Raw genomic sequence first — 288358 nt, 5'->3', positions numbered from 1 at the left:
GAGAAAGATCCTGGAGAGGATAGGAACGTCGCTACTGTTTTCACTTTTTTTGATGGAATAAACTTCACTTTTTTCCTATTATGGAGTGCTGCACTGAATTGCATTTTTATGGATTTTATTGAATCGAAGGACTTGGTTCTTATCAGTGACTTGCACCCTGCACTTTAACTTTTGCATCAAGCTAAGTGCTGCTATATTTTTTCTATATATATATATATATATATATATATATATATATATATATATATATATATATATAAATATAAATTAGTCATGGGTAAAGACCAACATTCAATACACACATCTCAAAGTACACAAGATTGGTTAAAGGCAGGGCTGGCATCAGAAATTTCAGGGCCCCTCACATAGCTCCCCTGTGTCCTCATCACTCCTCATCACCCCCAAAACCCCGGCCAAACCTCTCCTCATCACTACTATAACCCCCCCTGCACCTCTCCTCATCACCCCCATAACCCCCTGCACTCCTCATCACCCCCATAACCCCCCTGCACCTCTCATCACCCCCATAACCCCCCTGCACCTCTCATCACCCCCATAACCCCCCTGCACCTCTCATTACCCCCTGCACCACTCATTACGTCCCCCCCACCTCTTATCACCCCCATAACTCCCCTGCACCTTTCATTGCCCCCTGCACCTCTTATCACCCCCTTCCTGTACTACAAAATGTTCCACACATATTCTGCTGTTTGAACATAGCCGTAGTCTTACAGAATGCGAGCCACTCTGATGCTAAATCCACACAACTTATTTCTGCCATTTTATTGCCAAACACACAATGCCACATAAAACTACCACCTCATTTTACACTCCCAAGATGCAGTTTTTGTTACGTTTTTTCAAAAATATTGGGTATTACTATAGTTTTTTTTTTTTTGGCCTTTTCCCCTGCATTTTTCTCATTAAAAGTCATGTGATTGATTCATCATGTGACTAAAGAATTTCTATTGAAAAATTAGGGGGGGAAACATTGCAGAAAAAAATGTAAATGGTAAATTCACATTGCGTTTATCTTCGTGTTTTTGTCTTCGGGAGAAATACCATAGTGTCAGCATGCTGCGATTTTTAAAAACTGACATTAAGCCCGAAAACTCCAAAGAAAAGTAAAAAAATTGCAAAGTGGACTAGTGTTTCCTATTTCCCAATTGACTTCCGCTAACATCTGGCAACAGCATTTTTTGCCCCCATAAAATTGCCATGCGCCAAACTGAGTGTTTTTTAGGGTGATTTAGCAAAGAAAAACAAGTAGCACCATTCGGAAATGGGCTGTCTCCATAGATGCCAATGCATTTCCATGAAGAATCTGAGAAAAGTATTGACATGTTCATTCTTTCAGAGACCGGAATCGGAATTTCTGTGGTGAAAACCTCTGCTGTGAAAATCACACTGTGTGCACAGTGCAGCAGAATCCTCTTAAAACAATGGCACTCTCCTGCAAGAGAATTTCTGAGTGGAATTTTTCCACCAAATTATGCTTGAACGTGTGAACGTGGCGTTAAAGAGTGATTCTCTTTTCTGGCACATAGATGGGGTCCTCTTTATTACCTTTGTATATGCCAATATACTGAGAGGGGTTGTGTTCTGAGACAATACCTTAAGGCTAAGATTCCACTTGTTTCTTTTTCCTGCATTTGTTTCACAGAAAAAACACCAGAAAAAAACGCCAGTGCAATTTCCTGCTTCTGACGTTTTTTTCTGCCATTTTTTCTGCAGTTTTTTGCATTTGAGCTGAAATTTGTCCCCTTTGGTGTTTTTAAAAGATTTGTTGGGTACCCAAAAAAATAAAAAGGATGCAGTAGGGATGGGAGAAAATGTATTTAACAAATTTTTTTTTTTTATAACAAAATTGTAATTAATTTTTAATAAAGTGTGTGTGTGTTTCACTTTTTTGTCTCTATTTTTTACATTTTCTAGGTAGTACTACTACTCCCAGCATGGAACAGACTGTTCCATGATGGGAGTAGTAGTACCTGTACGAATAGACATATTGCCCCGGGTGTCACTCCTGACACCCGATGCGATCATCCATAATATAGCAGAGATGCGGAGCGGCTCTATAAAACGCTCGCATCTCTGCACTATACTCCGGGCTGGCCAATGATGTGAATAGAAATTCACATCACTCATTCATATTTTCCACCCAGAGTGGGGATTGGCCGGATGGTGGCTATCAGAGGGAAATATGAATGAAAGAGTGACCGGCTGGAGTATAGTGCAGAGATTCAAGTGCTGTATAGAGCCGCTCTGCATCTCTGCAATAGATAGGACGATCGCTTCGGGTGTCAGGAGTGACACCTGCTGTGATCTGTCTTTAACTGCAGGTACTGCTATTCCCAACATGGAGCAAACACTGCTCCATGCTGGGTGATGTAGTATCTGCATTAATAAACAGATCACAGCAAGTGTAACTTCTGACACCTGTTGCAATCTGTCTATTAATGCAGGTACTACAGCTCCCTTCATGGAGCACAGTGTGTTCCATGTTGGGAGCAGTAGTACCTGCAGTTAAGGAAAGAACACAGCGGAAGTCACTCCTGACACCCTCTGTGGTCCTCCTGTATAATGTATAGATGCAGGTGGCCACTCTTCTATGGTCCCCTGCACTGATGTATATATAAGCCTATTCATATTTCTCACAGAGAGTTGTGACTGGCTGGAACCATCTGGCCAATCACAGCTCTCTGCGGGAAATATGAATAGGTGTATATATATGGCAGTGCAGGGGACCATAGAAGAGCGGCCAGCCGCATCTATACATTATACAGGAGGATCACAACGGACCCAGGGCAATCTGTCAATTAGAACAGGTATTACTACTCCCATCATGGAACAGTGTGTTCCATGCTGGGAGTAGTAGTACTACTTAGAAAAAAGGAAAATATAAAGAAAAAAAAAGTGAAAAACACACACACACTACGATTTTATTATTGTCGGCTACATTCTTAGTGCCCTGCCCACACACATAAATTGATCCCTGTTTAAAAATTAATTAAAAATTTGTTATAAAAAATATAAATTTTGCTAAATAAAATTTTTCCATCACTACTGTATCTTTTTTTTATCATTTTTTTAAATAGTAGCCTACGAAATTTTATTTGAAAAGGTATCTCCATCACTTTTTTGGATCGCTAAAGTCCAAAAAAGAATAAAAACCACCTGCAAAAACACCAAAATTAAAACCCACATAGCGTTTTTATTGACATTTTTTTACTCCCATAGACTTCTATGGGAGAAAAACGCCACGATTTCAGGAAAAAAAAAAACACCATAGGATCAACATTCTGCAACTTTCCAAAACCGTCAAGGAGCTGAAAAACGGCAAACTGAAAAACACAAAGTGGAAAAAGAATTTTGCGATTTCTCATTGATTTACAGCTAACATCTGGCCGCAGTGTTTTTTGGCCCCAAAAAACGCCATGCAGCAGAATTGGCGTTTTTCTTGGCGCCCCCCCCCACACACAAAAAAAACAACAAAAAAACAAGTAGAATTCCAGCCTAAGGGTACGTTCCCACACGGCGTATTTTGCTGCATATTTGCTGCGTATTTGGTGCTGCGTATTTTCCTACCCATTGACTTCAACAGGGAAAATAAAAACGCAGCAGCAAATACGCAGCAAATACGCCGTGTGGGAACGTACCCCAAGGGTGCATTCCCACGTGGCGTATTTTGCTGTGTATTTGCTGCGTATTTGGTGCTGCGTATTTTCCTACCCATGGACTTCAATAGGGAAAATAAATTACGCAGCAGCAAATACGCAGCAAATACGCTGTGTGGGAACGTACCCTAAAGGAGTACTCCGGTGGAAAACAAATGTTTTCAAATCAATTGGTGCCGGAAATTTAAACAGATTTGCATATTACTTCTATTTAACCCCTTAATGACGCAGGATATATATTAACATCCTGCGTAGGCTCCTGCGATATAACTTTGGGTCACGCGGTGACCCCGCATCATATTGGGTCGGTCCTGGCGGCCATCAACAGTCGGGACCAGCAGCTAATACCGGACATCACCAGTCACGGTGATGCCTGGTATTAACCCTTCAGACACGGAGATCAAAGTTGATCACCGCGTCTGAAGTGAAAGTTAAACCTTCCTGGAAGCTCAGTCAGGCTGATTGAGGAGGGTCCCTTGCTGTCCGAATGACTGCTCCGTGCGTGAGATCTAGGCAGGAGCAGTCAAGCGGCGATAACACTGATCAAATGCTATGCTATTGCATAGCAGTGATTAGTGTAGGAAATTAGTGTATGCAATGTTATAGTCCCCTATGAAAATAAAGTGTTAATAAATGTGATTTAACCCCTTCCCTAATAAAAGTCTGAATCACCCCTCCTCTTCCCATTTAAAAAAAACTATAAAAATAAATATAAGCATATGTGGTATCACCCCGTGGGTAAATGTCCAAACTATAAAAAAATATATATATAATTATTTAAACTGCATGGTCAATGGCGTACACATAAACAAATTCCAAAGTCCAAAATAGCGTATTTTTGTTCACTTTTTATACCATAAAAAAATGAATAAAAAGCTATCAAAAAGTCTGATCAAAAAACAAATGGTACTGATAAAAAATTCAGATCAAGGCACAAAAAATGAGCCCTAATACATCCCCATATGTGGAAAAATAAAAGAGAAGGTGTTATTTTTACAAAAAAATGCACCGTGTTGAAAAAAAAATTAAATTTTGGCGCACAATGATTTTTTTTTCCGTTTTGCCGCAGATTTTTGGGTAAAATGACTGATGTCATTACAAAGTAGAATTGGTGATAAGTACTTATCAGCTACTGTATATTACAGAGAAAGTTGTGTAGTTCTTTCCAGTCTGACCACAGTGCTCTCTGCTGACAACTCTGTCCGTGTTAGGAACTGTCCAGAGTGTTAGCAAATCTTTCCTGCTCAGGACAGTTGCTGACACAGACACAGGTGGTAGCAGAGAGCACTGAGTGGTCAAACGGTGGTTGCAGGCGGTTTTTATTCTTTTTTGGACTTTATGTGTTTAATAAAGTGTGTGTTTTTAACTTTTTATTTTTTTTATTTTTTAGGCAGTACTACTACTCCCAGCATGGAACAGACTGTTCCATGATGGGAATAGTAGTACCTGTACTAAAGTCGAAACAAAACAATCAAAGGGGTATTCCAGGCCAAAACTTTTTTTTTTATATATCAACTGGCTCCGGAAAGTTAAACTGATTTTTTAATTACTTCTATTAAAAAATCTTAATCCTTCCAATAGTTATTAGCTTCTGAAGTTGTTTGTTTTCTGTCTAACTGCTCTCTGATGACTCACGTCCCGGGAGCTGTGCAGTTCCTATGGGGATATTCTCCCATTATGCACAGCTCCCGGGACGTGACATCATCATTAGACAGAAAATTTCAGAAGCTAATAACTATTGGAAGGATTAAGATTTTTTAATAGAAGTAATTTACAAATCTGTTTAACTTTCCGGAGCCAGTTGATATATATAGAAAAAGGTTTTGCCTGGAATACACCTTTAAGTACTAGCTTTTACAGTTAAACTCTGACCAAAAAAAATGAAATTTTCAGTATAAGGCGCGTTTTGCCCCAAAAAAACGCCAAAACAGTCCCCATGGCATTTTTTAATTGAAAAAACCCTGTGGACAGATGTTAGCTGTAAATCAATGAGCAATTCCAAAATTCTTTTTTTTACTTTGCCTTTTTCAATTTAGCGTTTTTATTATTTATTTTTTTTTTTTATCCTTTTGGTGTTTTTCACTCTTTTTTGGCATTTTTGCAAAGTAGCAGCATGTTGAGCCTATGGCATTTTTTCCCCTGAAATCTTTGCAGATTTTCTCCCATAGAAGTCTCTGGAAGTAAAAAAAAACGCCAAGAAAAACGCCATGTGGGTTTTAACTTTGGTGTTTTTGCAGGCAGTTTTCATTCTTTTTTGGACTTTAGCGATCTAAAAAAGGGATGGAGATTTTAATAATGTGTTTAATAAAGTGTGTGTGAGTTTTTAACTTTTTAAACTTTTGTTCTAAATTTTTTAGGTAGTACTACTACTCCCAGCATGGAACAGACTGTTCCATGATGGGAGTAGTAGTACCTGTACTAAGAGACAGATCGCCCCAGGTGTCACTTCTGAAATATAATGTATAGAAGCAGGTGGCACGGCCGCTCTTCTCTGGTCCCCTGCACTGCCGTATATATACACCTATTCACATTTTCCCACAGAGAGCTTTGATTAGCCGGATGGTTCCAGCAAATCACAGCTGTCTGCGGGAAATATGAATAGGTGTATATACGGCAGTGCAGGGGACCAGAGAAGGGCAGCCGTGCCGCCCACTTCTATACATTACACAGGGCGATCGCAGCGGGTGTCAGGAGTGACACCAGCTGTGATTTGTCCTTAAAGGGTTACTCCGGTGGAAAACTTTCTGGTGCCAGAAAGTTAAACAGATTTGTAAATTGCTTCCATTAATAAATCTTAATCCTTCCAGAACTTATTAGCTGCTGAATACTACAGAGGAAAATTTTTTCTTTTTGGAACACAGAGCTCTCTGCTGACATCACAAGCACAGTGCTCTCTGCTGACCTCTCTGTCCATTTTAAGAACTGTCCAGAGTAGGAGAAAATCACCATAGCAAACATATGCTGCTCTGGACAGTTCCTAAAATTGACATAGATGTCAATAGAGAGCACTGTGCTCATGATGTCAGCAGAGAGCACTGTGTTCCAAAAAAGAAAATAATTTCCTCTGTAGTATTCAGCATCTAATAAGTACTGGAAGGATTACGATTTTGTAATAGAAGTAATTTACAAATCTGTTTAACTTTCTGGCATCAGTTGATTTAAAAAAATAAAAAAGTTTTCCACCGGAGTACCCCTTTAACTGCAGGTACTACTGCTCCCTGCTCTGTACCCGGGCCAGCCAGTGATGTGCATATAAATTCCCATCACTGATTCATATTTCCCACTGAGAGCGGTGAGTGGATGCCACCATCTGGCCAATCACCACTCTGGGTGGAAAATATGAATCAATGATGTGAATTCTATTCACATCACTGGCTGGCCCGGAGTACAGAGCAGAGATGCGAGCGCTGTATAGAGCCACTCCGCATCTCTGCAATAGAAAGGACAAATGCATCGGGTGTCAGAAGGGACACCCGGGTGATCTGTCTATTATTATAGGTACTACAGTCTGTTCTATACTGGGATTAGTAGTACTAACTAAAAAAAAAATTAAAATGTTTAAAACACACACACACTAAACACATTATTAAAATATATTACTAATAAAAAGTTTTACAAAATGAATTATAAAAAATATTTTATTTTTACATTTAAATGGCCCCTTTCTACATTTTTATTGTTGCCGGCTACATTTTTAGTTCCCTGCCCGCCCACATAAATTGATGCCTGTGTAAGAATGAACTAAAATTTTGTTCTAAAAAATAAAAATTTTGTTAACTACATTTTTTTATATCCCTACTGCATTCTTTTTTATTTATTTATTTTTTGGTACCCAACAAATTTTGAAAAAACACCAAAGGGGCCAAAAATGAAATTTCCACTCCAGAAAAAACGCCAGGTGCAGGAAATTGCACCGCTGTTTTTTCTGGCATTTTTTTTTTCCACTCAAAAAAATCTGCACAAAAAAACAAGTGAAAACTTAGCCTAAGGTTAGGGTCACAAGTGCCATATTTTGCTGCATATTTGCTGCTGTATATTTTCCTACCCATTAAAGTTTATGGATAGCAAAACATGGAGCAAAATACGGCACGTGACCTTACCCTAGAACATTTATCATCAGGTAAACATTTTTCCTTTTTAAATCTATTTAAAAATGTGTTAAGCCTTTCAGCACTTTCTTATGTCAGGGGAATAAGTACACTCACAATGAATTAACAAACTCAGGAGACTATCCATTCTTACTGACTTTATAATAAAAGTGTCTATTTACTAACAGCTGAAGTACTCTTACATCTAATTATAGTAATTATGATTCTGTAGCCACAATAATGAACTTCAATTACTCAAATTATATGGCTGACAGCTTAATATAATAAATAAAAAAACTTAGATGTTGGGGCAGTGAAAACATTTTTTGTGCAAAATGTGAATAAACACAGATACAGAGCTTAGTTTTATTAAAGCCTTTTTCTACAGCAAATCTGAATGTACAAGCCAGGTAAGATATGTTTGAACAGCACAGATGAACTATTATGAACTTTTATGCGATCTCCATCTATCTTAACTGGATGTCCCCATAGACTTTTGTCTCAGTGACAAGTCAAAAGTTTTTTTCAATGACGGGCAAGGGAGTAAAAATCACACTCACAGGGGGTACAACTGTGACTGGACCTAAATGGGAATCCTGGAAGAGTGTGGCTTTCAACTGTGTGTATATCTTTAAGACACACACAGTTGAAATGATGCTATGCCCTGTGCTGCAATGCTGCCTGAACTGGGAGCTCAGATCGAACGAGTTGGGAGCAGAGCAGCAGAGGAACGATGTTGTCGTGTCTGTCCTGGTCTGTGTTCACACACAGCTAGTGGATTTGCTGTGTGTGAACAGTTTTATGTTATCTTGTCAGGGAACAGTTAATGTTTCTGGCTTTTTCAGCCTCAGCCTCTGTTAGCCAATAGCCTTTAGGGTGTGTTAGTTTAATGTCAGCCCATGCCAAGCCTCTGGGCTTGTGATACTTCATTTTGACTTCATTTCATCCTGACTTGCTAACATGCTGGACATGCTGCTGGTAGCTACTGGTGGTGACTTCATTTATTGATGACTCCCTGATGTCTAGCTGCTAACATGCTGGCTATGCTGCTAATGGAGGCTTGGTGAAACACTCTTTGTTTGAGCTTTTAATCTACTATCTCTGTTTAGCATGCACTTTGTATTTTATGATTTTAGCCATGTTAGGTAGCATGCTGTTAGTGGATTTTAAGCTGTGTTTGTTAAGGCTGGGTTCACACTACGTTTTCTCCCATACGGGAGCGCATACGGCAGGGGGGAGCTAAAACCTCGCGCTCCCGTATACCTTTCTATGCGCTCCCGTATGTCATTCATTTCAATGAGCCGACCGGAGTGAAACGTTCGGTCCGGTCGGCTCATTTTTGCGCCGTATGCGCTTTTACAACCGGACCTCAAACCGTGGTTGACCACAGTTTTAGGTCCGGTTGTAAAAGCGCATACGGCTTCACTCCGGTCGGCTCATTGAAATGAATGACATACGGGAGCGCATACGAAGGCATACGGGAGCGAGAGGTTTTAGCTCCCCCCTGCCGTATGCGCTCCCGTATGGGAGAAAACGTAGTGTGAACCCACCCTAAGTCAGTTTTAGGATTTGTTTATCCTTTCTGCTAAGTGTCTGTTCACACTGTGTTTTCTCTTGTATCCGTTTATATGAAGTTCTGTATTTTATATTTCTGTTTTCCTACTGGGCCAGCATCCTGACCACAGTGGAGTGTGCGGCTGGCCAGAAGCCTATTTGGATTTATTATTAATGGCTACTCCTATAGTGGAGTGGAGTGTCCAGTTTGTGTGTTCAGTGTGAACAGTGTTCTATAAATATATCCTGTACATCTAGGCATCCCTGTTACCGCTCCATGGAACTCCTTGTCTACTGGAGGTGTTCTGAAGGGATTGCGATTATTCCTGTCTTGTGTTCAGTGTGAACAGTGTTCGATAAATATATCCTGTGTATCTAGGCATCCCTATTACCTGTCCATGGGGACTTTGTGTCTACTGGAGATTTTGCATAGGGAATGCGAATATTCCTGATTAGCGATAGATCCCTGTTTCTGGTCCATGGGGACTTTGTGTCTACTGGATGTTCTGGGGGATTATGCTATATTCCTGTCTGTTCCTATAGTCTGTTGATTTATCAGTTTTCCTGTCTGGTGTTTTGAACTCTATTTTTATTAGTTCTTGATTTCAGATCTTTGGAGTTCTGTACATGACTACTGATCTATAGTTTCCTCTGTTCACAACCACTGAGTCCTCTTTTCATGTCCGCAGATCTATAGTGTCCTCTGTTCATGATCGCTGATTCATAGTGTCTCGTGTGTGTCACGATGCCGGCTGGCAGGAGGTGGATCCTCTGTGCCAGAGAGGGATTGGCGAGGACCGCGCTAGTGGACCGGTTCTAAGCCACTACAGGTTTTCACCAGAGCCCGCCGCAAAGCGGGATGGTCTTGCTGCGGCGGTAGTGACCAGGTCGTATCCACTAGCAACGGCTCACCTCTCTGGCTGCTGAAGATACTGAAGAAAGGCGAGGCACAAGGGAGTAGGCAGTAGCAAGGTCGGACGTAGCAGAAGGTCGGGGGCAGGCGGCAAGGTTCGTAGTCAGGGGAGATAGCAAAGGTACTGGTACACAGGCTATTAAACACACAATACGCTTTCACAAGGCACAAGGGCAACAAGATCCGGCAAGGGAGTGCAAGGGAGGAGACTAGATATAGCCAGGGAACAGGTGGGAACCAATTAAGTTAATTGGGCCAGGCACCAATCATTGGTGCACTGGCCCTTTAAGTCTCAGGGAGCTGGCGCGCGCGCGCCCTAGAGAGCGGAGCCGCGCGCGCCAGCACATGACAGCAGGGGACGGGAACGGGTAAGTGACCTGGGATGCGATTCGCGAGCGGGCGCGTCCCGCTGTGCGAATCGCATCCCCAACGGCCATGACAGAGCAGCGCTCCCGGTCAGCGGGACTGACCGGGGAGCTGCAGGGAAAGAGACGCCGTGAGCGCTCCGGGGAGGAGCGGGGACCCGGAGCGCTAGGCGTAACAGTACCCCCCCCCTTAGGTCTCCCCTTCTCTTTATCGGGTAACTGCCTCCCCTGGGATGAGGACACCGGGAAAGGATGGAGGGATTCCTCAACGGCAGGCAGAACCGCAGGAGTAGGAATGGGGAGAGAGGGCAGAGGGCGGGACCTGGCACGGGGCAGTGTGACACCAGGACGAGGGCCATGAGGGGACACAGAAGCTTGCCTGATGGAACTGGGAGGGGGGGAGGGGCATTTCCTGTGGCAGGCAGAGTCCTTAATGACCTTAGGGGGACCGGATACAGGAGGAACCACAGAGTTACGGCAAGGGTTACTGGGAACCGGTTTTAGACAGTTCTTGGAACAAGAGGACCCCCAACTCTTGATCTCCCCAGTGGACCAATCCAGGGTTGGGGAATGAAGTTGAAGCCAGGGAAGTCCAAGGAGAATTTCCGAGGTGCAATTGGGGAGGACCAAAAGTTCAATCCTCTCGTGATGAGATCCGATGCTCATAAGAAGGGGCTCCGTGCGGAAACGTATGGTACAGTCCAACCTGGCTCCGTTGACCGCGGAAATGTGGAGTGGCTTGACAAGACGGGTCACCGGAATACGGAATTTATTCACAAAGGAGTCCCGAATAAAATTCCCAGAAGCTCCAGAGTCCAGGCAGGCCACGGCTGAGAGGGGAGAGCTGGCTGAAGTGGAAATCCGAACAGGTACCGTGAGACGTGGAGAAGCCGACTTGGCATCAAGAGACGCCACACCCACGAGAGCTGAGTGCGAGCGTGCGTTTCCCAGACGTGGAGGACGGATTGGGCAATCCACCAGAAAATGTTCAGTACTGGCACAGTACAGACAAAGATTCTCTTCCTTACGGCGATTCCTCTCTTCCAGGGTCAGGCGAGACCGATCCACTTGCATGGCCTCCTCGGCGGGAGGCCTAGGCGCAGATTGCAGTGGAGACTGTGGGAGAGGTGGCCAGAGATCTAAGTCTTTTTCCTGGCGGAGCTCTTGATGCCTCTCAGAAAAACGCATGTCAATGCGAGTGGCAAGATGAATGAGTTCATGCAGGCTAGCAGGAGTCTCTCGTGCGGCCAGAACATCTTTAATGTTGCTGGATAGGCCTTTTTTAAAGGTCGCGCAGAGAGCCTCATTATTCCAGGATAGTTCAGAAGCAAGAGTACGGAATTGTACGGCGTACTCGCCAACGGAGGAATTACCCTGGACCAGGTTCAGCAGGGCAGTCTCAGCAGAAGAGGCTCGGGCAGGTTCCTCAAAGACACTTCGAATTTCCGAGAAGAAGGAGTGAACAGAGGCAGTGACGGGGTCATTGCGGTCCCAGAGCGGTGTGGCCCATGACAGGGCTTTTCCAGACAGAAGGCTGACTACGAAAGCCACCTTAGACCTTTCAGTAGGAAACAGGTCCGACATCATCTCCAAGTGCAGAGAACATTGCGAAAGGAAGCCACGGCAAAACTTAGAGTCCCCATTAAATTTGTCCGGCAAAGACAGGCGGAGGCTAGGAGTGGCCAGTCGCTGCGGAAGGGGTGCAGGAGCTGGCGGAGGAGATGGTTGTTGCTGCTGTAGCTGAGACTGAACTTGCTGTAGCTGTGACTGTTGCTGCTGTTGCTGTGACTGGAGCTGCTGTAGCTGCGACTGGAGTTGCTGTGTCATGGTGGTCAAGTACGACAGCTGGTGCTCTTGTCGGGCGACCAATGTAGGGAGGTCGGCGGCAGCTGGCAGAGGAACTTCAGCGGGATCCATGGCCGGATCTACTGTCACGATGCCGGCTGGCAGGAGGTGGATCCTCTGTGCCAGAGAGGGATTGGCGAGGACCGCGCTAGTGGACCGGTTCTAAGCCACTACAGGTTTTCACCAGAGCCCGCCGCAAAGCGGGATGGTCTTGCTGCGGCGGTAGTGACCAGGTCGTATCCACTAGCAACGGCTCACCTCTCTGGCTGCTGAAGATACTGAAGAAAGGCGAGGCACAAGGGAGTAGGCAGTAGCAAGGTTGGACGTAGCAGAAGGTCGGGGGCAGGCGGCAAGGTTCGTAGTCAGGGGAGATAGCAAAGGTACTGGTACACAGGCTATTAAACACACAATACGCTTTCACAAGGCACAAGGGCAACAAGATCCGGCAAGGGAGTGCAAGGGAGGAGACTAGATATAGCCAGGGAACAGGTGGGAACCAATTAAGCTAATTGGGCCAGGCACCAATCATTGGTGCACTGGCCCTTTAAGTCTCAGGGAGCTGGCGCGCGCGCGCCCTAGAGAGCGGAGCCACGCGCGCCAGCACATGACAGCAGGGGACGGGAACGGGTAAGTGACCTGGGATGCGATTCGCGAGCGGGCGCGTCCCGCTGTGCGAATCGCATCCCCAACGGCCATGACAGAGCAGCGCTCCCGGTCAGCGGGACTGACCGGGGAGCTGCAGGGAAAGAGACGCCGTGAGCGCTCCGGGGAGGAGCGGGGACCCGGAGCGCTAGGCGTAACAGTGTGCTGCTCACTGATCTGTGTCCTCTGAACTTATACTATTGAGTTCTATGTTCCTGTTATGTTTCTGCTTTGTGACTAACTATTTATTAGTATGTGTTTTTATTAGGCCCCTGCACTTTAGCTCAGGGAGGGACCGGCACCCAGTTGTCGATCCATCGTTTAAGGTGGATGGGCAAGTATAAAGGGAGAGCGGTTTTAGGGTCAGTTTAGGGCTCTCTCTCCCTGTCCCCCTGGTTGGTCCCTGACAGTTGTGAAATGAATTAGAAATAATCAGTACAGAATTTTGGACCTAAAAAATACATTTTGTTAAAAGGTTAAAAGCTAACCAGGTAAAATATGAGTTGTCAGCCTTACGCACATTCAAGAGGCTGCTATATCTCCTGACTACACCATAAAATTTCACCAATCACCAATTTGAAGCAAATAACATCTTGGTCAGCAATTCCCAACGTAGGGTACGAAATAGTTCTCCTGAGGATGCGCGTAAAAAACTTTCTATTGGTTGCCATTTACCAGATACTGAGCCGGTCCTGGTCGGGCAGTCACTGAGGAGAAGAGATCTCCACACACAACACAACAGTAGTGACTGCCAGGACATGCTCTGTATCTGCTGCATGCTGGAGGTGAAGGACCTGTGGTGATGTCTCAATCAATTGACCAGTACATGTGGGGGTGGAGCTCAGCAGGATAGAAAAGAATGTGGCTGAAAAACCAAATTGGAGCAGCTGAGAAAGATGAGAGCCAGGGAGGGAACCCGATGAGAGATCATCCTGTGTTATACTCCCAGGGCTGCAGTCACTATTGGTGTGAAGTCACCAGGTATATACATCACAATCTAAGCCCCTGTACAGGATAAACACCTGAGTATTTCAGTATAGATTATAGTGTGTCAGAACCATGCTTACTTTACCTGTTTCATGCTGCCCACAGTTTGGGCAACATGAAACAGGTAACAGGTTTCCTTTAAAATAGGCGTGGCTTAAATGCACAAAAAAATCCTTTTTGTTGGCACACATTTTTAGCATAAAATAAAGCCAATTAATGAAAGGTGCAAAAAATCTGGCACCTTATCACCCTTTTTAAGTTAGCACTGTCTAACAATTAAAGGACATCTGCAGCAAAAGACAACTTATCCCCTAACCACAAGATCGCGGGGGGGGGGGGGGGAGAGGGGTACGACCGCTGGGACACCCCACGATCTCCTGTGAGCGTCTAATGCACGTAGCGTCGACGGTACGCCCCCTCCACATACAGTTCTATGGGAGAGGCGGAGGGCACGTTGCCTCCCCGTATCTCCCATAGAGATACATGGAGGAGGCGTGTGGGCTGTGGCATCATGCTGAAGCCGGCTCGCCCCCTGCATGGGAGAGCCACAGCAGAGCCATGGCCCCGTGCAGGAGATCACGGGGGTCCCAGCAGTCGGGCCCCTTGCGATCATACACTCATGCCTTATCCTGTGGATAGTGGATAAGTTGTCTTTTGCTGCAGATGTCCTTTAAGCAGGTTTTGATTATCATTGTATTTCAAAAAACATATTGTACTGACAAAGTAACTATTTTGTGACTGGTACATTTTAACTGTTATGCTTCAAAATGTTTCACATTCTCCCAATAATGTTCTCCAGTAGATTGAGCTTCTTTTTGTTCCTCACTAGAAGTCACTGGGAATAGGATATGTATTTATCCTACACTCATTGTATCTACAGAATATTTTATCAGTAGGCTATGTGATAAGTGCACCTATTAATATCTGAAAATAATATTGTTCCTAATCAGCTGCAATGACCCAATTAGAAGATATAATGGTTCCTCCCTTTGGTGCTTGCTACTGGCACCTTATGCTGGCAGCTCCTCAAGCAAGAAGTACCTCTAGATAGACCAGTCACTTGTGGCAGGTAGCATGGAAATTTTAATAAAGTAAACTCTTGGTATTATCAGAATTATACATTTTGGGCTGTTAACATGGCCTAGAAAAAGATGAGGACAGGCTCATCTCATTAAAAGAGAAGAAATAGTGGAATTAGCTTGAATCTAATTACAAACCACACTATCTAATGTAAAAACATGACTGTTTTTTTCACTCCCATTCATTTTGACTAGTAATTAGTTTTGGCCTCTAAAATGCCACCCTTTAATCATCCAAACACAGATGTGATTTGCTATGCAATTTAATCTTGCTTTAATGAAGAACTAATGGACGCATCGCAAATTACTTTCCCTGTTGGAGAAAAATTCTATTTCCTGCTTTTCAAAAGATCAAGAGTATCTTGTGATAATAGCCCGAGCAGTCCTGGCAGCCTGGCTGTACAGAGCAAACAAGCTCTTTTACTCAACTTCCAATTCAATGGAGAAAAAGAGGCTACAATTAGCAACAAAGCAGGGGAAACGCAGTATTGCAGCCGAGTCACTTTCTGTAGCTCAACCCCCAGCAACCACTGCCTTGTTAGAGCCAGGGCTAAAGTGTCACGAGTGAACAATGTGCCATGATAAATTACTCTCTTCAAACAGCTGCACTGCTAATTTTCAATTATACTCACAAATGGCTCTCAGATTGGAAGAAAATGGAGTGCATGGGGAGTACAGTAGCAGATTTTCATGTTTGTTTAGTGCAGAGTTTGGAGGTGTGAGAATGACATATTGAAGAGGAAGCTGTGCTATGTGGATTGAGGGATTTAACACATACAGTACTCACTTCTCAGGACTTGCGTTAGTAGCACACTCACAGTATCCCTATTTGCGTAGAAATGTTACATGGCAGGACAGAATTATCTATTATGATCTTCTAATAATGCACTTTTATAGAAAGTCTACGACACTGGGGAGTATACCATTAATAAATATTAAGAAAAATGTCCAGTGTCTATCTTTTTATGGTTTGATAAATTATTACTAAGGGAAAATAAACATAAACACCAAAAACAGCAAATAATAATAGTTCTTCATTGATATAACACTAACATATTCCGCAGGGCTCATTTTAATCAGTATGTTTTAGAATGTGGTAGGAAACCGGAGAACCCGGAAGAAATGCACACATAAATAGGGAGAACATACAAACGCCTTTGCAGATGTTAGTATGTTCTCCCTGTGTTTATGTGGCTTTCTTCCATATACTCTAGTAATACAAATTTCAATTACACTGGAATTTAATAGTTTTGTTAAAATTTTTCACACTAACAAAGATCTTGCTAAACTAGGACAATCGGTAATATATTTCTACTTTTGAAAATGCATTTCTCCAAGATTTATTCAGTATTAATTGTAAATTGCTTAGCTGGCTCTAGGATATGTAGGAATGTAGTGAGACTTGGAACCAGTAATAATGCCTGGTAAAGTATGCTAGCAGAACCATATAAACCTCTATAACCAAATATAACTCTATAACCATGTTACACACAATGGCCCTATGCGCCAGAACTGAGCCATTGTGCACCAGCATGCAACATAATGTTCCAGAAAAATCCACTAAACCAAACTCAAGTAAACCCAAAAAAAGAGGCTTGGGAATAATTTGCATAAGAAACCTACATATTTATTAAGGTTTTTAACTAAAAAACAAGAGAACCCTACAAAACTACATTACTCAATCGCTTCACTTCTGACTCTTGGGAATTTTGGTTGTTTCTTTTCTAAGTGATTTTGCTTGGTTCTAGGTTCCCTGGTTAAAATGTGTGTACAATTACTCATTTGGAATGTAATTAAAAATTCATATTTTCCCTGCGTGCACCAAAAACTACAGCATGGGCCAACATTGGACCACAAACCCACACAAACACAAAGAATAATAAATGAATGAGGAAAAAAAACATTAAACCTACAACAAATACAACCCTACGCTCTTAGTAAATGGGGGCTAATGCCTTAGTGTTTTGCAATAGTATATGCACATTTTACTTCTTTTTACTTGTGTTTGGTGGCCATGCGTCATTGAGTGATTCAAGCCATATCACTCATATTGTATTCATTTGTACTTTTGGTAATAATGGGGAAGCTGGGGGTCTCTCAGACTTCATTTATGCACTGACTTTGTGATTGCGTATAATCTGTCTACAGAACAGTTAAACTCCTTTAGTGCTGCTAGAAATCTGCTGCGAGTTCCACTACCATACACTTCAATGCTTCAGTGCAAAATTCACAATAGAGGCAGGTTTGCAGATTGTAGATGGACCATTGAAATGAATGGTAGCAAAACTCACAGGGTAGCAAAACTCACAGGGGTATTTCAGTATTTATTAATTATTATGATGTATTATTTATTTATTCATTATTTATTTATTATTTATTTATATGAGACTTATATTTATGGGATTCTTATTATAGAAGATTATTTCATTTTTTATTTTTTGTATCATATAATAACTGCTATATTGTATTTCTTGTCTTCCACTTACCTATACATTTCTTAAAAGTATGTGTTATTTGTAACTGCTATTATGAGATGATCCATTTTAATGTTATTAGTGTATTGATAAGGCAACATCTATGGGCCATCCGGGGAACAATTTAGATATATGTTCTACCTTGAACAGATTATATACACACGGGATTCATCTATGTGCTGATGCTTACCCTCCTGGTGCGCACGCGCCGATACTCCGGGCGGAAGTTGCGATCCTTACGTGCCTCACATGGGCGGAAGCTGTCATGTTTACATGACGACGGAAGCCCAATGGCGCCGCGGGATCGTGATTCCGGTTCCGGTGGTCGGCTCGTGTGCCGATAGATGGAGGGATATATAAATAGCAAGGTTTGGTGAGTAAACATTACCTCCTGACGAAGTGGGGAAACCCACGAAACAACGTTTGTTGAGGTTGCACAGGGTCCCTGGATGGCCACTGGAAGTATGCCTGTCACAGGTTATGTATTGATCTGGCATACTTCACTATTATGTTAGATGTGACCAGGGATCCCATGCAAGTTTTGGGGTATATGTATTTTATAGGTTAGGGGTTGTCTGTCCAGTTGTTATATCATTTTTCTCTACATATTTTTTCTATTTAATAAAGTTTATCTATTTTTGCAATTTATGGTAGTCATTTTTGTGGTGACAATTATAGGTGCATTTATTATGTACATCTAAAGCCTGAGAGCCCTTACATACAGGGCTCAAGTCCTGCAGGAACGCATGGGAACTGAGTTCCTGCACTTTTTCCACAGCAGGAACACTGTTCCCATTAGCAAGAGTCCTGCAGAACCAGCCCTTGAGTGGAAATCTTGGGTGAGTTCCCTGACTTTTTTCCCCACGACTTGACCCCTGCTTACATACCTAATACATCCTACAACTTATGGTTTACTATTAATGGATTCAGCCTAGGCAAGCTCTTGTGCATAGGTGAAAGTAGAGGGGATTCAGAGCTTGCAGTAGCTCTTGGCCCCTCTGGCCTTACAAGACACAGCAGTCACTCAGCTACATAACAGAAAACTGTAGTGTATTCCCTGTACTGTGACATGAAAGTTAAAGGGGTACTCCGGTGGAAAACTTTTTTTTTTTTATCAACTGGTGCCAGAAAGTTAAACAGATTTGTAAATTACTTCGATTAAAAAATCTTAATCCGTCCAGGACTTATTAGCTGCTGAATACTACAGAAGAAATTATTTTCTTTTTGGAACACAGAGCTCTCTGCTGACATCACGAGCACAGTGCTCTCTACTGACATCTCTGTCCATTTTAGGAACTGTCCAGAGCAGCATATGTTTGCTATGGGGATTTTCTCCTACTTTGGACAGTTATTAAAATGGACAGAGATGTCAGCAGAGAGCACTGTGCTCGTGATTAAGCAGAGAGCTCTGTGTTCCAAAAAGAAAATAATTTCTTCTGTAGTATTCAGCAGCTAATAAGTCCTGGAAGGATTAAGATTTTTTAATAGAAGTAATTTGCAAATCTGTTTAACTTTCTGGCACCAGTTGATTAAAAAAAAAAAAAAAGTTTTCCACCGAAGTACCCCTTTAACCCCTTAACCCCTTAAGGAAACAGCCCATTTTCACCTCTAGGACGCAGCCCTTTTTTGCACATCTGACCACTGTCACTTTAAACATTAATAATTCTGGAATGCTTTTATTTATCAAACTGATTCCGAGATTGTTTTTTCGTGACATATTCCACTTTAACATAGTGGTAAATTTTTGTGGTAACTTGCATCCTTTCTTGGTGAAAAATCCCAAAATTTGATGAAAAAATTGAAAATTTAGCATTTTTCTAACTTTGAAGCTCTCTGCTTGTAAGGAAAATGATATTCCAAATATTTTTTTTGGGGATTCACATATACAATATGTCTACTTTATATTTTCATCATAAAATTGACGTGTTTACTTTTGGAAGACACCAGAGGGCTTCAAAGTTCAGCAGCAGTTTTACAATTTTTCACAAAATTTTCAAACTCGCTATTTTTCATGGACCAGGTTTGAAGTGGATTTGAAGGGTCTTCATATTAGAAATACCCCATAAATGACCCCATTATAAAAACTGCACCCCCCAAAGTATTCAAAATGACATTCAGTAAGTGTTTTAACCCTTTAGGTGTTTCACAGGAAAAGCAGCAAAGTGAAGGAGAAAATTCAAAATCTTCATTTTTTACACTTGCATGTTCTTGTAGACCCAATTTTTGAATTTTTACAAGGGGTAAAAGGATAAAATTTATACTTGAATTTGTAGCCCAATTTCTCTCGAATAAGGACATACCTCATATGTCTATGTAAATTGTTCGGCGGGCGCAGTAGAGGGCTCAGAAGCGAAGGAGCGACAAGGGGATTTTGGAAAGTACGTTTTTCTGAAATGGTTTTTTGGGGGCATGTTGCATTTAGGAAGCCCCTATGGTGCCAAAACAGCAAAAAAAAACACATGGCATACAATTTTGGAAACTAGACCCCTTGAGGAACGTAACAAGGAATTAAGTGAGCCTTAATACCCCACAGGTGTTTCATGACTTTTGCATATGTAAAAAAAAAAATAATAATTTCACTAAAATGTATGTTTCCCCCCAAATTTCACATTTTTGCAAGGGTTAATAGCAGAAAATACCCCCCAAAATTTGTAACCCCATCTCTTCTGAGTATGGAGGTACCCCATAAGTTGACCTGAAGTGCATTACGGGCGAACTACAATGCTCAGATGAGAAGGAGTCATATTTGGCTTTTTAAGAGCAAATTTTGCTCGGGGGGCATGTCGCATTTAGGAAGCCCCTATGGTGCCAGGACAGCAAAAAAAAAAACGACATGGCATACCATTTTGGAAACTAGACCCCTTGAGGAACGTAACAAGGGATAAAGTGAACCTTAATACCCCACAGGTGTTTCACGACTTTTGCATATGTAAAAAAAAAATTATTTTTTTTACACTAAAATGCTTGTTTTCCCCCAAATTTTACATTTTTACAAGGCATAATAGCAGAAAATACCCCCCAAAATTTGTAACCCCATCTCTTCTGAGTATGGAAATACCCAATAAGTGGACGTGAAGTGCACTGGGGGCGAACTACAATGCTCAGAAGAGAAGGAGCATCATTGAGCTTTTGGAGAGAGAATTTGGCCATGTGCATTTCCAAAGCCCCCCCCGTGGTGCCAGAACAGTGGACCCCCCCCACATGTGACCCCATTTTTAAAACTACAACCCTCACGGAAGGTAATAAGGGGTGCAGGGAGAATTTACACCCCACTGGCATTTGACGGATCTTTGGAACAGTGGGCTGTGCAAATAAAAAATTTTATTTTTCATTTTCACAGACCCCTGTTTCAAAGATCTGTCAGACACCTGTGGGGTGTAAATGCTCACTGTACCCCTTATTACATTCTGTGAGGGGTGTAGTTTCCAAAATGGGGTCACATGTGGGTATTTATTGTTTTGCACTTATGTCAGAACCGCTGTAAAATCAGCCACCCCTGTGCAAATCACCAATTTAGACCTCAAATTTACATGGTGCACTCTCCCTTCTGAGCCTTGTTGTGCGTCCCCAGAACACTTTGCGCCCACATATGGGGTATCTCCGTCCTCAGGAGAAATTGCGTTACAAATTTTGGAGGCTTTTTTTCTTTTACCGCTTGTGAAATTTTAAAGTATGGGGCAACACCAGTATGTTAGTGTACAAAAATGTTTTTTTTTACACTAACATGCTGGTGTAGACCCCAACTTTGCCTTTTCATAAGGGGTATAAGGAGAAAAAGCCCCCCAAAATTTGTTAGGTAATTTCTCCCGAGTACGGCGATACCCCATATGTGGCCCTAAACTGTTGCCTTGAAATACGACAGGGCTCCGAAGTGAGAGTGCCATGCGCATTTGAGGCCTAAATTAGGGATTTGCATAGGGGTGCACATAGGGGTATTCTACACCAGTGATTCCCAAACAGGGTGCCTCCAGCTGTTGCTAAACTCCCAGCATGCTTGGACAGTCAATGGCTGTCCGGAAATGCTGGGAGTTTTTGTTTTGCAACAGCTGAAGGCTCCTTTTGGAAACACTGCTGTAGGATACGTTTTTTATTGGGGGGGAAGGGGGGGGTGGTGGGGGGGGGGCAGTGTATGTGTGTATATGTAGTGTTTTACTCTTTTATGTTAGTGTAGTGTAGTGTTTTTAGGTTACATTCACACTGACGGCGGATTACACTGAGTCTCCCGCTAGGAGTTTGAGCTGCGGCTGCTGCAGCTCAAACTTGAAGCAGGGAACGCACTGTAATCCGCCGCCAGTGTGAATGTAACCTGTACATTCACATGGGAGGGGGGGGGGCAAAACTGACAGAACGTGCATGCTGGGAGTTGTAGTTTTGCAACAGCTGGAGGCACACTGGTTGGAAAATACTGAGTTAGGTAATAGAACCTACTAACTTACTCGGTATTTCCCAACCAGTGTGCCTCCAGCTGTTGCAGAACTACAACTCTCAGCATGTACTGATTGCCAAAGGGAATGCTGGGAGATGTAGTTATGCAACAGCTGGAGGCTAGCAAGTACAACTCCAAGCATGCCGAGACAGCCATTTGCTGTTCCTGAATGCTGGGAGTTGTAGTTTTGCAAGATTTAGAGGGGTTCAGGCTGGAGATCACTGACAGTGGTCTCTAAACTGTGGCCCTCCAGATGTTGCAAAACTACAAATCTCAGCATGCTAAGACAGCAAACTGCTGTCTGGGCATGCTGGGAGTTGTAGTTTTGTAATATCTGGATGGCTACAGTTTAGAGACCACTGTCAGTGATCTTCAGCCTGAACCCCTCTAAATCTTGCAAAACTACAACTCCCAGCATGCCAACACAGCAAACAGCTGTCAAGGCATGGTGGGAGTTGTAGTTTTGCAACATCTGGAGGGCCACAGTTTAGAGACCACTCTCCAAACTGTCGCCCTGCAGATGTTGCTAGGCAACAGACTCCCGGACACGCGGCGCCATACTCACCTCCACCGCCGCCATGATCACAGCCGCCGGGTAAGTGACCGCCGCTGCCGCCGCCGCCGCTACTACACGGTTCCCCCCGAACTGATCACGGCATCTATGGGGTTAATGCTGCCGGGACCGGCGCGATCGCGGCCCCGGCAGCTGCGGTGGGACTCCGGCTGTGATTGACAGCTGAGTCCCACCCGCGATCTCCTGCGCTTCCCGCGGCAGAGCAGGAGATCGCTTGGACATATGCATACGTCCATTTGCACGAACGTGTAATTCGCCTGGACGTATGCATACGTCCAATAGCGGGAAGGGGTTAAGGACCAGGCCATTTTACACCTTAGGACCAGAGCGTTTTTTGAACATCTGACCACTGTCACTTTAAACATTAATAACTCTGGAATGCTTTTACCTATCATTCTGATTCCGAGATTGTTTTTTCGTGACATATTCTACTTTATGTTATTGGTAAAATTTTGTCGATACTTGCATCGTTTCTTAGTGAAAAATTCCAAAATTTGATTAAAAAATTGAAAATTTTGCATTTTTCTAACTTTGAAGCTCTCTGCTTGTAAGGAAAATGGATATTCCAAATAATTTTTTTTTTATTCACATATACAATGGCCCTCATTTACTTAGAAAATTGGGTTGTAAGTCTATCTTGCTTTCTTACCCGACTGCTTTTTTCCCCTGGTATTTATTATTATGTCGCATCCTGTTTGTCGCACGTGGGTTTTGTTGGTTTTGGTTTCCAACTCCTCTGAGCTGTCGGGAAAAAATCCACAACAATTCAACAAATTCGGGTTGGAAACCTTTATAAATACGTGGGAAAGCTCAGAAATGTCGGATTACGCCCCTTTTTCGGGTTTGGGAGAATCCACATCGGGTCCGTCGGGAAAAAATGTTGCATCGTGTCGCAGACTGGCGCACCATGTCTGCGACATGGCGCAGACAAAGATGCGACAAAAAAACCCGACAAAATAGTAGAATAGTAAATGAGGGCCAATATGTCCACTTTATGTTTGCATCATAAAATTTACGAGTTTTTACTTTTGGAAGACACCAGAGGGCTTCAAAGTTCAGCAGCAATTTTCCAATTTTTCACAAAATTTCCAAAATCACAATTTTTCAGGGACCAGTTCAAGTTTGAAGTGGATTTGAAGGGTCTTCATCTTAGAAATACCCCATAAATGACCCCATTATAAAAACTGCACCCCCCAAAGTATTCAAAATGACATTCAGTCAGCGTTTTAACCCTTTAGGTGTTTCACAGGAATAGCAGCAAAGTGAAGGAGAAAATTCACAATCTTCATTTTTTACACTTGCATGTTCTTGTAGACCCAATTTTTGAATTTTTACAAGGGGTAAAAGGAGAAAATGTATACTTATATGTGTAGCCCAATTTCTCTCGAGTAAGCACATACCTCATATGTCTATGTAAATTGTTCGGCGGACGCAGTAGAGGGCTCAGAAGCGAAGGAGCGACAAGGGGATTTTGGAGAGTACGTTTTGCTGAAATGGTTTTTGGGGGGCATGTTGCATTTAGGAAGCCCCTATGGTGCCAGAACAGGAAAAAATACCCACATGGCATACCATTTTGGAAACTAGACCCCTTGAGGAACGTAACAAGGAATAAAGTGAGCCTTAATACCCCACAGGTGTTTCATGACTTTTGCATATGTAAAAAAAAATTAAAAAAATTTCACTAAAATGTGTTTCCCATCAAATTTCACATTTATGCAAGGGTAAATAGCAGAAAATACCCCCAAAATTTGTAACCCCATCTCTTTTGAGTATGGAGGTATCCCATAAGTTGACCTGAAGTGCACTACGGGCGAACTACAATTCTCAGAAGAGGAGGAGTCATATTTGGCTTTTTGAGAGCAAATTTTGCTCGGGGGCATGTCACATTTAGGAAGCCCCTATGGTGCCAGGACAGCAAAAAATACCCACATGGCATACCATTTTGGAAACTAGACCCATTGAGGAACGTAACAAGGTATAAAGTGAGCCTAATACCCCACAGGGGTTTCACGACTTTTGCATACGTAAAAAAAAAAAAATGTTTTCACTAAAATGTGTTTCCCCCCCAAATTTCACATTTTTGCAAGGGTTAATAGCAGAAAATACCCCCCAAAATTTGTAACCCCATCTCTTCTGAGTATGGAGGTACCCCATAAGTTGACCTGAAGCGCACTACGGGCGAACTACAATGCTCAGAAGAGAAGGAGTCATATTTGGCTTTTTGAGAGCAAATTTTGCTCGGGGGGCATGTCGCATTTAGGAAGCCCCTATGGTGCCAGGACAGCAAAATAACCCCCACATGGCATACCATTTTGGAAACTAGACCCCTTGAGGAACGTAACAAGGGGTACAGTGAGCATTTACCCCCCACTGGTGTCTGTCAGATCTTTGGAACAGTGGGCTGTACAAAATTTTTAATTTGCACAGCCCACTGTTCCAAAGATCTGTCAGACACCAGTGGGGTGTAAATTCTCACTGCACCCCTCATTACATTCCGTGAGGGGTGTAGTTTCCGAAATGGGGTCACATGTGGGGTTTTGTTTTTTTTGCGTTTGTCAAAACCGCTGTAACAATCAGCCAGCCCTGTGCAAATCACCTCAAATGTACATGGTGCACTCTCCCTTCTGGGCCTTGTTGTGCGCCCCCAGAGCACTTTGCACCCACATATGGGGTATCTACGTAGTCGGGAGAAATTGCATTACAAATTTTGGGGGGCGTTTTTCCCTCTTGTCAAAATGAAAAGTATGGGGCAACACCAGCATGTTAGTGTAAAAAAATTTTTTTTTTACACTAACATGCTGGTGTAGACCCCCAACTTCACCTTTTCATAAGGGGTGAAAGGAGAAATAGCCCCCCAAAATTTGTTAGGCAATTTCTCCCGAGTACGGCGATACCCCATATGTGACCCTATTCTGTTGCCTTGAAATACGACAGGGCTCCAAAGTGAGAGCGCCATGTGCATTTGAGGCCTGAATTAGGGATTTGCATAGGGGTGGAAATAGGGGTATTCTACGCCAGTGATTCCCAAACAGGGTGCCTCCAGCTGTTGCAAAACTCCCAGCATGCCTGGACAGTCTGTTTTGCAACAGCTGGAGGCTCCATTTTGGAAGCAGTGGCGTACCAGACACTTTCATTTTTATTGGGGAGGGGGGCTGTGTAGGGGTATGTGTATATGTAGTGTTTTTTTACTTTTTATTTTATTTTGTGTTAGTGTAGTGTAGTGTTTTTAGGGTACAGTCACACGGGCAGGGGGTTACAGCGAGTTTTAGATGCCGCGCAAAATTTGCTGCATCGCAAACTTGCAGCCTGATACTCACTGTAAGCCCCCTGCCCATGTGAGTGTACCCTGTACATTCACAGGGGGGGGACGACCTCCAACTGTTGCAAAACCACAACTCCCAGCATGCACAGTCCATCAGTGCATGCTGGTAGTTATAGTTTTGCAACAGCTGGAGGCACACGGGTTGGGAAACACTGAGTTAGGAAACAGACAATGTTTCCCAACCAGTGTGCCTCCAGATGTTGCAAAACCACAACTCCCAAACATTCTCAGGCATGCTGGGAGTAGTAGTTCGGCAACATCTTTAGAGCCAGATGTTGCCGAACTACAACTCCCAGCATGCTTGGAGTTGTAGTTTTGCAACATCTGGAGGACTACAGTTTGCAGACCACTAATACAGTGGTTCCCAATCTGTGCCCTTCCAGATGTTGCAAAACTACAACTCCCAGTATGCCAAAACTGTCCAGGCATGCTGGGAGTTGTAGTTCTGCAACATCTGAAGGGCCAGATGTTACAGAACTACAACTCCCAGCATGCCTGGACAGTAGGGGCATGCTGAGGATGTGTAGTTTTGCAACATCTGGAAGGGCACAGTGGTCTCCAAACTGTGGACCTCCAGATGTTGCAAAACTACAACTCCCAGCATGCCCAGACGCCAAGGGCTGTCTGGGCATGCTGGGAGTTGTAGTATACAGGGTCCCATTACAGCAATGCATGTCGCTTTACGGCGACGTGCATTGATGTAAAGGGCCTTACCGCGGCTGAAGATCAACTCACCTGTCGCCGCTGCCGCCGTCTCTGCCGCCGGGATACGGGTCTTCAGGGACGAGGTAAGTACCGGGGCTGGTCCCCAGCACTCCCCCGTCCCCCACCGCGTCCTCTGGTCTTCCTCCCGTCCTCTCCGGACTTCAAGGGGCTGGGCAGGGCGGGAGGAAGTAACCGCCCCCCCCCCCCCTGCGATTGGTCGGTTGCCTAACCGACAGATCGCAGGGAATAGGAGGAGGTGGCCGGCTTGCCACTTCGCTCCTAGGCTCCAGCATGGTCCTGGCTGTCTGTGACAGCCGGGATCATGCAAAATTACCGGGCGGTCGGGTCCCAGAGACCCGATCAGCCCAGTATCGCCGCAGATCGCAAGGGCGATTTCCCTTGCGATTTGCGGCGATCGCCGACATGGGGGGCCTACATGGCCCCCCTCGGCGTTTGCCCTGGATGCCTGCTGAAGGATTTCAGCAGGCACCCAGTTCCGATCTCTGCCCGGCGAGCGTCAGAGATCGGAAAACGCCATGACGTTGTGGAACGTCATTGGTCCTTAAAGCCCAGGGTGCCATGACGTTCCACAACGTCATTGGTCCTTAAGAGGTTAATAGTCTGTGTGCTCTGACCTCACTGTCTGCATTATCGCTTTATTTTACCACTTCTAATAAATAACCCTGTACTTTGACATCACTATATTCATATAGTTATTATCCCAGAACTGTGACATCACTGTCTATTATTCTTTCACATATGGTATTCTTCTTATGCTCTTGCTGTGACATCACTATGCTTAATTTCTCTCCTCTCCTCCGCTATTACTATTTTTACTTTGACATCAATGAGCACATTATTCCTATACTATAAAATTACTGTTAGTAGTAATCCTTTGCTATGACATAACTGTTTTATTATCCATGAACTGTGACATCACTGGGTTTGTTTTTATCGGTTTGTAACAATTGCAATTTCTCTGTATTGTGATCATGATTACTTACTGTGCGCAACAACCCATTTATCTGACACTGTTTATTGTCCTTGTACTGTGACATTGTGACTCATGGTCTTATTCTGTAACTTCATTTTTGTAATTTCATGTGTTGTGATTAGAGATGAGCAAATCGAATTTGTTACGAATTTGTTACGAATCTCAGGAAATATTTATTTTGCAAGAATGCGAATATCGCCGCAATTCTACTGCGTGAATCGCTTCATTAAACTCCATTTAGTGCGGTCCAGGCTCCAGGGCATCTAAAATGGCGGATCCACATGTAAGGACATTGGGCAAGGAATCCTGGGAAGGCGGGAACAAGGGTAGGCAGGATGACCCTGAATCACATGCAGGATGCAGCCTATCAGCAGCCAGCCACCCCTGTGATGTCACAGCCCTATATAATTGGCAGCCATATTGCGGCCAGTCACTTCAGCCTTTTACTGCAGAGAGATAGATAGGGACAGACAGCGCTGTGTGTTGTACAGAAAAGCTTTTTCCAGAAGCGATTCGCCTCCTAGTCAATCAACGTTCTGTTGCACAGAGAGAGGGACAGTGAGCAGTGTGTGTTTCACAGAAAAGCATTCTTACTGCAGTGATTCACCTCCCAGTCACTGTCTACAGTGTTCTATTACAGAGAGCAGTGTGTTGCACAGAAGAACAGCAGCGATTCAGCTCAAGCACAAATCCTGCCTAGAAGCACTGATAGGAAAGGGAGTGAGATTGAGAGAGAGAGTGCAATTTTGGGTGAAGTACACAGCGACTGTGCTGCAGCACTGGTGTTTTCTGCTGGTGTTGTGCACAAACACTTTTTAAAGCTTACTGTTTCGCATTTTTCTGCCCTCATAAGTGCATACAACATACGTACATCTAAGTGGTGTGCTATTTTGTACCTGTTAAACTCTCAAGGGCCTAGATACTGTGAAAGACCAGGCAAAATGCACACCAGCTGGTGTTGTACTCAAATAAGTTTTTTAAGCGTACTGTAGCGCATTTTTCTGCCCTCATAAGTGCATACCACATATGTACATCTAAGTGTTGTACCATTTTGTTCCTGATAAAGTCTTAAAGGCCTAGTTACTGTAAAAGGCCAGCCAAAAGTACACACCTGCTGCTGTTCTAGAAAAAACTGTTTTAAGCGTAGTGAAGCATATTGTACTCCCCTTATTTACACACTGATTATGTCAGGCAGAGAAGTGCCAGGATGTGCACAGAGGAGTGGTAGAGGCCTAAATTCATCAGGTGCAGGCAGAGGTCGCAGAAGAATAGGGGCGAGTGGCAGCAGGAGTCGCAGCGAGAGGCCTGAGCTCCCGGTATCAGCTAGCAGTTGTGTCTCAACCAGCAACCCCTCTGCCGTCATCGATTGGTTAACACGGTCATCCACTTCATCACAAGTGACATCTGATACCCCCAGTAAACAGTCGGTGGGTTCCTCAGACACAACCCTCAGTTGGCATGACCCAGAAGCAGTCCCTGTTCTCCCATTGCCTCTGTCCTATGCTGTTCCCTCTCCTACAGAAGTATCTTGTGCTGTGGGTTCAGCTCCACTATTCAGTGAGTAGGAGCTAATAGATGACAGTCAGCAGCTACTGTCCAGCAAAGAAGTGCAGGAGACATCCGCCGCTTCCGGGCAAGTAGTGATGAGGAGAGTAACGTGGGAAATGGTGTTGCCAGTGTTCAGGGTCCTGAAGCAGACACTGTTGAGGAACATGAGGACATGCATGATGGTGATGAAGCCGATTGCAATTTGGAGGCGGGTGCAGAAGGGGCTTCATCATCATCAGGAGAGGAGGGTTGCAGGTTGCCATTGAGGCAGCAGCTGAGCCAGCAGGGTGGTAGCATGGTTGGCAGTCAGCATGGTGGCAGAAGTGGGAATTATTGAGCCAAACGTGCCCGGGGAGACCATCTGCTTCGCGGCAGCCTACCTTCTCGGGAGGTAGTGGAACAGGAGTTAATGGAGACGGCGGCAGTAGCAGTCAATTAGTGCGGACTGTTGGTGGGAAAATCAGCTACACAGCGGTGTGGCAGTTTTTCATCAAGCATCCGGAGGAGGTTAACATAGCCACATGCAAGATGTGTCGGCAGAAGGTGAAGCGTGGCCAGGGTCCAAACATTGGCACCACGGTCCTGCGTCAACATATGCTGCACCACCATAAAGCGGCCTGGGAGAACTGTGGCTCCAGCCTGCTACATCACCAAGTGGCACGGCGCTCCATGTTTCAGCCAGCCAAGGCTCCACCACCTCAGCCAAAGGGAGCTGTGTGTCATACACGCCTTCTGTCGCTCCATATGCTTCTGCTCCTATTCAGTCATTCTGCCAGCAATACGGCCCACTGGGTGAATGTGGTTCCTGCACAGCCACAACAGCAACTTGGACAGGTCACGCCGCTTCCTCCTCCATGCTCTCAGGCCATTGGTCCTGTGACAGTGTGCTACTCCGCCTCTTCATCCTCCACTGTGTCCTCAGCCTCCACTCCACAGACAACTCTAAGTGCCCCTTCAGCATACCATGTGTGCAGGGCACGACGGTGTCACACTGTTCTTCACATGGTTTGCCTTGGCGAAAGGAGTCACACAGGAGAGGAACTGCTAAAAAGTCATCTATAAAGGAATCGGAGCATGGTTTACTCCAAGAAACCTGGAAATGGGTACCATGGTGACTGACAACGGAAAGAACATCTTGCCTGCGCTGCGACAAGGAGGGCTGAGCCAAGCGCCCTGCATGGCACACGTGTTCAATCTGGTTGTCAAGCGGTTCCCGAAGTGTTACACCCATTTGCAAGACATCCTAACAATGGGAAGGAAACTTTGCATGCACTTCAGCCACTCGTACACCGCAAAGCACACCCTCCTTGAGCTGCAGCGTCAGAATGGTATCCCCCAATATAGTCTGATTTGCAACGTTTCCACACGTTGGAATTCCACCCTCCGTATGTTGGACCGACTATACGAACAGAGAAAAGCAATCACTGATTTCTTGATGATTCAAGCGGATAGGGGGACTCCCCTGTGTAACTTCAATGTCAACTAGTGGCAGTTCATACGTGACACCTGCCGTTTGCTCAGGCCCTTTGAGGAAGCCACATTATTAGTCGGTCGCCAGGATTACGGGATGAACGACTTCATTCCACTGCTTCATCTACTACAACACGTGTTGGAAACAATGGCTGGTCAGGGCACTGGAGACGTGGCGCCTACATCTCACGGCCACATGAGCCCTGTGGGGCTGAACTGGAGGAGGGGGAGGGGCACAGTGGAACACAGTTTAGGTTTTGCAAAAAAGGTGGTTTTCTAGTCATCTGACAGGAGAGGAGGAGCAGGAGCAGCCAGAGGAGCTAGAGGGTTATGAGGAAAGCGAGACAGAGGACCCAGACACACCGTGGCAGTTTGCAGTGGAGATGGAGGAAGGGAGTCCCTCTGAGTCACTTGCGCAAATGGCACAATGCATGCTCACTTTCTTGCGTAGTGACAGACGAATTGTCACCATTTGGCAGCGGGATGACCTGAACCAGCAGGTGGTGGCATACCTTGACATGCCTATGCCAACACACCTTGAAGTTCCGCTGGACTTCTGGGCTAACTTGATTTGTGGCCGCAACTAGCAGAGTTTGCACTGGAAAAGCTGTCCTGCCCGGCCAGTAGTGTGCCTCAGAGCGGGTGTTTAGTGCGGCAGGAGCCATAGTCACTCACCCCAAGGAGAACTCGTCTGTCCACGAAAATTGTGGAGAGACTGACCTTTGTGAAGATGAATCAGGCATGGATCAGCCAGGATTTCCACCCACCAAGGGCTGATGCATCAAAGTAGATTGACCATGGTGCCACACCAACAATTCACAAATATGGATAGTGTAAAACAGATTTAAGGCGCTGCTCCCCAGTTACAAACATTTCTCTGCATCAGACCTTTTTTCACCCACCTTCGTCACCGGGTACTGGTATTGCCACCCACCACACCACTCTGTCACCCGGTCACTTTCAGGACTCCTGATGCTGCTGCTGCCACCTCCAGGTTGTCTCATTCTGCCACCATATGTTCTCCTCATGCTGCTGCCACCTCCAGGCTGTGTCATTCAGCCAACAAATGTTCTCATGCTGCCACCAACTCCAGGCTGTGTCATTCAGCCACTATATGGTCTCCTCTTGCTGCCGCCAACTCCAGGCTGTGCCATTCAGCCACTATATGGTCTCCTCATGCTGCCGCCACCTCCACGCTGTGTTATTCAGCTACTATATGGTCTCCTCATGCTGCCACAAACTCCAGGCTGTATCATTCAGCCACTATATGGTCTAATCATGCTGCCGCCAACTCCATACTGTGTCATTCAGTCCGTATATGGTCTCCTCATGCTGCTGGGACATTACCTAAATATTTTTATGGTAGCACTAGCTACCATAAATCTTCAATTTAAAATTGAAAATTCATCTTTTTATCTTAAGGATTGTGAGGCCCTATGGTCTCCTTATGTTGTTGCCAACTCCAGGCTGTGTCATTCAGCCACTATATGGTCTCCTCATGCTGCTGGGACATTACCTAAACATTTTTATGGTAGCACTAGCTACCATAAATTTTAAATTTGAAAATTAATCGTTATAGCTTAGGGATTGTGAGACCCTATGGTCTCCTCATGCTGCTGGGACATTACCTAAGCATTTTTATGCTAGCCCTAGCTACCATAAACCTTCAATTTAAATAAAAAAATTAATCTTTTTTGCTTAGGGATTGTGAGGCCCTATGGTCTCCTCATGCTGCTGCCAACTCCAGGCTGTGTCATTCAGACACTATATGGTCTCCTCATGCTGCCGCCACCTCCACGCTGTGTTATTCAGCTACTATATGGTCTCCTCATGCTGCCACAAACTCCAGGCTGTATCATTCAGCCACTATATGGTCTAATCATGCTGCCGCCAACTCCATACTGTGTCATTCAGTCCGTATATGGTCTCCTCATGCTGCTGGGACATTACCTAAATATTTTTATGGTAGCACTAGCTACCATAAGTCTTCAATTTAAAATTGAAAATTCATCTTTTTATCTTAAGGATTGTGAGGCCCTATGGTCTCCTTATGTTGTTGCCAACTCCAGGCTGTGTCATTCAGCCACTATATGGTCTCCTCATGCTGCTGGGACATTACCTAAACATTTTTATGGTAGCACTAGCTACCATAAATTTTTAATTTGAAAATTAATCGTTATAGCTTAGGGATTGTGAGACCCTATGGTCTCCTCATGCTGCTGGGACATTACCTAAGCATTTTTATGCTAGCCCTAGCTACCATAAACCTTCAATTTAAATTAAAAAATTAATCTTTTTTGCTTAGGGATTGTGAGGCCCTATGGTCTCCTCATGCTGCTGCCAACTCCAGGCTGTGTCATTCAGACACTATATGGTCTCCTCATGCTGCTGGGACGTTACCTAAACATTTTTATGGTAGCAGTAGCTACCATAAATTTTCAACTTAAATTAAAAAAATTCATCTTTTTATCTTAAGGATTGTGAGGCCCTATGGTCTCCTCATGCTGCCGCCAACTCCAGGCTGTGTCATTCGGACACTATATGGTCTCCTTTTGCTGCCGCCAATTCCAGGCTGTGTCTTTTTGCCAGATTATGGTCTCCTCATGCTGCTGCCACCTCTAGACTCATTGTTCCACTATGTGACTTCTTGTTGGATTTGTTTTTTTGTAACCACACATTTTATTATTAAATCTTAAATTTCAAAAAAGCGATAGAGTGATAACAATGAACCATAATTGATTAAATGAAACATTTGCACTTTCACAGTCAGGCAGGTGCTGAGAGGGAGGGGCTGGAACAGGTGGTATCTCGCCTGGCGGAGGACCGCCAGCTCGATTTTAAGATACAAGTACAAGCTATTTCACTGCAGCCACTTCTAGCTTTATGCGCCCACTTATCCAATGGCACAGACGCTCTGTGGCAGTGATTCTAATAGCGATGCCTGTAATCTGCATGTCATACTGAATAACAGTATTATTTCACTACCCCAGCACACTCCCTATGCGTGTTAGGACAAGGCAAAGTGTTCTACACCCCCAGTGAGCCTCTCTGTAGGCCAGAAATAGCCATTTTTAATAGCGATTCGCTGCAAATAAATTCGGACCCAACCAAATTTTTGGGAAATATTTGGCAAATCAGCCGAATCAAATTTTTCTAAAATGCGCTTATCTCTAGTTGTGATATCATAGTCTTTTTATATCCCTGTATAGATTTATCAGTTTATTATGTCTGTATTGTGACCTTCTCATGTTTATTATTGCTGTCCAGTGATAAGATTGTGTGCGTTATCCATGTTTTGTGAAATTCATGGTTTTTGACTACACTACACTATACTAGAGTATACATTTTAAATAGCACAAAAACATATACAACTATATGTAAACATATACAACTACACTGCAGACATATACAACTATACGTCTATACAGTTGTATACATTTGTTTGGAAAAGTAAAAAAGGTAACCAGACATATACCAGCCAAATGTATACAGAAAGAATGTCCTTTTTGCATACATTCAAATTGATAGGGATATGTAAGTACTATATTCATGTTACCTTTCGGACCCTTATGCTGAATCTGGTCAGCAAGTGTGTCATAAAATATATTGCATATCATATACGGTCTTAATAATATTGGCAAAGTTCTAGCATTCTTAATGCATACTGACCGGCAGGATTAAAAGACAGAGAAATACTTTGCTAAATGGTAATAGGACTTATAGGAAAAATGAAAATATATAGTATTACTTCAAATTATATTTAGGTCATGGTAGTAAAGTAGAACACACAATACAAGTAACCTGAAAGATCAGTTTTCAAGTTCTTTAAACATCTTAGATGCTAAGTGCCGCTGCTCTTTTTACTGGTTTGCTTTATAACTAAAAAAGAAGTGTCAGCAACATGGGGTGAATGAGTAACTGTGTGATCTATAAAAATGTATAGATGGGTTGGAGCTCACCTGATGTTGGGTATGAGCGAATCTGCCGCTTTCTTATTATTACATCTAAAAGAAGCTCTGTCTTTTATCCATAAGTCTTAAAGAGTACCTGTCACAAAAAAAAACTTTTTATATTTTATAGATTGAAGTATTCTGAACCACTTTACAATTGAACGTGTTTAAAAATTATATTCCTTTCTATTTTTATTTTTATGTTGAAAAGGTGATCACTAGGGGTCTCCCTAGCTGTCCCGGCTATCAATTTCGGACTCATCCCGGCCTGGCATCCAAAATCTCATAGTGCAACCGGGACACGTGATGAGCATAGCGCAGCTCCCCGCCTGTCAATCAGACAGGTGGGAGCGAGCGATGTGTTAGTAGCACAGCAAGGAGCGCTCCTGACTTATCTGGCCAGCCGTGTCATCAGGCTCCGCCCCCTTAGGAGACCCGACACACTCTGGCCAAGTCAGTGTATCGCTGCGCTCCACAAGCATAGGGTCTGCCTTCCCTTCCCTGCGCTGATCGAGATCTTCCTATGCATGATCATAGGGATAATAATTTTATAATCACTATACAGGAAGAAGGGCGAAAGTGCGCCCAGGCAGGATTCACATGACGTCGTACCTGCCGGGCCACTCCCCCTTCCTCCCTCACTCTTGGCCTACAGAAGAAGCAATAAAGAAGAAAAGAAAACAGGTAGAAAGAGGTGGTTTTTAAGGACAATCAATGCAGGGATAGTGTCACTCAGGGACAGAGGAGGGGTGGGGGGGGGGGGGGTATTAGTGATAGGTACTATTTAACCTAGTTTGCAATGAATGATCAAGACACCAAAAAAGGTCAGTGCTTCATTGGTTACAATGAATTGATCCTACATTGCAGATTTGTTTTCTGGAATAAAGTATTAAAGGGGTACTGAATTGGTACTCCATTTTTTTTTTTCATCAACTGGTGCCAGAAAGTTAAAGAGATTTGTAAATTACTTCTATTAAAATGTTAATCCTTCCAGTACTTATCAGCTGCTGTTATGATCCATAGGAATTTATTTTCTTTTTGAATTTCCTTTCTGCCTGACCACAGTGCTCTCTGATGACACCTCTGTCCATTTTAGGAACTGTCCAGATAGGATTTCTCTGGAAAGTTCCTGACATGGACAGAGTTGTCAGCAGAGAGCACTGTGGTCAGGCAGTAAGGAAATTCAAAAAGAAAATAACTTACTGTGGATCATACAGCAGCTGATAAGTACTGGAAGGATTAAGATTTTTTTAATAGAAATAATTTACAAATCTGTTTAACTTTCTGGAAACAGTTGATTAAAAAAAATGTTTTCCTGTGGAGTACCCCTTTAATTTATTGAAACTACTAAAGTAGTTCCTTGAGCATTCTGTGCATAGGGATAGACTCGTCATGTAGGACAAGCGGGAACGACCAGTTACCCTGGTTCTTGCAGCTTTCTTAAACTATGATTTCTTAAACTATAAAGTATAGTTCCCAGGATCTCACTGCCTGCACATGCTTCATGCTGCCCACAGTTTGGGCAGTATAAACCAGGCGACAGGTGCCCTTTAAATGTGCCAGTCCATGGCAACCATGGCATTTCTGCCAACCAATCTGCTCACATCCCAGTGGGTTTCTGTAGCAATCTGCTCACATCCCAGTGGGTTGCTAGGGAAACCCATTCACACTGATGTTTATGTTCACAGCGCGTAATACCAATCGTGGAATTCCAGTCACAGAATTCCATGGGAATTACGTAGTGTGAACATATAAGTGTGGCAAGTGATAGATCAGTGGCAAAAAAATTGTGCTCTCTAACCCACATTGCAGTTTCAGTGTATTTACTTGAGATGGGGCCCTTGAAAGTAGCGTGAGGCTACATCTTATAGAATATACTGGAGAATCTGCACATAGCAGAGTCAAAGAATATAGGGGGAGATTTATCAAAACCAGTGCAGAGAAAAAGTTGACCAGTTGACCAATCAGATCACTTATTTTATTTTACAGAGTCCTTGCTAAAAAGGAAAGAAGCAGTCTGATAGGTTGCTATGGGCAACTGGTCAACTTTTCCTCTGCACTGATTTTGATAAATCTCCCCCATAGACTTTTATTTTGCAGAATTCTGCAGCAAAATGCCATTGAACTTAGTGGGACTTTGAATTTCTGCAGAATTCTGTTTTTAGCACACAGAAATTCTGCCAAATTCTGCTGCTCAAATTCCACAAAACACAAAGCTTTGCAGAACGGAATTCAAACAGAATAGCAGAATTTCTGCCATGTGAACATAGCCTTAGTGGCTATTTCAAGCTTAGTGGCGGTTATTTAGAATTGCAGTATGCTCTGGGTATGGCGTTTTTTTAATGAAATTGTAGCATTTTTCCCTTTTCATAGACTTCTATAGTTAAAACCATTCTTCAATATAATCTTTGAGTCACATGATAAAAAAAATCACATGACTTGTAACAAGAAAAAACACAGAATAAAACCTACAAAAAAAACACCTATTCTAATATAAACTAATTTTGAACAAAAACGCCACTAAAACTGCATCATGTAAAAGAAATAAGTGGGGGCATTTTTTTTGTGGCATTTTTTGTTAGGCCAAACATAAGTTGTGTCCGTTCTTAAGCCCTTAAAGGGTACTTCTCATCAAAAAAACTTTTGATATATTATAGATTAATGTATGCAGAATAACTTTACAATTGCATGTTATTAAAAAATATGCTTCTTTCTATTTAATTTTCCACTTTGAAGAAATGACCACTAGGGGTCTTCCTACCAGTCCTGGCAGCAAGCATTTCAGACTCATGCTGGAGTCCTAAACACTACGAGCTGCCAGTCTGCTTTGTTCACAAAGGAGAACACTCAGAGCTGCCAGCCTGCTTTGTTCACAGCCTGTTTGGCTGTGAACAAAGCAGGCTGGCAGCTCTGAGTGTTTAGGACTCCAGCATGAGTCAGAAATGCTTGCTGACAGGACTGATTGGGAAAAATACAATAGAAAGAAGCATATTTTCCATTAACATGCTATTGGAAAGTTATTCATCATTCATTAATCTAAAATATATCAAAAGTTTATTTGATGAGAGGTACCCTTTAAGGACTCAGGCCATTTTGGCCTTAAACTGGAAAACATTTTCTTTTAAATCAACTGGTGCAAGAAAGTTAAACAGATTTTTCTAATTACTTCTATTAAAAAATCCCAATCCTCTGTATACTACAGAGAAAGCTCTTTTCTTTTTGAATTTCCTTACTGCCTGACCACAAGTGCTCTCTGCTGACACCTCTGTCCATGTCAGGAACTGTACATGTACCAAAATTAGTACCGTATTTATCGGCGTATAACATGCACTTTTTATGCTAAAATTTTTAGCCTAAAGTCTACCTGCGTGTTATATGCCGATAAGCCGCTGCAGTTCAATGATTTAAAGCGGGTGCTTTAAATCAATGAAATGCAGCGGCTTTGCAGGTGCAGAGACCGCCAGCGCTGCTGGCTTCTCTTCCCCTGCCTGCCCTGTGGTCTAGAGCCCTGCTGCCGGCCCTTCTCTCCCCCTGGCTATCGGCGCCGCTGTCCGTTCTCTCCCCCTGACTATCGGTGCCGGCGCCCCATTGCCGGCGCCAATAGCCAGGGGGAGAGAAGCGGCGCCGGGGCAGCGGCACCGGCAATGGGTGCCACTTCCCCTTCTCTCCCCCTGTCTGTCGGCGCTGCTGCCCCATTGCCGGCGCTTCTGCCCCGTTGCCTCCCCCCATCCCCGGTTGCATAATTACCTGTTGCCGGCGTCGGGTCCGCGCTGCTTCAGGCCTCCGGTGTGCGTCCCCTGCGTCGTTGCTATGCGCTGCACGGCGCGGCGCAATGACGTCACTCGTCATTGTGCCGCGCCGTGCAGTGCCAGCGGGAGAGAAGCGGCGGCAGCAGGGCTCTAGACCGCAGGAAAGGCAGGGGGAGAGAAGCGGGCAGCGACGACCTCTCTCCCCCTGCCTTTCCTGGGGGTGTATCGGGGTATACACACGCACACACACGCACCCTCATTTTACCATGGATATTTGGGTAAAAAACTTTTTTTTACCCAAATATCCTTGGTAAAATGAGGGTGCATGTTATAGGCCGGTGCGTGGTATACCCCGATAAATACGGTATGTTTAAACTTGTCATCTTCTGACCCCTATAACTTTAAAATGTTTCAGCTTACAGGGCTATATTAGAGCTAATTTTTTTGTGCGGTTATCTTTAGTTTTTATGGGTACCATTTTTATTCTTATTGGACTTTTTAATCATTTTTTTTTATCAATTTCTAATGATATATGAAGTGACCAGAAACGTGTACGCCATCGACCTTGTGGTTTAACTAACCATATATTTTAATAGTTCAGACATTTACACATGCGACGGTGCCACATATGATTATTTTTATTCTTTATTACATTATTTTATTTTAAAAATATGGGAAAAGGGGGGATTCAAACTTTTATTAGGAAGGGGTTAATTCACTTTTTTAACTTTATTTTTTACATTTTTTATTCTATTTTTAGGTCCCATAGGGGGCTATACCATGCAATCTTTTGATTGCATTTAGTGTTCAATGCTATGCCATAGCATAGCATTGATCATTGTTATCGGTGCTCTGCTGCTCCAGCCTGCCGAAGCTTCCTGGAGCAGCAGAGAACAGTTTGGACAGCAAAGAGGCAGGTAAGGGCCCTCCCGCCGTCCACTCAGCTGATTGGGACATTGTGATTTTACAGGGATGGTCTCGATCAGCTCCGCTGAGCTGCTGGGATCGTTAACTCCGCATTTTAGATGCCACAATCAACTTTTATCGCAACGTCTAAAGGGTTAATGTCGGGAATCAGCACGATCAGCGATGGCTGGCCTTAACGGTATTAACCGTGGGCGTTGGCTGCTGACCAATACGCCCTTGGTCCTTAAAGTGTTATCCACATGGTGGAATTGAAATAAAATTTTTTGTCAATTTAACCCCCCCCCCCCCCCCCATATATTTTTTTGGTATATGATGTTCTATTGCAGCAATATGTTTATGTTACATTTTTTTTTTACAAAAGTTAGTCAACTTTAAAGGGGTATTCCAGGGAAAACTGTGCTCTCTGCTGACACCTCTCAGGAACTGTCTGAAGCATTAGAGGTTTGCTATGGAGATCTACTCCTACTGTGGACAGTTCCTGAGACAAGCAGAGGATTAAGCAGAAAGCACTGTTGTCAGAAAGAAAAGAACAACTCCACTTCAGCAGCTGATACCTACTGGAAGGATTAAGATTTTTTTATAGAAGTTATTTACAAACCTGTTTAACTTTCCGGAGCCAGTTGATATAAAAAAAAAAAAAAAACTTGATAACTTTTGTAACATTTACAATGCCTTGCTGCTACGTGAAGTAGATTGGCAATCCAATGTACAGTGACCCCCCTGACCTATGATGGCCCCGACATATGATAATTTCAACATACGATGGCCTCTAAGAGGCCATTGCATGTTGAAAAAGCTAAAATAACAGTAGAACTCCAAGATGTGGACAGGATAGACGGGCGCTCGACAACCAGGTAGCATCATAAAATGTTTAATCACCCATAATGCAACGCGTTTCACAGCACAGCTGCTTCATCAGACATGGTTAGGTGGGTTCAAAGCACGCTATATATACACATCAGTGTAACAAATTAACCATTTCATGGCCATTTATGCACCAGGAGGGTCATACAATTATATAAATTTTTTTTGAACATGTTGTCTGCACTCTTCCCCACCCCCTCAGCCCAACCCTATATAAGTAGTAGTTAGCTACACATGGGTCATTTCTTTCCTAGCAGCCTCCCAGTCTGACTGGGAGAGCATGGTAAGTGAGCCATTACACCTTGTTCACACTGGTGTGGTGCTGTGCGGTGTCCGTTGCTGCCGTGGCGCTGTGTCTGCGGGGGGGTGCGGCCCATAGACTGGTTTGAGTGGCATTGGGGCCGCTCTGCCGGTGGGTCGTTCCCCCCTGTGGGCATTGGTGTCGCGGCGGTGGTGGTCGCCGCCCGGTGCTGCGCCATTTTATGCTAGGGACGTTAGGGACCCACTCTAAATAGGTGGCCTTGACGTGGCGAGTGGGCTTGTACTTTTTGATCAAAAATGTATACTAACAACCTGTTAGTTTTTGATATTATGCTGAGAAGCAATCAGATCATTATACAAGATTGTAGATGTGCACCATGTCTGTTTTTCTACCCGAATTCTCCAATTATATCAGAAAGCTATATTGCAATAACAATAAAAAAATATATCTAAAAACATATTGGGTATAAATAACAACATAGAAAATTCTGACATATGAAAAGTAGATGGATAAATGAAAATAAAAATAAAATATGTAAAAAAAAATATATATAAAAAGATATATACATAAAAAAAATCAAGATAAAAAAAGGGGGTATGTGGAGCTCACACTGAAGGGACACAGGGTTAACTGAATTCCTTCACTCAAGGAATATAATGGAAAAATAAATAAAAACAGAGAGATCAGTCCTCAGTGTCTCACCCACTTCTGTGAGTGTGTAATGGATATCTGGTATCAGAGGCAGCTCTAGACTTTTTGAGGCCTTAGGCAAAAATAAATCTGAGGCCCCCCAAGCGCGATAAAAGATAAAAAAAAAAAAGTAAAAAAAAATAAAAATACAATTTTTATTTTGCGTTTTTTTTTACCATTGTATCCTTTTTTTTTTGCTCGTCAACCTTGGTAGGGGACCAAGGTTGACGAGCAAAAAAAAAAGGATACAATGGTAAAAAAAAACGCAATGCACTATATCTATTTATCGGTGGGTATGTAGTTTAACCCCTTAAGGACCGGGGTTTTTTCCGTTTTTGCATTTTCGTTTTTTGCTCCTTGCCTTTAAAAAATCATAACTCTTTCAATTTTGCACCTAAAAATCCATATGATGGCTTATTTTTTGCGCCACCAATTCTACTTTGTAATGACGTCAGTCATTTTGCCCAAAAATCTACGGTGAAACAGAAAAAAAATCATTGTGCGACAAAATTGAAAAAAAAAAACGCTGTTTTGTAAATTTTGGGGGCTTCCGTTTCTACGTAGTACATTTTTCCGTAAAAATGACACCTTATCTTTATTCTGTAGGTCCATACGATTAAAATGATACCCTACTTATATAGGTTTGATTTTGTCGGACTTCTGGAAAAAATCATAACTACATGCAGGAAAATCAATACGTTTAAAATTGTCATCTTCTAACCCCTATAACTTTTTTATTTTTCCGTGTATGGGGCGGTATGAGGGCTCATTCTTTGCGCCGTGGTCTGAAGTTTTTAACGGTACCAATTTTGCATTGATAGGACTTATTGATTATTTTAAATTATATAGAAAGTGACCAAAAATGCACTATTTTGGACTTTGGAATTTTTTTGCGCGCACGCCATTGACCGAGCGGTTTAATTAATGATATATTTTTATAATTCGGACATTTCCGCACGCGGTGATACCACATATGTTTATTTTTATTTACACTGTGTTTTTTTTTTTATTGGAAAAGGGGGGTGATTCAAACTTTTAATAGGGGAGGAGTTAAATGATTCACTTTTTTTTTCCACTTTTTTTTTGCAGTGTTATAGGTCCCATAGGGACCTATAACACTGCACACACTGATCTTCATCATTGATCACTGGTTTCTCATAAGAAACCAGTGATCGACGATTCTGCCGCATGACTGCTCATGCCTGGATCTCAGGCACTGAGCAGTCATTCGGCGATCGGACAGCGAGGAGGCAGGTAGGGGCCCTCCCGCTGTCCTGTAAGCTGTTCAGGATGCCGCGATTAGCCGCGGCTATCCGGAACAGCCCGACTGAGCTAGCCGGCAACTTTCACTTTTAGCCGCGCGGCTCAGCTCTGAGCGCGCGGCTAAAGGGTTAATAGCGCGCGGCACCATGATCGGCGCTGCGCGCTATTAGAGGCGGGTCCCAGCTTCACTATGACGCCGGGCCTGCCGTGATATGACGCGGAGTTACTGTGTCTCGGGAACCGCCCAGTTTAGAAGAGGTTTGCTATAGGAATTTGCTTCTAAACTGGGCGGTTCCCGAGACACGTGTCATCAGAGAGCACTAAGACAGAAAGGAACAACCTTAACTTCAGAAGCTCATAAGTACTGAAAGGATTAATATTTTTTAATAGAAGTAATTTACAAATCTGTTTACCTTTCTGGAGCCAGTTGATATATATAAAAAAAGTTTTTTTCCTGGATAACCCCTTTAAAGTGCTGCTTTATACAGCAACTCACCAATGACGTCTTCTCTAATTTGCTTTGTTGCCTTCTCTTCTCCATCTGGTCTGGGCCATCATGACAATTTCTTCCACAATTATTCACCGTTAAACCTGCAAAACAAACCTATTAGGCTCCGCACTTTTTTTTTGCATGGGTGACAGAGGGGTGTAGAAGAGTGTACATGGGTGACAGAGGGGTGTACAGAGGGGTGTAGAGGAGTGTACATGGGTGACAAAGGGGTATAGAGGAGTGTACATGGGTGACAGAGGGGTGTACATGGGTGATAGAGGGTGTAGAGGAGTGTACATGGGTGACAGAGGGGTGCACGGAGGGGTGTAGAGGATTGTACATGGGTGACAGAGGGGTGTAGAGGAGTGTACATGGGTGACAGAGGAGTGTAGAGGAGTGTACATGGGTGACAGAGGGGTGTGGAGGAGTGTACATGGGTAACAGAGGGGTATAGAGGAGAGTACATGGGTGACAGAGGGGTGTAGAGGAGCATACATGGGTGACAGAGGGGTGTAGAGAAGTGTACATGGGTGACAGAGGGGTGTAAAGGAGTGTACATGGGTGACAGAGGGGTGTAGAGGAGTGTACATGGATGACAGAGGGGTGTAGAGGAGTGTACATGGGTGACAGAGGGGTGTAGAGGAGTGTACATGGGTGACAGAGGGGTGTAGAGAAGTGTACATGGTGACAGAGGGGTGTAGATGAGTGTACATGGGTGACAGAGGGGTGTAGAGGAGTGTACATGGGTGACAGAGGGGTGTAGAGGAGTGTACATGGGTGACAGAGGGGTGTAGAGGAGTGTACATGGGTGACAGAGGGGTGTAGAGGAGTGTACAGAGGGGTGTAGAGGAGTATACAGAGGGGTGTAGAGGAGTGTACATGGGTGACAGAGGGGTGTAGAGGAGTGTACATGGGTGACAGAGGGGTATAGAGGAGTGTACATGGGTGGCAGAGGGGTATAGAGGAGTGTACATGGGTGACAGAGGGGTATAGAGGAGTGTACATGGGTGACAGAGGGGTTTAGAGGAGTGTACATGGGTGACAGAGGGGTGTAGAGGAGTGTACATGGGTGACAGAGGGGTGTAGAGAAGTGTACAGAGGGGTGTAGGGAGGTGTACAAGGGTGACAGAGGGGTGTAGAAGAGTGAACATGGGTGATGGAGGCATACGGGGTGACAGAGGGGTGGACAGGAGTGACAAGGTGGTAACAGAGGGGTGGACAGGGGTGACAGAGGGGTGAATAGGGGGTGGACATGGGTGACAAGGATGTGGTCAGGGGGGTGTACAAGGGAGGGCGAACATGGGTGACAGGGATGGACAGGGGTGACAGACTGTTGGAAGGGGGGTTGACATGGATGACAGGAGGGTGGACATGGGAGACAGGGGGTCAGAGGGGTTGACAAGGGTGACAAGGGGGTAAAAGAGGGACAGGAGTCACAGAGGGGTGGACTGGTGTAACAAAGGGACAGATGGGTGAACAGGAGGGTGGACATGGGTGACAGGGTAGACTACGGGGGTAGATGGGGGTAAAACATGGGTGACAGGGATGGACAGGGGAGTGGACAAGGCGGACATGGATGACAGGAGGGTAGACATGAGTGACGGGATGATAGGAGGGTTAACAGGGGTGACAGGAGGGTTAACAGGGGTGACAGGAGGGTTAACAGGGGGGTGAACAGGGGTGACAGAAGGGTGAACAGGGTGGGGGGGGTAGACATGGGTGATGGGGGGTAGGACATGGGTGAACAGGGGGGTGGACATGGATGACAGGGGGAGGACATGGGCGACGGGGGGTGGACATGGGTGACAGGGATGACAGGGGGGTGGACATGGGTGACTGGGGGGGTGGACATGGGTGACAGGGGAGGACATGGGTGACAGGGGGGAGGACATGGGTGACAGGGGGGAGAACATGGGTGACAGGGATGACAGGAGGGTGAACATGGGTGACAGGGGAGTGGACATGGGTGACAGGAGGTTGAACATGGGTGACAGGGGGGTGGACAGGGGTGGCAGGAGGGTGAACAGGGGTGACAGGGGGTGGACATGGGTGACAGGGATGACAGGGGGGGTGGACATGGGTGACTGGGGGGGTGGACATGGGTGACCAGGGGAGGACATGGGTGACAGGGGGGAGGACATGGGTGACAGGGGGGAGAACATGGGTGACAGGAGGTTGGACATGGGTGACAGGGGGGTGGACAGGGGTGGCAGGGGGGTGGACAGGGGTGGCAGGGGGGTGGACATAGTGTGGGATGAGTATGGACTGGATCAGTGTTTCCCAACCAGGGTGCCTCCAGCCAGGAGGTGGCAGGGTGACAGGGATGACAGGAGGGTGAACATGGGTGACAGGAGGGTGGACATGGGTGACAGGAGGGGGGACATGGGTGACAGGGGGGTGGACATGGGTGACAGGGGGGTGGACATGGGTGACAGGAGGATGAACAGGGGTGACAGGAGGGTGAACATACCGCTGCCAACAGATGGTAACAATGCTTGCTTCGGCGTGAAGATGGATACCGCCCGATGTAAGCGGCGTGTAGAGGTAGCGGCGTGTGATGAAATCGGTCAGCTGATTGCAGGTCAGTTGACCTCAGGTACACTCGATCCCGGTATGTCCCGCAAATTGGAGTTTGCCCTGGCTTCAGACGGGAGGTTGCAGAGTGACCAGGAGGACGTAGCTGTTAAGTCCAGTATCTGGCGCTGGATCACAGGATCATAGGATCACAGTTGGCTGCTGATCGATCACAAAAAGGTCTGCTGGTAGTTATAGTCCTTCTAATAATGAAAGTTATAGTCCTTGATTATTCAATGTCCCGGACAATAGTAAACATGGACGGACAATAGTTCCGATCTGGTCTCTTTATATGGCAAAATAAAAATAACAATAAAATAAAATACAAACGCAGGTGAACCGCATCAGATGTGAACTTGTAGCAATACCAGTATTTTGGTATTGCTGCAAGTTCACATCTGATGCGGTTCACCTGCGTTTGTATTTTATTTTAATCCATCTTCACGCCGAAGCGAGCATTGTTACCATCTGTTGGCAGCGGTATCAGACTGTGAGAAGAGGCTTGACTCCATTACTGGTTGTCGCCACCTCCAGTCGAATAGTCACCATCCGTGGAGTTTTAACATCAAGACCCTGTGAACATCTGGCCAGAGGGCGGTGAGTGGCAGAGTGTGCCAAATTTCTTCTAAACAGGATTCTCAACTTAAAGACACAGTGTCTGCTGGGATTAATATTATTGCACCAAAAACGGACATATTATTTATTTAGAGGATTGGAAACAATAGGAATCAATATAATTGGATTTTGCATTTCATATTTTTTTCACGACTTTATTTTTACAGGATATCTCAATACAGGACTTTATTTTTTTTTTTGGCAATATTATTATCCTTCATAGGTTTATTTTTATGTATTTTCTTTGTACATTTCTTTGCAGGTTTTTGTATCCGATTTTTATATTTATGTAATAACTTGTCCACAGGGTGAACCGCAGTAATATATTTGATCATTATTTCGATAAAGAATTGTATTATCATATTCTCTTAAGTGAGCCTATTTACCGCAAGGGCCCTGCGGAGGCGCAACTTTTAGAGAAATTTTATATTACTATTTTAATATCGTATTTTAAATATGACATAAATTGCAACTGGCTTTATCATTTATATCAGATATCCATTACACACTCACAGAAGTGGGTGAGACACTGAGGACTGATCTCTCTATTTTTATAAAAAAAAATCGAGTTTGAAAACACATATATATTGCTGGGTCTCTTAAAAACACACATATGAAACTCCTTGTTGTATCATATCGATGCATGTATCGAACCAAGTCGACACATATATTGAGGCAAATCGCACCATGTGAACATAGACTTCTACATCTATCAATCAAGGTGGTTCCGACTTCAGTAGTTAACCAAGCAAAATATCGTAAATGGCTGGTCAGAAATAGTGGTAGAAACTGTCTGTCTGTATTGGTACCAAAAGCTAAAGCCGCAAAATATATATATATATATATATATATATATATATATATATATATATATATATATATATATAAAATATATCAAGATAAGTATATAGTATGTGAAAATAAATAAAATGAATAACTGAAATGAAATAAAATAAAATGGAATAAGAATAAAATAAAATAGAATGAAATAATTATTTTATTCTTATTCCATTTTATTTCATTTCATTTCAGTTATTCATTTTATTTATTTTCACATATTATATACTTATCTTGATATATTATATATATATTTTTTACCATAAAATGTACGGCGAACCCAAAAAGATTTTTTTTAGGGAGGAAATTCTAATGAAAACCACAATTTTGCACATTTTGGGGGGTTTTGATTTCACACTATACACTTTACGGTAAAAATGACATGTGATCTTAATTCTGTGGGTCAATACGATTAAAATGATACCCATGGCTAGATACTTTTATATTTCTGTACCTCTTTAAAAAAAATATATATATATATACATATATAGGGCGGTATGAGGGCTCATTTTTTGTGCCGTCATCTGTACTTTTTATCGATGCCCCATTTGCATATATAAAACTTTTAGATAATTTTTTATTAATTTTTTTAAAATAAAATGTGACAAAAAAGCTTTTTTACATTGACACCATTCCCTGTACGGGATAATTAACATTATATTTTGATATAATGGACATTTACGCATGCGGCGATACCAAATTAGTTTCTAAAAAAAAAATTTACGCTTTTTGGGGGTAAAATGGGAAAAACTGACAATTTTCATTTTTATTGGGGGAGGGGATTTTTCACTTTTTTTTTACATTTTATTTTTACATTTTTCAACTTTTATTTTACACTTTTTATGTCCCCATAGGGGACTATCTATAGCAATCCTTTGATTGCTAATACCGTTCAGTGCTATGGATAGGACACAGCACTGCTCAGTAATATCAGTGATCTTCTGCTCTGGTCTGCTCGATCTCAGACCAGAGCAGAAGACCCCGGGAGACGGCTGGAGCCAGGAGAGGGGACCTCCGGCCGCCATGCTGGATGATCAGATCGCCGCGGCAGCGCTGCGGGCGATCCGATCATTTATTTAAAGTGCCGCACTGCCGCAGATGCCGTGATCTGTATTGATCACGGCATCTGAGGGGTTAATGGCGGACATCCACGCGATCGCGGATATCGGCCATTACCAGCAGGTCCCCGGCTGCTTCTAGCAGCTGGAACCTGCCGTGTATGACGCGAACACCGTTCCGATGCTCGCGGTCATACATAGGACCTAAATGTACGTCCTGGTGCAAGAAGTCCCGCCAAACCAGGACGTACATTTATGTCCGTGGTCGTTAAGGGGTTAAGGTGTCCCATGTGCTGCGGTGATGATCACTCACCAGTCCCCGGCGCTCCGGACCGTCCTCTTCAGGATCCCCTACATGGCCGTAGCTTTCCTTCCTCGTCATCACGTCACCGCGCACGCCGTCCTGTCATCCAATAGGAGTGGCATGCGCAGCAACGTGATGACGGCGTTGAAGAGAGACGATCCCGGGCAGCAGTGATGGTCTGGAGTGGCGGGGACACCCCGGGGACGTGGCGACAGCGATGGAGGGCGACATCCAGGGCAGGTGACGATCCGGAGCGGCGGGGACAGGTGAGTATAACTTCCTATACTTATCATTGCAGGGATCCCTCAACATACAATGGTTTCAACTAACGATGGTTCATTTGGAACGAATTACCATCGTATGTTGAGGGATCACTGTACAACTTTTCAGGTCCAATTTTCAGGGTGTCCACTGTTAGGAAGTATATGGTTTGTACAATTTTTTTTGTTTTTATTTCAGTTTTTTTGCTTATTTTGCTGCTTACATTTATTTAGTTTTGGCAATTTCACGTCCATATGTTGAGCTATGTTAGCATGTACTCCATTGATTCATGGATTTAGACACAAACAATAATTGCCATTTTTGATGCAAAGTTATCCATGTTACCAAGTGAACAGTGAAATCATTCAAAAATATATATTTTTTTTAACGAACATTTTTGCTTTCTAGGTTTGCTAGTTTGTGTCATTTGGTTGTTATTGGGCAATAAAGGGTTAAGAACTCAGCTGTCGAGTTTAATGTGGACTTGTAAAGTGAGGCACTTTATTATTTTGCTGAAGTGGGATTTCTTTTCCTCCGCTTTATAATTGTTGCAGAAATTTAAACCTCAACCCATTTCAGTGCTAGCTTATGCTAAGCTTGTTAGTGGCGTCTGATGGTCCACGTGATAGAGCCGCAGCATTACCATAAATCAGCAGAATTAACGATGATCTTCAGAAACATGCCTGAAAGTGTCTGACAGAAGTCTGCAATTTGGATGCTCTGAATATTATGATAACACTCTATATTAAATGTTTATAATCTACTTAAAGCTCAGCTTAGAGTATATTTTATATTTGTGCCAAACCCATTATAATGAATTCCATGCTATTTATGGTTTGCCTGGAACAACTACAGTATCCTGAAAATGAAGAACTGATTTGAAGAAGTTTGCAGATGGATTTTTCCCTCCTTTTCTATATTGTAGCACCTTCTACCTTTTAGGGATGAGACTGATTTTCCAACTTGCATACAATCACCTATGTCTGTCTGCTGGGTAACAAGAACTTAAAAAGTTGTCAAATTCAGTCAAATTTAATTTACATTAAACATATGATTGTAGTAAAACCTATTCAAACAGATTTGTAAATTACTTCTATTAAAAAATCTTAATCCTTCCAATAGTTATTAGCTTCTGAAGTTTTCTGTCTAACTGCTCAATGATGATGTCACGTCCCGGGAGCTGCACAGCTCAGAAAGCAGTTAGACAGAAAATAGCAACTCAACTTCAGAAGCTAATAACTAATGGAAGGAGTAAGATTTTTTAATAGAAGTAATTTACAAATCTGTTTAACTTTCCGGAGCCAGTTGATATATTAAAAAAAGTTTTGGCCTGGAATACCCCTTTAATGTATTGACAAAACAATGTGATCCTGAATGTCAATGTTATAAGATTAATACGGCATTAAATCTATCTATTAACAGATTAAATAGAGTACACAGCTGAAATAAATAGAAATGTCAGATAGCCACTTTTGTCTGATAGAATTAGAAGCAAGTAAAGGTCTAGTTACATAGAGAAATGATGAAATATATGGAAGCAATAACAGGCAGTTTGAACTATAATTGCCTTAGAGGAGGCAACAAATAAAATAAAAATAAAAACACAATTGGGCTGGGTTCACACAACGCAAATTTTTGTGCTCGCATTTTATTTTACGAGCAGATATCCTGCAAAATGGGGCCGCAATTTTTGTTCTGGGCGTGAAAATTAAAATGTTCTCAACAATAGTTGTAAAAAATGTATCATACAAACAAAATACAGATTCATGAAAGTGTTTGCAGATGGACTTTGTTATAACATACACAAAAATTTGGGGCATTTTGGAAAATTGATTTATTCGCACCTCACTCAAAAGAGCATGAATCCCCAAGAAGAGCTATGTCTAAAAATGCACCAAAATAACACAAAACATGGTAATGTAGAAAAGTAAGGGAACCAATAAGTATTGTATAAAGTTTATTAAACAAAATGAGCCACTGTGAAAAATTTGATGAATCCTTAGGCTGGGTTCATAAACTGGAAAATGAGACCAAACAATAGCAGTAAAAAAGTATCTGAATCTAATAATGTGTTTTATTACTCTTAAATGGCCATTGTCATTATGCAAAATGTTTGACATGTCCTAGCGACATGTGAAAAGTTTTGATCCGCGGGAGTCTGAGTGTTCGATCAGTAGAACAAGCCAGGAGAAGTTTGCATTTAGCATGTTTTCTCCCAGCTCTGTGTCATATAATCAAGACAAACTCTCCATGTAAGTCTAGGAGATTGTCTTGATCACGTGAGATAGGCAGGAGGGAAGGTTGGGAGAGGGACACGTGGCAGTGCAGACAGCAGGATTGTAAACATTATATTTTATCCACACATAGCAAATGTGTTTTTTTTTTTAAATGAGAAAAGTGATTTTAGCCTCATTAGCAGCCAATAAGACATCTAGGTGGTTAAGTGCCATACTCCAGGCATCATGACTCCCTATGACAGCTCTACTCCTTCTAATTAACTTGATTTACAGTCCTATTAGTGTTCCAATATTGGTCACAGGGTTCCCAAGCTAGGTGGTCCACGGCTCCCCTCACTACATGCTGAATAAGTGGTACAGGCACTTTTCCATGGTTTGTTGTGAGTGTCATGACTAGTTTGCATTGGGCAGGGTAGAGAGAGCCCGGAGCCTCCCTAGAACCCCTTTACCTTCCTACTTGCAAAGCCGCCCTAAGTAGCAGCTCTTCAACTGAGTGCCAGTTTTGCCGCTAACTAAAGTGCAGGGGGGACAAAGTCAAAACAATTAAACAGAACTGTACAAGGTCAAGAACACAGGTCCGGATAGAAAGGAAACAAACCACAATACACAGACAGGGAAGAAGGATACTAAATACCGGCAGAAATGCAAAGTAGAAACAAACATATATCAGGGAAATATAGCAGCAGGGATATAGCATACAGACAACAGCCTAAGAACCAAAACAAGATATGGCAGGTATGAACAAGACAGGATAACTGGATATATAATGGCAGGAATAAACGAAGAATGTATAGTAAGGACAGGTTCACTGAATTCAGAACTATATAGATAAGGAGAAACAGGCACTCTAATCTCGCCCGCTCCCCTATCCCTGCCTACTTACGTACCTGTCCTAAACGACAGGTCCGTAACCGTGAAGACAGTCCATTCCTGAATATGTGAGGGGCGTAAATGTCAAAACAATAATGTATCAGTGGGATACAGTGGGATACAAGCAGACTAACAAAATATAACTAAACACACACACACAATAGTCTAATGTCAACTAACCGCATCAACACCAGGAGAAGACAGAAGTACCAAATCGCTAATATCAGAGAGAAGTCGAGAACAAAGCCAGAGGTCAAAAGATGCAGGGTATACAGGAGATACAGGGAACACACTAGTTACTGGAGCTGAATAGACTCTTTCACAGGCACTGACTGAGAGCCAACTGCTGGGTTATATAGGTAAACCACAGGTGCTCAATCAATCAGTCAGCTGACCAGCCTGACAGCAAGGCGTAACCCGGCAACAAAATGAACAAAGAACCTGTCAGAACCTATTAACCCTGTAGGTTCTGACACTGGACACACAGGATTCACATCAAAACCAAACTCCAACCATGATGGAATTCAATATACAGACAGGTCTGAATATAGGTCAAGGTACTTAACAGATCAGGATTCACTAAAACTAATTTACAATAGACACAGGTTAGGGGCTAAGCGACAAGCTTGGGAAAGGACTTAACCATAGAGGAACAGAATTCAAACACAAGAACAAAACAGACTCCAGGCTAGGGACAAGCAATTCGCTATGGAACAGACCTAGAAATAGAAGATAACAAAGAAATCGGTGTGAACACACTGGAGACTATACATTAGTCAAGACACGTCTGCTCATACACATTTCCATTGCCGAACCTACAAAGGAACCCAAACCACACTCTAGAAGTAAATGTGCAGCCCCTGCTGGGAGCCTTGATCCCTTTGTGTATAATGATGTTATAGGAGTCCCAAGAGGGGTCCCAGATGAGTTTAAAGCTGTAGGTCAAGTAAAAGCCGGAGTTGAGTCAATAATATCCCAGATTACCATGAGCAAGATTAATTATATCTATTATAACCAACAGAGATTAATACATTTCAAAGTAAATGCTCTTAAAGGTCAGGCCAAACAACTAAGAGCCACATCCGCTATAACATTCCAACATGGTACGGCATTAGATATGATGTATGGTGTAAGAGGAAAAAGGGGGGTATGTAAAATGTTTGGGGAGACCTGTTGCACATATATATCTCAGCCAATACAGGACCAGTAAAATAACCATACTTATAATTCTGATCATCTTGCTTTGTTGTGTGTTGTGTTTTGCCGTGCCTAAAGAAGAAGTGTGAGATGACCGTTGAGAATGCCACGCCAGTGATGACGAATGTGGACTTCCAAATTACAGATGAAGCCTATACCCCATTACAGAGCTTCAATGCCATCTACAACACCAGTGAACTATAGGGATAGCATCTGACTCCATATGTGTAAAGTCTGAGGCTAAGCCATGGGTCGTCTAAAATACAGTGAAGCGTTCGAGAAAACACATTGGGACAGATGAGTTAGGATGATGGAAATTAGGGAAAGGTAAAATGATCATTTTAGGGGGGATTGTGATGGATGTATTTATGTGTGTGTGTATATATATATATATATATATATATATATATATATGCTTGGGTATGTGTATACGTAAAATGTTCATTTAGGAGCCACCCTTCCCCCTAATGCTATTATGCTCCCTCCTGTCTGACCCCTCCCATCGAGTAGAGTTTCTGAACAAAGACTGCATAGCCCGCCAAACTTTCCAGGAATAGCTTACCTCATATGATATGCTAGGACTAAGAACATCCCCCTAGTGAGAGTGGGAACTTATGTTAATTACAAAGGTGATATAAGGTTGAACGGTTTGAAATAAAGCTCAGAAGAGCACGCAGAACTTTGACATATCAAACAAACTGACATGGCTCCGTTTGATTTACTTTGGTATACTTCGGTATATAAATTCTGTATACGGATTTGCCCGGGAGTAAGATAGTTACAAGGTCACTGATAAAATCCATATCAAAAGGAACAGGTTACTAATACAAATACTAAACTAGACAGGGTTAAATAGACCACAGTACAGATAGAACAAGAACTACATAATCCATGGCTTAAACAAAGTAACAAGTGAATAGACACAGACAAGAGTGCAAAGTGAAGGTGAAATCAGCAGCACTTGCCAAAAGACTAAGGAGAATAAAAATACCCTTTCCTATCTGCTGATTGGCCTAGACCTGTAACTCTTACCTGACCGAAGAGCAGCATGCACAGCCTGGCCAGGTGTGATCGTTAACAGAGGTGACTTTACCATTATGCAGTTTAGGCGGCCGCCTAAGACTTCACACTTGTGGGGGCCTCACGGATGCCTAACTCACCCCCAAAAAAAAGTTAAATGAGTAGCAATTTCCACTCGTTGTTGCTTGTTGACACTGATTTTTGTACAAGAGCAGGGAACAAGAATCCCTGCTCCTGTACTATGGCTCCACATCGCTTCACAAGTGGCTTGCATGAGAAGTCCTGCACTTCTACATGTCTGGGAGGAGGAGAAGAGGAGGGGCAGCCCCTCTGGAGCTCTAACCGAATGTGGACCGTGGGCCCCTGACTGCATGCGAGGAGAAAACACAGAGCCAGGGGGTAGAAAGGAGAGGAAGAAGGAGACACAGGGGGCATAGGCATATAGAAGGGATGAAGGACAGCAGAAGAGAAGGTTTTTTTTTTTTTAAGTAGAACAGAAGGGCTTTATAAGGGGGTGAGAGAAGGAGAAGTACTGGAGGATAAAATGGAAAATGGGTCTATAGAAGGAGAGAGGAAATATCTATAAGGGGAGGTGGGCATTTATAAATCTGGAGTTGCTGTAGAGACCCACTTTGTGAATGGGCACTAGTGATACCTGTATCCAGGCATCTGCTCACATTGTGCACTTCCAGATTGATGGAGCGACCACATCCCAGGAATGTGGAGAATGTATTCACTGATGTCACTTTTATGCTGTATGTATGTAGAATGTGGGTGCAATGATTGCTGAAGTGTGTGCTAGGTCATGTGCAGGCACGCCAATGTGGTAATGGCTGAGCACAAAAATCATTAGGCTGTGATACCACATTTGTGTTTTTGCTGGTTTTGTTTACATAATTAGAACCTAATTGACTATGACTATGTGGACTCTGCAATTTTGTGTACATTGACTGAGTGGGCTTTGCTATATTATTTGCATTACCAAGCTTAAACATATTGATTACGACACAAAATCACTAGTGATTCAGGCTGGTACAGCAATATATAGCAATGTCCACACAGTCAATGTACACAACATTACAGGGCCCACATAATCAATTAGGTTCTTATTATGTAAACAAAAACAAGCTGCAAAAAAAAAAAAAAAAAAGAATGTGGGAAGCCTTTTTAGGTATGGTGCTTCTGAAGTATTTTGCCTTATCATTTGGAAAACAGTCAAGGAAGTCTGACACTGCCCTGCCTTACTAACATATTTATTTGCTAGATTTTTTTGTTCATTAAAAGTATTTCAAAGGTCGGGTTCACACTGCAGAATCACACTGCGGACATAAGAAATTCCAAAATCTCCATTGTTACATCTTTGAAAGATTCTACTGTTCTTTAATATGAATGCCTTATGTGATGACCATGAAACATAGCTACAATATGGCTAATCATCATTTCATGATTAATCCACACTTGGACATTGATGGAGGGGAAGATTTTCTGCATCGATAAACTATTTCCAAATCAGAGAGTGGAACAAACACTACATGTGTACAATCCATGAATGCAATTGTATTTGGAAAACATTCATTTGGGAATTATTAGGGAGCCACTAAAACCAATGTGTTAAAAGATTACACTGAAGAAAGGTTGTGTTATTAACTTTTTAACAAAAGAAGTATGTCTAAAATTGCCTGACCCCTGACCCCCCTATAACTTGTTATTTTTCCATATACAGAGCTGAGACTAAAAACCTGTAATTTTGTATTGTTTGTATGTTTCGCTATTCACCATATGGGATGTTTATTTGCCACATTCAGAACTAATATAATGGTACGTGTGTATTTGGCAGCAGATTTTCTGCTGCTGATTTTCCTACCCATTAAAGTCAATAGATAGGAACATCAGAAGCCGAAAATCTGCTGCAAAATACATGTGTGAACATAGCCTAAGGGTAGAAACACATGTAGCAGATAGGCTGTAGATTTTCTGCATCAGAAAATGTGGCAAAGGCAGAAGTGGATCCAACTGGAAGGGGAAATATCAAGGAATCACTTAATATCTGATTTGATATATAATGACTATTACACAATACTGTATGTCTATATGTCTTCAAATACGCATTTTCTATGAAGCAATAGAAAATATTTACCTTACAGATGTTGAAATCTTTATATGTTTACTTACCTTTTTGTTTGTTAAAACCAATAAAAATTATTTGAAACGGAAATATCAAGGAAGGTGTTATACTTCCTCTTTCCAGCTGGATCCACTTTTGTCTTTGGCACATTTTCTGCTGCAGGAAATCTGCAGCATATCTGCTACATTTGTTCCTACCCTTAGGCTATGTTCACGTGATGGAATTTCCGTGCAGAAAAAAATCAGAATGGGCATTTTACTGGTAAAACACCTGTATTACTGAAGCGTATGCACTGAATTTTTGTCTGGTAGCGCCCCCCCTACAGTACAGGGAGGTATTACATGTTCTGTACTACTCTTAACCTGTGCCACAGTTAGCTGCTCCTTTGGACACCAGGTGAGGGCGGCTCCATGTTACTTTTTTAGGACATTGTGTGTATTGTACAGGACCCTGAAGAAGCTCCTGTCCTCTACATAGACAGTGATTACAGCTTCCATGAGATCTTTCTTACTTCTATATGTAAGGACTTGCTTTATCTATATTAGTTATCTACTTATTTTTGTTTAATCCTCACTTTTTCCTATTTTTGGATGACATTTTGGGGCTTCAGAACCAATTACCAGCTTTCCATAAAGTTATGGTCTCAACATACAATGGTTTCAACATACAATGGTCGTCCTGGAACCAGTTAATATTGGAACTTGAGGGACCACTGTGTGTGTGTATATGTATATATATATATATATATATATATATATATATATATATATATATATATATAAAAAGCAAGAAAAAGCAGCACACCAGAAAAACGGTCAACTTTAAGTGGGTGTAACTCAGTAGGGGACCCCTGGTCATGGATCTCCAGGCAAAAAATACTGCAGCACTCTCAGGTATAAAGAAATCTTGTAAGAAAATGTATTCCATCATTGGTGCAAAGGCAACGTTTCAGCTGCAAGCATGCAGCCTTTCTCAAGCAGGTGCTCATTGTGGCCTCATTGATGGAGCAGGAAAGCAGCTTCTCCATCCACTCTGCTGCCTGCTCCACTAAAGAAAGAGATAACATATTCAGTGAGGGATCTGTACACCGACACAGCGCATTTGCTGCGAGCCGCATACGATTACATAAAATCTTTACACGCCACTTCAGGTGTCAAGGCAAGGAGTGGAGGAAGAAGAGGACCTGACTTCAGGAAAGTGAGCTGGATTTTTATTATATTTTATTTTGGTTGGGACTTACTGGGAAAAATGCCTTGCTACTAGAGGCTTCCTACTAGGAGCATCAACCTAATGTGGGTTTATTAACCTACTAGGGGCTTTTACCTAATGTGGGGCTTACCTATCTACTGGGGGCATCTACCTAATGGGGAAATATCTACCTACTAAGGGCTTCTTTCTAATGAGGGTATTATTTACTTACTGGGGGCATCTACCTTTTGGGGGAATTGCCTATGCTCTGGGTAATTACCTGCCCCACCCAATCCCCTCAGCCCATTAACCTACTCACTCTTACTATGCTGGGCACCCTGGAGGCATTATTTAGGGCACAGAGAGTAGGGAAAAGGTGGGAAATGTGCTGGAAAATATATCATATAAATATATATATTGGTCTATTCATTCAGAATCAGTGTGGTGGTATTATTGCTATGAGGTGGTTATGGTATAGGTCAGGGTGTAGGGCAGTTTTGTTGTCCCTTGTATACTGGTGTTATTGGTGATATGGGTGTATGGTGGTTTGCATTTCATAGCAGTATGATAACATTAGTCGCTGCTGTACTAATATGTCGTCCCGGTGTAAAAGTATTATTTTAAACCCCATGAAAATCCTGCTTGCGCCCTTGGTGAGTGTTGATGCATACACTGTATGCATCACCACTCTGTTAAATGAACGGGGTGTGTGTAATACTTTGCCTTGCCCAGGCGATGACAAGCTATGCTACACCCTCGCGTGTATATAACATATTCCATTGTAGGTCTAGAAAAGCGTTACTGAAGCATTGCCCTCCGGCAGGTTCTGGATTTTAAGACACTGCACATTCTGTGTCGATGGTTTACCATCAAGATTGTTTCAATGCACAAGTAGAATTACTAAAGACTTACTTTGACAGGAGGAGACCACGGCACCAGGTGAACTTGCAAATAAAAGCCTTCTTTATTACAGCATAGCAGGTCAGGGAGGAACAAGATCGTGAAGCCAACGAGTGCTAGTTTCGCGTGCAGTGAGGCTTTGTCAAGGCATGCTGGGAGTTGACGGAACCACGTGTATATGCTCCCATTGACCAATCAGAACAACACATTTCACAATTAATTTCATACGGTATATACACATATTTATGAATAGGAATCAGAATAATAAAACAAGAAACAAAACAGATTATGACCCATAAATCACAAAAGAAATTAGTTGATTAAGAACAAAAATCTGAGAAATTGAGCCAGATCATTCCGATCATTCAGACCAAGAGCTCCGGTTGCTCCGATCCGAATGATCCATTTTGCTTCTGCCATTTTGCTTCTGCCATTGGTCAGTGGGGGGATATAGATGTGGTTCCATCCACTCCCAGCATGCCTTGACAAAGTATCACTGCATGTGAAACTAGCGCTCGTCAGCTTCACAATCTTGTTCCTCCCTGACCTGCTATGCTGTAATAAAGAAGGCTTTTATTTGCAAGTTCACCTGGTGCCATGGTTTCCTCCTGTCAAAGTAAGATTTTGGACTGTCTGCCCTTTTCCATTGAGCACAGGTGTATGGATAAATAGTCTCTATAGTGCTAAAAGACGTTCAAGCTGGATGTGAGTGGTGCAGGATTACATTACTCTACCTCCCACTGATTGATTAACTCATCTGGATCTCAGCACACCTACACCAAGGATGGAGCAGCAGACATGAAAAGCGTGTCTGCAGCAGAGACTGATGCCCTAGCCACTGCAGCAATTAGTGCGGGTCAGGAGGATGTGGAAATGTATGGAAAATAAAATGTTCATGCTATCAGAGAAGGAAGTTAAATTGTTTTGGACTATTAACACACTGAAGTCCTACATGGAAGCTAACAGATCTCCAAGAGGTCTGCGCATATATAAAGAAATCTCGCAATTTTGTGACGATAAAGCATTTGCCTCAAAGTGGCAACAGGCTCATATGCTGCATGCGATGAACCTGAATTCCCTTGTATTTGATCGTTCCAATTTGGAATACAAGCTAGTACAATCTGCATTGGAACCAGCTAAGAAAGAAATGAAAAACCGGCTTACGGAAGCACAATGGTTAACCTTTCAAAGAAAACTGGAAACCCGCTTGGTACCAATTCAAAACGACATCAAAGAAAAGAAACGCGACACGTTCCTTTGGGACAAAGTGGATTTTGACACGGACAGAGTGTTCAATTGGAACTCTGCATCTCAGCAACGCCCAAGACACCAGAGACGGAACATAAAAAAGAAAAACTTTAGGAAACCAAAGCCGAAAATGGATTACTGGACCACAGACTCGGGATCTGATTCCAGCAATACGGATGATAATCGGGGTAGCCATTCCCCACACAGTTCTATGAGGGGTTCTGGTTCCTCTGCATCGGAAGCCCCTTTAGGCGCAGGACTCGCCGAGGGGGCCGTCGTAAGAAATCATGCACCCATAGGGCCAGGAGTGAAGCGGAAACAGGTCTACTGGCAGATGTAGGAGTTCCTGATCCCCATGACTCCAGGACAGAGGTTAGTAACATTGTAAACCTGTCAGACACTGTTTTATCTGAACCTTGTATTTCTTTGCGAAAGGTTTAGATTACTGTCTAACCAATAAGTTCGATAAAGTGCAATTTCAGATTGATTTGGCAAAATCCCTCCGGAAACTCAACTTGAGCACAATGTGTAAAAATAGATCTGAACAAAACAGTGAATTACGGGCAGGGGAGGAACCAGCGGAGATTGGTGCCCTAGGTTTTTTACCTAATCTTCAGACTGTTGAATCCTCATATTTTCCTCCCTTGCAGCCAGGTTCCAGTCTAGATATCTTCAGTGCAGTGGTCTCCTCAGAGATCAAATGTTTGATCTATCCAGAGGTGATGAGCAATCTCACTGAGAAGGAACAACAAGCTCTGAAATAGTTAAAAAACAATATAGAAATTATACTGAAGCCGGCTGACAAGGGCGGTAATATTGTGGTATTGAACACCAGGGATTATCTTGAGGAGGCAACGCGACAATTGGGGGACTCCAGTACTTATACTAAACTTAAAGGTGACTCATCTCCTAACTATTCTAGCAAACTTCAATCCTTACTGAGAAGGGGGTATTGAGTGGAGTGCTTTCAAAAAAGTTAGCTGAAAAATTGTTCCCATGTAACCCACAAAAGCCCACTTGGTATTATCTGACGAAAATTCATAAGACCCTGAATAAGCAACCCGGAAGACCAATTGTATCGGGCAGGGGCTCTCTTTCTGAGCTCCTGTCCCGATACTTAGATTGGTTCTTACGCCCACTATTAAAGTCCGTTCCCTCCTACCTGGCCGACACCAAGGCATTGCTTCAAACGGTGGAGGGTCTTTAGTGGCAGTCGGGATACAGGTTGGCCACCATCGATGTGGTCTCCCTGTATACCACCAAGACGGTGTAAAGGCAATACAGACTTTTCTGGAAAGGGCTGTAAGGAATCAGGACTGTTAAAATGTATTTGTGAGGCATTGATGTATGTCCTGGAGCACAATGCCTTCCAGTTTGGGTGCCACTGGTATGCCCAGAGCAACAGAACGGCGATGGGCACGCCAGTGGCACCAACTTATTCTATAATATTTTTGGCAATGTCGGAAAAACAATTTATTTAATACACCAATAACCCCTTCAAATCGTACATTAAACACTGGTGAAGATATATTGACGACTGCTTAATTGTGTGGGATGGTCCCGAGGAAAGGTTTGATGATTTTGTCATGTACATAAATACAAATAATTTAAATATGCAATTTACATCAAACTTTTCTGATACTGAACTTCAATTTCTGGATGTCACATTACTCGCTTCCCCTCAGGGTATTTCAGTTAAAGGATTTAGGAAAAAAACAGCCACTAATTCACTGCTGCATTTCAATAGTTTTCATCCTGCTCATGTCTCCAAATCTCTACCGACTATTCCACTTTTGTACAGCAATCCTGTGAACTAATGCACAGATTGAGAGACACGGGGTACAATGAACCTATAATACAGGATGCCTTTTCTAGGGTGACCACTAAGAGCAGGGAGGATTTAATCTTCAAGAGGGTAAGCGGCAAAAAAGGTGAGATGACCCAAGCCGTTTTTCCTTTCGAATATAGCCATATGACCAATACCTTCAGACAGACGATGCACAAAAATTGGCACATAATACAAGTAGATACTGATCTACGAGCCCTGACAGTCAAACTACTGCTGATCTTTTTCTGCAGAACCCGTAACCTTAGGGACAAACTTGTGAGGAGCCGCATTCCCCAAGTATGCCATAATTGGATCCAACAGAGTCTCCCGAAAGGGAATTTTAGATGTAAACATTGCTCTTTTTGTAAGCAGTTTATGGACTCTGCTTGCATCCAATTGGGTTGCATAATTCATACTGTAACCGAATTCATTACATGTCACTCGGACTTCCTTGTTTATGCGGTGTTGTGTCCATGCCATCTTTTATATATAGGCAAAACCATTTGCCCTTTGTTCCATAGGTTTCGGGAACATGTTGCATCTATCAGGAAGGGAAAAGGATGTCCCCGACTTATTACACATATAAATGACATGCATGATGGTAACAGTAACGTATTACGGTTTCTGGGCCTGCAAAGAATTGTACATACAGAAGGTGGATTAGATCGTCACACAAGATTGCTGCAGGCAGAAGCAAAATGGATCATTCAGACCGGAGCAACCAATGCTCTTGGTCTGAATGATCGGAATGATCTGGCTTAATTTCTCTGATTTTTGTTCTTAATCAACTAGTTTCTTTTTTGATTTATGGGTCATAATCTGTTTTGTTTCATGTTTTATTATTCTGATTCCTATTTACAAGGTCTTTATACGTGTATATACCATGTGAAATTAATTGTGAAATGTGTTGTTCTGATTGGTCAATGGGAGGATATAGATGTGGTTCCGTCCACTCCCAGCATGCCTTGACAAAGTGTTACTGCACGTGAAACTAACGCTCGTCAGCTTCATGATCTTGTTCCTCCCTGACCTGCTATCCTGTAATAAAGAAGGCTTTTATTTGCAAGTTCACCTGGTGCCGTGGTTTCCTCCTATCAAAGTAAGACTTTTGGACTGTCTGCCTTTTTCCGTTGAGCACGGGTGTATGGATAAATAGTCTCTATAGTGCTAAAAGACGTTTAAACTGGATGTGAGTGGTGCGGGCTCACATTACTCTACCTCCCACTGATAGAATTACTAAAGAGCTCATGCTTATATCACACTGGGCATCACACAGTTAACCACATAGCTTTTGCAGCATCTCTTTTAATAAAGCTATGTTGTCCACTGCCATATCAGTCCATTTCAGCAGGTTCTATTCTTCTAACCTGCTGTCAGTTGCCATTTATTATTGAAAAGAAAACCTCCATGGAAGTACAGCTCTGGTTATAGAAAAAACTTGTAGAATACATAGTTATTTATGAACAAGTGGAAGTTCTTCAAGCCAATCAGAAGCCTCAACAATAATGCTCTGTGCTTCACAGTGCCCCATTAAAACGTCCCGGCGCTGTACGGGCCAGGGATTCTGATCACTTATCCTCAATAATGTAAAATGAGTGGTGATGCATACTCTGTACCACTCAGTACTGTACATGAGCTGGGAACAGGAATCCCTGCTTCTGTACTGTACACAGATGGCGCTCTGATCACCTTGCACGCCACGCGCCAAGATGATGTCATGACGAGCATCGTGCAGGATAAGCATAGCCCCGCGCTGTGCTGTGAAGAATAGGCCCTGGTGTCATCGTGGGAGCAGAAGAAAAGGTGAGTGGGATTACCAGCCTATCCACTGCACTACCTGCCTAGACTATTTACGTGCCTGCCTGCACACCTACCTACTAGCCTGCACACCTACCTGCCTGCACACCTAGCTAAATACCTGTCTAGACTATCTACCTGCCTGCATGCACACCTACCTGCCCCTGCCTGCACACCCTCCTGCCTGCACACCTACTTGCCTGCCTGCACACCTGCCTGCCTGCCTACCTACCTGCCTACACACCTACCTACATAACAGCCCCCCTGCACATCTACCTACTTACATACCTGCCTGAACATCTACCTTCATGCCTGCCTGCCTGCACACCTACCACATACCTGGCTGCACACCTACCTACCTTTCCTCCTGCACACCTACCACATATCTGCCTGCACACCTAAGTACCTACCTGCCTACTCTATCCACCAACCTGATTACTAACATGCTTATACTACCTTCCTGTCTGCACACCTACCTATCTACCTGCCTGCCTGTACACCTACCTACCTGCCTGCTTGCACACCTACCTTCACTATCTACCAGCATTATAAACCTGCACTACCTACCTACCTGCACTGTACCTACCTACCTGTCGGCATTATCTACCTACCAGTATTATCTACTTGCACTATCTACCTATCTGCTGGCACTATACCTACCAACCTATCGGCATTATGCACCTGCCGGCATTACCCACTTGCATTATAGTCCTACCAGGGGGTACTGTCTAACTTCTTACTTGGGGGCCATTACCTATCATTTACCAGGGAGCATTACCTGCCCACCAAGGGCCTTACCTTATATCTACAATTGGGATTTCCATACCCATCTGCTGTGGGCATCTACCTTAGGGGGAAATTACCTATCTACCTACTGGGGGGGGATTATATATCTACCTGATTATATATCTACCTACTGGCGGCATCTAAATAATAGAGAGCAAATTACTTTCCCTTCACCATCTTATCCCCCTACCCTCCCCCCAACACGCTCTTCTATTCACTTATACTATGCAGGACCCTATGTGAGGCATTATTTGGGGTACTGAGGGTAGAGAAAAGTTGGGAAATGCGTGGAGCCTAACATGTTTTTCTGGCAGAATCTATGATGATGAGTCATGGTTGGAATAAGTCTTCATGGCGGTCTGACCAAGACAGATAGGAAAAGGAAAGAAAAAAAACTCCACAAAGATGACCCTGTGAGTCATTACATGTAATTGCACTGTAATTTGTTATACAGTCACTATAGCTGTTACATACTGTGCTCCAGCCACAGACACCGGCTGTGAGAGCAGAATCCCTGTGTCCCCGACCGCTGATGGGGCTGGGATTCGCATCTCGGGACGGCCCGTCTCTTACCTCACTCCACTACTGCAGCTACTTCCTCTCAGCCCCAGCGCGCACGTCCCCTTCCCTTAGGGCGCGCGCCTGCCGGAGCTTTGAAATTTAAAGGGCCAGTGCGCCCATAACTAGTGAATTAACCTGTCACCAGTTACCTGTGTGGATGAGCCGTGTCGGGGGTAGCGACCTGCGTGTCACCTGCAGCAGCAAATCCGTCCTGCTTTGCGGCGGGCTCTGGTGAAGACCAGTGGCACCTTAGACTCCACTCCCCGATACGGTCCGAGTCATCAGCCCCACAGATAGAGGATCCACATCCAGTTTCGTGACAGCCCGCATTCAGGTGCGTGACAGTAAGATCCGGCCATGGATCCAACTGAGGTTCCTCTGCCTGACAACGCGGATCTTGCATCTATCGTGGCACTCCAGTCCCAGCAGTTGGCACAGCAGCTTAACCAGCTATCTGCCATGATGCAGCAGTTGGTATCTGCTCAACAGCAACTGCCATAGCCACAGCCTCCTCCTCCAGCTCCAGTACAGCCTCCCACTGCTGCAGTCTCCTCCGGAACAAAACTCTGTTTGTCGCTTCCTGAAAAATATGAGGGGAATTCCAAGTCCTTTAGAGGTTTCGTGACGCAGTGCTCCATGCACATTGAACTCATGGCGGACCAGTTCTCCACAGAACGAGCAAAGGTGGCTTTTGTCATTAGTCTCCTTTCTGGAAGTGCCTTGGCATTGTCAACTACACTGACGGAATTTCGCACTGTCTTCGAGGAACCTGCTCGTGCTTCCTCCGCTGAGACGGCTCTGCTGAGTCTTTCTCAGGGCAACGCCACTGTTGGCCTCTGCCTCATCCTCCGGTACCCCGCCTTGTCCAGTTACCTGTGTGGACGAGCCGTGTCGGGGTAGCGACCTGGGTGTCGCCTGCCGCAGCAAATCCATCCTGCTTTGCAGCGGGCTCTTGTGAAGACCAGCGGCACCTTAGACTCCGCTCCCCGATACGGTCCGAGTCATCAGCCACACAGATAGAGGATCCACATCCAGTTTCGTGACAGCCCGTATTCAGGTGCGCGACAAAAGATAATACCTAACTGCACTGTAATCTATTACACATTTTGCAAAGCCTGTGTAGAGCTGGGTTCATTACTATATGGTCACTGTATGGGAGACATTAGTCTATGTACAGTGGTTTTTATTCAGTATCATTTTGGTGGTATTATCTAGTCATTCTATGGAGGTAATGTATAGTCATGGTGTTATACAATTATTTGTCCCTTGTATAGTGGTCATATTGTAGTGTGGAGGTATTATTTAATGTTTCTAAACCCCAAACTGTGTTAAAATCCTGAATGCTCCCCTGGTGATTGATGATGAATACACTGTATACACCGCCATTCTCAGGCCAGGGGGGGATGCACAATATTCTAGGGGGGGAGGCACTGCTGAGCAGAAGCCCTAGGGGTAAGAATGGGAGTGTGAAAGGCAGACAGGGGAGTTCAAACGACTGCGACTCACACAGAGAAGGACACAGGACAGCCAGTCACACAGAGGAGGACACAGGACAGCCAGTCACTACCTCATTAGAACTGTTGCACTGCTGAGCACTGCTGGTGGATGGTACTTTTGTGTGCGAGATAGGGGGTTTAGAGCCAAGAAGCTGCTGCAGTGTTTCCTAACCGGGGTGCTTTTGGCTCTCTGGGCATGCTGGGAGTTTTAAAACAGCCGGGGGCACCCTGGTTGGGAAACACTGCTTTATAGGCTAAAACAGCAGCTTAAATTAGAATTCTCATCACATTATGTTATTTCCTATCCACAGTTTAGGGAATAACAAAGGTTAAGGGTCTGACTGCTGGGAACCTGCATCATTCAGGAGAATTGGGACATTATTGTCCCCAGAATGAATGGTGCGGACTGTGCATGCATGTCCACCACTTCATCCATTTATGGGCCGGCAAAGATGTATGAGCCCTGAACTTGGAAATGTTCAGTAGCCCCATAGATAATGATTGAAGTGGTGGCTATGCAGGTAAGGGTTCACACCCTTCATTCCAGGGACAACTTTATCTACGTTCTCAGGATTGGCAGGGTTCCGGCAGTCAGACTCCCACCTATCTGCTTGTTATCCCCTACTCTGTGGATATAGAATACCTTAATGATACTGTATGTAAAAAAAAAATCCTTTATGAGCATGTTTACATAGACATAATCCATATAGTTTTTTATGCAGAAGCTGCACCAATTTCTGTGCCAAAAAGCATGCAGTGTCATCTTTGAACACCCCAGTCTCATTGACTTCAATGGGAGACAGGGAACTTCTTTGAAGTCAATGGGAGCTTTAGGGTCAAACACCCCCCCCCCCATGCTGCCCCCAGCCCAGAGAAATAATATGTGCCCACAGTCTATAAATGTAGTGTTGTTATAATTGCCCCCCCCCTACATTTGTCACAGCCCCAAGTGTACCCCCCCCCCCCCAAATTTGAAAGCTGGAAATGCCACTGCATCACAGCTCCCAGTACTAAGCAGTCGAGCCAGAATTATTGTGCGTTACCACTGAGGCCGCTGATTGGCTGCGATGGTCAAGTTAGCTCCACTCCTAAAGTAAGACCGGAGTGGAGAAAGGAGCCAGTACTAGTGGTAGCGCTGTTTGTGAATAAATACTCAGAAGATGTCAGGATGTAAAGCATCAGTAATTTTATTGATACCAATAAAATAATAAAAGTAATAGTAATGATGCATTTTTGGATTGCATCCCTAACAGCTTCTTCTTACTACCCTATCTGTGGGTAGCATGCGACTGAGAAAGAGGCAGTGAGCATATTCACTTATACACAAATTGACAAAAGAAATGTACCAGGGAGTTGTTGGAATTGAATGAAACTTTATATGTGTGAATATAATGATGATACCCTGGGTCATGTGAGACCTCAGTCTAGCAAAGTATGCTGCTGATATTATTATCTAGTTATGCTTCTCAAGGAGTGCCAGTGGCTGAGAGACACATTGGTCCAGTCAACAAGAAGAGCCTTGTGTCTGCCACATTCCAGGAAAGAGATGCAGGGAAAAAAAATGAAATGATAGCGCAATCCACTCAGATGTTGGTTTAAATAATAATCTTCTTTATTAAAGCCAAATCACAATGCGTTTCAAGGCTTACACATGCCTCTTCCTCAGGTAAAAACAGGTTTACACCTCAGGAAGAAGAATGTGTAAGCCTCGAAACGCGTTGTGATTTGGCTTTAATAAAGAAGATTATTATTTAAACCAACATCTGAGTGGATTGCGCTATCATTCCGTTTGTTTTCCTGCATCTCTTTCCATTATATCCATCGGCCTGGAATCTCTCCACACCGACCCTGGAAAAGCGGCACCACTTCCTTGCCCCAAGAACACAGTAGCTGTGGCTCATACACCAACTACCAAAGGTGAGCAGTTTTGCTAGTTTTTGTTCCTACACGAACACACCAAGAATCCACAGATACCATCCCATGGGAAACTCTGCCTCTTTCTGTTTTACAGTATATTCATCCCACATTCCAGGACTTGTGGGCTTCAGGCTGGGCCTATTCATCAGGGTAGCTGAAGAGACTACAAAGATTTGCCTGCATCCCACTGTTGGGCATTGCAGAGAGCCAGTGGAACTACAGATCTCAGTACAACTTGCTGAGAACCAACTGGTATGCAACCAATAAACCCCTTTAAAAAAAGAGAAAAGAGACCGCGAGTACCTTAATTCACCTTCATTTAAAGACTGAGTTGGAGAAGGACAGGGACCCCTTCACTACACTTCAGCCCAGAATAGAGTGTGCCCTTGTTCTGTCCATATTCTTCAACTGTTATACCAAGTGTATGTGCATACTGTGAAGCATTCTGTGCACTTTATTGAATCCCAATAAAGAAGGAGAGATTGCCTTTGTTGGAAGACTACTCTCACTAAAAGCACCAATATGCATGAAGCATAATACATAGAAAAATTATACTTTGGTATACATGTTCTTACTAATAATTCTAAAATGTGTTTTTCTCATAGCACTTTTAAGCATTCGATACTTAAGGAAGATATTGGATAGGTTTAACTTGTATATTAGTCTGCTCAGACATCTATAAAAATATATTTTAATATAGCTTTAAAAATCTTAAATGTGGAAGGTAGAAAAAAGGCAGAACATAAGATGAAAACCGTTTGCGTGGCCTGGCTGCCTTAATAAACGGCTCAGAGTCTGCTTGGGCTGTTCCATTCTCTAATGATATTACAGGAGGCTTCCCATCTCATCTAATCTGTTAGTAAAATCCTAAAGTCACTTATGTCAGTCTCCAATGCAAGCCAAATGAGTCTTCCAGTAATAAGAAGATTCAGAGAATTAGTTTTCGTTTTGCAGAAAATTGCCATTGGGGCTGGCACTTTTATCTAAAAATTTCACTCGTGCATAAGCAAAAAACTCATATTATTTGGTTACATTCCATCAGTATAAGAAATAACATTGTGGAAATTCTATGCATGTTAATGATATATAGAAATCCACCTGCTTTCAGATAAAAATGAGTTTAATTTTCTGTTGCCCACTGCCTGGTTGGCCTTTCATAAATTACTTATGCACAGCTATTATTAAAATAGAGGGAAAGCAAATTAGAAAAACCTCCTATCTTTCCACTGGATTTAGCCAAAGCACGGCTGTGACAGTCAGAGTCAGCATTTTGTACAAATTCAGCTCTCTTGAAAAATTTTTGCATTTCTTTACATTTCTATACCACTGTTGTAAACGCTCTGACCTGCCTTCTTACCAAATTAATCTAAATCCTTTCTAGTTTTCGACTTTAATGGAATACTGGAGAGTCCTGCTGATATATATTAATATATATTTATTGGTTCATTTGAATTCTAATATTTTGTAGCATGTTTCCACTACTATTCAGCTTTAAAGTGCTAGCCTCGCACAATTATGAGATTAGCAAGAAAAAAGAGTACACATTTCCCTTCGGACGTGACTATAGGTTTGCATATTTTAGTAGCCTATGAAGCAGCAAATACTAAAGACTGTTTAAGCATTACCGCCAGCAGCAAATATTTAATTGGATTTGACACTTCATTTTAGGGTCGTTACGGCACTCTAAGTAACTACCTGACCTTTTGGTTTTACAACTGGGGATTATATTATTCCTGAGGTCTCAAGTCCTTAGTACCTATAAATGTAGTCTATTGTTGGGGAATTGTGGTCAGTTTAAGATTACGTTTCTTTTGATGTATGAGACGACAAAGAAAATTCTATTATCTGAGTGATTAAAGATCAATTGTAGAAATGCCTTTGTTCATGTTATTGATATACAATAAAGCAGATCCCCACAATGGAGTGGGCAAATACTCATAGTTAAATTATTGGGCTGAACTCCCTTGCTTATTTTACATAGTCATTTCTATGGGTACAAACAAACAATGGTAATAAATAACAATAAATCGCAAAATGTTCATGATGTTTTTCCCTTTTAATCACTTAAAGGTACAACCCCTTCTGGCCTTATAGGGGTACTCCGCCCCTAAACATCTTATCCCCTCCGGCCGCCACACCCCTCCCATAGACTTGCATTGAGGGGGTGGGGCGTGATGCCATGAGGGGGCGGGACCGTGACATCACGTGCCTCCGGCCCCTGCATCACCAGTCATCTGGTGCACGGAGCAAACTTTTCTCCGTGCACCAGATGACTCGGGGTGCTGCAGGAGAGATTGCGGGGGTTCCCAGTGGCGGAACCCCCGAGATCAGACATCTTAAGATGTCTAGAGGTGGAGTACCCCTTTAAGGATACAGCCAATTTTCCTTTTTGCGGTTTCGTTTTTTCCTCCCCGCCTTTTAAGAGCCATAAGTCTTTTATTTTTCCATCCACAGACCCATATGAGGGCCTGTTCATTTGTGCAACCAAATATACTTTTTTTATTTTAGTATAAAATGTGCAGTGAAACCAAAAAAGTATTAAGTGTGGGGTGAAATTGAAAACCACAATTTTGCAACTTTAATTTTTTTATAACTGTTTTATTTATTGTTTTCATCAGGTTTTTATAAAATACAAAACAATAAAAAAAATAGAAATGACAATAACAAGTCAAGAGCAGTCTCGTTAGCAAACCATCAGAATCAGGCATATAGGATTGTGTATTTAACGTCCTAAGATAGGAACAATTTTGCAACCTTTGAAGGCTTTTTTTTTTTTTTTTTTACACAGTGCACATAATGGTAAAAATGCCATGTTCTCTTTATTCTTTAGGCCAATATGATTGAAACAATACCCAATTCATGTAGTTTTTCTATTACTGTACTACTTAAAAAAAATAAAGTCAAATTGTCATTTTCTGACCCCTATTACTATTTTATTTTTCCATATATGAGACTGTATGAGGGCTAATTTTTTTCACAATGGTTGGTAGTTTTATTTTTGTTTTGATGGGACTTTTTGCTATTTTTTTTTGAACAATTAGGTATGTGGCGATACCAAATATGGTATGTATATTTTTTTATAAAATTTTTTATAAAATGGGAAAATAAAGGTGATTAAATATTTTATTAGGGGAGGGGCTTTTATATATTTTTTTTAATTTATTTCTATTTTTTATTTGACATTTTTAACCCCTTAAGGACTGAGCCCTTTTTCACCTTAAGGACTCGGCCATTTTTTGCACATCTGACCACTGTCACTTTAAACATTAATAACTCTGGAATGCTTTTACTTATCATTCTGATTCCGAGAATGTTTTTTCGTGACATATTCTACTTTAACATAGTGGTAAAATTTTGTGGTAACTTGCATCCTTTCTTGGTGAAAAATCCCCAAATTTGATGAAAAATTTGAAAATTTAGCATTTTTCTAACTTTGAAGCTCTCTGCTTGTAAGGAAAATGGATATTCCAAATAAAAAATGTTTTTGTTCACATTTCCAATATGTCTACTTTATGTTTGCATCATAAAACCGACGTGTTTTTACTTTTGGAAGACACCAGAGGGCTTCGAAGTTCAGCAACAATTTTCAAATTTTTCACAAAATTTTGAAACTCGCTTTTTTTCAGGGACCAGTTCAGGTTTGAAGTGGATTTGAAGGGTCTTCATATTAGAAATACCCAACAAATTACCCCATTATAAAAACTGAACCCCCCAAAGTATTCAAAATGATATTCAGTCAGCGTTTTAACCCTTTAGGTGTTTCACAGGAATAGCAGAAAAGTGAAGGAGAAAATTCGCAATCTTCATTTTTTACACTCGCATGTTCTTGTAGACCCAATTTTTGAATCTATGCAAGGGGTAAAAAGGAGAACATTTTTACTTGTATTTGAAACCCAATTTCTCTTGAGTAAGCACATACCTCATATGTCTATGTAAAGTGTTCGGCGGGCGCAGTAGAGGGCTCAGAAGGGAAGGAGCGACAAATGGTTTTTGGGGGGCATGTCACCTTTAGGAAGCCCCTATGGTGCCAGAACAGCAAAAAAAAAAAAAACACATGGCATACCATTTTGGAAACTAGACCCCTTGGAGAACATAACAAGGGGTAAAGTGAACCTTAATACCCCACAGGTGATTCACGACTTTTACATATGTAAAAAAAATATATTTTTTCCTAAAATGCTTGGTTTCCCAAAAGTTTTACATTTTTAAAAAGGGTAATAGCAGAAAATACCCCCCAAAATTTGTAACACAATTTCTCCCGAGCACGGCGATACCCCATATGTGATCCTAAACTGTTGCCTTGAAATACGACAGGGCTCCAAAGTGAGAGCGCCATGCACATTTGAGGCCTAAATTAGGGATTGCATAATGGTGGACAGTGATTCCCAAACAGGGTGCCTCCAGCTGTTGTAAAACTCCCAGCATGCCTGGACAGTCAGTGGCTGTCTGGTAATACTGGGAGTAGTGGTTTTGCAACAGCTGGAGGCTCCGTTTTGGAAACAGTAGCGTACCAGACGTTTGTCATTTGTATTGGGGAGGGGAGGGGGGCTGTGTGGGGGTATGTGTATATGTAGTGTTTTTTTACTTTTTCTTTTATTGTGTGTTAGTGTAGTGTAGTGTAGTGTTTTTAGGCTACAGTCACACGGGCGGGGGTTCACAGTAGTTTCTCGCTGGCAGTTTGAGCTGCGGCAGAAAATTTACCGCAGCTCAAACTTGCAGCCGGATACTTACTGTAAACCTCCGCCCATGTGAGTGTACCCTGTACTTTCACATTGGGCAGGGGGGAACATCCAGCTGTTGCAAAACTACAACTCCCAGCATGCGCTGACAGACTGTACATGCTGAGAGTTTTAGTTTTGCAACAGCTGTAGGCACACTGGTTGTGTATCACTGAGTTTGTGACCTAACTCAGTGTTTCACAAACAGTGTGCCTCCAGCTGTTGCAGAACTACAACTCCCAGTATGTACAGTGCATGCTGGGAGTTGTAGTTTCCAACAGCTGGAGGCACACTGGTCGTGAAACACTGAGTTAGGTAAAAAAAAACTCTGAGTTTCACAACCAGTGTGCCTTCAGCTGTTGCAAAACTACAACTCTCAGCAGTCACCGACAGCCAACGGGCATGCTGGGAGTTGTAGTTATGCAACCAGCAGATGCACCACTACAACTCCCAGCATGCACTTTAGCTGTTTGTGCAAGCTGGGAGTTGTAGTTATACAACAGCTGAAGGTACACTTTTCCATAGAAAAAATGTGCCTCCAGCTGTTGCAAAACTATAAGTCCCAGTATGCCCATAAGGGAATGCTGGGAGTTATGGTGGTCTGCCTCCTGCTGTTGCATAACTACAGCTCCCAGCATGCCCTTTTTGCATGCTGGGAGCTGTTGCTAAGCAACAGCAGGAGGCTGTCAATCACCTCCAACTGCTGCCGGCACACAGGTCAGTCCCTCGCCGCCGCCGCTCCTGGGGCCCCGATCCCAACAGGGACGCCGGGGATCAGGGTCCCCAGCTCCCGGGGTCCACGTCCCGCACCCGCTCACGTGCTCCGGAAGAGGGGCGGAGCGGGTTGCGGGAGTGACACCCGCAGCAGGTGCCCTGATTGGTCGTCCGGTAAACCGGCCGACGAATCAGGGCGATCGTGAGGTGGCACCAATGCCACCTCACCCCTGCTGGCTATGGCTGTTCGGGGCCGTCTCCGATGGCCCCGATCAGCCAGTAATTCCGGGTCACTGGAGACCCGATTGACCCGGAATCCGCTGCAGATCGCTGGGCTGAATTGTCCAGCGATCTGCGGCCATCGCCGACATGGGGGGTCATCATGACCCCCCTGGGCGATATGCCGTGATGCCTGCTGAACGATTTCAGTAGGCATCGGGCACCGGCTCCCCTCCGGCTAGCGGCGGGGGGCCGGGATTTGACAGGACGTACTCAAACGTCCTGAGTCCTTAAGGACTCGGAAAAGGGGCTGTTTGAGTACGTCCTGCGTCCTTAAGGGGTTAAAGTCCCCATTTTACATTCAATCATTAAATTACATTCACTGTATAATGCTATGCTATCGCATAGTATTGAACAGTGAGATCAGCACTCCACTGATACAGCCTGGCTCTCCCAGGCTGCATCACTGCAGCTCTAATCTGGAGGCACTGCCCGTTGTTAATGGTGAGGTCCTGGCTACTGTTAGTAGCCGTCCTTCTTCACCTATAAAGTGAGTGCAGCTCCTGCGCTCGCTTCATAGGCATTTAGCAATACAGGACATATCTGTACCTGTACACCCTGTGCCATCTAGGGATTAAGGATACAGCTCATTTTGGCCTCGAGAACACAGCCAATTTTCATTATTGTGTTTAATTTTTTTTCCTCCGTACCTTTTAAGAGCCATAACTTTTATTTTTCTGTCCACAACCAATATAATAGCTTGATTATTGCACGCACAATTGTACTTTGTAACAACACCATTATTTTATCATAAAATGTATGATGAAACCAAAAAATATTTGTGGTGGAAAATTGAAAAGAAAACCGCAATTTTGGAACATTTTAGGGGGTTTTTGTTTAAAAGTAGGGCACTTTGCGGTAAAACTGATGTTCTGCTGGTGGTCAAAACTATTAAAACGATACCCATGGTACATGCTTTTGTATTGTATTTTATTGTACTGTTTTAAAAAAGAAGTATGTTAACAATTGCCCTTTTCTGACTCCCTATAACTTTCTTATTTTCAATCTACAAGACTGTATGGGGGGTCATTGTTGCTCCATGTTCTGTAGTTTATACTGGTACCATGTGTTGTGATCAAAAATTTGTAATTTTGTTATTTGTTATTTTTTTATGTTTATGTTGTTTATGTTTATGTTTAGGATCAATTATATCTTAATAGTTTGAACACTTCCGCATGTGGAGATACCAAATATGTTTGTTTTATTGTTTTATTATATTTTTTTCTGGTTGGGGATTGGAGAGGGGCTTATTGAGATTTTTTTCTTTAAGTTTTTCATTTTTTTTTGTTTTTTTTTGTTTGTCCATTGGGGCTATTTATTGCAATGTTTTGACTGCTAATACAGGTCAGTATTATTCATAGGTATAGCACTGATTAAATTCCTGAGCTGTGTAAGGTGTTGTTTTTGTTGGATGGACATTTTGGTATCATTTTGGGCTACATATAACTTTTATTCAGATTTTTTTAGAAGGCAAGGTAATCAAAGATAGCTGCCACTATGAAACCCATGGGAAATTACTGCATGCTGGTTATTGCAGTTCAATGTGTGACAGTACACAGTAAACCCTCTTGCTCCTCTAGAGTAATATTATGTTTTTAAAAGGGGTATTCTGGAGGGGGGGGAAAATTCAAATCACATGGTGCCAGAAAGTTAAACAGATTTGTAAATTATTTCTATAAAGATGTTTAATCCTTCCAGTACTTATCAGCTGCTGTATACTACAGAAGAAGTTGAGTTGTTCTTTCCTGTCAGACCACAGTGCTCTCTGCTGACACCTCTGTCCATGTCAGGAACTCTCCACAGCAGCATATGTTTGCTATGGGGATTTTCTCCTACTCTGGACAATTCCTGACATGAACAGAGGTGTCAGCAGAGAACACTGTGGTCAGACAGAAAAAAACAACTCAACTTACTATGTAGTATACAGCAGCTGATAAGTACTGGAAGTATTAAGATTTTTTAATAGAAGTAATTTACAAATTTGCTTTCTGGAGCCAGTTGATATGAAAAAAATAGTTTTCCACCGGAGTACCCCAGACGACAGCATAAAACTGGTACAGGCATCTTGATCCCAGTATGAATTATTCTGAGACGCTTAGGTGTAAGTTCACAGTTCTGATGTGCTCCGTCTTGTTCTGGGTCCGTTCAATTCTTTTTTTTGCACCAAACCCCAAAATGGTTAGATCACAACTGACTCCAATGGGTCACCACCGGGTTCTGATTAATCTAATTCACTTGAATGGGGTCCATTGGGGATCAAGGAGTTTACAGGAGAAAAAAACAGCAATGTGGATTTAGCCTAATCATAGTTTAAAAATGCTGTCAGGACTCGGGTAACTTGACCTTTGGTCAGCCAGCCTAAGTGACATGTTCCTCCTTATACACTGTAAGGGTACGGTCCCAGCATATTTCATGTTGCGCAAAATCTGCTGCTGCAGCGATAAATATGCTGCCTAACCCCCAATCCCCTTACACACAGGGCTTTCCGGCGGCAGCCTCATGTGTACAGTGAGTTTTAGAGGCAGGGCTGCGCGTCTCAGTCACTCACTGCACACACAGGGCTGCTGCCGGAAAGCACTGTGCGTATGGTGATCGAGGGTTACACAGCGTATTTCCCGCTGTAGCATCAGATTTTTTGTGCAGCGTGAAATATGCTGCGAGAGCGGTACATGGGACCGTACCCTAAGGGCGCGTTCACACATGCGTATTTTTGCTGCAAATCTGCAGCAGATTTTTCTGCCCATTGACTTCAAATCTGTAGAAGATCTGCAGCCGACAATATGCATTGTGAACGCACCCTTAGGTGTCCAGAAGTCTAGGTACCAGGGTCCTGGCAACGTTTTTAAACTATAATTACTATGTAAAGTCAGAGCATCTTAGAGGAATTCTTAGTGTCCAGGATCGCGATGGTTCCCTTTAAGTGTATGTATATGCAGGGAATTTGGATGTCTGTCTAAGAAAAACATTTTTAAGTAAACTTAACAAAACATAAATACATATCCCAACATTACATAACAGAATGTATTTGTAATCCATATAAGCTAATTAGTTATGGAAAAATGCATTAAAATCTTGTTGAAGTCTGCATTCTACTTAGCATTAAGAATAATAGATCAAATCTTGGTAACAGGAATACATGGAATGCAATTATGATTAATGAGACACATTGAGTATTTGAGAACAAATAATTGTACTGTAACAAGTGTACTAGAAAATGTCTCAGAAATTCAGGTAAAAGGTGATGACAGTAGATTACAATTGCTGCAGTACCAATTGTAGCCAAGTGATGGCAATATTGTGCTTACCAGTGTTCCAAACAGTTGTGTTTGGCAAAACTTTTAGAAGTAGCTGTAAAGAACATAAAAATGGTTTTATTGTCATGTAAAGTAAGAAAATGTTTTATTGCGCATCCTGCATCAACGTTGTCCCTAAGACTGCCAGAATTTCATGATTCTATGGACCAGTGACATATTAGGAAGCCTAGATATACACATAATGGGGGGAAATTCATCACTGTCTATGTAAATCAGGTTTTATCTATACGCCATATGTTCTTTTCCACAAATTTATCAAAAAGGTGCACATTCTTCATAAATAAACAAGTAATAATAATAAAAAAAGTTTAAAAGTGAGGTATAGGCTGTTGTAAGAATACACAAAAATTATGTTATAATTTAAAACTTTGCAGTTGATCAATTAGAGACGACTGTAAAAAGATAACCATGCCACACTACAATTAAGTTTTTTTCTTGAAAGAGTCAAAAACATTTTTTTCCGCAAATTATCCATTCAGCAAATGTGACACCAAAAAAAGGGTAAAAGCAATTATAAATCCCCCTATGTTTCTATAATCACTTGTAACAAACAAATTTGCATTCAGGGAAATATTTTTTTTTGCTTATATAGTGGAGCATAGGCTTTTATAACAGAACGATGGGGAGATTTTTGTGTATGCATTTTTCTTACCTCTTTTTCCTGATGTGGCAGGCTCCATTTTGGTTTACAAATGCACAATGATGTGACTTCTGTAATGTAGCCCACATTTTCCATAAATCCTCTGGCTTTGGGTGGGGAGTTTCATGATTACACCTGGTCATCTTATCAGGCTGCTGGAGATCACCTAGGTCCTAGGGGAAGTTTTTAGACTCATATGTTGTTTGGTGTCAGTTCACACTATGATGGTGAGTGTGCATGATATGGGCAAAAAATTGATGCTCCTTTAACAGAGCTGCATTGATGCACAATAGGGAATCTATCAGCAGCAATTTACATTCCAAGCTGACAATGTTGGATAGCTGTTAAAGCAAGGAGACTAGACATGTGCAATTCGTTTCGTCACGAATGTTAATTTATACAAATTTTACCGTTTTTGGGCGTTCGGATTGATCCGAACCCACCAAAACATATTTGGAACATTTCCGAATAACCACGATAATACAAACATCAGATTCACGAATACATTTGTAAAATAACGAATACATTCGTAAGATAACGAATGCATTTGCTAACCGTAAAACGAAAGTAAATAATTAATTCGATTTTTTTAATTGGTCCTTGGGAGGTGACATGATCGGAGTTCATTGTTACATGATACCTTTTAGCCAGTTAGCTTATTCCAGTCGATCCCCACTGTATCACAGACAGTGAGGCTGTTTAATTAGTTGTGAGGTCCTGTGAGAGTTTACCTGGTGTTACTGGAGTCTGGAGTCACTAGATTTGCAGAAGTGGACAGTTTACCTGAGGAAAACTTGGCTTCTGGCACAGAGATAACTGAAAAACAAGCTAAAGTAACACCTGCTATTTTTTAGGGTGCGTTCCCACAGGGCGTATATGCAGCGTATTTGACACTGCGCAAATTTTACGGCAGCAGCGGGAAATACGCTGCGTATCCCTTGCTCACTATACACTCAGGGCTTTCCGGCGGCAGCCCTATGTGTGCAGTGAGATTTGGAGGCGGGGCCGTGTGCCAGCGTGTCTGTGACGTGCGTCCCCGCCTCCAAAACTCACTGCACACATAGGGCTGCCGCCGGAAAGCCCTGTGTGTATAGAAAGCGAAGAATACGCAGCGTATTTCCCGCTGCTGCCATAAATTTTGCGCAGCATCAAATACGCTGCGTATACGCCCTGTGGGAACGCACCCTTACAAGAGAGGATCAGCATGGCCTGCGTTAGAAATAAGCGTTAGAAATAAGCATTAAAATGAATAACAAAATCGTCAAAAAACTAAAATGAAACGAATGATATATATAACAAATAGATCCAAAATAACGAATGCTTCCAACAGCCAAACAGTTTCCGAATAGAACCGAAAAAAATATACAAATGCGTTCGAAAACAGAATAAAATGAATTACTGTATCCCGAAAAATAAAAAATTATCTGAAAAAAATGAAACGAAAATTTTGGCCGTGCACAAGTCTAAAGGAGACACATGTTACTTTTCATATATCCATCTGTGCTTCCATAACTTTGAAAAATGTTTTTATTCTTTGGAGCCAGGTGTCAACAAGACAATTTCAACCCCCTGAAATGCTTAGGGCTGAAACGCTGCCTCGTCTTACTATCAATCAAACTCATGGCGCGGCGCTACCCCGAACCCCGCCCCCCCCCCCCTGTTGAAAACAACAGTTTTGTTAGGGTCGTGGCGCTACCCCGAACCCCGCTCTCCCCCCCTGTTGAAAGCAATAGCTTTGTTATAGCCGCAGTGCTATCCCGAACCCCGCTCCCCCCCCCCCCCCCCGCCCCGCAAAAGCCATACCTGAGTGCAGAGCAGCAGCAGCGGCGCTTATATGTCGGGAAGCGGGACCAGTGTGTGAGGCCAGGGAGCCAATGCTGGCTCCCACCTATCTAATTGACAGGCAGGGAGCAAGCGCAGGCTGAATGAATTAGGACCAATTGCCCGGCCAGCATCGGTCCGAATTCAAGCGTGACATCACGCCAGCCTGCAGCCGGCCACTAGGAGGGAGGCCCCTAGTGGCCGGTTTTCAAAATTAAAATAAACTATTTTAATGAACAAAAAAATGTATGGATTTATATTAGAGATATGTTGTAGTACATAAGTACTACAACATATAAAAAAAAACAAAGTTTGGTGACAGTGCCCATTTAAGGGATATTGTAGCTTGTCGGCTTTTCTGGAGAGATGGGTTTTCAGGTTGCTTTTGAAGGTGTTAAATTGATATATATATATATATATATATATATATATATATATATTGATGATGTGAAAGTTTGTACCCATTTTTTTCTAGAGATAGATGGGGATCCCCAACATCAATACTTCTGACAGGTGTCTATGACTTTTTTTTATTTTTTATAAATCTCTATGTCTTTATTAAATGTCACTCTTCACTCATAAACCACTATTCTTGTTTCTGGGAAATGCTATGTGCTTATGTCAGTGCTTGCATGTGGCGCTTTTCCCTACGTTTTGCTTTTTATTTTTAGACCACTGTTCTGAGCTTTCGGGTTTTTCAGGGCTCAAGTACACCACATATGGAGACATTAGTAAATTTGTTTTTAAACGGTGGACCCCCCATTTTTTTTAAACGGTGGACCCCCCACACCCCTTTTTCCGGAGGGCACAACCCTTTTTCAGGTTTTTTGAGTAAAACAGAAAGTTGTTCAGGTTTTTAGGTCACAAAATCTGGGTCATGAAACATGCAAAACACAATTTGGGTGCGAAACCCAAGAAAAAAAGAGTCAGGATTACATTAGTAAATGACCATCTATGTACACAAAACATACATAGCGAGAGGACAATGGCCGACATTTATCATTGTCTTTAGACAGTTTTTTGTGTCTAGAAAAGGCACAAAAAAGTTGCAAGCAGGGTTTATTTGCGCCTTTTGATTTACGGTACACATTTCTGCTGATTTTGAGTTGCAATCCACTGATTTTGGCAATACACATGATATTGAAATTGTGAAAAGGTGCAAAAAAGGTGCAAAGCCACTGAAAAGTCACTAAAACTTCACCAGCCCAAGATTTAGCTTAGCTTTTTGGTGTATGTGAAGAGAGAAATGTTTGAAAATGTTTATCTGCACACAATTTATCAAATGCTCTGTGAATTTGGTGCTCATACACATTACCAGCACACAAAAAAAAGGTGTAGAAAAATGCTTCACTTACAATTACAATGATAAATGCGTACAAATGAGTGCAAAGAATAACTGCAGCAAGTTTCTTTTTTACAGAGAGACTAGAAGTAAGTCAATTTCAGTTCAGACATCATAAAGACTAATGTAGGAACTCTCTTCTTGACATTTTCAAACAGATTAAGGTCTTTCCACAAGTAAAGCCTATTTATTAGGAGCTGTTAGTCAAATTTTTGTAAGAATACTGTAAGGATTTCTCCCTGGGGATAGCTCTGGGATCATCCTTGACACCGCCACAGGACACGTTTCCACTTGTATAAACCGGCAAACAACAGTACTTTATGCAAGTCCGGCCCCTCGCCAGCTTTATTAGACAGGATGCAGGATAAATAAAAACATAACACAGGAACAAAACAAAACTCTAGATCGTCAAGTCCCAAACTAAACAATCCAGCATGCCCTGACTATCCACAGGTGGGCTTTTCTCAGCCAGTTAAACTTATGCCTCCTGCAACCTTCTACTCACTGTTCACACACAGCGTTTGCAATCTCTTGCTGTGTGTCTCGTCAACACCACTCTTTGGGGCCACTCACAGCTTGGGCTGTGTGTTCCTCAGCAGGACCCCTGCCTCTCCCTACAGCCACCTTGCTGTCTTCTAGGGAGAGCCCCAGCTATTGTGTCTACCTTCTTTTTAAACACACTTCCCCTTTCTGCTACCTCATTAATTAGGCCACAGGTGGAGGTTTCACCAAGGTGAGCAAGGGAAATATTCCCTTCACTTGCCACAGTGTCACATATTCCACCCTCTCTGCTCAGACCACTGGAAAGGAGAACTTGTATTTAAAAGACAGAATTCAACTGCCCTTACTTTTTCTTGAACAACTTCATACAACAGGTTTTGAGGCACAGCAGATTTTATATGCACCACTTCAATGGCGCGGCCTTCTTTCATTTACACTTTCATCAACCACCAAGCACAAGACTTTTGGTCACCTTTGACAAATTCCTTGTAAAAGGCTCTATTCCTGTCACACCTTTCCAACGCCAGGTTCTTCACTTTGGTCTGTGCAGTGCTCTGGACACTCGGTGCGGACAAGGCAGATGCTCCAGGCCTTTGTCTTCTTCTGGTGGCCAACCAAGCCTGCATCACCCATTTGCAGGACTTCTGCAGTTATCTCTGGTTTAGCTTCTGCCTCAGAGAACTTCTCTACCTCAGCATTTTCACCATCCAATGTCCATATCTCTGCAGCTTCAGAGGACCTTTCATGGGGTTTCACCTCAGTCTCTGCTTTGAGAACTTCTCATATGGCTTCCTCTCATGGTCTTCAGACTCTACCATTTCTTGAGTCCATTGCTCAGACTCCACCACTTTTAGAGAAAGCATATCAGTCTCCATTAGCTTTAAATGTTTCTGCTGCTCACTCTTGTGCATAGCAGAGTTCACCTTCTCACTTTCCAGCAATTCTGTCAAGTTTTTGACAGTATCCTCCAGGGACAGCAGTTGTTCTCTCATCTGCTCATTGTCTTTATTCAGCTGTGCCATCTTGGACACTTTCTGCTCATAGACTTTTAGCTGAGCCTCTTGTTCAGAGAGCTGCGTTCCCAGTGAATCCAAGGTAGCTGCATGAGACTTAAGGTGCGTTTCGTTCTGCACCTCCAGGCTCTGCACCTTTTGAGCCATTACTATTTTCTCTTTCTCCAGCTCTTCCATGGCTTCCAACCTAGCCTTGTGATCACTTTGTAGAGCCAGATATGCCTCACACAGAACATTCACTTCATCCTTGAATGAGACCTGCTTGGCCAGACTCTCCAATTCTCTCTCCTTGCTGGTCACAAGATCCTGGGAGCAGGACAGTTCATCCTACAGAACCACAAACTCATTTTTCTGCAGCTGAAGCTTTGCTTCCTGCTCTTTCAAGCCAACTTGTTCCAACTCTTCTCCTTTTTTATGGGTTGTTGTCCCCTTTGCAAGGATCTTGGCCCCTTGGGCCTCACGGTGGTCCCCGGACAGTCTCTCTGGACTGTTTCTCTACTCTCCGGCAGACTTCTCTTTCACTTCACCACCATCTCTCCGCTCACTCGCAGAAATGTCAAGAGCTCCTGGGTTTGCAACAACAACATCTGGTCCAGTGGTTCAACCTTCCTGGTCACGATCCATCTCTGGTCAAGACATCACATCTCCTTCACTCAGGACTCTGTCTATCACAGTAAGTGCAGCACCCAGCTCCACATGTACTCTCTTCAGTACTTCTGCATTATCCACAGACATCTCTGTAGCTTCTTTTTTGGTCACCTTTTCCAGATGAAGGCACAATTCTAGCCCCACCTTGGGCTTATCTTCAGCTGGCGGATGGAACACATGTTCCTGTACCTGATCCGTTTCTGGTTTTACTGAAGATTCTGTTTCAGTCAGAGGCACACTTGTAACTTGAGTCTCTGGTTCCTCTTGGACTTGACTCACGGTCTGTTCTTCAGCTCTCCCAGCAGTTTGGCAGACCCCTATCTGACATATATCTAGTGACTGCTGGCACTCCCTATCCTCAGCCTCTGTTGAGTAACTCTCAACTAGTGTGTGATGCAAGTAAAGTGTTGTGTGTCTATCAGGTGTACCCTCTCTAGTTACCTGAAAGTCTTCCCATAATTGCTGAAAAAATTGAAAATCCACCCCCAGTAATACATCATACTCCAAGGAGGGCTCTATTGCAACCTTGTGATTCACAGTACCATAGGGGGTAGAAGAACATACATTAACAGTTTTATAACCCCAAATATCTGCCTGTATAGACACTATGACCGGGTCCAGCTTCCTGCAACTGATCTTCACCAGACTTATTATATCCATATGCTCTAGCAAAGCAACCATGTTTTTACCATCTAATACCAGCTCACACAGGTTTTCTTTTGTCCTGTCAGAGTTGGCAGCAGTACACATTACTTAAGAAAACATATTTTTGACAAAAAAACATTATCACACTGCATAGGTTCCAAATTTACAGGACAGTTCATTGCACCCAACTCATGCAAAGTGTGTTTTGTAAAATTTTCTCCAAGTCCTGCATGCAACATGCATGGTTGGTTGCTCCTGGCAACAACTGCACTGCAACTCGACCTTTGGTTGCTCTTAGCAATGTGCTGCCCGCATCCTCTACCAATTGTAAGGATTTCTCCCTGGGGATAGCTCATGGATCGTCCTTGACACCACCACAGGACACGTTTCCACTTCAATAAACCGGCAAACAACAGTACTTTATGCAAGTCCGGCCCCTCGCCAGGTTTATTAGACAGGTTGCAGGATAAATAAAAACATAATACAGGAACAAACCAAAACCCTAGACCGTCCAGTCACTTACTAAACAATCCAGCATGCCCTGACTATCCACTGGTGGCCTTTTCCCGGCCAGTTAAACTTATACCTCCTGCAACCTTCTACTCACTGTTCATACACAGCGTTTGCAACCTCTTGCTGTGTGTCTCATCCACACGACTCTTTGAGGCCACTCACAGCTCGGGCTGTGTGTTCCTCAGCAGGACCGCTGCCTCTCCCTACAGCCACCTTGCTGTCTTCTAGGAAGAGCCCCAACTATTGTGTCTATCTTCTTTTTAAACACACTTCCCCTTTCTGCTACCTCATTAGTTAGGCCACAGATGGAGTTTTCACCAGGGTGAGTGAGGGAAAAACACCCTGGTGAGCTTCTCACGCTGGTCTCAGAGGAAGCAAGTCACACAGCACTATTGGACATGTCCATATTGAGCTCCGGCTGGAGCCGAAGAGGTCCGTTGTAATGCTGTGATTACGTATCGGCGAGTATGCACTGGGTGATTTTGCATTATATTCAAGTACACTATTCCTGTGTGAAAAGTATTCTTGTATGAAGAAGCATTGGAAGTAAAGTCTTGGAACATAAGTGTTGTACGAGTGCTTTCTATGTTGGACTGGAAATACACCCTTCCCTTGCCACAGTGTCACAATACATTTTGGTGATGATATGCTCCAATCATGAGCTTAATTCTTATGTGTAAACAACAGTTTCTTTCCAGCAGAAGCTTAGACCCAAAAAAATAGCAACATATAGTGAGTGCTACATGTGCTATAAAGGACATTGCTAAATAGACATCCATACCTTTTCTCAGTAGTAATATGAGCAAATAGTAATCTGAATATAATTGTACCTGAAGTTAATGCTAGCTTAGGCTAAGTTTCCACTTGTTTTTTTGGGTTTTTTTTGCAGCGTTTTTTTCATTGAAAAAACGCCAGAAAATGTGCCAGTGCAATATCCTGCGTTTTTACTGGCGTTTTTGCATTTGATCGGAAATTGCAATTTTGGCCTCTTTGGTGTTTTTTTTCAAAATTTGTTGGGTACCAAAAAAAAATTTATAGAAAAAGGATGCAGTAGGGATGGGAAAAAATTTATTTAACAAAATTTTATGATGGGAGTAGTAGTACTTATACTAATAGACCTGTCCCCTCAGGTGTCACTCCTGACACCCAATGTGATTGTCCATAATATAGCAGAAATGCGGAGCAGCTCTATACAGCACTCACATCTCTGCACTATACTCCGGGCCGGCCAGTGATGTGAATAGAAATTCACATCACTCATATTTTCCGCCCAGAGTGGGGATTGGCCGGATGGTTGCAGCCAATATGAATGAGTGACGTTCTATTTATATCACTGGCCAGCCGGAGTATAGTGCAGAGATGTGGAGTACAGAAGGAAGCCACTTCGCATCTCTGCAATAGATAGGACGATCACATCGTGTGTCAGGAATGACACCTGCTGTGATCTGTCCTTAACTGCAGGTACTACTTACTACTCCCAACATGGATCACACTCTGCTCCATGCTGGGAGCTGTAGTACCTGCATTAACAGACAGATCGCAGTAAGTGTAACTTCTGACACCTGTTGCGATCTGTCTATTAATGCAGGTACTACAGCTCCCAGCATGGAGCAGAGTGTGCTTCATGCTGGGAGCTGTAGTACCTGCAGTTAAGGAAAGATCACAGCGGATGTCACTCCTGACACTCCTGTATAATGTATTCATTTTTCCTGCAGAGAGTTGTGATTGACTGGAACCATCTGGCCAATCACAGCTCTCTGTGGGAAATATGAATAGGTGTATATATACGACAGTGCAGGGGACCATAGAAGAGCGGCCGGCTGCATCTCTACATTATACAGAAGGATCGCAACGGAACCCGGGACGATATGTCAATTAGTACAGGTACTACTCCTATCATGGAACAGTGTGTTCCATGCTGGGAGTAGTAGTACTACCTAAAAAAGTTATAAAATTAAGAATAAAAAGTGAAAAACACACACACACACACACACTACATTTTTATTATTGTCGGCTACATTTTTAGTGCCCTGCCCGCACACATAAATTGATCCCTGTTTAAAAATTAATAAAAATTTCATTATAAAAAATTAAAATTTCTATAAATACAATTTTTTCCATCACTACTGTATCTTTTTTATGATTTTTTATTTTTATGGTATCCTACGAAATTTTATTAAAAAAGGTATCTCCATCACTTTTTTGGATCACTAAAGTCCAAAAAAGAATAAAAAATGCCTGCAAAAACGCCAAACTTAAAGGGGTATTCCAGGCAAAAACTTTTTTTTTAATATATCAACTGGCTCCGGAAAGTTAAACAGATTTGTAAATTACTTCTATTAAAAAATCTTAATCCTTTCAATAGTTATTAGCTTCTGAAGTTTTGTCTAACTGCTCAATGATGATGTCACGTCCCGGGAGCTGTGCATGATGGGAGAATATCCCCATAGGAACTGCACAGCTCCCGGGACGTGAGTCATCAGAGAGCAGTTAGACAGGAAAAAACAACTCAACTTCAGAAGCTAATAACTATTGCAAGGATTAAGATTTTTTAATCGAAGTAATTTACAAATCTGTTTAACTTTCTGGAGCCATGGGGTTTATCTTGGCATCTTTTTACTCCCATAGACTTCTATGAGAGAAAAACACCACAATTTCAGGAAAAAAACGTCATAGGCTCCACATGCTGCAACTTTGCAAAACTGCCAAGGAGCTGAAAAACGCCAGAAAAGAGTGAAAAAACGCCATGGGGGCAGTTTTGGAATATTTTTGGGCAAAACGCCCAAAAAATAAATAAAAAACAGTGTTGTTGTGGGTCTCTTGGAGGCCTCTGCTGCAGTTTTCCACTCCTAGGCATTTTTTCCTGGGGTTATATCAACCACTTCATATAGATCTGTTCTGTACCATCAATGTTGCTCTCTATCACTAGGCCACTACCTAGAGAATTTAATCCCAACTACCCTTGGTTGCGAACTTGGGAACGTGATTGTTACCCAACCCTCTGCGGCTACAGTCTCATTTTTAAACCCTTGACAGAAAAAGTTTACTGCATCTTAAAGGACTGCTCACCTTAACTTGCCATATTCCAGTAGTATACTGGTACAAGTACTTCTCCCAGTATAAATTTATTTTCACAATATTTTCACAAGTCATTATTAGAGCACATTAGAGCATAAGTCATTATTAGAGCATTATTATTTTTATTACCTTGTAATATACTTAGATTACTTTCATGAGTTGCTTTGTCCCGTTTTAATGCACGGAACCCACACCAGGAAGTGCTGTAGTGCAAATCTTTTTATTTTACTGTTTACTCTAACCTTTCCCAGCATTCCATGCGGCCAAAGACAATATATCATTGGTCACATGGTCTCGAGGCGGTGTGGCAATGATGCAGTGAATGGATGGATAGCAGGATGGAAGGAATTTACTGAAATAATGCTAAGCGGCGTATGGAGGTAATAGAAGCATATTACACAGTATTATCTCTTGGAATCATGGGTTTAAAGGCTGAGTATAAAAAAAACCTTATAACCAGATTGCAGTTCTAACTTCGGCAACACAACACTTATGTCTGTTTCTTCATGGGCCAATGCTGACACTGGCAACTCCTGCAAGCTGGAAGTCGGGAAACTATCGTTCCTGCTCCCTATCTACTGACAGGGTGTGGTAGTGCCACTGCTTGCCAACCCAATATAGTACAGACCACAACGAGTGCACATCAAATTTGAGGCACAGTATGACACAGTGCAATACAATATATTAATCACATTCACAGTATAGATACATGTAACTGTATTACATAAACAAACATTTTCTCAAAGTGGAATACCTTTAGAAAAAGAGAGAAAATATGAGTTTACCCCCCTGACACGTTTTGTTACTTACTGACCCTAAATGTATTCTGAAATAGGTAATGGATGATGTTTTTAATGGGCACATTCAACCTAATTCTCTTGCCTCATGCCAATGATGGCAATCCTGTGATTAACATTAAACTTGCTACACAGCACATGGTTGTAGGTGTTCATTGAAAATAAACTGGCCCTAAGGTTAGGTAAATATTATATGGAGATTTCAAGGCAAGGAACAGAGCCCAAGGTGTGTGCTTATGTATACCTCAACTTTGTTCCACCTAGGCAGGATCACTTTTCAACCGTAGGTACAAAAAAAACATTATTATACTAAGCAAACATTTGTTTTTACAGAACAATACTTCAAAAAACATCAAAGTTACCATAAGTCATGATATAACAAGAGAAGCAAACTGTTCTCTGTAAACTGTAGCTATAATTGTTTGCTAATGTTTTAAATCTGAGCAATGTAAAATATAAATAAATGTGGTCAGTAAAATGATATTTGCTTAATCCTAACTTCAGTCAGGCGCATCTATGCTACTTAAGTCCATAATAGCACACCTCCCAATTTGTTAAATGGTCAGAGAGGGACATTAAAGGGGTACTCCGGCCCAAAGACATCTTATCCCCTATCCAAAGGATAGGGGATAAGAAGTCTGATCGCAGGGGTCCCGCCGCTGGGGACCCCCTGCAATCTAGCATGCAGCTCCCACCTGTAAGTACTGCCGAAAGCGATGTCTTGGGTCCAGAGTAACCCTTTAATGATTTATTGTATGAAAGTTGAATTTTAAAGGGTACCTGTCACCATATAAAACGTTTAATATATTGCTCCTTATGTAATTAGCAGACACTTTCCAATTCACTTGCTTTTAAAATTATCAACATAAATATGTCTAAATTGTAATAGAAAAAACGGCCACTAGGTGGCTCTGTTCTGTTCCCTGCCACAATTAATACAGTGAGTTTGGTCTCCTCCTGGCCTAGGAGGAGACCAAACTCAGGAAGTGCTTCTCTCTGCACTGAGCTTGATTGACAGCTGCACCGAGCCTCACAGAAAGCTGTACAGACTGAGAGCTACACAAAGCCTCTCTGAAAGATACACAGACTAAAAAGCTGCTGCACAGAACTTGAGGTCTGCTATTCATCACAGCTCTGCAACAATGTGAGGGCAGAAGTAAACCCCAGCAGGCTTCAGTGATGTCTTGACTGCTGGGAAACACCCACTTTCTCCTGCTGGAAAATTGCACTATGTGAGCAAGAAGAAAGGTAAGATACAGAGCTTTTTAAAGCTCTGAAATTTTTTTAAAGGGTGGGAGGGGTGTTAGGAGTAGTTAGGCCACATAGCCTGAGTTAGTTTAGAAAAGTTTATTTGGTGACAGGTACTTTTTAAATACATTTACTATTGTAAATTTAAATACATTTCTAAATACATCAAAATTACAGAACATGATATTCAGTTTGGGGTCTAATATGCAGTTAGGACCCACACAGATATCTCATGGAGCTATGAAGAACCTATTTCCCAAGTCATAAAGAGGGACATTTGAGAAGCAAAAAGAGACAGAAGGACTTGGGTCAAAAGTAGGGACTGTTCCCAATAAAAAGGGGCTCTTGAAAGGTATGAAATAGTAAACAGTTTATAAGGGTTTGGGGGGAGATTTATCAAAACTTTTGCAGAGGAAAAGTTGTCCAGTTGCCCATAGCAACCAATCAGATTGCTTGTTTCATTTTTCACAGGCCTTCCTAAAAATGAAAGAAGTAGTAGTAGAGCTGAGTGGTTGCTATGGGCAACTGGGCAACTTTTCCTTTGCACAAGTTTTGATAAATCTCCACCTATATCTCTCTGGTTGCTGTAAATATGTTAAAGTAAAGAATACTTATGATACTTCATTAGTATGTGAAACAAAGAAATCTATTATGCTTCTTTTTCATTTTTTTGTAATCTAAAACATCCATTTAGAATGCAATTCATGATTTGTGATTATTACATGATTATTTAAAATGCTGACAGTAGTATTTAAATATTAATGCGCTTCATCGTTGCTACAGAACCCCCACATGCAGAACGTGGTATCACCGTGTGCAGAATTGTTAAAATATCAAATGCCAGAATTGCAAGGTTTTTGGTCAAATCACATCTGCAAACAACTGAATAAAAAGTGATCAAAAAGTCTAATCCATGCCAAATTGGTACTGATAAAAACTACAAATCACAATGCATAAAAATGGGCCCAAACACAGCTCTGAAAGCAGAATATGGAGAATGAAAGCATTATTTGTTTCTTATTTCTAAAAACTATTAAAACATAATAAAAAAAAACATACAAATTGATATTGTTGCAATTGTACTGACCTAGATAATACAGATAACTTTTTACTGCACGTTGAATGAAAACAATGGCCCTCATTTACTAAGAAAATCGGGTTGTAAGTCTATGTTGCTTTCTTACCCGACTGCTTTTTTTCCCCTGGTATTTATTATTATGTCGCATCCTGTTTGTCGCACGTGGGTTTTGTAGGTTTTGGTTTCCAACTCCTCTGAGCTGTCGGGAAAAAATCCACAACAATTCAACAAATTCGGGTTGGAAACCTTAATAAATACGTGGGAAAGCTAAGAAATGTCGGGTAACGCCCCTTTTTCGGGTTCGGGAGAATCCACATCGGGTCCGTCGGGAAAAAATGTTGCATCGTGTCGCAGGATGTCTGCGACATGGCGCAGACAAAGATGCGACAAAAAAACCCGACAAAAGAGGTCGGGTTTAGAATAGTAAATGAGGGCCAATGTTGTGAAATTGGATTTTTATGTTTTTTTTTTCCCATTTCACCTAAGGCCTGGTCCTTAACCCCTTAAGGACTCAGCCCATTGTCACCTTAAGGACCCGAGGATATTTTGCACATCTGACCACTGTCATTTTAAGCATTAATAACTCTGGGATGCTATTACTTTTCATTCTGATTCCAAGACAGTTTTTTCGTGACATATTCTACTTTATGTTAGTGGTAAATTTTCATCAATACTTGCATCATTTCCTGGTAAAAAAAAAAAAAATCCTAAATTTGATGAAAAATTTGAAAATGTTTCTTTTTTTTTATTTAATTTTTTTACTTTGAAACTCTCTGCTTATAAGGAAAATTGAAATTCCAAATAAATTATATATTGATTTACATATACAATATGTCTACTTTATGATTTCATCATAAAGTTGACATGCTTTTACTTTTGAAAGACATGAGAGGGCTTCAAAGTTCACCAGCAATTTTCCAATTTTTCACAACATTTTCTAAATCAGAATTTTTCAGGGACCCGTTCAGTTTTGAAGTGGATTTGAAGGGCCTTCATATTATAAATACTCCATAAATTACCCAATTATAAAAACTGCACCCCTCAAAGTATTCAAAATGACATTCATAAAGTGTGTTAAGCATTTAGGTGCTTCACAGGAAAAGCAGCAAAGTGAAGGAGAAAATTCAAAATCTTAATTTTTTACACTCGCATGTTCTTGTAGACCCAGTTTTTGAATATTTACAAGGGGTAAAAGAAGAGAAATCATCCTAAAATTTGTAACCCATTTTCTCTTGAGTAAAGAAATACCTAATATGTGGATGTTAAGTGCTCTGTGAGAGTGCACTAGAGGGCTCAGAAGTGAAGGAGCAACAATGGGATTGTGAATAGTGAGGTTTTTCTTAAATGTTTTTTGGGGGGCATGTCACATTTAGGAAGCCCCTATGGTGCCAGAACATCAAAAAATAAAACAAATAAAACAATGTGGCACACTATTTTGGAAACTACACCCCTCAAGGAATGTAACAAGGAGAACAGTGAGCCTTAACACCCAACAGGTGTTTGATTACTTTTTGTTAAAGTCGGATGTTTAAATTAAAATTTTTTTTTTTTTACTAAAATTCTGTTTTTTCAGGAAATTTTACATTTCTACAAGAGGTAATAGGAGAAAATGTCCCCCAAAATCTGCAACCCCATCTCTTCTGAGTATGGAAATACCCCATGTGTGGACATCAAGTGCTCTGCTGGCGCACTACAATTCTCAGAAGAGAAGGAGTGCCATTGAGCTTTTGGAGAGAGAATTTGGTTGGAATAGAAGTCGGGGGCCATGTGCGTTTACAAAGCCCCGTGGTGCCAGAACAGTGGACCCCCCCATACGTGACCCCATTTTGGAAACTACACCCCTCACAGAATTTAATAAGGGGTGCAGTGCGCATTTACATCCCACTGGTGCTTGATAGATCTTTGGGACAGTGGGCTGTGCAAATGAAAAATAAAATTTTTCATTTTCACGGACCACTCTTACAAAAATCTTTTTTTCCTTTTTACCTCTTGTGAAAAAAAAAAGTATGGTGCAACATCGGCATGTTAGTGTAAAATTGTTTATTTTTTTACACTAACAGGCAGGTGTAGACCCCAACTTTTCCTTTTCATAAGGGGTAAAAGGAGAAAAAACAAAAACAAAATGTGTATCGCAATTGCTCCTGAGTATGGAAATACCCCATGTTTCCCTTCCCCCCCCCCCCACTTTTAAATTTTTCGATATGAAGACTCATTTTTTTTAGCTTTGATCTGAAGATTTTAGCAGTTCCATTTTTGTATTGATCTGACTTTTTGATCGCTTTTTATTCATTTTTTCATGAAATAAAAAGTGACCAAAAATATGCTATTTTGGAAAAAGGGGGGTGATTCAAACTTTTATTAGGGAATGGGTTAAATGATCTTTATTAACTTTTTTTTCCCCATTTTTTTGCAGTGTTATAGCCCTCATAGGGGGCTATAACACTGCACACACTGATCTTTTACATTGATCTTTGTTATCTCATAGGATATCATTGATCGATGATTCTGCCTCTTGACTGCTCATGCCTGGATCTCAGGCACTGAGCACTCATTCGACCAAGCAGGAGGAAGGTAGGGGCCCTCCTTATGTCTGCCAGCTTTTCAGGATGGTGCGATTTCACTGCGGCCGTCCTGAACAGCCCGCTGAGCTAGCGGGAAGCAGTGTATTTCACTTTAGATGCGGTGATCAACTTTGAACACCACGTTTAAAGGGTTAATAGCGCAGGGCACCACGATCAGTGCCGCACCCTATTAGCCACGGGTCCCGGCTATTGTTAGAGGCTGGGCCCGACCCGCTATGATGTGGTGCCACACCGTAGCCCCGCGTTATTGAAAGGGAGCGGACTCAGGGCTTACAGGTATGCCCTGCGTCCTTAAGGAGTTAAAGTGAGCATAGGAGATGTGCTCACTTCAGCTAGTGAGTATCGGCTACCTGTAGCCAGATATTCACTGCTAATGACAGGCAGCGGTGATCTCGCCCCTGCCCATCATATAACCCTTCAGATGCTGTGATCTATGCCAATCATGGTGTCTAAAGTGAAAGTAAATATTGTCCTTTAGTCAGTGGAGCCTATCGTACTCCCAATCTTGAATTCACTGATGCAGCCTGTCTTAGCCAGGCTATATCAGTGGATCTCACTGTATAATGCTATGTCATAGGCACAACATTAATACAATGAATGCAATCTAATAATTGCATATAAAAGTCCCTTATGGTGGAATAAAAAATTGTAAAATGAAAAATTTAAGCCTATAAAAAAAACTCCCCTAATAAAAAATAAGTTCACCCTTATTTTGCCATTTTACAAAAAATTTTAAAAATGTAAAATTTGCAGTGCACTGTGTAAACACCAAACCCTCAAAAGTAGCAAAATTGCAGTTTTCTTTAATTACATTTTCGCCCACAAAAAATAAATTTTTGGCATCGCAGGACATTTTATGGTACAATGAAAGGCTTCATTACAAAGTACAATTGGTCGCACAAAAAACAAGCCCTTATATGGGTCTATAGGTGGAAAACTAAAAGAGTTATGACTCCTAAAAGGAGAGTAGGAATAAAACAAAAATGCAAAAATGAAAGTTGGCTGTGTCCTCAAGGCCAAAATGGGCTGTGTTTATGACAGAGACTATTTAAATTTGCTATTTTACAAAGGACCACTAATAGCACTAAATATATTTGCCATGTAGTAGTCTGTGGATGTGGCGAGACACCATAATATCTATTAGTCAAAAAGCGATGAATTGAATGTAGACAAAAAAGGACAATTAGGGATTTTTTTTTTTATGGTACCAACATTCTGAAAAGTCTTGACATTTATCAGAAATTTTCCGACTAGTACAGAAGTTTTTGCATTATCTATCGGCATCATATCTACTTGGCGAGGTAGCGCATAGAAGCCTGTCGGACTGTTACTGGCTCCCCGCCAATGCGGGTTAGCGCACCTACCGGGATCCTGTAATTGGCGGTTACATCAGCGGACTGTACTGGGAGTCGGACCACGGACTGTTATCCCTTTTGGATCCGCTGTGATTAATTACACCCACATAGTGGCACCTAGTATCGGGGTGCCACATGTAGATCAATTACACCCGCATAGTGGCACCTAGCATAGGGGTGCTACACGCATTTACTTATGTTAATATATTGAGTGACGCTATTGTTATCTCTTTATCTCACACATTTCCACATTGTTGAGACTTTCTATATGTATGAAGTTCTCCTGATGACGCTCTAGATTAGGGCAGAAACGCGTAGAGAACGTTATATATTTATATATTAAATCCACCGGATTGGTGGCGCTCTGTATATTGGTAAATCCACCATACGGGTGGTAACCTTGAGTGGATCCTGTGTATTAGTTTTTTAGATGGTGTTGGTTCACTATCACTATAGTGGTGTATTTTAATTTTATATATTAAAAGTTATATTTTAGTAGCACTCCCCTCACACCTTTTTTGAAAAGTTTTTTTCATATCTACTTGAAGTAAGAATTTCCTTGTGCTTGGCAGAACACTTTCTGCAGCTCTGGAACACATTATGCTATCTGTAATTCTTGTATGCTCAGCTATGAAATGGCTTTAAGAAGTGCCATGAAGCATGAAGGGTCCATTCAGTACAGTGAATGTTGCAGTTGAATTTTGCACATATATTTCCAATCAAATGTTGAGTAATACGTGCTATTTATTCATGAGTATTTTTTGTATAGACACACACACAATAATAAAAATAATAATGATTATGATGTTTCTTTATATAGCACCAACATATTCTGCAGCACATTACATTTTAGAGGGTCCTCTGTAAGGTTATGTACAGTTAGTTACTTTGCCTCTCCATACCTTGCATACTACCGTAGTTTAATAAACTCCTACATGACTTTTAACGTCATTGTTCAAGCAGGAGAACATTTTCCCATGTAAAGACATGCTGAAAAGGCTGTTCTATCTATTTGATAATGGATTTTACTCAATTGTCATGTACTTCACTCTGCCTAGACAGGCGTATGTTAGCAAAGAAAAAAAAACATGCTTTTATGTATCTGGAACAAAGGGGAAAAAATAACAGCAAATTTAAAGTAATTTGCTTTTGTGCAAATAATACTAATCTGCTGCCGTGTTTTCTAGTTCAGACCCGTGTTTAAAAACATTAATGGCCCTTTTTTGTTATGTCTGGAAATGGGAGGATACACTGAAAGATCAAAACTCAAAGGAAGTGGATTTTTTTTCTCTAGCCTTATTATGATTCAGAAGCTGTGGCTTTCTCTCCACAGGACCGTATTTTTTGGTTCATCCCTTGTTTAGAAATTACCTTTATGTTTACCTTGGCATAAATGAAATAATGTTACATGTAATGTTCTATTGGGCCAGAGCGTCACACCGAGCATCTATTTCTACACATATAAGAGATATGGAAAGAATAATATAAATCATTTGACAGGGGAAGACTTTGGGTTCACCTTCTATGGATAGCCTGTGGATGAAGGCCAAGTGTCTTCTCATGAATAAGGTCTTAAGCCATTAAATCTCAGGATAACACAGGATATTGGTCATTACTTTCCACATGAAGAGTTCATTTTGGCGACCGTACAATGTGATGTGAAGGAGTTTTTGATCAGTGTCTATCTTTCAAGGATTGATCCCAGTTTTATGTCTGCATCATTTGCTTCTCTAGTCTCCAGCTCTTCTCCTCCCCTCATTGTGTTTTGAATGCATCAAATCTAGAGAGGCACTGAAGCTCAACTGAGCTTAAGAGCTGGGAACAGCCTGCCCAAGTGAAACACGCAGATATTGCTATCCTATAATGTACACAAGTGAAGAGGTCACACTTGCCAGGTTTTCACTGAATGTTTCTCAATTTAAATGACATGAATAATTGGTATATTACATCTCCAATGCTTTTCAAAATATCAGGATACAGTTGAATACACAGTAGAATATTATTTATATGTTTGTCACAACTGATGGGCTATGGCGGCAAACCATTTGCATGACTGTGAGTGGACCCAATAATCCACATCGAATGTCATTTTAGCCATGTAATCCTGTTGTACTATTTTTTTTTATCACGTTACAACACCGGAATGGTATGTCGTATGTAAGGGCAGCATATTTAAACTACAGGTCCATTTTTTTCTTTTAGCCAAAATTGCACTCCCCTCATGAAGACAGTATATTTAAAATGCTACATTTACATAGGATGGCATACTCAGCTGACAGATCCACTTTAAAGGGGTACTCCAGCCCCAAGACATCTTATCCCCTATCCAAAGGATAGGGGATAAGATGTCAGATCTTGGTGGTTCCCGCCGCTGGGGACCCCCGGGATCTCGCCTGCAGCACCCACCTGTTGCGGCTTCCGGAAACGCTGAAGGCTTCGGGTCCCGACCACGGTGACGTGAGATTGTGAGGTCACGACTCCGCCCCCGTGTGATGTCACGTCCCGCCCCTCAATGCAAGTCTATGGGAGGGGGCGTGACAGCCATCACGCCCCCTCCCATAGACTTGCATTGAGGGGATGGGGCGTGACGTCACATGGGGGCGGAGTTGTGACGTCACAATCTCCCGTCACCGTGGTGGTGAGGCGTTAGGATGAGAGCCTCCAGCGCTGCCGGAAGCCGCAACACGTGGGCACTGCAGCCGAGATCCCGGGGGTCCCCAGCGGCGGGAACCACCAAGATCTGACATCTTATCCCCTATCCTTTGGATAGGGGATAAGATGTCTTGGGCCGGAGAACCCCTTTAAGGGTTTGTCCACCCTACGGACATTCAGCCAGCAGAAATTCCGCAAGCTAAATGTCCGCTTGCAGCAGGCACTGCCACATGCAAATAATATTCAACAGTAGGACATTACCGTCTCCGGCACTACAGTCCCAGTGGAATTCTATCCAAAGAATGAAAATGTTCATTCTTTGAGCAGATATACTTTCCGCCGGGGTTTGAACTAAGCAGCAGCAGAATCCCATTGTAAACATTCTGCTGGCAGAATGTCTGCAGTGTGGACAGCAGAATTTCTGTGATTCAGCTCAAATTCTGTTCTGCAAAGCTTACTGCGGAATTTTTGCAGTATTGCAAAATTTCGTTCAAAACACAGAATTCTGTTGAATTTCAAAGCCCCATTCAATGTTTTTGCAGAATCTGGAAAGCAGAAATTCTGCCACATGAATGGGACAGCAGAATCCCCATTCAACACAATTTATCGAATTGTGCGAGAGAAAAAATAGAGTGATTTTCCCACAGCAACCAATCACAGCTCAGCTTTCACTTTACCACATCTTGTTAGCTGAGCTGTGATTGGTTGCTGTGGGAAAATCTCTCCATTTATTCTCTCACACAGTTTGATAAATCTGGACCTATGTGCAGTAAATTTTATGGAATTTCCAAGCAGAATTTTTCAGCAGAATTCTGCACAGAAATTCTGCCGTGTGAACATAGCCCAGTGGGCTCCTGCACACTATAATGATCTGCTGCAGATTTTCGGCAAAGATTTGCATGTCAAATCCACAGCAGTACCGGCAAAGTAAGAGAGATTTATAAAATCTCATCTACACACAGTGGAAATTGTGCTGACAGCGTGGATTTAAAGTCTGCAGCATGCCAACATACTGTACGTCAATGGGGAAGGTAAAACATGTATCAAATCTGCACGGATTTCGTGTAGATTTGCTGTGGATATTTCAGTGTGCATTTACCCTAAATAATTTTTGAATATGTCATCTGCTTCAAGAAGGTGGAAAGATTAGATTATATGTTATGTATGGACACAGGCAATCTTGTCATTAGGAGTGCATTACATTACAATTAGAGGAAAAAAGATGTTTCATTGGGGGATACAGCATGAAACACTGATAGGCTTATCACAACAACCTATGATTCACTCAGTGTTGTATCTTTGGCCAGAAATAAGGCATCAGAGTGGTCCTGAGCCCTGATTAACAGATCGCTCCCTATATGCAAATGTTGCAATTATTGCCATTTTTGTTTGACAGCTATTAGAATTTAATTTAAAAAAAAATAAGTTATTTATCATGATTTAAAGGGATTATCCACCATAAGGTGATTTTAGTAAGTACCTGGCAGACAGTATTGGACATGCTTAGGAAGGATCTGCGCTTGTCTTGGGGCTAAATGTTGTGAGATTACCACAACATTGTGGCTAGCTTTTTGTGAACTGGTATTTCCTGTTTCAGTTTTCTTTTTTTGACTACAAATCCCACAATTCCATTTTCCTTCCTCCCACCCATTGAAAGATAAATGAGCTACATCCCTTCAAAAGACCTGTGGTTTTCAATCAGGGTGTCTACAGCTGTTGCATTAGTTGTAGATTGCTCTCTCTCCCACCAAGCGATTGCTCCAGCCATTGAAGCAGACAGGCTCCCTGTCATCAGCTGACTAGTGAGGTCAGGTCTCAGCCGCATTGCAAGCTGGGAAATCCCGAGACAACAGTCATTTTGTATGCTGTTAAAAATAAATATTGGAGTGAAAATCACAGATGAATTGTGAGAAAAACGTCACACACAGGTACAGACACTATATTATGAACTACACTAACTTTACGGCCCCTGTAGCATAGTCAAATAAAAATTCCTGGAATACCCCTTTAACCCCTTAACGACGCAGGACGTATATTTACGTCCTGCGCCAGCTACCGCAATATGAAGCGGGATCGCGCCGCGATCCCGCATCATATCGCGTCGGTCCCGGCGCTAATCAACGGCCGGGACCCGCGGCTAATACCACACATCGCCGATCGCGGCGATGTGCGGTATTAACCCTTTAGAAGCGGCTTCTAAAGTGAAACTGAAAGTGACCCGGCTGCTCAGTCGGGCTGTTCGGGACCGCCGCGGTGAAATCGCGGCGTCCCGAACAGCTGATCGGACACCGGGAGGGCCCTTACCTGCCTCCCCGGTGTCCGATCGGCGAATGACTGCTCCGTGCCTGAGATCCAGGCAGGAGCAGTCAAGCGCCGATAATGCTGATCACAGGCGTGTTAATACACGCCTGTGATCAGGATGAGAGATCAGTGTGTGCAGTGTTATAGGTCCCTATGGGACCTATAACACTGCAAAAAAAATGTAAAAAAAAGTGTTAATAAAGGTCATTTAACCCCTTCCCTAAAAGTTTGAATCACCCCCCTTTTCCCATAAAAAAAATAAAACAGTGTAAAAAAAATAAAAAATAAACATATGTGGTATCGCCGCGTGCATAAATGTCCGAACTATAAAAATATATCATTAATTAAGCCGTACGGTCAATGGCGTACGCGCAAAAAAATTCAAAAGTCCAAAAAAGCTTATTTTGGTCACTTTTTATGCCATTAAAAAATAAATAAAAAGTGATCAAAAAGTCCGATCAAAACAAAAATCATACCAATAAAAACTTCAGATCACGGCGCAAAAAATGAGTCCTCATACCACCCCATACGTGGAAAAATAAAAAAGTTATAGGGGTCAGAAGATGACATTTTTAAACGTATAAATTTTCCTGCATGTAGTTATGATTTTTTCCAGAAGTGCGACAAAATCAAACCTATATAAGTAGGGTATCATTTTAACCGTATGGACCTACAGAATAATGATAAGGTGTAATTTTTACCGAAATATGCACTGCGTAGAAACGGAAGGCCCCAAAAGTTACAAAATGGCGTTTTTTATTTTATTTTGTTGCACAATGATTTTTTTTTCCGTTTCGCCGTGCATTTTTGGGTAAAATGACTAATGTCACTGCAAAGTAGAATTGGTGACGCAAAAAATAAGCCATAATATGGATTTTTAGGTGGAAAATTGAAAGGGTTTTGATTTTTAAAAGGTAAGGAGGAAAAAACGAAAGTGCAAAAACGGAAAAACCCTGAGTCCTTAAGGGGTTAAATATAGCCAGTAATAAGTTGGCCACCACCCACCTGAATTAGGAAATGTCTCAACCAAACACTTTTTAAAGCTTATGGTAAGACCCATACAGAGGTAAATGTTTTTTCTTTATCTAAATCCTTTTTAGTTTATATGTAATATTTATGATACCTTTTTTGAACCGCAGTTTGCACAAGATGATTTCCAATGGCATTTAGTTTAGAACCAGAGGATCCCTGAAGAAGTTAGATGGGGCCTAACAAAACCTGGTTGGAATTCACAGATTGTGGTAACCTACAGTACATTCTAATGTTCAAGTTTTCCTGTATGTTCACACAGCATTACATTTGCTGGCATATTTGATCAGGCATAAAGAAATTAAATAATGTGGGTGCTTGCACTAAAAAATTGCATCTTATGCCAGGTGCTAGGATGAATATTAGAATTAATACATAAATAGCAGGATACCTAATAGGTTCTACCAAGAATAGTAATAAATAATGGAAAAAAATTATGATAATAAAATGATAGTATGTATATCACTAGAAAATAGGGAACCTGGTACCTAAGGGCTTCATATATGAACTCCTTAAATAAGAATAATAAACAAGGAAAATTGAGTCATTTCAATTAAAATAGAATTATTTTATTATTTGCAGTTTAAAAACAATAAATGGGGAAAATTAACACAGGAGGGAAATAGGACAAACAAAGGATGTCACTGCTGCCAGCACATGTAAAGCTGATAAATGATACAAACAGAGGCAATAGATAAGCTGTGCATAGTAATAGAGAGACATAAGTCTTTAAAGTGCATGCAATAACAATACCAACCTCAAATGAATAAATGAAGTGCAAAAGTGCAGCAGGAGTGACGCCACCCCAACGCATGTTTTGGCGATATCCTTCGTCCTGGGGGTCACGGATGCATAGGATGATAAATGTCCCCCTGTTTAAGTAACATGTACCTCCTCATTATGCTGCTCAGTACTGGTACAACTGTGAGGGCACCTCTATGTTCAGCCACTTCAGTATAGTAGCTGTCACGATGCCGGCTGGCAGGTAGTGGATCCTCTGTGCCAGAGAGGGATTGGCGTGGACCGTGCTAGTGGATCGGTTCTAAGTCACTACTGGTTTTCACCAGAGCCCGCCGCAAAGCGGGATGGTCTTGCTGCGGCGGTAGTGACCAGGTCGTATCCACTAGCAACGGCTCAACCTCTCTGACTGCTGAAGATAGGCGCGGTACAAGGGAGTAGACAGAAGCAAGGTCGGACGTAGCAGAAGGTCGGGGCAGGCAGCAAGGATCGTAGTCGGGGGCAACGGCAGGAGGTCTGGAACACAGGCTAGGAACACACAAGGAAACGCTTTCACTGGCACAATGGCAACAAGATCCGGCGAGGGAGTGAAGGGGAAGTGAGGTATAAATAGGGAGTGCACAGGTGAACACACTAATTGGAACCACTGCGCCAATCAGCGGCGCAGTGGCCCTTTAAATCGCAGAGACCCGGCGCGCGCGCGCCCTAGGGAGCGGGGCCGCGCGCGCCGGGACAGGACAGACGGAGAGCGAGTCAGGTACGGGAGCCGGGATGCGCATCGCGAGCGGGCGCTACCCGCATCGCGAATCGCATCCCGGCTGGAGACGGTATCGCAGCGCACCGGGTCAGTGGAGCTGCCCGGAGCGCTGCGGTAGCGAGAGAGAAGCGAGCGCTCCGGGGAGGAGCGGGGACCCGGAGCGCTCGGCGTAACAGTAGCATTGTTCACATTTGCATCATGATTTCCTTTTTTGCATTTTTTTTTCTCATTAGAAGCTGATATTGTTTCCCACCTCCATGATTTACGCTGCATTTTTACTTGCTTATACTGTCAATTGTGGGTTATGAGGAACGGTTGTTGGCCAGATCAAACCTGATCGTGTGAATACTACTGGTGAGTGCAATCTCATACTTTTCTATCAAATATACTGGATTTCATCACTACTTTTCACAAGATCCAGCACCCAGAATTACCACACAATGTTATCTGCCGCCTAGATCATTTCATTTTACAGCAGTGATTCTAAGCAATGCCGGTCTGTTATTACTCTTAATTTATGGATTTAAATAAGGTTCTTGAGAAGACTAAGGGTCTATTCACACAGCAAAATTTCCGCACATCAGCACCAATTCCGCTTCTGCTTTCATTTGGTTGTGTCCGGCTTGGGCGGATTTTGTGCAGAATTGGTACGGAATTGATGCTGAATCTGTGCGGAATCACATTCGGAAATTCAGAAGTGTGAATGGGAGTGGGGAATCCCATAGAAGTCTATTGGGCTTTAATTTGAGGTGGAATCCGCATGCAGAAATTCTGCCGTGTGAATACACACTAAGGGGGAGATTTATCATTGCATTTATCATTGCATTGCATTTAGAGCATTTTTTTGTCTATATTTTGGCGCAGTTCAGGTGCAAGCAGCATATTTAGCGACTTTTATGCGTCTTTTGATATAAACAGTTTCACTCTTTTTGCCTACCCGTAGAACTTTTTCTTTTTGACCATGCAGTGGTCATGTATTTATCATTTGCGACTTTTGTCAAAAGTCGCTATTTTGAGCACACAGGTACTTATTTAGGCGCAAAGCTTCACCACCAACAGTAGGCATGAGAATCACTTCTATCTTCCACAATTCAACCTTTAACCTCTTTTGGACGACAGTATCCCACTCCCCTTCTATGACACACGCTCAGGAGATGATCACGTGTCCTAGCTGGGTGTTCCTGGCGGCTATCTGCCACCAGGACCCATCTCTAAAGCCAGACATCACCGATCACGGTGATGCCCGGCTTTAACCCCTTAGACACCGCAATCAAATTTGATTGTAGCGCCTAAAATGCAAGTAAAAATGTCTCGGCAGCTCTGTGAAAGTAAAAACACCTAACCTGACAAATTCAGGACCCAAAAAGTGTCTTCTTCCCTCCCTCACAGGCGTCTAGAAAAAGTGTATGTGGTAGAGCTTTTCCCACCACAGCAGAGCTGCGCAAAATTCATCATCCAGCTGCACCTTCTTGATAAATAAGATGCACGCTAGTCAAACCCACCACCCAAATAAACGTGGGAAAATAGCGCTACCGTAGACATTTTTTGATAAATCTGGGCCTAAGTCAGAATATTGTATATTTTTTTTTGTGTCAGTGATCAAGACATAGTAAGGGCTTCATTCACATACACTTTTTATAGCCTTTTTCTGGATCAAAAATTAATGGCAACAGTTTTTGGTCTGTTACAAATGTTTTTTTTAGCTTTTGTTTTTTCAAATTGTTGTTTGCTTAAAGTCAATAGGGAAAAATAACGTGTTATTTCATCACACCTTATGGGTGCATTTTTTGGCCAGTTCTTTTCAAATTTTTTTCTGAATCTCAGCATGCTATTTTTTTTTAGCCAGTTGTGGTGTTTTTTTTCTCCCATAGACCTCCTGAAAATGTGTTTTGCATTCATGTGAATCAGGCACATTTCCACTTGGTAGTTTTTTTATTTTTTTTTTAAACTGCCACTGCAGTTTTTGAGCCAAAGTCAGAGGTGGATCCATGAGGAAGTAGAAGTGTAAGTTCTTCCTTTATATTTCCTATTCCTTTTGAATACACTTCTGGCTTTGGCTCAAAAACTGCAGTGTCAATTTTCAAAAAACTACCAAGTGGAGATTCAACCTCAGAACCGCAGCATAGTCCTGATGTAGAAATCTGCTGCTATAGGGAGACACACAGAGCTACCCAGCCGCAGCCAGGAACTCGCCCCACAGTGTGACCCTGCCCTCAAAGTAGAATTATTGAACAATCTATGTGCTGCATGATTTATGGAAAAATGTCACTAAAAGACTTAATAAAAAATGAGTTGCTAAAAATCCTTTAAATAAACAATAGTACCTGTAAGTGGAAGAACGATTTAATTCAATAGATGTACAAATCTATGACACACTAGATGAAGGAGACATAAAGAAGTTACAAGTCACTGACTTACTTGCATTTACATTATCTGGTGTGCAGTGGATTTCTACAATACTGTAGCAGATGTGGGAGGTAGGAATCCCGGCATGGGTCTCCTAAACCTTCCCATGGGTGACGACTTTGGCGCTGCAGCGCAACACCGGCGAGGTGAAATTATCAATCGGAGATGGTGCAGAGGATGGTGATAACTTTTTATTGTATAATCATAAAAAGAATCATGCGGACCTGATGAAGGAGGGAGCCCATCCGAAACGCGTTGTCCATCCAACACTGATTCTTTTTATGATTATACAATAAAAAATTATCACCATCCTCTGCACCATCTCCGATTGATAATTTCACCTCGCCGGTGTACCGCTGCAGCGCCGAAGTCTTCACCCACAGGAAGGTTTAGGAGACCCGTGCCAGGATTCCTACCTCCCACATCTGCTATAGTACTATATCCGCCGTCTCTGACATGACCGACGGCCAGCTGCTCCCGGCGCACCTACGGAAAAGATACCTGCTCAAGGCTTACATCAGCGTTGCGCCTGACATTAGCGCAACCCATAAAGGTGAGCAGGCTCTTATCTATCTACCTAACATCCGTTATCCACAGATAACCGGCACTATATTAGCGCCACATCTGTCTTTTTTCTCCCCTACATATAAGTGGATTTCTACAAGTCACTTAAACATGCTTGGGGAAAAGACATGCAACATTTTTAAGCTATAAAATGTGTGTGAAGGTGGCCGAAAGGTGAAGGTAGTTTTTAACAAGACTTATCTGTGTTAATTGTTATGACTCAGGTAACAATAAAATATTATTAAGGAATACATTTAAGCAGATGTATATATATATATATATATATATATATATATATATATATATATATATACATATATATATTTATGTACACACACACACACCGCAATCTTCTGGAAGATTTTTTTATACGTATAAGAATGTTTTAACTTTGAACAGTTTACACTACGGAAAGTCAGACATGCTAGGCAATAGGTTTTACATGCACACTTAATCCCTGGTAATGGACATAATAACTAGTTAGAGTGGTCACTTTTATCTCCAAATATTATACATTTTCTTGAGGAAAAACATAACTAGGCAAGACATAAGTTTTAATATATCCTCAGTGTTTTAGCACCACCTACTGGATATACACATTTACCTCTTTTAATATGGTTCTGCTCATAAAGAATATGGTATTTCCTTCCACAGGTATTCTGAGTCATTTTGACCATGCTATAAGAGTACATTCACACTATGGAAAGAAAGAGCAAGTCCAGCTCACCACCAGAACCGCCGTGTCTCGGACACGTGTGGACCAACACGTAGAAGATAAGCAAAGGAGAAATAGGCGTCCAGCACTCGGCAGCTTTATTCTTCTTTAATAGGACACAAACACTGCGACATGAACAATAGTGACGCGTTTCAGCAGAACATGTCCGCCTTAGTCATACAAAGATACAACTGCTTCACTTCATTCTTATACCCGTTCAAGGCCACACCCACACAGGTGAAAGAAATTCCACCGGTGGGCGCCGCCTCCCAGGCAAGAGAAGAGAAGTCAAGCATAGATGTGAATTCACATTGGTACAATGCACATTACATAAAATGTTGAAATAAAACATATATGTGAAAGGACCATTAGATATATATAGTGCATAAAAACATATGCGAAAAACTGTTATCAAGGGTGCGTGGTGTGCAGCAGCGACATAATAAAAATGTATATTAATTAATAAATAAAATATGTATACACGAGTAGTCCATGTCTGTAGGTCCATATACTGTTCTTTATTAATGAAATAGATACTTGTAGACATCCTTGCTCCGTTTGCATGTAGCAATTTTTTATATTATTGTATGTAATAATAGATTATTTAGATTATTTATTTTTGTTACTTTTGTATATTACCTCCGTTATGCAGGGCGAGAGTTTTTTGTGCAGCGTTCATGACAGATATTTTATTTATTAATTAATACACATTTTTATTATGTCGCTGCTGCACACCACGCACCCTTGATAACAGTTTTTCGCATATGTTTTTATGCACTATATATATCTAATGGTCCTTTCACATATATGTTTTATTTCAACATTTTATGTAATGTGCATTGTACCAATGTGAATTCACATCTATGCTTGACTTCTCTTCTCTTGCCTGGGAGGCGGCGCCCACCGGTGGAATTTCTTTCACCTGTGTGGGTGTGGCCTTGAACTGGTATAAGAATGAAGTGAAGCAGTTGTATCTTTGTATGACTAAGGCGGACATGTTCCGCTGAAATGCGTCACTATTGTTCATGCCGCAGTGTTTGTGTCCTATTAAAGAAGAGTAAAGCTGTCGTTTTTACCGCATGCCGAGTGCTGGACGCCTATTTCTCCTTTGCTTACATTCACACTATGGAATTTCCAAGCGGAAAGCTAACATTGGTGTGAATGGGTTTCCAACTGAATCAGATATCGCTAAGAATGTGCAGACATTGCCGTCCTCATAGACAGCAATGTCCTTGGCAAGCTCATTCTTTTAGAGACGGAATATCCTCCGCTGACATTCCATAGTTTGCACTGTGCAGCAGAATTTCCGAGTGGAATTCCACTTTAAAATTCCCTCAGAAATTCTGTAGTGTGAAATTAGCCTTACACTGTGACAATTCCATTATGTAAACAAACCCTAAGGCGGGCTTCATCCTACAAAATCTCCGGCTGGAGTGCGTGCAGTGCACTAAAACAGTCGGCGCTAGGACGGCATAGACGGCAATGTCTGCAGAGCAGTGATCCGCCAGAACATTGATTGATTTTAATATTCTAGCTGAATTTTTCGAGGGGATTTTCCAGGCAAAGAGCCCGCCTCGAAAACTCTGCAGTGTGTACTATGCATCGGAATCCCAGCAATGGGACTCTGCTGCACCAGAATTTCCGAGCGAAATTTCAGAACGGAATTCCGTTTCGGAAAGTCCGTAGTGTGAGGCTGGCCCAACCATCTTGTACTTGCATAATATGTCAGTACATTTTGATCAGTGTTTCCTATTCTAAAAACAATGGAGGAGATTTATCAAAAACTGTGCAGAAGAAGAGTGGTGCAGTTGCCCATAGCAACCAATCAGATCGCTTCTTTCATTTTTAAAGAGACCTGTGAAAAATAAAAGAAGCATTCTGATTGGTTGCCACGGGCAACTGCACCGTTCTTCCTCTACACAGGTTTTGATAAATCTCCCCCAATATCGTGCATTGTTAAGCCAGAGTAATTAGATTTTTCGGGATACACTCTGTTAGGGTCTATTCACACGGCAAAGTTACCGCTTTCGGAATTCCGCCTAAAATTAAAGCCCATAGACTTCTATGGGATTCCGTACTCCTATTCACACTTCTGAATTTCCGCAAGCGGAAATTCAGAAGTGTGAATAGGAGTGCGGAATCCCAGAGAAGTCTATGGGCTTTAATTTGAGGCAAAATTCCACAAGAGGAAATTCTGCCGTGTGAATAGACCCTTAGGCTAGATTCACACTGCAAAATTTCTGGGCAGAATTTCTGCCAGAGATTGAGCCGGCGGCGCTAGGACCTAGCAGACTGCATTGTTGCCCCCATAGACTGCAATGCATTTCTGGATGGATCTTCTGGAAGATCTGCTCAGAAATGCATTGCCATCTATGGGGACAGCAATGTAGTCTGTGCGGTCCTAGTGCCGCCGACTTGATCTCCAGCAGAAATTCGGCCCAGAAATTCCACTGTGTGAACCTAGTCTTACTCTTCATCATTGGAGCTTTGCAGCTTCACATATTTTTCAATGGGATTATGCTGTTTTCAATGGGATTATGCTGCACCATTTAGCGCCCGCCGCAATAATGATTGAACCCAGAATGAAATTACTTGATCATTCTTTTGGCCAAATCCGCTCTAAAATGCACTGCCATCTATTGAGTCCTATCGACAGCTTGTTTTGCCCAAAACAGCTCCAGGTGGAATCTCCACTGGTGTAAAAAATGAAAAATGATGGGCATCTTTTGCAGATTATGAATAAAAAGGTGTGCATAAAATACATTGGTAAATGTTCCAATTTGTTAACTTCCCCATACAGTTTATTTTGTTGTGGCTTTGGAAGCAGGTTCAATCTGCATTCTATATCAGTTAGGAACCCTAGTGGTAAAGGCAGGAAAGGGATTAAAGGGGTACTCCGCTGCTCAGCGTTTGGCACAAATGCTGGAGCCGGCGTCGGGAGCTCGTGGCGTCATAGCCTGCCCCCTCAATGCAAGTCTATGGGAGGGGGCGTGACAGCGGTCACACCCCCTCCCATAGACTTGCATTGAGGAGGTGGGACTTGACGTCATGAGGGGGCGGGGCTATGATGCCGTCTCCAGCGTTCAAAACATTTTGTTACAAACGCTGAGCAGCGGAGTACCCCTTTAACAGGGTTATCCAGGATTGGAAAAACAGAGCTGATTTCTTCCAAAAACAGCACCACAGCTGTCCTCAGGTTGAGTGTGGCATTGCAGTTCAGTTCCATTGAAGTGAAAGGAGCCAAGTTGGAATACTACACACAACCTGAGCACAGGTGTGGTGCTGTTTTTGGAAGCAATAAGCTCTCGTTTTCTATTCCTGGAAGCCCCTCTAATGTAAGGAGGATAGCCTAGGACAGATTAGGAGTTGATGTATGGATCCTTGTCGGTGTTGGGCAGTCAAATGTTTTTAGTGAAAAGCAGCAGTTATTCTTCTCCCCAGTCTTCAGGATCGTTCAGGTTGAATTCAGCTTTCTGTTTCCTCCGTGCACTGAATACAGAGATGGACGCAGGAGAGGGACAGAGAGGACTGTACAGCTGACCACACAGCACACAGTTCTCTTCATGACCAGGCATACGGTGTCCATTTTAGGACATCGTCAGTCGTCAGCCGTACCTCCGTCCTTCGTCAGGCCAAACAGCGTCCCGCCTCCTCCCTCGGACCAATCTCCGTCAGGCGTCAGCAGCAACTCCCTCCTTTGTCATCCCAAAGTCTCTCATCCAAAACTCTGTCATCCTAAAGTCTCTCATCCAAAACTCTGTCATCCCTCAGACGAAAAACCTTCCTGCCATGTAGCAGAGCCGAGTCAGTGTCGGCTCTCTGCTATACGGGTTCTGCTGTACATGCTGTTCAATGTCTTCTCTGCTATACAGTGCTGGGCAGCGTCGGCTCTGCTATGCGTCTGAGGGAGAACCGTCTGAGGCATGATGGCGTTTTGGATGAGGGACTTTCGGATGAGGGAGTTGTGGCTGAAGGATGACAGCGATTGGTGTGAGGGAGGAGGCGGGACGCCGTTTCGCCTGACAGAGGACGGAGTTGCGGCTGACGGCGATTGGTCCGAGGGAGGAGGTGGGATGCAGTTTCACCTGACGGAGGACAGAGGTATGGCTGACGATGTCCTAAAATGGACACTGTACAGGCAGAACAATTCAGCATTGCTCTACCAGATCATTGGGGAATTACTTAGGGAGTCTGCCTGGAAAGGGATAGCTTCAGAGCGCCCTGACTATATTGCTGTCCAGCTCAGGGTAGACAGTGGTGCAGGCTGGTGCCTCCTGACATTTCGGGCAGTCTAGCAGCTTTTACTGCGGTTGTTATGCCCTAGGTATCATGCTGCCATCAGTAATTTTAGGGCTCCTTACATAGAAGCAATCTGGTTGCTATGGGCAACTTTTATGCATAGGTTTTAATGAATCTCCCCCTCAATGACCAAAAGTATGTAGACACCATCACAATATGACCTCGCTGGATGTGAAATCCATCTGTAGACTGTGCATGTGCGTCTCTGGGCAAAGATCCTGTAGTTTGAATGAGCCCTTACAGCCTTTGTATACTGAGAGGAAATTGTGAGTGCAATCTGCTTGCAGCAGTTTCCTATTCTTTTCAATGGGATTCTGCTGCTCTGTGCACACGGAAGTTCCTTAGCAGAATTTCAGATGAGGATTTGCATTCACCAGCAGAAGTCCATTTGTTTAATGGGACTTTGAATCTCACTGCTTATTGCGCTGCAAACTCCATGCAAAATAAGCAGCCATTTGGCGCCATTTTGAACTGTATCCGCTGAGGAATTGTGTGTGTAAGGGCTACAGTCCACTGAATAGACCTGGTATGGGTACAACACCACACACATCTGCGGTGTGCTGGCATAGGTTTAGGTGTGAACATGCCCTTACACTGTATGCCTTTCATACAGTGGTCTGTGAACTGAAGAAATCTGACTGAAATAAATGGTGGCACCTGATATATCTAGGGAACATATCCTCCCCTGGAAACAGTGATTGTAATAGGGAGACTGTACCTCAGGCTGCGCTTATAAAGGGTTAATCCCATTAATAATGATATAAAAGGAGCAGTAATAGGCCAGTGTCCTCTGTGGGTGACATCCAGCACACGGTAACTACAGATAGGGCGGTCAGTGACAGCCCCGCTTCCTGGAGACCGGCCCGGTTACTAGGGGCGCAGAACACAACACACAGCAGCAGCCGGGAAGAGAGTCACAGCCGCCGCCGCCGTCTCCTGTCCGCCTGCTCCATCCGCTCCGGGAAAATGAGCCGAGAGGTTCTGGCCGAGCTGCACTGGGCCGAGGGCTTTGCCATCCCCGTGGCCAATGACGAGAATAAAATGCTGGAGGAGGAGGTGAGGGCGGACGGTGCAGGTATCCCCTGCTGCTGGACATATGAATAGCAACGGGTGGTTCGTCTCATTGCCATGCTGACAGTTGTAGTTCACCAGCAGTAAGCTATGCGTATGCTAATGAATGACAGTGCATTAGGCAACAACGACGCTGTAGTCAAGTGTATAGAACCTGTATGTATGTATGAGGCGCCCCCTAGCTGTAGTGTAGAGAGGGCTGTGCTTCCTCCTATGAGGCGCCCCCTAGCTGTAGTGTAGAGAGGGCTGTGCTTCCTCCTATGAGGCGCCCCCTAGCTGTAGTGTAGAGAGGGCTGTGCTTCCTCCTATGAGGCGCCCCCTAGCTGTAGTGTAGAGAGGGCTGTGCTTCCTCCTATGAGGCGCCCCCTAGCTGTAGTGTAGCTAAGTCTGTGCTTCCTCCTATGAGGCGCAGGCTGCCTAGGCATGCTGGGAGTTGTAGTTTTGCAACAGCTGGAGGCGCTCTGGTTGGGAAACACTGCTCTACGGGATAGCTGAAAGTGGGGCTAACAGCGGACCAGTCATACAATGTTCACCAGGGTTGTTCTCGCTGGCTGCATTATTCCTAGGTCTAGTGGTCTTTTATGGTCAGAAGAGATATTCATTGACAACACTACAATAGTGAGAATGACTAAGGCACTGGTAGTAATAGAAGCAGAGCTAATAAATCAATCAAAGCAGTCGTATTAAGGCTGGGTCCACACTACGTTTTGTTCCATACGGGAGCGCATACGGCAGGGGGGAGCTAAAAGCTCGCGCTCCCGTATGTTACCGTATGCGCTCCCGTATGTAATTCATTTCAATGAGCCGACCGGAGGGAAACGTTCGGTCCGGTCGGCTCATTTTTGCGCCGTATGCGCTTTTCCAACCGGACCTAAAACCGTGGTTGACCACAGTTTTAGGTCCGGTTGTAAAAGCGCATACGGCGCAAAAATGAGCCGACCGGACTGAACGTTTCACTCCGGTCGGCTCATTGAAATGAATTACATACGGGAGCGCATACGGTAACATACGGGAGCGCGAGCTTTTAGCTCCCCCCTGCCGTATGCGCTCCCGTATGGAACAAAATGTAGTGTGGACCCAGCCTAAGCTGGGTTCACATCTTGTTTTCAATCAGTTTTTCTAAAGAAAACCGTATGGAAAAAAACGGATGGAACCGTATAGGAAAAAGTAAACCGTATGTGTTTCTAAACCGTATGCTGTTTTTAAAAGTACATACGGTTCCATCCGTTTTTATAAAAAAAAAAAAAAATCGCATCCGTTTTTGTCCATTTTTAATGGGAGGGGTGTTGCGATGCAAATGCGCATGTGCAAAGTAAAAACTGTATACAGTTTCCCTTATGGAACCGTATACAGGTGCGTTTCCTATTGACGTCCATGTTAAAAAAAAAAAAAACATGCGGTTGCAGTACGGTTTTTAGTATGGCAAAAAAAACGTATTGCAAGCAAACCGTACGCAACTGGATGCATCCGGGTGCATACGGTTTTCAATTATTAGTCTATGTATAAGGTTTTCAATACGGTTCCATACGTTTTCAATAATGAAAACTTATATGGGAAGCGTACTTGAAAAACGTGGTGTTTTTGCAATACTGTTCCTATATCAGGTTTTTGATAAAAAACGGATTCCTCAAAACCTGACTAAACTGAATCAAAACGTGTGTACAAATTTTAATACGTATACGGTTTGAAAAATAATGTCCGGTTGCATCGATTTTTATATTTATAAATTTTTTTAGGAAAAAAAAAGTGTACATTTTTAACGTTTCACTTGTTTGATTGAAATTCCAAGAAACAAACTGTGCAAAGTCAAAAACCGTATGGTGAAAACCAGATGGAACCGTACACACATACGGTTCTCTACAGTTCCCATTGACTCCCATGTTAAAAAAAAAACATATGTTTCAATACGGTTATTCACCCGGACCAAAAACCGTGGTAGGCTACGGTTTTGGGTACCGGAAAAAAAACCTGACAAAACCGTACAGGATACAAAACGGACACAACTTGATGCATCTTTTGGCATTTGGTTTTTAATGGCGAGTCATCGCATACGGTTTTCTTTTTTTTTCCCAAAGTATATGTTTATTGGAGTTTTCGAGTAAAGAAATACATAACAATACTCAATAGGATAACGTGGTACAATACAAACAGGGTGTAGAGAACCATAACGCTGTGCAAGACAGGCTGATCTTACCTGTGTGAGTCTCCAAATGACACCCGTAAGTGACATCTCATTACCCACACAGAAATGGCTGAAGGCAAGTGTCTGGGGTTAATGCAGTGAAAAATGCAGTGAAATATCTTAAGACCGTGGCTCCTGGAGTTAGCAGGTAGGGAAAATAGGAGAGCCAATGAGAGTGGCATCTGCATACATCCGCCAGGGTAACAGCGGCAAATCCTAACTAACTGACACCCATATGAATAAACTGATAAGTATGTAGGTTAACAGGACGGAAAGAGGGGAAGCAGAGAGAATAGGAGAGGGAAATAAAGGGTAACAAAGATAAGGTCTGTATAACAAAGACATAAATACCTCATGATGCAGAACGGGCTCTGGTTTCACCGGGCATTCTGAGCATGGCAGCATAGTTGGGGGGGGGGGGGGGGGGGGGAAGCATACGGTTTTCTATGCGGTTCCGTACTGTTTTCAAATTGAAAACGTATACGGGAACTGTATTGCAAAAACGGGGTGTGAATCCAGCTTTATAAGTAATAAGTCTATGTTCAGACGGTTGAATGTCCGCACAGCAAATTTCTGTGGAGTGCTGTCGGAAATGCTCAGTCTTATAGATGGAAAACCGCAGTCTCAAAGACCGCATTGCATTTCCATGCAGACTATTCTTTCTGCAAACACTGGAATCTGCCATGTTTCTGGTACGGAAATTCTTCCATGTGAAAAATGCAGCAGAATCCCATTGAAATCAATGGGGCGCTGCTGCTGCGGAATGTCCGTGCGGAATTCCATCGTGTGAACATAGCCTTATTACAGTGTTTCGTAACCAGGGTGCTTCCAGCTGTTGCAAAACTAAAACTCCCAGCATGCCCGGACAGCCATTGGAATAGCCTTTTTAATATCCCTAAACTGTATGCACAAACCGTAGTGTGAATGCACAGTAAGGCAGTGTTTCCCAACCAGGGTGCCTCCATCTCTTGCAAAACTACAACTCCCAGCATGCCCGGTTGCTGAAAGTTGTAGTTTTGCAACAGCTGGAGGCACCCTGGTTGAGAAACACTGCCTTATTATGTAAAGGATAGATACAGCATTCTCTTATTATAAAGTTGCTCAAATATGATTGCAATTTTTTTTTTTCTAGGTAGTGAAAAACTTGACACTGAATTTGCAGAATTTTTGTTTTTTTTGTTTGCAGTTCTTAAATACACATATGTTTCGGTCCTATCGGACCTTCTTCAGAAATCCATATTGCTGCTGAGGACAGTATGGCTCGATAGCTGGGCGTACTGTGGATGCAACCTATAATCTCTATGGTATCAGGACCCTTATTATGGACAGTTCTGCCTCACTGAGTTTTGCTTCTTGCTTAGTAACCAACTTGTGTCTTTCCCCATCCAACAGTTTCACTTGTTGTGTAACCTGTCGATTAATATGGATAACAGATTTATTTATATATATATATATATATATATATATATATATATATATATATATATAATTTGTTTTTTTAAATCAATTGGTGCCAGAAAGTTAAAGAGATTTGTAAATAACTTCTAGTTAAAAATCTTAATCCTTCCTGTACTTCTTAGCAGCTGTATGCTACAAGGGAAATTCTTTTCTTTTTGAATTTCTTTTTTGTGTTGTCCACAGTGCTCTCTGCTGACACCTGATGCCTGTATCAGGAACTGTCCAGAGCAAGAGAAAATCCCCATAGCAAACCTATGCTGCTCTGGACAGTTCCTGACACGGAAAAAGGTGTCAGCAGAGAGCACTGTGGACAAGACAAAAAAGAAATTCAAAAAGAAAAGAATTTCCTCTGTAGTATACAGCTGCTAATAAGTACTGGAAGGATTAAGATTTTTAAATAGAAGTTATTTACAAATCTGTTTAACTTTCTGACACCAGTTCATAAAAAAATAAAAAAAAAATAAAAAGGTTTTCCACTGGAGTACCCCTTTAAGATGTCCATACACACTAGATAAGTTTCAGCCAAACCCGCCGATTTTTATCGGTACCACCGACCATCTAATGGGGACCTCCTGACTTTCCCCCAACAGCATATGAGGGAGAGATGGGTCAGCCATGTTGGACCTGATTCATTTGTTTTTGGGGAGATAAATCCCTGCCAGGGGAGTCTGACCATGCATGTATATGGGGGGGATTGGGAGATGCAGCTATTCAGCTAACAACTATTATATATGCCTGGCCAGCTTCATTACTGGGGGAATCCGCACATGTATCTTGGGGAGTAGGGGTCCACTGTTTTGGTTAAAATACTGACAAACACCACATGCACACCCATCTAAAGAGGGCATCATTGCTGGCTCCTAGACATGGTTTCATTTCAAAAAGTTATCCCTATTCACAGGAGAGATGATACCTAGCGTATTAGGGGAGAATCTGCATGTGACCCCCAACAAATCTTGAAAATTCTGGGAAATTGAACGGAGCACATTGCGTGTATGCATCCACTGCGACATTCATTTTCTATGGGGCGCAGGGATTGTGAAAGGAAGATAGGAGTAATGGAATTCTTTATACCCACCTTACCTTTTAGTCCCAATCCGAATATTAGAAAGAGCAAAAAGAAAACTGTCCAACACACGCAGTGTAACAGGAATGTGGAATAATTTTTTGGTTTTATTATTTGCCCTGCAGTATTCCCAGCATTGTATCCCCCCCCTCCTCCTTTCTTCCTTTCTAGAGTAACAATAATGTTCTATTTCTTCTAGTTACAAAGAAAACAGAAGGAGAAGATGAAATTGACAAACATGATAAAAGAGATGGAAGATCGGATTCAAGCAATGGCTGACCACCTTAGAAATGTCAGACAAGAGCTGAACTACACACAGGTAATAGAGCATGTCATATTTAGCTTTTTACATAGGTATCCCCGTCTTCTAACGCTACAGAATATTGACATGATATAGAATGTGAGTATTTGGAATGGCGGGACAATCCATGCACGCCTGTGCTCCTGACCAATAACTGAACTGCAGAACAGCTTTATTTACCTAAAGTCACTTTATTGTATAAGCGTCATCCTTACTGTCTTTTGCTTCATTTATTTTTTATTTTTGTTTAACCTCTCTTTACTATATTTTACACATGTAATCAAATGTATTTGTATTTTATTATCATGAAACTAAGACAATTAACTGAAATTGCTCAAAAACTGCCTTCTGTGGGGGATGGTCCTTCTGTGGGGGATGGTCCTTCTGTGGGGGATGGCCATTTATGATCGGTTATGTATATAGATCCTCCAGCATCACTGCAGCATACTGTACATATTCTCTTACAAAAAAATCTAAAGGAACAGTTAACGCTTCTGAAGCAAATTGTGTCCTTTCTGTGTCTTAAACAGAATAACAGAATTTCTCAAAAACAGAACTGCTTTTGGTCCTACTATCTACTAACCTACCTAAACTTCATCTTTTAATGGGGTACTCCACTGGCCAGCATTCAGAACTAAATGCTGTTTTTGCGCTGTGGGGATCGGCCACACCCCCTCAATGTAATTCTATGGTAGAGGGCTTGGCGGCCATCACGCCCCCTCCCATAGACTTGCATTGAGGGTGTGTGGCCGTGATGTCACGGGAACGTGGCCAACCCTCACAGCGCAAAAACAGCGTTTGAAACATTTAGTTCCAAACTCTGGGCAGTGGAGTACCCCTTTTAAGGCCATATTTCATATGTCCTTTACTCCCTACATTAAATCTTTTGCACAATCCTTGTACCTGCACCTGTCTTGAGAATCCACCCACTAAACATTTAGATTAATGGGGTTTTTCGAGCAAACCTTTACATTACATGGTGTAGTGTTGTTTTGGGAATTAATACATACGGGAACAATCAAATAATACCCTTAAATCTCACTCTGAAGGCAGCAGAACACCAGCACTGCTAGTTAGTCAAGTCAGTGGACACTTATAGAAACCTGGGGGGGGTGTATTAATCCTCTATGGACTCTGATGGACTCTGGTCTTTTTTCAACCTTATGAACTATGTTACTATGTTACTCTACGCCTGAGTTCAGGAATATAAATGTTGCAAATTTGTGCTCAATCCCCCAATTTGTTCAAAAATTTGCAACTTTTTTCCATTTTTTGCCAGCCTGGCATAGATTTCCTAATGCATGGGATACCACTGAAATGGCAGGTTTATTAAGAGATGTTTGCCTCTTATCTGCTGCACAATTTTACTTAAGACTGTTTTTCTAGGTAATGGGGGCTGCAGAAGGAGGCACCTGTCAGTTTTTAAACTGAATGTTAAATCCCCACGGCCTCTGCCTGGTTATACCTAGGTTACCTTCTCTTAAAGAGTACCTGTCGTGCTCTTGATACATTTTTTTTTTTAATCTTCCCAGTTCACTGCCCTCATCATAATAAACCACCACCTGCCTTTATTTTTATTAGTTTTTAGTTTTCTACATTGATATTGTGTGGTGTATTCTGCTAAGGCTCCTTTCACACTATATGTTGCTCTGTTTTAAAGACCTGCTACAATGTCCCGTTAAGAAAACCCTTCAAAACGGCCATTAAAAAATCCCATTCAAGTCTAAGGGATTTTTTTTGATTATCCGTCATCACCCGTTATAGCCCGTTATGAATAACGGACATTATTTGTGAGGGAGAAAAATTAGTGCATGTAACTTTATTTTTTCTCCTGTCACAAATAACATCTGTTACTCATAATGGGCTATAACGGGTAATGACGGATAATCAAACAATCCCATAGACTTGAATGGGATTTTTTAATGGTTTTCTTAACGGGACATTGTAATGGGTCTTTAAAACGGAGCAATATATAGTGTGAAAGGAGCTTAAGTCTCAGTCAGCTCCATGGACTGGGAAGGGCGCGTTCCCTGGCAGGCATGACATAATCTGAAGCCCTGATGGGGAAAACTTCTGCCCTCTATCTGCTATGCTGCTCAGAATACACAGTCTAGAAGTTCTGTGTGATATGTGAGACCGCAAACCCCTCCCCTGCCCACCCCCCCCAGCTCTGAACTCTACAGTGTGCTCAGATCTACACAGCGGCTGCAAAAGGGAGCAGAAGTATTCAGAACAATATTTTGCACTATGCACTGAAGGCATCATGACTTTACAGCAGTGCACCCCAACCAGGGTGCCCCCAGCTGTTCCAAAACCACAACTCCCAGCCTTTGGCTGCCCAGGCTTGCAGGGATTTGTAGTCTTGTAACACCTGGAGACACACTGGTTGGGAAACTCTGCTGTACAGCCTAGGTCAGCTCAAAGGGAAAGTGAACTGAAATATTCAGCTCTATACACTGTGCTGAGGTCCCACCTGCATTTCCTGACTCTTGTGTCTTTCAGGCTGCTGTAGGAGACAATCTGCTAGCAGGCAGGGCCAGAAGGAGGACCCCTGATAGCCAAACTTTTAGGATCTATTCACACGTACAGTATTCTGCACAGATTTGATGCTGCAGATTTTAACGTAAACTCAATGACTGAACACAGCTTGAAATCCTGCGCATCAAATCTGTGTGTGTGAATAGACCCTAAGGGTTACAAATTTTCATTAAAAAGTTATTCAAATAGGCTAATATATTACATTTCATTGATGGTGGCAGGTACCATTTAATGGGATAATGTTAAAAACATTTATTAGTTAATGAGTGGCTACAAGGAGTCACGTCATGATAAATACATTCCTTTCTTGGGCAGTCATGTTAAATCACATTTTACCCATACGCAAGTGGTTTATGTCTGCAAACTGTGTTAAAAAAAACAAAAACATATACCAAGGCATGCTGACAGTAGACCCAATAAGATTAATGGACTGAATGAAGTCCCCTAGTGACTACCATTTTCCAAATGTATACATTTATTATGCGGGACTGAAAAGCTGTTCTTTTAAGTCATGCTTAATGAATGGACAGAACATTGTCACTAGCTGACTGTTTGGTCTATTTACCTCAGTGGGTCCTCTCTCAGTACATACAACTTTTCTGTTGAGGTATAGCCTACAGGAAAAATGTGATGTCTGTGTATCCTTACAAAAACATTACAGAAAATACAATTTTCTAAAGTTTTCCTTGAAACTAAATAACTACTGGAAATGTCTATCATAATCTTATAAATAACTTTTTCTGTCCTGCCGATACGGTAAGTCCTTATATTCTTATGTTTGCTGAGCACAGCAGTATTGTTTTGTTGAAGAAATGTAATGGTGAAGCCTTATGTGAGCAGTAAAGGCAGCTGTTTTGTGAGACGTGGAAAGCAGTGGTGCTTTGAGAAAACATTGACACAGAACGCTTCTTTTCTCTCTGTTGTGTGTTATTGCGGAATGTTTTGTATATGCCCAATAACACAGACAGGGGGCTTTAATGTAACTCTTCTTACAGTCTCTTTGTAGGGCTAGAGATAAAGAAGTTGAAAGTGAAGAACACTTTAAGACTCTCGCTGAAAGGGAAATTGGGCGTCTTAAGCAAGAAATACGTCGTCTTGAAAATGATCTGGTGTCCTTGAGAGAAAAGAAAAATAGTCAAGAAGTAAGGTTTATTTGTACATAAATTTTTTTTTCTCTGCACGCTTATGTATTCAAGGTAAATACATATGTAAAGAGTTTTTTCTTTAACACACAGTACAGACCAAATACAATGATTGTGTCTAGAGTGTAATGTAAAGGAAATTATTATAACAATAGAACATGATAGGCGTTTGAATTGAATGCATTCAGATTGTATAGCCTTCTATAACTGAATCCTCTTATATGAAGAAGAAACTGAAAAGTCCGCAAGAATTAATATCCTTCTTCTTCGTAAAATGTCTGTAGGCATGTTCACATGCACCAAATACAGTAACTCTCCTTTTATCCAGAATCTATTAATCTTAAATATGAGGTTTTGTATAGTACTTGACTTTGGGCAGTTATTTTTTCCATGGGGCACTGTACCAATAATTATATATAACTTCAAAGCAAAAAAGATGTGTTAATCCTGTGTGTCCATCGTGTGCACGGAGAGGAAGTGAGTGCTACGACCCCAACGACACAAATAGATGTTCCGAACCAGCACTGTGGTTCCAATAAAAACAGTTCTTTATTGAAGCATAAAATTAAAACAGCAAGTATGTCAGAGTGTGGAAATAGGGTTTATGCATTTTGAAGTTGCCCTATTCATGTACACACTTAACGGCTTAAAATATGGTATTTCCACTCACATTATCAGATGTGTGAAATGTTAAAAACTGAAACTATGAACCATTCTAAGGTGTATGCAGCATTAGTCCAAAGTACTGACACATGAAAGGGGTATTCCAGGCCAAATTTTTTTTTATATATCTACTGGCTCCGGAAAGTTAAACAGATTTGCAAATTACTTCTATTAAAAAATCTTAATCTTTCCAATAGTTATTAGCTTCTGAAGTTGAGTTGTTGTTTTCTGTCTAACTGCTCTCTGATGACTCACGTCCCGGGAGCTGTGCAGTTCCTATGGGGATATTCTCCCACCATGCACAGCTCCAGGGACGTGACATCATCATTGAGCAGTTAGACAGAAAACTTCAGAAGCTAATAACTATTGGAAGGATTAAGATTTTGTAATAGAAGTAATTTACAAATCTGTTTAACTTTCCGGAGCCAGTTGATATATGTCTAAAAAAAATAAATAAATAAATAAATAAAAAAAAAAGGTTTTGCCTGGAATACCCCTTTTAATCTTCAAAATGGCACAGCCAAAACTACATAATTACTAAATAATGTAAAACAATCACTCTCTCATCGTATCTGCGATATCCCCTTCATAGTCCAAAATAGTTTCTATGAAAATGTGAAATACCATATAATGCTAAAAGAATGTCTCACAACTTCTACCTATCCTAACACAGCTCAAATTTTTTTTTATACAATAGTTTTTGTTAATATTATTCAACAAATTTTACATATTCAACAGAAAAAAACAAAACTCCAAAAAGGCATTTTATTAAACCTTAAAGGGGTACTCCGCTGCTGAGCGTTTGGAACAAATTGTTCCGACCGCTGAAGCTGGCGACGGGAGCTTGTGAAGTCATAGCCCCGCCCCATCGATGGAAGTCTATGGGAGGGGGTGTGACGGTTGCACTGAGGGGGTGGGGCATGACGTCATGAGAGAGGCGGGGGTATAACGTCACGAGCTCCTGGCACCTACTCCAGTGTTCAGAACAGTTTGTTCCAAACTCTGAGCAGCAGAGTACCCCTTTAAGAAAGGCTGATAATCCAGAATGTTTTTTAATTCCTGTGAATATGGGATTAAAACAGTATATTAGACCCAAACGACTCTATTCCGTTTTACAGCAATAGTTATGGGGCTTAATTTCCAGAATATCAGCAGCAGAGATAGTGGTGCAGTCACAGTTCTGTTGCTTATTATCTTTGACAACCAGGAGACACTGTAGAATCGCTTTTTCAGAGTTTATACCTTCTTGTCTGTATATGCACAGCACTGTCATGTATCCAGTAGAGGAAGATACAAGACTGTCTCCCAACTCATCCAAGCTAACATGTCTTCATGACAGAACTCCTGGTTCTACCTAGACCCAAGACAGCTTTCATTGTGACAGTGTTTTCTCTCTTAAACTGGGCATGTATATTTTTGGTGTATAATTGAAAAATGCATGGATAAGCATTATGTTACATATTCACTTGTATTTAATGCGAAAAATGCACCATTATTGTAGTCTATTTTTTCAAAGTCAAAATGTGCAGTGTGAGTTTATCCTAAAATATCCTTAATTACCCCCAGCAACTTGTGTGTGAAATCCTCGCCCAATGCAGCTCCCCTACCTAGAACATTTATGTATAGAACAGACAGCAAAAACATATATCTACTTTCTATTTTAAGTTGTGCGCTATTAAAGGGGTACTTTATTTTTTTATTTTTTTTATTATTATTATTATTTTTTTAATCAACTGGTGCCAGAAATTTAAACAGATTTGTAAATGACTTCTATTAAAAAATCTTAATCCTTCCAGTACTACTTAGCTGCTGAATGCTACAGAGGAAATTCTTTACTTTTTGGAACACAGAGCTCTCTGCTGACATCACGGGCACAGTGCTCTCTGCTGGCATCTCTGTCCATTTTAGGAACTGTCCAGAGCAGCATATGTTTGCTATGGGGATTTTCTCCTACTCTGGACAGTTCTTAAAATGGACAGAGATGTCAACAGAGAGCACTGTGCTCGTGATGTCTGCAGAGAGCTCTGTGTTCCAAAAAGAAAATAATTTCCTCTGTAGGATTTTTTTAATAGAAGTAATTTACAAATCTGTTTAACTTAGTACCCTTTTAAAGCGTTAACTAAATAGATTTGGATTAACCTTTGTGATAAATAATCAAGGCTCAGTATTCACATATCTATTCTTTGTATCTAGAATAGCATATTCAAGGCTACACAAAAACTGGAGAACTTGAAATGTAAACTTAACTGGGACCAGCAAGCCCTAGAGGCTTGGCTTGAAGAATCTGCTCGTAAAGATGAAGATGCTGTGGCCATTCAGAAGTATGCACAAAAGGATGAAGGAAAAATTAAAGTAAGTAAATTTATCTGATTATAAACTTGCTAGCCCATACATTAGCCCATATGTATTCATAATGTAACTTATATTTCCTCCTATAGGAACTGTCACTGCAGATTGAAAGGCTGACTGTGGCCTCTAACCAGAAACGCAAACTTTTGGACAATGAGATGACGGAGACTATCACTACACAGGTATTTATTTGCACAAGAATCTCCCAATATCCCATGTATGATTTTGGTGTTCATAGACATACTGTATGCTACAATTATTGAACGAATTTAATGTTATTCATTGTTTCCCTACAATTCTATAAATAACTGCTTTCACTGTTCTGTTGATTTTTCCTTGGGAATACACAAGGCCTATGTCCACTTTACTGTCAGACCCAATATAACCAACATCTGAGCTACTACTCACTGTTACTAATACACCATTTTTTTGGTAGATATTTTCTGAATTACAGCTAGTGGGCCAAAATGTATTTTCTCTATCGGCTCCATTGGGGGACACAGACAGTGGGTGTATCTTGCTGTCTCTAGGAGGTGACACTATGGCAACAAAAACAGTTGGCTCCTCCCAGCAGGATATACCCGCCTTCAGGCTCTGAGCTACTCAGTTTAAGCTTAGTGTCTAAGGAGGTGGGACGTGGTCTGGGTTGCTCCAGACCAGGTCTTCAAATTTTTTTGTTTTCCTAGTTAGGGACGTGTAAGTTTTTTATTTCTTTTCTGTTTTCAGGTGGGGACTCAGGGACTGCGGTTCCCCGTTTCCCCATTGCGAGTGAGGGGGCACAGACATTGCGTATATTCGCTGCTAACCCCCCCCCTCGCCAACGGTCAGCGCTTGGGTGGTACCTCACGGGTCCGTGTCCCCCTATTTCTCTGCTCGCCTCGCTCGCGCATAGCAACCAGGCGTGATGCAGTTAACTAATGCTGACTGAAGACTTCACTGAAGACTCCAGAAGGTAAGTTCTTCTGACTGAGGTAAGTACTTCCCCTTTTTTTTTTCTCCACAGGTACGGACTCGCAGCAGCTGGAGACCCCCTGTTTTGGCCCACCCTTTAGTTTTTTTTTTGGGGGGGGGGGGGCTAACTTACATGGGCTACACTTTATTACAGGCTGCACTTTATTTTTGGGGGAGCAGTGGCACCTGAAGGGGCTTCATATAGGGGGCACTTCACGTGTGTGTTTGGGTGCACGTCCATAGCGCCTTATTCCGGCGCTTCACTTGTGTGCATGTGCGTGTTAACCTTGTCTCTCAGCGCCTTATCACGGCTGTCAGCCGCGACGTTGTTCTGGGCCGGGCGATTTTCAGCGCCGGCTTAGTTTCACTTTGCCGGCAGTGCCTTTTAAGTGGCTCACTGCCGCGGCGCTGCTATTAGCCAGCGCTTCTGCGCCGGCTTACTTCTTTTCACTGGCAGTCTCTGCTGGCGCTGGCCGCCCGCCCTATTCCCCCGAGCGCACAAACGAGCGGCAGGTTCGCTCGGGGCAAGGAGCGGGCGCCATGACAGTTCTTTAAGGCCGTCTATAGCTCCGCCCACGGGGCTGGGAGAGCTTAGAGGTGCGAAGCTGCCTCCAATCAGCGCCCTGGGCGAGAATTTCATTAGGAAAAGGGCATTTACTTAGTGCCTTGCTTCAGGCATGCCCCTCTCTTCCTATTGGCTGTCCTTTTTCTCTTTCTCTAACTGCACAGATAGAGTCTCGTCACTGCAGCTGACAGGGGACACAGACTAGGGAGAGAAAGTTCCTATCTCCTTTCTTTTCCCTCATTATGTCCGTACCCAGAGCTGTTCCTCCCTCTAAACAGAGACCTGGAACTTCAGTGGCTTACTATCTCTGTAAGCACTGTAATTCCAAAATGTCTGGCTCCGCTGAGCCCACTTGTCCTGCCTGCGCCACTGCTCCCCCAGACCCCCTGGTACCCCCGGATGCCCCTTCGGTCCCGGTGGATCCAGCCGCTCCCCCAGCCTGGGTTTCTTCCCTTACCCAGTATATGGCTGACTTGAACAAAGTCTCCTGCTCGGTGGCTGAGGCCTCCCGGGAAGTGGTGTCCGCCTTGAAGGGGTCTTCCCTGCGCAGGACCTTTGGAAGCGCTCGCTCCTCGTCTCCACATTCCTCACGCTCTCACAAGCGTCCTAGGGGTGCCTCATCTGACTCTTCCAATGAGTCTTCAAGTAGACGTGAGCATTCCCCTCGTGGGTCCCGCCACCCCGGTCATCCGGGCACAAACGTCGCTCCTCCAGAGGATGTTCTCGGAGTTGCCGCTCTGCCACGCCGCGTTCTCAGTCAGACTCGTTCCCCTCCAGGACTGCCTCTACCCATTCTCATTCCCCTGGCGAATTGGTGGATGAGGCTTCCGAACCGGCATCTGACTCTGAGGACCGCCCGGACTCAGTTGCAATGGTTAACTCTTTGGTTACAACCCTGAGAGACACCTTTCACTTAGAGGACCCAGGACCTTCGGATGTCAATCCAGGAGTATCCTTTCACCGTGCAAAGCCAGCACCTCAGAAGTTCAGCTCTCACGCTGACTTTGACGACATTCTGGAGACCGCATGGAAATATCCAGACAAGAGGTTCCCGGGAATCAAGACAATTCAAGAACGTTATCCATTTGACAATGTCTTTGACACTAAGGTGGTTTCTCCTCCCTCAGTGGACCCACCAGTTTCCCGGATCAATAAATAAGGCGACTACACTTCCTCTGGCAGAAGCCGCTGCCTTCAAGGACCCCACGGACAAGAAGGTAGAATCCTTAGCGAAGTTTGCCACGGTAGCTGCGGGCTCTTCTCTTCTTCCCATCTTCGCCTCCACATGGGTGTCCAAGGGCCTTAGTGGTGCCAAAAGCTCTGTCAGGATATCTTAGCGGGATCCCCCCGGAGGATCTATCTGCTTTGGCTCTCCAATGCTCTAAAGCCGGGGATTTTCTGTGCGCAGCTTCCATGCAGGCAGCCCGTTGTTCTGCCTATGCTGTGGGTCATCTAGCGGCCCTCCGCCGCTCTTTGTGGCTTAAGGCTTGGAATGCGGATGCTGCTTCCAAAAGATCACTCACTGAGCTTCCCTTTACGGGTGGCCGTCTTTTTGGCAAACGCCTTGATGAGATTATCTCTTAGGCAACGGGAGGTAAGAATTCCTTGTTACCTCAGAATAAGGCTCGCCCTACATCCCAAAGGAAGGCCTTTTCCTTTCGGACCTCCAGCTCCAACAAGGGATCCGGGCAGACGCCCTCGTGGGACAAGAAGGCTCCCTCGTTCCGGGCTCGCCCGTCTTGGAAGTCGGACTCCAACCAGTCCGGCCGTTTTGCGCCCAAATCAGGCAACCGCAAGCCCACTTCTGCATGAAGTGAGGCCCCCACCCGCGGTTTCTTCTCGGGTGGGAGGTCGTCTCTTACTTTTTCGAGACATTTGGACCTTTCACATTCAAGACTTTTGGGTCAGGGACGTGGTGTCCAACGGTTACCGGATCGAATTTGCATCCCTTCCGAGGTATCGCTTTTTTCGATCCCGGGCCCCCCGGTCTCCTCCTCTGGTGAAGCAGTTTCGAGCGGCTCTCCAGTCTATGCTTCTCCAGGGGGTTATCATTCCTGTTCCTTCAGGGTAACGTTTTCGGGGTTTCTATTCAAATCTTTTTGTGGTTACCAAGAAGGACGGTTCTGTGCGTCCAATTTTGGACCTCAAGCGTCTAAATCTTCATCTTCTCATCCGCCACTTCCGAATGGAATCCCTCCGTTCGGTAGTGGCATCCCTGAGAGTTCCTCTCATCGATGGACATCAAGGATGCCTACCTCCATGTGCCAATATTTCCGGGCCATCATCGGTACCTCCGCTTTGCTATTCCGGAGGGGCACTTTCAATTTGTAGCTCTCCCCTTCGGTCTAGCCACGGCTCCTTGGGTCTTTACAAAGATCCTTGCGCCAGTGATGGGCCTGTTATGGTCGAGGGGAATCTCGGTGATACCCTACCTGGACGACCTTCTCATCAAGGCTCCAACCAGGGCCCAGACTCTGGAGAATCTGGACATCACTCTCCACACTCTAGCTCGCTTCGGGTGGATGATCAACCAGGACAAGTCAGTCCTCCGTCCTACCCAGTCTAACCTTTCTGGGACTTCTCTTCGACACGGCCTCTGCCCGAATTCGCCTTCCGCCGGGCAAACGTCTGGCGCTCCGGTCGGGGATCCGCTCCCTTCGGACCCAGGTATGAGTCTCCATTCTCACTTGTATGGAAGTCCTGGGTCGAATGGTGGCAACTATGGAGGCCGTACCTTTTGCCCAGTTTCATTACCGTCACCTCCAACTGGCGATTCTCTCTCGGTGGAACAGGTCTCCTCTGTCCCTCGATCGTCAGATTGTTCTCCCTCGCAGGGTCCGTCAGTCTCTGCTCTGGTGGCTCCGCTCCCCCCGTCTTCTCCAAGGGCGGTCGTTTCTTCCCCTTCACTGGCAGGTTGTTACAACGGATGCCAGCCTGTCGAGCTGGGGCGGCGTGTTCAGGGATTAGACGGTTCAGGGACTCTGGTCTCCCTGGGAGACCCTTCTTCCGATGAACATATTGGAATTACGGGCAATTCTTCTTTGTCTTCTTCATTGGGAGTCCCATCTTCAGTTCCGTCCTGTCCGCGTTCAGTCGGACAATGCCACGGCCGTGGCGTACATAAATCGTCAGGGCGGCACTCTCAGCTCGGCAGCCATGGCCGAGGTGACCAAGATTCTCTCCTGGGTGGAGAACGATAAGTAGGCTGATGGACCGTAAGAGTAGGAGATATCAGCGCTGGATGAAGAAGCCAGGAGGAGTAGCAGCATAAAATCAAGGCAGGTTTATTGGATGCAATGCGTTTCGCTGCGCATGCGCAGCTTCAACAGTGTGGAAAGCCTGGGTGGAGAGCAAGGTTCCGGCCATCTCCGTGATTCACATCCTGGGGGTGCTCAACTGGGAAGCAGACTTCCTCAATCGATCCTCTCACTACCCCGGCCAGTGGTCTCTACATCCAGAGGTCTTCGCGCACCTGCGACCTCTGTGGCATTCCGGACGTGGACCTCTTCGCGTCCCGGCACAATCAGAAGATCCTTCCGTTTGTGTCCAAGTCCCGGGACCCTCAGGTTCTGGCCATGGACGCCCTAGTGATTCCTTGGGCGGGGTTTACCCTACCCTATCTGTTCCCTCCGCTTCTTCCCCGGGTGCTGAGGAAGCTCAAGGCAGAGGGCGTCCCCTCCATTCTGGTAGCTCCAGATTGGCCCCGAAGGTAGCGGTACGCCGACGTAGTCAGGCTTCTGGACGACTCTCCACTGCGCCTTCCGCTCCGTCCGGACCTGCTCTCCCTGGGTCCCCTTTGCCACCCCAATTTACAGTCGCTGCATTTGACGGCGTGGCGGTTGAGACCGCGGTTTTGAGGGCACACGGGTTCTCTTCCCATGTCATTCGCACCAGGCTCAAGGCTTGTAAGCCCTCCTCTGCAAGGATTTACCACCGTACTTGGTGGTCTTATTTTCGTTGGTGTGAAGCACAGGACTTCTCCCCGGTGACCTTCTCGGTCCCCCGTCTTCTCTCCTTTTTGCAGTCGGGGTTGGAACTGGGGTTGTCTCTCAGTTCTCTTAAGGGTCAGGTTTCGGCCCTTACTGTTCTTTTCCAGCGGCCCCTGGCTTCTAATCCTCATGTCCGGACCTTCCTACAAGGAGTGGCGCACGCTGTTCCTCCTTATCGGTCACTTTCTCCCCCTTGGGACTTGAATTTGGTCCTGAGTGCCCTCCAGGGTGCACCCTTTGAGCCCCTTAGAGAAGTGTCTCTCCGCCTCCTTTCTTGGAAAGTGGCGTTTCTGGTGGCTATCACCTCCATCTGGAGGGTGTCTGAATTGGCAGCCCTTTCCTGCCGTTCTCCGTTTCTGGTAATTCACCAGGACAAGGTTGTTTTCCGGCCAGACCCTTCCTTTTTACCTAAGGTGGTCTCGGCCTTTCATCTCAATGAGGATACTGGCCCAGATTTATCAAACTGTGTGAGAGAAAAAGTGAAGTGATTTTCACATAGCAGCCAATCACAGCTCAGCTTTCACTTTACCAGAGCTCCTTAGCTGCGCTGTGATTGGTTGCTATGGAAAAATCTCTCCACTTTTTCTTTCACACAGTTTGATAAATTTGGGCCATTGTCCTCCTGTCATTTTGCCCGGCTCCTTCTCATCCTAGGGAGCGCTTACTGCACAAGCTGGACGTGGTTCGGGCTATTCGGTCTTATCTCTCCATCACTTCTTCCTTTCGTCAGTGTGATTCCTTTTTCGTCCTGATGGAAGGTCGTCGCAAGGGACAATCTGCTTCCAAGGCCACCATTTCTAGGTGGATTCGGTCTGCCATTTCGGAAGCCTATCGCTGTAAGGGGAAGATTCCTCCTTTCAGGGTTGTGGCTCATTCCACTCGTTCTGTTGGGGCATCCTGGGCTCTCCAAAATAGAGCATCGGCCTCGCCAATTTGCAAGGCGGCTACCTGGTCGTCTTTGCACACATTTTCGAGGTTTTATCGGGTTCATACTTTCGCATCGGCTGATGCTTCCCTGGGGCGTAAGGTGTTGCAGGCGGCAGTGGATCAACCATCTGCCTGATTACTTATCTGCCCCCCCAAGGGACAGCTTTGGTATGTCCCACTGTATGTGTCCCCAATGGAGCCGATAGAGAAAAGGAGATTTTTTTAACACTTACCGTAAAATCGCTTTCTCGAAGGATCCATTGGGGGACACAGCTCCCGCCCTTTTTGTTTTTTTTCCCTTTGGTTCTCTGTCCGAGGGTGTGTTCAGTTATGTTTTTTTCTTCTGGTTCTCGGACAGTTTTTGGGTCTTTCTTTGACCTATTGGTCTCCCCCTATTGCTCTTGAACTTAAACTGACTAGCTCAGCGCCTGAAGGCGGGTATATCCTGCTGGGAGGAGCTAACTGTTTTGGTTGCCATAGTGTCACCTCCTAGAGACAGCAAGATACACCCACTGTCTGTGTTCCCCAATGGATCCTTCGAGAAAGAGATTTTACGGTAAGTGTTAAAAAATCTCCTTATTCATGATTCCTCATGTGGCCAATCAGCCTCGTTTAGCAGCACCCTTGCTTTTTGGTAATGACAAATTAGTAGAACTCTGTATTTGGCTTTGGACATATAGGGCATAACAATAAAACACAATATTATTAATTGTATTTCGATCATAACTGTGAACCACTGAGAATTGCTTTAAAGTATTTGTGAATGTCCACCAATTAATAACATGTAAGATTTTAGGTCCAAAATTTTGTAGATAGTTTTTTTTTTTTTTTTAATGGTACAGAGCTCATAGAGACATACTGTATATACTCGAGTATTAGCAGAGGCCCCTAATTTCACACCAAAACCCCAGGAAAAGTGATTGACTCCACACTAAGCCTAGGGTGGGAAATACATCAATCCCCCCATGTCTTCATCCCCCCCCCCTTCATCATCACCACCTGTGAATCCCTTCAGCCATCGGCTGTCCGGGCATGCTGGGAGTTGTAGTTTTGAAACCTCTGGAAGTCCGCAGGTTGAAGACCACTGCAGCCTTTGTCACCATCCAGACCCCCTCTTTAGTTTTCTACTCACCTCCCCTCGGTGGGAAGAAAGGGTGAGCTGGTTCAGGCCATCTATGCTGCAGGGACCATCCGGTGGGGAGGGTTAGTCGTTCCGGGCTGTCCATTTCCACCGGGGGGGGGGGGAGACCCTCTTCTCCACGCTCCGGGCCTGCCCCGGACTAGTGACGTTGCCTTGACGATGCTGCACAGGGACGTTCATGCGTGATCGCGGGGGTCCCGCCACGATCATGCATATTCTTTGGATAGGGGATAAGATGTCTTAGCGCCGGAGTACCCCTTTAATGCTAATACCATCTCAAATATTTTGTATGGGTCGTATTTAAGGCAAGGTTGCAAAGACTCCCTTGCAGCAAGTCCCTATATGTTTGTTATAATTTATCATAACTAAAGATACATCTTATAACATGATGCCATGTCATAATGTTAGAATGGGCTGACTATACACATAAAATAAATGATCACGTCTTCAGTGGTAGAGGGAGGGAGTCCCTGTCTTGCTGCTTTGATCTCAGCTTTTAGAGGCAGGAAGCACAAGAGGGAGTGCATTGGCCATGGCGTTTTCAGTTTCTTTTCTCCACTATGTCAGATGCTCCCAGTGGACATCACTACTCAGATATAAGCTTCTCTATACCTAAGAGTAGTTTCACAGGCCACATACTGGACTATATTAAATTTACTATCCTGTAACATCTGCACATCTGGTGTTAGAATTATTTAATATTATAGTATTATAAACACATTGGGGGACATTTTTTTTGCTTTAGTTTTGCTTATGTATGACATATATCATACTTTCACAGGGGGTGGAGGTTGATAAATTTGGCTTACATTTTTACTTTTTTTTTTTCCCCCTAAATGTACTAACTCATTATTTTATTTTTTTCTTCTAATTTCAGATCCTGAATCTAAGATTACTTTAGATTTAGAGGACTACCGTGACCAGTGTTTTTATTTTTTATTTTTTTTATGTTAATAAAATGGTCAACGAGGGCTTTTGGGTTTTGGGAGAGTTTTTCTTGTTTTTCTTTTTTTGGAATAACTTTTTTTTTTTTAAACGTATATATAAACATTAGCTATTTTATTTTTTATTTACTTTACAGGCTTAGTAGTGGAAGCTGTCTTATAGAGGGAGTTTAAAAAAAAATGTATTCCAAAAAAACACTCCCATAAAAGCCTGTGTTAACCATTTTATTAACATTAAACAGAAAGAAGAAAAACGCTGATCATCGACGCAGCCCACCTAATGCAAAGTAGTCCACAGAATATACGGGTCTGAAATGAGAAAAAAAAAAATACAAGAAAAATAGGTTAATACATTTATTGTCACCCACCCGCCCTTACAGTAAGGACATGCTGGGAGTTGTAGTCATGTGGTGCGGGAGATGTGCAGGCGAGTGACAATAGTGACCATATTACAACTCCCAGGGCATGCTGGGAGTTGTAATAGTGCGGCAGGGGGGGGCAGGTGACAAGCTTGTCACCCGCCCCACAACTACAACTCCCAGCATGCCCTTACAGTAAGGGCATGCTGGGAGTTGTAGTTGTGCAGCAGAGTGCAGGTGGCAAGCTTGTCACCTGCCCCCGCCGCGCAACTACAACTCCCAGCATGTCCTTACTGTAAGGACATTCTGGGAGTTGTAGTCGTGCAAGCCAGGGAAGCGGGCGGTAATGTGCTCTGCTCCCTGGCCGGCAGTGATCAGAAAAATCACTGTAATTTCGTATTTCCCGTCAGGTCCCGTGACACGGAACTCGGCAAGAAACTTGAAATGACAGTAAACTCTGCGGCGCCGTAGCAACGGGAGCCTGGGCTGACATAACTCTGCAGCCGCCGGGGACTTTTGCAGCCGGGAGATGTGCAGGAGCCTTCCCTCAGTGTGTACCACAGTGCTGAGGGATGGCAGGGATGGCTCCTGCACATCTCCCAGCCCGTCTGCAGGAGTCCCGGGCAGCTGCAGAGTAATGCCACCCCGGGCTCCTTTTAACATATAACTGAGCCGCAGAGTTTTAGTTCCTACTGCAAGATCAAATTTCCCGCCGGGTCCCGTGACTGGCTGTTCGGTCACAGAAAATCACGGGACCCAGCGGGAACTGTGAAATTTCATCAGGGACTCCAAAAACTTCACAGCGTCGAGGGATGTTAAAGGGCTGGCATCACTATGCAACCGCCCGGGCTCCATCTGACTCTATCCCTGCTACCCTCAGTGACAGGGGCACTGATTTACATCCCCCTCTTGTCTCCTACCCACCCGCGCCACACATCTCCCGCCCGCTACCTGCTACAAGACTACAACTCCTAGCATGCCCTCACTGTAAGGGCATGCTGGGAGTTTTAGTCTTGCAACAGGTAGCAGACAGATGGGAAATGTGCGGCACGGGCGGGTAGGAGACAAGGTGGGGATGTAAATCTGTGTGATCCGTGATCAGGTAGTCAGAAAAGCAGAATCATAAGCAAGGTTCAAGCTGGTGTAGATTCCTGGAGCTTTTTGATCAGATCGCCTAGATCTGCGACAGTCGCAATTGATAAATCAGGGTGCACTGGAAAGTGAAAAAACGTCTACGTTAGTAAGATGTCAAGATGAGCGGTGGGATGTAAACAAAAGGAAAGTTGCAAATAAGCAGAGTTGCGCGAAATATACGGGAAAATAAGCTCTACAAACTTTGATAAATCTGGGCCCTTCGTCTTTTTAATTAGATTTGTCTAAATAAGCCAAACAGGCTTTCTAATACAAAAATGTCTTACAGATTGAACTTGACAAAGCAGCTGAAGATTTCCGCACAGCCCACTCAGAGAGACAACAGCTGATCCAACAGTGGGAAAACACCATTGATCAGATGCAGAAAAGAGATAGAGAAATTGATCAGTGCACATTGGTAAGTAAAAAGACCTCTCTCGAAGAGTAACAGTTTACTTTCTCCACCAGGGGGTTTCAGTGCTGATCTGGTAGGTGATGATGTCATCCTATAGTTCACAATAAGTCCGCTGGCTCAGGACAGACCACTCTCTTTGCCACATGTTTGTTGGAAAGATTTATTAAAATGTGCAGAGCAACCAATCAGATTGATCTGAAAAATAGAAGAAACAATTTGTTTGGTTGCTTTGGGCAATTGCTCCACTCTTCATCTGCACAGGTTTTGATAAATCTCCCCCTGTGATTTTCAGTGGGTCAGGCAAATGATAACATGACCCAGTTACAGTAATGACACTTGGATGCAGCTGTGCTGGAATAAGGAATATTGATGGGGAGTGTACATGATATGGGCAAAAAAACCTGGAGTGGTTCTTTAGGAGAAATGTCCCAATGAAGAGCTGAATTTCTGTACCGCAAAAGGGCCTGTAAAAGGAAAACTGTCAGCTTGCTCCCCCCGCACCAATCAGCTGTACTGGCTGGTAGTGCGGGGGATGCTGATCAGTTTGATGCTTACCGTGCCCAGATCCGCCCCACCGTTTTTCCGTAATCTCCTATTTTCGTTATATGCTAATTAGGCGGTAACTTGCAACGGCCGAGCTAATTGGCACTCTGGCGTCAGCGCTTTTGGCAGCAGTGCCGCCCAGCTCATCAATATTCCTCCCCTCCCTCCGCCTCTCCCTCTTCTCCCCGCTCTGTAATGGAGAGAGGGGAGGAATATTGATGAGCTGGGCGGTGCTGCTGCCAAAAACTCTGACGTCACAGTGCCAGTTAGCCCTGCCGGTGCAAGTTGGCACCTAATTAGCATATCATGAACATAGAAGATTATGGCCGAATGGTGGGGCGGATCCGGGCACGGTAAGCGTCAAACTGATCAGCGTCCCCTGCACTACCAGCCAGTACCACTGATTATTGCCGGGGGAGCAAGCTGACAGTTTAACTTTAATAAGGATTTTTATGTTGATTTTATGATGGAACAACTGCTTTATTTATATGTGAACTCAGTAGGGGGAATTAGGAGCTTTGAGCCATATTGTTGGGGTAAACATTACTAATTTTTCATATTTACACCAAAGATTGTAACTTTTTTACCTTTTGAGGAAAGCAGGCGAGGTTGAAATGGAGGGTCGGGGACACATTGATCTAATTTTATTTTGGTAATTACCATAGAAATTGGCACAAATTACTGCTCCATTTCAATTTCTCTCAATAATTTTGGTGCATTTTACTCAAACACACAACATGAAACTCCTGTTGAGAAATATTTTTCCCTTTTTTGTTTTCAGCTTCTTCCATTTCCAGCTGAAAGTTAACCACGCAGAATGCCTTTTTTAAATGGGCACTGTCAGCTCCAAAAACTTTTTATGTTGTTACTGATGAAAATTAAAGACCTTTTGTAATATAATTTTTGTAATATTTAATAAAGAGAGACTCCTAAAAATCTTACCACTAGGGGTTCCCATACCTACTGAGACACTAACCAGTCCTGCAGCATACTCAGGCTTGTCCATGAGTCATGGACAATAGGAGACTCATGGACAAGGCTGCATGAGCAGACACACAAATCACCTCCCACCACCACAAGGGAGAGACTCTCCCCACTACCCCTGAGAGGATTCTTCCCCTGATTTTTTTTTTTTTTTGCGGGATCTGACAGGTACACATTAAGTTCATATTCAGACAAAACAGCAGCAGAAGTAAAACACTCTCACATTACCATATTTTCTGTTTAGGTATCGATAAAGTTCTCAAGAGCCTGTCTTCTGTGAGCACAGCCATAGTCCCTGATGACTCTTCTGGAGAAGTGAAATATGTTGGCTTTTAACCAGCACTACTACACCAGTGTCTTTAGGCAGTGTGTGGCTACTGTCATATTGAGGAGTACCTCATTGATAGGGTCATAATTATAGCATAAGCACATGCGGTAATCAAGACTTTTAGGGAGACCTCCCAACTTTCGCATAACGCAGGTTTTTGCGGGTAATGGTTATTGAGGTCACTGAAGTACAGTACAACTTGGCTCTGCAAATGTGTATATGCAAATTTCATTCTCTGAGCAATTTAGGCATTTTCTGAGGTGACCAGTCTTCTGAGCAATACTTGGCCAAGCATGTATGTGTTCTGAACAGGTATAGAGGAGAAAACTGCATCAGGAGACCTCTGCTGGCAGCTTATCCATGCTGAGAATCAAAAGTTTGGGCATGTTGAAATTCAATATGTCTGACCCCTTTTTTCATCCCAACATATGCTTTCAGGGAAGAGTCAGGAGGCCTTCATACACATCAAATGTGTGTTCAGGTGGCATTAATGTATGTGGACTCCTTAAAGATGATATACTACACAATTAATGATACATTAAACCCTTTTAGCAATTGGCCCAGATAAAACAGGAATTGCGAGAAAAAGAAAATATTATAAAAGAGAAAATCCAATTCCTGAACAGTGAAATAGAGAATAACAAGGAATATGAGAAGAAAATTTCCAAAGTAGAAAGAAAGGCTGCCAGACTGAGGCAGGACTATCAGGAGCAAGAGACCATTCAAAGTCAACTACAAGATGAGGTATGTGGAAAAGAAATGTTTCTTATTATTAAAGGGGTATTCCAGTAGTTAATTATTATTATTATTTTTTTTTTTATTTAACTAAGGTATATAACTTGCTAATACAGTGTTATCACAAATTGTCCTGGCTTCAGAATGCTTTTGGATGATTCTGCCCTGACAGGAAGTTGTGTAGTTCTTTTATTTTCATAGTGATTTTTGTTGCCAACATATCCTCCTCTGCTGTCTCCTGAGGTGTGGCTGGATCATGTCTCTAATTTTAAGACCTGACCTCTGAGTGATCCTACCACCTCTGACCCTGTCATTTACACATATATCTTTGAGACATTTACCAAGAATAAGGAGTATTTAAAGCTTGATGCCTTTTGGTTAACCACACCACAGGCTGAGAAGCATGCAGAGAATGAATAGCAGGTGCTACAACCTCACTGATTGTTCAATAGTCATGTGTGAAGTAATGTTCTACAACAGCTCGGGACATAAAACTGGCAGGAATTCTGTGGGATGAGAGTAGTCAGGGTGGGAAGGGAGTAGGAAGGGTGGGAGTGCTATGACAATACACGTCACTGTTCCTGCTCCATAGCAGTACATTCCACTCAAACAAGGTGCGCAGGAGCAGTGAAGGAGGCACAGGGATGTGCACCTCCATAGGGAGCCATGTAGGGACGAGAAGCTGTCCGGCTGCAGACAAGGATCTAAGACTAAGTGGGAGGGGATCCAGGTGATGACAGAGAATGGGGCCGCATAGAAGCCTTGCAGCGTGTGGATGTGAAACATTTTGCTCACAGCATTGTTAAATTTAAAATCTTGTTGCCAATATCTTTTAAGCTTCTACAGGTAAATGAGTTGATTCACTTATGACTCATGGTCAGTGTTAATCACATGGCTCTGATTCTGTGAGGAAGCAGGGCTATCTAGTGGTACCCTCGGATATGTACAGATTTTAAAACTGCCACAAGTCTAAGAATTAAGCATGCAGCCTAACATAGAGTTATATACATGATTTTCTTTGGATGTGTGGGGGCAGTTTACCTTGTTTGCCACAGACATGAGTTTCCACCCAGAGCGGAAGCTTCGTAGTGTGAATGGGCCCTTTTTGAAGCACATAAATTGTGTCAAAATTTTGAAGTCATAGATTTCATATTAACATTTGAAATACACTGCTTAAAAAAAAATTAAGGTAACATAAACAACACAATGTAACTCCAAGTCAATCACACTGTCCACTCAGGAAGCAACACTGATCAATCAATTTCACATGCTGTTGTGCAAATGGAACAGACAATAGGTGGAAATTGTAGTTAATTATAGTTAATTGTTTCCTCCTGCAACCCATCGGCATAGCAGCGACTCGTACTACAGTACCCAGATTATATCGTGGGTGATATGCTTTTTTGCATAGATCTCAAGGTGAGCGGCCATCTATAAGCCCCGTGGGGTTCCCCCCCCCCACCCACCACCCGATCTATTGAGGGTAAATACACGAGGCGCCGTCTGTCGGTCCTTTCTTTTCTTTTCTCTACAGACCCCCAATAAAGGAGTGTTTCTGCAGGTGGTGACCACAGACCACTTCTCAGTTCCTATGCTTCCTGGCTGATGTTTTGGTCACTTTTGAATGCTGGCGGTGCTTTCACTTAGTGGTAGCATGAGACTGAGTCTACAACCCACACAAGTGGCTCAGGTAGTGCAGCTCATCCAGGATGGCACATCAATGCGAGCTGTGGCAAAAAGGTTTGTGTTACGCCTAGCGCTCCGGGTCCCCGCTCCTCCCCGGAGCGCTCACGGCGTCTCTCTCCCCGCAGCGCCCCGGTCAGTCCCGCTGACCGGGAGCGCTGCACTGTCATGGCCGTCGGGGATGCGATTCGCACAGCGGGACGCGCCCGCTCGCGAATCGCATCCCAGGTCACTTACCCGTCCCGGTCCCCTGCTGTCATGTGCTGGCGCGCGCGGCTCCGCTCTCTAGGGCGCGCGCGCGCCAGCTCTCTGAGACTTAAAGGGCCAGTGCACCAATGATTGGTGCCTGGCCCAATTAACTTAATTGGCTCCCACCTGCTCCCAGACTATATCTGCTCACTGCCCCTGCACTCCCTTGCCGGATCTTGTTGCCTTGTGCCAGTGAAAGCGTTTAGTGTGTCCAAAGCCTGTGTTACCTGAACCCTTGCTATCCTTCTTGACTACGAACCTTGCCGCCTGCCCCCGACCTTCTGCTACGTCTGACCTTGCCTCTGCCTAGTCCTTCTGTCCCACGCCTTCTCAGCAGTCAGCGAGGTAGAGCCGTTGCTAGTGGATACGACCTGGTTGCTACTGCCGCAGCAAGACCATCCCGCTTTGCGGCGGGCTCTGGTGAAAACCAGTAGCCTCTTAGAACCGGTCCACCAGCACGGTCCACGCCAATCCCTCGCTGACACAGAGGATCCACTACCTGGAAGCCGAATCGTGACAGTAGATCCGGCCATGGATCCCGCTGAGGTGCCGCTGCCAAGTCTCGCTGACCTTCCCACGGTGGTCGCTCAGCAATCGCAGCAGGTTGCCCAACAAGGACAGCAGCTGTCGCAGTTGACCGCTATGTTACAGCAACTTCTGCCTCTGCTACAGCAGCAACCATCTCCTCCGCCAGCTCCTGCACCTCCTCCGCAGCGAGTGGCCGCTCCTAGCCTCCGCTTGTCCCTGCCGGACAAATTTGATGGGGACTCTAAACTCTGCCGTGGATTTTTGTCTCAGTGTTCCCTGCATATGGAGATGTTGTCGGACTTGTTTCCTACAGAACGGTCTAAGGTGGCGTTCGTAGTAAGCCTTCTTCTTTCAGGAAAGGCCTTGTCTTGGGCCACACCGCTCTGGGACCGCAATGATCCTGCCACAGCCACAGTCCAGTCCTTCTTCGCTGAAGTCCGGAGTGTCTTCGAGGAGCCAGCCCGAGCTTCTTCTGCCGAGACTGCCCTGTTGAACCTGGTCCAGGGTAATTCTTCAGTGGGCGAGTACGCCATCCAATTTCGTACTCTTGCTTCCGAGTTATCATGGAATAACGAGGCTCTCTGCGCGACCTTTAAAAAAGGCCTATCCAGTCGCATCAAGGATGTGCTGGCCGCACGAGAGATTCCTGCCAACCTCCAAGAACTCATCCATTTGGCTACCCGCATTGACATGCGTTTTTCTGAGCGACACCAAGAGCTCCGCCAGGAAAAAGACTTAGATCTCTGGGCACCTCTCCCACAGCATCCTTTGCAGTCTACGCCTGGGCCTCCCGCCGAGGAGGCCATGCAAGTGGATCGGTCTCGCCTGACCCAGGAAGAGAGGAATCGCCGTAGGGAAGAAAATCTCTGTCTTTACTGTGCCAGTACCGAGCATTTCTTGGTGGATTGCCCTATCCGTCCTCCACGTCTGGGAAACGCACGCACGCACCCAGCTCACGTGGGTGTGGCGTCTCTTGGTTCTAAGTCTGCTTCTCCACGTCTCACGGTGCCCGTGCGGATTTCTCCTTCAGCCAACTCCTCCCTCTCAGCCGTGGCCTGCTTAGACTCTGGTGCCTCTGGGAATTTTATTTTGGAGTCATTTGTGAATAAATTCAGCATCCCGGTGACCCGTCTCGTCAAGCAGCTCTACATTTCCGCGGTCAACGGAGTCAGATTGGATTGCACCGTGCGCTACCGCACAGAACCCCTCCTGATGTCTATTGGACCCCACCACGAAAGGATTGAGTTATTCGTCCTTCCCAACTGTACCTCTGAGGTCCTCCTCGGTCTGCCATTGCTCCGGCTTCATTCTCCCACCCTTGATTGGACCACCGGGGAGATCAAGAACTGGGACTCTGCCTGCCATAGGAAGTGCCTCTCCCCCCCTCCCAGTCCCGTCAGGCAAGCCTCAGTGCCTCCTCATGGCCCCCGTCCTGGTGTCACACTGCCCCGTGCCAGGCTTCGCCCTCTGCCCTCCCTCCCCATTCCCACTCCTGCTGTACTGCCTGCCGTTGAGGAAACCCTCCATTCTTTCCCGGTGTCCTCATCCCAGGGGAGGCAGTTACCAGACAAAGAAAAGGGGAGACCTAAGGGGGGGGGGGTACTGTTACGCCTAGCGCTCCGGGTCCCCGCTCCTCCCCGGAGCGCTCACGGCGTCTCTCTCCCCGCAGCGCCCCGGTCAGTCCCGCTGACCGGGAGCGCTGCACTGTCATGGCCGTCGGGAATGCGATTCGCACAGCGGGACGCGCCCGCTCGCGAATCGCATCCCAGGTCACTTACCCGTCCCGGTCCCCTGCTGTCATGTGCTGGCGCGCGCGGCTCCGCTCTCTAGGGCGCGCGCGCGCGCCAGCTCTCTGAGACTTAAAGGGCCAGTGCACCAATGATTGGTGCCTGGCCCAATTAGCTTAATTGGCTCCCACCTGCTCCCAGACTATATCTGCTCACTGCCCCTGCACTCCCTTGCCGGATCTTGTTGCCTTGTGCCAGTGAAAGCGTTTAGTGTGTCCAAAGCCTGTGTTACCTGAACCCTTGCTATCCTTCTTGACTACGAACCTTGCCGCCTGCCCCCGACCTTCTGCTACGTCTGACCTTGCCTCTGCCTAGTCCTTCTGTCCCACGCCTTCTCAGCAGTCAGCGAGGTAGAGCCGTTGCTAGTGGATACGACCTGGTTGCTACTGCCGCAGCAAGACCATCCCGCTTTGCGGCGGGCTCTGGTGAAAACCAGTAGCCTCTTAGAACCGGTCCACCAGCACGGTCCACGCCAATCCCTCGCTGACACAGAGGATCCACTACCTGGAAGCCGAATCGTGACAGTTTATGTCTGTCAGTGTAGTGTCCAGAGCATGGAGGCGCTACCAGGAGACAGGCCAGTACATCAGGAGACGTGGAGGAGGGGAACAACCCAGCAGCAGGACCGCTACCTCCGTCTTTGTGCAAGGAGGAGCAGGAGGAGCACTGCCTGAGCCCTGCAAAATGACCTCCAGCATGCCACAAATGTGCATGTGTCCACTCAAATGGTCAGAAACAGACTCCATGAGGGTGGTATGAGGGCCCGACGTCCACAGGTGGGGGTTGTGTTTACAGCCCAACACCATGCAGGACGTTTGGCATTTGCCAGAGAAAGCAGGTTCACACTGAGCACATGTGACAGTGTCTGGAGACGCCATGGAGAACGTTCTGCTGCCTGCAACATCCCCCAGCATGACCGGTTTGGCGGTGGGTCAGTAATGGTGTGAGGTGGCATTTCTTTGGGGGGCCGCATAGCTCTCCATGTGCCTGCCAGAGGTAGCCTGACTGCCATTAGGTACCGAGATGAGATCCTCCAGACACCTTGTGAGACCATATGCTAGCCCATGTGGCTGGAGTGTGTCAACAGTTCCTGCAAGAGGAAGGCATTGATGCTATGGACTGGCCCACCCGTCCCCCAGACCTGAATCTGATTGAGCATATCTGGCTCATCATGTCTCGCTCCATCCACCAACGCCATGTTGCACCACAGACTGTCCAGGAGTTGATGGATGCTTTAGTCCAGGTCTGGGAGGACATCCCTCAGGAGACCACCTCATCAGGAGCATGCCCAGGCGTTGTAGGGAGGTCATACGGGCACGTAGAGGCCACACACACTACTGAGCTAATTTTTTACTTGTTTTAAGGACATTAAATCAAAGTTGGATCAGCCTGTAGTGTGGTTTTCCACTTTGATTTTTTGAGTGTGACTCCATATCCAGACCTCCATGGGTTGATAGAGAAATCTAATTTATCGGCTCCATTGGGGGACACAGACCTTGGATATATGCTGCTGTCACTAGGAGGCTTGACACTATGGCAACAAGAAAAGTCTGCCCCTCCCAGCAGGATATACCCGCCTACAGGCACCTGAGCTAATCAGTTTTAGCTTAGTGTCTGTAGGAAGCAGACACAGGTCTGGTGCTCTCCAGACCTGGTTGCTTATTTTTCTTATTTTTGAGATTAGGGATCTATAGTTAGGATTTTATCTCCCTTTTCTTTCTTTATTTTCAGGTGGGGTCTCGGGAACACAGCGTTCACTGTTTCCCCATTTGCGAAGAAGGGGCACAGACATCAAATCATATACTGTCAACCCCTTGTCGCCTACAGTCAGCACCTGGGGTAGTACCTCTGGGTCCGGGTCCCCCTATTTTCCCTGCTCGTCTCGCTGTTTCAGCCCGGCAAGATGCAGGTGACTAAAAGCTGACTGAAGACTTCATGAGGTAAGTTTTCTGAGGACAAGGTGAGTATTCTCTCTCCCTTTTTCTTTCAGGTTTTCTGGATTCCCAACCTCTGCAGTCCCCCTATTTGGAGACCACTCCTTTTTATTCTTTCTAGGGAAACCCCTGCTCGGCCATTCTGAAAGAGGGGGATATTTTTCAGTGGCGTAGGACTGTTTTTTTTTTTTTTTTTCTTCCTTCCCCATCTCTTACAGTATTCAGCGCCTGCCTGTGCGCATGTGTCGGCATTTCCGCTTCGGCCGCATCTTCTGCGATGCAGCCAGAGTGCCGGAGTCTATTCATTCTGTCGACAGCGCTGTCTGCGTGACTGATCACCTTCTCCGGGCCTCACTCTCTCCACTAGTTCGGCGGCCTTTCAGTTTTTTTGTTTCATTATGGCCGTGGGACTTCTCTGCCGGAACTTAGCCCCGCTCCCCCCCCAGACAAGTACCTGAGGCCCTGGTAACCTATCATGCCTGCATGGGCTACAAAACTAAAATGCCTTGTGGCTCGGCTGAACCCATTTGTCCTGCCTGCACCACTGCGCCCCCCAGGCCCTTCTGGTATATCTGCCCACAACGTTTCCCCATACCCTGTGGGCTTTGCTTTCCCTCAGTTATGGGTGTCTTCCCTCTCTGTCTATTTCCAAGTTGGCGCAGGTCTCCCTTTCCGTGTTGACTGCATTGGAGAAGTTCTCCTTATGCCAGCCCTCCTGAGATGCTCGCTCTCCTTCTCCTTATTTTAGGCGCTCTCTCAAGCGTCTTAGGAGTTTCTCCTCTGGCTAGTCTCCAGAGGCCGCAGGCGGGAATAGGCGTTCTCCTCATAGCGATTGCCCCTCTTCTCCGACTCCCCCTTCTAAGGGCCACACTCCTGGTCGCCCTTTTAGGTCTCCAGATCTGCGTACCAGGTCAGTTTCACCTTCATCCAAGGCTGCCTCCACCCGCTCCCACTCTCCTGGGGATCAACTGGTGCCAGAAAGTTAAACAGATTTGTATATTACTTCTATTAAAAAATCTTAATTTCCTCTGTGGTATTCAGCAGCTAATGTGTACTGGAAGAATTATTTTCTTTTTGGAACACAGTGCTCTCTGCTGACATCTCTGTCCATTTTAGGAACTGACCAGAGCAGAATATATTTTCTATGGGGATTTTCTCCTACTCTGGACAGTTCTTTAAAGGAGTACTCCGGAGCACACTTTTTTCATTTTATCCCGTCCGGGCTGCAAAATAAAAGAAAACACACTTTATCTTACCTGCCAACGAGCCCCCGGAGCTCCGGTACAGGTGTTCGGTCCCCGGGCTGTATTCTTCTTACTTCCAGTGATAGGCTGAAGCTCCGTGTGACGTGCCGGGCTAACAGGAAGTAAGAAGAATACAGCCCGGGGACCGAACACCTCTACCGGAGTGTACCGAAGCTCCGGGGGCTCGTTGACAGGTAAGATAAAGTGTGTTTTCTTTTATTTTGCAGCCCGGACGGGATAAAATAAAAAAAGTGTGCACAGGAGTACTCCTTTTAAAGGGACAAAGGTGTCAGCAGAGAGCACTGTGGTCATGATGTCAGCAGAGAGCTCTGTGTTCCAAAAAGAAAATTATTTCCTCTGTAGTATTCAGCAGCTAATAAGTACTGGAAGGATTAAGAATTTATAATAGAAGTAAATTACAAATCTGTTTAACTTTCTGGCACCAGTTGATTAGAAAAAAAATTCCACCGGAGTATCCCTTTAAGGCTCTTCCTCCTGGAAATCGGAGAACCATTCAGGCCGTTTTGCGGCCAAGGTGGGCACCCTTAAGCCTACCTCTGCCTTAAGGGACGCCCCCACCCGCAGGGGAGGGCGTCTGTCACTTTTCCGGGACAACTGGTCTGCACACATGCAGGACTCCTGGGTCCGAGATTTCATTTCCAACGGCTATCTGATCTAGTTTGCTTCCTTTCCGAAGGATCGCTTTTTTTATTCGCACCCCCCTTGTACCCCCTCTGTGGCAAGGGCCTTTCGGGGCGCGCTTCGGTCCCTTATCGCTCAGGGAGTGATTATACCAGTTCCTCCCAGGTAGCGTTTTTCAGGTTTTTATTCCAACCTGTTTGTGGTCCCCCAAAAAAGGGGGTTCCGTTCGCCCGATCTTGGACCTGAAGCGCCTCAACCGATATCTACTCCTCCATCATTTCCATATGGAGTCTCTTCGTTCGGTGGTGGCATCCATGGATCAAGGGGAGTTTCTTTCCTCGATGGACATCCAAGATGCCTATCTTCACGTCCCCATTTTTCCAGCACATCAGCGTTATCTTCGCTTTTCAGTTCCAGAGGGCCACTTTCAGTTTGTGACCCTTCCTTTCGGACTAGCCACTGCTCCGAGGGTTTTCACCAAGGTCCTGGCTGCAGTGGTCTCCCTCTTGCGAGCACAGGGTGTATCATTGATCCCTTACATGGACGATCTCTTGGTCAGGCTCCAACGAGGGCCCAGAATCAAAGTCTGAATCACTCTTCAGACTTTGTCTCGGTTCAGCTGGAAGATCAATCAGGACAAGTCCAACCTGACTCACACCCAGTTTCTAGTCTTCCTGGGACTCCAGCTCGACACATCTGCCAGGATCCGGCTCCCATTGGACAAGCGGATGGCTCTTTTATCAGGAGTTCAGATTCTACGGAAACCTGTGCCAGTTTCCATTTGATTCTGCATGGAGGTCCTGGGCCGGATGGTGGCGGCCATGGAAGCTGCTCCTTTTGCCCAGTTTCATTATCGTACTCTTCAACCTGCTCTCCTGTCCTAATGGGACAGATCTCTGCTATCCCTCGCAGGATCGTCCTCCCCCCCCCCCCCAAGTCTCGCCATTCCCTTCTGTGGTGGCTGCGCTCCCCTCTTCTTTGTCTAGGACGATCCTTTCTGCCCCTCCCCTGGCAAGTCATCACGACGGATGCCAGTCTCAGCGGTTGGGGAGGAGTCTTCAAGGACCGGACAGTCCAGGGCTTTTGGTCCTCCCGAGAATCCCTTATCCCCATCAACATCTTGGCAATCAGGGCAATCTATCTTCGGACAACTCCACAGCTGTGGTGTATATCAATCGCCAGGGCGTTCAGCGGGCCGAAGTCTCCAAGATCCTTCTCTGGGTGGAACTCAGAATTCCATCCATCTCAGCAATTCACATACCGGATGTGGGCAATTGGGAGGTGGACTTTCCCACCGACCCAGGCGAGTGGTCTCTTCATCCAGAGGTGTTTGCGGAAATCTGTAATCTCTAGGGCACTCCAGACGTGGACCTGTTCGCGTCGGCCACAACCAGAAGGTTCCTTGCTTTGTGGCGAAGTCCCAGGATCCCTTGTCTCTAGCCGTGGATGCCCTGGTGATTTCTTGGTTGCACTTTGCTCTGCCCTGTCTCTTCCCTCCTCTTCCTCTCCTTCCCAGGATCCTGAGGAAGCTCAAGGTGGAAGGCGTCCCCGCCATTCTCGTGGCTCCGGACTGGCCCAGGAGGGCGTGGTACACAGATGTGGTTTGGCTAGTGGATGACGCTCCACTGCGCCTCCCACTCCGTCCAAACCTGCTCTCTCAGGGTCCTCTTTGCCACCCTAATTTACAGTTGCAGCATATGGCGATTTGAGACCGTGGTTTTAAGAGCCAGGGGGTTTTCTAACCAAGTTATTCACACTATCATCAGAGCGCGCAAGCCCTCTTCTGCGAAGATTTCCCACCGTACTTGGAGGTCTTATTTTCGTTGGTGTGAATCTCACGCCTTTTCCCCCGTTACTTTCTCTCTCCCATGACTTCTTTCCTTTTTATAGTCGGGGGTTGGAACAACAGTTGGCTCTCAGTTCCCTTAAGAGCCATGTTTCGGCTCTTTCCCTCCTTTTTCAACATCACCTGGCGTCCGATCCTCATATCCTAACCTTTCTTCAAGGTGTGGCTCACGCGGCCCCGCCTTACAGATCGCCTACTCCCCCTTGGGATCTGAACTTGGTTCCCGGTGCCCTGCAGAGTGCTCCCGTTGAACCTCTTAGGGACGTTCCTCTACGTCTACTTTCCTGGAGGTCACTTCTATTAGGAGGGTTTCGATGCTGGCAGCTCTATCCTGCCACTCTCCCTACCTGGTCATCCACCAGGACTAGGTTGTTTTTTTGTCCGGTTCCGTCCTTTCTACCAAAGGTTGTTTCCGCTTTTCATCTCAATGAGGACTTCGTCCTCCCGTCCTTCTGTCCGACCCCATCTCATCCAAAGGAACGTTTGCTCCATAAACTTGATGTGGTACGGGATGTTCGGACCTACCTCTTAGTCACTTCTTCTTTTCGTCAGATTGACTCCTTCTTTGTACTTACGGAGGGTCATCGTAAAGGACTAATTGCTTTCCAGTGTGGATCCGGTCTGCTATTTCAGAAGCTTGCCATTGTAAGGGGAAGACTCCACCCTTCAGGGTCTCAGCTCATTCCACTCGTTCTGTCGGGGCCTCCTGGGCTCTCCGCAGCAGGGCTTTGGCCTCGCAAGTTTGTAAAGCGGCCACCTGGTCATCTTTGCACACTATTTTACAAAATTCTACCAGGTTCATACCTTTGCATCTGCTGATGCTAGTCTGGGTCGCAAGGTGTTGCAGGTGGCTGTGGTCCAGTCTTCCACCTAGCTTGGTCCTCTTTTACCCATCCTGTGGACGGCTTTGGTACGTACCAAGGTCTGTGTCCCCCAATGGAGCCGATAGAGAAAACGAGATTTTTATGCTCACCGTAAAATCTTTCTCTGAGGATCCATTGGGGGACACAGCACCCACCCATTTTTCTGGTGTTCCTGGTTTGGTTACCTGTCCGAGGGTGTTACCTGTCGGTCCTCTCCTACTGCTCTGGGACTAAAACTGATTTGCTCAGGTGCTTGTAGGCAGGTATGTCCTGCTGGGAGGGGCCGACTGTACTTGTTGCCATAGTGTCAAGCCTCCTAGTGACAGCAGCATATACCCAAGGTATGTGTCCCCCAATGGATCCTCCGAGAAAGATTTTACAGTAAGCATAGAAATCTCCATTTCCATTGATCATTTTTGTGTGATTTTGTTGTCAGCACATTCAACTATTATGTAAAGACGAAAGTATTTCATACAATTAGTTCATTCATTCAGATCTAGGATGTGTTATCTTAGTGTTCCCTTTATTTATTTTTTTTGAGCAGTGTATATTGTCATTTGTTTCATTCATTTTACTTTGTGATCACTTTTTTTTTTTTTTATGAAACCCTTTCCTGATATTTATCTTTATATGTAGCTGGATACACTTAAAGGGACTGTTGATAGGACAGCTACTGAATTAGAAGTTATGCGGGTTCAAGTTAACAACCTTAAGAAAGAGGTCCGGAAAAAGAATGAAAGGTAATGTACACATCAGTTTATATGCAGAAATGCATAGTGTGTAGGAAAAAGTTAAACTGTAGTCAGGAAATAGATACAATATAATGGAGGACATAATCTCTTAAAGGACACTCTCTTTACAACCTGGATGTTTGTATTGTAACTATCTGTTAGGGAAACCTATGTTCTAAATAAGAATCTGGTCACACTGCCCACTTCTTTCTCCTACTTAGGTTTCATTCACACTCTGAGGGCTTCAAATAATGTTTCCTGCACTTAGGGTTTCATTCTAGCTGAGTGCATTGGAGAAGGATGGGGGCAGTGTGACTAGACCCTGCTGATGCTCCTCCATGACTAGTTATCACACACCAGAAGTGCACTCAAAGTTGTTTTTACCGAAAGTGCCACATCACAGGAAACCTATAAACAGTGTCAGAAAGCTGTTCACTACTGCTGTAGGGCAGTGGGGAACTAACAAGTTCCCTATTTAGCTCTGGTATTTACTTGTTAACTTTAGAAGACCAAAAAAAGATTAGACACAGGTCTGGAGACCCCTGTTTCAGAGTCCATTCCCTACCTATCAGGCATTGCAAAGTGAACCTTACTGCTATAAATTGACCCATACACTGCTCAAAGTACCTTACAGCAGTGCTGAACTGCATTATGATGCTTTGTTCAAATGTCTTTTGTGATGCCACAAGCTGTAAAACACATTTATTTAGAGGAGGAGAGGTGGCTGCTTCTAGTCAGGCTAGCTGCAGCCCCCTCCCGGTCAGGCTTAATTGATGTTCCTGCAGTGAACATTGCTACTAAGCGATGGCAATCAGGGCCTGACTAGGAGGGACTGAGGGCAGGGTGTGGGACACCAGGGATCTGACTATTTCCTTTTATCGTAAGGTCATTTTTGTAATGCTGCAAGATTAGGTTTTTTTTTTTTTTTTTAAGGGTACCTGCCACCAAGTAAAGAGGGATTATGTTCCTCCTTGTCTGTTCCCCTCTTCATCCTGAGTCCCCAGCACATTTTCTTTCATTTCACCCATTATTTCTTGAGTTATTCCTTTATAAAGTCTGCTCACTGCCTGTGAGCTTTTTCTGCTGCAGGGGCTCGCTCCCGCCTGCATGATTGACAGGCAGGGAGCGAGAGATATGCAGAGCTGTGCTCATGTCCTGCCACACCAGTACTTCTGGAGTCCGGACTTGTGCCAGTCCGGCACAAGTCTGAGGGTTATTGAGGGCCTGCTGAATGCTACAGAACAGAGACCCCTAGTGGCCACTTTTTCAAAGGTAAATAACTAATAGAAAGATTTTTTTTTTTTTTAAGATATACAGTATGGCAAATAGGCATAACATTACATAAGGAATAACATAGCAAAAAGTTTTACTTGATGACAGATACTCTTTAACTATTTGGTGGAAAATAGTAAACATTAATCTTCTGTTAAAGTGTAGCCCAGGCTTAGCTATGATTTGTTTGTATCACATTATACGTTCCATTTGTAGCCATTGATACAAGCATACAGTTGTGTATGGATTGTGTCAAGAGACGTAAGCATATGCATTCTTTTAATCTGTGCAGCTGCCATGAAGAAGCATGTTCTCTTTGACACCATTTTAGTAAGTGATTCCTGTAAAAAAAAAAAAAAAATGTCAATAGCATAATCTTACATTTGTATGGTGATATCCAATATCTTTCCAGTAGATCTAGACAGACAGACATAAATATTTCTGTGGTTAGAAGCAGATCAGTAAGGATTCCTGCCATAACCTGTGTTAATTGAAGATTAGTCTACAAAATAGTAAATGTTCAAGTTTTAACTTGGCATAAATAGTTAGTCACTGGGAATTAATTGCATAATTTTCAAATGATATTTTAGGCGTATTCAGGCTCAAGAATATAATGAAGGTTTGGCTGACAAATTAAATGATGTGACAGATTCGGCTCTGAGCGTGGAAGAAAGGGCACAACGTGTAGAGGAAATGCTGAAGGAACAGGAGAAAACAGTAAAGGTGAGTTTACTAAACATGTTTAATATTTACTCTTAAGTTTACTTGGATTTCATATCTCCAAAAGGTAACCATAGAGGTAGACAAGGGGGAGATTTATCAAAACCTGTGAAGAGGAAGATTGGTGCAGTTTCCTATAGCAACCAATAAGATAGTTTTTTTTATTTTTTAGAGGCTTTAAAAAAATAAAAAATAAATGAAAGAAGCAATCTGATGGGTTACTATGAGCAACGGCACCACACTTCCTCTACACAGGTTTTGAATAATTTCCCACAGTGTGCATAATGCCAAAAGTTAATTGTATGTTACATTTAGATTTAATTCAGCATACACCTATGGATTTTATTACTAATGTTACAGTCTAAACGTGAATTTGCCAATGTGGATATAATTATATTGGAAAGACATTGCGTGCAAGGTATGTAACATATCATGAATACTTAACAGGAAAAGGTGCACCACGTATGATAAAACATATGAGAGAGATACATAACGGTTGCATAGATCAGTTGCATTTTGTGGGTCTGAAATGAGTACTGCCCCCTTTAAATGGTGTGGATGGACATATATGCCTATTAAAAGTGGAAGCAAGGTGGATTGTGCGTACAAATGCACTAGTTTCTATATGTCTTAATGACGGAATGATCATTCATCTTTTCCATTAGTAAAAGAAGTACTCCGCCCTAGACATCTTATCCCCTATCCAAAAGATAAGAGATAGGATGTCTGATCGCAGCGGTCTGACCGCTGGGTCCCCATGCGATCTCCGGGCTTGCACACCGGCGTTCTGAACATTTTTGTTCAGAACGGCTGGTTTGGGCGGCCGTGGTCATGACGTCACATCACGCCCCCTCCATTCAGATCTATGGAAGGGGGCGTGACGGCTGTGGTCACTAGTCACGCCCTCTTCCATAGAAATGAATGGAGGGGGTGTGACATCACGACCGCTGTCACCCGAACCCACCGTTCTAAACATAAACCCATAAATGTTCAGAACACCAAGGTGCCGGCCCAGAGATTTGGGGGGGTTGGTCGTTCTTTGGATAGGGAATAAGATGTCTAGGGGTGGAGTACCCCTTTATTGGGATCATTCAGTGGGTCTGAAATCTTATCCTCTGAGGCCTTCTGAAAGTTGAAAGCAAAACAGCTTTAGGCCTAGCCTCCCTTGTGTCTATTATTCCTTAATATGCACTTGCACTGAAAACTTGAAATAAAGAAAATAAAGAATTAATGAAAAAGTTCTATGATGAGTTCAGTGAAATATTTTTTATCCATATGCTTATTACAGAAATATCTTGCTAAGCTGGTAACATGGGCAAAAACATGGCAGATGAAATTGGTGATAATGTAACCTACCTAGGGTGCAGAAATAATATTATACAGTGATCCTTCAGGTTACAATATTTTTAATATACAATGTTTATTCCTAGATAGTTGTAACTTGAAATCATACTATAAGGGGTTTTCCCACAATTGAAGGTTAGTACTTATCCATAGGATAGGGAATAACTTGGTGATCAGTAGGAATCTGACTACTTGGCCCCCACGTGATCAGTTTACTTAAGTGGATAACCCCTTTAATTTAGCGATGAATGGTGTTTATTTGACTTTCTCTTAATGATCTGAAGAATGGTTGGACTGTCTTTATTCAACCTTAGCACCTAGGCGACATTTGCCATACACTGCTTTCGGGAATCTGAGATTACTCTGTTGATGGTTAACCCCTTAGATGCAACCGTGAGTAGCAACCATGGCATTTAGGTGGTTATTGGACAGTTAATGGTGTGGTCAGAATTCCAATTGGCATCCCGTCGTCTTTCCCTTCTATATTAAGGAATCATTTTTTTTTTGTTTTTCTGATTGAGTGGGTAATAGGAAAGAGCAGGGACATTCGATTCTGTGCTGCACTATATATAGCACAGACATGGTTTACAGTTCTGTATATTGAGAGAAAAGAGGGGCTGTTGTGATGGCTGTCCAAACTTGACAAGACGCTCTCTTATCTCCCAGTTATGTTAAAGCGGTTATCCAGGAATAGAAAACACAGCTACTTTCTTTCAAAAACAGCTCCACATGTGTCTCCAGGTTGGTTGTGGTATTACAACGTGGCTCCATTCACTTCAATGGAACTGAGCTGCAGAACCACACCCAACCTGGAGACAGACGGGGAGCGTTTTTTGATAGAAAGTAGCTCTGTTTTTCTATTCCTGGATAACCCCTTTAATACAGACACTGTAAACAGCGAAAAGAGTGTCCAGGATTTCTGTTGCCCTGCTGCTGTTTTTTCTTCTTCCCGTAAGAACTTATTTTGGTAAAGGACACTTGGCAATATTTAGAAAATATAAAGAGCTCCCTAACTAAAATATGTCCCACCTATGAGTTAATCTGAATTATGACAATTGCTAGCATCAGGACTATCTGTCAGTGCTGTGCTGTTTTCCAGAGCATTTAGAGATCAGATACAATATGTGTCCTGTCAGGGTGGTGCATTCTGCTTATATTAACACATTTTATGTACCAAACGGAATGGAATTCATGGTGCCAGTTTGGTTACAATTTAGTCTCTGATTCAGATTTTTTGATTTGGATCATGATAGATGTTTAGACATATATTATACAGTCAATAAAATGACTATTGCCTAAAAACAAGCTTAAATGATTAAACCTGAAATGTCTTTTTCAGATATTGTGTAGAACTACCTTCATAATATTGTCATTTATCTCCACAGGATCTTGAAGCCCAGCTAAAACAGATAAGAGAGCAACATTTCAAGAAATCACAGGAGCTGCATGAGCACAAGACAAAAGAAAAGCACATGATATCAGAAATTAATGGAAGCCAAGTCTCGCTGAGAAACCTTAATAGTCAACTGCAAAAACTTGACCTGCATGCTTTAAAGCAACAGGGGATCATTTACAATCAGGTACAAATGCATGCTGGTTTTCAACCATTAAATCCCTTAAATACCATTGCTGTGATTAAGGAAAGCTAACCACATGCAGGACATTTTTTGTAATTGAAATATTTTCAAATATAGAAAGACAGCTAGAAAAAAAGCTTTGCAAGAAAATAACCAAGCATCCTAAGGGTAACAAAGGATTGGTATAATCATGATTAAGAATAGTGTTTTAAATAAAATAGACTAATTAGTGTGTGGTTGTGGAGATAATTTTATATAATATATAATTTTTTATATAGTAGAACTTACTTTTGATATATATTATATTATATGTTAGACTTATTCAAGTAACGAATATTCTTTAGAATATTGCTAATATACCGAATATTGGTTTTGTTTAAACATTAGAATGTTTGTTAAACTTAATTTTGAACCCCAAAATATATCCCTCCTATTTCTTGATTATATTTGGTTAATTGTGGCTAGCCATTATTGTGAACAACACGCATCATACTACAGTGACAGCAACTGTTGGTACCACTGCTTCTTCTTCTACCGTCTCCCTCTGGGGAGTCTGTCAGCAGTTTTAAGCCATTGAAAATGCTGACAGCCCAATACAGATATTGGGAATGGGAGGTGAAGCATACCATTGTTCCATTTTCTGGATGCTTCCATGTGTCCAAAACACAGGTTCTTCTTAAGTTCAAAGAAATTCCTATATTTCTCAACCACTCCTTTCTATGATTGACAGCTCTTGTGGTCTTCTAATTGGACGCTAGACCTGACAATCCTAGCTGATATGAGGGGCTGGGGAACCTATACAGGAAGCCCCATAAACTGAACAAGAAAAGCCCTCCTCCTGAAAGCTTACTATGGCAGCAGCCAGGAGATTATAACATTTGAAAGTTATATGACTGAGACATCAGATATGGTTCCACTCCCCTGTCTGACTATCAGTAGTTTAGATGGCTCAGAACTGCTGACTAACTCCTTCTAAATGCAATTGCATTCTTTTTCAAGTCATTTTATTGTTAGTTGTAGAACGTGAAATTTTCAGTCCATAACAAGTCTTCAGTCTGTGTGGAAAGATGTTTCAAAGGCAGTAATGTCTGGCCACAATATTATGTGTACAGCTACTCTTGCTATGGTAATTGTTACTTGCATGTGATAGATGTTTCTGGTTGGTGTAGGCTTACTGTGGATGTTTGTATGTACAGGATTTCCAGATACAGCAATTGGAACGCAAGCTAGCAAGGTTAAAAGGGGAAGTCAACACAGATGAAAAACAAGCCCTGGAAAAAAAAGTAGCTGATCTCAGTGAAACCTTTGATGAGCGAAAAGCTGCCCTTAATATCCTAAATTCTCAGCACAAGAAACTGCAGGTAAGTAAATAGATACTAGCAAATAGGTTGGAGACTTATGCTGGGAAGTGGCCGATTAGGTTCAACACTGATAAATGTAAAGTTATGCACAAAATTTTACTAGCAACTGGCAGCTGCTACCAAGGCAAATTAAATCATGGGATGCATCAAAAATGGCATTAATGCTCGTGACAGGGAGATAATTCTACTGCTGTACAAATCACTAGTCAGACCACACATGGAATACGGTGTACAGTACTGGGCACCAGTGTACAAGAAAGATATAGTGGAGCTGGAGAGGGTTCAAAGATGGGCAACCAGAGTAATATGGGGAATGGGAGGACTGCAGTGCTCAGGGTTTTTTAAATAAATAAAAAAATATGGGTTAGGAGTAATCTGAGGGGTAACTATATATAAATATATCAAGGGGCAGTACAACAATATCTCCCATGATCTATTTATACCCAGGACTGTATCTATAACAAGGGGGCATCCTTGACTCCTAAAGGAAAACAAATCAAAAATCCAACACCAGCACAGACGGGGAAGTTCTTTATTGTAAGAGCAGTGAGACTATGGAATTCTCTGCCAGTGAAAGTGTTCATGGTAATCAAAGTAACTTATTCAAAAGGGGCCTGCATGCATTTCTGGAGATAAATTACATTTACAGGTTATAGTCCCTTATTAAGGGTGCAAATTTTTGCCATAAAGTAAGCCAACCAATAGGTGGCTTTAAAGTAGACAACAGTGTCTGAACATGCACTAATATTACTATACAACACAAGCCACTGTGATAAATTTGGCACATCATCTTTAGTGTGTGTTCAAGTTTTTCCAGCTTTGTATTCAGTAATTGCTATTAAAAACCTAAACGTGTAACCACACCGGTAGACAGTCTACAATTAAGCACTAACGTGCGAAACGCGTCAGACGTTGTCCTCTGTCAAGTGTTTTCTGTGAATTTGCCAATAAAGAACAAGCTTTTAACCGCAAGCCTAGCGCTGGACAATTCCTTTCACAACGGTAGACCATCTCATCTAAGTTTACACTTTACACTCCAATGGATAGGGGATAAGATGTGTGATCGCTGGGGACCCACTGCTGGGACCCACACAATCTCAGTGCAGCCCCCGGCATTCTGTTCCGGGCGCTGCCTCAGAGACGGGGACGTGACGCCACGCCCCCTAGTGACATTACGCCACGCCCCTTCCATTCATCTCTATGGGAGGGGGGGGGGGGGCGCCAATGGAGGGGGCGTGACTGTAACGTCACGTCCCCGTCTCAAAGGCAGCACCCGGAACAGAATGCCGGGGGCTGCACCAAGATCGTGCGGGGGGGGGTCCCCAGCAGCGGGACCCCTGCCATCATACATCTTATCCCCTATCCTTTGTTTGAATAGAAGAGAAGATGTATAAAGCTGGAATACCCCTTTTTAAAGGTGTTATATAGGATTACAAAACCAGAGCTGATTTTTATTTTTTCTATTCCTAGATAACCTGTTTAGTTAGTTGTATTATCTTTTGTATTGGTCTATTTAAGTAAATTTCATTATCTTATAAACAGGCAGATGCTCGTAACATCAAACGGGAGCTGGAAACAACTGGCCAAGAGAAGGAGAACCTGATCAGCAAAATGGAAGAACTTAAACTGTTCAACAGTATGTCCGATAAAGAACTAAAAAAACTCAGGACATCCAAACAAGTAATTCATCATCCTAAAATCAATGCATGTCCTTATACAGTAGTTTTTGTCACTATAGACATACATTTTTATATTATTTCTAAGCGCCATGAAGATAGTTTACACTTCTGGCTACAGCTGGTATACAGTTTTATCCTGTGTTGCTTAGATCTATTAGGTTCTATTCAGTTTACCTATCTTTGCGTAATTGTATATTATGGAGCCTTCTCATATGTCCAAATATTAAATTTTAAGAGTAAAGTTGGTCTTTATTTTAATATCCCTTCCAAACTCATCAGCAACAACACTTAAAGGCATCAATACTAATTTTACTTTTACTTTATTATTACTTTTCCCCCCTTATTATTTTTCTAAGTCTTTCATCCTTGCTGTGATGCCTTCTACATCATACTTCTTGTCTCCTAAAACCTTAATTGTTAATAATCGATATGCATAATAATTCTTATGCCGCCTGAAGTATGAACTGTATGGTTTTTTAGCAGGCAGTATATGCTAATGCCTACAGTTAACAGTATGTGAATCTACTGTACAGGTACAAAGGTTTATTTGTACAGTTAGTCCTGTGGAGAACAATTATAGAAATGCACACAGACTAATAATTCACTAATAACTAATGGAAATAGTGGTTGCTTTGGCAAATTAGATGCAAGTCTCTGGTTGCCTTTAAAAGTTCCTATACACTTTAGTAAAAATCAGCTCACCCTGCCAATTTTGATAGAACCAGCTGACTATAACATGTATGGGGTGCGGCCTCTCACCTCCACCCCCCACAGATGATGTTGGAGGAGAGAAGGGTCAGGTATGTTGGATTTCAGCTGCCTGGCACTTTTGTTTTCTGGGAGATGAATCATTGCCATAGCTGTCTTATAGTAACTAACCCCTAACAGCCTTTAACTCTAACATTCACAGCACATGAATGGTCCGAGCATTCATGTGTATGTGTTTTATGTGCTGTCGGCTGTTTGAACAGTCACCTGACACCTATTAAGGATTCCACAATTTTGTATACATGTACTATAAATGATCTAGTAAATTGACATATTGTTGAAGTAGAATGTTCCTTGGGATGTTGACATGGAACAGTGCTTTTAAACGAAGCTCGGGTGGATAGGTAAAGGCTAATTATCAGATTGAACACATAAAGTATATAATTTGGGATGATCTCTTTTCTTTCATTTGCATATATATTTTGTAGGATTTAATGGTTGAAGACAATATGCTTAAACTGGAACTCAAGCGAATGAAAGACATGCTGTACAATAAAGCGGATGATGTGTTCTCCTTGGAAAAACGCAAGTTGCAGTTGCAGGCAGCTATGAAAGAACGGGCCCAAGAGATATCAATACACAAAGAGATGCTGAAATCTCAGATACGGCTTGCAGACCAGGAAAGACAGACTATAAGGTATCTGTATTTTTGGTTAAAAGGGGTTGTCCAGCTACAAAAAAAATCTTAGATAAGAGTGTAGGATAGCTATAAAAAATAAATTAAAAAAAAGTAATAATCGCCTGCCCAATTTGTCATGTGGAGGGCGGAGAAACAGACAGGAAAATGAAAGCTGGAGATCGCGCTGTCGAAGGAGCCAGGTAAGTTATAATATACTAGCTGAGTACCCGACGTTGCCAGGTTTTTCCTTCCTAATCCTTGTTGGGGAGGAAAATTAACAGAGGAGGAAGCTTTTGACTTCATATTCCGTCCTCATATATTGTTCTCATATCCCAACCCCATATCCCGTCTCCATATCCTGTCCTTATATCTCAACCTCTTATCCCGTCCTCATATATCAACCTCATGTTCTGACCTCCCATCTCGAACCTCACATCTCGACCTCATATCCCTTCCTCATATCCTGTCCTCAGGTGGGAGTGATTTGTGTTGAAGATATTTTGAGCTGAAAATAGAAGGGGACGTGGCTTTGGGAGACTGGGCATGATTTGCAAGCCAGACCGATGCACAAAAAGGGTAGATAATAAAAGGGGTGGGGCTTAAAATATGGGCGTGTCTTTGAGATGGGGTGTGGCTTGCAAGCCGGATTGACACATTCACCAGGAGATGCGGAGCTTGTGGAGTAAGGTACTGGAAGTCCCAAATACTTGCATGGGACTTGAAACAAAAACCCATCTTTTATATAAGGGTGTAGGTAAGGGTTAATTCAGCTATCTTATCTTTTTATTTGACATATAAGTAATATGTGTAACAGGTATTATTGAAATATCTTCAGCCGCACGGAAGTCATGTGGAAACATATATTTAAAAAATTGAAATTAAAGCTCAGGGTCAATGAATATTGGATGATGATATATTTATTATAATAAAATATACATAATAATTAAAGTATGTGCCGAACCTCACAGAGCCCTTGTGGGTCGGCAAATACACAATAAAAATTCACAATAAATATACAAATATAATATGGCAATTGTAACTAATATCAACAGGTATTAGTAAAATTCATAAAATTTTAAAAAATATAAGTGTCCACAGTATCTGATAAAACAGCCAAAATGATCCACAGTGACCGATAAATCAGTCAAAATTATCCAGTGTCCAATAAGCCACCCGAAAAAATAGAGATATTCTTGAGAAATTGATCTAATAGTTCAGATGGTGGGTACCATGAAAATAAAGTGCATATTAATTTCTTAGTAGTTTTGTTCAAATGAATCCCCCTGTATATGAATATTTGTACCGTATATCCCGGCGTATAAGACTACTTTTTAACCCCGAATTTTCTTCTGAAAAGTCGGGGGTCGTCTTATACGCCGGGTATTGAGGTCCGGGATAGGGAAACTTCTGATTATCTGCCCAGACCGGCTCCCGTGTGTGGTTGCAGGCGGGGGCCGGCAAGAGCAAGTAAAAACTAATACTGTATACTAAAAACCAGGGGGCCTCCAACTGTTGTGAAACTACAACTCCCAGCACGGCAAAGGCTGTCCGGGCATGCTGGGAGTTGTAGTTTTACAACAGCTGGAGGCCCCCTGGTTTTTAGTATACAGTATTAGTTTTTAGCTGCTCTGGCCGGCCCCCGCCTGCAGCCACACACGGGAGCCGGCCCGGGCAGATAATCATAGGTATTCCTATGCCGGACATCCCTGTGTCCCGAAAAATCTTTTAGGGACATAAGGATGTCCACCGGTCACTTACCATTCCCCGGTGGCGAGTGTCCTCCTGCGATCCTCCTTCGGTACTTCTGCGGTCCAGTCCTCCGTCTCTATGGTTGTACGCACGGGACGTCAGTGACGTCATGTGCCTACAACCATAGAGGCAGAGGAGCGCAGGACCAGGAGGACCGCAGGAGGACGCGCGCCGACCGGGGCCTGGTGAGTGACCGGCCGTGCTATCTTAAGTGATCCGGTCACCGCTCCCCGATCCCGGCACCTACTGCTATGGTCCATAGGCCATAGCTAGCAGTACATGGTGACCCGGGTCAGAGGAGCGGTGATCGGAACACTGTGGGGGCAGACCAGTACAGACATACAACCTGCAGCCATACACTGTATATGGCTGGAAGCTGTATGTCTGTTGGGGGGAGCTGCCAATCTAATGTGGGGGGAGCTGCCTACAAATGTGTGGGGAGCTGCCTACAAATGTGGGGGGAGCTGCCTACTATTGTTGGGGAACTGCCTACAAATGTGTGGGGGAGCTGCCTACTATTGTGGGGGAACTGTTGACCTAATGTGGGGGGGAGCTGCCTACAAATGTGGGGGAGCTGCCTACTATTGTGGGGTAACTGCTGACCTAATGTGGGGTAACTGCTGACCTAATGTGGGGTAACTGCTGACCTAATGTGGGGTAACTGCTGACCTAATGTGGGGTAACTCCCAACCTATTGTGGGGGAGCTGCCTACTATTGTGGGGGAACTGGCAACCTAATGTGGGGGAACTGGCAACCTAATGTGGGGGAACTGGCAACCTAATGTGGGGGAACTGCCAACTTAATGTGGGGGGAACTATACTGCCTACCTAATGTGGGGGGAACTATACTGCCAACCTAATGTGGGGAGAACTGTACTGCCTACCTAATATGGGGGAACATGATGCGTACCTAATGTGGGGGGAACTACAAGGTACCGTACATCGCGGTAGGAGGGGTAGTCTTATATGGCGAGTATATCCCAAACTCTATATTTTAACTGTAAAAGTTGGGGGTCGTCTTATACGCCAAGTCGTCTTATACACCGGCATATACGGTAATCCGATGTATAAGTTCTGGCTCTTTATGCAAAGAGCCCGCTGCTAGAGACTGGGCAGTCTAAACGATATACAGCGATGTCTGAAGTGAGCTTATAGGGAGGATACAATGTTGCTAGACAAGTGATACAATGTATGCATAAAATTGTGTAAAGGGTTTAGTTCTCTTGAATAAAAGACCTTCTGCTAGAGATTTTGCGGTCTCAAATTATGCAGTGGGTTTTGGTGGGCAAACAAACAGGGGACTGAAGCGCTTCATAAGTACAGCATAGCTGTATACATAGTACCTGATGTGGCGCTGGTGGTCCCGGCTTAGTGTAGATGATGGTCGGCTGTTAGAGACACGGCTTGTCTCAAAAGATACAGCAAATTGTAGAGGATCCGATCCTTGTATCGGCTCTGATAATTAGCCCGGTGTAGCGTATCCTCGTGGCTGGAGCGTTGCGCATAGGTTTGATGTGCCGAAAATTGAAGGGTCCTGTCTCTGGGATATTGGCTGTATGGAGTGGCACTTAGAAGGGAAAGCTGGACGCATTTCAAGTCCTCCGTAGGACTTTTCCTCAGCAGCTAAAAGTAAAAGTCTGCCACTACCAGGCAGACAAAAAGCATTTTTAATATGTAAAAAAGTCCCTTTAAAGTCCCATACAAGTCTATGGGAAATATGTTACTGCATAACTTCCAAACGGCTGGAGATATTTCGATAATACTTGGTCACATGATACTTATTTGTCCACTTAAAATATAGGATAGTTAATTTAACTCTTAACTACCCCCATTTGTGAGGTTCTGGGTTTTTGTTTAAAGTCCCATGCAAATTAATGGGAAATATATATTCTCAAATGTATAAAGGGTAGGAAAGGCTCTTATCAACTAGTTTCCTGGGACCCGAACTACTAAAATAACACCTATACCCACAGTGTAAAAGGCAATAAATAAAAAATGGAAATTGAGGCTCAGGGTCAAATATTGGATGGTGATATGTTTATTATAATAAAATATATATGATAATTAAAGTGTGTGCCGAACCTCACAGAGCCCTTGTGGGTTGGCAAATACACAATAAAAATTCACAATAAATATACAAATATAATATGGCAATTGTAACTAATATCAACAGGTATTAGTAAAATTCAGAAAATTGAAAAAAAAATATATAAGAGTGTCCACAGTATCCGATAAAACAGCCAAAATAATCCACAGTGTCCAATAAGCCAGCCGAAAAAATAGAGATTCTTGAGAAATTGATCTAATAGTTCAGATGGTGGGTACCATGAAAATAAAGTGCATATTAATCTCTTAGTAGTTTTGTTCAAGTGAATCCCCTTGTATATGAATAACTCTTCCTTCAAAGCGCTCGCTCCCGCCTGTCTGATTGACAGGCGGGAGCGAGCAGAGCAGTGATTGAATTTCGACTCATTGCCAGGCTTCAACTAGTCGGAATTCATTATTGACGTCACTGCTGAATGCATTCGGCCACTAGGAGGGCGACCCCTAGTGGCCGAATTTAAAAGTGATTGTAAACTGTTTTAAAATCACTTTTTTTTTATTAAACTATATTAGAGATGTTGTAGTACTTAAGTACTACCACATATCAATTTTTTGTTTTCATGACAGTGCCCATTTAAACAAAAACCCTGACCCTAGCAAATAGGGGTGAGTAAGGGTTAAATCACCTCTCCTATGTTTGTTGTTGACATATAAGTAACATGTGTGCCAAGTTTCATGTTAATATCTTTAGCCGTTTGGACGTGATGTAGGAACATAAACAGATATATACATACACACACACATTGAGTTTATATATAACTCAGTATAGAGGAGGAGAGGTGAGTAGACCCACCACTTCTCCTGTTCTGTATACTGGGTTACACCCAGTATACAGGACAGGAGAAGTGTCGGGCCTACTCACCTCTCCTCCTCTATTCGGAGTTATATATTATAACTTACCTGGCTCCTTCGACAGCACGATCTCCAGCTTCCATCTTCCTGTCTGTTTCTCCGCCCTTCATTGTCTTTACGCTTGCCAGTCAGCGTGGGAAGCCGATGAAGTCGAAACTCTTTTTACACATGTGTCAGAGTGTTGTGCCTCCTCAGCACAAGTCCACAAGGTGAGCGAGCACTTTACCAGTCTTCTGCCCACTCTGTTATGCCTATGATTCTACACAGGGAGCGCTCTGTGTGTTTTTTTTTGTCTTATCAATTTGTCATAAGTCCTTTCTGATGGTTCCCGGTCTTGGCTAAGCAGTACTTTCTGTTTTGGTTTCAATACTCAGGAAGCACTAGCCGAGGCAGGTAACTCATTGACTGAGCAAGTTTTTCTTGTAAATTGAAAAATTAGAGATCAGAAGGCAGTACCTTTTTAGCTATCTGTGTTGTTGCCATTGACTTTTATTTTACAAGAAAAGGATCAATTTGGATCTTGTTCTTTATCAGGACAGAAAAAGGACCCTTGCATCACTGTTGCATTCTATTTGAATGGTCAATTTGCCCAACCAACAACATGTAACTAGCTCTTGCCTCTTTATACAGTCTAGAACTTCATGAGAGAATGGCAAAAGTTGATAAAATGAGAAAAAGATTTGAAATAATTACTATTGCAATGATGCCACCTGAAGGTGAAGAGGAGAAGTCACAGGCATATTATATCATAAAGGTAAGAACAGTCCCTACAAATTTAGAATCATATGGATGTCAAAGGAGAACAGTTCCCAATACTGAAAACTGGGGCAGACAGAAGCTGAATATAATGTTCAGCCCTTATATCGAGTAAAGGGCTGCATTTTATTGCCTTTTAATTCATTAAACTATGACTACTATATAGTATAATATGAAATATTTACTATGGCTTCTAATGAAACATAACCCCCTAGTAAACTCATATTATTGGAATTGTAAGAATATTTTGTACCAAATAAGAATTACTCTTGTGAAAACTTTGCTTAGTATAATGTCCCTTTTAAGGCTGCACAAGAAAAGGAAGAACTTCAGAGGGTTGGTGATGAGCTGGATGCTAAGATTCGCAAGTCCGAAAAGGAAATTGGTGCTTTAGAAAACACCCTTCAGGTCATAAATGGCTGTAACAACTCCTATAGGAAATCCTTTAACAAAGTGACTGAAACTAGTAAGTTTTATATTACAATATGTGAAACATGTTCCCAATGCAATTCTATTAGTGAAATTAATACGCTCTGTAAGTAGTTTTGTTTTTAATAGTTACATATACCTGTTTAACTTAACCCTAGGTGAAGAGTATGAAGCAAAACTTCAACTAGAAGAGCAAAAGAAAGCTGCTGAAGAAAAGTACAGGTACAAGAGGAGGCAGATAAAGGAGATTCAGGAAGACATACAGGTGAAATGTTTGTAAATGCATTTAAAGGTTATTTCCATGTCATTTACATAATATACTTATATAGTAAATGCAAGACAAAAAAACTATAGGTTGTATTTTGTGCTTAGTTTACTAGATCCTGCTCTTTCTCTTCATTGTTTAGTGCTTGTTGTCTATGGCAACAGTGTCGCCACTTGTGCAATTCGTGTGCAGTATGGGTGGGCTCGGAGGAGAGTACCTGCTAGGGCTTGTGCAGTAACTTACTGCCAGACCACCTTTCTGCAGTACCATTCAATGGTAGGGGACAGCTTTAGGCACAGTATCCTGGAGCTGTCACAAAGTGCAATAGACTTACGGAGCTACCAATGCTGTGTCCTCCAGTCTCTGCATTGTTGCATATACAAATTCAATGTTTTGCATTTGTATATGCAGATATATACAGTCATGGCCGAAAATGTTGGCACCCCTGAAATTTTTCAAGAAAATGAAGTATTTCTCACAGAAAAGGATTGCAGTAACACGTTTTGCTATACACATGTTTATTCCCTTATTCCCTGTGTATATTGGAACTAAACCAAAAAAAGGGAGGGGAAAAAAGCCAATTGGACATAATGTCACACCAAACTCCAAAAATGGTCTGGACAAAATTATTGGCACCCTTAACTTGATATTTGGTTGCACACCCTTTGGAAAAAATAATTGCAATCAGTTGCTTCCTATAACCATCAATAAGCTTCTTACACCTCTTGGCCGGAATGTTGGACCACTCTTCCTTTGCAAACTGCTCCAGGTCTCTCTTATTGGAAGGCGCCTTTTCCCAACAGCAATTTTAAGATCTCTCCACAGGTGTTCAATGGGATTTAGATCTGGACTCATTGCTGGCCACTTCAGAACTCTCCAGTGCTTTGTTGCCATCCATTTCTGGGTACTCTTTGACGTATGTTTGGGGTCATTGTCCTGCAGGAAGACCCAAGATCTCGGACGCAAACCCAGCTTACTGACACTGTGCTGTACAGTGCGACTGTGTTCTTTTCTTTGTAGGCCTCATTCCATTTTCGGTAAACAGAATGAAGTGCTTTACCAAAAAGCTCTATCTTGGTCTCATCTGTCCACAAGACGTGTTCCCAGAAGGATTTTGGCTTACTCAAGTTCATTTTGGCAAAATGTAGTCTTGCTTTTTTATGTCTCTGTGTCAGCAGTGGGGTCCTCCTGGGTCTCCTGCCATAGCGTTTCATTTCATTTAAATGTCGACGCATAGTTCGCGCTGACACTGATGCTCCCTGAGCCTGCAGGACAGCTTGAATATCTTTGGAACTTGTTTGGGGCTGCTTATCCACCATCCAGACTATCCTGCGTTGACACCTTTCATCAATTTTTATCTTCCGTCCATGCCCAGGGAGATTAGCTACAGTGCCATGGGTTGCAAACTCCTTGATAATGTTGCGCACTGTGGACAAAGGCAAATCATGATCTCTGGAGATGGACTTGTAACCTTGAGATTGCTGATATTTTTCCACAATTTTGGTTCTCAAGTCCTCAGATAGTTCTCTTCTCCTCTTTCTCTTGTCCATGCTTAGTGTGGCACACACAGACACACAATGCAAAGACTAAGTGAACTTCTCTCCTTTTAATCTGCTTTCAGGTATGACTTTCATATTGCCCACACCTGTTACTTTCCCCAGGTGAGTTTAAAGGAGCATCACATGCTTGAAACAATCTTATTTTTCCACAATTTTAAAAGGGTGCCAATAATTTTGTCCAGCCTATTTTTGTAGTTTGGTGTGGCATTATGTCTAATTAGCTTTTTTTTCCTCCCTTTTTTTGTTTAGTTCCTATACAGCAAAGGGAATAAACATGTGTATAGCAAAACGTGTTACTGCAATCCTTTTCTGTGAGAAATACTTCATTTTCTTGAAACAAATCTAGGGATGCCAACATTTACGGCCATGACTGTAGATAACAGTGCAGACATAATAGAAAACACACACTTTACCGCAGCACCTGTTTCATAGGCAGGATCGTAGCTGCTCAACCTTTATAAGAGCTGTGACAGTGCTCTTGCTCAAAGGCACTGCCATCTATATATGTAAAAATATAGATAAGTGGATCCCGGATACTCTGAATATGCACTCTTCAGCAACGGGGGAACTTGGGAATCCTTACAACCACACTTTCCTTGTGTGGTTGTCATGAGCAGGGATCTTCCCACATACTGGTTATTTATTAGCATTAGGAGTGTGAACGTTCAGACAGGACTTAGCTGTCACTCAGAAGTAAACATCCCATCCACAATAAATAAAAAAAGAATCAACACAATTAGTATCTAACTATCCATCTACCCTACCCTGTAAATAATAATAATACAAAAAAAACAGGCCCTTACACATATATGTAAAATAAATGGAAAAATATAAAAGTTTTATATGGGACAGATTATGGTGATACACTAATTAGCAGATTATGGTGATAATTTTTTTGTTTTTTTTTTGTTTAATTTCTTCCAATAATTTCATCCCAGAGATGTTTTTTATTGTTTAGTTTCTGATTACATTTTAGGGTAAAATAAAGGGTGCCATTAAAAAGCATAGTAGGTTCCTCAAAAATAAAGCCCCCATACGGCTCTGTCATATAAAAATGGTCTGCATTTTTTTTATTTCACTTTTCACTCCTGCGACCTTGATAAAATTTGCACAATATGAACCATGGTTGCACCAACTCCTAGCACTCCACTCCCTCTAAAAGGGTATGTATACACGTAGGTATTTTTGCTGCATTTAGGTCTAATGCTCCAACTTCCTATGCCCATTTCCAATCGTATATCCTTCTTTCATGTCAACCGTGCAGTCTCATATATTCTTATCTCCCCGTTCTCTTTCTGACTCTCATTTTACTCCTTTACTTACCCACCCCTGTGCTTCTTCATATTTCCCACACACTCCACTGACTCCTGATTATCATTTTTTCTTTTTTTGTGAACAATATTATAGTTTTTATTCTCTGTCCTCTGCATCCCCTTTCCTTTATTCTTTAAGTGCTGAAAATTGCAACAGGCTTACACAGTGGTGTGTGTGCGTGCACCTGATCATGAATTTTAGTCCTTACATTTAGCTCCTCCTATATGCCGACATGCCTTAGCCTTAATACCATTTTAATGTTTACTATTGCCTGGGGATGTGTGCTGTCATGTTACGCATCACATTGGCAAACAGAGATGCCTGCAACCCGGAAACACACTCAGCGGGACGCACACTGCCCGCTGGTTACCTCTACCCATATATAACCCCATTGATCCGATGCATCTGGCAGGGAGCCATACCCTACAGTATGGAGAGCACGCCTGGCCCATCCTCCAGGCACCTCCATACACTGGACCATTGTCTAATATACCAGAACCAATCTCCTGGGAGGAGATTTCAGGGGAGAGACATCCTTTGACCTGTGGATTCTGTAGCTATTGTTTTTCTTAACCCTTTATGCATCTTACTATTTAACCTACCCATTAGTCCCCTGAGGATAGCTACCAACATAGCTTGAAACGCACAGGGTTCTATAAAGTAGAGCTTTCTAGGGTTTTTTCCAAAGAGGTAGATCGGGTCAGGGGTTACCCTTTTTAGGGAAAGTGCCCTGTTGGTTCCCTGTACGAGCAGGATAGTCTCAGAGCACTTATATCTGGGAAATTTTTGCTTTGTCCTCTACACATATACTTGTTCTAAATACCTACCCGCTGGACCTGTTAACATTTGGATGGATTGACCACATAGAGGCTCCAAACCTGACGACTATAACCTGGCTGTAGCTTAGAATGCCAGATTTTTTTTCTATTCTGAGCACTGGTTTCCCTCCACCCCTCACTGTTTATGTTGATACATCATATAACCATTATTGTTGGTACCAATTTATGGTCTGATTTGGTCATATCCTGCCACCTATAGTTCCTTTGTTGCTAGCCCATGAGGGGTTTCTTGATGATTGCGGGGTTATAGTATTTTTTTAGTCTGAGGTAATAAAAATTAGATTTTAATCAGGTGTTGGACCAGATAGATTCTTTTTGTCATGAGATTGCATGATTTTATTTTTATCCTTCATACCATATGTCTGGGCCCATCTCATCCAGTAAAGTGCACACCCAAATGGTCAAAGGGCCAGTAAATATTTTAGCTTGCAAAATTACAGTTAAGAAGAGTGTAAAAGCAATTCCTCAATTGGTGTCAAAGAATTCATTCCATGTATATGCATATAGAATAAAAAATAATTTAAAAATAAGTGCACATAGGAAGTAAGGGAGAAACAATGCAAAGGCAGGGGGGAGTTTTGTATCAGGGGTAGAGATTATAGTTACAGTATTATAATTAATTCAACTTGAGAAAAAACAGACATGGTCGCACATCCACAACATGTACAATGATCTAAGGCTTCTGAGCAACATTTATTAAACTAACAGGACATTATTGTACTTTATGATCATGAAGTGCAAGCCCGCTAGCCACGTCACGGCCACCTGTAAGTAGCGCGTCCCTAGAATCCCTAGCATAAAATGGCGCAGCACTGAGTGGCGACCACCACCACCCCAACACCAGTTTCCACAGGGGGAACGACTCAACTGGCAGAGCAGCCCCAATCCCACTCGAACCAGTCCCAGGGCCGCGCCTTCCCACAGACACTGGGGAAGCAATGGACGCCAAACAGCACCAAACCAGGGGGAACAGATGTAAAAAGCTCACTCACAGTGTGCTCCCAGTATGAGACTGGAGGCTGCCAGGAGGAATAGGGCCCTACCTAATGCAGCTTCTTGCCAATGATATAGGCCTGGGCTGAGGAGGAGGGGCAGAGTGCAGACCAAGCAAAAAAAAAAAAAGTGATAGAAAACACAATGTGAATTCAACATGGTCGCACATCCACAACATGCACCTTGATCTAATGCTTCTCAGCAACATTTATTAACCCCTTCATGACCCAGCAAATTTTGATTTCTGACTTTCATTCTAAGATCAATACATTTTTATTATTTTATTTTTTTCACACTGACAAAGTTGTATTGGGGCTTATTTTCTGTGTGACGAGTTGGACTTTCCACTGATTTCACACACAAAAATTATATGCAGGGCAAAATTGAAAAAAATTTGAAATTGCACAATTTTGTAGGGCAATAATTTTTTCATGGTTCATAATACAGTAAATCTGACATTATATCTTTATTATATGATTCCAATGATACCAAACTTCAATTATTATTGTTTCATTTTATGGTTAAAAAAAACACTTAAACCTAAAAAAAAAAAAAAAAAAAATTGTTAATTACCATGTTCTCACCCCTATAACTTTTTTTTTTATATTTCCACCTACGGATGTGTGTTAGGGTTTGTTTTTTTGCTCCATGAGCTGTAGTTTTTAACGGTACCACCTTTGTGTAGTTCTAGCTTTTTGATCACTCTTTATTATGTTTTTTTTGGGGATGTAATGTAACAAAATATCAGCAATTTTGGTTTGCAATTTTTTTGCGATTTACGCTATTCACTATGCAGGATCAGAAACATAATTTAATAGTTTGGACAATTACGCACACGGCAATACCAAAATATGTGTATGTGCTTTTAATTTTATTTTTTTTGTACAGTGTTTTATTTAAAAAAATCTGAATAGGGGCCAATCATAAGCCATCATCAGATGGCTTACATAGATCAATGTAATGCTATTGCATTACATTAATTTATTAAATCTGTGCTCGATTGCTAAGGGCTGCCAAAAGGGAGCCCTAAGCAATCTCAGAGCCAGGGAAGATGCCGAGGAGACGGTAAGACTTTGGGCTCCCCTAGCAACCCATAGCCCCCTCCCCCCACTAGACGCTGGGGAATAGTGGACTTTAATGTTTAAATGCCATGATCTGTATAGATCATGATATTTAAACAGTTAAATGACGGACGTCGGTGCAAACTCCGATGTCCGTCATTACCGGCAGATGTCAGCTGCCGATAACAGCGGACATCTCCCGGTCATGATGCGGACCCGACCCGCTGGTCCCCCATCATGTCCGCCCACCCGACCCATGACTTACATGTCACTAACGGGTCGTTAATGTACTTTATGATCATGAAGTGCAAGCCCACTAGCCATGTCACGGCCACCTGTAAGTAGTATTATAGTTATAGTATTATAGTGCAATGTAAATTCAATGGTGACAATGTCATAAATAATAACTTTTTTGTTTTTCGTCTTAAACTTCCTAGCAAATGTAGGACAGTCTTATTTGTTAAGTCGTCATACATAAGATGGAAAAATATATAAATATTGAAGTTTAATATCTGTGTGCATTACCTATTAGCGCTGTATCCAGCTGTACAGACACACATACTGCTAAAATGGCTTCTTAATGTTAAAAGACAAACCAGACTTTCAAATAAACCTTGACAACAGGCTCTATATAATCTTTAAAGAAACTGTTACTTTATTCCAGATTATGAAAAACACCTTTGATAGCATGATGAAAGAGGAATCGTCGTACCAGGAGAAGGTGAATGAAATGCTTCCTTGCATTACACAGCTTAACAAAGAGACAGAGGATCAAAAGACCAAGTTGGAGAGAGTCATGAAACAGGTTAATGTCCACAATTTTGCAGGAGAAACATGCTTTATATTCTGTACAGAAGGGAGATGTGAATTCTTATAAGGATCGGTTTTGTTTCAAGTGATTTTCTGTTCACAAAGGCTCAAACCTGTAATCTTTTCCCTTAGTAACTCGCAATCTTTAGAAAACGCCATTATCATCTTAAGTAAAACATACATGGGTATCTTCATTTTATGACTTAATATAAAAGCATTACTTGATGCTGTATTGACAAGCTAGCTATAAAACAGTGTAATTGCAGCAAAATTCTAACTTACAGTATTAAGTGCACACATTTTTTTCCTTTTATAGTATTTCTTTTGTAGTTTTTTGGGAAGCACCACCTTTGACATACCTTGACTACATAGGCAATACATTTAAAATGTAATTTGTATTAAAAGAACACTACAGGAAAAATGAATACTATGTGTTATTTCATAAAAAATGGAGGTGCACAACTTAAAGATCAGCAACAAGTCATAAACTAATGCCCTATAGCCCTGCAAGAGGTAACACAGTGTGCCCTGTAGTGTTTCTTTAAACCCTTCTTGCTTCCAATCTGTAGATATAGTTCCTAGCTAACTTTGTTCCATGCAACAAGGATGTATATCTACAATATTGACTTTAATAACGGATTGTGCTTTAAAGGGGTATTCCTGGTTTATAAATCTTATGCCCTATCCAAAGGAGATAAAATCACCCCCGTGATCTCTGTGCAGCCCCGGCATTCTGTGTTGGGCGCTGCTTCCAAGACGGGCATGCGACGTCACGGTTACGCCCCCTTCATTCATGTCTATGGGAGGGGGCGTGAGGTCACGTCCCCGTCTCGGAAGAAGCGCCCGGCACAGAATGCCGGGGGCTGCACCGAGATCGCGGGGGTCCCCAGCGGCTGGAACCCATCAATCATAATCTTATCCCGTATCCTTTGGATAGGGGATAAGATGTATGAACCCGGAATACCCCTTTAAAGCATTCAGCCACGATTGTGCTGATACTATGGAAGCCCATCTGTCAGCTCTGTCGGAAAAAAAAATGCTGAACACTGAGCTTACAATTAAACCGTTACCATGGTAACTTGTGACATAACTATGACATCATGGGCCCCCAAACATTACATGGGGGAGAAGGAAGAAGGATATTTAAAGTAACTCTCCAGTGGAACCTTTTGTAGGTAGCTTCCCTTCAAGTCAATGCTTGGCTTCCTTAAAGGGGTACTCCGGTGGAAAACTTTTTTTTTTTTTCAACTGGTGCCAGAAAGTTAAACATATTTGTAAATTACTTCTATTAAAACATCTTAATCCTTCCAGTACTTATTAGCTGCTGAATACTACTGAGGAAATTCTTCTCTTTTTGGAACACAGAGCTCTCTGCTGACATCATGACCACAGTGCTCTCTGCTGACACCTCTGTCCATTTTAAGAACTGTCCTGAGTAGGAAAAAATCCCCATAGCAAACATATGCTGCTCTTGACAGTTCCTAAAATGGACAGATATGTCAGCAGAGAGTACTGTGTTCCAAAAAGAAAATAATTTCATCTGTAGTATTCAGCAGCTAATAAGTACTGGAAGGATTAAGATTTTTTTAATAGAAGTAATTTACAAATCTGTTTAACTTTCTGGCCCCAGTTGATTTAAAAAAATAAAATAAAATTTTAAAAAAATTCCACCGGAGTACCCCTTTCAGAAGCCTTTGCATATGACTGGGGATTTAACAAACCAACTCAGAGGCTTTCCCAAAAGGGAAAGATATTTATCTGTAAAAAGTGGCACCAGAGCGCTACTTTGCATATCCTTCTTCCAAGAATTCACCATGGAGCATGAATAGCCTAAAATTCTCCATCAGCTTTTTTTGGTGCTCTCCCAAAGGAGAACTATTACCCTTATGAGGGAGATTAGCATGCTGGGTGGACATGACCTGTGTCCTACTGGCATTCCTCTCTATGCAGATCACTACTAAGGCCGTCTTGACAGGACTTATGGCTGAAAGTCTTATGATCCAAACTGACACCTGGTGGCCATAATAGGGATGTGATTAAGTGGCTGTAATAAGCCTTTGAGAAGCCGTCCTAATAGTGATTAGCAAGCATGAAGATATTTGTTATCTCTGATATAATGCATACTATGCAGGAATAAACCATCATGTATTGCGGTATGGGAAAAGATGGGACATCCAGGAGAGGTGCTTCTCTGCAAAGTTTTATTAGTAGTAAAATCATGCAACGCACCAATAGAGTATTTCTAGAAATTCTCTATTGGTGCATTGCATGCTTTTACTACTAATAAAACTTTGCAGAGAAGCACCTCTCCTGGATGTCCCATCTTTTCCCGTGTCGCAATACACAATGGTTTATTCTTGAATTTGCATCGGTGGACCAGCCAGATTACCGAGGGGCCTGGGCTGCTGACTGTTAGATGTTACTGGATGCGCTCACAAGGTGTTGTGCTCTGAGCATAACACCCTTTGGTAAGAAGCTATCTTTTCACATTTCACCTTTAGTATTTTCCATACATCCTTCACGAGGTGCGCACCTATGGGGAGATTTATCAAAGCATTTAGTAGTATTTTTTTTTTTGCTTAAAAATGTCGCAAAAAAGTCTGCAACTTTTTGATTGTGCAGTGTCCTAAGCAAAAAATAAAAATCTTGCTTACCAAAGCAAAAAGTGATTTTTGACTTGCTGTGGTCAGAGATTTATCAAGTGCAAAAGTCGCATTACATGAAAAACCTACAAAATTTACTCCAGCTCAGACATGGAGCAGAAAAAGCCACTACCAAAGCAAAAAAGAAAAATTGCTTATGTGAAAGAAATTTATCAACAGGCTGAAAGCAGTTGATAAATATGTCGCACATAAGCAAAAAAAATTGTAAGAAAAATATAACTAAAAAAAAATACATAAGAAAACATTGATAAATGTCCCTCCTAGTTTTTTGTTCCTTTTAACCCTTATATTGCATACTATGGAATACAGGAAGGACACAAATTTGCCTCTCTAGCTCCACTCTATCATACCAGCTAACATTTCAAGACAAGCTATGAGGATTTATATAGATACCTTCTTTGTTTTTGAGTATTTTAAATACTAAGTACACTAACTACACTATATATAGCATTATAAAACCACATGCAGAAGAGATTCTGCAGCAGAAAATCTAGACCAAATCTGCACCAAAATTCTAATGGGATATTTTGCATGATTTAAATACAAAAAGTGGTTAAATATCTGCACTTGCAGGTTTAGGCTGGGTTCACACCACGTTTTGTTAACTACGGTTCCCGTATACGGCTGGGAGGAGGGGGGGGGGCTTAATCGCGGCTCCCGCACTCAGCCGTATTCGGGAACCATATTTAATGCATGTCTATGATGCATGTCTCTTCGTTTTCGGCCGTATGCGGTTTCCCGACCGTAGGCAAAAATGCGGTAGGGAAACCGCATACGGACGAAAATGAAGCCGACAGGAGCCTGCGGTTCACTCTGGTCGGCTCATAGACATGCATTAAATACGGTTCCCGAATACGGCTGAGTGCAGGCGCCGTGATTAAGCCCCCCCCCCTCCTCCCAGCCGTATACGGGAACCGTATTTAACAAAACGTGGTGTGAACCCAGCCTTACTCTGTTTCATCAAATTCTGCAACACTGCATATTTATTGCAGATTTTTACTTCCCCCTTTTAAGGTCAGTAGTAAAAAGTCTTCAGTAGACTTGAAGTCTTCACTGCAGGTCCATTTCTGTGCAGATTTTGTGCAGAATTTATTTTCTTAAGTGTGTGGAAAATATGCAGCAGATACGCTAAATGTGACCCTAAAAAAACCAAATTTGCATATTTATTCCCTATGTAGAATTAAAAATACCACCTTTTAAAAGCCCACTGCAAAAGTGGAAAAATATTTAGTATTTTTAAGTATAAAAGGAATAAAAAATATTTGAATATTTTATTCTAATGGTCAAGATTTGCATCTGAAAATCTTGGTCCTGTAAGTGTTAATTACATTTTTGTCTTTTTTTTGTTGTCTTGCTTTTCTGAGAGAGAGTAAGGAAGGCCTGCTATTATATAAAAAAAAAATGCATTACAAAAAACACATGTTCTAGAATAACTTGGCAAGACTAAGAAGGAAAGCCTTTGCACGAGGAAATAAAAGATTCCAAGCTATAGAAATCAATTACATTTTAGTAATGAAAAAAGTAAACTAAAAATGGTCAGGCCCATTTATAGTATTGTTAAAATATTTTATTTCCATTAGTGTTCCAAGCTGGTAAAAGAAATCCGCTCTGCAAAGAAAAGCAAAGGAGAAACCCAGGATGAACGTGATATTACTGTTCGTGACCTGCGAGACTTCAACAAATCCATTAATAAGATGTTGGCCCGAGCAATGGATGAACACCCTGAGCTTACTGTACCTTTACAGATGTACTTTCAGCAGGTCTGTAGATCTTTGTGAAACCACTATGCATGTATGCTGCATTAGGGAGACTTTTTACACCGATTTAACCCCTTGGGGAGAGTGTTTTTCCGTTTTTTGCACTTTCGTTTTTTCCTCCTTACCTTTTAAAAATCATAACCCTTTCAAATTTTCACCTAAAAATCTATATGATGGCTTATTTTTTGCGCCACCAATTCTACTTTGTAATGACATCAGTCATTTTACCCAAAAGTTTACAGCGAAACGGGGAAAAAAAATCATTGTGCGACAAAATAGAAGAAAAAACACCATTTTGTAACTTTTGGGGGCTTCCGTTTTTACGCAGTACATTTTTCGGTAAAAACTACACCTTTATCATTATTCTGTAGGTCCATACGATTAAAATTATAACCTACGTATACCTAGGTTTGATTTTGTCATACTTCTGGAAAAAATCATAACTACATGCAGGAAAATTTATATGTTTAAAATTGTCATCTTCTGACCCCTATAACTTTTCTTTATTTTTCCGCGTAAGGGGCGGTATGAGGGCTAATTTTTTACGCTGTGATCTGAAATTTTTAGCTAAAACATTTTTGTATTGATTGGATCACTTTTTATTCATTTTTCATTATATAAAAAGTGGCCAAAAATACGCAATTTTCAGACATTTACGCACACAGCGATATCACATGTTTATTTTTATTTACACTTTTTTTTTAATAGGAAAAGGGGGTGATTCAAATTTTTATTAGGGAAGGAGGTAAATGATCTTTATTCACTTATTTTTTTTTTCACTTTTTTTTTTTTTGCAATGTTATAGCTCCCATAAGGGGCTATAACACTGCACACACTGATCTTTTGCATTGATCAATGGTTTCTCATAGGAAACCATTGATCAATGATTCTGCCGCTTGACTGCTCATGCCTGGATCTCAGGACCCCCCCCCCCCCCCAATCCCTCATGCAGCACCCACCTGTCTCAGTTGCACGCAGTGCTGGAGGCTCCATGGCTGAAGCTTCACGACCACGGGGCCGGAGTATCTTGATGTTATGACTCCTCCCCCTTGTGATGTCACTCCCCGCCTCCTTAATGCAAGTCTATGGGAGGATGTGATGTGAATGATGACAATCTCTGTACAAAGGTTGGTACAGAATAGGTTGGTGCTACAAAAGCAATAGTAAATAAAATAGTTATACGTTTCAAATATCCACAAAGTTGGATATTTTCCTCGTCTAGATGACGGAAAATATAGATTTTATTAAAGACAGGAGGCGAATATTAAGCAATTCTAGTTAATAAGAAAAGGTGAACAAACTTTACATGTGCAGTCCTTGGTTTCATCAATTATCCTTCTTTGGTGGTGAAGGAAAGCTTGTAACAAACATCCAAATCCAGTGAACAACAAGGAATCTCAAAGTTGAGAACGTTCTGGGAAGGAACGAGAAGAAAAACTGGAATCTTCGAAGGTAAAGAAAATTCTGGAACAGTTTAAACAGCTCAAAAGAAGAAAAAACAATGTTATAGGGATGGGTATATGGGAGGGATAATATTCGCCTCCGGTCTTTAAAAAAAAAAATCTATATTTTCCTTCATCTGGACTAGGAAAATCTCCAATTTTATTGTAAGACTGGAGGCTCATATTATGCAAGTTCAAAGCTTACAATGATAAAGAAGAAAAAAGATATTATGCAAGAACAAAGTACAACTAAAGAAACATTCATAGAGAAATGAGTCAGGTTTAAAATAAAACTTTTTAAGGATACCTTCAGACGAGCGTATTTACAGCGTACATTTCGCTGTGGATCTGCCGCTGAAGGACCTCTGTATGCTGCCTTTACAGATGCCTGCTCGCCGCGCGCATGCACAGTATACTCTCACATCGCAGCACCTCTCGGCCTCGATGTGTGCGAGGAGCAGTGGGAGCGACTACGATGTGTGCGAGTACACTGCGCATGCGCGGCGACTCGCACATCGCTTCAGTGTGTCTGCACATAGCGGCGTATTGCCGCACCAAGCAGGCACCTCTAAATGCAGCATACAGAGGTCCCTCAGCGGCAGATCCGCGGCGTCAAATACTCTGTAAATCTGCTCGTCTGAACATACCCTAAAAGTGGAATCTGAAGACCAATTTGCAGTCTTGAGAATTTGAAATTGAAAAATGTAAACATTTTTGTGGAAATTGCACCTCTAGTGGAAAGAGCATTAAAAATGGAAGTATCAATGCTAGCCATAGACATAGACTGTTTGATCCATCTAGCCAAAGTAGGAGATGAAACAGGAATGTGAGGCTTACAGTATGAAATGAGAAGTTTGGGTAGAAGAAACGTGTCAAAGAGGTTGTGTTTTAGTTTCATAGGATTTAAGACATCGACCTACACACAATTTATCATTGTGAGGAAAAGCAGGGTAAAAAACAGAATGAAGGTTAGTTTTGGTTCTTCTAAAAATAGAAAATTGTACACCATTAGGTAAGTATTGTATTTGAGAAACATCTAATGCTTTGACATCAGATACTCCTTTTTATGGAAATTAAACAAAGGAGTACAGTAAGTTTGAAGGAAAGGCGTTTCAAGGATATGGAGTCATTATCATCCCAAGATAATAGATCTAAAAGGGTATTAAAGTCCCAAGTAGAATATCTGTGTTGAGGAGGTCTTTTAAAACAAATACCTTTTTAAGAAGTTTGCAAACAAGAGGATGTTTACCTATCGGAATAGAATCAATAGGAGCATGGTGAAAAGATATGGCCAAATGATAGACATTAAGAGTGCAATAAGCCTTATCTGAATCAAAGGCCTCAGAAAGCAAATTCAAAATATGTACTATAGAGGAATGCACAGGATCCAAATTCCTTTGATTGCACCAACGTACCCAAATTTTCCAGGCTGATCTATAAAACTATTTGGTACCTGGGGCCCATGCTTCAGAGAGGATGGTTTTAGTAGATTGAGAAAATCCAGAGATAAGTTCTGATGACCCAAAATTTTCCAGGCTAAAAGAGAGTTGGTTCGACAGAATTAAGGGATGAGGATTCCCCAAAGCATCTTGAAGAAAAGGATGAATTGTGGTGATTCTCGGGAAATCTATACTCATTTCCAGAATTTGGGGAAACCACGTCTGAATTGGCCAGCGAGCTCCCCATCCGCCAAGGCTGGCATCTGATTCTATGCAGAAATCTGGTTTGGAATTGAAGATGGTCTTCCCATTCCAAAATGTAATGTGTTGAAGCCACCAGAGGAGCTCTTCCTTGGCTTCTGTAGAAATATTGGCTTTGTCTGAATAATCCAAACCTTTTTGCAAGTGTTGGATTTTTAGCCTTTTGAAGTGCCCTGTAATGAAGAGGGGCAGGAAAAAATGACTTAAATAGAAGCCAAGAGAAGTCCTATGATCCGGGCAATGAAGCATAGAGAAATTGAATCCTTGTTGAGGACAGAGCGAATTTCCTTCTGAATCAAAGAAAGTTTCTTGGAAAGGAAACGAACGAAACCCCAAAATTCTAGATCTTTGGAAGAAGTAAGAATGGATTTCTCCATAGTGATGAGAAATCCCTAATCTGTTAGTAGGGATTGAAAGTGAAGTGGAATCAGAGAGAGAGACTGGGCCATAATGTGGATATCGTCTAGATATATTATCAGACAAACACCATGTGAATGTAGAACGGCCATCACTGGTTTTAACAATTTGGTGAAACACCAAGGTGTGGAAGAGAGGCCAAAAGGAAGGCAAGTAAATTGCCATAGTTGGTGACGTCATTGAAATTGTAGATACGGTTGAGAGTCGAGATGAATAAGAACAGTTAAGTATGCGTCTTTTAAATCTATTTTTGTCAACCAATCTCCTTGTAGCAGGATGTTTCTGAATAGATGAATGCCCTCCATTTTGAAATTGTGGTATCTGATAAAATTGTCCAGAATTATCAGATTGCTTACGGGTTTGAAACCTCCATCTTTTTTCTTTACCAGGAATATGTTGCTCAGAATACGTGGCTGACATGAATTTATTGGGATTATGGCATTCTTTAACTTGAGTTCTTTTGTCTCTATATCCACCAGTTTCTGATCTGCTAGAGAAAACTGGATAGGATGAGGTAAATGAGGTTGGAAAGGAGTGCATAGAAAGTCTATTTGGTAACCTAGAACCGTATTTAGTATCCACGAATCTCAGGTCAAAATATTCCAATTGTGGAAAAAATGTTTTAGTCGACCTCCTAATGGTAGATGGGAAGAACGTAGAAGAGGAAGACTCGCCTGAAGTTGGGTTTGATCTGGTAAATCCTCTTCTTCCTCTAGGTCTCCAGGATCTGCCTCTGTAAGGGAAGAAGGGGGCAGGCTGGGTAGGAGGGATGGGATAAGAGGGATTATATGAGTAGGAGCCTCTGAAGGGTGTCCTATGTTGAACAAGGCTGGGAGAGCCCTGCCTCTCCCAGCCCTGTTAAAAACCTTGGGGAGGAAAACTTTCCGTAAAGATGCCTGGGCCTTATCCAATGAGGAAAAAAGAGTTCCACATATTTGGATATCTCTTTCATAAAAGATTCTCCAAATTAAAGACCGTCTGTAGTGGAGATGGCTTCTGAAGATGCCAAATGTAAGAGTTGGGAATCTAATTTCATAAGGATGGTGCGTATTCTTTTGGCACAAAATACCGCTTTAGCATTGCCGAAGAGGCACATATCCCTTTGTGCCCAACCTTTAAGAATAGAATATTTTAATAGATTACCTGAGGATTAAGACTCCTCCGCCAAATCTGGGTGAGGGGGCCAAGAATATCAAGACATTTGTCTTGGCAAGTCTTAAATGAGCGGTCTAGCCCCTTTTTTTTTTTTAAATTTTTTCCACTCTTTAATAGATATTTTATGAGAATGGGATCAATTTCAGGTGTAATAGCCATATTAGAAGGTAGGGATGGGCGTTCAGCTTTTTATTTACTTCTTTCTGCCTTATCCAATCCCTTTTTTTAACCAAAAATTAATAAATTTAGTCACTTGGGAATGTGGGATCCATTCCCCTTACCTTGGGTGCTTAATCTGGGAGGGATGGAAAAAAGGCGTTCCAGTTCTATCTCAGATAGTATTATCCGATTTTTCAGCATCATGAAAGCTGATGTCATTATCCTCAGATTCCTCATCAACAAAATATGAATCCTCATTGCCAGAAATATATTCATCTGAGGACATATCACTAGAGGACTCTTGGTAGGAGTCAGATTTTAACCTTCTAGAGGATGTCCGATCCTGTACGCTATGCTCTTCCTCATGGGTGGAGGGTCTCTGATGTGACTTTTTGACATCTGCATTAGTGCTGCAAGTTGGTAGGGAACTTTCAAAATGGACCTGACCTGCTCCCCTGTGGTGCTATATGCACACTTTTTTGGAGGTGCGGTCGTCAACAGTAATATGGCGTTTTTTGAGGAATGTTTGCGAGGAATGTGATGTTCTGAGGGAGTATTGGCAGCATCCTCTGCAGACCATTAATGGTCCGTGGGAGATGATGGAAGAATATTAGAGGATGGGTGTGGAGTAGTATGCGATAAAGCAAGGGCCACAGACTGTTCTATGGTATCCTGCATGCAGACAAAACTGATTGGACAGCAGACTGAACAGACCTATTAACAGATTCCTTAACAATAGAGTGAATCTGGTCTTCAATCATAGTGTTAGGGTCTTTATTTTTGGCGATATCCGTGGTAGACGTATTAAGAATATATGAGTATAAGGGAAGGAGGGAAAAAAAACCTGTGAAGAAAAATGAATAATATGTAATATTTTTTAATATGAGCACTAGAATGAGGTAATACAGGATAATGTTTAATAGTTGTAATACCTCAAACTGGACTGTAAGGGGCACAAGAACGCAGCCGAATGCAGGAGCTGTGATGCGGAGAAGACAGTACTGAGACGGAGCTGCACAGATTCAATGTGGAGCTGTGAAAGGATGCTGCCGTGTGAGGAAATCAGCGCAGGAAGAGCTGAGAAGATTACTAACAGCGCAGAGAGCAGCGCGAGCCAACTAGGCCGGTCACGTGGTACGTAGTGGCCGGTAATACAGGTAAGTTATGCCTCAGATAAATAGTACTGGCATGATCAATGCAGGTATAAGGGAGTCACTAAAAGAAAAGAAGATTGATGAAATAAAGATATGGCAATGTTTATTGTATAGGGAACAAAGTAATATATATGGCACAGAAAATATGTTCTAATATAAAACGGATAAAACTATATATATGGAGGATAGAATGATAGAAAAAAATAAATAATAGGAAATATTGATAGAAAAGAAATATGAAATAAAAGCAGTATGGGACATATAAAATAGTATTATAATGGAAAATAGAGAACAGCAACACTGTGATCTTTCCATGAGCAGCAAAGAAAGAGGAATAATTGATGACACCAAGGACTTAAATAACCTTGCATACCGTTGATTGGCTAAGCATTATGCATAGCACGTTTGTCTGCACATGTAAAGTTTTTTCACCTTTTCTTATCATTAAATGTTTTGCTGCTGGATATTTTCAGTAAAGAAAGAATTGCATAATATTAGCCTCCAGTCTTGCAATAAAATTATGGGACACTAAATGCCCCATACACATTTGTAAAAATGTAGTCAAACCTGACAATTCGCAGCATATTACATTGTACCTGCCCCTCCCCCTTTTCTTTCTTCAAGAAGATAAGCTGCCACCAGAGCAGTCTGACAGTAGCTTATCTCCCCTTCAGAACACATTAACACCTGGCTAAGCCAACAGCTTTAGGTGAATGCAGGGGTGGACTGACATGTCAGGTACTGCCCGGTTGCCAAGGGTGAAAAAGGGGGCCTGCTGGTAGCATATTTTTTTTTTTTTTTTTTTTGGGGCTGGGAATGAGAGGGGGCCTGCAATTAAATTTCCAAGTAAATGGTCAGGCAAAGGCACATCTTCTAAAATGCAGCAAGGAGTCAGTGATGTAACGTGACCCCACCAGAGAGGAGCACAGAGGAGAATGCTTCTCTGCCTCTTCCCTCTCTGCAGTGAGTGGGTGACAAGTGGCCGGTTAGTTAATATTAAATGTACTTTATCCTGTCAAGAAGCACATCTCTAAATTAGCCTTCTGCAGCTCAGGTGGAATGGGCTTGACCCTTGCCAGACACTCAACAGGCAGACAAAATTGAATTCCTAATTTTAATTTCTAATTTCTTCCCATACCATGCATTTAGAAATTCTTCGGACCATTCCACTTTTTTATGTGGCCTTGTACAGTAAAGTGTGGTGGTGGCAGCATCATGCTGTGGGGGTGGGGGGCTGGTTAGCATCTGGGACAGGTATACTGGTTAGGATCAAAGGAAAGCTGAATGGAGATGAATTCTCCACTGCAAAGACAACACAGGAGGGGCTTAGGGACAACTGTTCACCAATGGTCCCCATTCAACATGACAAAACTTAAGAAGATCTGGAGAGAATGGCAGAAAATCACCAAATCAAGATGTTAACTTGTGGCATCAACCCAGGTAGACTGGATGCTGTTATTAATGCCAATGGTGCTTTAACTCCTTAAATGGGCACTGTCAGATACAAAAACTTTTGATATGTTGTAAAGCATGCAAAACCAATAGGTTTTGCAATTGCTTTGATTAGAAAAAATTCAGTATTTCATACTGAAAAAGCCAGTCAAACAACTGCCCCCCCCCCCTGACAGCTTGGACACATACTAGTCCTGCTGTGTCCATGCGTCATCACCTACATTATGGACCCACTTCCTTGATTGACAGCTGTGAGCGCAGGGCTCACAGCTGGGGGAAAAATCCTCCATCAGCTTGTGTCCCGCAACTGTCAGTGAGGACAAGCTGGGGGTTGTAGTTTTGCTAGGGGAGATGTCAGCAGACAGCATATTGAGGGAGGGGGCGAAGACCTGCACAGTGAGGCCACGCCCCCTTCCTTTGAGAAGAATTCAGACTAGTGAGCTAAATTTAAAGTGCAATAAAAAAATAAAGGTGCTAGACACATAAAAATTTGATGTACGTGGTCAGGATTAGGTACTGAGTGATGTATTAAAAAAAATTTTTTTGTTGGATCTGACAGGTATGCTTTAAGGTTTTTCCCACTTTTTTACTTTTTCCTCCTCATCTTCTAAAAATCATAACTCTTAATTTTCTACCTACAGAGACATATGAGGGCTTGTTTTTTGCACCACAAATTTTACTTTAGAATGAAATCAATCATTTCACCACAAAATCTATGGTGAAACAAAAAAAAAATTTAGTGGGGCAAAATAAAAAACAAAACAAAAAAAAAAAAAACTGCCATTTTGGGGGGGGGGGGGGGGCCTCCTTTTCTACCCAGTGCACGTTTCAGTAAAAATACTTTTTTTTAATTATTTTTTTATAGCTTTTAACCTTTTTAAGGACGCAGGGCGTACCTGTACGCACTGCACCCGGTCCTGGTATATAGTCATTGTACCAAAATATCCACGGCGAAATGGAAAAAATAATAATAATTTGTGCGACAAAATTGAAGAAAAAAAGGGGGCTTCCATTTCTACGCAGTGCATTTTTTGGTAAAAATTACACTATCTTTATTCTGTAGGTCCATACAATTGAAAGGATACCCTACTTATATAGGTTTGATTTTGTTGTACTTCAAAAAGTCTGATCAATACAAAAATGTAGTTATGATTTTTTTTCAGATCGCTTTTTAATTTTTTTCATGATCTAAAAAGTGACCAAATATACTTTGGAATTTTTTTGCGCATATGCCATTGACAGTGCAGTTTAATTAACGATATATTTTTATAGTTCGCGTCATAGCGGGTCGGTCCCGGTGGCTAATGAAAGCCGGGACCCTGGGCTAATAGCTTGCGGCACAGATTGTTGTGCCACACGCTATTAACCCTTTAGATGCGGAGTTCAAAGTTGATCGCCGCGTCTAAAGTAGCAAAAATACACTCTCGGCAGCTCAGTCGGGCTGATCAGGACCATTGCGTGAAATCACGATGTCCCGATCAGCTAGAACGCAAGCGGAGGGTGTCTTAGGCTGCATTTACATCTCGGTTTTACACTATGGGTGCCGGATCCGGCTGGGGGAGGGGCAAACCAGGCGCTCCCGTAGCCCAGCCGGACCAGCGCTAAACTCCATTCACTTTAATGAGCCGACCGGAGTCAAACTGTGACTCCGGTCGGCTCATTTTTGACCCGTATCCAGTTTTGTGACCGGACCTACAACCGTAGTATACTACGGTTTTAGGTCCGGTCACAAAACTGGATACGGGTCAAAAATGAGCCGGCCGGAGTCACCGTCAGCTCATTTTTGAGCTGGTCCGGCTGGGGTACGGGATCGCCCGATTTGCCCCTCCCCATCCGGATCCGGCACCCGTAGTGTAAAACCGAGATGTGAATGCAGCCTTACCTGGCTCCATCACGTCCAATTGGCGTTTGATTGCTCCAAGCCTGAAATCCAGGCTTGAGCAATCGACTGCTGATAACACTGATCATTGCCGTGTTAATGCACAGCAATGATCGGTGTAGCAGATCATTGTGTGTAGTGCTATAGCCACTAGAGGGTGTAAATTAAGATAATTTAACCGCTTCCCTAATAAGTGAGAATCGCCCCCCTTTTCCCATAAAAAAAATACACGTGTAAATAAAATGTGGTATCGCCGCATGCGGAAATGTCCGAACTATAAAAATATATCGATAAAAAGTACAGATGATGGCGCAAAAAATGAGCCCTCATACCGCCCTATATACGGAAAAATGAAAAAGTTCTTGTTGGTCAAAATTTTTGATTACTGATATTGTACAAAAAGTTTTAGATTTTTTTTTTTAAGCGGTACAAAAATATAAAAGTATCTAGCCATGGGTATCATTTTAATCTCATTGACCCACAGAATAAAGAACACATGTACAGTGTGAAAACAAAACCCTCCAAAATGTGTAAAATTGTAGTTTTCATTTAAATTTCCTCCCTAAAATTTTTTTTGGGGGGGTTCGCCTTACATTTTATTGTAAAATGAGATATTTCATTACAAAGTACAATTGGTCACACAAAAAACAAGCCCTTATATGGGTCTGTAGATGGAAATATAAAAGATTTATGGATTTTAGAAGGCGAGGAGGAAAAGACGAAAACGCAAAAACTAAATTGGTCTGGTCCTTAAGGTGAAAATGGGATTGGTCCTTAAGGGGTTAATTAACATTATTATTATTATTTTTTTTAGTTCGGACATCTACGCATGGGGCGACACCACATGTTTGTTTATTTACATCATTTATTTTTTTCAAACTTATTAGGGAAGGGGTTAAATCACATTTATTAAAGGAGTACTCCAGAATTAAAAAATTGTCCTCCATACTGCCAGTGGTAAAAAAATAAAGAGGTACATACCTTCCTTCGCTCCCCCGGTGCCTCCAGGAACCCACTCCGGTCTCCGCCGCGATCTTCTTCCTGGTTGCCGATGGTCGGCGAGTCCTACTGCACTCCCCACTCGGCCGGCAATAGGCTGAGCGGCAGTGTGACGTTTTCAGCCCCGTTTTCTTTCTTTCTGCAGAATCTTCACGGAATGCATAGCAGTCTGACACGACTCATTTCTGTGCTGTCCTATGTCGGCACCCGCAGTTTGTGGATTGTCCACATAGAGACTCTCCGTGCGGAGATTCTGTAGTGTGAACATAGCCTTACTGCTCTGTAATATCTGCTAGCGCCTTCCCTTATTAACTTCAAACTAAATCACATCTTTTAGACTTTTGCCATTATTTGCTTTTGTAATCCAGATTACAAGGTGATTCCATCATTTTTCTTCTACTTACTCTGGAAAAACATGTACTAATAATTAAAATGTATTTTTATTCATTTGAGCCATTTTGGCTTTTATACCAATGTTTATGTATTTGCTAAAATAAAAAAATTAAAACGTCTTAGATGCAAATATATAATTCAGGAATCTGGATCTGATTTTGGATCTACAGATTAAAAATCTGCTGTAGTCTTAGTAAAACGTATCTGTTTATCTATCTTCGCTCCCTATCACAGATGGGTTGTATATGTAAGAAGATTGGGGATATTGCTTATTTACTTCCTTTTTTTTTTATTTTTTATTTTTTTTTGGGGGGGGGGGGTTCAGCTGCAGAATACTCTGTAGCGCTTTACAGGGGTTGTCAGCATTAACATCAGTCTTTGCCTTCGATTGGTTGGACTTAATCTCAGACACACAGTTTTCATCGATAGATCTGTTTAGCCCGGAAAAGGGGTCACAACATACCGTAGCAACAAGCACCCATAGCTCGGCCACTAATAGCCAGCAACCCAGCAGGGCAACTCTTTCTCTGACCACATATTATAATTACATTTAAATATCTAGTAATACTACATATCACATGCAGGGAAAAGTCACCATTTAAAACAGTAATCATTTAAAACTCCTTACAACTATTGTGTTAATAAATAGGTCAGTTTTTAACAATTTAAAAAAAGAAAATAAATAAAATAAAAACTGCATTTTTATACAGTTTGGTTAAAATCTGCAGATTAATAGTTTTTTTACAGACTTTTTTTTTTTTTTAAACCCAAAATTGGCTAAAAATAAAGAATTTGCTAATTAACCCCTTAAGGACCAGACCAATTTTATTTTTGCATTTTCGTTTTTTCTTCCTCGCCTTCTAAAAATCATAACTCTCTTATATTTCCATCCACAGACCCATATGAGGGTTTGTTTTTTGCGTCACCAATTGTACTTTGTAATGACAGCATTTATTTTACCATAAAAATGTACGGCGCAACCAAACAATTATTATTTGTGGGAAAATTGAAAAGAAAAACGCAATTTAGCAAATTTTGGAAGGTTTTGTTTTCACGTTGTACACTTTCCGGTAAAAATTATATGTTTTCTTTATTCTGTGGGTCAATACTATTAAAATGATACCCATGATTATATTCTTTTCTATAATTGTACCGCTTAAAAAAATCTCAAACCATTTTAACAAAATTAGTATGTTTGAAATTGCCCTAATTTGACTACCTATAACTTTCAAATTTTTCCGTATGTGGGGCGATATGAGGGCTCATTTTTTGCGCCATGATCTGTAGTTTTAATCAGTATAATTTTTGCTTAGATTTTACTTTTTATTCATTTATAAAAAAATTTTTGAATAAAATGTGACAAAAACAGCGATTTTGGATTTTTTTTTATTTTTTTTTATGTTTACGCCGTTCACCGTACGGGATGATTAACAATATATTTTAATGGTTCAGACTTTTACGCACGCAGCGATACCAAATATGTGTTTTATTGTTTTTACGCTTTTTTGGGGGTAAAATGAGGAAAAACGGACGTTTTACTTTTTTATTGGGGGAGGGGATTTTTCCAATTTTTTTACTTTTTTATTTGACATTTTTTTTTTTTTTTACACTTTTCATTGCAAACAGTTGATTGCTAATACTGTGCAGTGCTATGAATAGGACACAGCACTGCTCAGTATTATAGGTGATCTTCTGCTCTGGTCTGCTCGACCTCAGACCAGAGCAGAAGACCCCCGGAGACGGCCGGAGCAAGGTGAGGGGACCTCCGGCCACAAGCTGGATGATCGGATCCCCACGGCAGCGCCTCGGGCGATCCGTTCAAAGTACCTCATTGCCGCAGATGCAGTGATCTGTATTGATCACGGCATCGGAGGGGTTAATGGCGGACATCCGCCCGATCGCGGATGTGCGCCATTACCGGCGGGTCCCTGGCTGCTGATAGCAGCCTGGACCTGCTGGGCATGATGCGAGCACCGCTCCAGTGCTCGCGATCATGTCGGTGCGTAAATGTACGTCATGGTGCGTTAAGTACCACGTCACCATGACGTACATTTACGTCCAGGGGTTAAGTTAAAGCATTTGAAATAACACATTTTCCCCCCTTGTTTGCCCTTATGGCAGATTTTCCATTGACTACAGTGGAACATATTATTATAAGACTATCTGCCTATTTTTAACAAAAAAAAAATGCAGTTTTTCAGCTTAAAAAATGTTGATGTTACTGTGTGTGAACAAGGCCTATAAAAGCAATTAAGCTTACCATTAACCAATAACAACAATTACCTGGTACCTTTTTATTAATGTGTAACTGGATCCTTGTAATCTTGCAGGCTATGTACTAGTAAGAATTAAAAGAATTGTCAGGGAGCTAGACATATAAAAGCTCCTATACTTGTTTCTAGAAGAAGCTCTGATTTCAGTAGGCATTGTTGGTTGAGTTTGTACATGTGACTTATAATTGATGTCTTATTTCAGTTTGGTTTACAATTACCAACCGGGACTTCAACACCAGGGAGCTCAAGATCAGGTTCCTCACGAAGTTCAATATCCTCTGTCCGGTAAGTAAACCATTAAACAGTGGCCAATTTATAAAGGTGTGCCTTTTTAATACTGGGTAGCACTATATCCTCAAAAATATTTATTCCCTTCCTACAGGTCTGGTAATAAACATCTAATCCCTGAGACCTACAAATCTATAATTAACCCTCACAAAAAGCATCAGTTTTAAACCTGAAAAAGGCGTTTCCATGATCTTGTTACGGTGGCTTTATCAGGGAATATTTTCAAAGGTTTCAGTCTGTGTACATGTTGCAGCATACGTCTTGACTAGTATTTCAGGCAGACCATTTTAGACTATTCAGCTCCATCCAAGTCCTCCTCTTTATCTTTTAGCTAGCCAGTAAAATATCAAATCCGACCTAAATGAAAAAATCCATGTTTTTTCTTTTTTCTATAATTGAGCAGGCTGATGATTGCCCTGTGTAATAGTCCAAGTGATCTAATCACATGAATATTTTCCTCCTTACGGGTACGTTCACACACAGAATTAGTTGTGCAGGATTTGTATTTTGTTTAGTTTACATCTGCAGCAGAAAATCCTGTGCATCAATTGTTAAAAAAATTATGAAAAAATTATTAAAAAGTGAAACCAAGGCAAACGTGGTACCGATAAAAACTACAGATCATATCGTCCCATATACGGAAAAATTTGAATGTTATAGGTGGTCAAAATAGGACAATTTCAAACATACTGATTTTGTTTTAAATAGTTTGAGATTTTTTTTAAAGTGGTACAATTATAGAAAAGCATGTAACATGGGTATCATTTTTAATCTTATTGACCCACAGAATAAAGAAAACATGTCATTTCTACCGTAAAAAGTGTACAGTGTGAAAACAAAACCTTCCAAAATTTGCTAAATTGCAGTTTTCTTTTCAATTCTCCCACATAAGTAATAATACTTTGGTTGCGCCATATATTTTATGGTAAAATAGGTGTCATTACAAAGTAAAATTGGTGACGCAAAAAACAAGCCCTCATATGGGTCTGTGGATGGAAATATAAAAAAGTGTTATGATTTTTAGAAGGTGAGGAGGAAAAAACAAAAATGCAAACATAAATTGGCCTGGTCCTTAAAGGGGTATTCCGGGCAAAAACATCTTATCCCCTATCAAAAGGATAGGGGGATAAGATGTCTGACCGCGGGGGGCCTGAAGCTGGGACCCCCTGCGATCTCCCTGCAGCAGCCCGCATTCTATGCGTAGCTGCGTCTGCAGTTTCGGAAATCGCGGGCTTCCGAGACGGGGACATGACGTCACGCCACGCCCCCTCCATTCATTTCTATGGGAGGGGGCGTAAGGGCTGCAACGTCCCCTCTAATAGAAATGAATGAAGGGGGCGTGGCATGACGTCACGTCCCCGTCTCAGAAGCCCGACTGTTTCCGAAACCGCAGACACAGCTACGCATAGAATGCGGGCTGCTGCAGGGAGATTGCAGGGGGTCGCAGCGGCGGACCCCCTGCTATCACACATCTTATCCCCTATCCTTTCCATAGAGAATAAGTTGTTTTTGGCCGGAATACCCCTTTAAAAGGAGTACTCCAGAATAGGAAAATTGTACTCCATACTGCCAGCAGTAAAAAAATACAGAGGTACATACCTACCTTGGCTCCCCCGGTGCCTCCAATAACCCGCTCCGGTCTCCGCCGTGATCCTCTTCCTGGTTGCCGGTGGTCGGAGAGTCGGGACTTTGCTGCGTACGGTGATTGGCTGAGCGCAGTATGACTTGCCGACCACCGGCAACCAGGAAGAGGATCGCAGCAGATACCTGAGCGGGTTACCGGAGGCACCGGGGAGAGCGAAGGAAGGTATGCACCTCTATTTTTTTTTACTGCTGGCAGTACAGAGTACAATTTTCCTACTCTGGAGTACTCCTTTAAGGCCAAAATGGGCCTGGTCCTTAAGGGGTTAAGTAGAGTACTTTTTCATAATCAACAAGCACCAACTATAGAGATCCTTGGAATTTATTGATCTTTTCCAGAATAATACGGAGTATAATGATGTGGTTTACACAGCATCTGCCTGTGTGGATTGAGTTTGGCATCTATCTTTATCTGAATCTGATTCATGATCACCTTACTCGCAGTTAGACCCCTTTCTTTGAGACTTTCACTAAGGTGCCCTGCATTCAGTCGACCAGAAAAGTTGCAGTGTCCCAGACATTTTGAGAGTAAATGCAGCATCTGTGCTGATAATTCTTTATCAGCTTTGTGCATCCCTGCAGAGATCTAATCAATGCCTGATGTTGTTTTTTTTGGATTTCATGTTCTTGATTGCCAAATCAATTTCCTAATCCTAGTGCTTTGGAATTTTATTTTATTTTTTTAAGTATTTAATAACAGGTTTTCAAGAATAAAAAAAAAAAAATACAACAAAAAAACACAGAGTTTGCTTTATGGGCCCCTGGGACCGCCGGAGTTGTCAGACTAAACAGGGGACACAACAGTAAGTGGAATCAGATACAACTTTTAGGGTAACAGACAATAGCCTATAAACCACCCACAAAACATGAGGGGTAGAGACCCAGGGGCATTTGCGACTCACATACAAGGCATAATAGAGGGGTACATATTTATTCACCAAGCTAATCCACCTGGATAGAGGAGGAGGTGTGGCATTCACATCACAACCACTTAACGGGTAAAAAAGGAGAAAACAAATTAGTAACAGTCTATGGGAACCAGATTCAATATCATTAAAGGGTACCTCTCATCAAATAAACTTTTGATATATTTTAGATTAATGAATGTTGAATAACTTTCCAATAGCATGTTAATGAAAAATATGCTTCTTTCTATTGTATTTTTCCCAATCAGTCCTGTCAGCAAGCATTTCTGACTCATGCTGGAGTCCTAAACACTCAGAGCTGCCAGCCTGCTTTGTTCACAGCCAAACAGGCTGTGAACAAAGCAGGCTGGCAGCTCTGAGTGTTCTCCTTTGTGAACAAAGCAGACTGGCAGCTCGTAGTGTTTAGGACTCCAGCATGAGTCTGAAATGCTTGCTGCCAGGACTGGTAGGGAGACCCCTAGTGGTCATTTCTTCAAAGTGGAAAATTTAAATAGAAAGAAGCATATTTTTTAATAACATGCAATTGTAAAGTTATTCTGCATACATTAATCTATAATATATCAAAAGCTCTTTTGATGAGAGGTACCCTTTAATAATGCCTAGGAGGCACACCTGAGGAGTAAGGAAAATTCCAAATTATCAGCTAAAAAACGCATTACCTCTCTCCAAAACGGAGCTACACTAGAACTCCAAACCGCATGCAGTAGAGTCCCCACCACTGACTAACAATGGAAGCAAGTATTGGAGGGAGAAACACCAATGTGCTTCAATTTCTTTGGGGTGTAATAAAGGCACAGTACAAATCTTAATCAGCATGTCCCTAGCACTGACTACAGTAGAGTAGTATGTCTTCTCCTCCCGCCACTGGTCCTCCACCTCCATTCTCCACCCACCTAAAGGGGTACTCTGAAAACTTTTTTTTTTTTTTTAAATCAACTGGTGCCAGAAAGTTAAACAGATTTGTAAATTACTTCTATACTACAGAGGATTTTTTTTTTCTTTTTGGAACACAGTGCTCTCTGCTGACATCATGACCACAGTGCTCTCTGCTGACATCGCTGTCCATTTTAGGAACTGTCCAGAGCAGCACATGTTTTCTATGGGGATTTTCATCTACTCTGGACAGTTCTTAAAATGGACAGAGATGTCAGCAGAGAGTACTGTGGTCATGTCAGCAGAGAGCTCTGTGTTCCAAAAGAAAATAATTTCCTCTGTAAAGGGCAGCTAATAAGTACTGGAAGGATTAAGATTTTTTAATAGAAGTAATTTACAAATCTGTTCAACTTTCTGGCACCAGTTGATAAAAAAAAAAAAAAATTCCACCAGAGTACCCCTTTAAAGGCCAACTCAAAGGGGCTAGGCCCCAAAGTCTGTAAGAGAGCATCAGTGTGAGTAAGGGGCTTGGAGAGGTCCGTGGTACCTAAGAGAAGCTCCACCTCAGAAAAAACAGGAGTAACTGTCAGGGAGCCAAATGCGCCTGAACGGCATGCCTAAGCTGGAGGTACCGGAAAAGGGCACTTCCAGGGATGTCATTGCGATCTCGCTATCCTCCCCAAACAGATGGACAGCAAATTTGACTCCATGGGTTCCCCAGACGCTAGCATCCTGCAACCCATGTAGGTGAGGAAGGAGAGTATTCCCCCACAAGGGTGCTCTAGGAGATACCAGCGGCTGTGGAAACTGTCCCGACACCACGGACCAAACCCTGGCTACCGTCTGGATTGGGATAGGGTAATAGGAAACCGAAGAAAACTTGTATAACATGCTGGTGAGGCTCTCTTAGGACCCCATAAGTGCTCCAGCAAAAGCCGTTGCTGCATTCAAGAGATCCACGTCGATCCACCATGCAGCATACACCAATTGGGAAGCATAAAAAATAGTAATACATATCAGGAGCAGCTAACCCATCATGTCGTTAAAGGAGCCTGGAAGAGGGCCCAACCAAGTTTAGGAGGTTTTCCCTGCCAGTAGAAGGATCTCAGAGTGCTACAAAGCTGTTTAAAAAAACATTTGGGAAGAAGGGGAGCCAGATGAAAAAGGTACAAAATTTAGGGAGGAATAAGATTTTAATTGCTTCAGAATTGTTAGTGCACCATAGCCATTTGTTCTTGGTGGTTTCTTGAGAGTTGCCCAAACCACTAGTTAAGCAGGTCAGTAGGATCTTTAAGCAATTCACCAGCCCTGATTTTAATGGGCATCTTTGCATTTGTCTGGGCACCACTTAGAAAGTAGTGATAGTCTCTTACAATATCTCACATCATCTAAGCCCCTCATTAGCTAGGGCATTTGGCCAGGCACACTTGCCAGTCTGCAAGTGCATTTCAGTTTTGTCAGTACAATAAATTTAGCAAAGATTTGTAACCTTCTGTTTTTACTTCTTCATGGGGTATTAAGTGCAGAGTGAGGGGGGAACTAAATTTTTTTTTTTTTTTTAGCATGAGGCAGAAACAAAATGTGAGAGTCTGAAGATCATCTAAATAGATTGTTCTGATAAACAACATGCTTCATACTCAGCATCTGGGACCAGCTAATGCTGGACATTGCAGATCAGGGGTTATTCAGAGATAGAAACACTGAGCTAATTTCTACCAAAAACAGCACCCCCTCTGTCCAAAGGTTGCGTCTGGTATTGCATCTCAGTTCCCTTGAGGTAAATGGGGCAAAGTTACTATACTACACACAACCTGAGGACAGGGGTGGTCCTGTTTTGGGAGGAAATTAGATATGTTTCTATTCCAGGATAATCTATAAAGGGGTTAAGAAAAAAAAGGACAGCACCTAGACCCATCCACAGTGCACGTACAGACAGGTAGTGCAGGTGTCACTGATGACCAGGATACTTATCTGGTCCCACTCCATTATTCTTCTGCTCTGGGCCGATCTTGGAGCACGGGTAGAGATTAGTGACGTCACCACTGCTGTTCCCTGCTGGGTCCCACTGCTAGCGAACAGCAGCTAAGCTCGATCTATGCTTCAATTCGGCCCTGAAACAACAGAAGATTGGAACCACAGCACCAAACGGGACCAAGTAAGTATCGTTGTCGTCATTGTCACCTGCACTACCTGTCTATACTGACAGGTTAGTGCAGGCGACACTGATGACAGATTTGGCACTTTAGGCACATCTGTGAGTGCCTGATGCCAGAATTTTGGGTAAGAGGACTATCTTGAGAAGGCTTTTGCAACTTGTTAGAGAATGGAAGTGAGACTATTTTCTTCGTCTGTGTTTTGTTTGTAGAAATCATGGATGTCTGCTGACCTCCATTCCTAAATATTTTAAAGCACTACTACACAGTAGAGGCCATTGACAAGTAAGGAAGAGAGAGTTACTACGACTTACATTTTTCTTGGTTTACCTTGATGCAAACCCATCATCACTAAACCATAAATTGAGTCTACATTGACTAATGTCTCGATTAATAGATATCTCAGGAACAGATCTAATACACTAAAGCTGGTGGGCCAGGGGCTGCCAGATGACCCATGGTCCAGGCACCATGAAAGTGAATTTAGGTTATTTTTAAAATGTGTTTACATTGAATAAAAGTGTAGCAGGCTCCTTCACTTAAGGCAGTGTAATTTTCAATAATAGTAGATACCGTACTTTATCAAAGCTAGTTATAAAGATGTCAGGTCTTTAGAATGTTTTAGCATTTTGCAGAATATTAGATTTGCGGTGCAAGTAGTATTAGGTAAAAGGAAAATATTAGACTAAGACTGAACAAGCCATTTGAACAATATAGAGTGAGCAGTGGTAATACATGCATGCATTAAAGTATATTTTATATTATTCATAGATCAACTTCTTCAAGAGCTTCAACAACCTCATTACCATCATCAAGAGTAAATGTTGTCGAACTTGGTCTTCCCATAGCATCAACATCTCGCAGCTCAAGTAGAGGAAGTACTCAAAGGAGGCCAAAGTAACAGCACTATAAAAGATATTCACTTGTTCCAAAATTTGTGATCTTATTGACTAAAATGTGTACTGTGGAATAAATAACCTATCCGTAAGTGGTTTATTTAGTCTTTTTCAAGCGCAATATACTGACATTTTGTAATTCTGGATTGAAAAACTATATACATGTGATAGGCCCAAGCACAGTATGGGAGTCTAAGTGTGCAGCAGAATAAGTTGACAGACACAATTACTCTAGGTACAGTGGGGCAAAAAAGTATTTAGTCAGCCACCAATTGTGCAAGTTCTCCCACTTAAAAAATGAAAGAGGGGGTGGGGGGGTGGGGGCGTGGCCTGGATGCTGAGCTGAGCAGATGCATGCTGCTGTTGCTCCGCTTTGAGAGCGTGCTTTTACTCACCCTGCTATCATCCTGGACTTCTTGATCCTTCCTCAGAGGCTCCGGAACCGAAGTGGATCACTTGGCTCCATCATACCACACCATAAAGGAAATCCAGTGGTGAAACTACAGCCTTTCGCCCGCGTGGGCTCTCAAGATGGCGCCGGCTCCTCACAGTCTTCTCACATGGGCGCTCCTGCTGATACCGGATCCTTGCCTGCTCTACCTCTGCCATCCTCACCTGCTGACCTTACCCTCGGGGAGGTATCTGCTCAATTATTATCTGCCATTACGACCTGCAAAACCTCACTTACTAGTATGCTGGAGGAAGTTAGAGTTGATTTCGGCTTGCTGTGCCCGGACCTCTACAATCTCAGAGACAGAATGCACCACACAGAGGACCGCATCCCTACTGTGGTGGACAACATGGCTCCATTACCTGCTACCATCGCGGCCCTTGAGCTCACAGCTTCCCAATGGAAGGAGAAAGCGGACGATCTGAAGAACAGACTGCAGAGGAACAACCTCCGTATTGTGGGCATCCCAGAGCATTCTGAGGGCCAGGACCCGGGCTAATTTGTGGAGTGGTGGTTGCGGAAGCTGCTGCCCAACACTCTCACTTTTCCGCAGCCTTTGCGGTTGAAGGGGCTCATCGTGTACCAACGCTCCCCCATCTACCTGGGGCCCCACTGTGCCTGCTTCTGGCCTGTATGCTTAATTGCAGTGACTGGGACCTGGCCCGGCTGTTGCTACCCTGCCAACCTGAGATCACATATAATGGCTCCCCGGTGTCCTTCGTCCAAGACTTTTCCCCGGATCTTCAAAAGAAAAGAGCTACCTTCTAGTCTGTCAGAAACTTCGGGAATTGGCAGTGCCTTACTCGATGGTCTACCCTGCTCAACTCCGGATAGTGGACGGGGAACGCACCTTTTTTCTTCACCCCCCAGGAGGCTGATGAGTGGGCTTCCCGTCGGCACAATACCAGGCCGTGAGCTTCTGCTTCGGTGAGGCTCTCCATTCCTCTGCACCTTTGCCAGATGCCTACTTGCAAAGATGCTGCTGCCTTCTCGCATGTGAGGACTTCTTGCCACCAGGACTGACCCTGTTGTGAGTACTGTACCCTGCTCTGGCTTGTCCCAGTAACTTTTATAGAAAAGGGTATAGGCTGTTTTAAGTCCTCTAGCACAGTTTATACTTTTCTGAAGTATTTGTTTACATGTTCTAGTTTGGTATAGATTTCTGGTACTAGATCTATGCGAGTTCCAAGGTTTCATGTATTTGATGCACTGACTCTTCCCTGTACCTATTGTTTCCACCGACATCTAGTCTGTGGACTTTACCTTGATGATTTTTTTTTTCTGTCTGGTCCTTTTGTGTGCTCACTCTGTTTTATCTTTTTCTTTTATCCTTTGCTTTCCGAACTAGCTCTAGTGCACCTACTCTATTTTTTTTTTATCTCTTCTGTAGTTCCTGCCCCAATCTGGTCCTACAGCTACTATGAAGGGCCTTTCGTGGAATGTACAAGGCCTTGGTTGACCTCGTAAACGCTCCCTGGTATATGCCACTATCCGTAAGTACAGTCCCTTAATTGTTTGCCTGCAGGAGACATCTGACCACTGCCACTACCCACTGGTTATCACGACCATGGGTGCAATTTACAGTACACTCATGCCATACTTCCCACTCTAGGGGAGTCTCCATTATGATTCATAAATCCCTAAAATGGGAAGCCCGCCAGACTTGCATAGACCCTGATGGGAGATTTGTTTTTGTCTCCTCCCTCATTGATATGTCCTCCTCCCCATATGTTCTCCTTGGTGTCTATGCCCCCCCCCCCCCCCGGATTCCCTAGACATCCTTCACCAAGTAGCTGTGTTCGCTTCTTCCTTCCCTGGGGCCAAAATTCGCTGTATGGGTGACTTCAATAATATATTAGACTCCAGATTGGATAGCGCTGGTTGCTACACTGACTCCCAGCCCTCCCGTACTCCATTAGCTGCATCATTACTCTCGGAACTGGGGTGGTTGGATATTTATATACCTTTGCACTCATGTACACGCCCGTTCTCTTGCCAGGCAGCTGGTTATAATTCTCTCACAAATTGACTTAATGATAGGAAACCCTTTGTTAAGTCCCTTAGTGAGGGCCCTAGCTTATGTTACTCGTGGGGTATCTGACCACTCCCAGTTATTGTTGACCTTGGAGTTACCGGGTCCCCCACTTGTTAGAAGCTGGAGGTTTAATCTCTACTGGTTATCCCTTCTAGGCCCTCATGATAGTATTCTGGTACATTTACAGGGATGCTGAGGACAAATTAGTGGTATGGGAATCTGCTAAAGCCTTTTAACGCGGATGTTTACAATCTGCCATTTCGTATCTCAAATGGGAATCTGTGCGGGAGGAGAATTAGTTGGCAACGGGATGTTCTGAGCTGTAGTGGAGATATTTAACTGACCCTACTGACCCACATAGGGATGACTTGCTCCAGGCTTGCCGGCTTTATCTTCACTGCCTACAGGAGAAGGCGGCTCACAAACTTTTTTTTTTTAATAGTCAAGTGGCCTTTGAGTTGGACAACCAGTCTAGCAAACTGCTGGCTCATCTCATTCACCAAAATTCACTCTCTCCGACGCTGCTACAGGTTTGTGCCTCAGATGGCTCCATTTTAACTCCCTGATTCTTTCTACAATGTCTCCACAGTGGTCATATTAAAAGGCAGACAAAGACCCCTTAGATTGTGGTTCATATTGCCCCATTTCTCTTTTAAACTTGGATTATAAATTGCTCACTAAAATGTTAGCTGCCAGACTCAAATCGAGTTATCCTGGAGATTATCCATGTGGACCAATCAGGCTTCATGCTGGGTTGCTCCACCTCTGATAATATTCGCAGAGTACAGGTTACTGACTCAGCCGGGGGTTCGCAATTGCCATTGAGCCCTTAGCTCTGCAGATACGTCAACACCCTGTTTATTCTGGAATAAGTGTTTGCTCAAGGGAGGATAGAGTAGACCTGTACGCTGATGACATGATACTCTTTATGCCTAACCCGGCCAAGACCCTTCCTATTGGCGTCCTGCTTATTGATAGGTTTGGCGACTACTCGGAACTGAGGATAAACTAGGATGAATCAGTTTTCATGCCCCTGCGGGATGCTAATTGGGGTGTGTGCTTCCATGGCTTAAAAGTTGTCTCCCACTTTAAACACCTTGGTATTTACGTTAACCGAGCATTTGAGGGACTATTGATGAATATCAACCCCTGCGTCCGTTTGTTTGTGAGAAGTTTCAGGTTTGGGCAACCATACCACTTTCTGTGGCTGGCTGCATCAACCTCGTGAAAATGGTGGTCCTTCCCAAATGCTTATACGTGCTTGAGCATGCCTCTGCCCCGATTCCGATGTCATTCTTTAAGCAATTGCATGCCGTGTGGAGGGGGGAAGAGGCAAACTTAAATTGTCTCTCCTGCAGTGCTCTAAAAGTCAGGGAGGTATGTCGCTGATCTTTTACTTCCTCATTTTTCTGTTATGCTGGATCCTCAGTTTTGGAGGTCTCATGGAGTCTCAACTATTGATGATGTCCATGATGGTGTCCGCGTTTGGGACTTTCAGTATTTCCTAGATAATAGAGACATCCCTTGTCAGTCCTTCTGTAAATACCTCCAGCTCGGACACGCGTTCTCGATGCAATTCCCTACCTCCTCTGTGCCGTTTTCCCGCTTCCCATTGATAGGTGTTTTTAACAAGGCCCCGAGGTCTAATATCTGCACTTTATACTACCTTATTGAACGCCAAGATGGATGGGGAACCCCTTCTGGTGGAACCACGTTGGAAGACCCTTATACCAGACTTCAGTGAGAAGATAGAGCATCACTCCACTCCTCGTCAGTTAACTGTTTCCCCCTCTATTAATAAGACTAATTCAATTATACATGTTTCACCAGTCATACCTCACACTGACACGCTTAGTCAACATGGGCAGACTCCCAAACACGAATTGTCAGATGTGGAGTTGGTGGAGCGGACTACATGCATATGATGTGGCTATGCCCTCCCATACATACTTTCTGGGGTGACATCAAGCGGTTTTTGGGAACCTTACTACAGCATCCCTTGTCAGCAGACATCAGGCCTTGCCTACTGGGTCTCTTTGAAGAGGAACAGTGGTCACCATGCAAAATTGTTTTCCTTAGGGAAGTATTATTCTTAGCTCACAAGTCCATAGCCTTGCATTGGATGGATCCTAGGTCCCCTACTCTCTGGTTGGAAAGCCCTGATCAATACCACAGTGAATTATGAATACCTTGTTTATAAGCATCGTAGGAACCCTTCCAAATTTCACAAAATATGGTCTTCTTGGTGTTCTTCTCTGCAGGCAGACTTCACGATATCTAGGTTTCTGGCCCTGAGAGACCAGCTGAGCTCCTCCACCCTAGTCTATGCCACAATGCCATTCTGTTACCTACCTCATGTGTGAAGTAATTTATCAAGAACCCGATGTTGGTTCTCTACCTACTGATGCACTCATTCTTCTCTCCTTATCCCCATTCCTCCTTTCCTCCCATTGTATCTGACCTTCTCCAGCATTCCATATGGCCAGGGACAATGTCATAAGTCACATGGTCTTTTGGGGAGCCTATATTGCACTGGGTGGGTGTCATCAGTGAATCCTTTTCACACTATTTACTCACCCACTGCAGCATAGTCACACCCTCCAGACATCAGTAAAATAAAGACTTGCACTACAGCACTTACAAGAGTGGGTCCTGGGCATGAAAACAGGGCAAATTGGCACACTGAGGCAATAGAAGCATATTTATACAGTATTACGCTGTGCTATTTTGCCGAGTGTCGCCATAAGCAAATTCACACCAGACAGTGTTGGTATAAATCCCCTTCTCAGCACTGACTCCCAAGGAGTTCTGCCCTTTATTAGAAAACCACATTCGTTTTTACAATTGGCAAAAAGGGAAGGGTAAAACTATCGTATCAAATCATCGTTTTATATGCCGATTGGTCATTTGAGCATGGCGTAGCATAGGTCACTTATGTTGCAACTTCTTTATCTTGAGATTTTTCCATCCTTCCACAAAAGCCCAATGTTTAGACTTCAACTCCTAACTTCTTGTATCTTCAGGCTCCATCCCAAGGTTCTCCTCTTAATTACAGGCAAAGAGCAAGCTGAAATGTTTTCAATTAAAGAAAACAAAGTTCTTCTGCAATATTTTAGCAATAGCATTTAGCAAAGGCAGATGAGTATAGCTACAGCGATCAATATATCAGATTATTATAGACCCAACATTATAACCTGCCATTATGGGCTAAAAGAAGACAAAACTAGAAGAAAAAAAACTAGCTTACCCCTTTTAACATCTTTGTAATGTACGCTGAACAGACACTTTCTATTTTTGACCCTTTACAATTGGAGCTTCCCTGTATATAAATTAGGTGACTTTTATATGTAGTATATCATCCAATTATAAACACTGAACACAAAGGCCAAAGTGTGGTATAAAAAAAACAATTCTTTATTAGTCAGTCACTAAAAACATGAACAAATATAAAAACAGAATACACATACAGATAAAAAGAGGAGAGCATATCATAAGCTGGGTAAAGTGCATAAATATGCAAGATTAAGTGTCAACATAGTAATGGGACACTCACAGTATGCAAAGTGCTAAATATATCAAAAATATTGTATAGAATGTATGTACCATAAGTATGAATACTAGTAAACAGCAAATTATAAGCTGGGAAGGAAAAAGGATGGAGTTAAGATAAACAAGTCAGGCCATGCACCCATATATCACATACCTCACCTGATATATGGGTGCATGGCCTGACTTGTTTATCTTAACTCCATCCTTTTTCCTTCCCAGCTTATAATTTGCTGTTTACTAGTATTCATGCTTATGGTACATACATTCTATACAATATTTTTGATATATTTAGCACTTTGCATACTGTGAGTGTCCCAGTACTATTTTGACACTTAATCTTGCATATTTATGCACTTTACCCAGCTTATGATATACTCTCCTCTTTTTCTATCTGTATGTGTATTCTGTTTTTATATTTGTTCATGTTTTTAGTGACTGACTAATAAAGAATTGTTATTTTTATACCACACTTTGGCCTTTTTGTTCAGTGTTTATAATTTATGTGGCCTGTGGGCTACTAAGACTTAGTGCCAGTACATGGTTTTGGTTACCATATCATCCAGTTAGCTGTCGAGTTTTAGTGTGAATCCACATTAGAATGAGGAACAGCGAATTAAGCATTGCAGTGTTAGAATAGCTGGGGCCAGTATTTTAAAAACTGCCAAACTTGTGGGGTATTCTCATGTAACAGTGTTGAGAACATACAGGACCATTCTCTGTACATGTAAACATCATGCCAATGCAGGTTCTGTAAAGGTAAACAAAATCAATGAAAAATGAGGCTGCATAATATCACAATCACAAATGATTTTTGTAAATTTCAATATGTGGGGAGATGTGAAATGGGGAATAGATGTGAAATGGGGAATAGACGTGAAATGGGAAGATTGTCATATGTTTATTATATTGCAAAGTAAAATTGCAATATTTACCTCTAATCGAAAGCGCACATTTTCCCAAAACTGTGCAGCCCTATTGAAAAGGTATCAAAGCAGGATGTCAGGTATAGTGCACAGTCAAGCAAACTACAGCCATATAAAATGATGGGGCTCCAACATGTTGAAATGCACAACCTGCTGTATTTTGGCACAGATTGGCTATAATAGACAACGAGTTTGATTGCCAATGCTGTCTAAGGCAAACAAACAAGACTTGAATGGATCTAAAAGTCCAATAATTGGATCACTAAGCAGTGCAAACAGTCAGCCTGGTCAGATAAATCTATTTTTCTGTTACACCATAATGACGGAAGAATCAGAATTTGGTGCTAACAATTGAAAATTAAAAAATGAAGCAAACTTTTCCTGTGGGATTCAAAGGTTCAGGTTGCTGAAGCTGGCGTAGGGAAACGGGGTCCTCTAATACCTGTACATAGATGTTTGACAGTAGGACTATATAAAGTGACAAGCACAGGACTCACATTATTTAGAGTTTATTAAAACATATATAACACAAGATACTGCACCATTTGGTACACACCTTTGCAGTTCGAAGACACCAGAAAGTGCACAGATGTGCTCGAAATAGCAGTGGACCACAGTGAGCGACTGTTTGACTGGTGGCCTATACATCAGTAGCTCACTCCTGGATTGTGTTGCAACTTATTCATTTAAGTGCACATAAAGACACCTTGTGCACAGCAATATATCAAAGACAAAACACTATAAATTATGGCATAATCATAGTACGGCCAGTGTCATGGGCAAAAAAAATAATAATTTTATAATCTTGGAAAATGTATATATCATATTACAAACCTTCTGATTTATCCCATTATAAACCAATAAAATATATTTCTCTTACAGAATTAAGGCCTATTTTAGCAAAGGAAGAACATTTTATTTACATTTTTGCTTAACACCTTTTTCCTTCTCAAACTCAGCAATCTGGTTGAGAATATTTAATAGATTGCCAGGTAAAGTCTTACTGGTGTCTTTGTTACCATTTTGGGCTTCGTTATGAGATGTATTTGCCCTTCCCTGGAGAGACTCTTCATGTGACCTACCACCACCACTAACCCTTCTTTCACTGGTCCCATCGTCTCGCACAGAAGACTTACAGCTGGATATTTTTTTGAGGTCTTTCTGACAATCTTCAAAATCATCTCTGTGCCTCCCTTCAGCTCTTCTGTTGTAAGAGTCTGAAGAATCTCTTCTACCAGATCTATACTTACTAGCCGAACATGCACTTTTTGATTTGCCAACGCTAGGTTGAGTTTTTGCACAACTGTAGGAATCTCTTGAATCTTCAGACCTACCTCCAGCAGGATCTATAAACTCCAAAGACGACACAGATAGGGATCGATTCCTTGTTTTGAAGTCCAGGGATTTTTGAGGTCTATCTTGCTTGTCACAAATTTGGCGATAATCTTGTTTAAAAAAAGAGGCTGACGTGTGGGCAGGTGGGGTAAGCTGTTCTTCATGAATTGAGACACTCAAATGCTTCCGTGAGTGGCTTGAAGATACGGAATGTTTTCTACTCCTACTTCTTTTTTTGTATTTTTTATGACTAGTAGAAGATGAAGAGCTCTCTGATGAAGTACTTGAGGAGGAAGATGATCTTTTGCGTTTCTTCTTTCTAACACCATAAATAATAATTGATAACAGTATCTTAGTAAAAAAAAATGTTTCAGAAGCAGCTATAGGACTAAAGAGGTATTTCCAACTCAGCAATCAAATCATTGCTAGATACTGTAGATATAAGTAGGTAAATGTATTTGTTAATACACCAATAGGAAGATCTTCCTATACTGTACCTGCAGTCGCACCCTGTTGAGCTCTATATAAGTTATTGTGACAGGCCCTGGGCATTCACAGTAGCTATGGATCCATTATTATAATATACAGTGTACAATAACTAATCAAGTACAATATAAGTGACTGTGAAATCGCTCGAGGGGGACATTGCACTCTGCTGGACTTTGGTGGTTATTGAGGTATGACTGGATTAAAAATTATCTAAGTGGGGACATGCAGGTATGCCTGTAAATACTCTTCACCACAGTGACCAGATGCAATAGTTAGGGAAGAGCCACACACATTCCCATAAAAAAAAAAAAAAAAAATCCACAGCATTTACAGTAACAGTAAAGTGAATAATATTTTGAAAATGCCAGCCAAATGTTACAGTAAAGCACCTGTACAAAGTCCACCTGTAAAATGGTGTGGTGGTGATCTGCAATTGACAAAATCGGTCAAATTCAGTTTCAAATATTGCTGTGTGAACTAGAGAAAGGCACCAGGCACTGTCTACTCGTCTATGGCTAAGTCCTATTCTGTCCGGACTATCGGATATAATAGTAGCCTGCTGTGATGAGTGCTATGGGAGCATCTACGTCTGACAGTGAAAAGTGTATTCATGCAGCAACGAAGAGAGATGAAACAGACTGATGACTCACCCATAAAGCAGTAAAATCTTCTTTATTCAATGCTTTCAGCATAAGAATACAGCAGGTACAAGGGGGGTCTTCAGCAGGAACGCAGGGCTGTGGAGTGCAACGACCGTATCACTTCTGACTTAAGCTTCTTCCGGCCTCCTAGGTAGGAGGCCGGAAGAAGCTTCAGTCAGAAGCGATACGGTCGTTGCACTCCACAGCCCTGCGTTCCTGCTGAAGACCCCCCTTGTACCTGCTGTATTCTTATGCTGAGAGCATTGAATAAAGAAGATTTTACTGCTTTATGGGTGAGTCATCCGTCTGTTTCATCTCTCTTCGTTGCTGTCAGTTTCAAATATGCTGCAGATTTTAAATATGCAGGTGTTACAGATGTTGCTGTGAAAACACTGCTCATCTGTGGGGTAGTAAACAATTTTTTTTTTTCTTGACGTGAATTTACAAAATTCTAACTGAAACCCATAGCAGAAAATCTTTGGGAAAAAAAAAATTTTCAGCATTTCCGCTGCATGTGGCCCTACCCCTTAAAGTGCCATGCAGTGACCAGGCAAGAGGACATGCTTTGAATAAGTAGATTTTTATGCTTACCATTAAATCTCTCTCTTTCTCGGAGGATCCATTGGGGGACACAGAAACCGTGGGTATATGCTGCTGCCACTAGGAGGCTTGACACTAGGCAACAAGAAAAGTTGGCCCCTCCCAGCAGGATATACCTGCCCACTGGCACCTGAGCTAATCAGTTTAGTCCCAGAGAAGTAGGAGAGGACCGACAGGTAAAGAAAAAACAGTAACTGTCCGAGGAAACCACAGAATAAAAATTAACTGAAACCACCCTCGGACAGGTAAACAAACCAGGAACACCAGAACAAATGGTGGGTGCTGTTTCCCAAATGGATGCTCCGAGAAAGATTTTATGGTAAGCATAAAAATCTACTTTTCTCAATCAGCTCCATTGGGGGACACAGAAACCGAGGGAGGCACCAAAGCAGTTCCTGGGGTGAGCAAAAAATGGAAGCAACTTATTTGGAAGGCTGGACCACAGCCGCCTGCAACACCTTGCGGCCCAGACCAGCATCAGCAGATGCAAAGGTATGTACCTGGTAAAACTTAACGTGTGTAATTTTGCAAGACCAGAGCCCTGATGTGGAAAGCCCAGGAGGCCCCGACAGAACGAGTGGAATGAGCCGAGACCCTGAAAGGAGAAGTATTTCCTAGCTTCCGAAATGGCAGAACGGATCCGCCGTGGAAAGGTCACCTTCGAAGCAGGAAGCCCCTTATGACGACCCTCCGTAAGCACAAAGAAGGAGTCACGCTGGCAAAAGGAAGAAGTGACTGAAAGGTAAATCTGAACAGCCCATACCGCATCAAGACCATGAAGCAAACGTTCCCTGGAATGAGATGGAGCAGGACAAAAAGGAAGGAAGGACAATGTCCTCAGTTAGGTGAAAGGCGGAGACCACTTTAGGCAAAAAGTACGGAACCGGATGAAAAACAACCTTGTCCTGGTGTAAGACCAGGTAGGGAGAACAGCAGGAGAGAGCTGCCAGCTCCGAAACTCTCCTAATGGAAGTGATTGCAATGAGGAAGGACACCTTCCAGGAAAAGATACGAAAAGGAACATCCCAGAGAGGTTCGAAGGGATTATCCTGTAGAGCACAGAGAACCAAATTCAGATCCCAAGGTGGAGTAGGGGATCTGTAAGGCGGAGCCGTATGAGCAACACCCTACAGAAAAGTCCAGATGTGAGGATGGGAAGCCAGGGGACGCTGAAAGAGGATGGAGAGAGCTGAAACTTGTCCCTTAAAAGCGTACCTATCAGACCCAACAAAAAATATATATATTTTGATCTCTCAGTAACTAATCCTGATCATGTACATCAAATTTTTATGTGTCTAGCACCTTTCTTTTTTTTATTGCACTTTTAATTTAGCTCACGATCTGAATTCCTCTCAAAGGGAGGGGGCGTGGCCTCACTGTGCAGGTCTCCGCCCCCTCCCTCAGTATGCTGTCTGCTCACATCTCCCCTATTATTAGCAAAACTACAACTCCCAGCTTGTTCTCACTGACAGTAGCGGGATACAAGCTGACAGTAGGAGGATTTTTCCTCCAGCTGTGAGCCCTGCGTTCACAGCTGTCAATCAAGGAAGTGTGTCCATGACGTAGGTGATGATGCATGGACACAGCAGGACTAGTATGTGTCAAAGCAGATGGGGGGCAGTTTGACTGGCTTTTTCTGCATGAAATACTGAAAATCTCCTAATGAAAGCAATTGCAAAACCTATTGTTTTTGCATGCTTTACAACATATCAGAAGTTTTTGTATCTGAGTGCCCATTTAAGGGAACAGAGTCAAGCGTTGTTCCAGCCCTGACTGTAAAAAGGAAAGTCGTCGTGGGAGAGAGAAAGTAACTGGAGAAAAGGAGCGAGATTCACACTTACAAAAATAAGACCGCTAGCACGGTGGTAAATCCTCGCAGAGGAGGGCTTGCGCGCCTTGATCATAGTGCGAACTACTTGGGGAGAGAACCCCCTGGCCATGCTGTCAAATGCAGTGACTGTAAATTGGGGTGGCAAAGGGGACCCTGAGAGAGCAGGTCGGGATGAACTGGAAGGAACAGTGGCACTTCATCCAGTCCAGAGACACGAGAATGGCGGGAATGTCCTCCGCTTTGAGCTTCCTCAGGACCCTGGGAAGGAGAGGAAGAGTAGGGAAGAGATAAGGGAGGGGGAGGTGCGACCAGGGAAGCACCAGGGTGTCCACGGCTAGGGCCAAGGGATCCTGGGACTTCGCCACAAAGCGAGGAACTTTCTGGTTGTGGTGGGACGCAAACAGGTCCACATCCAGGGAGCCCCAGAGGTTGCAGATTTCCGCAGACGCTTCTGTAAGAAGTGAGCACTCATCGCCGGGGTCGGCCGAGTAGCGGCTCAGAAAGTCCGCCTCCCAAACGGAAAAAGCAATCTTGGACCCAAGAGTCCTGCACATGGGTGGACTAAACATCCCAAAAAAGGGACAAACTCCTTCCCACCCAAGAAGAATCTTCAAGTGGGGGCATCCCTTCAGGAAGAGGAAGGTTTACGGATGACCGACAAAATGCCCTGGCGGAGTTGAGAAGCCCAGACAGAAAGGGCTTTTGACACTCAGCCGGGGGCTGAAATACTGTGAAACCGCCATAACTTACAAAAATACAGTGATATGCATTTTTGGTCATACCGCCCAGCACTAGGAGAGCTGAAAACCTTAGGAGAGAGACGGGAGCGGTGAAAGGAAACTTCTGGACCTGTGTCCAAAGTTCCTGGGTCCTCTAGGTGAAAGGTGTCCCTGATGGCCAAGACTAAGTTGTCTACCATGTTGGACATGCCGGTTTGGTCCCCTGAATCAGAGGCAGAACCTGACGCCTCATCTTCCAGTTCCCCAGGAGAGCGGGTGGAGGCAGTCTTTGATGAAGGCAAAATGGACCTGGTACGCAGATCTGGAGACCTAGAGCGGCGACCAGGAGAGCGACCCCGAGATCAGGTGCACTTCTTGAAAACCATGAGGAGAGCGCCTGTCCTGAGTTCCGTATTCCGGAGAGGAACCCGAGGATACCACCCTAGGGCGCTTTAGAGATTGCCCAAACGTATGATCAGGGGAGTGGGAGCGAGCCTCTCTGGAGGTCTGCCGTAAAGAGGAGGAACAAAATGCTGGCCAGCATGGAGTTGGCGGAGCTAAGTGCCTTGAGAGGACCACGGCCAGTATGAAAGCCCCCTGTGCTTCTGCAACTTCAACTGAAGTGCAGCCGTGGTAGAGAAAAAGCTGCAGGCAGCACAGCAGGCAGCTACCGGAATCCGACACTCCGTTCACCTCACGCATGGAGGCGGCCGAAGCGAAAGTAAAATGCAGGTTGCATGCGCATAGCGCACCACCGGAACAGTAGAGCTGTAAAAATGCCCCTGAATAATGTGAAACAAAGCCTACACCACTGATTATGTCCCCTCCATCAGAATGGTATAGCAGGAACTGTCCCCAGAATGAATAAAGAGGAGTGGTCCCAAAACAAGGGGGGGGGGGGGGGGGGGGTCTACAGAGGTTGAGAATCCAGATAAGAGGCGAAAATTCCCACCCAGGAGGCACTAAGGATAAGGGGCTCCCCAAGCAAGGACCCAGGCATAATAGACAGAAAGCGGTGGTGGGAAGCTGTAAAAAGCCATACTCACCTAAGAGGTCTTCAGCCAGTTATAGTCACCTGCATCATGTCGGGCTGAGACAGCGGGACAAGCAGGGAAGATAGGGGGACCTGGACTCAAGGTGCAACCCCAGGCGCTGAACGTTGGCAGGAAGGGTTTAATGGTGCATGCATTATGCCCCATGCCCCTTAGCCGCATATTGGGGAACAGGTAGCACCTTGCTCCTGAACCCCCACCTAAAAAAATGAAAATAAAAAAGGAGAAAAGAACCTAAAACAGGCCCTAACTATAAAATAAAAAGACCAGGTCTGCCTCCTACTGACAAACTAATTAGCTCAGGTGCCTGTGGACGGGTATATCCTGCTGGGAGGGGCCGACTTTTCTTGTTGCCTAGTATCAAGCCTCCTAGTGGCAGCAGCATATACCCACGGTTTCTGTGTCCCCCAATGGAGCCGATCGAGAAACTGGTTTTATATAGGAGAGGCTCAGTAGTAAGCTCTAAATCAGAAACAGGAAGCAAAACTAGGCTGCCCAAAAGTGTAGATTGGGGTAAGCAGACAGTATAGAGAATTATAATGTGTGTTTTTAATATAAATTATATAAGAGGATAAATAATTTAAAAAGGGGAGATCGGAAAAGCACAACGATTAAAAGGCATGACAAAGTTTTGTGAGGAAGAGGCAAGATCATTTAGTGATATCATTTACTGGAGTGACTGGACAACTAAAACACCAACCTACGAGGTCAAATGTATTTGAGAACTGCACAGACATCTAATGACAAAAGTTTGTGCCAAAATTGTTCATATTTGGTTCCTAAACCCATTTTCTACATCAAGTATTGCTTTTGACTCTCAGGACAAACTGCACTCTCCTCAAACAGCTCTAGTGATCTGGAATAATAATATATTGAAAAAATCCTTATGAGGAAATTGGGTGCCAGTCCCAGGGCATGACCAGGGCAGATAAATCCAAATAGAAAGAAAGATGGCACTCCAGTATTTGTGTCCAAACGTGGGTAGTAGTTCATTGATCCCAATACATTCAGAAACAGATGCGACGTTTCGGCCTAACAATAAGGTCTTTATCAAGCATAGTGCATATAGTGACAACCATGTGTTTTATAGGGTCACCAATAGATGACATCATATGGGGGTGTCACTCTCCAGTGGGCGTGAACAATATGTCAAAACATACAATGAAAAAAGGTGCTATAAATACATTTGCAAGTGCATAATAAATATACAGTATTACAAAAATAATACATTGTATCCACAGTGACCATCCTAATCTTCCGATCTCTGTTAGAAACATAATCATAGACAAACAATATTATATCTGACCTGTCCGTCAGATCTTCCTGATCTCATCTGATGGACAGGTCAGATATAATATTGTTTGACTATGATTATGTTTCTAACAGAGATCGGAAGATTAGGATGGTCACTGTGGATACAATGTATTATTTTTGTAATACTGTATATTTATTATGCACTTGCACAATGTATTTATAGCACCTTTTTTCATTGTATGTTTTGACATATTGTTCACGCCCACTGTCATTTGGGGTCACACCCCTTACACTGGAGAGTGACTCCCCCATATGATGTCATCTAATGGTGACCCTATAAAACACATGGTTGTCACTATATGCACTATGCTTGATAAAAGACCTTATTGTTAGGTCGAAACGTCACATCCGTTTCTGTATGTATTGGGATCAATAAACTACTACCCACATTTGGACACCAATACTGGAGTGCCATATATATATATATATATATATATATATATGTTCAATAACACTGGTGGCGGTCAATATGTATTTTAATGTGTTTGGATTATTTTATTAAGATACAATAAAAGTAAAGTTTTAAAAGGTTCCCAGTATTTTTAAATTTTTCTTGGGAGACCTAACCTCAGCTAGTGGTAAGCATCACGTCACTCTGCTATATTATATATACATACACACACACATGTATATATATATCTATCAAAACCTGTCCAGAGGAAAAGTTGCCCAGTTGCCCATAGCAACCAATCAGCTCACTTCTTTCATTTTTAGCAAGGCCTCGGCAAAATGAAAGAAGCAATCTGATTGGTTGCTATGGGCAACTGGCCAACTTTTCCTTTGCACAGGTTTTGATATATCTCCCCCATAGTGTTTAATGTACTCACAATGTTGGAAACCTTCATATAACCCACTCTATATAGAGCCTTTTCCTTTCAAATCTCTAAAACAGTTTTTTTCAGTGCAGAAATTAAGACAAATCTAAATACCTGTACCTTTTCTCTTCTTTTAGGAGTTTACGCAATTTTTCTGCACTGGTTTCTATTTTATTTTCTTTAGTTTGTTCTTCCTTTTCTTCAAGTTTCTCTCTTTTTTCCAAAGATTTCTTTTTATCAAGTTATCAAAAAGATATTGTTATAACACATACATTTTATAAATGATATTCAACAGTCCCCCCCATCCACAGTATAAATGCAATAAGCCATATATATAGTTGTTGTTGAAAATCCAGGATAGGTATGAAGAAGAAAAGAAAGGGGGGGGGGGATTAAAAACAAAAATAGGAACATCCAAGAAACCCATTATGTATTAATTGTCAAAGTCACAATATACATTGGCATTAATTCACCAAGTATGAGATTAAAGTTAAGGCATTATTAGCATTGCCATATAAACAAAAAGGTATGAGGGCCAAAATGTTAGAAATTAAATATGGGAAAGTATTGAGAATATGTTCATACAAACCAGTTGTCATTGGTCCATTTTAGGTTGGAGTTTAGGAATCACAGTCCATTTTCAAAGTAAGTAAAGATAATGGATATTCATAGCCACAGCACCAAGAGTTTAAGGCAGGAGGAAACACAAAGACATCATCAGTATTACAGGAAGCAATTTACAAACGCAAAACAACTGTAGTCAAGTCAATATACAGGTGATCTGACCGCTTACACTGAATGTAATTCGGAGAGCTATATGTCTGATTTATTTAACTACATTACCCTATCCTAAGCCAATTAGAGGCGTTCCTTCTTGGAAGGCCTCCAATCTGCTGTTTATGGTTACTCATAACTTTTATATTTCACCCTAATGTAGCTGTAAGAAGGCTTGACTTTTTTGCGGGATGTGTTGTAGATTTTAGGCAAGAAAAGAACAATTAAGCCAAGTTTAGGGTCACTGTCAAAAACTTCTGACATGTATTAATAAAAGGCTATATAAAGTACACGCGCTGTGGCGTCCATTTAAGCCCAATTACAATACACAACAGGAAGAGGTTTAGGCAAACATTAGCAGTATTTCCATAGGATATCAATAGCAATCAATATTAAATGGTTTACCATAAAACAGAATTCCAATTGTAGCTCCTACTTCCACGTAAAGCATAAATGGGATCACACTCAGGCGGCAGGATATCTGTTCAAGTCTCGTGCAACTTTGTAGCCCAAGACTACAGCGATCAGGAAACGGAAGTCCCATACAATTGCACGAGACTTCAGGCAAATCTGTATCCATATCGGAGTAGTATTGGGCTACAAAACTGCAGGATATTTTTTTAAATATCCTATCGCCGGAGCACGATTGCAGTTACACTTTTAGGGATGTCGGAGCCAAGAGGAAAATACTGATCCTTAAGACTATTTGAGATAAAAACAGAATACTTCACTAAAGTCTTTACAGTAGAAATTGAATGAGGATTCTTTGTCTATATTCACAGCAAATTAAGAGAAAATAAAGAATCACCTGTATACATTGGCGCACTTTGTTCAGTGCCTCCTCAGCCTCCGTGAAGGATTTGTCTATTGTCAGAGCTTTGTTGTAGTAAGTCTCTGCATTCAGTAGTTTATCCTCCTCTTCCAGCCTGCAGTTAGGTCACCATATTATTTTTAACAGAACAGACAAACAATGCAAAGATGCAAATGCAAAGTACTTTAGTGCACTGGGGGCATTCCCAGACACTTGGTGCACTCTTCTGCCTGCCCAGCTCTGCCCACTGCAACAGCCAATTCAGAAATATTCATGGCCCCGAGCTCAATACAGTGAATGTGTAACTCTAGATTCAGTCACTCCTGTCAGATGATAATCATTATCATCACAGGTCCTTCAGCCACATTCAGCCTGAACTGCTGATCTCTGCCCCCCACAAGTACTATAAGGGCAGTCACTGAGAAGCAGAGGTCTCAACAAACATCAAAAGAGCAGTAATGCCGAAGCGGAACAGCTCTGTATCTGCTACATGCTTAAGGTGTAGGATCTGTAATGATGATACCCGATTGTGTGACCAATACATGTGGGGGCAGGGGTGGAGCTCAGCAGTGCAGAATAGAAGAGAATGTGGCTGAATGACCAGTGATATTGATCATGTAATAGGAGCCAGACGGGTAGACAAGTGCACCAACAAGTGGGATTTTTGGGCATAAGTCTGGAATGGGGCCACGTATGGAATTCACCCCGTTTGAATTAGTGTCACCCACACTATTGCCCTGTACCAGCAGGTTAGTGCAGATGACACGGGTGACAGATTGCCTTTAATAGGTAAAGACCTTTAGAGATTATAAAGATTACAGGAAAATAATAATACTAAAAACTTAAAGCTGTTATCCCAAAACCACAGGATAGGGGAATCCCAAAACCACAGGATAGGGGAGAAGCTAGCAGAATGAATGGAGTGCCCAGAAATATTCTCTTTGGAAGTTCTGAACATTGTGGAGTGCTGAACTCTGAAATACTTGGAAGCCCCAGAGAATAATGGGGCGCTGGCTACACATGCACGCTGTCACTCCATTTATTTGGGGGTGAAACTGATGTCCATTTCTGGGAAAGTGGAGGTCCCAGCAGTTGTACACCCTCCTCCCTCCTGATGGATAGGAGAACCTCTTTAAGGCAAAGCTAAATCCTGATGAAGCATACTCACTGTCCACCTCTCTCCACAAGTGTTTGGCAAAGGTATTTTCTTGCATTCTTATGTGTTGGGCAGTTTTCTAAGGCAATTTCAAAATCATCAATTGCTTTATTTAAACTGCCTTTTGTAGCATATCTAGAAAAAATATAAGTGGAACACATTAAGATTCATAAGCAAGTCTGTTACTTAAAAGTTATGATTTGAATGTTATGCACTGGTCATGCACTGATCAAAGAATTATCATTAAGATCAAGCAGCTGACGGGGATGTCTTTTTAAACAGATTCCCATTTGGTAAAATGTCATGGCTGCAGTTTAGGAGCCTAAAATCCTGAAGGGGTTGTCAAGTATCTGACTGTAGAGGGTCTCGCTGCTGAGATCCCCAGAATGGGTTATCTCAGAGAGAGCACATGCTGTAGACAGAATGCACTTCATTTCTATGGTAGCAATGAACAAGCTGTACTCTGGGGCACTCCCATAAAAGTGAATAGAGCACGTTCAGTCTACAGCACACTCCATTCTGGAGATTTCAGGGGTCCCAGTGGACGGACCTCCCGCCCCCCCCAGTCAGATACTTCCCCCATATCCTGTTGTCAAAAATGCTCCAGTATGACCGGATTGTGCCAACTGTGAAGTATTAAGGAGGGATAATACAATGGGATTGTTTTTCAGGTGTTTGTCTAGGCCCCTTAGGCCCGCCCTCTGGGACCCAATTCGCAACTACTGAATGGAGGAGCGGTTTGGCAAACCAACCCAGCCGCTCCATTCATTCTCTAAGGAGCAGTCAGAGATCAACAAACCACATACAGAGGTTCTGACAATTGCTTTGTGTAAACTGTGCTTTCAACAAGTACCAATTGACTTGTATATAGTCAAGTGGTGCTTTTAATAGGTAATATAATCCTTAGTGGCAAGATCGAGAACTACATGATTTTAGGATTTGATGTGTAAACTATTACTATACTACAGTGCCAAGGACAAAGGTCACTATATATTTCTATAATGTATTACCTTTCAAAGGAAGGCCACATATATTTATGTTACAGCTGCGCAGGCATCAGCTAATGAAACGTAACTATTAGGGGTGCACCGAAATTTGTCGGGCGAAAAGGGCTTTTTCGGCTTTATCGGACAAGGGAATTTTCCAACGATAATTTTGGTGGGCGTGGCCCTTCCCGACCCATGGCATACATGTGCACGGGTCAGGTCCACATCATAACCTGGACATGCTTGCTGCTATCAGCAGCTGACATCTGCCTGTAATGACGCACATCGGAGATTGCTCCGATGTCCACCCTTTAACTGGTTAATGACCATACCCGGCAGCCCCCTGCTAATTCTTGTAGCTGCGGGCCCCCGCTAATAGCCAACATGCAGCGATCTTGGTTGCCGACTATTAACCCTGCAGTGTCTAAAGGGACATGTAAATGCTCCCTGGTGATCCAGTGGTTAGGAAAATTAAAGAGCAGTAGTCTCAAATCCATTATAATGGGTTTTTACTGATTACAATTTAAATGTACCTAAATAAAACTGCTCCATATATTATTACCGCCGGCTATATAAACCTATTGTAAACTGTAGCATATTTATAATATATCTTAATTACTCTCCCAATTTTCTTCTTTGTATACACACAGAATGCTGTTTGAAGGAATGAAATACTCACAAGGCACCTCGGGCTACCAAAGCTTCTACATTTTTGGGATCAATTTCCAAAGCTTTGTTATATTCATTCATAGCATCAACATGACGACCCAGCTTAAAGTAATCGACGCCTGTCTTCACACTGCAACATAACAAGGAGTTATTAGGGCATTGGTATAAATACCAAAAGACATGTTTATCAAATCTTGTGCACAAGAACAGTGGAGAAGTTGCCCAGAGCAACAAGATTCTAACTTTTTATTTTTTTAATAAAAGCTGGAATCTGATTGGTTGCTTTTGCTCCAATGTTCCTCTGCACAAGGTTTATAAATCTCCCCCATTGTGCACAAAAAAACAAAAAAAACTCACCACTTCAATGCCCAAGATGAGGACTGCTTTCTTCTTAAAGAAGGAGCATAGTCTTGTTCAGAAAAATTCTCCCTGCGGAAAGAAAATTATTTTTATTATAGTACCATATGAGAGGCATTTTTGGTCACTTTTTATACCATAAAAAAAAATAACAAAAAGCGATTAAAAAGTCTGATCAAAACAAAAATAAAAGCTTCAGATCACGGGGTCAGAATTATAGGGGTCAGAAGATGACAATTTTAAACGTATACATTTTCCTGAATGTAGTTATGATTTTTTTCAGAAGTACGACAAAATCAAACCCATATAAGTAGGGTATCATTTTAATCATATGGACCTACAGAATAAAGAGAAGGTGTCATTTTTACCGAAAAATTTACTGCGTAGAAAAGGAAGCCCCCAAAATTTACAAAATAGCGTTTTATCGCACATTGATTTTTTTTTCTGTTTCGCCGTAGATTTTGGGGTAAAATGACTGAGGTCATTACAAAGTAGAATTGGTGGCGCCAAAAATAAGCCTTCATATGGATCTTTAGGTGCAAAATTGAAAGGGCTATGAATTTTAAAAAGGTAGGGAGGAAAAAACTAAAGTGCAAAAACAGAAAAACGCAATGTCCTTAAGGGGTTAAAGGGGTACTCCACTGAAAAAGGAGATTTTTTTGTACTCAACCATAAAATCTCTCTTTCTCGTATCTTTCATTGGGGGACACCTTACTGATGGGTATATGCTCTTGTCACTAGGGGAAAAAAAGTCTGCTCCTCATGGCAGGATATACCCGCCCAACTGCAGTGAGATAATCAGTTTAGTCAAAAAGCAGTAGGAGAAGCCACCAAAGACATATGTCCAAAGGACCCAAAAAAGGAATCCCGGAGAAACAACCCAAGAACCGGAAAAAAAAATGACGGGAAACAAGATGAAAAAATGGGTGGGTGAATGGGTGAAAGCTACAAGAAAGATTTTACGGCGAGTACAAAAAAATCTCCTTTTCTTGGTCGCTTTTCATTGTTGGGACACCTTACTGATGGGACGTACCAAAGCAGTCCCCTAGGGTGGGAAAGGCAACCACCAGAGGAAAGGAAGCAGTCCCGCGATGAGCCCTCACGCCAGAGACAAATGAGGCCCAGAAATTGAGCTCCCGGAAGATCCCCCGTCCATGGAAATGGACTAGGACACCAAGGAAGAGACCTTCCCTGTAGAGACCAAAGACGCTTAAGGCCATATAGAGAGACAGGAAAAAAGGTCTACCAGGAAGCCACATGGGCCGGAACCATCACAGAAGGAGATAGGAAACAACTCCCAGGAACCCAGCCGGGAGATCAGTGTACGCCTGAGCAGAAGACTAGCAAAGGGAGTGGAAAAACGAAAGACGAAAATCTGCCCTGGAGAGGTCTGGTTCGCGAGAACTAAGACATGAACAGGAGCAGTCCCAAAAAACCTTGACCCAGGGGCCCACCATGAGCACACAGAAGGCGACAATAGTCAGACTCAAGCAATCCGGATGACCTGAATGGCCTTTAACTCGGGAAGACAAGGACCACGAAGGAAGAAAGGAGCGAAAAGCCCAGAAAAAGGGGGCATCCTGGATACCGGAGAGACCAACATGGAAACTGGAGAGGTCAGAGTCACCTGAAGGACGAACCCCTGAAGAGTAAGGAAAACAAACGGCCGCAAAAACCCTCTGGACGATAAGCTTTCATGTGGAAATATGAAAGGAAGAAGTGGAGGACAAAAAGACTGCCCCACCAAATGGGATCGCGGAGGAGTCTGGGCCGAATCACTACACATGCCCGAGACCTCAACCACCACCAAGGCCCAAAGAACCAGAAGAGCCACCTGAAAAAAAGGCACGCCACAGCATCCTAGGACAGAATTCAAGCCAAGGAGACTAACCGGACTTGGACCCCAGGAGACCAATCGGACCAGAGCACTCCAAAGGAATGTCCCGCCAGAACGGGAACGGATGGAGAAACAAAGGGAAACCCAGCTGGAACTCTCAGGTTCTGGGCACAGGAAGGATACTCCAGAAGACCATGGAGTCATCACAGTACAACAGACGCAGGCAAAAAGGAAAGAAGAATAGACCCTTCCAGGGAGATTGTGCCGAGGGAGAGAAAAACCATGGTAGGACCCAAACAACAGACGGTGGCTAAACCAGCAGTCACCGGCCATACAAGATTACATAGACTCCTCCAACAAAGGAGAGCCAAGGCTGCGTGAGAAGCCGTAGATAACCAAAAAACAGAAAGAGAGCCAGGCAGCAATGGTGGACAGTAAACACACAAGCCTGGATGGTAAAAAAAAAAAAAAATATTGAATACTCTCAGCAAAATAGACAAGGGCCCAGCCTGATACGCCACCAATATAATGGGAACAGAGATATGGTATCAACTAGGCGGCAGGAGAAGCTCAACAAAACAGTCCCCCTAGTGGAGGGAAAACAAGGGTGGACGAGATGAAACTCAGGTAGCAACCATGCCAAGCACCCTAATCCTCTTACCCCCTGAGGAAGGAGATTGGCAAAATACACCAGGCACCGTAGGAGCAGGGAAAAACTGCCCCACAGCCACGGGACAAATACTGGGTGGACGTAGCCCCCAGCGACAACCCATCGCTGTATGGAGGAGCCACGGAATCCTGTATACTGGAGCTGGGCAAAAAGACAAGACGTGTTGAGAGCCATTCTGGACGACTACAAAGGCAACAGATTAGAAGACTGAGCCACCCTGGGCAGAAACCCTGGAAAGTACCTGGAGGCACAGGGAGGGGGGGCTGAACTGACTGTCGCCCCATCAGGCTCCATGCCAGAAAAGAAGTGCTCAACCACCACAGAACTGTGGAAACAAAATCACAGGAAACCCTGAGGCACACCTCACCAAAAGAAGGAAAGGTGGGCTCTTCACTTACAGAGCAGCCTCAGCTTATGCAGAGACAGAGACATGGGTACCTCACGATAAAAGTGGGGTAGCAAGACTGCAGACACAAAAGAAACAGACAAGAAGGGAGGCATGCCCCTAGCAGAACATTGCAACCTTAGAAAAGAGAACAGGGTGATGCTGCTGTTGTTGGGAATGTCCCTGGAACCTGCAGAAAAAAACAACAACACCCCATCTCCTAATGGTGCCACACACCAAGACTGCGGGCGCAGACTCAAGATATGAATAATGTGTGTGGAGCAGGTAAAATGCCAACACAGGATGAAGAACAGGTAGAAAAAAGGGGCCCATGAACCCACCCACACACACACATTGCGGAACTCTACCTGGAAAGAGGGGCATCTGAATGCAGCCGCGGTATCGGCAGAAACGGGTTTGGTGACGCGGTGGATTAGCAAACCATGTAGACATAGTCTGGCTATGTGGCATAGGGACTACACACAATGAAGAGAGATGCTAGCCTTCAGACCGGGCAGCAGGCATGCAGAGAGGGACCTGGTAAAGCAGGGAACCTTACAACCAGTATGTGGTGCATTGTATAAGGCCCATGGGGCGACACGGGGAGACCCACTCGGAACTACAACTCGGCAGAGGGTTACCTGAACTACCATCCACGGTGTGGAAAGAGTATGGTAGTTGACCCGACGTAGTAGTATGCCATGTGGAAAACAGTCTGGCCTACAGGTAAATGATTTCTGAGCACATCGGGCAACTCCATTCAACCTCCCACAGAAAGCGGGGTACTGGAGTGCAGCCTACCCAACTGGCGACCTGTTGGAGTAGAATTGTCCCGTGTGCCCATAGGGACCCTCCTCCAGATCCCTCACCATAGCAGTGAGGTACGGAAACCTGGCTATGTCCACGGCAGCCTTGAGATCAGAGACCAATGGCAGCAGAAACCGTGCAGACAACAGTCTGGCTGAACCAGAATACCTCCTGGTGCTGGCAAAAAGGGGACAGCACCTTGGCGATAACTGTCCCCCTTTCCATAGGAGGGAGGCCAGGGAGGCCTAGGAGACATGGATAGAAACCCCACCCCCTTGGGAGATAGGGGGAGGCTGAGGAGCCGTGGAATGTGTCCCTGTCATCCCGTATAGAGTCCGTAGGACCCGCTGGGTCAATTCTACGTATACCGCCCACAGCTGCAGAGTAACGGAACTCTAGTCGCAGATACATCAGCCGAGTGACAGGCGGAGTAGGAACCATGCAAACCACTGTCTGGCTTACTGGTATGGGTCCATAGTAGACAACGAGTCATTCCGTCGGCCATCGGGCTCCAGCCGCGGATACATCAGCTATGTGATGAGAGACAGGAGGCAGAGGAAACCACTCTGTCTGGCTTACTGGCACAGTAGTGAGGTACCGGAGCTCCAGCCGCACAGACATCAGCCATCTCATGTGTGACAGGCGGCGTAGGGAACCATGCAGACCACTGTCTGGCTTACTGGTGTGGGTCCACAGTATACTACGGGACACTCCTTTGGACACCTCAAATCAGCAGTGGGGTACCGGAGTGTCAGCCACGGCAGCAGTGAAATGAACAGGTGAGACTACTATCCGGCATAATAATATCAGGTCTAATCCCTGCCCCCCGCAGGAATATTCCCATGAGGACCATGCACTGGATGAGGGAATCCGCAGCACTAGCTGCGGATAGGATAGCGTGAGGAAAAGGGAATCCCATAGCATGACATGCACAGAACACCCCCAGGATAGATGGTCCGCAGACCTGACAGATAAGGAATCTTAAAAGAAACCCGAGTGCTGCCAGGAACACAAAAGAGCTAGCTCATTGTATGGCACTCAGTGGTAGAAGATAACAGAGTGGTGGAATATGACTACCGGTAGGTGCCAAGGGAACTTGGATCCCTGGTAACAACCTGTCACAGTGGTTTGCATACGCTCCATGCTAGTGAGCCATAATGCCGGATTAGGACAGATAGGGCCAGTTAAGGCCGCAATAGAAATCAAATTGTAATACAATTATTGGCCACAAGGGGGAGCCAAAACACAAAATGACCAAGAAATATATACAATTTGTCCTCTTTTTTAATTTTTATTAACACATTATGCATTAAAAAAAAGAGGATTTGAAGACAAGCAATAGAGAGGGTGTCATACATCTGACGCAGGGCAACACCACGGCACATGGTCAGTGCAGATACGGCGGGACTCCCTGCAAAGTGCCACCCGCATAAACTATACCCGGCAGAAAGCAAGCCCCTGGAGCAGCGAGGTCTCATAGCAGTGTGCTATAAGTGCCTGCTAAGCCGCCGCTCCAGCAGCGGGACAACAGCAGGTCGGACAACGAACCAAGGTGCTTTTGCCTACTTCGACCCCCGCAACAGGGAAGGAGGGATGAGCTAGAACCTTCAGCAGCGCGCAAGCCTGAGAGGAGGAGCTGTCTGATCTCCCAGCTTGTGCACTGAATAGGGGGAAGAAGAAGGGCGGAGTTATGCCGCCATAGTCCCCAGAGAATAAGGTAGAGGAGGTGCAGTCTGGCCTCCCGGAGCGCACTAGTGCAGGGCAAAAAGACAGGCGGCCATGTGCCGCCAGGGCCCTGGACTCCCGCCGGCTGTTCAGACCCCCAGCAGGGAAAATAATCACCGGCGGAAGCAAGAACAGCGAGGCTGCTCAGAGGAGAGCCGGCAAAGAACTGCTGTGGAGGGAGCCACTGCAAAATGCTGCTGTCCTCCACAGGACCTAGTATGCATAAAACACAGCCCCCCTAAGGGACCTGAGGGAGCCCCAACATGATCTTCCAATAAAGGATCTTTCAATAAAGGACAGAGTCCCACTGTAGGGGGGGGGGGGGATATACTCACCTGTCTCCTTATACTCACCTCAAGATGTATTCAGCCAGCTTTTTAGTCACCTGCATAACATCATGCTGTGACAGACAGGACAAGAATGGAAGATAGGGGGACCCGGACCCAAGGTACAACCCCAGGCGCTGGCGGGAAGGGGTATAACAGTGCATTTTTTACTCTATGCCCATGCCCCTTAGCCGTATATAGGGGAACAGGTAGCTCCATGCTCCTGAACCCCGATCTGAAAAGAGGAAACAAAAGGGAGTAAAGAATCTAACTAAACAGCCCTTACTAGAAAAAAATAAAAAAGACAAGGTCTGGGGAGATCCCTGACCTGTGTCTTGCCTCCTGCTGACACTAGCTAAAACTGATTATCTCACTGCAGGTGGGCAGGTATATCCTGCCAGGGAGGAGCCGACTTTTTCTTCCTAGTGTCAGCGCCTCCTAGTGGCAAGAGCATATACCCATCAGTAAAGTGTACCCCAATGAAAAGCGACTGAGAAACATCTTTTTTAAATCATCTGGTGCCAGAAAGTTAAACAGATTTGTAAATTACTTCTATATAAAAATCTTTAATCCTTCCAGTACTTATCAGCTGGAAGTTCTTTTCTTTTTGAATTTCTTTTCTGTCTGACCACAGTGCTCTGTGCTAACACCTCTGTCTACATCAGGATAGGTTTGCTATGGGGATTTGCTCCTACTTTGGACAGTTCCTGACATGAACAGAGGTGTCAGCAGAGAGCACTGTGGTAAGACAGAAAATAAATTCAAAAAGTCAAAAAGAAAATAACTTCCTGTGGAGCATACAGTAGCTGATAAGTACTGGAAGGGTTAAGATTTTTAAATAGAAGTAATTTACAAATCCGTAACTTTCTGGCACCAGTTGATTTAAAAAATTTTTTTCCAGTGGAGTACCCCTTTTTAACAAAAAATAAATTATATCAAGTTGGCAGACCATACAAGATAACCAAAACAGCAAAAGGCAAGTGAAGAAACCTCCGGCTGCATGTTTTGCTCAGCAGACCCCGATAATTGGGCTGTGGGTTGTCCTATGAGTGACTACAATCACTGCAACTGTTTTAGATGCCATGATCTGAAGGGGCACCTCCACTCGCTTCATATTTGGAATGCCCCTTAGGACATAAAGTATGTCCTGTGGTGCGTTAAGTACCAGGGCACCAGGACATACATTTACGTCCAATGTTAAGGAGTTAAGATGCAACAGAATCAATTCAAAACATTAACATCTGGTGTACCCAAATCTCCCTGTGCATGGAGTGTGACGGAGATACACGTAGGCTGTACTCTGCTGTCCCCAGAGCTCCCACAGAGATTGCATGGATGATGCGGACCCCCACGAACCACCCTTCTTACTTAGGCTTCTTTCACACTAGAGGCTCTGTTACAAATGGACGTTAATGGCTCTTTTTTCCCCTACTTTGGCTGCCATTAACGTCCGTTATTGTAATGGAGCCTAACTGGTTAATAAAGGGCACAGAGGACCCCATTCACTCGAATGGGATTCCTCTAACGTCTGTTATAACTCCTGTTATTTTTCTCCCGCTATCTTCCTAACGTCACTTACCGTGAGAAGATGGTAGTGTGAAAGGAGCCTTATTCTTTGGATAGAGGATATGTTTTCAAATGCTGGATAACCTTTGAATCTTGTGATAAGTTAGTCAGTACCTCACACCTGTGCAGTGAACGTGTTCTGCCATTTTTCACCAGCAAGTTAAAGAGATTAAACTTAACCTCTTAAGGACCATGGACGTGTATACACGTCCAATGGCCCTTAACCAGGTATGACACGGGCTCCTGACTCGAGCCTGCGTCATACCGCCCGGCCCCCAGCTGATTCCTGCAGCTGGGGGCCGGCGTTAATAGCCGACATGCGGCGATCACCGCGGGCGGCTATTAACCCTTTAGACCGCCGCTGTCAAAGTTGACAGTGGCGTCTAAAGGTGCCTGTATTCAGTCCCTGGTGGTCCAGTGGGGTGGATGGCCCCCCCCGCAGCGCGATCGCGGGGGGGGGGCGATCCACTGCTGAGGTAGCCTGAGGGCTTACCTCTCCTTCCACGGCAGCTCCGGCTCTCTGAATGATACAGCCTGGCAGGGCCAGGCTTTATCATTCGAGCGCAGAGCACACTGATCATTATGGTTCTATACGACCATAGTGATCTGTATGAGGAATCTAATGATTCCTCCTAAAAGTCCCCTAAGGGGACTAAAAATGTAAAAAAAAAAAAAAAAAAAAGTTTAAATCCCCCCCTTTTCCCAAATTCCATATAAATAATATATAAACATAAAAATAAACATATGTGGTATCGCCACGTGCGTAAATGTTCGAACTATAAAAATATATCCTTAATTACACCGCACGGTCAATGGCGTATGCGCAAAAAAAATTCCAAGGTCCAAAATAGTGTATTTTTGGTCACTTTTTATATCATGAAAAAATGAATAAAAAGCGATCAAGAAGTCCAATCAATACAAAAATGGTAGCCCTCGTACCGCCCCATACGCAGAAAAATAAAAAAAAGTTATAGGGGTCAGAAGATGACAATTTTAAACGAATACATTTTCCTGCATGTAGTTATGATTTTTTCCAGAAGTACGACAAAATCAAACCTATATAAGTAGGGTATCATTTTAACCGTATGGACCTACAGAATAAAGATAAGGTGTCATTTTTACCGAAAAATGTACTGCGTACAAATGGAAGCCCCCAAAAGTTACAAAATGGCATTTTTTTCTTCAATTTCATCTCACAAAGATTTTTTCCCCCGTTTCGCCGTAGATTTTTGGGTAAAATGACTGATGTCACTGCAAAGTCGAATTGGTGTTGCAAAAAAAAAAAAAAAAGCCATAATATGGATTTTTTGGTGCAAAATTGAAGTGGTTATGATTTTTAAAAGGTGAGGAGGAAAAAATGAAAGTGCAAAAATGGAAAAAAAACTCTGTCCTTAAGGGGTTAAATTAATCTTTTCAATCTTTTAAGACACTGACCCAGATATACCAGGCAAGTTTTCATTTTCAGTTTTTTTGCCTGACTAACTTGCTGTTCTTTTTACTCCACTTACTAATTTAAAACTTACTTCAAAGTGGACACATTTAGAGATTACTTTTTGCTGCACGTTGTCAGTGGTGTAGGGTGCATCAAGAATGTTTACCAAACTCCACATTTCCAGCACAATAAATGTGGTGAAAAGTTAGCTTTCAAAGAGGACAATGTTCCCCATCCGGAAAAAAAACCCTAACACACTTTACCTGGAAGAAAGGAAAAAAAAAGAAAAGCGTTCAGCCATTCCTGAACAATCTGTACTTTTCTTATATGAAAGTTTAATTTTCTGAGCAATAGAGTTTCCAGTGTTCTGAGTAATACTAAAGCATTGCTAAAAAGTTAGGAGACTGTCTTCAAGGCTCAGAAAATTACATTTGCATATAAAGACAGATAGATTGCTCAGGAAAGACGCATTTTAAACAGAATCACCCACATTATAAAGATCAGACCAAAGAAAAAGTTTTATTAGTTATAATTCCTAATAATAATTTATAAAAAAATATTTTCTCCCCTATTTTCTGCTTTCAGAATCAGGGCGCATCCAATAGTCTGAAAAATGCTGAATATTTGGAAAAAATGAAACTAAAAGTGATTAGAGCTGAGGTGCTGCATTAGTACATTTTATACTACAATACAATATGCATATATATCAGCATCTGTTACAAGACATTACCTCTGGAGGCCTCGTATTAATGACGGTGGCTTAGACTCATCAATTCCAAGAGTACTCAGAAGGAATTCAACAGTAGATGGGTTGGAAAATGCCACAGATTGCCGCAGGACCTTTTCATAAGTCTCATTGCTGCTGGAGAAGGCAGTACTGTGTCTAGACAGAAACACATTGATCCAGCAGTTAATATACATTTACCGTTCTCATGAAGAGTGTACAAATTATTTTTTGCTTCTGCTTACACCATGATTTAATAGGATTTATTTGGCTATACCATACTATGCGATGACTATACCATACTAAGGTCCATGGACAAGACTGAGGGGGTCACTCAGGGACATCCTCTCTATTTATTAGCCCAGGGATGTGGAATTCTTACCGCCCGACGCCCGGGACATGCAGTTTCTGGCGCCAGGCAGGTGAATTTTTCCGGCCCTTAGCCCGGCTTCGGGCAATCAGGGCTGGACCTGACAAGCGTGGTGGCACTCAGCAGTCTGTATGGAGTGGGCTTCCGACTTCCACCCGCTCCATACTCTGCAGCCCCCGACTGTTCTCAGTACCCAGGGGCTGCGGCTAAAAGCCAGCATGTGTCTAAAGGGACATGTGAATGGTCCCTGGTGGGCTAGTGGGCTGGATCGCCCCCTGCCCCCACGGGGGGGGGGATTAGGAGTGGCGGATTGGGGGGTGGATGGGTGATCCACTATAGAGGTAGCGGGAGGGCTTACCTCCGTTCCCTGGTGTCCGTGGCTCTGTCACAGTCGACCTGATTGGGACGGGACTATCGCGATAAAATCGTGATGTCCCGATCAGCTATCACGCGAGCGGAGGTCCCCTTACCTTGCTTCGTCGCGTCAGATTAATGTTTTATTGCTCCAAGCCTGAGATACAGGCTTGAGCAAGCGACCGCCTATAACACTGATCCATACAAAGCTATGGCTTTGCAGGGATCAGTGTAAAAGATCAGTGTGTTCAGTGTTATAGCCCCCTATGGGAGCTAGAACATTGCAAAGGGGAAAAAAAAAAAGTTAAGGTCATTTAACCCCTTCTCTAATAAAAGTTTGAATCACCCCCCTTTTCCCATAAAAAAAACAGTAAATAAAAATAAACAAATGTGGTATCGCCGTGTGCGAAAATGTCAGAATTATAAAAATATATTGTTAATTAAACTGCATGGTCAATGACGTACGCACAAAAAAATTCCAAAGTCCAAAAAAGCATATTTTGGGTCACTTTTATATCATGAAAAAATTTATAAAAAGCAAGTCTGCACCTTATTCGGCCTCCTTTTACATGAGAAGTGCTAATACTATAATACGCATGCCATGATAACCATGTACCACTGCTAGGATTCCACATCAGTACACAGAAATATATTTTCATCTGCGTATTTTTATTTGCATTGTGCCTATTTAAATAGCATCAAAGTACTCTATCACACTATCCCATCTGAACTCAGGTTTTCTTTTATTGCATTATATTTTACTCTATTTTGATATCTCAATTATGTCCTGGGCGCACCGTTCCATATAAGACATGCAATTTTGCATCTTTTCTATACAGTATGTATATTACTGCATTTATCCTTCTGACATATTTGGAAATATATTACTACCTCTACACATTCTCTGCACTTATAACTAGAGATGAGCAAACTTACAGTAAATTCGATTCGTCACGAACTTCTCGGCTCGGCGGTCGCGGACTTTTCCTGCATAAATTAGTTCAGCTTTCAGGTGCTCGGTGGGCTGGAAGAGGTGGATACAGTCCTAGGAAAGAGTCTCCTAGGACTGTATCCACCTTTTCCAGCCCACCGGAGCACCTGAAAGCTGAACTAATTTATGCAGGAAAAGTCATCAACTGCCGAGCCGAGAAGTTCGTGACGAATCGAATTTACTGTAAGTTCGCTCATCTCTACTTATAACCTAAACTCTGTATATATTTATCCCTGTACATATATGTCTATTCTTTTAGCACTATAAGTGGACCTGAAGAAGGAATGAGTACATGTGGAAATGCGTTGTCCCCACTGTACCAATAAAAGTTTCATTGTCCTGTGCTGCTCCAGTCCTCCCTTCATGAGCACAGTTGTGCAGCGCCTCCAACAATCGTTTTTTTCCTGCCTTATCTGTCCAAAATTATCTTTTACTATTTCATTTCACCAATTATTCATATATTCTTTGGTTTGGAGCATATGTTATTCAAAAATTAAAAAGGTATCATTATAGTAGGTAGTTGTCACTGTTATAGAGCTAAGAGGGAAAAATAAGAACGTAAAAGCGAAAATTGGCCTAGACAAGTGGATCGTCATGAGGGACAAGTAGTTTTTTTTAATTAAATTTCACACCCCTTTAAGCCATACAAAAGAGCCGCTTAAATAAAAAAAGGGGGGAGGGGGGGGGGCCTTTTCTGGAGAAATCAACAAAACCAAGTATAATTTATTTTAAAGTGAATGCTAAAATATGACTTGTCTAAATATGTGGCGGTCCTCTGCTTTATGTTACATAATCACTGCATGCTATATCAGGGTTCCCATATATATACACTGGAATAAATGGCAAACCCACATTAAAGTGGTTGTCCAGTGAAATTGTTTTAAATCTAATGTGCCCAGGCTGCCTATTAAAGCAATTAAAACTTCCGTTCCCTCGTAGCTCTATTATCAGGCTGCTCTGTGGGCGGTGACACTGCTTTCCTCTGAGCTGCAAAGTGTAGTTTCTGCACTGGGTGGAAAACAGAGCGCCGCTCGCCAATCACTGGCTGAGGCAGAACACTGCTGAGGGCAGTGATTGGCTGAGCTACACTGTGACATCATGTCTGCAGCTCCAGCAAAGCAGACTGTCAGTGGAGACTGGCTGGAGACAGAGTGCCCTGATACTGAAAACCACGAGGAAGGCAAGCTAAAGTTTTTATTATTTTAACCCCTTAAGGACCGGGGTTTTTTCCGTTTTTGCATTTTCGTTTTTCGCTCCTTGCCTTTAAAAAATCATAACTCTTTCAATTTTGCACCTAAAAATCCATATAATTGCTTATTTTTTGCGCCACCAATTCTAATTTGTAATGACGTCAGTCATTTTGCCCAAAAATCTACGGTGAAACGGAAAAAAAAATCATTGTGCGACAAAATTGAAAAAAAAACGCAGTTTTGTAACTTTTGGGGGCTTCCGTTTCTACGTAGTACATTTTTCGGTAAAAATGACACCTTATCTTTATTCTGTAGGTCCATATGGTTAAAATGATACCCTACTTATATAGATTAGATTTTTTCGGACTTGTGGAAAAAATCATAACTACATGCAGGAAAATTAATACGTTTAAAATTGTCATCTTCTGACCCCTATAACTTTTTTATTTTTCCGTGTATGGGGCGGTATGAGGGCTCATTTTTTGCGCCGTGATCTGAAGTTTTTAACGGTACAATTTTTGTATTGATAGGACTTATTGATCGCTTTTTATTCATTTTTAAATGATATAAAAAGTGACCAAAAATGCACTATTTTGGACTTTGGAATTTTTTTGCGCGCACGCCATTGACCGAGCGGTTTAATTAATGATATATTTTTATAATTCGGACATTTCCGCACACGGTGATACCATATATGTTCATTTTTCTTTTTATTTACACTGTGTTTTTTTTAATTGGAAAAGGGGGGTGATTCAAACTTTTAATAGGGGAGGAGTTAAATGATCTTTATTCACTTTTTTTTTCACTTTTTTTTTGCAGTGTTATAGCTCCCATAGGGACCTATAACACTGCACACACTGATCTTCATTATTGATTACTGGTTTCTCATAAGAAACCAGTGATCAACGATTCTGCTGCATGACTGCTCATGCCTGGATCTCAGGCACTGAGCAGTCATTCGGCGATCGGACAGCGAGTAGGCAGGTAGGGGCCCTCCCGCTGTCCTGTCAGCTGTTCGGGATGCCGCGATTAGCCGCGGCTATCCCGAACAGCCCGACTGAGCTAGCCGGCCACTTTCGGTTTCACTTTTAGCCGCGCGGCTCAGCTCTGAGCGCGCGGCTAAAGGGTTAATAGCGCGCGGTGCCGCGATCGGCACTGCGCGCTATTAGAGGCGGGTCCCGGCTTCACTATGACGCCGGGCCCACCGTGATATGACGCGGGGTTACTGTGTAACCCCGCGTTATATCAGGAGAGCAGGTCCAAGGGCGTACCTGTACGCCCTTGGTCCTTAAGGGGTATTCCAGGCAAAGCCTTTTTTATATTATTATATATATTATATATAATATTATATATATTATATATAATATTATATATATTATATATAATATTATATATATTATATATAATATATATTATATATAATATATATTATATATAATATATTATATTATATATATTATATAATATATATTATATTATATATATTATATATAATATATTATAATATATTATATATATTATATATAATATATTATTTATATTATATATAATATATTATTTATATTATATATAATATATTATTTATATTATATATAATATATTATTTATATTATATATAATATATTATTTATATTATATATAATATATTATTTATATTATATATAATATATTATTTATATTATATATAATATATTATTTATATTATATATAATATATTATTTATATTATATATAATATATTATTTATATTTATATAATATATTATTTATATATATATATAATATATTATTTATATATATATATACTGGCTCCAGAAAGTTAAACAGATTTGTAAAATACTTCTATTAAAAAGTCTTAATCCTTCCAATAGTTATTAGCTTCTGAAGTTTTCTGTCTAACTGCTCAATGATGATGTCACGTCCCGGGAGCTGTGCATGATGGGAGAATATCCCCATAGGAACTGTACAGCTCCCGGGACGTGACATCATCATTGAGCAGTTAGACAGAAAACAACAACTCAACTTCAGAAGCTAATAACTATTGGAAGGATTAATATTTTTTAATAGAAGTAATTTACAAATCTGTTTAACTTTCCGGAGCCAGTTGATATATAAAAAAAGTTTTTGCCTGGAATACCCCTTTTATTGTTTTAATATGCAGCCAGGGCACATTAATCTTAAAAACATTCCAGAGATCAACCCCTTTAATTTCTATAAAAGTGTTAACATAGCCTTGAGCTTTCTTTTCTGAGACAAGATTTCTGAATAAACAAAACAAAAACAAAGAAGAGCTCTAATCATACTTGTAGTATTCTGGCATATCTTCAGAGCTTATAACTCCAAGCTTTAAATGAGACAGATGACTTGGGAGTGAAGACTTGTGCAAGGACAGAGTAATCTTTTCATGGTAACGGTCAATATCCTTTACAGCAGCTAGAAGAGATTGCATAACAGTATTCAGAAAACAACATTATTAACAGTGATGCAGATTCTTAGTTGCCCTGTATGTAAATAAAAAGGCAGGGTGAAGCAGGCCCTCTCAGGTAGAGCCCTATGCGGGACTGTTTATTCCATCCCGCCCGCTCCTTATGATTTTTTTGACTGAACCCACCCGCTCCCGCAGGGTGTTTGCTCCACTCCCGCAACATTTGTGTCCAATCCCACCCGCTCCCACCAACATAGTAATGTACAGACCCTAGCGTGCAATACTCTGCAGTCTCCACCCCCCCCCCATGTGTATAGCAGTGTGTGCACATTCCTATACAGGTGGAGGTATGTGCAGAGCATTGCACCCTTGTCTATAGCAGTGTGTGTGTAGTGTCAATTCCTATACAGGTGGGGGGGGTGTTGGGGGGGCGATCGGCAGGACTGGGAGGAGCCGCAGCCACACCCTGCTGCACTGCTGGTGACTGTAAGCTCTGTCAGCAGAGGGGCTAACTATGAGTCACTGAATCGGACTTATTATATTGAGGCTTTGGCAGTGGTGTGGGATTTGTGAAACCCGCAGGCATATCACTTCACCGCCCACCCGCAGCAGCCTCATGACTGCCCGTGCCCAGACTTTTTGGGTTCCGTGGGATCCCAATGTAGGCCTCTACTCTCAATTTACATGGCAAGAGGTAAGGATTGACTTTGGCTATGTGCAGACACAGTTTTCAGGCAAAAATAAAAAATTTTTTGGCCTTGATATAAGCGAATGGCTACAGGTGCAATTTAAAGAAAAACTGTCAGCTTGCTGATCAGTTTGATGCTTACTGTGCCCGGATCCGCCCCGCCGTTCTGCCGATATCTTCGTTTTTCCCTATATTCTAATGAAGTGCTAACTAGCACAGGCGGGTTAACTGGCACTGATGTCACCGCCGCTGGCCGCAGCACCTCCCAGCTCATCAATGTTCCTCCCTTCCCTCCATTACAGAGCGGGGAGAAGAGGGAGAGGCGGAGAGAAGGTAGGAAAATTGATGAGCTGGGCAGCCGGCGGCAGTGATGTCAGAGTCCCAGTTAACGTCGCCTGTGCCAGTTAGTACTTCATTAGCATATAGGGAAAAACGAAGATATTGGCAGAACGGCCAGGCGGATCCAGACACATCAAACTGATCAGCCAGTACCGCTGGTTAGTGCGGGGGAGCAAGCTGACAGTTTTCCTTTAATTTTACAGCTGTAATAAGTTTTTGTGGAGGCTGCATAGCACCATATAGCCTCCATGCACACAACTCGGTGAAGCCTTGGTGTATATTCACTCGCCGTGCTTATTTTTTCATGTGGCTTTGCAGCGTTGCTGTTCTGTTTTTCAAGCTTCCATTAATTTCAATGTGACTGGAACTGCTCTAAAAAGCGCCCTGTCACTTTTTTCAAAGCTGCTTTTTTGATAATTCCCCATTAAAGTCAATGGAAGATGGGAAGTGCATGTGTCTGGCCATGTGACTGCGTGATTGCATACCCTGCAATCACACAGTCCCAGTTTAGCTCATGGTAAGGGATGAATCGTCATGACAGAATCACATGGTTTTTAAAGCTTAATAAATGGCTTGCACATAAAAACATAGTCTATCCATGTAAATAAAGCTTCACATAATTGTATATACAACTGTTATAAACTATCCATGAAGTCTAAAGTTGTGAAATTACCTTGAATTAGATCTCCAATTTGATAATATGATAAAGGATCACCATGGTTACTTTGAGGAGGCACATCTCTAAGAGGACACAATGCCTGATAAAAAAAAAAGGGTAAAAAAGTTATATAGTTTAAAAGTGCTATACTTGGAAGTGTAAGTTAAACAATTAAGAGACACAACGACATAAATACATACACTTATTTCTAATGGTTCTACAGCTCTCAAAATGCCACTGCCCATCGCGATCAACACCATGAAAAATCCAAAGTCCCGAATTGAAGCTATTCTTCCAATTACAACATCTCCACGTTCAATGTCTCTAAAGAACAATTCTCTTTTCTGACCACTGGAGACCTCCATGAATTGTTCCAAAGGGGACATGACTGCATAGCAACCTAAATTATATTAAAAAAAAAAAAAGAAAAAAAAAGTTAAATTAGCTATAGATTTTTGAACGTATTAAGTAGATAGTGTATAGTTATTAGACATTTTGAAGTGCTGAGAAAACAGTGAAGAAAACAGTGGTATACTACTTTCCCAAATAGTATACCACGTGGGATGTTTTTCGCTGTTCTGGCATCATAGGGGCTTTCTAAATACGACATGCCCCCAAAGACCATTTCAACAAAATTCGCTCTCCAAAATTCCATTGTTGCTCCTTCCCTTCTGATCCCCCTAGTGCACTCACAGAGCACTTTACATCAACATATGAGGTATTTCCTTACTCGAGAGAAATTGGGTTACACATTTTGGGGGGCTTTTTCACGTTTTATCCCTTGTAAAAAATAAAAAATATTGTTCTACAAGAGCATGTTAGTGTAAAAAATGAAGATCTAGAATTTTCGCCTCCACTTTGCTGCTATTCATGTGAAACACCTAAAGGGTTAAACTTTCTGAATGTCATTTTGAGGGGTGCAGTTTACATAATGGGATCCATTATGGGTTATTTCTAACATAAAGACTTCATATTCACTTCAAAACTGAATTGGTTGCTTGAAAAATTCAGATTTTGAAATTTACTTGAAAAATTGCTGCTATACTTTGAAGCCCTCTAATGTCTTCAAAAAGTAAAAACATGTCAACTTTTTGATGCAAATATATAGTAGACATTGTATGTGTGAATCAATATATAATTTATTTGGTATGTCAATTTTCCTTACAGGCAGAGAGCTTCAATGTTATAAAAATGCAAAATTTTCTAATTTTTCATGAAATTTGGAAATTTTTCACCAAGAAATGATGCAGGTATCGACGAAATTTTTCCACTAACATAAAGTAGAATATGTCACGAAAAAACTCTCTCTGAATCAAATTCATAAGTACAAGCATCCCAGAGTTATTAATGCTTAAAGTGACTGGTCTTTAGGGTCAAAATGGGCCCAGTCCCTAAGGGGTTAATAAAAACAGGTATATACTAGGGCTGCACGATATCGCAAAAGCAATCGAATCGCGATTTTTGCTTTTTGCGATATGGCCCCCGGAAAAACTTGCAATTATCTGCTCGGGCCGGCTCCAGTGTACTGCTGCAGGCTGGAAAGAGTAAAAACTAATTTAAATACTAAAAGTTCGTTTTTCCCAACCAGGGTGCCTCCAGTTGTTGCAAAACTACAACTCCCAGCATGCCCGGACCAGCAAAGGCTGTCCGGCCATGCTGTTAGTAGTAGTTTCACAACAGCTGGAGGCACCCTGGTAGAAAAACACTGAGCTAAGTAAAAGGGCACAGGGAGAAAAATAAAAAAAACCTTCTGCTCACCTACTCCCGGTCCCTGCAGATGCCGTTCGTCTCCGTGCATATCTGTTTAACTTTCTGGAGCCAGTTGATATATAAAAAAAAAAAAAGTTTTTCCCTGGATAACCCTTTAAAATGCGGGGTTACTTACTTGAATTAATGAAGTATCACCAGCGTTCTAGGTCTTTATTCTTCTAGTTGTATTGTGCAGCTCTGAGCAATGGAGACAGGGAGATGTCTCGCTGCGATCCCCTGCCTCAATATTGCAGCTCTGGCCTGCCCTGTAATGAATATTCAAAAGTATTCACATCCCTAGCAAAGAGAGCGAATACTTTTGAATATTTATTACAGGAGCGGGCCAGAGTGGGGATTATGGAGGAGACAGGGGAGCGTGGAGAGCTGGCTCCCCGCCTCCATTGCGCAGAGCTGTGCAATACAACAACTACAAATCCTGGCGATACCTCATTAATTCAAGTAAATGACCCCATATTTTAATGTTGTTCACCTGCACTATAACCCAGTATAGGGGAGTTTAGTGCGGGTGAACAACCTGTCAGTTTTTTTTATATATACACAAGCTCTACTGCATGGATTTTTACTAGCAGCTACCCAGGATTACGGGTGGATCCCTACACACCACCCAGTACTAGTCGATTAATTCACTAATACAAAAATACAGGTGTGTTGTAATCAGGCGCTTGCTATAATGAAATGTGTATAAATATGCAATATAAATCGAACAAAAATAGAAAATAAAATATAACAATTATGCCTACATATGTTGATTTATTGAGATTGTATGAATATAGATGTGACCTTAGGCTTGATCGGGTTATTACTGCTTCTCTAACAGGGTGGGTACTGACAAAACCTGGTTTTTGAGAAATTCCGGACTATCAGACTCGCCTGTCAGTTTCCCTTTAAATCCGTATAAACTGAGGTGCTAAAACAATGTATTACAATGACTTACTCATAGCCATAGCCGCACGCTATGCCCCTGAATATATCACTGCCACGCGCTGTGCCCCTGAATATATCACTGCCACGCGCTGTGCCCCTGAATATATCACTGCCACGCGCTGTGCCCCTGAATATATCACTGCCACGCGCTGTGCCCCTGAATATATCACTGCCACGCGCTGTGCCCCTGAATATATCACTGCCACGCGCTGTGCCCCTGAATATATCACTGCCACGCGCTGTGCCCCTGAATATATCACTGCCGCGCGCTGTGCCCCTGAATATATCACTGTCGCGCGCTGTGCCCCTGAATATATCACTGCCGCGCGCTGTGCCCCTGAATATATCACTGCCGCGCGCTGTGCCCCTGAATATATCACTGCCACGCGCTGTGCCCCTGAATATCACTGCCGCGCGCTGTGCCCCTGAATATATCACTGCCGCACGCTGTGCCCCTGAATATATCACTGCCGCACGCTGTGCCCCTGAATATATCACTGCCGCGCGCTGTGCCCCTGAATATATCACTGCCACGCGCTGTGCCCCTGAATATATCACTGCCATACCACACACTGTTCTACACATTATTTATATACACACATATAACACATATAACCTGGTATTGTGCTGCCACATGCTATGCCCCTAATATACTACAGCCACATGCTGTGTTCCAGGTATGACTGACACAGGAAGTACTATACCCCTGGTATAGTACTTCCACACGGAGTGCCCCTGGTATAGTACTGCCACTTGGTATGCCCCTGGTATAGTACTGCCACATGCTATATCCCTGGTATATTAATGCCACACACTTTGCTCCCAAATATAATTTTGACAAACAATATGCCATATACAGACTTATTGTACCATAAAACATTGAATGATGCCATTGTGCCCCCAGAACCCACAATGCCACTGTGCTATAACAAACTGTGCAACTGTGACTCTTCAGCTGCTGCAAACTACAACTCCCATCATTCACAGAAAGACGGTCATGATGGGAGTTGTGCTCACCTGGGAAATTAGGCTCCCCTTTTACAGGTCCCATGCTGCTTCGCTGCTCTGGCCTCTTCTAGTCAGGCCTAGCCAGAGCAGATGATGCAGGCAGCTAATCGCGCCACCTGCATCACAGGAGAATCAGGGAGCACAGTGTTCCCTAGCTCCAGGCTGTGGCTGTTCATTTGAATCGGTGTCTTAAAGACACCTATACAAATGAATGAGGGGAAAGTCGGCGGGTAGTCCATATGACTGCCGGCCGCGGTCCGGATCTGGACCGCAGCCCGCCAGTTGAGTGATCTGGACCGCAGCCCGCCAGTTGAGTACCCCTGGTCTAAAGAACATTGAACAGTTTTATCAAACACAAAACGTGAGAATACCTTCAGATGATTCGTGCGCTTCTGCATTTTCCCGAAAATTTGATTTCCACGAAAGAGCAAAGAGAAGGTCTGCTTTCCTAGCAATAAACTGCTGAATTTCAATGTTGTCAAGAGTCCTTTCCTTTCTGCCAGAAAACAAAGGGAAACATGGAGATCTGTCACTGGAATACATGCAAATTTTGAGTTAGGTTACATTCTTTTGGGAGGAAGTTCTACAAGTTCACTGACCTTAAAGGGGAACTCCAGTACTTAAAACTTATCCCCTATCCGAAAGATGGGCTCTCCCCATGCACGGAGTGACAATCACCGACCGGGGAGGGAGTCTCAACCACCACTCCGTGCATGGGGATGAAGCTTTTTTCAGTTTTTGCACTTTTGTTTTTACCTCCTTACTAGAGATGAGCGAATTTACAGTAAATTCGATTCGTCACGGACTTCTCGGCTTGGCAGTTGATGTCTTATCCTGCATAAATTAGTTCAGCTTTCAGGTGCTCCCGTGGGCTGGAAAAGGTGGATACAGTCCTAGGAGAGTCTTTCCTAGGACTGTATCCACCTTTTCCAGCCCACCGGAGCACCTGAAAGCTGAACTAATTTATGCAGGATAAGCCATCAACTGCCAAGCCGAGAAGTCCGTGACAAATCGAATTTACTGTAAATTCGCTCATCTCTACTCCTTACATTTAAAAAATCATAACCCTTTCAATTTTGCACCTAAAAATCCAAATGAAGGCTTATTTTTTGCGCCACCAATTCTACTTTGTAATGACATCAGTATTTTTACCCAAAAATCTATGGCAAAACAGGGAAAAAATCATTGTGCGACAAGATTGACGAAAAAAAAACACCATTTTGTAACTTTTGTGGGCTTCCGTTTCTACGCAATTATGAAGCACGCTCAGCTTCTGAGCCCGCTTCACAGATCGGGAGTTGGCCACGGACGTAAATACACGTCCATGGTCATTAAGAGGTTAACGGCCGTTATAAAATCCCACTAAAGTCTATGGGATTTTTTCATTATCCGTTATGACCCGATATAGCCCATCATGTATTGAGTGTTACTTTCATTTTTTAATTTCCTGCCAAAACTCCGGGTGGGGTTTTCAAATAGAAGCGCTGCAGTAGGGAAAGATATATAGAATCGCTGGGGGGTAAATATGTCTGGTCCCTGCAGCGCTTCTATATATCTTGCTCCCCGCAGCGCATTTATATATTGTCCCCCCGCAGCGCTATCATAAACCCCCAGCAGCACAATGAATGAAAAGTAGTCTATTAGCAGCGCATCGGGCCGGGAAGCCTGCCGGTCTATGCGCTGCTAAAAGAATACCTGTCTTTCATAGCGCTGCAGCGGCATATGTACATAGAAGCACTGTGGGGGCCAGATAACGCTATATGTCTGGCCCCCACAGCGCTTCTATAATCATATGCTGCCGCAGCGCTATGGATGAAAAGTATTCTAACAACAGTGCATGCGAGATGTGCTGCTGAAAGAATACTTTTCATTCATAGCGCTGCGCCGGCATATGATTATAGAAGCGCTGAGGGGGACAATACTTACATAAATGCGCTGCGGGAGGCATATAATTATACTAGCGCTCTTGGAGCCAGACATATGGATATATGTCTGACCCCTGCAGCGCATCTATATACAGGGTGGGGGGGACCATACATATACAATGATCCCCTGACCTAAGATGGCCCAGACATACGATAATTTCAACATACGATGGCCTGTCAGAGGCCATCGCATGTTGAAGGCAGCATCAACATACGATGCTTGTGTATGTCGGGGCCATCGCATAAACGGCTATCGGGCAGCGCAGACTGCTACAGCTGCTGCCGGATGGCCGTTTAATGTGCCCCGTGTGCTCCGGTGAGTGCCACTCACCTGTTCCCACCGCTCCAGACCGTCCTCTTCAGGCTCTGCAGCATGGCCGTTGTTCTCCGTCGTCGTCATCATGTCGCCAGGCACGCCGTCCCGTCGTTCAATAGGAGCGGCGTGCGCAGCGACGTGATGATGGCGATGGAGAGGGCAGCGGTGACAGTCTGGAGTGGCGAGGACACCCCGGGGACGTGATGACAGCGACGATCCAGGGCAGCAGTGACGGTATAACTTTCTATATTACTATTGCACAGATCCCTCAACATACGATGGATTCAAGTAACGATGGTTCATTTGGAATTTCCATCTTTTGTTGAGCGATCACTGTACACTGAATGGCTCCTCAGTACCAGCCATTCAGTGCTCCCGGCGGGGAGTTTAAAAATAAAAGTAAAATACACTGTACATCGCAGCATGCCGCCCGCTCCCCAGTTTAATAACTTCTAATCGCATCGGGTCTCAGTGAGACCGGGTGCGATCATTCCCTCAGCCCCTGTACTCCATCCCCCATCATGAAAGAGTCTGTTCCATGATGGGGGTAGTAGTACAAACACTAGTGTAGCCTCCCCAGCCACTGGCAGACTCCATGATGGTAGTAGTAGTAGTCCCGGCTGTGGGAGTCTGTAGGCAGAGGTGTTAGAACGGGTCTTAAAGGATGAATATGCCCGTTATTTTGACAGACGTTAATCATCCGGTCGCACCCGTTATTTCATCCATTATTGTGCAGCCATTTTTACACAGAAAACAGACGTTTAATAATGGATGAATACTCATAGTGTGAAAGGAGCCTAAGAGTTGCAGTTTTGCAACAGCTGGAGGCACCCTGGTTGGAAAACACTGTAGCCAATCCCTGGCCTCAGAGGTCACATGTTGTATATGTATATACTGTAGACATCACGGGGGGGCACCACATGCACAATTTATGTTTTAGTTTTTTACTTAGTATACTGGGGTGTTTTTGTTTTTTACTAGCTACCAGAAAACCTTTAACCCTTTAGTGTGCTGCACCCTGCACTGTCCCCGCTGTATAACCCCATCCTTACACGCTATATTATGTGTCAGCTCCCAGCACATATCACAGGAGCAGCTGCCTCCCCATATGGGTGTCCAGCCCCGGGTGTTACCTGTACTGCGGCCACTTGGAGAGCTCTCCCAGCAGCTGCCTGAAGCCGCCATGTTCATGCTGCTCACACCTCAGCAGGGACAACAGGCTGGGGCCGTGGTAGCTGAGACATTGCCGCACCAAGTCTTTCTCCATGACACGCTCACCGTTCTTCCGCCACCATCACACACAGCACACTGGAGTCTGGGCGAGTGCGTGACGTCATCATCATGTGACCGGACCTAGCCGAGCCACGTGACTGCCCCGTCTAGTGGAGGAGGGAGGGTGGCGCTGTGTGTGGACGGCCTGTAATGGCGAAGAGCTGCTCCTCTACATGAGAGACCATAGACTGCAGGGGAGCCTCTTATCTCTATAGGACATCTAGTTATTATTTCCAGGCAGAGTGTATTTGGGTCACATTAGGCCTCACACCCTGACCGTGCTCTCATAAGCCAGAGCACCCTCATACACAGTGCCCCTACTTCCAAATGTCCTTGTAAAATGTTTAGGGTGGATTCATCTGATATACTCCATGTATTTTGTTTTCAGTGGTAAATATCAAGTAGACCACAAACTGCAAAAATGTTGGTGACTTTTTAGAGAGACCTGTTGACTTTCATTTTTTGACAGTGTCTAATATGTTTGTAACCTATGAATTGCTACTTTTCACCTTTTTAATGCACGTTAGTCAGATGCTGCAGTTGGTTTATTTACAAGCTCAAGGGGTTATCCAGGAAAAACTTTTTTATATATATCAACTGGCTCCAGAAAGTTAAACAGATTTGTAAATTACTTCTATTAAAAAATCTTAATCCTTTCAGTACTTATGAGCTTCTGAAGTTAAGGTTGTTCTTTTCTGTCTAATTGCTCTCTGATGACACGTGTCTCGGGAACCGCACAGTTTAGAAGATGTTTGCTATGGGGATTTGCTTCTAAACTGGGCGTTTCCCGAGACACGTGTCATCAGAGAGCACTTAGACAGAAAAGAACAACCTTCACTTCAGAAGCTCATAAGTACTGAAAGGATTAAGATTTTTTAATAGAAGTAATTTACAAATCTGTTTAACTTTCTGGAGCCAGTTGATATATAAAAAAAAAAGTTTTTTCCTGTATAACCCCTTAAGAACCAAGCCCATTTTCACCTTAAAGGGGTAGTCCAGTGGTGAAAAACTTATCCCCTATCCTAAGGATAGGGGATAAGTTTGAAATCGCGGGGGTCCGACCGCTGGGGCCCCCTGCGATCTCTCTGTACGGGGCCCGGCCAGATAGCGGGTGTCGACCACCGCAAGAAGCGGCGGCTGACACTCCCCCTCAATACATCGCTATGGCAGAGCCCGGAGATAGCCGAAGGCAGCGCTTCGGCTCTGCCATAGAGTTGTATTGAGGGGGGCGTGTCGGCCGCCGCTTCATGCGGGGGTCGACACGCCCCCTTCCCGCGGGCTGTCGGGGCCCCTTACAGGAGATCGTGGGGGGCTCCAGCGGTCGGACCCCCCGCGATCTGCAACTTGTGCCCTATTCTTAGGATAGGGGATAAGTTGTTCACCACTGGATATCTCTTTTAAGGACTCGGCCATTTTTTGCACATCTGACCACTGTCACTTTAAGCATTAATAACTCTGGGATGCTTTTACTTTTCATTCTGATTCCGTGATTGTTTTTTCGTTACATATTCTACTTTATGTTAGGGGTAACATTTTTGTGATACTTGCATAATTTCTTGGTGAAAAATTCCAAAGTTTGATGAAAAAGTTCAGCAGCAATTTTCCAATTTTTCAAAATCGAAATTTTTCAGGGACCAGTTCAGTTTTGAAGTGGATTTGAAGGGTCTTCTTATTAGATATACCCCATAAATGACCCCATTATAAAAACTGCACCCCTCAAAGTATTCAAAGTGATATTCAGAAAGTGTGTTAACCCTTTAGGTGTTTCACAGGAATAGCAGCAAGGTAAAGGAGAAAATTCAAAATCTTCATTTTTTACACTCACATGTTCTTGTAGACCCAGGTTTTAAAATTTTACAAGGGGTAAAAGGAGAAAAAGCCCCCCAAATTTTGTAACCCAATTTGTCTCGAGTAAGGAAATGCCTCATAGGTGGATGTCAAGTGCTCCTTGGGTGCACGACAAGGCTCAGAAGGGAAGGAGCGACAATGGGATTTTAGAGAGGGAGTTTTTCTGAAAGGATTTTTTGGGGGTATGTCACATTTAGGAAGCCCCTATGGTGCCAGAACAGCAGAAAACTTCCCACATGGCATACTATTTTGGAAACTACATCCCCCAAGGAATGTAACAAGGGGTCCGCTGAGCCTTAACACCCCACAGGTGTTTGACGACTTCGTTAAAGTCGGATGTATAAATTAATTTATTTTTTCACTAAAATGCTGGTTTTCCCCCAAATTTAACATTTTTACAAGGGGTTATAGGAGAAAATGTCCCCCAAAATTTGTAACCTCATCTCTTCTGAGTATGGAAATACCCCATGTGTGGACGTAAAGTGCTCTGCTGGTGCACTACACTGCTCAGAAGAGAAGAAGTCACATTTGGCTTTTGAAAGCAAATTTTGCTGAAATGGTTTTTTGGGGGCATGTCGCATTTAGGAAGCCCCTATGATGCCAGAACAGCAAAAAAAAAAAAACACATGGCATACTATTTTGGAAACTAACCCCTCAAGGAACGTAACAAGGCATACAGTGAGCTTTAAAGGGGTACTCCGCCCCTAGACATCTTATCCCCTAACCAAAGGATAAGGGATAAGATGTCAGATCGCCCGGGTCTTGCTGCTGGGGACCCCCTGGATCTCGACTGCTGCACCCCGCTATCATTACTGCACAGAGGAGACTCGCTCCGTGCGTAATGACCAGCGATACAGGGGCCGAAGCATCGTTATGTCACAGCTCCGCCCCTCGTGACATCACGGCCCGCCCCTTTAATGCGAGTGACATCACGCCCCCTCCCATTGACTTGTATTGAGGGGGCGGGCCGTTACGTCATGAGGGGGCGGAGCCGTTATGTCACGAGGGGCGGAGCCGTGATGTAACGATGCTCCGGCCCCTGTATTGCCTGTCATTACGCACGGAGCGAGTCTGCTCTGTGCAGTAATGATAGCGGGGTGCCGCAGCCGAGATTCAGGGGGGTCCCCAGCAGCGGGACTCCGGCGATCTGACATCTTATCCTTTTGGATAGGGGATAAGATGTCTAGGGGCGGAGTACCCCTTTAACGACCCCACAGGTGCTTGACAAATTTCTGCAAAAGTTGGACGTGAAAATGAAAAATTAGATTTTTTTTCAGTGCAACAGCTGGAGGCACACTGGTTGCAAAACACTTAATTAGGTAACAAACTCTGTTTCACAACCAATGTGTCTCCAGATGTTGCAAAACTGAAACAATCAGCATGCATTGACAGCCGAAGGGCATGCTGAGAGTTGTAGTTTTTCAACAGTTGGAGGCACACTGCTACAACTCCCTTTGGTAGTCTGTGCATGTTGGGAGTTGTAGTTATGCAACAGCTGGATGCACAATTTTTCATAGAACTACCAGACTACCAAAGGGCATGCTGGGAGTTGTAGTTGAAACTCCAGCTGTTGCAAAACTACAACTCCCAGCATGCCCTTTGGCTTTGCATGCCGAGAGTTGTTGCTAAGCAACAGCAGGAGGTGAACAGGCCTCACCTCCTGCTGTATCCTGCTGCTGGGACCGCTGCCGCTGTATCCTGCCGCCGGGACCGATCCTGCTGCTCCTATCGCCGCCACCGATCCTGAGGGGACCCCCGCCGGACCAGGGCAAGGTAGGAAACCCCGCCAGCGCCGATCCCCAGCAGGTCCGTGATTGGTCGGTCGTTCTGACCGATCAATCACGTTATCGTGAAGCGGCACCCGTGCCACCTCTCTTCTGCTGAGTAATGGTGAATGGGGCAGTCTCGGGCAGCCCCATTCACCCTTTTTTTCCGGGTCACCAGAGACCCGAATGACCCGGAATAACCCAAAATCGCACGTCTGAATTAACGCGCGATTTGCAACGATCGTTGATATGGGGGGACCTCAGGACCCCCCTGGGCGATATCGTTCAGCAGGCATCCCGGTCCCTGCCCGGCGAGCGGCAGGGGCCAGAAGAACGCAGGGTGTACCCACACGCCCTGAGTCCTTAAGGACTCGGAAACGGGGGTGTATGATACGCCCTGCATCCTTAAGGGGTTAAAGGAGTACTCCAGAATAGGAAAATTGTACTCCATACTGCCAGCAGTAAAAAAATAAAGAGGTACATACCTTCCTTCGCTCCCCCGGTGCCTCTGGTAACCCGCTCCGGTCTCTGCCGCGACCCTCTTCCTGGTTGCCGGAGGTCAGCAAGTCATACTGCGCTCAGTCAATCACTGGCCGCAGCGAAGTCCCGACTCGGCCAGCGATACGCTGAGCGGTAGTGTGACGTTTTCGGCTCCGGCAGCAGGTGCCGGGGAGGAAAACATCACACTGCCACTCAGCCTATCTCTGGCAGAGTCGGGACTTCGCTGCGTCTGGTGATTGGCTGAGCGCAGTATGACTTGCCGACCACCAAGTGGTAATAGGAGAAAATGCCCCCCAAAAATTTGTAACCCCATCTCTTCTGAGTATAGAAATACCCCATGTGTGGACATCAAGTGCTCTGCTGGTGCACTACAATGCTCAGAAGAGAAGGAGTCACATTTGGCTTTTGGAAAGCAAATTTTGCTGAAATGGTTTTTGGGGGGCATGTCGCATTTAGGAAGCCCCTATGGTGCCAAAACAGCAACACTCCTCAAGAAACGTAACAAGGGATACAGTGAGCCTTAACACCCCACAGGTGTTTGACAAATTTCCGCTAAAGTTGGACGTGAAAATGAAAATTTAGATTTTTTTCACTAAAATGCTGGTGTTACCCCATAATTTTTATTTTCACAAGGGGTAATAGGAGAAAAAGCCTCCCAAACTTTGTAACCCCATTTCTTCTGAGCATAGAAATACCCCATATGTGGATGTAAAGTGACCCGATTTTGGAAACTACACTTCTCACAGAATTTAATAAGGGGTGCAGTGCGCATTTACACCCCACATTTTCACGGACCACTGTTCCAAAAATCTGTCCGACACCGCGATGGTCCCGATCAGGCTGACTGAGCTGCCGGGAGTGTATTTTTGTTGCTTTACACACGGTGATCAACTTTGAATGCCGCATCTAAAGGGTTACTAGCGCGCGTCACAATGATCGGTGCCGCACGATATTAGCCCAGGGTCCCGGCTTTCATTAGCCGCCGGGACTGACCTGCTATGACGCGTGTCACGGCGTGACCCCGAGTTATAGATCGGGTGAACAGGTACGCCCTGCGTCCTTAAGAAGTTAAGCGTACCTGTTGTTTTAGGGGGGGAAAAAAGTCTGCAATTGGATTTCGCCATCTAGTGTAACAAATCTATATATATAAAACTCAACGTGTGTATATATGTATGTGTGTGTATGTTCCAGCATCCCGTCCAAACGGCTAAAGATATTAACATGAAACTTGGCACACATGTTACTTATATGTCAACAACAAACATAGGATAGGTGATTTAACCCTTACTCACCCCCATTTGCCAGGGGCGGGGTTTATGTTTAAAGTCCTATACAAGTCAATGGGAAATATACAGTATATTACTGCATAACTTCCAAACGGCTGGAGATATTTCGATAATACTTGGTCACATGTTACTGATATGTCCACTTAAAATATAGTTAATTTAACCCTTAACTACCCCCATTTGTGAGTGTCGGGGTTTTTGTTTAAAGTCCCATGCAAATAAATGGGAAATGTATGTTCCCACATAACTTCTATACTGCTGAAGAAATTTCAATACCTGATACACATATTACAGGACGGGATAGGAGGACCGGGATAGATGGACTGGATAGGAGGTCGGGATAAGAGGACCGGGATAGGAGGTCGGGACAGGGACGGGACATGAGTTCGGGATATGACAACAATATATGAGGACGGGATATGAAGTCAAAAGCTTCCTCCTTTGTTGATTTTCCTCCCGAACAAGGCTGAGGAAGGAAAAACCGGGCAACGCCGGGTACTCAGCTAGTCTATATATATAAGACTCAACGTGTGTGTGTGTGTGTGTGTGTGTGTGTGTGTATGTATGTTCCACAAAAACTTCCAAACGGCTAAAGATATTAAAATGAAACTTGGCACACATGTTACTTATATGTCAGCAACAAACATAGGATAGGTGATTTAACCCTTACTCACCTCCATTTGCCAGGGGCGGGGTTTATGTTTAAAGTCCCATACAAGTCTATGGAAAATATGTTACTGCATAACTTCCAAACGGCTGGAGATATTTCGATAATACTTGGTTACATGTTATTTATATGTCCACTTAAAATATAGGATAGTTAATTTAACCCTTAACTACCCACATTTGTGAGGGTCAGGGTTTTTGTTTAAAGTCCCATGCAAATCAACGGGAAATGTATGTTCTCGTAACTTCTGTACGGCTGTAGATATTTCAATACCTGGTACGCATATTACAGGTCGGGATATGAGGACGGGATGGGAGGTCGAGATAGGAGGTCAAGATAGGAGGACGGGATGGTCGGGATAGGAGGTGGAGATAGGAGGACGGGATAGGGGGTTGAGATAGGAGGACGGGTTAGGGGGTTGAGATAGGAGGACGGGTTAGGGGGTTGAGATAGTAGGACAGAATAGGAGGTCGAGATAGTAGGACGGGATAGGAGGTCGAGATAGGAGGACGGGATAGGAGGTCGAGATAGGAGGATGGGATATGAGGTCGGGATATGGGGTTGGGATATGACAACAATATATGAGGATGGGATTTGAAGTCAAAAGCTTCCTCCTTTGTTGATTTTCCTCCCCAACAAGGACGAGGAAGGAAAAACGCCAGGTACTCAGCTAGTAAGTTATAGATCGCAGGGGTCTGACAGGTGGGACACGGTGACCCGGCAGACCACAGGAAGGGGGTGTACCGACCACCGCAGGAAGCTGTGGCCAACATGCCCTCTCCACGTATCTCTATGGGAAAAATAGAGGAGCATGTCGCCGCCGCTGCTTTGTGCCAGGGCGATGTGCAGATCGCGTGGATCCCAGCAGTCAGACTCCCACGATCTATAACTTATCCCCAATCCTTTGGATAGGGGATAAGTTTTATTTATCTAAAGTACTCCTTTAAAACATAACTTTTAACTCACTTTATGCACAGCAGGTCCTCGCTTCTATCAGCATCGATGGACCCACCATTAATGGCAGAAATTAGCAATCATGCTGATGCTCGCCATTAACTCATTAAAGGAAAACTGTCAGATATTTTCTCCCGCACTATCCACAGGTAAGGTAGGGCTCATTTTAATCAGCGTCTCCCGCACTATCCACCAGTACTGTGAATAGAGCGGGAGAATATATCTGACAGTTTTTCTTTAAATGCCATGCTCTAAATTGATCACGGAATCTGCGGCTCTGATGCCTCATCGGATCACCTGCAGCACAACCGTGAAGATCCAGTTAATCAAGATGGCAGACGCTCTCATGGGGTCTTCTTCTCTAGTCTGCCTTCTAGCAGACCAGAGAAGTAGATTGTCGATGATACTGATCAGTGCTATGCAGGGAAGAAGAAAAGTTGATCCAGCGCTTGAATAAAAAGTTCAGCTTTATTGTAAATCCAAGTAAAAGCAATATTCACTCCATAGTGCACAAAAACTCGACCATCGGGATGCGTTTCGAGCGGATCACTGCTCTTTATCACAAAATGCAAATTTCACACTACACCTCCCTGATATAGGGAAGAGGAGGAGCGCATTATGTAATTTCATCACAGGTGTAAGTTAAAAGACAATTAAAGGGGTATTCCAGGAATTTGTTTTATTTGACCATGCTACAGGGGCTGTAAAGTTAGTGTAGTTCATAATATAGTGTCTGTACCTGTGTGTGATGGTTTTCTCACAATTCATATGTGATTTTCACTCCAATATTTATTTTTAACAGCATACAAAATAACTGTTGTCTCAGATTTTTCTCAGGTTGCAATGTGGCCGAGACCTGACTCACTAGTCAGCTGACGACAGGGAGCCTGTCTGCTTCAATGGGTGGAGTGATCACTTGGTGGGAGAGAGATCAATCTGCAACTAATACAACAGCTGTAGGCACCCTGATTGAAAACCACAGGTCTTTTGAATGGATGCAGCTCATTTGTGTTTCAATGGGTGGGGTGGCTGATGTGTGGGAGGGAGGAAAATGGATTTGTTGGCAAAAAAAGGAAACTCATACAGGAAATACCAGTTCACAAAAAGCTAGCCACAGTATTATGGTAATCACACAACATTTAGCCCCAAGACAAGCGAAGATCCTTCCTAAGCATGTCCATTACTGTCTGCTAGTTACGTACCAAAATCACCTTATGGTGGATAACCCCTTTAAGAACAACATAACATTCTTCAAATGAAGCTGTTTACAAACGCATGCAATGTGAACATGGGCCAACCATTCTGGGTGCGGTCAAGAAATGAACGCCACAAATGGGCATCAGCTAGAATATCCACCTTTGGTTCAGTTTGTTCACATATGCATTTTCAGAGGTGGGTAAAGACAAGGGCATGTATGCAGATATATACCAATATTCCATACATTGCAAAATCACATGAGTAGCAATAAAACAAATATAGCATTGCAAGCTCTGTAAGTCCATTAATCTAATTCATTCATAATGTGTCAGCAATTCTTGTCTGTTATTCAGACCTGTGGGGGCACATGTATCTAGCGTGAATTGCCAATATGCCTCTCTGTTTTGAAGTTTCTTATACAGATGCTTGCCTCTCTTATTTGGGCATACTTGTTCTATAGCATAGGTACTGAAGCCAGTAGCTGTGTTTTTCAATAAAATTAATCGCTTTTTAATCGCTTTTCATAAAACATTTTTTGGGAATGTGATGTGAATGTTGGATTTTTTTATTTTTATATTTTTACGCATACACAGTTTACCGTATGGGATCGTTAACATTATATTTTAGTGTAGAAAATGATAAATGCTCACCCCTCCATGAAATCTAATCCACCATCCTAACCAGCCAGGTGCAAGGGGCGTTGCAGCCATTTACAGGAATTGAATAGACCCACAGGAAGCCTCAGACAAGGTGAAGAATCTCATCACTCCAAGCAAAGTAGTCTCATAAATCTTGCAGCTTTATTTTATATATTAAGGGACATCTGCAGCCTAAATACACTTATCAAACATCAAAAAACGTGATCTCAAATGGCTGGAGATGCTCAACCCCAAATGCGGTTGTGCATTTATACTGGGGGAGCAGATCCTGCCCTTGTAGTCCGTTGCTAAGGGCGATCCCCAGCATAAAAATGCATACAATGGAGGATGCCTGCAGCGGACTACAAGTGCCACAATAGAATCCTACACCAGATAAACGGTGTGGATGTGTAACAATTGGAATAATACAATACAGGAATATGGGTGCACTACTGTGGTAGATGTATACAATGACATTGTCTATCCCTCAACACTGATGTTAAAATTGAGACATTCGCCAGTGTATCCTTATATGAAGGACACACCGGAGCCCGCACACCAACGCCAAGGTTTCTCAAGATGGCGCGGGACCTACGCTAATCCTACCTGTGCTTGATAAGCAAAACAGGGGCCAGTGGGCAATTATGGCAGCATTCGGTCGACTCTCAACTTCCTCCCAGATACCCTCCAGCGTGGCTGAGCACACATGCAATGGGAGGAGGGAGGCAAGCTGCAAGCCCCACCTGAGTTGGCTAATATAGGTGCATGGCCTCACAGGTGCTACCTTAATGCTGCCTTGAAGATATTCAAGGCGCATTAATTTTGGAGTTTACACACCTCCAAGTGTAAAATTTAAACAAACAACAAAAAAAGTGGTCTCAAATGGCTGGAGATGCTCAACCCCAAATACGGTTGTGCATTTATACTGGGGGAGCAGATCCTGCCCTTGTAGTCCGTTGCTAGGGGCGATCCCCAGCATAAAAATGCATACAATGGAGGATGCCTGCAGCAGACTACAAGTGCCACAATAGAATCCTACACCAGATAAACGGTGTGGATGTGTAACAATTAGAATAATACAATACAGGAATATGGGTGCACTACTGTGGTAGATGTATACAATGACATTGGCTATCCCTCAACACTGTTGTTAAAATTGAGACATTCGCCAGTGTATCCTTATATGAAGGACACACCGGAGCCCGCACACCAACGCCAAGGTTTCTCAAGATGGCGCGGGACCTACGCTAATCCTACCTGTGCTTGATAAGCAAAACAGGGGCCAGTGGGCAATTACGGCAGCATTCGGTCGACTCACAACTTCCTCCCAGATACCCTCCAGCGTGGCTGAGCACACATGCAATGGGAGGAGGGAGGCAAGCTGCAAGCCCCACCTGAGTTGGCTAATATAGGTGGATGGCCTATACACAGGATAGGGAATAAGTGTTTAATCGTGGGGGGTCTGACCGCTGGAACCCTCCGCAATCTCCCGAATGGGGCTCTGGCATTGCCGTGCTGTGCTGCGGCTAATGCGCATAGCTTCGACCTCACTGAGGTCAACAGTACGCCCCCTCCCCATACAGCTCTATGGTAGAGGACGGGGAGGCATGAACTCTGCACCTCTGCCTCTCCCATAAAACTAAATGGAGGAGGCATGTCGGCCGCAGCCCCATGCAGGAGTTTGCAGGGGTGGGGGGGTGTCCCAGTGTTCGGACCCCCCCCCCCACCCCGCGGTCAAACACTTATCCCCTATCCTGTGGATAGGGGATAAGTGTACTTAGGCTGCAGTTGTCCTTTAAAAATATACAAGGGGGAACAATAAAATTGTAGTCAGCCTTATTATATTGTAATAGTTCAGACATTTAAGATGGGGAAAAGGGGCAATATAAATATTTATTGGGGAAGGGGATTTTTCAAATTTTTTTAACACTTATTTTACACTTTTGATGTCCCCATAGGGGACTATTCATAGCAATCATTAGATTGCTAATACTATTCAGTGCTCTGGATATGTATAACACTGATCAGTATTATCGCTAGTCTTCTTGAGGGGACCTCCTTCCCACCATCGGATCATGGTCGTGCCGCGGGCAATCTTATCAGCCATTAGAAGCACCGCATTGTCTCTGATGCCATGATGAGTATTGATCATGGCATTTGAGGGGTTAATGGCTGGACATCAGCATGATCGCTGATTTCTGCCATTACTGGCTGGTCCCCTTGCACTATTGATCTATGGAAAGTTTGTTCAAATGACAGTGCCTTTTTAGAGTGAAAACCCATGCTGTAGACAACTTGTGTTCCACCCATTTGTGTAGGAGTGCCATAGATGCACGAGTCTAGTATTTGTACATTTGTGCTGATCCCATACATATGAATGGAGTGCATGTGTCTACAGAACGTGATTATACTAATTGCTGAGGTTCTATTTAGGAGATTACAGGAGGTCCCTGCGGATTTACCCCCTGCGACCTTCTACTTACAGATAAGATAATTTTCACTGTAAAATCCCTTTAAATCCCCTTTAAAGGGAAGGAGTATTTCATGGTTTTATCAGTACACAGGCTTTGAAATAAATAAGGTGTCAAACTCATGAGAAATTACACTGGAAAAAATGTAGCTTTAGCAACATGTAGCACAAGAAACTGAGCAAATCCCCTTTATGTTTAGAAATTGGCGCTTTAGTATCATGCAGCATTTTCATGCATTTTACATTCATCTTTTGCCCTTTTTTTTCTCAAAAACTCAGCAGCAGGATATTAGTTTTAGGCTATGCCTACACAAAATAAGAGAGTAATCTTGCACTGCTACATCTCAGCTAATGATAGTGAAAGTGGTCATGTTGTGACCCATAGTTTACCGGATGGGGTGTGACAGTTTTTTTTTTTTAAATAGCATTCCCATTGCATCCAACACTAGTTAGTATGCACAATATGCTTCATTGAAACAGAGGGCTGTTCAGCCTTAAATGGGCACTGTCAGATACAAAAACTTTTGATATGTTGTAAAGCATGCAAAACCAATAGGTTTTGCAATTGCTTTCCTTAGAAAATTTTCAGTATTTCATACTGAAAAATCCAGTTAAACAACTGCCCCCCCCCCCCTGCCTGCTTGGACACATACTAGTCCTGCTGTGTCCATGCGTCATCACCTATGTCATGGACACACTTCCTTGATTGACAGCTGTGAGCGCAGGGCTCACAGCTGGAGGAAAAAATCCTCCCACTGTCAGCTTGTGTCCCGCTACTGTCAGCGAGGATAAGCTGGGGAGTTGTAGTTTTGCTAATGCTAGGGGAGATGTGAGCAGACAGCATACTGAGGGAGGGGGCGGAGACCTGCACAGTGAGGCCACGTCCCCTCTCTTTGAGAGGAATTCAGACTAGTGAGTTAAATTAAAAGTGTAATAATAAATGAATAAAGGTGCTAGACACATAAAAATTAGATGTACCTGGTCAGGATTAGGTACTGAGTGATATAGTAAAAAAAAAAATTTTTGTTGGATCTGACGGGTACGCTTTAGGTACAGTTCCACACCTGGGGTGCACAGCAGGTAGCTGCCTGAGATAAGAGACACATTCTGGCTTACTAATTTTGTAACCACCTGGTCTGATTACTGGCATAAATAAAATCAAATAAATAATGGATATTACAGTGAGTCACTAGTACTATATAGGGCCACTTTAGTACTAAGTGCTGCTGTAGGAACTTAGATTCCGGTGGTGCACGTGTCCCTTTAGAATTGTATCTTCTGAGGCAGGAGCTAATACCTGTGTTTATAAGGGTGTGTACATAAGCACACTAAGGTTGGATTATTTACGGTATCCAATCAGTGATTTATTATTTGACCAGTATACAGACCCATAGTGTGGTTAGAGTGATCAATGTTCTCGAATACTGTAGTGATGCAATTGGCTTAGTGGTTTAAATTGTATGTATTCTCACCTTTTATATGATTTATAATAAAAGTTATATTTTAATAGAGCATATATCTTATAGTTTTTTTTTTCTAACCCTTTGGATTATATTGTTGTTGTTACACCATAGTTTACCGGTACACGATAGCAGAAATCCAAACCTGCTGGATTTCTGCAACTACACAGTCACTATTCATATATGTTATTTCAGGCTAGTTTCACATAAGCATATTACATGTGTATTTTTGCATATATATTATGGACGGTAGTACCAGCCTGACGACCTAAACTAATAGCTGTTAGTTCAGGTCATCAAACTTGTATTCAGGCCGGGACTTGCTTCCTTAATACAGAAACGAAAATATGCGCTTGTGTGAAAGTGACCTCAGCAAAACAATGTTGTGGTCTAATGTCTCACTGCCACATATCTTTGTGGCCCTAGTGTAAAATATAGTGTAAAATATAGTGTAAAATATATTCCAAAATGTAAAAAGTGTATGCACACAGCATTTAGTTTTTTGCTGTTTTTATAAGAAACTTTGGTGGGAATTTTATCAATGCTTACACCAGAAAACTGGTTTAAAAAGGTGCAGATTGTTGCGCAATGCTCTCAGGAATTGATAAGCAAAATTGTGGTTGCAGCCCTGAGACCCAATGCGAATGTGAGTTACATCCAGGTAAAGCACGTAGCAGCCGATCCAACTATGGACTATAATATAGCATGGACTATAATATAGCACATCGGTCAGCCGGTCAGGGAGTTAAGGGTGCCACGCGTTTCACCGTTTTTTATTATATGTTCAGGAGGTTTGGTCTTGGTTTGCCTCTTTTACGTTGTCCCTGCAGATTCTAATCAACTGCCTGTCTGTAAATCTCAACAGTGCCCTTTTGCCTGATGTGTCTGATCCATCTCCATTTGCTCTCACAAATTGTTAATTCTATTGGTATCTATCTGCATCGCTGGTCCAGCTCATCATTCAAAGCCCAGTTGTATTTTTGCAGCCAACAGACTCGGCTGATGTAGCGCAAGCAGTGGTTGATGAAGACTTACAGTTTTTTGCCTGTTTTCCACTGATATGTACCATGTCTCCCTCCCATAGAGCAAGACCGTGTTTATGTTCAAGTTGAAGATTCGTATTTTAGTATCCTCACCAAACGTTTCAGAGACTTGCAAAAGTGTCCCTTGCCTTTCTGATTGTGGTAGATATATCTATCTTGATGACACAGAGCTACCTGGTTGCAGCCGGGAGCTCGCTCTGCAGTCTCTGTGACTGCTGTCGGTGCATCCGCAACATGAAATATGCTGCGGATGCGCCCCGTGTGACCCTGCCCTAATTGTACTACTTTATCACAACTGGTTTATAGTTTATCATTCTGGGTTATAGTGCAGGTAAACAGCATTAAAACATTGGTCACTTTAATTGGTTGCGTAGTTGCTGAGTTATGCCCGTTTTTTAATCCACTGTCTATCGCCCTCCTGATGAATATACAAATGTCTTCACTTTCATGTCACTAGGAAATGAGAGGCTCCTGGGGTGAGCACTCCCATAGACATGAATGGAGGGGGCGTGGCTTGACGTCACGAACATGGCCGCCCGAAGACGGCACTCTGAGCCGGGGTGCTGGCATGGAGATTTCATGGCTCCTAGCGGCTGGACCCTGTTATCAGACATCTTATCCCCTATCCTTTGGATGGGGGATAAGATGTCTAGTTGCAGAGTATCTCATAACGATTGCCTTATTATCAGCCTTGGACAGCACCAGTAACTATCTCAGACTCAAATTTGGTGGGATCATAATTTTGGTGGGATCTATTCAGTTCTTCCAGAAGTCAAAATTGGATTTGTCCTGTGTTTTGTATTGATTTCCACTAGAGGGTGCTCTAACACAGTAGTGCTGACAAACCATAGTCTAGTTATGATGTGAAACACAAAGACCCACATTTGTCAAAAGTTAAGTGATTTTAGCCTTAACAATGTTGTTTATTTGCTAATTTATAGACGTACATTGAGATAAATTTATAACTGCATATGCTGTATTTGTTTAATATGTTACAATATACAATACAGCCATTTATGTGTTATACTGGCAAAAATGACAGCACTCTTTCTATGCGAGGGACTATGTGAAGTAAAGATGTAACTTTCTTTCTCAGTTATAACTTGACTGTCCTATTGTAAGCCATAAGGGCTTATGACATCTTTAATTATATTTATTGTTAGTGTTAAGAAACATTTTTCAGAGTTTTTTAATAAAAAAATATATGGTGCAAACATCAACTTTCCAAACAGCATGAGTCACTGTGATAAATCTGGCAAATTTTTAGACTGTCTAGTCTAAGTTTACACTGTCAACTAATTAACCTGTTAAGGATGCAGGGTGTACCTGTATACCCTGCGCCCGCTTCACAGACTGACCCCGCGTCATATCGGGTCGGTCCCGGCACCTAGCAACGGCCGAGACCCCTAACTAAAACTTGACATCACCGATCGCGGTGATGTCTGGTATTAACCCCGTAGATGCGGTGATCAAAGTTGATCGCCGTGTCTAAAATAAAAAAAAATGCTCTGTCGGGCTGATCGGGACCACTGAGGACACACGAGAAGGGTCCCTAACTTCCTTCACGGTGTCCGATCATCAATTGATTGCTCCATGCCTGAGATCCAGGTTGGAGCAATCGAGCTAAAAAAAAACACTGATCAATGCAATGCTATGGCATAGCATTGATCAGTGTATGCACTCAATGTATTGCATGTTATATTCCCCTATGGGGGCTATAACGGTGTAAAAAAAACTTTAAAATGTTTTTATAAATATGATTTCACCCCTTCCCTAATAAAAGTTTTAATCACCCCCCTTTTCCCATAAAAAAATATGTAAATAAAAATAAATATAAACATATGTGGTATCGCCACGTATGTAATTGTCCGAACTATAAAAATATATAATTAATTAAACCGTACGGTCAATGGCGTACACGTAAAAAAAATTCCAAAGTCCCAAATAGCGTATTTTTGGTCACTTTTTATACCATACATTTTTTTTATAAAAGGCGATCAAAAAGTCCCATCAAAACAAAAATAGTACTCATAAAAACTTCAGATCATGGTGCAAAAAAATGAGCCCTCATACCGATAACCACGAAGTCGATCCCTACCTGAGCTAAAGTGCAGTGGATGTAAAAACAAATAATATATACATAGTCGGTCACAGGCCAGAAACAGAATGGGAAAACTACCAAAACTAAAACTACTAAAACTAAACTCACAAACAGGGCAGGATGCAGTGTACAGTTCATAAACCGGAATCCAGATAAACGGCAGACATGAATAAATGGACTAGGTATGGAACAAGTATACAGCAGAATCCAAGAGATGAAGGGGATAAACAGAAGAACTGAACACTAAACTGATCAGGAACATAGGACACTTTTTTTTTTCACACTAACAGGCTGGTGTAGACCACAACTTTTCCTTTTCATAAGGGGTAAAAGGAGAAAAAGCCCGCCAAAATTTGTAGTGAAAATGCTCCCGAGTACAGAATTACCCAATATATGGCCCTAAACTGTTTCCTTGAAATATGACAGGGCTCTGAAGTGAGAGAGCGCCATGCGCATTTGAGGACTAAATTAGAGATTGCATAGGGGTGGACATAGGGGTATTCTACGCCAATGATGCCCAAACAGGGTGCCTCCCTGCTAAACTCCCAGCATGCCTGGACAGTCAGTGGCTGGAGGCTCCGTTTTGGAAACACTGCCATGGGGGGGGGGGGGGGGGAGGGGACAATGTAAGGGGGGGTGTATGTAGTGTTTTACCCTTTATTATGTGTTAGTGTAATGTAGTGTTGTGTTTTTATGGTACATTCACACGGACGGGGGTTTATGGTGAGTTTCCCGCTAGGAGTTTGCGATACGGTGGAAAATTTGCCGCAGCTCAAAATTGAAGCAGAAAACTCACTGTAAACCTGCCCGTGTGAATGTACCCTGTACATTCACGTGGGGGGGGGGGGGGGGCAACCTCCAGCTGTTTCAAAACTACAACTCCCAGCATGCACTGACAGACCGTGCATGCTGGGAGTTGTACTTTTGCAATAGCTGGAGGCAAACTGGTTGGAAAACCTTTAGTTAGGTTCTGTAACCTAACTCAGTATTTTCCAACCAGTGTGCCTCCAGCTGTTGCAAAACTACAACTCCCAGCATGTACTGATCGCAGAAGGGCATGCTGGGAGATTTTGTTATGTAGCAACAGCTGGAGGTACGCAACTACAACTCCCAGCATGTCAAGGCAGCTGTTTGCTGTTTTGGCATGCTGGGAGTTGTAGTTTTGCAAGATCTGAAGGGTCACAGTTTAGAGACCACTGGACAGTGATCTCCAAACTGTGGCCCTCCAGATGTTGCAAAACTAGAAATCCCAGCATGCCCAGACAGAAAACTGCTGTGTGGGCATGCTGGGAGTTGTAGTTTTGCAACATCTAGAGGGCCACAGTTTAGAGACCACTGCACAGTGCTCACCAAACTGTAGGCCTCCAGCTGTTGCAAAACTGTAAATCCCAGCATGCCCAAACAGCTGTCTGGGCATGCTGGGAGTTATAGTTTTGCTAACTCTGGAGGGCGACAGTTTAGAGACCACTGTATAGTGGTCTCCAAATTGTAGCCCTCCAGATGTTGCTAGGCAAGAACTCACTGGCTTCCGTAGGATCGCCGCACGAGGGAGCCGCATCGCCGACGATCGCCGATGGTAAGTGGACGGGGAGACAGCGATGGAGGGCGACATCCAGGGCAGCGGTGACGAGTCCGGAGCGGCGGGAACAGGTGAGTATTGCTTCCTATACTTTACATTGCACGGACCCCGCAACATACGATGGTTTCAACAAACGATGGTTCATTTGAAACGGATTACCATCGTATGTTGAGGGACCACTGTATTACAAAGTCATGTGACTGTCATTTCCAATAGTTAAAGGACACAGTAGTGTGACAAGGTCAAATTAACTCATATTACTATAGAAGATTTCACATGGTAGGTATGCATATTAAAATTTTTCCCATTTTATATGGGTTCCTGAAGTTACTTGAAAACAACACAGAAATTTACTTAAAATGGACACTGTCAAATACAAAAACTTTTTATATGTTGTACATCTTCACAAAAACATGAACTTTTCTAAAATACTTCATAAGAAAATTTTATTTTATTTTCATAGAAATCATGGTCTATAAATATCATGGCTTTGTCCAAGCTGAAGGACAGGCATGTACAATGTCCAGTAAGTAAGAGTGGGCTAGCACTCCTCTGTGCTCACTACTGTCTGATACGACAGGAGAGAGCACAGAGGAGTCCTATCAGACAGGAGAGGCAGGAGAGAGCACAGGGGAATCCTATCATACAGGAGAGAGCACAGAGGAGTCCTATCATACAGGAAAGAGCACAGAGGAGTACTATCATACAGGAGATAGCACAGAGGAGTACTATCAGACTGGAGAGAGCACAGAGGAGTCCTATCAGACAGGAGAGAGCACAGAGGAGAACTCTCAGACAGGAGAGAGCACAGAGGAGAACTCTCAGACAGGAGAGAGCACAGAGGAGTCCTATCAGACAGGAGAGGGTACAGAGGAGTACTATCAGACAGGGGAGAGCACAGAGGATTACTATCAGACAGGAGAGAGAGCAGAGGATTACTATCAGACAGGAGAGAGAGCAGAGGAGTCCTATCGGACAGGAGAGAGCACAGGAGAACTATCAGATAGGAGAGAGCACAGAGCAGTGCTATCAGACAGGAGAGAGCACAGAGGAGTTCTATCAGAGAGGAGAGAGCACAGAGGATTGCTTTCAGTCAGGAGAGAGCATAGAGGAGTCCTATCAGACAGGAGAGAGCACAGAGGAATACTATCAGATAGGAGAGAGCACAGGGGAGTGCTATCAGACAGGAAAGAGCACAGAGGAGTACTATCAGACAAGAGAGAGCACAGAGGAGTTCTATCAGACAGGAGAGAGCACAGAGGAATGCTGGCCTACCCTTACTTACTGGACTTTGTCCATGCCTGTGCTTCAGCTTGGACAAAGCCATGATTTTATAAGCCATGATTTCTGTAAAAAGGAAATAAAATGTTCTTATGAATTATATTAGAAAGGTTAATGTTTTGCAAAGATGTACAAAATATAAATAGTTTTTGCATCTGACAGTGCCCATTTAGGATAAAAAGTGTAGATTTCTAAATGTTAATTCAAAGCATGCCTTACCTTTTTCCCGGCTGTCCGATCAGTGTTTGATTGCTTCAAGCCTGAAATCCAGGCTTGAACAATCAAGCGCAGAAAACACTGATCAATGCATTCCTATGGTAATGCATTGAACAGTACCTACAATCAGTGTATGCAAAGTTACAGCCCCTAGAAAAAAAAAGTTAATAAATGTGATTTAACCCCTTCCCTAATAAAAATCTGAATCACCCCCCTTTTTCCATAAAAAAAAAAAAAAAAAGTGGGTCACTTATTTTTGGTCACTTTTTATACCATAAAAATGAATAAAAAGTGATCAAAAAGTCTGATCAAAACAAAAATTATTGAGATCATGGTGCAAAAAATGAGCCCTCATACCGCCCCGTTCATGGAAAAATAAAAAAAAGTTATAGGGGTCAGAAAAAAACGTATACATTTTCGTGCATGTAGTTATGATTTTTTCCAGAAGCACAACAAAACAAAACCTATATAAGTAGGATATCATTTTTATTGTATGGACCTACAGAATATAGAAAAGGTGTAATTTTTACCAAAAAATTTACTACGTAGAATTGGAAGCCCCCAAAATTTTCAAAATTTTTTTTCTTCAATTTTGTCACACAATGATTTTTTTTTCCATTTTGCCATAGATTTTTGGCTAAAATGACTGATGTCATTACAAATTAGAATTGGTGGCGCAAAAAAAAAGCCATCATATGGATTTTTTGGTGCAAAATTGAAAGGGTTTTGATGTTTAAAATGAAAGGAGGAAAAAACGAAAGTTGAAAAACTGAAAAAGGCTTGGTCCTTAGGGGTTTAAGAGTCTCCTCTGTCCTCAGTCTGTTATCAGTATAAAAGACATCTGTCCACAACCTCCTACAGTCACACTCTAAACTCCACTATGGCCAAGACCAAAGAGCTGTCGAAGGACACCAGAAACAAAATTGTAGACCTGCACCAGGCTGGGAAGACTGAATCTGCAAAAAGCAAGCAGCTTGGTGTGAAGAAATAAACTGTGGGAGCAATTATTCGAAAATGGAAGACGTACAAGACCACTGATAATCTCCCTCAATTTGGGGCTCCACGCAAGATCTCACCCCGGGGTGTCAAAATGATCACAAGTACGGTGAGCAAAAATCCAGAACCACACGGGGGGACCTAGTGAATGACCTGCAGAGAGCAGGGACCAAAGTAACAAAGGCTACCAACAGTAACACACGTTGTCCGGGCCTGTCTGAAATTTGCTAGAGAGCATTTGGATGATCCAGAAGAGGATTAGGAGACTGCCATATGGTCAGATGAAACCAAAGTAGAACTTTTGGGTAAAAACTCAACTCGTCGTGTTTGGAGGAGAAAGGATTCTGATTGACATCCAAAGAACACCATACCTACTGTGAAGCATGGGGGTGGAAACTTCATGCTTTGGGGCTGTTTTTTCTGGGACCAGGCCGAGAGATCCGTGTAAAGGAAAGAATGAATGGGGCCATGTATTATTAGATTTTAACCCCTTAAGGACCACGGGTTTTTCAGTTTTTGCACTTTTGTTTTTTCCTCCTCACCTTTTAAAATCATAACCCTTTCAATTTTGCAGCTTAAAATCCATATGATGGCTCATTTTTTGCACCACCAATTCAACTTTGCAGTGACATCAGTCATTTTACCCAAAAATCTACAGCGAAACGAAAAAAAAAATCATTGTGCGACCGAATTGAAGAAAAAAAATGCAGTTTTGTAACTTTTGGGGGCTTCCATTTCTACACAGTACATTTTTCGGTAAAAATGACACCTTATCTTCATTCTGTAGGTCCATACGATTAAAATTATACCCTACTTTGATGGTTTTATTTTGTTGTACTTCTGGAAAAAATCATAACTACATGCAGGAAAATGTATACGTTTAAAATTGTCATATTCTGACCCCTATAACTTTTTTATTTTACCACGTATGGGGTGGTATGAGGGCTAATTTTTTGCATCGGGATCTGATGTTTTTAGCGGTACCATTTTTGTATTGATTGGACTTTTTGATCGCTTTTTATTCATTTTTTCATGGTATAAAAAGTGACCAAAAATACGTTATTTTGGATTTTGGAATATTTTTGCGCATACGCCATTGACTGTGCGGTTTAATTAATTATATATTTTTAGAGTTTGGACATATGCGCATGCGGCGATACCACATATGTTTATATTTATTTTTATTTACATGTTTTTTTTAATGGGAAAAGGGGGGGGTGATTTGGACTTTTATTAGGGAAAGGGTTAAATCACATTTATTAACTTTTTTTTTGCAGTGTTATAGCTCCCATAGGGGGCTATAACACTGCACACACTGATCTTTTACACTGATCACTGCAAAGCCATAGCTTTGCATTGATCAGTGTTATCGGCGATCGAATGCTCAAGCATGCATCTCACGCTTGGAACAATCAATCGCCGAACGGACGCGCCGGAGGAAGGCAAGAGGACCTCCGCTCGCGTCCTAGCTGATAGGGACACCGCATTTTCACTGCAGTGGTCCCAATCAGCCCCACCGAGCAGCCGGGAAGCTTTCACTTTAGTTTTAGACGTGGCGTTCAACTTTGAACGCCGCGTCTAAAGGGTTAATAGTGCCCTGCACCGCGACCGTTGCAGCGTGCTATTAGTTAGGGGTTTCGGAGTTACATGCCGCGAACAACCCGATATGACATGGTGTCACCACGTGACCCCGCGTTATATCGCGGGAGCTGGCCAGGGACGTAAATATACGTCCTTGGTCGTTAAGGCCCCTTTCACACTACAAAATTCTCAGTTTTTAAACATCCGTATGAAGTTCCGTCTGAAAACCAGCTGAAAACGGCAGTAACAAAATCCTATACGTCCGATAGAAAATCCCATTATAGTCTATGGGATTTTCTAATAGCCGTTTTAATTTGTTATAGTCCGTTATTGATAACGGACGTTATTTTGTGATGGAAGATAGTAGCGGAAGAAATAGTGCATGAACTATTTCTTCCGTTACTATGTTCCGTCACAAAATAACGTCCGTTATCAATAACAGACTATAATGGATTAAAACGGATATTAGAAAATCCCATAGACTATAATGGGATTTTCTAACAGACGTATAGGATTCTGTTACTGCCGTTTTCAGCTGGTTTTCAGACAGAACTTCATACGGATGTTTAAAAACTGAGAATTTTGTAGTGTGAAAGGGGCCTAAGGGGTTAAGTGAAAACCTCCTTTCATCAGCAAGGGCATTGAAGATGAAACGTGGCTGGGTCTTTCAGCAGGACAATGATCCCAAACACACGCCCAGGTAATGAAGGAATGGCTTCGTAAGAAGCATTTCAAGGTCCTGGTGTGGCCTAGCCAGTCTCCACATCTAAGCCCCATAGAAAACCTTTGGAGGGTGTTGAAAGTCCATGTTGCCCAGCGACAGTCCCAAAACATCACTGCTCTAGAAGAGATCTACATGGAGGAATGGGCCAAAATACCAGCAGCAGTATGTGAAGACCTTGTGAAGACTTACAGAAAACGCTTGTCATTGCCAACAAAGGGTATATAACAAAGTATTGAGATTAACTTTTGTTAATGACCAAATACTTATTATCCACCATAATTTGTAAATAAACGATGTCACTAATAGTTGAGGTATACCTATGATGAAAATTACAGGCGCCTCTCATCTTTTTAAGTGGGAGAACTAGCACAATTGGTGGCTGACTAAATACTTTTTGCCCCACCGTGAGAGTAGCATACACCGTGTTCACAATTATAGGTCAAGTTAGTATTTTGACCCTATTATCATTTATATGCATATTTTCCAACTACATGCTGTATAAACTTGAATGCTTATTGGATTTAAAGGGGTACTCCAGTGGGAAAAAAAATTTAAATAAACTGGTGCCAGAACGTTAAACAGATTTGTAGATGACTTCTGTTTAACAATCTTTACCCTTCCAGTACTTGTCAGCTGCTGCATGCGCCACAGGAAGTTCTTTTCTTTTTGAATTTCTTTTCTGTATGACCACAGTGCTCCCAGCTGACACCTCTGTCCATGTCATCAACTGTCAAGAGCAGGAGCAAATCCCCATACCAAACCTATCCTGTTCTTGACATTTCCTGAGACAGACAGAGGTGTCAGCAGAAAGCACTGTGGTCAGACAGAAAAATACATTTTAAAAGAAAAGAACTTCCTGTGAAGAATACAGAAGCTGTAAAGTACTGGAAGGGTTAAAAATGTTTAATAGAAATAATTTACAAATCTGTTTAACTTTCTGTCACCAGTTGATTAAAAAAAATAGTTTTTCACTGGATTACCCCTTTAACCCCTGGCCGCAGAATGTCGAATGTACCCGGCACAGGATGGTTATGAAGCGAGCTCAGGAGCTGAGCTTGCATCATACCCGCACGGTCCCGGCTGCTATCAGAAGCCAGGACTCGCTGCTAATGCCGGACATCGCCGTTCCGGCAGATGTCCTGCATTAACTCTTAAGACGCGGCGATCAAAGTTGATTGCGGCGTCTAAAAGTGAAAGTAAAAGCATCCTGGCAGATCAGTTGAGCTGAACATGACATCGCAATAAAATCGTGATGTCCCGATCAGCTAGGACGCAGCAGGGGGGTGCCTTACCTGCCTCCTGCACGTCCGAACGGCGATTGATTGCTGCAAGCCTGAAATCCAGGCTTGAGCAATCAACCGCCGATAACACTGATCAATGCAAAGCTATGGCTTTGCAGTGATTTGTGTAAAAGATCAGTGTGTGCAGTGATATAGCCCCCTATGGGGGCTATAACATTGCAAAAAAAGTTAATAAAGATCATTTAACCCCTTCCCTAATAAAAGTTTGAATCACCCCCCTTTTACTATAAAAAAAAAACTGTGTAAATAAAAATAAACATGTGGTATTGCCGCGTGCGTAAAGGTCCAAACTATAAAAATATATAGTTAATTAAACTGCACGTTAATTAAACTGCATGGGGTATGCGCAAAAAAAAATCCATAGTTCAAAATAGCGTATTTTTGGTCACTTTTTATTAAAAAAAACATAAATGGTACCAATAAAAACTTCAGATCACGGCACAAAAAGTGAGCCCTCATAACGCCCCGTACATGGAACAATAAAAAAGATATAGGGGTCAGAAGAGGACAATTTTAAACGTATAAATTTATAAAACGTATAAATCGTATGGACCTACAGAATAAAGATAAGGTGTCATTTTTAATTAAAAATGTACTACATAGAAACAGAAGCCCCCAAAATTTACAAAATGGCGTTTTTTCTTCCATTTTGTCGCACAATTATTTTTTTTCTGTTTCACCATAGATTTTTGGGTAAAATGACTGATGTCATTACAAAGTAGAATTGGTGGAGCAAAAAGGTGGAGCAAAAAATAAGCCATCATATGGATTTTTAGGTGCAAAATTTAAAGGGTTATGATTTTTAAAAGGTAAGGTCACCTACCTACATATCTGGCTTCCTGATCTACCTACCTAGTTACCTATTTACCTGGCTACCTACCTACCTGCCCTTTTACTGTGCAGGACACAAATGAGGGCATTATTACAGTTTGTGGGCCTATAGATGGAAAGATTGTGTAGAGGAGGGGAGGGCACTGGAAAAAGTCTGACATGTTTGTCCTGCAGATGTTAAGAGATCCACATGGCGGTCTTATCCAGACGGAGAAGAAAAGGAAAGAGACGCCGCTGATCAGAAAAGACGTAGTTGTGAGTCCCAAAATGTAACAGTAATCACTTATATGGTGTACAGATCCTATGTACAGCTGTTATCTACTGCCATATTGTCCTGTATATAATCACTTATATTGTATTCAGATCCTTTATAGTATACTGGTCTTTATAGTATACTGGTCTGTTTGGTGGTTTTACTTAGTACAGTATGGCAGTATTATCCAGTTATTGTGTGGTGGTATATAGTTACTCCTTGTTTACCAGTATTATTGGTCATGAAAATGTACCTACGTTAAAGTGTGTCTTACATATCTAAATTTTAGTTTATTTTGTATGGGATTTGGGTGGAATAGGGGTGTGGCAGAAGATTGAAGAGCTGCAGAGACTAGCAGAGGCCCTTGCCTTTTTTTGGTCCAGGGGGCCCTGAGTGTTGTCAGTCTGCCCCTGGTTATCTTGATTCTTTAGGTCAGTACAATTACAAAGATGCCTAATTTGTACAGTTTAGTTAATAATTTACTATTTTAAAAGGATTGAAAACTTTTTTAAATTACTGTGTTTAAATAGCCCTGTTCTGGCCCCTATTACTTTTTAATTTTTCTGCCTATAAAGCTGTTTTGTGCCGTGATCTGTAGGTTGTATTGGTACTGATTTTGCATAGATCCGACTTTTTGATCACTTTAGTATTTTTTCTGTGATGTCATGTGACAAAAAAAAGCCACTTTTCCAGAATTACCGTAGTTGCAGCTGTCTGTTGCTGAATGCAGCTGACAGGTGCCGAGTATGGAACAGGCTTTCCTTGTGAGGCCTCTCCATACACCCTTAGCGGCACCATGACAGATATATAGGTCATGTATCATAAAGGGGTTGAATTTACTTTTCTAGTACCGGTACCCCACACCTAATCAGAGAATGGTGGTTCATCCTGGATGCTTTTCCCACAGAAATGAACTGAGAGATGCCAGCTTGCAACTCCTTTCTGTAATCCCAACAGAGCTTATTTTTGACTATTTTGAGGAATCAGCAGCCAGATTAAACAGGGAAAACTTTACTAATATTTTCCAATACAAAGGGGTATGTGAAATATATTGTTGGGGTATTGCAAAAAAAAAAAAATGGTGTTAGATGAGATGAATTGTTACTAACTGTTTATGACATTATGTTAAGAAATAAGTGTGGCTTATAAAAGGGATGTTTTTCTTACATGCTACATTTATATAATACTGTAAATGCTTGTTTATTCTTAAGCATTGAGCAACATTATCAAACAGCCCACTCAGATCCCTGATGACAGAGGAGGCACTGAAATAAAAAGACTAAACATAAATGCAATGTGTTGCTGTCATATGTAATCATTGTATGCTGCGCTTAAACTCTGAAGGACATTGGCACATTCATACTGCTTGGATCTAGCTCTTAGGATAATATTTTACATTTATTCAGAAGATCTGGAATATGTATTTCCTTAATTCCCAGCAACAAGTCCAAATCAGGCACCCTGACAAAGTCAACAATATGCCTGCTGTTATTTAAGTAAAAACTGATGGAAGCTGAGATTGGCAACACAAGTTAAAAAATGAGCCAATCACCTGCTCCTGCTTTCTAAAAGCTAAATGCTATTTATTTGAGTTTATTGCACAAAGTGAAAATTAAAGGTGTTATCTGTGCAGCAAGATTTTTTTAAATAGATCAGGAAGTAAAAAGAAAAACTGCACATTTGCCTTCCTCGTTCTTGCACTGCTGATCCTACGAGGATGGTTTCCATCCCTGCTGTGCGGCACTTCTGGCTTCGGGCACAATACATTATTGCACGCCCCAGCATGCTAAAAACTCTATACCTATTGGGGAATCTGAAAAATTGTAGTAATAAGCACATGGGCTAAGCTAAGGGATACCCAAGTTGGACCCTTAGCAGGGCCAAAAGAATTGTCAGTCACAAAAATCACTTGGATCTATTAGTTGGTGTTCAGACCAGCACTACATTGGAAACAGATAGTAACATTGCAATCTCCCATACCCAAAAGAATTCTATGATTCCAACTTTGGATCCTGAATTTCCCTTTGCTCTGTGCAGATTCCAAGCTGAAACTAATTTTATCTGATGGGCATCAGGTAGTATTTTGGAAGGGACGTAGTTTAGGTAATATTCTGTCCCCCAGTGAACAAAAAGCCATATCACTGGCTTGCTAACAAGGGTTTCTATAGGTTTGGTTAATATCCGTGTAGAACGTGCACCTTTGTTGAACCCAAAAAGGTTTGCCAAGACAATGCCGGTCAAAACACGGTTTCCATAAAAAGCCACATTGCTTGTAACAGTGTAGCCTGACAACCAAGAGCACAGGAGCACTTTAATGATATAACCCAACCACGAGGGAACATTTCTAGGGTGGCTAAACATTTTGTTGAAAAACATGCTTGATTCACAAATATGGGCTATCTGGGCTAATGAGAAAATTTCCAAAAATTGCAGAGCAGGCGACATATCTAATCACCTCCATACTTGAGAGGCATATTGGATATTTGCCCTTACTTTGAAACCCTATGGTTTGAACCTCAGATGTGATGTCATGCTTTATATTAACTTAAAAATTTCTGCAATCAGTTCCACCCATTTTGTTCCTTCATCTCCTTCATCTCCCATTTTGTACCAAATAGTTTTGTTTGTATTTGATTCTAATGTTACACTGTCATGAAATCCTATGTTATGTGAAGCCAGTTTGTACCATTTGTCAATACAAGAATAATTGATTTAGTTCTTCTAGTTGTTTAATTACTTACTACCATGTTCTTCTAGCTGTTTAATTACTTACTACCCTAATACACTTGTTGCTGTTACAGTAGCGTTGTTTGCGTACTGCCTATTTGGAGGATGCTTTGTAGATTCCTCAATACCCTTACGCTTTAATTGTAGTGTCTGTTGACTCAGGCACTTCATACAAACTATACTGTTCAATCAGTACTGTTACGCCAAGCACTCCGGGTCCCTGCTCCTCCCCCGGAGCGCTCGCGGTGTTCCTCTCTCTGCAGCGCCCCGGTCAGACCCGCTGACCGGGAGCGCTGCACTGACACTGCCGGCGGGGATGCGATTCGCATAGCGGGACGTGCCCGCTCGCGAATCGCATCCCAAGTCTCTCACCTGTCCCGGTCCCCGGCTGTCTCGGCCATGGTGCGCGCGTCTCCACTCTTTAGGGCGCGCGCGCGCCAGCTCTCTAAGATTTAAAGGGCCAGTGCACCAGTGATTGGTGCCTGGCCCAATCAGTCTGATTAGCTTCCACCTGCTCCCTGTCCATATAACCTCACTTCCCCTGCACTTCCTTGCCGGATCTTGTTGCCTAGAGAAAGCTACTACTGTGTTTGCCATTTCCAGTGTTCCTGACCTCTTACCGTTGCTATTGACTACAAACCTTGCCGCCTGCCCCGACCTTCTGCTATGTCTGACCTTGCCTCTGCCTAGTCCTTCTGTCCCACGCCTTCTCAGCAGTCAGCGAGGTTGAGCCATTGCCAGTGGATACGACCTGGTTGCTACCGCCACAGCAAGACCATCCCGCTTTGCGGCGGGCTCTGGTGAAAACCAGTAGCAACTTAGAACTGGTCCGCCGTCACGGTCCACGCCAATCCCTCTCTGACATGGAGGATCCACATCCAGCTAGCCGAATCCTAACAAGTACATTATAAATTTGTAAGTTCACATTACTATATTGTTCTGTTATCGATCTTGACAAGTGGTCATTAGATTTTCCACCAGCCAACTTACTTGCATCACACACTTTGTACTTAAAGGGGTACTCCGGTGGAAAACTTTTTTTTTTTTAAATCAACTGGTGCTACTTCTATTAAAAAATCTTAATCCTTCCAGTACTTATTAGCTGCTGAATACTACACAGGTAACTCTTTTCTTTTTGGAACACAGTGCTCTCTGCTGACCTCATGACCACAGTGCTCTCTGCTGACATCTCTTTCCACTTTAGGAACTGTGCAGAGCAGCATATGTTTTCTATGGGGATTTTCTCCTACTCTGGACAGCACTATGGTCATGATGTTAGCAGAGAGCTCTGTGTTCCAAAAAAGAAAAGAATTTCCTCTGTAGTATTCAGCAGCTAGCAAGTATTGGAAGGATTAAGATTTTTTTAATAGAAGTAATTTCAAAATTATTATGTTATAAGAGTCCAGCCCACAGATCAGAGGGCACTGTGACATGAGCGATGTTACTCTCTGCAAACGGGTTGGAGAGTGCAGATTAAGTACCTACTTTGTTTTTATGCAACAATTGGGGGAAAAAAGCATCACAATTTTTCTTCATGCAAAAGCTGGATCCCTTTACCTTCAGTGGCTGCAGCAGTGTCCCGCTTCATCTTGTGATATTACATTCTTGAACCCAGAAGTGCTGCACCACAGAGACTGCTGGGGCTCTGTAATACTGGAGAGAGTGCAGGAGTGGGGATGGTAAGTTTGTGTGTGTGTGTTTTTTTTTTTTTTTTTTCAAAGTAGAAGGTTTTTATTTTATCACAAATAAAGATAATGACAATAACACAAAACAAATGATAAGCAGTATGACAGGTTAAGGAATGCCAATGAAATGCACTACAACAATCAGAATGGCAAGAGCCCAAACATGGCGTAACAATAGGAGGCATTAGTACGATAGATCAGTTACTATCCTCTATAAGATACGGGAAGGGGGGATGGGAATAAAACGGGACCAGGAGAAGCAGAAGGGGAAGGGTAAAGGTAAAGGGAAAACAGAAGAGGAGGGGAAAAGGAGAAGAAAAAACACTTAGAAGCAGAAGAGGCAGGAACAACCTAGTGGAGAACGGAAAGAGAAAGAAAAGGCAAGGAAAAGAAAGAGGAGAGAAAGGCCTCAGCACATGCACGAGAGATCAGGTAATCAACTTGCCTCATGTGATGATCACAGCTCCGAGCTTCCCCAAGGCTGCACTACTAAGAGTGGACAGCTCAATGCAATCGGGGCGAGGACTGAGCAGAAACCAGTGGAGATGTGCAAGCAGGGATGTGAGTGTGAAGATTCCTAAAATCTGATGAAGATATCAAACTATCAAACCTAACCACGGGGACCAAACAGCAATGTATCTGGTTAACACATCATTTAAAGGGGTTGTGCGCTGCCCTGCAGTTCGGAGCTCCGCTCACAGCATCCGGAAGTTCATTACTCCGAACGCTGTGTGCGGGCTTCCGTGTTCGCAGCCGCCGGGCCCACCCCCTCGTGATGTCTCGCCCGCCCCCTCAACGAAAGTCTATGGGAAGGAGGCACGACCGCTGTCACGAGACGTCACGAAGGGGCCGGGCGTGAAGTCACGCCCAGCGGCTGCGAACACGGAAGCCCGCACACAGCGTTCGGAGTAATGAACTTCCGGACGCTGTGAGCGGAGCTCCGAACTGCAGGGCAGCGCACAACCCCTTTAACCCCTTCCCTAATAAAAGTAAGAATCACCCCCCTTTTCCCATTAAAAAAAAAAAAAACATGTAAATAAAACTAAACATATGTGGTATCGCTGCGTGCAGAAATGTCCAATCTATAAATATATATTGTTAATTAAACTGCACGTCAATGGCGTATGCGCAATAAAATTCCAAAGTCCAAAATAGCGTATTTTTGGTCACTTTTTATATCATGAAAAAAATGACTAAAAAGTGATCAAAAAGTCTGATCAATACAAAATGATACTGCTAAAAACTTCAGATCATGGCACAAAAAATGAGCCCTCATATCGCCCCATCTGCAGTAAAATAAAAAAGTTATAGGGGTCAAAAGATGACAATTTTAAACGTATTCATTTTCGTGCATGTAGTTATGATTTTTCCCAGAAGTAAGACAAAATTAAACCTATATAAGTAGGGTATCATTTTAATCGTATGGACCTACAGAATAAAGAAAAAGTGCCATATTTACAGAAAAATGCACTGCCTAGAAACGAAAGCCCCCAAAATTACAAAATGGAATTTTTTCTTTCATTTAATTTTTTTTCCATTCCGCCATGGATTTTTTGGTAAAATGACTAATGTCACTGCAAAGTAGAATTGGTGGTGCAAAACATAAGCCATAATATGGAATAATTTTAGGTGCAAAAATGAAAGCGTTATGATTTTTGAAAGGTAAGGAGTAAAAAACAAAAGTGCAAAAATGGAAAATGGTAAAAAAAAAATAAAAAATAAAAAAGCACTGAGAAAAAAGAACAGCTTACGGCATGCTTAAAAATATCTGCAAAAAAATGGAGTATTGTCTTGCCAGACCAAAGAATCAATACAGATCGCTCCAAACCTTACTTTTTATACCTCCTATGAAATGATGGGCCCAGATTTATCAATCCGCCTAAAACCAAAACTATCACAGCTTAGCTTTCACTTTATCAGATAGTGTTAAGATTTAAAATCTTGGTTGTGATTGGTTGCTGGAGGCAAAACCAGACAGTTTGGGGTTTCATGCAGATTGATAAATCCGGGCCAGTGTTTTTCTCTATTTTATACTGAATTAATCGAAGACTTCCCAATAAGCTCCTCATATGGTTATGGTCAACATTTGTGATACCCTTGAGTATTTAGTATAAAAAAAAACAGTATTTTCAGAAATAAGTGGATATGTACCAACTTTGTGTTATTAGAATACCTTAATATCATGTCCGTTTTAGTGTGGACCTTCTGTGCCACCTAAGCAATTTGGCTTTTTGCCACTCTCGAACATGTTGTCTAAGTAGACTGCCTTGTTTTCATCCTTGTTTTTCACCCCTGTATGGGCATCCGACTTCGCTGCAGGGGGCTCCTGGATCATTATATCTTAAATAAATTCTGGTGTGGGTGGCAGCTGGCCCAGTGTACCAAGAAAGGTTGGTGCAAGGCACTGAAGGGTGATAAAGAAACCATATGGCAAAGGCAGCCGCCATGTTCTGCCTCGGCTGACGATAGGCTGAGCGCCATGTGACACTTTGTTACACACGGAAGTATGAAGAGGATGGACCGGAGGACCAATCAGCTGTAGTGTAGCTCCACAGGAACTCAGGAAGGTGAGAGATGGTTTATTTGAATTTTTTGCAGCCCGGGCAGGATGGTGCAGGAATACTCTGCACCAGAGTACTCCTTTAATTTTTGCCATTTACAGCAAAAACAAAAAAGTAGCAAGAAACAGAAAATGTAAACACTCCCTCAGGAGAGGTGTATATCTACTATATATCTTGATCCCATAGAGACAGCAGATGAAGCTAGTAGGGTTAGGGAGGGGTCTAGGGGTCATGACGTCATTCTGTACTCCACAGGAAGTCAAAATCTGACATCCTGTTGTAGCCATTAGGTATTGTAGGATTTGGAGAGTCAGACTTACAGTGGAGCAAAAAAAGTATTTAGTCAGCCACCAATTCTGCAAGTTCTCCCACTTAAAAAGATGAGAGAAGCCTGTAATTTCCATCATAGGTATATACACCTATGTATATACACCTATAATTGTCATCACAATAATCACCACCAAATACTTTCAAAAATCAATAAACTTTATTATAGCACAAATATAGAAAAAACTAAATACACTGGACAGACACCCCTAACCCATAAAAAACATATACCCCACAAATGGCATGGGATCCCCGGTCACATCAAATATAATATATTGGAGTATGCCAGATAGCTAATAAATCCTCCATACAACAAGTAAAGATAATGCCCGCAATACATAAATACACAATATAGAAAAAAAAGAGAACATCATGCTACTGCATTACCTATAACAGGCATACTTCCAGTGGCCATCCAGGGTACCTCAACTATGAGAGACATAAGGAGAAAAAAAAATCCAAAAATTACATTGTCTGATTTTTAATGAATTTATTTGCAAATTATGGTGGAAAATAAGTCCCTCTCCTCCACTTGTTACCTGTATTAATGGCACCTGTTTGAACTTGTTATCAGTATAAAAGACACCAGTCCACAACCTCAAACAGTCACACTCCAAACTCCACTATGGCCAAGACCAAAGAGCTGTTGAATGACACTAGAAAACAAAATTGTAGACCTGCACCAGGCTGGGAAGACTGAATCTGCAATAGGCAAACAGCTTGGTGTGAAGGAATCAACTGTGGGAGCAATTATTAGAAAATGGAAGACATACAAGACCACTGATAATCTCCCTCAATCTTGGGCTCCACGCAAGATCTCACCCCGTGGTGTCAAAATGATTACAAGAATGATGAGCAAAAATCCCAGAACCACACGGGAGACCTAGTGAATGACCTGCAGACCAAAGTAACAAAGGCTACCCTCAGTAACACACTACGCCACCAGGGATTCAAATCATGCAGTGCCAGATGTGACCCCCTGCTTAAGCCAGTACATGTCCGGGCCCATCTAAAGTTTGCTAAAGAGCATTTGAATGATCCAGAAGAGTATTGGGGGTATGTCATATGGTCAGATGAAACCAAAGTAGAACTTTTTGGTAAAAACTCAACTCGTTGTGTTTGGAGGAGAAAGAATGCGGAGTTGCATCCAAAGAACACATACCTACTGTGAAGCATGGGGATGGAAACATCATGCTTTGGGGCTGATTTTCTGCTAAGGGACCAGGCCGACTGATTATTTTAAGTGAAAACCTCCTTCCATCAGCAAGGGCATCAAAGATAAAACGTGGCTGGGTCTTTCAGCATGAAATGATCCCAAACACACCACCCGGGCAACAAAGGAGTGGCTTAATAAGAAGCATTTCAAGGTCCTGGAGGTGCCTAGCCAGTCTCCAGATCTCAACCCCATAGAAACCCTTTGGAGGGAGTTGCCCAACGACAGCCCCAAAACATCACAGCTCTAGAGGAGATCTGCATGGAGGAATGGGCCAACATACCACCAACAGTGTGTGAAAACCTTGTGAAGACTTACAGAAAACATTTAACCTCTGTCATTGCCAACAAAGGGTATATAACAAAGTATTTAGATAAACTTTTGTTATTGACCAAATACTTATTATCCACCATAATTTGCAAATAAATTCTTAAAAAATCAGACAATGTACAGTCAGGTCCATAAATATTGGGACATCGACACAATTCTAACATTTTTGGCTAAATACACCACCACAGTGGATTTGAAATGAAACAAACAAGATGTGCTTCAACTGCAGACTGTCAGCTTTAATTTGAGGTTATTTACATCCAAATCAGGTGAACAGTGTAGGAATTACAACAGTTTGCATATGTGCCTCCCACTTGTTAAAGGAGTACTCCGGCACACACTTTTTTCATGTTATCCCGTCCGGGCTGCAAAATAAAAGAAAAGGCACTTTCTCTTACCTGCTAACGAGCCCCCGCAGCTCCGGTACACTCCGGTACAGGTGTTTGGTCCCCAGGCTGTATTCTTCTTACTTCCTGTTAGCCCGGCATGTCACACGGAGCTTCAGCCTATCACTGGCCGCAGCGATGTCCCGCCTCGGCCAGTGATAGGCTGAAGCTCCATGTGACTTGCCGGGCTAACAGGAAGTAAGAAGAATACAGCCCGGGGACCGAACACCTGTACCGGAGTGTACCGGAGCTGCGGGGGCTCGTTGGCAGGTAAGAGTAAGTGCGTTTTCTTTTATTTTGCAGCCCGGACGGGATAACATGAAAAAAGTGTGCACCGGAGTACTCCTTTAACCCCTTAAGGACTCAGCCCATTTTGGCCTTAAGGACTCAGACAATTTAATTTTTACGTTTTCATTTTTTCCTCCTCGCCTTCTAAAAATCATAACTCTTTTATATTTTCATCCACAGACTAGTATGAGGGCTTGTTTTTTGCGCGACCAGTTGTCCTTTGTAATGACATCACTCATTATATCATAAAATGTATGGCGCAACCAAAAAACACTATTTTTGTGGGGAAATTAAAACGAAAAACGCAATTTTGCTAATTTTGGAAGGTTTTGTTTTCACGCCGTACAATTTCTGGTAAAAATGACATGTGTTCTTTATTCTGAGGGTCAATACGATTAAAATGATACCCATTATTATATACTTTTATATTATTGTTGCGCTTAAAAAAAAATCACAAACTTTTTAACCAAATTAGTACGTTTATAATCCCTTTATTTTGATGACCTATAACTTTTTTATTTTTCCGTATAAGCGGCGGTATGGGGGCTCATTTTTTGCGCCATGATCTGTACTTTTTTTTTATACCACATTTGTATATAAAAAACTTTTAATACATTTTTTATAATTTTTTTTTTAATAAAATGTATTAAAAAAGTAGGAATTTTGGACTTTTTAAATTTTTTTTCGTTCACGCCGTTCACCGTACGGGATCATTAACATTTTATTTTAATAGTTCGGACATTTACGCACGCGGCGATACCAAATATGTCTATAAAAAATGTTTTTTACGCTTTTTGGGGGTAAAATAGGAAAAAACGGACGTTTTACTTTTTTATTGGGGAGGGGATTTTTCACTTTTTTTTAACTTTTACTTTTACATTTTTTTACATTTTTTTTTACACTTGAATAGTCCCCATAGGGGACTATTCATAGCAATACCATGATTGCTAATACTGATCTGTTCTATGTATAGGACATAGAACAGATCAGTATTATCGGTCATCTCCTGCTCTGGTCTGCTCGATCACAGACCAGAGCAGGAGACGCCGGGAGCCGCACGGAGGAAGGAGAGGGGACCTCCGTGCGGCGTTATGAATGATCGGATCCCCGCAGCAGCGCTGCGGGCGATCCGATCGTTCATTTTAATCGCGAACTGCCGCAGATGCCGGGATCTGTATTGATCCCGGCACCTGAGGGGTTAATGGCGGACGCCCGCGAGATCGCGGGCGTCGGCCATTGCCGGCGGGTCCCTGGCTGCGATTAGCAGCCGGGATCAGCCGCGCATGACACGGGCATCGCTCCGATGCCCGCGGTTATGCTTAGGACGTAAATGTACGTCCTGGTGCGTTAAGTACCACCTCACCAGGACGTACATTTACGTCCTGCGTCCTTAAGGGGTTAAGGGACCAAAAGTAATGGGACAGAATAATAATTAACTTTTTCATACTTGGTTGCAAATCCTTTGCAGTCAATTACAGCCTGAAGTCTGGAACGCATAGACATCACCAGACATTGCTGAGTTTCATCCCTGGAGATGCTCTGCAAGGCCTCTACTGCAACTGTATTAATTCTTGCTTGTTCTTGAGGCATTTTCCCTTCAGTTTTGTCTTCAGCAAGTGAAATGCATGCTCAATCGGATTCAGGTCAGGTGATTGACTTGGCCATTGCATAACATTCCACTTCTTTCCCATAAAAAACTCTTTGGTTGCTTTTGCAGTATGCTTTGGGTCATTGTCCATCTGCACTGTCAATGAGTTCTGAAGCATTTTGCTGAATATGAGCAGATAATATTGCCCAAAACACTTCAGAATTCATCCTGCTGCTTTTGTCAGCAGTCACATAGTCAATAAATACAAAAGAACCAGTTCCATTGAGAGCCATACATGCCCACGCCATGACACTACCACCACCATGCTTCACTGATGAGGTGGTATGCTTAGGATCATGAGCAGTTCCTTTCCTTCTCCATACTCTTCTCTTCCCATCACTCTGGTACAAGTTGATCTTGTTCTCATCTGTCCATAGGAGGTTGTTCCAGAACTGTGAAGGATTTTTTAGATGTCGTTTGGCAAACTCTGATCTGGCCTTCCTGTTTTTGAGGCTCACCAATGGTTTACATCTTGTGGTGAACCCTCTGTATTCACTCTGGTGAAGTCTTCTCTTGATTTCTGACTTTGACACACATACACCTACCTCCTGGAGAGTGTTCTTGATCTGGCCAACTGTTGTAAAGAGTGTTTTCTTCAGCAGGGAAATAATTCTTCGGTCATCCACCACAGTTATTTTCCTTGGTCTTCCGGGTCTTTTGGTTTTGTTGAGCTCACGGCTGCTTTCCTTCTTTTTAAGAATGTTCCAAATAGTTGTTTTGGCCATGCCTAATGTTTTGGCTATCTCTCTTATAGTGACAGCTCTTTGGATCTCATCTTGAGAGTTGACAGCAAAGATTCCAAATGCAAATAGCACACTTGAAATGAGCTCTGGACCTTTTATCTGCTCATTGTAATTGGGATAATGAGGGAATAACACACATCTGGCCATGGAACAGCTGAGAAGCCAATTGTCCCATTACTTTTAGTCCCTTAACAAGTGTGAGGCACATATGCAAACTGTTTTCCTACACTGTTCAACTGATTTGGATGTAAATACCATCAAATTAAAACTGACAATCTGCAGTTAAAGCACACCTTGTTTGTTTCATTTCAAATCCACTGTGGTGGTGTATAGAGCCAAAAATTTTAGAATTGTGTCGATGTCCCAATATTTATGGACCTGATATACATTTTTTGGATTTTTTTTCTCATTCTGTCTCTAATAGTTGGGGTATACCGATGAGGAAATTTACAGGCCTCTCATCTTTTTAAGTGGTAGAACTTGCACAACTTGTGGCTGACTAAATACTTTTTAGACCCACTGCATGATCACATGACCAAATTGTGCTTGAATAAAACAAATGGTGCTGTATGACCAGTGATCGTGAGTGTACATGATATAAGCACAAACAAATATATATTTATGAAAGCATTCTTACTTTGCAGCATTTTATCCACACTTGCCTAAAACTTTTACACAGTACTGTACATTTTTTCTGATTCACATAGATTTTCCACATACCATATACTATTTTTAGCTGTTTTTCTCCATCTCCATAGTAACAGGCTACTAACTCTTATTACTTACTTATCACTTTTTATTTAAAGTGAAAACTGATTAACTGCCAGTGTGTAGTCAGAGCGTATTCTTAGTTGATAGTTCCTTAGCAATCAGTCAGTTTGTATAGCATGGCCTGGTACTGTACCGACAGCTATATGGGGAAATTCAGCATTTCTATTCTCAGCTTGTACTATTTCTGGTAAAACTACTTTAACCCCTAGAGGACCCAGGATGTACATGTATACCCTGACTGCTTGGTATTTGGCGCACCTAGATGTACATGTTCGTAATGTGGTTTGTAAGATCTATGAAGTGAGTGCAGGAGCTATCAGCAGCAAGGGACCCGCCACTAATGGCTGAAATCAGCTATCATGCAGATGCCTGCCATTAACCCTTTAGATGTTGTGAATAATACTGATCTTGGCATCTAAAGTGAGAATCTTTGTGACACTCACACTGGACCACCCCCAGCATGATTGTGCATCGATGTCCTGCCTCCCTCCCTCCCATCGATTAATTGCTAAGTGCTGGTGTCATATGACGGGCCCAGGTACCAGGAAGAAGGCCACTCTCGGGCCAATATCTAACACTTCCGCTTAGCGTATCACTGGCTGAGGTGGGACATCGCTGCGGCGGGTGATAAGTTTAGTGCAATATTACATCTAGGGCCCCAGAAAGGTGATAAAGACCAACAGGAGACGGATATCAGTGCACAGAGGGAGCAGCGGGAGGCAGATTAGGGTTTGTTATTTCTATTGTGGCAGTCTGGTCAGAATGGATGAATAAAAAAAAATAAAAAAATCACTGGATAACCCCTTTAACCCTCAGTCAGCTGCCACTTTCTCCTGCCAGTGTGATGCTACAGTTCATCACTGGCCTCAGCAGTCACATGAAGCACATCGAAGGGGGAGACACCAGAGCAGCGGCCAACTGAAGGGTGAGAATCACATTTTTGACCTCATCATCCTGGTCCCTGCCTGTACGTAATTTATAAAAAAAAAACTAGAAAGCTTCTTTAAATGTTAAAACTCTTTAAATACTAGGAAATTACCCTATCATTTTCTTTCATGTGAAGAGTGTAGGGCAGCTGAGAGATTGAGTTGCCCAACACTGCCCTACAGTATAATTCTGCTCTAACAAATTATAACTCTTTCTGTATATGACATTCCTTGGTCAGTTTTAGTCTACTAAAGGTGAAAATACATGGCAAAGTCAGTCTTTATAATTAGAAGCTTACTTTTGTAAGCACTCTTTTCAGCATTAAAGGGGTACTCCCATGGAAAACCTTTTTTTTTTTTTTTAATCAACTGGTGCCAGAAAGTTAAGCAGATTTGTAAATTATTTCTATTAAAAAAATCTCAATCCTTCCAGTACTTATTAGGGGCTGTATACTACAGAGGAAATGTTTTTCTTTTTGCATTTCTCTTCCGTCATGACCACAGTGCTCTCTGCTGACTTCTGCTGTCCATTTTAGGAACTGTCCAGAGCAGCATATGTTTGCTATGGGTATTTTCTCCTGCTCTGGACAGTTCCTAAAATACACAGCAGAGGTCAGCAGAGAGCACTGTGGTCTTGACAGAAGAGAAATCTAAAATCAAAAGCATTTCCTCTTTAGTATACAGCCCCTAAAAAGTACTGGAAGGATTAAGAATTTTTTTTTATAGAAGTAATTTACAAATCTGCTTAACTTTCTGGCACCAGTTGATTTAAAAAAAAAAGTTTTCCAATGCAGTACCCCTTTAACCATATGGGTTCCTTTGTTTCCAAAGGTTTATAACTATCTTAAAACACAAGGCATCTGTCTAATTCTGGAGACCTAGAATGTACATAGGATTTATACATCCCAGTAGTAAAAGCAGTAAATACATTTCCTTTTTTCATATGCCCATAGAATTGGTATAGCCTTTTGTTAACCTACTTTGTATTCTGGACCCGTATTATGTCTGACCATTCTATAACTTATATATGGAATTTTATTGGATTACTGCTCTGCGGGCTCCATTTTAAATGTTCAGTTGTCTTGGAGTCAGTAGATGAAGCCTAGCTTCTATGATGTCTCCTATACAATACACACACAAGATGAGATCCTGCTCTTCTATTTTTTTATGGTACACCTCAGAAAGCAGAAGCAGCATGGAAAACATTTTAGATCGATATTGAGCAGTCTGACCTGTGAATCATGAAGCACTGTGGCAAAATCTGATACAGAAAACCCATGTCATATCTTTGTTTCTGGTTCTCTCCAATCACTCCTGTGTGACCCCCTCCATTAACTTGCATTGGTAGCACCTCTGTGTGCTGATCTTCCATCTTGTAAATACAAGTTGGATTTGAGCTGTATTTCAGAGAGAATAAAATCCTGAAATTACATAAACAGAGTCGCCCATTACAGTCAATAGGAGTTACGTAAATTGCATAACTTCCTTCATTTGGCTACTTTTGGCTTCCCCTACCACCTCGGAATGCTGTAAACAGTCCGAAGGAGCCAGAATTAAGGAGATGAGACTAGTCCTTTAGCACTTTAGATGCCAAAGCCAATGGCAATTGTGTAATGTAGGTGATTTCACAGAGGGAAGCGGCTCCTTTTGTCACTCCAACAGCTGTGTGTCAGATGTAGCCAGGAATCAGACCTGGTAAACAAGAACATAGGTAGTACCACAAGTCTTAGGTGAGGTAAGGCCAAGTTTGGGGTAGGTGGAGTACACTTGTTAGAGTAAACAGGCTATAGGACAAAATCAGGGTGTAGAAAGTTACCAGGCAGACAATCAAAATGTTAACGGATACCTCTCATCAAAAAAACTTTTGATATATTATACATTAATGTATGCAGAATAACTTTACAATTGCATGTTATTAAAAAATATGCTTCTTTCTATTTAATTTTCCACTTTGAAGAAATGACCACTAGGGGTCTTCCTACCAGTCCTGGCAGCAAGCATTTCAGACTCATGCTGGAGTCCTAAACACTACGAGCTGCCAGTCTGCTTTGTTCACAAAGGAGAACACTCAGAGCTGCCAGCCTGCTTTGTTCACAGCCTGTTTGGCTGTGAACAAAGCAGGCTGGCTGCTCTGAGTGTTTTGGACTCCAGCATGAGTCAGAAATGCTTGCTGACAGGACTGATCAGGAAAAATACAATAGAAAGAAGCATATTTTTCATTAACATGCTATTGCAAAGTTATTCAACATTCATTAATCTAAAATATATCAAAAGTTTATTTGATGAGACGTACCCTTTAAGATAAAGGCAGAGTCGTGGTCATACAAGTCTGATCTACAGAGGATCCACCTTGCGTGTACAAATACACAAAAAGTAATATAAATTACAAGTTGGAGGGCCCACCTTGCAACTCACATGACTTAAAGGGGTACTCTGGTGGATTTATTTTTTATTTTTTTTTAAATCAACTGGTGCCTCAAAGTTAAACAGATTTGTAAATGACTTCTATTTAAAAATCTTAATCCTTCTAGTACTTATCAGCTTCTGTATGCTCCAGATAAAGTTGTATTTCTTTCTGGGAATTATTTTCTGTCTTACCACAGTGCTCTCTGCTGACACCTCTGTCCATGTCAGGAATTGTCCAGAGTACAAGCAAATCCCCATTGCAAACCTCTCCTGCTTTGGACAGTTCCTGTTACGGATAGAGGTGTCAGCAGAGAGCACTGTGGTCAACCCAAAAAAAAAAAAAAACTTCAGAAAGAAATACAATTTCCTGTGGAGCATACAGCAACTGATAAGTACTGGAAGGATTAAGATTTTTAAATAGAAGTAGTTTACAGATCTGTTTAACTTTGTGTCACTAGTTGATTAAAATTTTTTTTTTTTCATTGGAGTACCCCTTTAAAAATGACACCTTTGGTTCTAGATACCACTGGGCACCTTCAGAGGTCTTGTAGAGTTCATTCCTTGATACGCCAGAACTGATTCATCTGCACAAGCGTTACCTACATAGAATATGGTTGGTGGTTTTATTGTCATTGTTGATTGGTGTGTATTTGTGAATCACTGTGCTCATTTCATTATTTTTTATATGGGCCAATACTTTCAAATAACATTTATTTTTAAAGGCACTGAATCGCACATTGAATATCCTAGTGCTTTGTAAGTGCTTATGTGGATCTTGAGGGAAAACTCTGCTCAGTTTTTGCTGATGTAAGGGTCCAGGGGCCAAACTGTTATGTTTAATCACCATGTCATCTCTAAACTGAAATGGTCGATAACTTATTTTTAGCTGGCACCTTCTTTTTTTTCTACATGCTTCTGAGGTAGGCATGTAAAAATGCTTACGCTAGCAAAATATTTGCAAGATATGACACTTCAATTGTAAAAAGGGTAAGAAATATTTTAAATAATGCTGTGCCCCTCATAGGAATTTAAGTATGTACTATGTCCTTTTCATTTTGCATTCATCATTTTAAATGCATTTACATATGCACTATAAATATATCTTACAATCATATGTCCTTAACCATTTTCTTTTTTCATTTATCTGTGTATACTGGATATTTTATTTTTAACATGATCTATATAAATCATAGCAAAAATGTCCCAGAAATATAAAGTTATAGGAGTACTCCTGTATAGATTTTGTTTTAACCAACAATCTATTAGGTATAAAAATGAACATCTCTTTACCTCCCGCTGCTCTCCTGGTGCCTCCATTGTCCCGCTGCAGTCCTCGGTGCACAAGTCTGTCAGGTCCCTACTGGTCATTACATCACACTGTGGCTCGGCAAATCGCTGGCCGCAGCAATGTCCCACCTCGGCCAGTGATTGGCTGAGTGACAATGTGACATATTGGACCCTGGCACCAGGAAGTAGGCCAGGGCTCAGTATGTCACATTGGCGGGACATCGATGCCACCAATGATTTGCTGAGTTGCAGTGAGACGTAATGTCCACTGGGAACTCGGAAGTGGAGCACTGTGGGACAGCAGAGGCATCGAGAGAGAAGCGGGAGGTAAGTAGATGTTTATTTTTTTTATACCTGACAGAATGGACATGTTGGTAAAAAAAAAATACCTTTCCCAGATACTCATTTAAAACTTAACGTTTACTTACCCCTTAAGGACTGAGCCCTTTTTCACCTTAAGGACTCGGCCATTTTTTGCAAATCTGACCACTGTCACTTTAAACATTAATAACTCTGGAATGCTTTTAGTTATCATTCTGATTCCGAGATTGTTTTTTCATGACATATTCTACTTTAACTTGGTGGTAACATTTTTTGGTAACTTGCATCCTTTCTTGGTGAAAAATCCCAAAATTTGATGAAAAATTAGAAAATTTTGCATTTTTCTAACTTTGAAGCTCTCTGCTTGTAAGGAAAATGGATATTCCAAATAATTTTTTTTATTCACATATACAATATGTCTACTTTATGTCTGCATCATAAAATTGATGAGTGTTTACTTTTGGAAGACACCAGAGAGCTTCAAAGTTCCGCAGCAATTTTCCAATTTTCCACAAAATTTTGAAACTCGCTTTTTTTCAGGGACCAGTTCAGGTTTGAAGTGGATTTGAAGGGTCTTCATATTAGAAATACCCCATAAATGACCCTATTATAAAAACTGCACCCCCCAATGTATTCAAAATGACATTCAGTAAGCGTTTTAACCCTTTAGGGGTTTCACAGGAATAGCAGCAAAGTGAAGGAGAAAATTCACAATCTTCATTTTTTACACTCGCATGTTCTTGTAGACCCAATTTTTAAATTTTTGCAAGGGGTAAAAAGGAGAATTTTTTTACTTGTATTTGAAACCCAATTTCTCTTGAGTAAGCACATACCTCATATGTCTATGTTAATTGTTCGGCGGGCGCAGTAGAGGGCTCAGAAGGGAAGGAGCGTCAAATGGTTTTTGGGGGGTATGTCACCTTTAGGAAGCCCCTATGGTGCCAGGACAGCAAAAAAAAACACATGGCATACCATTTTGGAAACTAGACCCCTCGGGGAACGTAACAAGGGGTAAAGTGAACCTTAATACCCTACAGGTGTTTAATAATAATAAAAATAATAATAAAAATAAAACATTTTACCTAAAATGCTTGGTTTCCCAAAATATTTACATTTATACAAAGGGTTAAAGCAGAAAATATCCCCCAAAATTTGAAGCCCAATTTCTCCCGATTCAGAAAACACCCCATATGGGGGTGAAAAGTGCTCTGCTGGCGCACTACAGGTCTCAGAAGAGAAGGAGTCACATTTGGCTTTCTGAAAGCAAATTTTGCTCTGGGGGCATGCCGCATTTAGGAAGCCCCTATGGTGCCAGGACAGCAAAAAAAAACCACATGGCATACCATTTTGGAAACTAGACCCCTCGGGGAATGTAACAAGGGGTTAAGTGAACCTTAATACCCCACAGGCGTTTCACGACTATTGCATATGTAAAAAAAAAAAAAACAATTTTTACCTAAAATGCTTCTTTTCCCAAAAATTTAACATTTTTAAAAAGGGTAAAAGCAGAAAATACCCCCCAAAATTTGTAACACAATTTCTCCTGAGTACGGCGATACCCCATATGTGACCCTTAACTGTTGCCTTGAAATACGACAGGGCTCCAAAGTGAGAGCGCCATGCGCATTTGAGGCCTAAATTAGGGATTGCATTGGGGTGGACATAGGGGAATTCTACGCCAGTGATTCCCAAACAGGGTGCCTCCAGCTGTTGTAAAACTCCCAGCATGCCTGGACAGTCAACGGCTGTCCGACAATACTCGGAGTTGTTGTTTTGCAACAGCTGGAGGCACCGTTTTGGAAACCGTGGAGTACCAGACGTTTTTTATTTTTATTGGGGAGGGGAGGGGGGCTGTGTAGGGGTATGTGTATATGTAGTGTTTTTTACTTTTTATTTTATTTTTTGTGTTAGTGTAGTGTAGTGTTTTTAGGGTACAGTCGCACGGGCGGGGGTTCACAGTAGTTTCTTGCTGGCAGTTTGAGCTGTTGCAGAAAATTTGCTGCAGCTCAAACTTGCAGCCCGATACTTACTGTAAGCCTCCGCCCATGTGAGTGTACCCTGTACATTCACATTGGGGGGGACATCCAGCTGTTGCAAAACTACAACTCCCAGCATGCGCTGACAGACTGTACAAGCTGAGAGTTTTAGTTTTGCAACAGCTGTAGGCACACTGGTTATGTATCACTGAGTTTGTGACCTTACTCAGTGTTTCAAAACCAGTGTGCCTCCAGCTGTTGCAAAACTACAACTCCCAGCATGTACGGTGCATGGTATAAGGTGACTGCTGGGAGTTGTAGTTTGCAACAGCTGGAGGCACACCGGTCGTGAAACACTGAGTTAGGTAAAAAAAAAAAATGGGTTTCACAACCAGTGTGCCTTCAGCCAATGGGCATGCTGGGAGTTGTAGTTATGCAACCAGCAGATGCACCACTACAACTCCCAGCATGCACTTTAGCTGTTTGTGCAAGCTGGGAATTGTAGTTATACAACAGCTGAAGGTACACTTTTCCATAGAAAAAATGTGCCTCCAGCTGTTGCAAAATCATAAGTCCCAGCATGCCCATAAGGGAATGCTGGGAGTTGTGGTGGTCTGCCTCCCGCTGTTGCATAACTACAGCTCCCAGCATGCCCTTTTTGCATGCTGGGAGCTATTGCTAAGCAACAGCAGGAGGCTGTAACTCACCTCCTGCTGCTGTTCCATCGCAGGACTGTCCCTCGCCGCCGCCATCGCTCCTGGGGCCCCGATCCGAACATGGACGCCGGGGATCGGGGTCCCCAGCACCCGGGGTCTTCTGCCCACACCCGCTCACATCCTCCGGAAGAGGGGCGGAGCGGGTGCGGGAGTGACACCCGCAGCAGGCGCCCTGATTGGTCGGCCGGTAATCCGGCCGACGAATCAGGGCGATCGTGAGGTGGCACCAGTGCCACCTCACCCCTGCAGGCTCTGGCTGTTCGGGGCCGTCAGAGACGGCCCCGAACAGCCAGTAATTCCGGGTCACCGGGTCACTGGAGACCCGATTGACCCGGAATCGCCGCAGATCGCTTTACTGAATTGTCCAGCGATCTGCGGCGATCGCCGACATGGGGGGGGCATAATGACCCCCCTGGGCGATATGCCGGGATGCCTGCTGAACGATTTCAGCAGGCATCCGGCTCCGGTCCCCAACCGGCTAGCGGTGGGGACCGGAATTCCCACGGGCGTATGGATATGCCCTGCGTTCTTAAGGACTCAGAATGCAGGGCGTATCCATACGCCCTGCGTCCTTAAGAGGTTAATAAATTAAAAAGGATCCCACAAACAGACAACAAAATATATTACTATAAAACATATATACAGTACTAAAATGAGAGAGTACACCAATTCATAATGGGTATATAAATGGCCCCAACATTTGTTTGCGACTCAATATACCAACTTACACATATCCTTTAGTTCCTGATTCATCTTTTCTACATTCTACTATTTTCAATTTTGGAGTTTACCTCCCTATTAAATCCTCAAAAAATTTCTATCGGCCCTGTCACAAAACTCTCTATTGGTCTTCCTAAATATTGTCTTCAAAATGCCTAACCTGGACCCTAACCAGTTTTCTTTAAAAACAAACAAACATAAAAATTAAAAACATTAAATGGGGCTATCCTGTGTCCAAAACCTGAAGGGAATCTGCGGCATACTGCATCTGTAAAGATGTGGCAAAAATCAATATACATTAGATTTCTTCTGCAAATTCCACAACAGATTTTTCTCACTGAAAATCAATTGTGCGTCCCCACCAAAATCTTCGGTAACACTCTAATGCACCTTATAGCATTATTCAGTAGACTACCAGTGCACCACTGGTGGGCAAGAGCAGAAGCACCAGCTGCTTCTTTGAACAAAAGTTTGGGTGGCTATAGTCAATAAAGGGATACTCAGGTGGAAAACTATTTTTTTCTTAAATGAACTGGTACCAGAGAGTTAAACAGATTTGTAAATTACTTTTATTTAAAAATCTTAATCCTTCCAGTACTTATCAGCTGCTGCATGCTTCACAGGAAGTTGTATTTCTTTTTGGAGTTCTTTTCAGTCTGACAACAGCGCTCTCTGCTGACACCTCTGTCAGGAACTGTCCGGAGAAGGAGAGGTTTGCTATGGGGAATTGCTTGTACTCTGGACAGTTCCTGACATGAACAGAAGTGTCAGCAGAGAGCACTGTGGTCAGACTGAAAAGAATTCCAGAAATAAATACATCTTCCTGTGAAGCATACAGCAGCTGATAAGTACTGGAAGGATTAAGATTTTTAAATTGACGTAATTTACTAATCTGTTTAACTTTCTGGCACCAGTTCATTTTGAAAAAATTTTTCCCACCGGAGTACCCCTTTAAAGATTTGCTGGTCTGACTAAAGTCTTTCTCTTAAAGGCTGAGACCAATCTTTCTCTGTTTGTACATTACAAATTTATTTTTGTGTTTTTTTTTTTTATTACATGCATACACTGAGCCTTAGGGTACATTCAAACTGCGGAATCTCCGCTCGCAGAATTCCACAAGCAGAGATTCCCTCTGGCAGCCGCCGCCTAAAATACTTCGGCAGTTGGACCGTGCGGCACTGCACCATCACCATTGACGGCTATGCAGTGCTCGCAGACTTCCGCGCAAAGAATGAGCATGTTCCTTCTTTGCGCAGAGCAATTTCAGCGGCGGAATTGTCCGCCGCTGAAATTCCTCAATGTGAACAGGTCTTGCGGAAGACCCATTTACACTGATGGTAATGTTCACTGCACGGAATTAAATGGGCACTATCAGATTCAAAAACTTTTTATATATTTTATATGTTATGTCAATTAACCCCTTAAGGACCGGGAGTTTTTCCGTTTTTGCATTTTCGTTGCTTGCTCTTTGCCTTTAAAAAATCATAACTCTTTCAATTTTGCACCTAAAAATCCATATGATAGCTTATTTTTTGTGCCACCAATTCTACTTTGTAATGACGTCAGTCATTTTGCCCAAAACGGTGAAATGGGAAAAAAAATAATTGTGAGACAAAATTGAAAAAAAAAACGCAGTTTTGTAACTTTTGGGGGCTTCCGTTTCTACGTAGTACATTTTTCGGTAAAAATGAAATCTTATCTTTATTCTGTAGGTTCATACGATTAAAATGATACCCTACTTATATAGGTTTGATTTTGTCGTACTTCAGGAAAAAATCATAACTTCATGCAGGAAAATTAATACGTTTAAAATTGTCATCTTCTGACCCCTATAACTTTTTTATTTTTCCGCGTATGGGGCGGTATGAGGGCTAATTTTTTTGCACCGTGATCTGAAGTTTTTAACAGTACCATTTTTGTATTGATAGGACTTATTGATTTTTTCATGATATAAAAAGTGACCAAAAATGCACTATTTTGGACTTTGGAATTTTTTTGCGCGTACGCCATTGACCATATGCTTTAATTAACAATATATTTTTATAATTCGGACATTTCCGCACGCGGCAATACCATATATGTTTATTTTTATTTACACTGTGTTTTTTTTATGGGAAAAGGGGGGTTATTCAAACTTTTAATAGGGGAGGGGGTTAAATGATCTTTATAAACTTTTTTTTCACTTTTTTTTGCAGTGTTATAGCTCCCATAGGGAGCTATAACACTGCACACACTGATCTTTTACATTGATCACTGGTTTCTCTTAGGAAACCAGTGATCGATGATTCTGCCGCTTGACTGCTCATGCCTGGATCTCAGGCACTGAGCAGTCATTCGGCGATCGGACAGCGAGGAGGCAGGTAGGGACCCTCCTGCTGTCCTGTAAGCTGTTCGGGATGACGCGAACAGCCCACTGAGCTAACCGGCATGGTTTCACTTTTACTTTAGACGCGGCGTTCAACTTTGAACGCCGTGTCTAAAGGGTTAATAGCGCGCGGCACTGCGATCAATGCCGCGCGCTATTAGCCACGGGTCCCGGCCGTTGTTAGAGGCTGGGCCCGACCCGCTATAACGCGTTATAGATCGGGAGCGGACACATGACGTTCCAGTACATCATGTGTCCTTAAGGGGTTAATGCTAAGGACTGTCTGTCTCACCCCTATTCCCAGGATAGGGGGAGGACCCAAAGAGTATATGTTTAGTCTAGTTTGTTTTGGCCCAGCCAGATAAGTGTAACACATGCTCAGCAGCTCTGTCACCTTCAGAGGGAGTTTGCCATCATCTCTAGGACTGTTTTATTTTTCTGCCAAAAGTGCCCCTCTACAAAGGTGCAAGAAGTGGTAGGATTCTGGAGCAAGGCAAGTCAAAGGGCCTGATTGCTAATGAAGAACTAGGTGTGTTTATTCCTCCAGACCTGGCCTAGTAAGCGACATATTAACCTCTGGCGATTGCATTCTGAATGCGTGTCTCAGCATAGCCCCAAAACAGTAAGTGTGCAAAGTACAAGCCAAATTAAAATTTAGCAACCAAATTACCATCTCAAGTATAGTGCAAGAACAAGCTAGGCTACACCTAGAGGGACCATATAATGCCCAGGGTAGACCTTGCCTCTGAGTCTAACACATACAGTAACGGAGGAACTCAACTAGCAAAGTAGAGCTAAAAGTATCGGGCTCCCTCTGCAGTTCCCATGGGTCACGTGACGGCATGACGTAACGCCGTCAGCTCCGGGCCTCCGGACCGGCCCCTCACCCGCCGAACGCTGCAAGGAAAAACTCCTGCTACCCTGCCCTGGCTTCCCCCCCTCCTCTCAATGAAGATGTGCCGCTGATCGAGCTCCCTCACCGGAGGACAGGATCCGGACATGATCGGGCGATGTTACGCTCAGGCACAGCTGAGCCAGCTCAGGCTCCTGGAGAGGGGCCTGACAGCTTCATGGTCAGTGGCTGGATGGGGCCATGTGATCCAGCATACATGTGATTCAGTGTTCCCGGAAGATGCCGAGGCAGGACGAGAGGCACAGGAGCCTGCACCACGAATGGCGGAGTGTGTGGAGACAGACTGAGCCAGTGAAAGACTGTAAGTGGAGCTAAGTTACTCTATATGTTGCTGCACTGATGGTGGGGCTCCGCTGCGCTATGTGAATGCTAGCTCTCCTCGGGATACTTGAGCTCTCTAGGCTATATTATGATTAGTGGCTCAACCAGTACTATGGAAAATGCTATGGAAAATGCTATGGAAAATGTTTGCCAGGGGAATACCAGGGTATGTCCCTCTTACTACTATAGGAGGTGTCATGGAGGGATGCACGGAAAAATAGTGAGGCATCCCTGGTATCCTTTATGGGGACGCTGGACCTTGTTGTTCTGACAGCCTCGGCACGAACCAAGCTAGAGGGGGCTGGATGTGATGGCATACCTACCTCATTTGGAGCTCTGATGATCAGTACATTTGCTTATTCGCCTGTCTTTACTTCTTTTCCCCCAGCAAGTGAGAGGTGGTGGATTGTACGCATTTCTGGTCTGGGAACTGAATATATTGCACAACTGTGAGTCTCGTTTGTTTTTTCCTCTTTTTTTTTCTTTTTCCTATCTGCTCCACCTCAGGCTATTAAAAGAGGAGCATGGTAAGAACTAAGAACTTTCTCCAAATACAACTTTATTAAAACACCTTCCCATATTGTGTTTAATTATAGACTTTCGGCTCCAGGTGTTGCCATGCCTCCCAAAGTCAATGCCAGAAAATCTATCGGGGGGGGGGGGGGGGGGTGGAGCGATGCCCCACATAATACAAGAATGGATAAATTCCTGAAGTCCCCACTCGATAATTTCAAAACCAGGAACCAAAAACAAGTGGGACAAGAACAAGAACATCATAATACTATGAGTGGATCAAGATTTACTATATTACAGTCAGGAGATGACTTGCCAGAGGTGGAAGGGGTGAATCTAGACTCACAGGTTCTGAAATCTATTATGAACGGGGTTGAAAAATGTAATAAGTCACTGGAGGACCTAACATCACAAATGGGCGCTTTAAGTGCGGAGGTCTCCTTTTATAAGAGAAGACACCAACAAGATTAAAGATAGAGTTAAGCAGATAGAAAAAGCAGTTCCACATATGGAAAAAGAGCTGGGCGAGATGCAAAAGGTGCGGGAAGTTCTGAAAGAGGATAACAAATATTTTAGAGAAAAGCTGGCAGACTTAGAGGACAGATCAAGACGTAATAATGTACGAATTGTGGGGATCCCGGAGGGTGAAGAAGGGGAAAACCCAACATCCTACATTGAAAAATGGTTGAAGGAGGTTGCTGGGGAATCCCTACTCACAAATTTATTTCATGTCGAGAGGGCCCACAGGATCCCCATAAAAAAGCCTGCTCCGGGTCTCGCGCCAAGAACGCTCTTGGTCAAACTATTATGCTCTCAAGATAGAGACTGCCTTCTGAAATTGTCAAGAGAAAAGGGAGCAATCCCAGTCGGCAACTCTAGGGTGTTCATGTACCCGGACTTCTCAAGAGATACCCAGCGTAGAAGAATGGCCTTTAACCCTGTTGAAAAGAGACTGCATGGGGCCGGCATTAAATTCTCTCTTTTGTTTCCCGCCAGACTGAGGATAACATTTGAGGAAAGGGTGTATTTCTTCACTAGTGACGATGAGACCAGTAAATGGTTGGAGGAGTGGGGATTGTAGGAGTGGTAGGGGAAGCAGAAATTATGTAGAAGGTGGTGGAGGGGGGGTCCGGAGGGATGGGGCATAGTGCAGTTTAGAGATTCGTGGGTATCACGAGTCAACAGAGGGGGGGTAGGGGGGAGGATGGGTGGTTGGGGAAGAGGGTTGGGGAGGGTTGAGGCACTACCAGCTGGGATGCACCCCATAGCGAGAAGTGGAGCCTGTCGGTTCCGAAAAAAAAAGAACAGAAAA

General features: G+C 42.9%; 2 protein-coding genes across 7 annotated transcripts; one reads left to right on the top strand and one right to left on the bottom strand.

Annotated features, from left to right (window-relative positions):
• The first annotated feature begins 65136 nt into the window (after nt 1-65136).
• Nucleotides 65137-193109, top strand: CCDC39 (coiled-coil domain containing 39). Of its 4 annotated transcripts, none has more exons than XM_056565279.1 (20): nt 65137-65321; nt 115401-115520; nt 119036-119182; nt 122039-122197; nt 122284-122376; nt 132491-132619; nt 135024-135215; nt 146619-146722; nt 148576-148708; nt 151435-151629; nt 152823-152987; nt 154530-154667; nt 155863-156071; nt 161388-161511; nt 161820-161979; nt 162101-162207; nt 168638-168778; nt 173027-173206; nt 186429-186511; nt 192879-193109. In XM_056565279.1, exons 2-20 carry the CDS (start codon nt 115425-115427, stop codon nt 193006-193008), a joined length of 2685 nt encoding a protein of 894 aa, XP_056421254.1. In that variant the 5' UTR covers nt 65137-65321; nt 115401-115424; the 3' UTR covers nt 193009-193109. The 4 variants fall into 4 exon arrangements, with proteins under 4 accessions (XP_056421254.1, XP_056421253.1, XP_056421252.1 ...); XM_056565278.1 differs by lacking the exon at nt 65137-65321 and adding an exon at nt 101683-101794; XM_056565276.1 differs by lacking the exon at nt 65137-65321 and adding an exon at nt 110169-110480.
• Nucleotides 193110-199499: 6390 nt separating this feature from the next.
• TTC14 (tetratricopeptide repeat domain 14) lies at nt 199500-237286 on the bottom strand. 3 transcript variants are annotated; one of them, XM_056565274.1, is made up of 12 exons: nt 237072-237286; nt 234069-234193; nt 230196-230395; nt 230011-230095; nt 228189-228318; nt 222989-223141; nt 213511-213582; nt 213164-213283; nt 211511-211633; nt 210340-210457; nt 208872-208987; nt 199500-201615 (listed from the first exon to the last, which is right to left on the bottom strand). In XM_056565274.1, the coding sequence occupies exons 1-12, from the start codon at nt 237203-237205 to the stop codon at nt 200877-200879; spliced, it is 2115 nt and encodes a 704-aa protein (XP_056421249.1). In that variant the 5' UTR covers nt 237206-237286; the 3' UTR covers nt 199500-200876. The 3 variants fall into 3 exon arrangements, 2 of the variants coding, with proteins under 2 accessions (XP_056421249.1, XP_056421248.1); XM_056565273.1 differs by having other exon boundaries at nt 199501-201615; nt 208878-208987; nt 237072-237229; XR_008891153.1 differs by lacking the exon at nt 199500-201615 and having other exon boundaries at nt 208878-208987; nt 209347-210457.
• Between the last annotated feature and the right edge of the window lie 51072 nt (nt 237287-288358).

The sequence above is a fragment of the Hyla sarda genome, chromosome 3 (genome assembly GCF_029499605.1).
Source record: "Hyla sarda isolate aHylSar1 chromosome 3, aHylSar1.hap1, whole genome shotgun sequence".
NCBI classification, from domain to species: Eukaryota; Metazoa; Chordata; class Amphibia; order Anura; family Hylidae; genus Hyla; species Hyla sarda.
The sequence above is the reverse complement of the archived record's forward strand: the minus strand, read 5'-3'. Positions and strand labels throughout refer to the sequence as shown.

Bases quoted from the DNA above. Each gene is read 5' to 3' on its own strand.
- CCDC39 (XM_056565276.1), top strand. From the start codon at position 110,391: ATGAGCCGAGAGGTTCTGGCCGAGCTGCACTGGGCCGAGGGCTTTGCC. The intron at 119,183-122,038 runs GTAAGGTTTATT...CTTTGTATCTAG, and splicing joins AAAAGAAAAATAGTCAAGAA to AATAGCATATTCAAGGCTAC. The intron at 161,512-161,819 runs GTAAGAACAGTC...GTCCCTTTTAAG, and splicing joins AGGCATATTATATCATAAAG to GCTGCACAAGAAAAGGAAGA.
- TTC14 (XM_056565274.1), bottom strand. From the start codon at position 237,205: ATGGAGAAAGACTTGGTGCGGCAATGTCTCAGCTACCACGGCCCCAGC. The intron at 234,194-237,071 runs GTAACACCCGGG...GTTTTCTGGCAG, and splicing joins TCCAAGTGGCCGCAGTACAG to AAAGGAAAGGACTCTTGACA. The intron at 208,988-210,339 runs GTGATTCTTTAT...CTTGATAAAAAG, and splicing joins AAGTGCGCCAATGTATACAG to AAATCTTTGGAAAAAAGAGA.